This window comes from Aulonocara stuartgranti (genome assembly GCF_965226115.1).
Source record: "Aulonocara stuartgranti genome assembly, chromosome: 7".
Taxonomy (NCBI): Eukaryota; Metazoa; Chordata; class Actinopteri; order Cichliformes; family Cichlidae; genus Aulonocara; species Aulonocara stuartgranti.
In genome coordinates this window covers 42,024,320-42,266,529 of record NC_138945.1, presented here as the reverse complement: position 1 = coordinate 42,266,529, position 242,210 = coordinate 42,024,320, and the positions used below count along the sequence as shown (strand labels likewise).

Sequence of the window (242,210 nt, the reverse complement as noted above, 5' to 3'; positions counted from 1 at the left end):
AACGTGGGTTTCTTACTGCTAGTGATCCCTCGGATTCTTCTGAGAAATCTGGCACTCACTTCGTTGTCTGCAAAGCTGTCAACCAGGCCAATGTAATGGTGGCTCCTGGATTTGGATGCAAATCTTACGATGACAAAGTCACCAACTACCAGGTCTGAGACATCTGGTTCACTTCTTTCATCGCTGGAACTCAGCGTGTCAGAAGTGTACTCAGAAGTGTCTTCAAATGGGATGGGAACATCACTCTCCTCAGAGCTGCTTTCCACTGCAATTTTTGTCTGGGTTTGTTTCCTCTTCCACATTCCTTGCTTTTTGTGGATTATTTCTTTTTTGCCTTTCAGTTTATTTGTCCTTTCTTCATGGGCTCTCTCTCTCAATTGCCTGCTTTTCAGGTGTATCAGTCAGGATTCGTGTCTTCACACGCTTTCGATTTGTTTGTTTCCTGGGCTGCTGACTTTTGGGTAAGGGTATAATATCAGTGGGAGACACATATCGAGCATGGTTGGGGTCACTTCGTGAACCACATGCATGTACAGGGTCTGGTAAAAATCTGGAACTGCTCTGCAAGCTTCTTGATATGCTCTGCTAGCTCCTTCTCCACCTCCTCAGAGAAGACTCTCTTTGCTGAAGCTGTTCCACTATAGCCAACCGATTTGACCTCCTATGTGTCCCTCTTTTTAATATATCTCCTGAGTGTTGACCTGTCAATTTGTCTTTCTTTAGCCACTGATCTTATGGACTTTCCTCCCTTGACTTCACTCGCTGCCCTTTCAATCTCCTCCAGGGGTGTTGAGCCCCAGCTGGTCTTCCGTCTGTAGGTCCTTGGCATGATATCTTTTCTATAATAGTTAACATATGACAAATACAACAAAAGGGTTCAGTATACTGAACTAAAATACTATTTAATAAGTCAGAGCCTTAAATAAATTTCAGTGCCTTATGGTGGGGTAGGTTGAACCATTGGATCAATTTACCCCATAGCCTTTGGCTCACTTTGCCCCATAGCCACCATTTTGAAAAAACGGGCTAGCTTAGCAATTTAGGCTAATCTTTAGAAAACTTCTTCAGATGATATTATATTTTAGAAACCCACCAACATGTATAATATATCATCTTAGACACAGATACATTTGTTTTAATATTACAGTCAATTTACCTGATATGCAGAAATTTTACTTTGACAAGCAAAAAAAATTTTTTTGTGTAATACAGACTTACCCCTTCTCCAATGTGCTCCTCTTTAATATAGCAGGATGGAAATGATGAGTGCTTCCTGGATTTATGGTCACATGACAAAACATGTACACAGTTACCTAGATACAAGGGGTGGTTCAACTTACCCACTGGCTCATCTTACCTCACTCTCCCCTACAGGTTTTCTTATTACTTGAGTTTTAGCTTCTAAGTGAAGCAGGCTAAAAGATCTCAAGCAACACATCGTCCCACAATCTAAACATATAACTGAGACACACAAACAGCTTGTCCCCTGGTAAGAAAAGTAAATCAAAGCAGCTTTATTGCTGGACACAAGGGAAATGAACTAATGAGGATACAAAGCACGGAGCTTCACGTGCCTCCTTCACCACCGGCTGGAACAGCCCATCGCACACCTCCAGCGACAGCTTCGCAGGTTCCTCCCACACTCTCCGTGTGCTGACCTCCGGCCCCGGCTGAGCAGGTGGGTGAGCTGGTGGAGAGCCCAGCAGTTGCTCCACAGCCCTCCTCTGGGGAGCAGGGATGGGCGCAAGCCCCCACCGGGCAGAGCTGCTCCCACCCAGCTGGTCGCAACCTGGGGGCCGGCACGGGCGCCGGAACAGTCGGGATCTCCTCCAACCCAGCGCCGTCAGGGAACACCAGTGGGGGTGGCGGCGGTGTTGGCCAGGACTGGATTAGAGCCGCCAGGTGGTCATCTGCAGGTGGTCCTCAGTCTGGTCCTGCAGCTCTTCCAGGCCATGGAGCCACACTCCCGCCTGCTGCCACTGCGTGGCCGCCAGCTCATCCAACATTTGCGCCAGCTCCTACCTTTGCTGGCCCAGTCCTGGTTCTGCCTTGTCTTCCCTCCTGGGTTTCGGCACCACTGTGAATGACCACGACAGACCTGGACACATTTTGATGAGCTTTATTAATACACACGGTCAGAGAGCTGCAGCTCTCCCACTGCCAGCTCTACAGACCAACAACAACCCAAACCACAGGACCCAGTGCAATACTTAAGTCTGCAGGGCATGACTGCGGACACCCCGCCACACAGGTCTTGGTAGCCAGGGATCCATCCTCCAGGGCCTCCGCTCCAAGCTGCCACCTGACAAACACTGCACCAGAGCGCCTCCTGCAGGTTGTGGGCCTACAGGAGGATGGGCCCATGTTCCTTTTTCGGGCTGTGCCCGGCCAGGCCCCATGGACTAAAGCCCAGCCAGCAGACACTTGCCCTTGGACAAAAATACCCTTGGAAAAGGGTATTCCTTGGAAAAGCAATGAATAGGAACAGTTTACAACACAGTGCAGTCAGACAAGGATGGTTTTCTTGGCAACCATCAAACCCAGACTCATCCATCAAACTGCCAGACGCACAAGCGTCAGTCGTCACTTCAAAGAAGACATCTTCACTGCTCATTCCAGTGCCAATGTGCTTTACGCCACTGCATCCAGCACTTTGCATTCAGCCTGATGATGCAAGGTTTGGACGCAGCTGCTTGGCTGTGGAGACCCATTTCATAAAGCTTTCTACATGCTGTTCTTGAGGTAATCTGAAGGCCACATGAAGTCTGTAGTGACTGAATCTGCCAAAAGCTTTTAACCTCTGCCTTAGCATCCACTGACCCTGCTCTGTGATTTTACGTGGTCTACCACTAAATGGTTGAGTTGCTGTCATTCCCAGTTGTTTCCACTTTGTTATAATGTCAGTAAGAATGGACTGTGGAATATTTAGTACTGAGGAAATTATATGACTTTTGCACAGGTGGCATTCTATCATGCTGGAATTCCCTTAGCTCCCAAAAGCTTTTTGTAGAAGCAGTCTGCATGCCTAGGTGCTTGATTTTTTTTTAACACTTTTTATACACCATATTGTTAATATGGCAAATGTGGTAATATCATAAATAGCTATATATTTTTTATGACCACAGGCTGTAGGCCAGCAATACAACAACCACAACTTAAATTATACTCTGCTTTATCATCTGTTTTTGTTTAAGTACAACTATTTTTTATTAAATTAATATCATTCTTTTAGACTTAAATTGACTAAAACCGCAAAATCAGTAACAAGTCTTTTCTGATGTCAATAATCAAGTGAGCAGTAGTGTAATTTTTCAATAGAGTATCCAATCAAGAAACTTAACTTACTGAAAAAGCTTCAGCTGATCCCAAATGCTGCAGCAATAGTACTGACAGGGACTAGAAACACATTTCATTGCAATGTTGACCCTGTGCTAACTTGCATATGACAAATAAAACTGAAAACTGAAAAAGAGCATATATTTCTCCCGTATTGGCTTTTCTTGATTGGATCTCTAGATTTGATTCTCCAGAATCAAATTTTAAATCCTTCTTATCACATAACATAATCATTAGTTATAATTAATCGCTGGCTCTCTTTCACAGTGTGTCTTTTGTCCTCTCTTCCTCCCCTCACCATCAGTCAGTCATGACAGAGGGCTGCCCCTCCCTGAGCCTGATTCTGCTGAAGAATTCTTCCGGTTAAAATGGAGCATTTCCTTCCCACTGTTGCTAAGTGCTTTCTGTATTATCGTAGGGTCTTTACCTTACAACATAAAATGCCTTGAATTGACTGTTGTTGTGTTTTGATGTTATAAAGGTTCCTTTTTACTTGGCATGAGAATGAAAGGAGGGCAAGGCATTTCTACACTGGTCTCACTTTTCAGGCTGCTAATTTTTTACATACAGTCTAGATTTATACAATTTTGTTTTTGTTTTTTTAAATCACTTCCTGGTCCTCACATTTCATCTTAATACATCACTGAAAGAAAAAGAGGGAAAGAGGGGAGGCACGTATTCTCAGAGTGAATTGTGGACAAGAATGCCATTGAATTTGGGTGTTTTTTCATGCACCAGCCTCTTTTGTGTGCAGGCTAAGGAAGTCTATTGTGTGGGCAGACACTCTGGGAAAAAGGCGAGCTTGGAGCTGTTGTCTGCTGGTGCTTCTGCAGCGCTCAGGCCCTGAAAGGATCTGAATGAATCTTTGCCATTGGAAGCAGCCGGCCCATAACCAAGAGACAATACCACCAGAAAACTTTGAAGACCAGCAACAATTAAAAATGCTTCACTATATTAATTATGCATTCATGCTTTTGTCTTCATTCTTTTTTTTTCCTTTGGGAGACCAGAATAGGGGCGCTGTAAGGTTTAACATTCAACAGGTCTGAGTCTGAGAGAGCTTACAGTGAAGAAATTACACATGCAAACTGTGCTTCAAATGCTTCAGTTGAAAATTCAGTGAGAAAGAAAATTATGTTGCAGGATGCGAATTTCAAGTGATTATACTATGATGTTCACCTAATAAAATCAAGCTTCAGTAAAAACACAACAAAACAGGAGTGAAAAACAAAGATCAAGAAAGTTTGGTTCAGCTTCATCTTGCAGAGCATGTTGCTAGGAAACTCTGAGTTACAGCTTGGAGTTCCACTTTGCAGACTCTTTTTCTTTAGGGCCTTTCTACACTCTCCTTCTTGGTTGCCTGCAGAACACACATAAAGCAACTTTCTGAAAGCACTGAGGTGAAGTTCTACTGGCTGGCAGTCCTGTCAGGTGGCTCTGTTGTGCTCAAACATGCCAACACATAGCTCCATTTTCACCATTGGGAAGTTTTGTTTAGAAACAGCTTTGAAAAATCATTCTGTCATACTGAAAACTGAAGGACATGAAATCACAGTCACCCCCTGGTGGTCAAGATTTTTCTTTACTGGTGAATGTTGCATTTTATATACCCAAATTTCAGGTGGCACACTGGGCATCTCTGAGATATAAAAAAAATATTCAAGGATAATATTTAATCACTGAAACAAAAATTTTCTATTCAGAATACAAGTCAATAACTGTAATTTGACATCTTAATCAAAGAATTATCCAAAGGTTGGATGTATGTTACATTTCTTTCTGCCTTTCTGTAAAAGAGAACTCAATTGTATTGTAAAAGAGAATTCATGGATAGCATCAATAATTATATTTCAGTGTTAAAAATACATTTTAGATTAATGAGCTTGCGTTTACTGGAGGATTACCTTTTACAAAAACAGAGTGGGTTGTCCCCATGAAAAACATATTATACCTTTTCTGCTGATGCTAAAAAGCTTATTATCCTATGAATCCTCCTTTGAGCTTTTGGTTACACAGGAGACGACACATCATGGTAATTGCTGCAACAGTAGAGTAACAGCTTTTGGTGGAGGCAGTATGATGGTGTGGGGTCGGATCTCACTCACTTGAAAAACAAGGCTTGTCATCATTGGAGGTAATCTCAGTACAGAGAGATCTTAAGATGACATTCTGCAAACCAGTGGCAATCTCGAGATACTTGGTTTGGTCTGGGACCAAACTCCTTGTAGGATCAGTTTGGGCATGCTGTTCATACCAGTGTGACCAACACAGCCACACTTGGTTACTTGATGAAAAATTGTATGCGATTCCACAGCAGTGTGTGATAAAGCTAGTTACCAGCCATGGAGCTACCAGGCTTCCTGTCATGGTCCAAGGTTTTTCTGGGTATTTTTGCTGTCTTTTCTCACTCCTCGCCACCAGGGCACAGTCAGAGTCTCGTCCTCGCCTCAGTCCTCACCTGTGCAGCATCACTCACCTGCCATCCATCACGTGTGATTACTTTTGTCCTACTTAAGGCCTGATTCTTTGCTGGATCGTTTTGCTAACCGTGGTATTCCTCTGTTTGTTGTCAGATTGTGTGTTCATCAACCCCTGTGAATCTCCCCCTGCGCTTCTCTACCCATGTTTGCAGGTTTCAGGTTTTTCTAGTTCTTGCTCTCAGGTTTCAGGTTTTGTGTTTAGCTTTTCCAGGTGAGGTTTGTCTTGGTATTTTTCAATTCCCCGTTTGCCTCTTGTTTTGTAGTGTTTGTGCAGCCAATTCACTAGCTGGGCCCACATCCTCATTTTATGTTAGACAGCGTTTTAGTAGGGTTAGGTTAAAGGTGAATGGCTTGGACATGAATTGAGCTGCAGTTTGGGGAAGGCCTCGAAGGAGACTGGCGACGACTCCCAGGCCTGGCAGATCCCCATGCACTAAATAGAAGTGAAGAAGTTAAAGAATTGAAAAGGGGAGGGAGGGTGGGGCACGTAAGTGAGAATGAACAGCTTGTAGGACTGGGGGAAGCTATATAGATGAGAACCGGAAGGAGCGTGTTTGGAGGAGTGGACCCGCTCCTGAAATTCCGATACTTAAGCTCCAACAATAAAGGCTCACGTTTTGTTAAACAGCAGACACACAAAACAGTTCCGTTTTGTGTGTCTGCATTTGGGTCCGCTCTCTTTCATCTCCAGTGGTAGTGCACAATGAAATCTTCCCCCAAGGTTATATATTAATTGAGGAGTTATCTTAGCCAAAAATGAACATCAAGTTGAAGGATCACCATTTTCACACACTGGAGGTGACACAGTACACATTACAAAGGCAGGAATACGACAGATATAATTGGACTAACAGTCAGAACGAAAAGGACCCAGAAATGCACAGCTAGATGATTTTGATCATGAGATTAGTCAAATTTAAATTGGGCAAGGGTTTAGATTTTTCCAGAACCCAGCATTTATTCATCCCTCCTTATAGATAATTTACCTCAGACACTCATCATTGTCATCATAGATTGATCAGCATTTCATGGCAGCCATATACCGACCTTATTTCCAGTGATGGTTTTCTCCTAAAAACTCCACAGTAAACCATGCCATTTCCTTTGTAAAACTCACTGGCAGAGGTGCCTGGCTTTCAAAAGCTGACATTAGAAGTGCTTTCAAAGTCCTGCTAAGTCACCCTGACTTCTGGTGCTTGTTTGGAGTCAAGTAGAAGGATGCCTATTATTTTGCATTTTGGCTAACTTTTGATTGCACAAGCAGCCCTAAACTGTTTGACTCACTCTCTGAAGCCTTGTGTTGAGCTCTCTCCAATAACCATTGACTGCCCATCTGACTGGTCCATCTTCTTGATGATTTTCTGGTCACATCTCCTCCCACATCACCTCCGACTCCCAGGTTATCTACCATGAAGTCAGTTTTCAATGAACCTGGTGTCCATTTTGATATAAGAGAAAACAGAGCGCCCTTCTACATCCCTGGAGGTATTTGGCATAACCCTTGCTACCATGCAGTTCCAAGCTTCACTGCCCATCAAAAATCTCAATCACATTAATCCTCTCCTTCAAAACATTCTCCTTGCTCCCTCTTGTTCTAAAAGACAGTTGCTCTGAACTGTAGCTTTGACAACTTCTCATCACCGACTGAATGGGATCACTTTCTTGTATGATGATCAGCTACCCCACACCAATGACGTTCATCTCTACACAGATGTTGCTCCTTCTGCTGACTTTGAGTGTTATTATTGCCGACGGTGGTTCTCTGCAGCAATTTCTCCTGGATTTTTCCAGTTCCAGTAGTTATTGCAGGCTTATTATTGGGCCATGAATGGTCAAAAAGACCATTTTCATCCACTCTGACAACTTGCTGTAGTATACATAATTAACAAACGCTGAAGCAATTCCCCTTCTATCATGCCTTTTGTGCGTCATCTCACATGGCTGTCAGTCACTCACCAGTTTTTACTCAGAGCAGAAGATATCCCAGACCATTATAATGCCATTGCTAACTCCCTGTGTTGTCTTGACTGTTAAACATTCAGAGCCTTTGCCCCTCATGCAGAGGTGCCCTGACACCAGTTCCTCTATTTTCAGCCACAACATTCGAGATCTAAACCCTAGCATTGCAGAACTCATCCACCTTTCCCAAGAAGATTTTATTGACAGACTCTTAGCGGGCAATCTGACCAGCTACTGGGCTGATTGGATTACATTTCATTCATTCCACAACATTGGTACCATGTATCATTTGCACATTGATTACTGTCCTTTAAAATCCCCACAATCAAAGCACATCTCAGCAGGATCCATTTCTTTGCCAAAATGTTCACAGGTTCCCCTCGCTTAACCTCAACATTATCTCAGCTGTCACAGTTCATCAAAGGTCTTTGACACAGGCACCCATTCAACCCCACAACATCTGCCCCTAAATCTGGATCTTTTATCCTTCTGCATTTTCACACCCAGGCAGAAGTATGGTCACTACTACCTGCCACGTTGCTACCAGAGCCTGGTTTCTGTCATGGTTCTCAAGATCTGGAGAGGTTGTGGTGTGTGTGTGTTTTTTGTCTTCGCCTCTCCCACCAGGGCGGAACTGGACCTTGATTCCCTGCCTCTGAACACACACCTGTGGCTCATTCACACTGATCCTGGCAGACTACTTAAGATGGCAAGAGAGGCTGCTTCCTCGCTGGATCGTTACATTACCTAGCGTCAGTGTAGCCTAGCCTTTGGAAGTATTCCTTGTGATCACCCAGAGTTTCCTCCTAATGTTGTTTTTCTCTGTGTACAGGCCTTCTAGATTCCCTGCCCGTCTTCCCTGCCGTCTGGATTTCTGTGGATGTGTGTGAGTGAGCGTGAGCATTTTGGAGTGGACATTCAGAGTGAGTTGTGGATTAAGTTGGAGAGGAGTGTATGTACCCCGCCTTGGACCGTCCCCTCGGACCCCCCTCCACCCCCTGGAGCCCCGTGTTATCTGTCTCACTGTATATATGTAGATATTCTCACTTGGTGCCACACTGTAAATAAACCCTCACCTTCTCTCTAAACTTCAGAGTCCTGCGAGTGAGTCCTCTGCCTAATAATCTGTGACAGATTCTTTCACATTTTCATCAAGTTCTCTCATTTTTCTGAATTTCTCGTAATCTTTTGTCTGGCCATTCCTTCCACATTCGTGCGGCAGCATCCACTTCTCGCAAAAGAATCCCTGACCGCTTAATCAAGCTCATGGGCCACTGGTCATCATAAGCCTACCAGTTATACATTTGCAAAAATCTCCAAGACCTCTGCCATGCTCAATCAGTACTACTTCTAGGGGATGTTTTGATGCACGCTCAATCACCCAGCTAAGGATATCCCAAAAAGCTGATTCTGTCCACCTGGACGTAGCGTTTTCAGTGTGTACTGAAAATTTCTTTAGTTGATGTATTAATCACATCACTTTAGTAATAGTAGTAACCCTTTCTGTACTCAGTATAGAAAGCTCACTCTTGACATCAGTTGTATGCATGTGGAATGTGATCACAAGTGGGCCCAAGTTTTATTGCAGCTTCACAGCAGACTCATTTTCCTCTTGAAGGCTGTAGACATCCTGTTGCAGAGGAGATGACAGTTGGTCGGAACCTAGACTGAAGAGATAAGGATCTGCTAATAATTGATCTGCTGTGGAATGTTCTTTGTTTGGGAGGTATAAAAGGGTTCAGGGTGATGTCTTTCCCTCAGAAAAATGGGTTAGGTGTGTGATCTAAACAATTTCAGTGTTTTCAAGCTCGCCTGTTGGTTGCAGTTTTATTCAAGAATTTCCATAACACGTGAAATGAGAAATTTTTCATCACTCATCCAAGTGTCTTTTTCAGTCAAGGATATGCACATCCTCATTATTGAAAGCATGGCCACTGATCTGTAGGTGTGAATAGACAGCAGAGTCTGTTGAGTTGTGCCATCTGCTTAGCCAGTGGATATTTGGTTTCCTCTATGTGTAAATCATGGTAATTGTCCTGGCACTTAACAGCATACACTATATTACTCTGTTTGTGTTGGCTGAACCAATCCTTGGGGATGGACCTATTTTTGGCATAGTGTTTTTTGGGGTTTAAAACCCACAGAGAAGCAGTGTTTAAAGAAAATGCGTCTCTACTGTTCCAATACTCCTGACACATACAGGTTTACTAAGGGTTTTTGCTAAGACAGCAGTTGTCCTTCTCTCCTGTATCGGTTGGAGCTTTCTTTAGGTGCGTTCCCAGCTTTGATAAATGTCCAGCTGGGATAACCACATTCACTCAGGACCTTCTCGATATGATGTTCTTGAAGATCAGTGGTCGTGACAATTTGCATATTAATGATCAAGAAACGGACCTCACAGCCCATTGTTCTTCAGTGGAGCTAGTTTCAGTCATTATTCAAATGTGCTGTTTATAAGCGTGGGGAAACCTGCAGTCAGCTGACACCAAAGAAGTCCCTTGGATGAGTGACAAAATGTTTCTCCCACTGAAAACTTTACGTCCAGATGAACAGAATCAGCTTTTTGGGTACTTCTAGAGGATGCTTCTCTCTTGTGATCTGACTGCACCTGGAGCTACTGCCAGTCCCCTTTGAGCCCTTTCCCCAAACTGCAGCATCAGTTCATGATTCTCCATTCACCATTTTCAAATCTAAATAAGGATGTGGTCCCAGCTAATAAATTTTCCTTTTATTGCTTGGGAACTTCCATTCTCAAAAGAATTACATGGTTATCTTAGGGTTAAATAATTATGCTTTTTGGGGTGGGAGATGAGTAAATGTTCAGAAGTTCAAATTTACAACAAATCTCAACTCCCCAGCAGAAAATAAACAAACAAAAAATACTGAACTTTCCAACCTTCCTGCCCCCAGTCACTTTCATTCAAACAGTTATGGTGCTGTGAAGCTATGTGAAGTTATATGTTCACTTATGGCTTTTATTTACACAAAGATTTGGTTTTTCGTATCAATTTGCTGCTGCAATTTTTCTCCTCCACAAAACAGATAAATCCCAGCAGTTATGCCAATGTTCAAAACAGGTCAGATTTCTTGTCTGTTGGCAGAGCCATATGTTTCAAATACAAGCTGGGTTATTGATTGCAAAGCTCATTGTTGCTGCAGGAGATGTTATGAGGAAAATCAGAGATTGTGTAGTTGGAGTGAATGCAGAAGTACCTCAACACGTTTCTGCCTCTTTAATAAAGTCATCTGTGACCTAGGCTAGCACAAAATAGAAAGTTTTTCCATTGTGTGTCTGATAATGTGTGTGGTGGTCCCAGCCAATACATAACATATCAGCCCTCTTCTCTCCTAAAAAGGATCTTGTTGTCAGTTAAGAGACCACTTAGCGCTCTTATAATCTCATCAGAGTGCAGATAAAAGCAGATCAGACCTGCTGTTTTCTGAAGCCTCCTTCACTGGAGAGGCTGGAGAGGAGCGTTTTGTTTGCCTGTTGGTATGCAGAGAGCAACCGAGGTGCACAAAAACGCTGGTAATAACAGTACATCTTTGTAAAGGTTCAAAGGCTGCCAAACAACCAGTCAACCCAACCAACTAACTGAGATTCAAACAATGGCAGAGAAACATCAAAGTTGAAGGCAGAGCAAAGTGGCCAGTTCCCATCACCTAAATCAATAAAGACTGGGCACAAAGTAAACACAAAGTTAACAGAGGAAGCCACATTCACATGTTACTAACTGCTTGTTTGGAGTCAGGATGAAATGTATTTAATCAAACGCTTAGTAACTGTTTCGTGTAGGGGCTTGGATGGGCTTGGCTGACTTAGGGTGGCTGTAGCTCAGGAGGTAGAGCAGGTCATTAACAAATCTTTGGTGGTTGGTGGTTCTATCCCTGGCTGCTCCAGTCTGAATTCAAAATATCCAGATTAACCAGTCTAAAAGCAGAAAGAAAAAAATTAAACACAGAGAGTGAGAACAAAACATGGGATACAGAAGAGCTGCCTCAGGAAGTGTGATAGCAATGGCACAGATTAGAGGATGGAAGGGTAATAACCCATTTAATCTTGAAATAATGATAAGAAGTAAACTCACACAGAAAGTTCATATTATATGTGTAATTATATGGACATGATCTGCAACAATGCTTAGGAAGATGCATCTCAGAGTAGCATCCACATGGATGGCAGAACCCAAGGTTTCAAGCAAAACAATGACCAAACATGAGACTGACTTCTGTAAAAAAAAAAATGTGATTCATCAGACCAGACCACCTACTTCCACTGCTCTGTGGTTCAGTTCTGGTGCACAGGAAGAGGAACCCCCACACCGTCAATAACAATGTGCCAGAGGGACCAAGGCTTGGCAAGCCCCAGACCCAGGCCAAGACACACACACATCCCAGATCACCGGCCCCACACAAGTAGTAGGAAACGGGGATGTAAGAAGACCTGCCTGCTCCCCTTACTGCTTATCAAATCAAATCAAATCAAATCACTTTTATTGTCACATCACATGTGCAGGTACATTGGTACAGCACATGTGAGTGAAATTCTTGTGTGCGAGCTTCACAAGCAACAGAGTTGTGCAAAATACAATAATGTAAACAAGCAAAATACAAGAATGGCTACATCTGAAACTAATAATATCAGTGTTAAATGTGAGTGTATGAGGTATAAAAAGTGAGAGGTGAAAACTAGAGTACCATTCAAACTGAGGGGACAGATGCAACACAAACACTAAAGCCCTGTGTATTTTGACTACTATATTTCTTTATGGGACGTGTGTGTGTGTGTGTGTGTGTGTGTGTGTGTGTGTGTGTGTGTGTGTGTGTGTGTGAGAGAGAGAGAGAGAGAGAGAGAGAGAGAGAGAGAGAGATTAGTTGACCTCACAAACACTTGTGATTTTGGCCTGGCAAAATCAAAAGATCAAAATCTACAGGATGCTGCAAGTTCTAAGTACATTCTCCACATTTCATTTGTTTAAATGTAAACATATGAGCTCTAACACTGAGTGTGCTCTGGTTTAAACTTTACCTCTGCGATAAAGCATTATTTTCAATACTGTAGTTCAAGGAGGATCACTAGCTTTTAACCTGCATTCAGACTGCTACCAGCCACCGACCGACTTTTTCAAATGTAGTGTGAAACAAAGAATGACTGATCCCTCAGTTAGGAAAGGCTGGGATAGGGGGGTTTACACAGTGAGTGGGGTTATACAGAAGGGGGGAGTATAATGACACCCAGTCTGGTTTGTGTGGCATGACCTCATTACCTCAATCCATGTATTCACTGTAATTCAACTTCTGCTGTTGTTTGTCATTTTTAAAGCAATTACAATTACAAATTCATTTAGGGAAGATTGCCTTTTCCCTTTCTGCCTCCTCAAGAAATATTTTCTAGCACCATCTTATTTTCTTCCTTTGTCATCATTACAAATGTAATGTAGAATGAAACAGTTAAGACTGTGAACTAATCCAGGTGGACAAACAGTAACTGTATTGACCTGAATTAACCCGAGGTTAGGTGGAGGGGCAGAACAGTACAATGCTTGGGTGAATTTCTACGCAACAGTAAAGCTTAAATACACATCAATAAAAACTGGATGAGCTTATCTGATGTCCTAAAAAAAAGGACTGGAGAACCTTCTCTCAAGAGATTCATTCAGTGACTGGTGCTTTTTCCCATGTAACATCATCTGTGGGTGGAACATTCCAGTAAATATGAAAAAAAAAAGAAAGCTCGAACAGATGACCTGGTCTGATTCAATCCCTAGACATCCCTAGACATACCTACCTTCTACCTCACCCAGGTCTAGGTTGTGGGGCCGCAGTTTAAGCAGAGATGCCCGATGTTTAGCCTCTGCTTGATGAAACCAACTGGACCACATCACCTGCAAAAAGCAGTTTCTGTTTCAGTAGTCTCAGACTGAAGAAAAAACTTGACAGAAGACATTCCTGTTGCAGTCCAGTACCTACATGGTACACCAGTTTGACTCATCTGGGAATGCGACATAAAAAGATCTTGTATAAATCACCTTTTTTGAGTCAAGTCATCAAGTGAATGCAGAAAGTGATCTTTATAATCTAACTTTGTGCTTTCCTGTAAATTCACCGCAATACTGCAGGCTAAGGTTATTACTTACATACTTCATTTTGTTTTGCAGGACTTTTCACAATATAAAAAACAGATTGCAAATTAAAATTTCCAGTTCATTGAATGCCACTGAGCAGTCTTTACCTTTAAATAGAATCTCTCTTCTTCCTCTCCTGTATGGTCTTTCTTACATCTTTTTCCATCTCTGAATGCACTATCTTGCTCGCTTTTCTCTTCCCAGAAAATACAGCAGCTGTACATACACACTATGTGACAAAAAGTTTGTGTGTTTGCTGATATTTGTTAGGCTGGCTCACGTTGGAGGGGAAAAATCACTCCCATCAAATCCAGATTGCAGGAAAGTCACTGAAAAAGCACCCAAAAAATCCCTGAATGGTTGCTCTGCGGGGGTACAACTAATTTTATTAGCCTCCTTGGAAACATTCAGCCTAAGAAATGGAAAGAAGGTCCTGCATAAATCAAAGGTAATCCAGAGTAAATTATGCAAATATATTCAATGAGATAAAGAGGGGGTAGTGTGCTCATTTGTTGTGAGGTTAAAAAAAAACAGTCAGTGGTTGAAACTGAATTGAGAAAACTTAAATGCTTGTAGGGCTCAGCATTTTAGGAAACAACAAAGGGGTGTTGCATCAATTTTAACTCACTGAGACAATAACAAAAGAAAATCTGGTGAGAAAAAGCATACATGACAGGTGGGGTTTGTTGAAGTTATCCCACCTCTTTCTTTTCTTTTCTTTTCTTTTCTTTTTTTACACACATCCAGCAGTTTCAGTTCATTTCAAACAAAACTAACAATGCTTAGATTGTTTATGAGCTTTGTTAACTGAATAAAGTACATTTAAAAGTTCGATATAATTTATTTATTCAATATCGTTGTTATATTGCAGCTTCAATAATGATCATTAATCTTTTTTTTTAAACTTCAGGTCAGCTGAGAGAAGTAATGGATGGAGGGAATTTTATTTCAGTCATAGAAATACTAAACAAGGAGGAGGTCAGGTCTTAGACTGAAATGGCAGGAAAAAACAAAAAAAATAAGATGTATTTAATTTTATACGCTATGGGACAGATTTATTAAGCTGGCCAAATTATTGTCATGCTACAATCAGAAAATGATCTATCTGTAGTTCTACATGACTTTAGAGCTACTGGGACACACCCACCTCGGCAAAAGCAGAACTGCATTCCTTTGCCCTAAAGCCATCCTTTGAATGAACTTAACTTGCACTTGCAACGGTTGTTTACAGCTGACAGAAGGCCATGGAGTATAGAAACAACATATGAGCACACCTCCTGCCCTTACAGGTCAAATCGCACTAATCCCTCCCTTTCCAAAGCAACCCTGGTTGTCTGTGGTGGCTTCTTTAAACTATAGGGATGATTTACCTGACATCGGAAAAATACTTCAACTTTCTATTTATGATACAACATTAATGTGACAAATCATTACTACCAGAACTTTTCTGGCACTACACTGTAAATGCCCAAGTCAACTACACGGAAGAGTTACATGTGGTAGTTCATTTAAGCTAGCTAGCTGATTCAGCTTTGCTTTAATGTTTAACAATTTCTTGTTCTTCATCAAAGGATAATGCCAGTTTCTGAAATTTGTTCTGGAATTGTTATTTACATCTTTCAAAGTTTAACAGAATTTATATTCTAGTTCCCAAGTATGTTATTTTCTAGTATCTAGTTTGGTATTCATAGTTCTTGATTTCTGGTTTATTTATGTTTGCTCCCATTGAGTCTAGCCTGCCTCTGTCTCATCTCTGTCTCCTGTCATTAGTGTCCCAATTTTTCTTTACCCTCAATCTCCCCAGTAATGTACCCATGTCTGTCTGGTCTATCTGAGTTCTATCTCTGCAAATGCATTTGTAGTCCTGTCCCTCTGTTTTCTCCCTGCCTGTTTCCATGTTCATCTCTCTGTGTTTTGTCCCTTTGTCCCCTCAGCCTGTCATGTTTCCATGTCTATCTATCTCGATTTCCTGTGTCAGTTTCACGTGTGGTAATCTGAGTATGAGTTTGAGAGCAGAGAGCATTGGAGAGGAGAGCGTGGGAGTATAGCCAGCGAGACTCGAGTTGGGCCTGGTAGAGTATGAAGCTTGAAATTTGAACGTTGCTAAAAGGGAGTTTTTCCTTCCCACTGTTGCCAGGTCCTTGCTCATACGGGGTTGTGTGATTGTTGGGAATCTTCTCTCTTTTATTCAACGGTCAATATAGAGGGCGTAGAGGTGAATGTTGTTGTGATTTGGCACTATATAAATAAAAATAAACAAGTTGAAATAAACAAAAATGGGCTACACACAGTTCTGTATTTTCAGAGTGAATTGGGATTTCTTTGTCATGTTAATGTTTTGGTCTCCATTTCAGTGCAAGGTGGAAGCATAATTCAGCAGTCAGAGGGACAGCAGCCCTGAGAACTCCGCCATCACACTATCAGCCATTCCAGTCAATTACTTATCACATTGTGTAAATGATTCTGTACCACTAAGTAACCACAAAGGTGGAATATGATTCACTTTGCTCGTTCATTTACCCTTGCTTTCACAGCACAGGCCTTTGTCTTTCAGACAAAGCTGCTCAGTTCAGCAAACTTCCAGCTGGCTCTAAACACACTACGGTCCCAGCGTATTATTGTGTAAAACAAGAGAGACACGATTAAATCCTGGCCTTGCCCTTAAACCCTGTGCTCAAACCCTCCACTGCATCCTTCATGCAATGGAGCCACTGCACTACTGCGTGGTCTGAACAGAGGGTGAATAATCATCCCAGAAGGTAATAGTGGAGAGAGTCAACAGTCTGCTGAATGGCCTGGCACTCCTCCACAGTGCTGTAGTGAGCATCTTGCTCGGACAGCTTACGAGTGATGTACAAAATCAGGCAGTTGATCCTTTTACCCTCTAGAACAAAATAGCCTTCTGCTTGAAGTTTTTCCTTCCCACTGTTGCCAAGTCCTTGCTCATTTGTCTGCAAAACAGAAGAGAGAGAAAAGTGTGATGGAGGTTTGTGTCTCCTGAATCCAAAGAGGGAGCTAGTTTCACATAAGAGGGGCCTGAAAGGTAAAAGCTCTGCTTCCTATTTTACTACTTATTGTAGGAACCACTACAGGTCAAATGTCCAAGGCAGCAGCCTAAGAGAGCAAAGTGCTCTATTGCGGGGATATGGTACTCTGAGCTCTGATGACGATGAATGGATTATGACACCATCCAGGTAACCAATCACAGCTTAGCATCCCTCTGGCAGGTCCAACCTAACATCAGCACCCTGGTCGGACAAACTGGATTTAACAACATGTGGGATTCCAGCAGCTGTGCTGCAAAGTAGGTTGATCTGGTGGCGATTAGTTAACTACAACACTTCTGATTTAAGAAGCCTTATTAAAAAGGAAATAAGGAAGAAACAGGTGAGGTGAGGAAAGCAGAGAAGGCGTTGCCTACTGTTGCTACTGCAGCAAACACAGAGCATGAGATAGCCAATAGCTTAGATAGAAACTCAGGTGAATCAGAGGCTCTTGGTGCTTCTAAAGTGTTTACTGTAACATGTTACTGCTGCCATCTCTGATAAACTAAGCTAGAGATTCACAAACTTCGCACACTCTGTCACACTACCATTTTCTTGATGAAACAAATTCACCTCTTATAACGAAGTTATCAAGAACATCAGGAGGACAGCGTCACAGATCTGTGACATTATAAGCATGAAACTATGCAGCTGCAGGATGGTTGCTCTCCTTTTCTTCTCTCAGATGGTCAACCAGGGCATGCACAATGGTGAGTAACCATGGTTACAGGGGGGCACTCAGAAACTCTCATGATCCCCAGTAAAAGATCTCAGGTTATAATAGCCATGCAAAATTAATTATGTACCCAAAGACTAAAACCTAAAGAAATATACTGTGAATATAGAGACATTTTAACAAGGTCAGTCCATCATTCCCTCCACGTCTCACTGTCATTCGCCACATGAGCCTTGAAGTCTGTACACATCCTTACCAACGAGCTCAGCTCCATCAACTTTAGAAGCCACTGTCCACTGACAGCCTTGTCATAGTTGGATACTCAGGCTATGGTGGACTTGGGATGCAGTAGACTATGGTCCATGGTCCACCAAACTGTGGTTTGTCTGGGGGGCACTTCTGGAGGAACAGTAGGTGGAGGTCAGGTGTGTGTATTGGGACATTCATAAACATGAGAACCCTCAGGACTTGACAAATCGTCAGTATATTACGCCTCAGGAGTGAGAATGGGCTGGGCCAGCTGACCTAAGAGACCGAGAAGGTGTGTAGGGATGAAGAAGCTCAGAGAGGTAGGGCGGGGCAAGATTGTGAAAGCATTTAAAAACAAACATAAGAATTTTAAAATGAAGCCTAAAAGACACATTGTGACAACCTCTAAATGGACTTCAATACTGATTAATGGAAAACCACTGACTGTTCAGCAGATGTTAGGCTTTTTAGGGCTGCCTTTTTTAGGCTGGTTAGAGTCTAAATCACAAATTATGTAAATATTACCCAACCTCTTTGTGACATTGTGGCACAAGCTGGCAACTGAAACTTGACAGCAACACTTATTTGGACAGTAAAGGGTGAAAATGTACTGATGTACTACAGTTCAAGACTGGACATGGAAAAGGCCAAGCTGGATACATTCAATACCTTGCAGCCCTAGTAAAAGCTATTGAAAAAAAAAAACCTAGCCACATTGTAATGTACCACCCACTAATAGTAAGCACAAATCACAGAGTGGTTACATTTCTCAGCTCATGTGCGTTCATTTTTTCCCCAGCCAGAAAACCCAGAATCTGCAGCATTTTGATAAAACCACACAACACCTATTGAACAGAAGGGATTAACATGGCAGTTGGAATGACTTCCAAAGAACATGAGCCATATGACTATGCTGAGGTGGCTGTAAAGGACATCAGATTGAGACCAGACCTGAGGACAGAGCCTTTAGAAGATCCTGATCTCACCCGATTGGGAGGGTGAGAAGGGGAACGTGGTCTCATTTGCAGTGGTACAACAATCCCCACTTGGGACATCGACTAAACCTACAGACATGAAGCTATGGGTCGACGATGGTAATTACGACAGAAACCTTACCACAACTCACTGAAGATAAGACATTATGGGAATGCAGAAACAAGCAGGAGCCAATGAAATCAATGAATGGATAAAAAAGGGGAGCTATACAGACGGATGGGCTCTTGTTCACATCATGGGAGAATAGTGGCACCAATGAAACTTTGTCAGCCTCTGATCAAGCAAGCACATGGCCCTGTGCATGTCAGTAAAAGGTTAACTCAGAGAAATATGGAAGAATTGTGATGGTACCCACAAATGGGAGACATTTTGTAGAACTACATTGCTCACTGTCTCAAGTGCAATGAGCACAACCCTTTCGTGGGAAAGTTCCCAGACGCCCCATTCAAAGACATTAGCATTGACTTCACTGTCATGGGAGCTGAACACAGAACAAAGGGATAAATATACTTACTGGTAATGGTGGACAGATTCGCTAAATGGGTGGAAGCAATTTTCTGACTGTGACTATGATAGGGAGTGCCAAGAATCATCAGGTCTGGCAAAGGGTCACATTTTAATAATAAGCACTTATCTGAGGTTGTGAGAGCTTTAGGAATAACGCACCGATTCAGGGCAGTATATCATCTGGCATCTCAGGGTATTATAAAAAGAGCAACCAAAATGACATTGGCACGATTGGCATTAATATCCTCACTGCAGAGTAAGACACATTTGACTCCACATGAACTCTTGACAGTGTGTCCAATGCCTGGACCCCAAGACTGGGAACACATCTCCTTGCTTTAGACAACTGGCAGATAGGCTGTGATGAGCACATGACTGCTCTAACCAATCTGACTCGAGATAACTCTAAACAGGTCCAGATGCCTGTAGTAAAGGTAGCTGACTGGGTGCGAGTAAAAGTTCCCAAAAGGACTTGGGCTGAGCCCAGATGGACTGGACCGTATTGAAGCCACTAGGCGCCTTCCCAGCTTTGACAGATGTCCAGCTGAGATTTTCCTGATTTGTCTATTGACAGTACAGGCTAGAATAAAAACAGGTTTTATGTCCAGTGTTGTAATTTTTGTTTTCATGGTGTTACAGTGAGGCAATGCTACTTTCACAGCATAGTTTGTCATTAATAGAATAAATAAGACTTTTGTTGTTGTGGCAGAAAGAAGACAAAAAGATAATTTTGCAACACAAATCAGTGATGCAGATTTAAAATGTACTTTAACTGAAATATAGCAAAAGTTCAAAATGTTCTGATAATGTGGGGACTTATAAAGTGTCTGCTTATTTCTATTTGTACTCTAAATTGCAAACATAAATAGCGACATTAGCTAATGTAGCTTAAACCACTAGAAGTTACTAGCTAATTTGAACTTTCTGATCCACTAGTTGGTATAGTGTGAGCTGCCTGCTAAGAAGCTGATATACTGAATTTTACTTCCAAGGATCTAGACTTTCTTTTAATTTTTTTTAAATTGAGCAAGTACCTTGAGCAATGGTTTCCAGGCTTTCTGAAGGTCTTTCAAAGTTGTTGTGGTTTATTTTACTGGCTTTTCTTCACTCAATGTCAGTCCAAGGGATCAACCAGTGTTGTATCTACACATAACAGACAACTTAGCAAAGAATCTATTTTTAACTAAACATCTGTAGGTACTAGCAGAAAGCTCCCTCAGAAAGTTCAGGCTGTGTTGAAGAATAAAGTTGCTCATACCAAATGTTGACTTCCAAGGTAATTAGTACAAACTCTGTTTTTTACCTTATATATTGTATTTTCATGTTTGGTTGCATATTATAAATAAATCACTGCACCTATTTCCCTAACAAAAACAAATAAATGGGTGGTTCAGTACTTTTGCACAACAGTTTCCAAAACATGTTTTCAACAAACTAAACTAGTTACCTCTATTTTTAGAATGATCTTAAACCAAATACTAAAGGGTGCTGGCTCCCGTCAGTCTTGTCCCAAAAGCTTATTTTTGAGAGTCTGAGCCTTGTATGTTAATTTGTGTCCATTAAAATTCAAAAATATTGTTAAATCTGTATTTCAACTCTGGTGAATAGGTTAAGTCCAAACAGCAGACCAGACATCTATGCAGTGCTAGCCAACACAGTGAGGACCACCACAGCTAAATTTAAAAATTGCAAAAATTGCACTGCAACAAGACCATCCCCTTATGAACACGCACACACACACACACACACACACACACACACACACACACACAGCATACTGTACATTTGCACACATATTATACTGTGCATAGCTATTTCATCCAGTTTGGTTGCTAATCTTGACCCAACCAGACTCACACTCCCACCACTTTGAACCAAAGTAGATACTTTTGTCATATTTTTAATTAATTTAATGAAGCCATACCTTTACAATGGTATGTCATGTAAATGGAAAGTAATTATGTGTGAGTTATTGCATATCTCAATGTCACCATGCATTGCTTACAATATCCTCTAGTGGATTCCAAGAATAATAATATGAAGCTTAGTCTAAGCCTAAGTACATACATGTGCATCTGCTTAGAAATGTGTAAAAACTTACCGTGGATCAAAGAGTAAATGGTAAATGGACTGGTTCTTTTAAAGCACTTTTATACGCTGAGCACTCAAACCACTTTAGCAAGGCCAGGTGCAAGTGAGCAGATGAAGGGGACTCCTTTTTTTGTGACATACTTCTTGTAAAGACAAGAACATTAAAACAAATTCTACTTACATTTCAACTGTAAAACACACACAAGCTGTCACTCTGATGAATTAAACCTGCTAACAGTTGTCTTTGGCCACTGAGGACTGGCTTACATCCTCACCAAGTCTCAGTTATAGCATAGAGGCTAAGAGTAACCTGGTTAACAATAGAACACAAATGGATTTCCACAGTCCCTCTCTGTACGATAACTTTGAGAAAGCAAAATGTACCTGGAGTGGTATAGACTAAAGTGGTGGAACCGGGTCTGCTTTTCTGTGTAAGTATTTATTTACTCTTGTAGAGTCCAAAAATAAAAACGTGGAGCTGGAAATGAGCAGTTACTTTAACATCTCTGATCCTGGACCAGGATTTACTTGGCAATGAATCAATACCAAATTTAGTAGTATCACCCACCTCCATTTGATAAACACGGGAGCTTCTTGTTCCAGAAAATCAGATATTTCACAGAGAGGTTTGAAGTCCCTTGATCAGCCAATTAAATGCTAGACAGACCACTTATGCCTGAAGTGCACTTGTATAGGCGATAGGACAGGTCTCAGCAGGTTTGGGGGATCCCAAGAACAATCTATCCAGCTTACTCATCAACCTTATCATATAATTTTTACTAAACATAGTTTTCCCTTTTAATATTTCACTTAAATGCAAACACACAAATTCTTGAATAACTAGATCAAATGATATAATGATTAGATTAAATCGACTTATTTATGACCTTAGTTTTCTCATCTATTTACTGCTGTCATATCTTATTTCCATTTGCTGTGCCCCCTTTCCCTCTTAATATGTTTCCTTCAGTGTTTCCTAAGTTATGTATCTTCTTTAGTTCTTTATTTTCATTTTCTTCTCCCTTGTTTCATATCCTTATTACTTTCACTTCTTCTTAATCTTTCTCCCCAACCAAACCAAACTTTAAAATGTTTTTGCGCTATTTTAATTCCTATTCTACCCTGACACAAATGTCAATTAATAAATACAAAATTAACGGCTGAATGAAGTCGTGTAATTGCCAGTGTCTCTATTAATGGTCGTGTGGAGGAATTGAGCCAGTGAAATGTGGGCGGCGCACCGCCTCGGTGTGGCCGCTCCTCTCCAGTCAGCCAGACTGCGTGAAGAACAACGGACAGAGCGAAACGGCGTCGCACACTGGGACCTGCGAGCTGTACTACACATACGTAAATAGCCAACTCACAGCCTGCATAGTACAATATGGAGCTGTGAGGGTCGTGGACCTACTCTCTCTCGCTCTGCATAAAAAACACTACATTGTTTATTTTCCGCATTTACGAGTATTTCCACCAACATGGAGACTACAGGCTTCTGGCTGCTACTGGCTGCACACTTTATCCTTATCTGCCAACAAGGTAAGGCATGTTGTAATTAATGTTAGTGTGTTATTCACAGAAACACTTAATAGTGTTTCAAAAGTGCGGTGGCCTTTTACTTGCTGCGCCAACTTTTAGGTGATCACTAGCTTTAGGTAAGTTGAGCAGTAATACGCTCTCTCAAAAAACAAAACAAAAAAACTAAACGAAAAAAATCTTTTTGTAGTCTTTGTATTTTGTTAGCATTAGAAAGTTTTTTTGTCTGGTCTATATATATTTATGAACTCATTTTCCTAACTGTGGCTGAGATGCCACACACACACTTCTTTTCTTAATTACTCAGTGGGATCTCAGATTAAAATGTTCTGAGGCATAGAGTGTCACACATAAATTCTAAACTGGAGCTGTCAAGCATGAAAAGAGAGGTCTGGACACGGTCTAACTGGTTTATTAAGAGTGTCAGACGCTCTGTATTTATAAACAACAGCAATTGAAACCCAGTAACACATTACACAGTAACACATTATATATATATATATATATATATATATATATATATATATATATATATATATATATATATACATATATATATATATATATATATATTCATAAAACTCATGTATATAAAATATGATGTTTATATCAGAGATGTGACTTTTAGTTTTGTAGCTGTTAGTTTCTGTGGCTATGGAGACGTTTCCAGTTTTTATTTATGTATTATTTATTGATTTATTTTTTGACTGATGCCATGGGAATGTGCAATCATCATAAATGTTTAGGTTTAACTGTTTCAGTCTACTCGCACGCAAAAACTATACTTAACTGGCAAGTTAGTTGGCAGATCTATATTCGTCTTTCCACCAGAGGAACTCAGGGAGTCTAGAAGTTCCAGGCAGGCAGTTTTAAAAGCTTGATGTAATATCTCAACATCTATGAACTTTTGAGGTGGGATTTTACAACTGCATTTAAAATGCAGTGAGATGGTGATCTGATGGCACACTGTTGGTGCACTGTTGCCTCATAGTAAGCGTGTCCAGACCCGTGTAGGATCCTTCTGTGTTGAGTTTGCATGTTCTAATCATGCTTGTGCTCCTTTCCTTCAAGAAGTCTAATTTTTTCTACCAGAAGAAAATATGAAAACTTATTTTTTCAACATTATTTTGACAAAGGGGCAGGCTTACAACTGGAGTTGGTCCATAGGCATTGCACAGTGCTGGCCCACTGCTCCCAATGCTTAAGATGGGTTAGATGTGGCTATGCTATAAATATTAGTAAAAATTATATATTGTCTTAAAATATTAGCAAGGTCATTAAAAAGAAGTAACTCACAGCCAGTCTTTGTTTATTGATTTTCATTTGGTTTTGCTGTTAGTAGCATTTAGTAGCTCTTCTGGTACTTTAATAATTTTACATGACCATCCACTGCAGGCAATGTTGTCTTTCAAGTTATTTGCTGAACCCTAGAATCAATTCCTCCGTGTTTAGTTGCTGTTCTTTCAACACTTAAAAAAAAGACTGATAAGTTGGTCCTTCTTCTTGTCTCCCCAAAAGGAATTTGTTTCTTGCACCATCTCCTAGTACTTCCTGGGACATGGTGCAAATTCTAAGTTGCTTAATGGTGCACTATATTTCAATATAAGTCAATATATTAGAGCCAATTTATAGCTTCTATGATTACTGTTTTCATAAAAAATGGAAATACAAAAATGTCTTGCGTTATATTGGTACCTCTGCAAACTTTAAAATCCACAAGAATTTACAATTCTTGTGAGGGGGGTTGTTTTAGCTTTCTGAGAAGGCAGCACAGGAATGGTGGAAGAAAAGATGTACAAGGAGAAAACTCAGCACCATCTGTCCTCCCATAAGATACTTTTGAATGGGCAGTGCAAGCCCCGTGCCCTACTGTGTCTGGGCTCATAGAATCTCCTGCCCACTTATTGTCTAACAGAGAGTCTGCTGACAGATGGCGGTCACAGTCAGCCTGTCTGACACTAAGGCACATGGAGGAGGAAGCTGTGGTAAATGATCACCACAGACTACCTCCTGTTTCTCTTTCTTCTTTAGATTAATGTTTTTCCCCCTCTATTTATTTTATCCCTTGATATCTGTCCAGTGCTGCTTGGGGAGACTGGGAAGACATCCTTTGCTGCCCAACTGGTAGTCTGGAGAGAGGGATAAAAAGAGCAGATTTCCAGTTGTGACAGCGGGGATATTTGATGACCAGATTAGGTGGTATTAAGCATTAACTCGGGCATACAGAGAAGCCATCGGTTTAAATCCTCCTGAGTCTCCCCTCTTTTCTTTCCATGGGCCCTTGGCTGAATGCTGGCTGGGGTTATTTGGGGAAACAAGCAGACGGGTATTTGGTGGAGGTCAGCTGAGGAGGCCAGTTGGTCGAGCTCAGCCCAGTGAATTATGCTGTGAGAGGGGAGATTTGTTTTGAAATAGCAGGAAAGGGGGCAATGACATACAGAAGAGAGGTCTAAGGGGTAGAATGAGGTGGAACGATGGGGTGCAGAGCAACACAGAACAGAAGAGGGTAATGGGTGTTTTTCTTCTTTTTTACAGGGGATGGGAAGGTGGGGAAGTGTGATTCACGATGGCAGTGTAATTTGTCCGAGTGGTGGTGAGGACGAGAGGGCACTGTCACACTGTGAAGCTGGTGCTGAAGTGTGAAAGCACATTTTGTTAGGAGTGGGGAATAAAGTAAAGAGTAAATGCACACATTTGCCCTCCAGTACCACAAGATTGTAGGCTCACAGAGTGATAGAGCACAGGTTAAGCAGCTCTTCTTCCTTTGTTGCATTTTAACAGCCCCAGCAAAGCCCACTGTGCATTTTGGTTCTCCAGCCTCACTTTGTAGTCCACTTTTGTGGACTATAAAATATGTCTTGGCAAAAATGCTGAGGAAAGAAACATACATGTTTGTCTCTTTCTGCTCTTATGAAACAAATGAAATAACAAAACTGTGAAAAAATGTGAGTAAAACAATACGTCGATTTACAAACACATATTCTCTTACAACATAATATGTGTCGGTCTAGGTTTACAATCGTCCAGATCATGGTAGTCTAAGGAGCTTGAAAAGAAAGTGACTGAACTTCTTTAAGTTTCTTGAAGATGCTTCATCTCTCATTTAAGAAGCTGCTTTAGTTCTAAAACCAAATGGTGGATTCCTAGGTATTTAAACCCTAGTGGGAGTTGTCCTGTCGTGTCCTGATCATTGACCCAATATTGATCATGTGACTCATCATATTAGCCAAGGTGTGAAAAAATGGCACAATTACCAGCAGAGGTTTTGGGTGAAACCTCTGTGAGACCTTGCCTCACCCTATCATGTGACCTATTGTGATCACCTGACACAAGATATGAGTGGGGGTTAATGCGCCTGAGAAGGGATCTTAAAACTGCATTGTAGCTGGCAGACAGTTGATGTCACCCTCTCAAAAATGTTCAAAGATGGTCGTCCACAGTGGATATAGATAGCCTCTTTCAAACCATCTGTCTTCTGTCCAAAATGTGAACATTGTCACCCTTGAACGAGTGATCTTTGAGCTTTAGATGCAGATGTACAGCTGTCTTGTCCTGTCAAGGTGGCTCTTCTATGTTGTCCCATGTGGAGCCGCTGTTTCGTTTCTCCAGTGTCTGAGCAGTCCTCACTGCACTGCACAGTATACAACATTTATAATATCCCAGTAAAGATTGGACGTCGGATGTGCAGGTCCATCGGTCCATGACCAATCCTGGACATGTATACAATGTGCAAACTTGGTCCACAATTTGGATCTCCAACCATGACCCAACTTGGACTTTGGGTCCTTTTTTTTTTTCTTTAGATGTCATTTGGACATCTATGACAGGTGCAAGAAATTTACATGATAAATACATTTTTTTTGTTTTATTTTTTTACAAATATCAACATTTTTTGTTATCAACATGATGCATATGAATAGAGATTATTTATAAACAAACAAAGTTTATTATGCGTTAGCCTGTTGATTTACTCAGTACATGTGGGTATTTATTTATTTTTTTGTTATTTACATTTTTTCAGTTTTTCTTTGACTGGGTTATTTATTTCAATTAATCAACTTATGTTTTTGTAACCAGGTTAAAACAGATTTTCTTTTTTTAAGTTTTCTTTAAATGTGTTGAAATCCATGTTAAAATGTAAAAATAATAATGGCATTTAGTATTTAGAATTCTTTTAAAAAATTATTTTAAAAGGAGTACAATGTGTTTAATAAGTTTAAAAGAGCAGTAATAATAATTTTTTTTCGGGGCCCTCAAAGCGCTGTACAATTCCACTATTCATTCACACACTGGTGGAGGCAGCTACAGTTGTAGCCACAGCTGCCCTGGGCCAGACTGACAGAAGCAAGGCTGCCATATCGCGCCATCGGCCCCTCTGGCCATCACCAGTAGGCGGTAGGTGAAGTGTCTTGCCCAAGGACACAACGACCAAAACTGTCCGAGCTGGGGCTCGAACCGGCAACCTTCCGGTTACAAGACGAACTGCCAGCTCTTTGAGCCACAATCGCCACACAGAGAGCAGTATCCTGTTTTACTGTGAAGAGCTTAGAAAGAGGTTGTGATCGGTTGCAGGACTGGGAGAAGTTGTGATGGAAAATATGAGAAGTTTGTAAAAGTGTTTATATATGAACTGGACTATCTGCTCGACAGTCTTTATCAGTGCACACATTTTGCAAACTGCCTGTGAGAAGCTGGGGACATTTCTGCTCAATCTGCTGCTCAAATCCACCATGCAGCTGCTTACCTTTGTTTTAGCTTAAGAGCCCGCGCCATCTTGGAGAGCTCCACTAATTACGCTGCATTCCTTCACACATAGCTGTTTCTGTACAGAAATCATGCTGCCCACCCTCTGGAAACATGGGACTACAGTGCCTATAGAAGCATAATAAAAATAAAAAATGTCTAAAATGAGTTGAAGTTTGACATTGAAACAACGTCCACAACAACCACATTTTACGGAGACCAACACTAGATGTTCAGTAGATGCTGAAAAAAAAAAGTTGCCTGGCATTACAAAACAACAATGTAGTGGGATAGAGAGCCACATACATACACTTAACTGTTTCATCCAGAGGTGTGCTGACTCTCCACAGGCAGAGTTCTTCATGTTTTATATTTGAGAAGCAGCCCCACATGCCTCCCCTTTTGTTGATTTGTTCATTGATGACTGACTTCTCAAATTGTCCTGTTTGGAAGATATCGTTTCATCTCTCAACGAGCTGAATTTCAAATTGCAAGGACAGCACAATAATGGCAACATGTTCTCACATTCCATAAGTCCCTGAAGCTATGGGTTGCATGACATAGACACCAAAACCATGTCTTGCACTGTGTTATAGGACTGAGAACAGTATAATGTTACTGATGCGGAAGGGAAAACATCTTGTTGGGCTTATTCAGACACACTAGCTACGCCCATTCACAACTTTCATCACTATTTTTGAGTGACAGAAAATGGGTTCAAATTCCCTTTGAATTTGAAAGCGTGGAGGGGAAAAAGTAGAACTATTATAGCTGAGCAGTTACATGCTGAAGATGATGTAACAGTGGGCATATCACCATTAAAGACAAAGTCACCAGCAGAGATATTGAGCTATTAGGCAATGGCATGAGACTCTACTACCCACCAAGGGAAATCTAGATATAGTTTGTGATGTTTTCCATTCTGTCACTAGTAAACTGGAGATAATGTAACCCCATTTCCTCTTCCTGAGTATAATCACACCTCTTTGGATCACTCTACCCTCATTCAGCTAGTGTGTTACATGTCCCACCAGAGACAATAAAACACTGACTTACTACACAAAAGATGCATATAGCTCATCTCTCCTGTGTATAAACATTTAGAACACAGGAAGCTTTCATCCACATTGTGTAAAGAAAACCTCTGAAGGACTGTTTTGATGCAACAATGTGGGGATTGCTTTGTGATGACCATGGAGAGGACATTGATTGTCTGGTGGATTGTGTAACAGACTACATTAATTTCTGTACAGATAATGGTGTATCCCACCAGGACTGTACATCAGATTCTTGATATCAAGGGTGTTCTTAAGCAGAATAGGAGAGCCTTTTGAGTCAGGAAACAGAGAACAACTGAAGAGTATACAGAGATAGCTGAGGAGAGGCATTAGTGAGGGGAAAACACTTTTCCATTACTACCTACTCAGATTGACTTCCCAGGTTTGCCATGGTTCTCAGAGTTTTCCATTAGGTCATAGTACCTGGTACCAGGTACTAAAGTAGTACCTAATCTGCCTGGTTCCAAGCCCCCAAATATCACACTGGGAAAATCAAACAGCTGGTGATGGACTTTTACAGGCACAACCATCCTCCTTCTGCACCAGTGAACATTCAGGGAATGGACATTGAGATGGGGGACTCATAAGTACCTGGGTGTTCACCTGACCAGTAGATTGCATTAACAATTCAAAGGCCATCTACAGGAAAGGACAAAGCAGGCTGTATCTGCTACGGAAACCGAGGTTATTTGGAGTGCAGGGTCAGCTCCTAAAGACCTATGGGGGTGTCCAAACTCATAAGCTGCATCCTCCTGAGGCCGCATTTGTTGGCCGATTACGTCACAGTGTCGCGACGAAGGCTGTCCAAATTTGTAGACTCCTCCAAATGCGGCCGACAAGTGCTGCCTCCTTTTCCAATGTCAATCCAAGCTCACCTTTTAACATGTTACTTACAGTAATGGAGAGAACAGCATCGGTCAGTTTGAGTCTTGGTATTGTTGTTATCTTAATAGGAGCAACTCTGGTCTTTGCTGTAAAGCACAATGCACTTTATCATCTTTGTTTACGTGTCTTAAATACGAACAGTGACAGTAAGAATATAAACTTGTGTCAGAAAAGCCATGCAACTCTGTTTTTACAATTTGGTCAAAGTCTTTAGGAACATAACAGTGTGATATTATGATTTTCTCTATGTTGTCTAAGTTGCTATTGTAGTTATTCCACATTGGCCTTAATTCACTGGGAAGTGGATCATCCCAGCTTGTGCCTTGTTTGCATGTCTCTTGAAGCACTCTTTTGCCTGTAAGTAGAAAAGGGGAGATGAATCTCAATGGGCCGTAAAGGGATTCAGCCATAGACGGGATGCCTTGTCTTGTAGCACGTTATTGTTGGGGCGAAAATGAAACCTGATTGTCTGCATCAATATGAGGCATCAAATACTACTCTGAGTTTGTCTGGTTTTTGGGGATGATATATCCTGCGGTGAGGAATATACCACTTTTCTCCTTCTTTTGCTTCACTGTGCACTTCCTCTGCATCACCCTTTTCTACGATTTCAATCAAACTTTATATGTTATTCCTTGTACATTGGGTACAGTTTGGTTTGAGGCTTTGAAGCCGCACAGTGGCCATTTGCTTATTGTCTGGTAAGAAGGGTCTCTCCTTAAATGGAAGTGGCATTTCATAATGTCCTTCAGTGTTTTTGTAAATCCCTTCCTTTTAACATGTTAAGAAAGAGAATGTCATCTTGAGACACTGACCTGTTATCCTTGTTATCGTCCTTAAAGTCAGACTCAATAACCTTGATTGCATCAGCTGGAGTCACTAGTGGGAGCTCTTTAACTGCAACTCTGACACAGAGTAGACATACTAGAAGAGTCATCGTAAGACAATGCCAGGCGTGCAATTCTCCAGTCCAATGCTGTGCGAACTGCATAAGGTTCATTCTCTCCTCCTAAGATTACTTGCTTTGGAGGAGCTTAGCTTATTCCTGAGAGCAACTCTAGCCAATTAAAAGGACAACTTCACAGTCTGGTGGTTGCAGCCTATTCTGTGTTGATCTGAATTTGTGGCTGGTTTGTTGCTCATTTACCATTGTCATAGTTGAAGTTGTGCAGAGTGGAGAGCCTGAAATGATGTGATCAGGTTGCACATGATCTTGGCTTCAGAAGACATGAACTTGGCAAAGTCCTTTAAAACTGGAAACTTCCCACTTTCTTTCATAAACTGAGTAGCTTGACGATTTCACCTTGCAGCTGCCCAGTTTGGTATCATTTGAACAAGTTTTTGGTTCTCCTCACAATCGTCGAGAATATTTAAACCTTCCCCTGAATCCTGTGGAGTCATTTGTTTGGATCTTTGGCCAATTTGCCAGACTTTCTCTGAATGCTTTCTGTACATCAAATGGATGTTGTACATGCTAGGGCTGGGCCATATCATACCGTTCACGGTAATACGGGTATAATGTTTTTGGTCATATCGCCCTGCTCTAGTACATGCATCCCTGTATGCTTGACTGTCATTTCTGTAGAAGATGCCATCAAGCGTTTGTCAAGCTGGACCTCCTATGTATTTCTTTAAGTAGTGCAGTTTGTTAACAGGGGAGATGTGCAGTAAAGGAAGCTTTCCACTCGTTGAATTGTATTGGTTCACATGTTGTACATACTTGTTTTTACCATTCATCGTAAACTTTGAGAAGCCGTTTTTCCTTTCTATGGGCCTCCTCCTCCGACAGGGCAATGTAGTTGACCATTGGATCCCAGAAAACCTGGGTTGGAGCTGTGGAACTGGAACCTTGAAGTGGCTCTCACTGGGACCACATAGCTGAGTGTGGGTTGATCTCCTTCTCTGTTTGGGATAGAGCTCTTTTCAGCTTGGGTCAAGCTCCTATTGAAGCATCCCCGGTTAAAAAGATGTTCTCTCAAATGGTTGGCCACTGTCCCACAAACGTTTTGGATATTGATCTGGTTCGTTAAGTAACAGAGGTGGCTGCTAATCAGTTTCAGCTGCCCTTTTTTATCTTTTCTGACATTTTTTTTTGTTTGTTCAAAACTAGTTTTGTATTTGGCTAGGGTCGGTGTCACCAGTGGTAGCATGAGGTGATACTGGACCCTACAGAGGTTGCACAGGCAGTCAAAGTCCATTGCCAAAAGGTTTGCTGTTTCGTCCCAACACAGTATCAAGAGCATGGAAGAGATTCCAGGAGACAGGCACTCTAGGAGAGCTTGTCAGGGCTGTAGAAGGTCCTTAACCCATCAGCAAGACCACTGGTACCACTACACCACTTGCTCCTTTGTGCAATGAAAAAGCAGATTGTCAGAGCCCTACAAAATGAACTCCAGCAGGCCACTGGTGTGATTGTCTCTGACCAAACAATTGGAAACAGGCTTCGTGAAGGTGGTCTGAGAGCCCAGTGTCCTCTGGTTGTCCCTGTGCTTTACAGTTTTTATAAATGAGAGCAAGTTCAGCTTAAGCACATGTGACAGACCTGAAACAGTATGGAGAAAATTACATTATTAAGCATGACTGGCTTGGTGGCGGGTCAGTGATGGTCTGGGGAGGGATGCACAGACCTCTACAGGCTGACTGTCCCTGACTGCCATTAGGTATCTGGTTGGAAAGATCAGTGGGTTTTGAGTTCCTCCTGGTTCATGACAATACTCACCCTCAGTGCAGAGAGTTTGCAGGCAGTTCCTGGAGGATGAAGGAACTGATACCACTGACTGGCCCCCGTGTTTGCCTGACCTAAAGCCAGTAGAACACCTCTGTGACAGTTTGTTTCTTTGAACTCTGGCTTGATAAATTTTATTTCCAATATATTATGTGGCTTTCTTTTGTTCCTAACCTAACATTACCGAGTATATATCTAGTAACAACTATACCAGGTATTAACTAGAGATGGACCGATCCGATATTACATATCGGTATCGGTCCGATACTGACTTAAATTACTCGATCGGATATCGGAGAGAAATAAAAATGTAATTCGATCCATTAAATATCAAAAAAGCACCTCACAAAATTTGCGACATGGCATAACTTGGCCCATAACCGTAGTACGTCGGAGCAGTATGCCTCACGTGATAGAGCGGCTGTGTGTATTTGCAGACTCGCTACCAGCCCGGCATTTCATCTCCGAGGAAGTTATCCCAGAGAGAAGTAAAGCAAGTGTGTAAGTTCATCTCTGAATGTTTGTAAAGCATAGAGATTAACAACCGATATATGGAGCGACTGCCTCTTCTCTCTCCCTCACTCTTCTGCTGCTACTTCAATCATGAAACCGATCAATGATCAGCTGATCAGCTTTTCTGTCGCGAGTCCGTCTCTCTTGTTTGTTTATTGCCCACTTTGTGCCAGAAAGAGGAAACCAGCGGCTGAACAACAGCAGCACGTTTAAGCTTGATAATCTGTTGTTAGAATTTATTTACTTTCTACACCAGGATCCTTTTCTACGCAGCTGACGGCTGGTAACTGTGCAGGGGCGGATCTAGCAAAGTTTAGCCAGGGGGGCTGATAGGGCATAAACAGGGAAAAGGGGGCACAAAGACATACTTTTATTTCTTATTCTTATTTAAAATGTTTAGCTTTTAATAAATAATTATCCGAATCTTACACTCAAAGTTTTAATCTGATGTAAAATGTATAGAAATCCATTACTGTATATAGAAACTATTAAGTCTAATATACCCTAGTAAGCTATAGTACTTTTTCCTTTGGGAAGGTACGATCTGTGCAGTCTGCAATTCTGTTGAAGAAAGATGTTGAATCTATTTAATTATTCTTGAAAAATAATTTATTTCTGTACATTTTTTTTCACACTTCATCAAATTAAAGTTGATTACGTCGATTAAGCATCATAAGGTGGAGGGTGGTTCCCTAATTTTTTTCTTTGCTGGGAGTTTTAGAGCCCTATTAGTTAGGTTGCTTACTCTCTAAAATACCAGAATAGGGAGGATGGAGTAGGTTTAAGTTTATTAGATTGATCAGTATTGCTGAACTATGAAATATTTTGGGTGCAGTGTATTTTTTGCATACAGCTATAACAGAATAGCTTTAGTGTTTGTTTTTTTTAACTTGAGTATGAACTTATACAAAAAGCAGCAAGATATTTTAAAAAACAGCTTTATTGATTAAAAAACACACTATATTGGATTCATATCAGTATCGGCAGATATCCAAATTTATGATATCGGTATCAGACATAAAAAAGTGGTATTGTGCCATCTCTAGTATTAACCTCTCAAAGCAGCACTAATATCGCCTCTCACTCTAAGACAGCTGGGATTGGCTGCAGTCCCATCGCGAGTGGATAGGAAGGAAATGGCTTCATATTATATACAGTAAGCAGTAGGTTTCCATATAAATACACATAGAATTCTCTGTACCACTACAGCACAGTTTGGGGTAAACTCCACCCCTCCAAACTTCTTTGGAGCCACTAGAGCAAAAGTCATAGCACTAGGTAATCTCATCATGTGAAAAAAAAAGCTTATTTTTGTTTGTGTTTTACAGTCATCTAAATAATTATGGTTGTTCTCCTCCAGTTCAGATAAGTAGCCATTTAGAGAGAAAAAATTATATCCCAAATAAATGTCATCATAATAGATGTCTTTCTGAAAGTGCTTATAATATAAAGTGCCTTGAGGTAAATGATTTGGTGCTATATAAATAACTGGGAATTGAGTATTGCAAGGTCATTTAAATCATTGGAGTCCAGAATATCATTTTGCTCAAATATATGATCAAGTTGTGATAAGAAACAGATTTTGCATGAGAAATAGAGGGAGAGAAATAAAAGGATTATTAAGAAATTGCAAGTAAATAAGAAATCACCAGACAGTGCTAAAGAGGGAAAATTAAATAGAAGTATGTCAAGGTTACGAGAGGACAAATCCATAATTTCCTTTGTGTCTGCCCCCTAGCTGCTAATTTAAATTAGGTCATCTCTCAAAATAGTCATGTGTGTCCAAGGTGTTGAGAGCAAATGCCCGCCTGTTAATGAGTCAGTGATTGTGTTATTGATGATGATCACACACATCACAATGGATATATGCAAGTAAAAAACCAATTGATGTTTGGCTGCAAACTTGCAGGCAGGGTGGCTGTGGCTGCCCCCTGCAGATGATGTGGCACTGAAATCTTTAGAAGGTCAGCGGGTAGGACGCCCTGCTTAGAACACTATGGACAGAAAACTCAATCATCTTTTTTCCTGTGAGACTGAACCCATGTTTTTTCAAGTTGTGGTCTGTATGCTACAAATGGGAAACACTATTCTAATAAATACCCCATTATACAGCCACCATTTACAAGCTTATCTGTATGTGAATTCGGTAATAAAATACTTCTAGATGGAATTAAGTGCAAGATAGAACTGAGCTTTTTAGAGTAGGGGAAAAATAAATGTTATTCATGTAGTCTCGTAAATAATGGATAACTTTTGGTTAGCTGGCCATTCAGTCTTAGATAAATTTTATTCATATGTCCATTGTATATGTTAAATTTCAAATTCCTTTTTTGCAGACATACTTTTGAATGGCTCTTTACGCTAAAGCTGATTCAAACCTGTCCATTGAACCCTGATACTTTGCTCTTCACTGTAACGATATTATCACAATATCTTCTCAGTCAAATGTTGTTTTGTTGGTGTTGTGCTGCCTTTGTTGGCATATTAATATAAAAATGGGTATTTTCAGTATTATATGTGTTCTATAGACACAATGTTCATTTTCAATTTATAAATATAACACAGTTATCAGTGAGTGGAAACTGCATACTGGACATCTGCGCATCAAAAGGACCCAGTCGAGGTGGTTCAGGAATCTGATTAGTATGCCTCCTGGGTGAGGTGTTCCCAGCATGTCCCGCAGGAGGGAGGCCCTGGGGCAGACCTAGGACACAGTGGAGAGATTGCATTCCATAATTTCCTCAGGTATTAATAAAGTATTCTGATTCTCTCAGCTGAAGATGGATGGATGAATGGAAATTTAATGACTGGACTTGTTGCACAGGTGGCATCCTATTATGGTGCCACACTGAGCTCCTGAAAGCCTCCCATTCTTTCACAAATGTTTGTAAAAGGAGTCTGCGTGCCTAGGTGATTGATTTTTATACACCCGTGGCTGTGGAAGTTATTGAATTCAATGATTTGGATGAGTGATTGAATACTTTCAGCAGTATAGAAATAGACTTTATTTGATCACACATTGGGGAAATTCACTTGTTACAGTATCGCAAGGGACGTGGGACACAAGGTACAATTGAGATCTATTGGAAAAAAAAATAATTTAAACGGAAAAATATTTTTAAAATAGTATACAACAAAGAAAAATACTATACGATACAATAGTAAAATATACTATATAAAGATTGTTACTATATACAATAAGATACACCAAGAGTTTTATTTTTATATATGTATATAAAGTGCAGTGGGAGTGATAAAAATATGTATGTATTTTAAACAGTATTTTTATCCTGTGTGGATATTTTACAGTCTTAAAATGAGGTTCTCATTCAACCTTGGTCTACTACTTTTGGTGGGTTACTTCAGTGTTTACTGCCCATTTTCCCTAGTTGGCAACTTGGAAATACTACATGCCTTGGATGCAGCATTAAAATCGTCAAATTCATTCATGAAGTAGTCTTTTGATTTCACTACATGCTCTAACCGACGTCCCTAGGCATACCATTTTCAATTGATTTACTCTCCAACTGAGGATTAAGTTGACAAAGTATTTAATCCAAGAAAGAGGGCTTTACATTCATCCTCACACTTCCCTTCTCGTTGTTGTTTCTTTGGGATACAGTGCTGGCATTCTGCTCCATCCATTTAAGTCCAGTGTTTAATTAAGTTGTTTTTCTGTTGAAGGAGCTTCTCTGGGGGCCTTTGACAAACTCTTTCGTCAGTGTGTGTACAATCAGATTAGAATCAAAACACCTCTACTTAGAAGACATGCTTTATAAATAAGGAAATCTGCAAAAGAAGGTAATTCAGTGCTTAGTTTTGCAGGACTTATTAGACATTAGAAAAGGCAGAATTTTGAGTAAATAAGACAACAAATATTTGCTTTATCTCAAAAGTTGGGCAGTTATTGCCTTTGAAATACTTTTTTTTTAAAACTTTTTTTAAATGTTGGGACAGTTTGTGTGTAAAACGATGTATGATGTTTACCTGGAAACACTTGTGCAAAATACTAAACCACCTATTTGCTTAATATTTATAACTAAATGCTAAAAATCTGGCCCTCTTTAACAATCTATTAAGTTGTTTCCTTTTCCTCTCCATGCTGCTACCTCTCTAGCAGACTACCAGATAAAAGATAACAGAAGCCATCATAGTGTCATTAAAGATCCTTATTAAACTTCTGCACACTCCAAAAGACCTCAGCCTGCCCAGCTGATGAAGCCAACTTTGGCCCACCTTGTACAGAGCATAAGTGTTATGTGACTAGTCCTGTTTATTGTTTTGGTAAATGGATTTGTACTTTAGTGTCCAAACCACAGTTATGCTGTCAATGAGCATTTTACTGGTGTTAATGAGCAGGTGGTGAGGTCACACCAGATGAAGTAGGCGATACTCTGGATCATCAGAGAACTTCTGGAGATGGCATTTTGTGGTGTTGTATCTGAAGTCCGAAGTATAGAGGATAAAAAGGAAGGGACAGAGGACCGTCCCCTGAGGGCCCCTGATGCTGCATATCACCACTTCAGACACACAGACCTGAAGCCTCACGTACTGTAGTCTTTTGATGAGGTAGTCCATTGTCCATGCAGTCACAGTGCTTCTAGTACTCTACAGCTGTGAAAGTGATCTTGCCAAAAAGTAATTCTATGGATTGCATCATCCATCCCAACACCAGGATGGTAAGCAAACAGCAGGGGTCCAGCAGCAAGAGAATGGAGGTTGTTGATCCCCTCCAGACTCTTCATCAAGTGGGAAAAGTAAAAACACAGGTCTAAAATGGTTAGGCTCCCTGGGGTATACAGTCTTTAGCACCAGAACGACACAGGAAGTTTTTCACTTTGGTGGGAGGAGTGTGAAAATGCAAAATCTTGTCCGAAGAGGGGGGAGTAGCACATTGGGAGTGGGGCTTGAATCAAAAGTCCCTTTTCCATTAGTACCTACTCAGGTCGACTTGCCATGGATCTACGTGACTCGACTCACATCGACTTGCTTTCCAGCCCAGTAGTACCTTGTTTGCGTGCTTGTTGTCATTGCAATGAATCTGCACGTCCTGCGATGTAATTTCTATTGACACGACTGCGACACACCAGTTGGTGGCATGCAGTCTGATGATGTCACATTTTAGTACCTGTTTTGATCAATTGGAACCCTAGCTGAGCAGGTACTAAAAAGTGCCTGGTACCAGTTACTATGACCTAATGGAAAACCGTGGTGAACCGTGACGAGTCAATCCGAGTCAGTACTAATAGAAAAGGGGATAATCTCTCTTTAAAAAAGGGATTCAGTTCACGATTGCTCTATTCTGTAGTCTGTATCCATAACCAGTTTTGTCAATACTCTGACTGAGGGTTGGTTCACGCTTACGCAGAAGTGCAGTCAAGACAGAGCAGTTGGATAGGACTCCTTCTTTTGAGGTCCAGGGAAGCAGGACTGCCAGGCCTTCAGTTAATCATTCTGGGTATGTCTCATTCGTTAGCAGCAGGTTAATTTGTGCAGCCAGACATTCATTGTTAGTTAGTTAGCTTCTTTAGCCAGTAAGTGGGATTCATATCAGGGCCTGGTGCTGTCCAACTCTTCATGCTTCATTCTTTTTTGGATATCTGCAACTGTTGACGCTTGTTCAGGGAGGTTGCTATGGTTGCTCTTAGCACCACCAGATACCCAGCATTGTTATTATGGGTTACATCCTTCTCCCACATAGTCCTCCAGTATTGCTCCATCTCCAGCCTTGTTTGTTATAGTTTCCCTGCCACTGAGTGTACACCTTCGATGGTTCAATGGAGAGCAGCTGGTTTATCCTCCTGGCTTCTAGAATAGAATAGGACTTTATTGTCATTGTACATGTACAACGAAATTGTAGGTGCTCCACACCGACTGTATCTTATGTATGTGTGTATGTATGTGTGTATGTATGTGTGTATACACACAAAACAAGAGGAAAAAAAATACAAAAATAAGACAAAGGCACACATTGGAGAACAAAACAGTTGCAAAGTGCTCAGAGGCAGTGCAAAGAAAGACTTGGTCCGCGAAGAGTCAGTGTGTGAGTGGCCTGAGTGATAAAGGTTACTCAGACCATGGCTTAGATTGGTGAGGCAGGATTTCTGGGCAGCAGGTCAAACAGGTGGTGAGCGGGGTGCAAGGGGTCCCCTGTGATGGCACTGGTTTTCCTGAGACCTTCCTGACGAAGGTCTCCAGGGGTAGCAGAGGGCAGCAAATTATTTCTTGGGAGGTGTTAATTACCCTCTGTGCAGTCTTCCTGTTCTCATTAGTGGTCTGTCCATACCAAATACCCAGGCAGTAGGAGAGCACACTCCACTGAGAAACATTAGAAGGCCAGCAGCAGCTTCTCATTAAGGTTATTCTTCCTTAGGACACGAAGGAAGTGCAGCTGTTGCTGGTCCTTCTTTACCAGGACGTTGGTGTTGTCCGTCAAGGTGAGACCTGAAGTCCATTAGGAATTCTTTGTTTTAAGGACGTTCAGCTTCAGGTTGTTTTCTGAGCACCAGTGGGACAAGTTCTCTACCTCCGCCCTGTACGCTGTCTCATCTCCATCAGAGATGAGCCGAACCATGGTGGTGTCATCACTTTATGATGGTATTCAGTGCCTTCAACAAATGCACTGGGGCTTGGTTCCCAATAAATAACTTCGATGTTTCTATGTATGTGTGTGAACAGGTGACTGAAATGAGGCGTATTGCATAGTGCTTTGAGTACTATTTGAGTAGATTAAAAAAGTGCTATATAGTAATCAGTCGTTTACAATGGTTTGAGATCATATTCAGAGTTTGTTAGTGTTTGTGTGTATGAAATAATTAATTTTTTTCCTGTTGTTTTTTCTTTCATTGGATTTTCATAGAAATAAATAATTCATCCTGTATTTTTACCAGTAATTCATCCAATGAAAATATTACTAATACCACCCCCACCATGCTCAAATCCTCGTTGGCATCAAGAGCTGAGGGTCAGGGATTCGGGTGGAAGTAGAGGGGAGGGGGTTGTTACACATTCTGGCATGAGCACCAGTTCTCACCCCACAGCCTGTAGATGTCCTGGCTCTCCCAGGGTTTAGCTAATCCTCTTATTCAGCTTCTGGCTGGAGGCTGCGGGGCTCCCACAGACCGGAGCACAGAGTCGGCCACTCTCCGGTGAATAAACACAGTGACACAGTTGTGGTCTTTTTCTATTTCGTACAGGCGCTGAGCAAGAATTCTCCATAGAATCTATTCTACTCCTTCACTCTTTTCCAGTAAGCATGTTAACCCACCACCCCCAATCATCAAGACCTGAATTACATCTCTCCTACTCAGTCACCCTCCCATGTTCACTTCTTTGTTCTTCTAAAATCAGCTTTTCTCTCTTGATCCCCTTTTGCTCTATAACAGAAACCTTTTTTTTCTTCATTATTGATGGCTTCAGGAATATTTTCTCCAAACAGCGCAACAAACACTAGCCACATTGTGTAGTGTGACATCATTTTATGCTCCCTCCACAGAGGTTCCCAAGCGCTTTGCTTGCCGAGTTTACTTAACAAAGGAAAATATGATTTGTCAAAAAACCTGAACATCATGGACTGTAAATGTGCTAATTACCTCAAACTTAGCATAATGTCATCCATCCCAGTCACCTGTCCCAATCAATTTGGAAAATAAGGTTACTTTGTGCTTTCAGTTAGAGCAAAAGTGATACCAGACTACCATTTAAAAAATGAATTTGAGGCATGGTTGCAAAAAAAATCTTTCTCTTGCATGCTCATAGACTAAAAAGGAATCTGATGCTACTTCTGATCTATTAAACATGCTAAAATGTCTTAAAAAGAGCACAAATTCTCACAGCTTTGAGATATGTTTGTAAATTCAGAGACAACTGTCATTTTTAATTTGAGTTTACAAGCTTTGACTATTACAAAGTTAAAGCAAATATGGGAAAGTGTATAGATGTATATGTGACTTTTAAAACTTCAATTTAGTTGTTGGGTTCCTGTTAATATGCACTGCAAATAAAAGTCTTATTATTTTACAAGAAGAGTGCTAGAGAGCATAATTATTTCTTGATTAAATTCTATTCACATTAATTGTCAAACATTTTGATTATTGGTTGTTTTTTATGATTATTTTTAAACAGATGTCCCTAACATGAACTTGTACCAGGTTATTAAATGCTAGTTATTAATTGTCTATGTTACAAAAATCCAAGTTTTTAAGTTTCTGATTGCAAGCCACACAAAAGATGAAATTTGAATGATTTGTTTTGTTGTGTTTTTTTTAAAACAGGCAATTCCTTTATTATGTAGAAATTGTAACCTTGTGGATATGTTGTGACACAAAAACGGAGAATTTTTAAAAGTATATTTGAATCATTTGAGAGGTTAAAAAAATCTACAAACTCAACAAATAAAGTATGCGTAATCAAATTATCCAGACAAATTATTTGTCATTGGCCTAGGTTCCCAGCTTTGCCTTGTTGGGAATTAAGCTTAGAGTGTAACTTTGATAACCTGAAATTTAATCTAAAATGAAAACTTTAGTGCTCTTAACACTTTCGTGACAGATTGTTAGCTAGGGAGAGTGTGACGCCAGTGTGTATATATGTATGCACAGAGACATCTGCATACACAGGAACAGACTGTAATAAGCTCTTGTTGATATACTGGTTACAGAGCAAACAGGTGTTACATGTCAGAACTGCTTACTTACACTGTCTGGCTGACATTTCCAGCTTAAGAGAGACAGAGCTCACAATTTCCTGTCAGGGTTGGCCCTACTGACAGCACAGACCTCACACCCCAGACCTCGGCAGCATTTTAGCTTGTGTCTCCATCTTAACACGGCTTCTGTCTGTGACTGTGCCATGTTGGCTTGAGCACAACACCAGACTGTCATTAGACTGCCACTTTTGCCAAAGAAAATCTTTTTGTAGAGGTATAATGTACAGCAAAAGTCTGCCATTTGAAGTTTATTTCCTCTCATCCACAAATAGTAAATGCTTACATCTTTAGCAAAGATTTTTTTATTTGTCTAAAATATTTACATTGACTGGCAATTACTCACTTGCAGCACAGCCAGAAACCTCACCACCCTACCGAATTAATATGCCACACACTATAGAGAAAGTTCATGCTCACATCTCTGCCCTATTAAGAAAAAAATGGGGGTAAAAAAGTAGCAAAATTTTATCACTAACAAAAAAATGGCACTGTGACACACACCCCAGAACACACACGCACACACTGGCGTTATGTTTGGGCAGCAGCCCTTTTATTTGTGGCAACAAAAATTTTCTGATATATCTGAGCAGTATTATCAGGTCCTGTCCTGCAAATGAGCTCCATTCAACAGTTTGAATTTAATTTGGTGGCAGTACCTCTTGTTCAGCCGTAGGACTTTAATAATATCCATGAAGTTCTCCACCACCTGAAGGTTCTGGTTAAAATGACGCTTCAACTCAAAGTAACAGTTTTCTTAAGTAGAGCAAAGACTCCTGATACGAGGTGCAGTCCATGATGGTGGAGCTTGAGTCCATTTCACAGCAGCCTGGCCTATAGAGAGAAAATACATTAATGAAAAAAAATAAGCTAAAAATGAATAATTACTCAAATATCTTGCAGAATATACTTAGACTGCGTGCCCAAGTCAAATCTGTCACATCTGTGTATTTAAAAACAAACAAACAAACAAACAAACAAAAAGATCCCCATGAACTAAATAGAAGAGAAGAAGTTAAAGAATTGAAACTCGGAGGTAGGGTGAGGCACGTAAACGAGAATGAACAGCTTGCAGAACTGGGCGAACCTATATAGATGACAACCGGAAGGAGCGTGTTTGGAGGTGTGGCCCCGCTCCTGAAATTCCGATACTTAATCTCCAAATAAAATACCCACTGTTATTGTAGTTAACTTGGATATGTTAAATAATTTATGTAAATAGTTCTACTATTTATAGATAAAGAAACTGAATACTCTATGTGGAACATGTGTTGGTGACCATTTGTTTCTGTCTTGCAGCTGAAGGATATGGATACAGGAATCAGCGCAAATTTTCAGAAGACATTGACTGGTCGTACGCAGGTGAGTCAACAATCACAGGTAACAAAACGAAAATGCTGAAGCAACTTCTGTGCATTCAGAACGTTCCTGAATTAGTAGAGCAACATGGTGTCAACAGATTTGGGAGGTCTTCATTTTGTTATGTGTTTGTGTACACTGCTGTTTGGTAAGACTCTTGAGTATATATATTATTAGTGTGGGTCTTTTGAAACTGAGTGGATGCTTGGTGAAGTCTTGGGACTCGTCTGCAAACTCCAATCCACTTTTTGTGGTGGGGGAATAGGTGATACCCCGAACACGGTGGTGTTCTGGGGCATTGACATTGCTGGCCCTGGACCAACCTTTTCCTAACCCATGGCAGGTTGTGGGAGATGGGGGTGCCTACTGAGCCACAGGAGGTAGAGGATTACCCTCCTTCCGGGGGTAGTCCTCAACCTCTTGGTTTTACCTGTCCCATCCTTCCCTCCTCCACACTCCCTCATACAACACATCACTCACACACGTAGTCTTGAAGGGGTGTCGTGGATTGCGTAGGTTAGTGTGTAAGGCCATGAAAGGGCCCCCTGTGTAACGGATATTCATGAATACACGGATGCGCCTTATGCCCCCCCCCCCGTCCTCCTTTTTTAATTACACACAGGGGTGCAGGAAGGGGGACATCTTCCTACACCCCTGTTTCACACACTCTGCCTCAGATCAGGGGCAACAAGCAGTTTGTGGTGGTTTAGGGCGACATCTGCTCACCAACACCAAGGGGGGGGGGGGGGGGGGTTTGCACGTGTCTTTGTCTCTCTGTATGTCATCAGTTGGTAGGTGAGAGCGAGTGAACGAAGTGTATGAGCGTGTGTGTGTGCATGGTGGGGTCTAGGTCTGGGGCTTGCTGGGCCTTGGCCCAAGTGGGACATGGTGACCAGGTCGTGTGTACTTTTGGGAGCTGTCTGCCTTCAGGCTTCTGGGGGGCATCATTGCAGTTACCCTAATTATCAAGTACATTTGTGACAAAGACACAGTGACTGCGTGTGAGAATGCCTGACTCATACACTCTCTCCCCATCTCCTTCTCACGCTGTCCTTTCTCTCACACATACTATTGGAAAATTGTTGATTTATGTGTCTGTGTTTTTTCACATTCTTCGTGCTCCAGGTCTTGTATGTTTGTTTTTTTTGTTTTTTTTGGGGGGGGGGGGGTTGTTTTGTTTTATTTTGTTTTTGTCTCTTACTTGTGCAGTAGTTGGCAATACATTTTATTTGTTTTATTTGTTTAAAGTTTGTGGCAAGCCTATTCATGCTGTTATGCATTAAGCAAACACCAAAAGAGTATGGTAGGTATAGAAGCTCTAGCTAAAATAAAGAGTCTCAGTGGCATGTAAAGGAACAAAGAGCAGAAAGATAAATCTAAAAGACTTCCACACCCAGTACTGGACATCACTACCAACAATACAGACTGCATTGCCCTTTAGCTGCTGTTACATTAATCTTGAAACTTGATTTTTAGGCGAGAGGTTTCTTCCCTTTATGTGTTCTTAATGATCAAATACGGGCCTATCAGACTGCCAGTTTTTGTTTTGAAAGATTCATGTTTCCAAAAAAGAAAGGGGGGAAAAGGAAAAACTGGTGATAAACTGACTTTTCTTCTGTCACCATTAGAGCTGCACGATTAATCGTTAGAAAATCGCGATCTCGATTCATACTTATGAGCGATCTCATTTCCAAATGACAACGATTTACAAAAAGAAAAAGAAAAAAGATGACGACGACTGTACCGCATTTTGATCCGGGACGTAATCTGCATGAAAACAAGCGCTCACTCTTCCTGCTCAACAAATGACAAGGGCGGAGCCTTATACCACGGTTTCTGAATCCCTGATGGATTCACTAAGTACATAAGTACATCAGTTTGATGACATCTGATGTACTCATGGATCTTTGTATTTTTATTGTGGACAGTGGTTCTGGTAGTGGCTATATAAATGATAGACAACTGTTAGATTGATAAATGTAAGGTTTTCCTACTTGATATTCAGTTTTTGTTGAAAAAAAAGGGGTCAGTTTCAACAAAAAATCTAAATTTGTTTCAAAGAGGAGAATACAATGCTCTCACAGTTACCCCAAGATAAAAGGAGTGATATTCTGATGTTGGAGTTTTCATGAACGTGAACTGTGCTGAAAACTGCTTCTCTGACTGAGCAAACACAAATGAATTAAACAAGCATGTTCTGACTTCTCCGATCATTCTCTAAAGTGGAAATGACTTCTCCATATTTTTAAGTTGGTTTTTGTTATGAATTCAAAATGATGTCACAAATTGGGCAGATGTCTTAACAATCATTTTAGTAACATACTCTGGACTGCATACTTTTATAAACAGGATTTTAACAGTAATCTCAGGATCAATGAATATATACAGTATATTCCAAATATTTTATAAATATTTCGTATTTAATTGTATTAAAAGACAAAACACATCAATAGCATTCACTAAGAAAGTTTTAGAGACTGGCTGAGATGGCGTGTTGCTTCTTCTCTGTAGAAAGCTCTTGCTTCACGATCTTTAAGAGGTGGCGATAGTTTCAATGTAATACAAATGAAGCGTGGCTGTGGAACATCAAGCACTTAATAAGAAAAGCAAAAAACCCTCATTTTAACATTGTCATAAAGTTCAGGAAATACAAAGAAGAGAATTGTTTATATAATGGTGTTCTGTAAATACTTTGTCAATAATTCCTACACCTTTGACACATCACAAGCATCACTTTCAGTCTTCTGTCTGGCTTCCCACAGAGTTGACATTCGCAAACCTGAAACAATGACTTGGTGATGTTCCGGGGTAGGATGAGAGCCATCTTTTCAATTTCTTCCATGTACAAGTCGGCCACAATGGGAGAAATTGGGGAGCCCATGGCACACCCATGTTTCTGTGTGTAGTACTGACCCTTGTATGTAAAATATGTGTAATGAAGACAGTTCCAAAGGTAAACACACTTGGTCGATGCTGAGAGTAGTCCTGTTGCAGAGGATGAGGTCATCCTGTAATCTCTTACAAACTACCTCCAACGCTTCCGTGACTGGAATACAAATAAAGACACATGTAACATCATATAAGGCCATTGTTTCATCTGCTCCTGTAATGACATCTCGCACCTTCTCAACAAAATCCAAAATGTTCTGGATGTGGTGTCCAGAGCTGCCTACCAAGGGGTTGAGAATCAAAGACAAAAGATTTTAAGATGTCATAGGTGACATAGTTGATTATACAGACAATTGGTTTTAAAGGTGTGCACTTTTTACCAATCTTCTGTAAACCATACAGACTTGGTGTAGATTCCCCTGGGTATAGCCCTGGGTATGATGTCCAGTTAGTGTTGTCTTGTTCTAACTGTTTCAGACAATCTATCACCCTCTTCCTGTAACCACTTCCTGGGTTTCATTTTAGGGGTTCATAACTATTTTTGTTACTGAGCAGTGGCAAAAGGATGTTCTAGTGAGTTCTATGCTAAGCAAAGCCATAAAGGAACAAAGTTATATTAGACACTGGTCTGAAACTGATTAACAACCTAATCTGGTCAGCTACTTCAGCGGTCCCCAACCCCCGGGCTCGGACCGGTACTGGTCCGTGCGTCGTTTGGTACCGGGCCGCGAGAGTTGAGGCTCAGGTGTGAAATGTATGGTTTTCAGGGTTTTTATTGGTTTTCAGCGTTATTTTGTTATCGTTTTTATCATTAACTCTGTTTTCCTGGGTCTTTTCACGTGTGTTATGAATAAATCTTCTTTTTTTTCGGTACCGGTACTAGTTTTATTTTGTTGTATGTATCCGCGACACCTTAAAGGCCGGTCCATGAAAATATTGTCGGGCATAAACCGGTCCGTGGCGCAAAAAAGGTTGGAGACCGCTGTCCTACTTAACTGACGAGATCAATGTTACAAGTCAGTTAAACTTCAATATCACAGAAGTTTAACTGACTTGATGCTATACTATGATTAAAAAGTGTTCTTTTAATTTTTGTAAAACGTGCACGGTGCATAAACACCTTGCATCCCCACGCACGGGGCGATCCACGCTAACTTGCTAACGGAGATTTGCCGCGTTAATGCGGTTATGGCATTAACGTCATTTTAACGAGATTAACGTTGACAGCACTAGTATATATGGATAAAGTACACATCATTTGCGTATGTTTAATCTATGTTTAAATGTCCCTTAGCATAATGTCCCTTGACCAGACACCTTTGGTAAGCACACAAACTTTTAGCATAATTTTTCTGCTGACTTTAAAAGTTATTGGTTTTGGCAGGTTTGAGGTAATCACTTTGGAAAAATGTCGGTCTGTTTTATCCTTTCCACAACCAGCTTTGATCTGTGTTGTGTATCATTGCCCTATTGAAACGCTGAACACATTTGAACTGTTTTATTTCATTTTATCCACTTTGTACCAGTTCCGCTGGCAGCAATATTCCCCCAGTTCCAACCCAATATTTACCAGTTGGTACTATTTTCCCTGTGGTTAAGTACCTTAGCTTTATAAGTAAAGGTGAGCTAATCTGAGTTGATGTACAGTAGCTAGTATCACCAAAGGTTTTACACCCTGTGGTCTATCCAGATCTTTTCATACTGCTCAGATGACACAGAACAAACCAAAAACAAGAAAACACATTGCTATTGTGTAATAACACCCTGACATAGTTTTTAGGGTCAGATTTCTGAGGGAAACAATGTGTATAGAAGTCCCTTCTTTTCCAAAAGATTCTATATCATACAATGTTTTGATGATGCTGTGATGAACACTGGGGTGGCTCAGGAGGTAGAATGGGTCAGAAGGTTGGTGGTTTGATCCCTGGCTGCTCCAGTCTGCATGCCAAATATCCTTGGGCAAGATTCGAACCTCAAGTTGCTCTCTGAAGCATCCATCAGAGTATGTGTAATGTGTAATGTGTGTGAATGTCAGATAGAAAGCACTTATGTAAAACCATACGGAAAAGTGCTTGTGTGAATGGGTGAATGAGGTGAATGAGGTATTGTGCGAAGCGTTTTGAGTGCTTCAAGAGAGTAGAAAAGCGCTATATTAGAATGAGTCCATTTGCCATTTAACACTGCTTTTGTCCAGAAATGTTACAGATGTGTATACTGTCTGTTCTATAGCAGCATGTGGCTCACGTAATATTAAAGAAAAAACAGTTTAAGTCTTGAGCTCTGCTTAAGCATTTGCATTTATTTTGTTTCTCCATTCATTTATCTTTGTTTTTCCAACAGTGCGCTCACTGGTTTAACTTAACTTCTACAAAAATCAGCAGAGAAATGAGAAGTGCTTCACGTATTTAATCAACCACAAAACTTCTTTACTTATTAAGTGCAAGATTTGTTATCATATTGCAAATTTCAGAAAAAGTCATTGTAATTCATTTCCCAGATTAACTCTAATGATAAGGTACAAAGTTTACATGAATTCACAAAATGGTAAAATGTCAATTTTTTTGTATTGGAGTTTGTATTGTATTTTTTGTAGACATTTCTATATTAGATGGAGGAAAACAGGAATTTATTCTGTCATTTAAATGTTTATCTATTAGTTAATTACTTTGGTGTAGTATGAATGGACATGGAAGAGGTCTTTATTAATAGAAAAAGCTTGAAATGTCTGAAAATCTAATTAAAGGTTTAAACTCTATGCCTTCCTTCACATTTTTGAAGCTGTCCAGTGGGCAGGGCCAATTCTGGGCCCCAGGCCTTACTTTTGTGACACCCCTGAACTCGAGAGAGTCACCTACTCAACTGAAAATTATTGAAAGTAACAACTTTCACTTTTCACTATTTTTTAAAATTTATTTTGGGTTTGATTATTATTTGGTTGTCTTTCCACCAAGATCTACACCGCCCCAAAATGATTTATCTGAACACTAATTGTCTATATACACACTCCAGGAACATTAAACCAGAACAACTGGGCCAAGAAGTTTCCATCCTGCAGCAACGCCAAGCAGTCTCCCATCAACATAGAACAGAACCTGGCCCAGGTGAAACTACAGTACCAGAAGTTGAGCTTTGATGGCTGGGAGAATCTGACAACTAACAGAACAACAATCAAGAATGATGGCAAGACTGGTAATAACAGTAATGCTTTGGATTGTTTTTTTTGTTTTTTTTTTTGTTGTTGTTGTTGTTGTTTTCTAGAACAATGAGAATTTTGATCTAGTTTGGTCAGTTCTACATATTCACATATACTTATATCTCAACTACTGTATGGAATAAAATAGACATTTTACACACATTATGATCGCCAGTGGAGGAGTCCTTTTGAGCCTAGCAACTGATTTTTTTTCCTCCTCAGACAATAAAATTGAAATCTTGGAATATATTAACAGCATTTATTAGAGCACCAGCCAATGTAATTTTTAAGTCATAGCTCCTATAAATTAAGAGATTGGCACTATAACTACTATATAATTTTTTGGTTTCTGTAAGGGTCACCTGTATGTGCAAGCTCAAAATTATATATTTATTGCTACATTATAATTATTGTTATCCATTAAATTTCAAATTGTCTTTTACAAACAAGTAGAAAATAGTAAAGCACATTCTCATTTTTAAAGTAATTATTTACTTCCATCACTGAACAGAACAATGTCTTTTTGTGGTTGAAAGATTCATTCATTTCTGACTTCTTAAGTCCACAAGCTGAAATTTAGATATAAAAATGTGAATTTTTAAAAAATTAGGACAGGCTAATAAAAAGAAAAAAAAACTGTATACTTGTACAAGTCAACAAGAATGAATTAGCAACAGGTTGAGCTAATATTTTCCTTACCTTAACGGGGAAATTAGATTTTTGCCAAGACAAAAAAACGTAACAGGCTTAAACTTACATGGATTAAATGGCACAAAGGGAGGCAAACAAAGAGAGATCACAGTTACCAAAACATATCAAAGGGACTTTTCTTCATGTGTTCAATAATCGGTGACTTAAAACAGGCTTAATATCATCAGTTCACAGTAAATAAGGTATTATCACAACAAAACCATAATTACATGACCGTGGCAACACGATGAAAACATGACCACCATTCAAAGTAAGTTTCGATTCTTGAGCGTATCTTTTTAGCAAGTTAAAGAAAAGGCGACTTTTATTCAGGTCTGTTTTATGGTAGAGTGCAGGTGCTGCTAGAGTATTAAATAGAGAAGATCATCTTTTGATATTCTGTATGTTTCTAATCCATTGTTTTCAGGACATTTTCACTGTGTTGTGGTTGAGTCTTCAATGCAGTAGGCAAAGAATAAAACTGAAAAATCTGGGATATCAAAAACTTGAAGCAGATCTACAGTCATTGCCACTGCAACATCTTGTTTCTTTTCTTTTTGCCATTCTGTTGTAGGGTTGTTCGATATAATGATATATATCGGTTTCGTATTACGTTATCGTTTGTTTCGTGGTGTCGCAAAATAAACAATTTAAGGGAATATTTTTTCAGCGTTTTGATGGTCACTGTAGTGGTAATATTAATTTCTTAAAGTTCTCTCTTTCTCTTATATTTAAAATAACCACACTACGCGACTGTTTTTACACATTGTCATTAGCAACAATGATGGTAAACCCATCGTGTGGCTCCACCTTTGGCTTGTTTATTTTCCACATAAACCTTTCACAATGAAGCTGAAGATCCTGTTGAGATTTTCAAAATAAACTGAAATGATGACAAGCAGAAGGACCATTCAAAACAAATCGAGGACCTTATTTCTAAACGAGGGGCTCCCTCTGTAGCATTGACATGGTTTGGTTTTGAAAAGTCTGACACGGACCAGAAAACTGTACTATGCAAATTATGCATGAAACCGGTCCCCACCTCAGACTCAAACACGGCAAACCTCTTCTACCACCTACGCAAGAATAGTGTGAAAGAGTATGGAGAGAGTTTATGGATGAAAAGCAAAAAAAAAAGCCATCATGTGCTAAAAATAAACCTTAGACTCAAACGTTAGAACAGGCTTTTCCCTGTGTAATAAATAATCACAAAGAAAATTCTGTCCGTTACAACTTGTGTCTAAAAATGTACAGTTTCACGCATCAGTCAAAACACTCAACTCCAAGTGTACGACGCCCACCTGAAAACACTTCACGCAAGTCGAGTTGCCCAAGATTCACAGAATTTACAGAAAATGTAAAATTTTTGTCATATATATCGTTGTCATGACAATAAATGTCTTATATTGGGATATGAGATTTTGGTCATATCGCACAGCGCTATTCTGTTGTAGACTTACTAGTATGCTTTTGCCCGACCCAGTTTGGGTCACGCAAGCTGTTGTACAAATGGCATCTCTCTTTATACATTAGTCTCAATGTAGCCTTTTAATAGCAATTATAAAATAAAGAAAACTCAGTCTCACACGTGCCATTTTTTCTCACATATCTTTTCTGTTAGTGACCGTCAATGTGGATGGTGACTTCTATGTCAGTGGAGCAGGTCTCAGGTCAAAGGTCAAGGTGGGGTGCATCACTTTCCACTGGGGGTGCTGCAATGCTTCTTCAGAGGGGTCAGAACATAGTCTGAATGGTGTCAAATACCCTCTAGAGGTGAGTCAGCTTATGTAGACTCAAATTCATCTGTTATGATCAGGAGAATTTAAACTATATCTATAAGTTCAGCTCTGTCCAGAAATGAAGCATTCAGCTATGTTAAACTCTAAGATCAATCTAAATATCATTAGCTGTCTTTATTATTGTGTTTTCATCACAGTTTTGTTCTGTCTTTATTTAATGATAGATTAATTAGTATTATTTACTATTTTTTGTTTTACCTCTGCAACCTTTGTTCCATTTTTATAATTTTATTTTCATTTTATTTGCTCTACTTAATTTAGTTTTATATTATTTCTTGTATTGTTTTGTTTACTACTTGACATGATGCATCTCAAGGCATTTACTTAAATATGATAAAAAAATAATGTTATAATATTATATAACATTATAACCAGAATTCTTATAAAGCAACAATAAAATATCATCCTAATTTAAAACAAAATCATTTCATATTTTTAAAAAGGACCTTTACAAAAAGAAATTCAGTGTCTGAATTAAACAATCTCACTGGACTGATAGACTCAACTTGTTGGTGTTTATTTTTTTCTGTTTACTCCTGTAGATGCAAATATACTGTTATGACCCACTTCGATTTGATTCTTTGGATGAAAGCATCAAGGCTGGAGGCAGAATCACAGCACTCGCTGTTCTATTTGAGGTTTGTGGTGTGTGCATGTGTTCACTACAAGGCATATTGTTATGTGCTGAGAACAGGTTTAGAGGTTTGTATGACTTGTGTGCTTAAAGAGTAAAGCATTGAAATTCAAAAAGCTATTCAATGCATGCGTGACAATAGAAGAAGAAAGGTATTACAATAATTAAAATAAAATAAAAGTTAAGCTTGAATAAGTTACTGCAATCATTGAGGAACTTAGCATGGAGCCGCTACTCCTCTGTTGAAAAGAGCTGATTGGGGGCTTTTTAATTCACAACAGGTAAACAGATGTTCAAAGTGATACTGCCAGTGTATGTAGTATCGTGGCTTTGTCCTGTCTTCCTACCCTAACCCCATCCAGTCACAGCAGATGATCATCCTGAGCCTGGATCTGTTGTAGGTTTCTTACTGTTAAAAGTTGTGTTGAGAAGTTTTTCCTTCTCACTTCCACCAAAGCACTTGTTCATAGGGGGTCATATGACCGCTGGGGTTTTCTTTGCTTTGCACACAGAGGGTCGTTTGATTCTTTATATTATTGTAGGGTCTTTACCTTACAATACAAAATGCTTTGAGGAAATTGTTGTTGTGATTTGCCACTATATAAATAACATTGAATTGAATAGTAATGTTCAATCATTAGACTGAAGGTTTATTTTTATTGTTGGTTTATGATCATTGCTGTGTTCTTGTCTGTGTGCTTATGTTCAGTGTCAGGGTTCATACTGAGCATAGTAAATACTTTTTCTTAACATGCAGTCTGCTTTGTGCAGTCATGTTGCCTCTGGCCATGTTGGCATGTTAGAACTGTGAAAGGTCAGGTTGGAACAAATCTAAGACGAATGCCTCATGTGAAACAGCAGGGAATATCTGTGTGTCTTTCCAGCTAAAGCTTGGGCATAAAAACTACCAGTTAACTACCAGTTTTGTTTCTTGCCAGCAACTTTGGCAGTAACTGGGTCATAAATAATCTTCTTCTCATCGTTTTCTTTTTTTTTCTCTCAAAATTCCAAAAATGTGAACGCTTTGTTGGTGAAAGCAGTGTAACCATGAAAGTTCTGGTTTTGAATATGTCCTATAGTCTTGTTTAATATTCCCTTTGTGTTCCTTTTGTTTTTCTTAACTTTATGGTAAAATAATAAATGGAGCATTTAACAGTGCAAGATCATACATATCTTTAGCAGAACCTATATCTAAAACATAAAATCCATGACATGATGTTATGTTTATAATTTTGAGAGGAAAGGGTTGTACGTTGTTTGTTTTATTTATTCCTTCATATTTTATTACTTTGTTAACTTACAAAGTTTCAGTCATAGGAACTTATAGTTTTACAGTATACTGGCTGTCCTGTTTATTTTCTGTTTTTTTCCCCAATGGTATTAGTGTTGTTATATTTGTTAGTAAAGCTATTTTAAGATATTCATTTAGAACCTGTATGTATATGTGTGATTTATCTGAAGTAATTATGTTTTCCTTTTCACAGATAAGCACTGAAGACAACATGAACTACGCTGCTATAATAGAAGGCATCAACAGTGTGAGCAGATATGGTACAGCAGGTGGTTTTTTGTGTTTTCTCTTACCTTTTCTTGTGTTGTGTGTTTTTAAGCTGTCTTGTTTACTGTCCAGGAAAGAGTGCCAGGGTTTCACCCTTCACCCTGCAAGGTCTTCTGCCAAACTCCACTGAAAAATACTTTATCTATAATGGCTCTCTGACTACGCCACCTTGCAGCGAGATTGTTGAGTGGATCATCTTCAAGAACACAGTAGCCATCTCCGATGACCAGGTGACAAATCCAGTTCCAGTACATTTAAATTAAAATGTATACATTTTCACTTTCTATTTTGAAATCTGCTTCAAATCCTGCATGTTGTTTATTATTTTTATATTCTTGTTTTAAATGGTAACCTTCTTTATATTGATTTCTAAATGACTGCACCACTTTAGGCAATAAAATATGATGCTAGCTTTTACTGTAAACATACAGTAGAATTTAAACATATTGTAAACATAACTTTCTCAGTATAATAGAGGGGTCTTTTTGCCTTAAGTGGCTCGACAAAACCTAAAAGCCCAGTTGGAGATAATGGGTATCATGACGGAAGTTATCTGAAGTTTCTATTAGGCTAGGCTTTCACCTTCAGGGTCTGTGCATGCTCACTCTAAAAATACAGTGGCTTGCAAAAGTATTCGACCCCCTTGAACTTTCCCACATTTTGTCACATTACAGCCACAAACATGAATCAATTTTATTGGAATTCCACATGAAAGACCAACACAAAGTGGTGTACACGTGAGAAGTGGAACAAAAATCACACATGATTCCAAACATTTTTTACAAATAAATAACTGCAAAGTGGGGTGTGTGTAATTATTCAGCCCCCTGAGTCAATACTTTGTAGAACCACCTTTTGCGTTTGTGAACAGCAGTTTTCAGATCTTGCCACAGGTTCTCGATTGGATTTAGATCTGGACTTTGACTGGGCCATTCTAACACATGGATATGTTTTGTTTTAAACCGTTCCATTGTTGCCCTGGCTTTATGTTTAGGGTCGTTGTCCTGCTGGAAGGTGAACCTCTGCCCCAGTCTCAAGTCTTTTGCAGACTCCAAGAGGTTTTCTTCCAAGATTGCCCTGTATTTGGCTCCATCCATCTTCCCATCAACTCTGACCAGCTTCCCTGTCCCTGCTGAAGAGAAGCACCCCCAGAGCATGATGCTGCCACCACCATATTTGACAGTATGGTGTGTTCAGAGTGATGTGCAGTGTTAGTTTTCCGCCACACATAGCGTTTTGTATTTTGGCCAAAAAGTTCCATTTTGGTCTCATCTGACCAGAGCACCTTCTTCCACATGTTTGCTGTGTCCCCCACATGGCTTGTGGCAAACTGCAAACGGCACTTCTTATGGTTTTCTGTTAACAATGGCTTTCTTCTTGCCACTCTTCCATAAAGGCCAACTTTGTGCAGTGCACGACTAATAGTTATCCTATGGACAGATTCCCCCACCTGAGCTGTAGATCTCTGCAGCTCGTCCAGAGTCACCATGGGCCTCTTGGCTGCATTTCTGATCAGCGCTCTCCTTGTTCGGCATGTGAGTTTAGGTGGACGGCCTTGTCTTGGTAGGTTTACAGTTGTGCCATACTCCTTCCATTTCTGAACGATCGCTTGAACAGTGCTCCGTGGGATGTTCAAGGCTTGGGAAATCTTGTTGTAGCCTAAGCCTGCTTTACATTTCTCAATAACTTTATCCCTGACCTGTCTGGTGTGTTCTTTGGACTTCATGGTGTTGTTGCTCCTAATATTCTCTTAGACAACCTCTGAGGCCGTCACAGGGCAGCTGTATTTGTACTGACATTAGATCACACACAGGTGCACTCTATTTAGTCATTAGCACTCATCAGGCAATGTCTATGGGCAACTGACTGCACTCAGCAGGACAACGACCCTAAACATAAAGCCAGGGCAACAATGGAACGGTTTAAAACAAAACATATCCATGTGTTAGAATGGCCCAGTCAAAGTCCAGATCTAAATCCAATCGAGAACCTGTGGCAAGATCTGAAAACTGCTGTTCACAAACGCAAAAGGTGGTTCTACAAAGTATTGACTCAGGGGGCTGAATAATTACACACACCCCACTTTTCAGTTATTTATTTGTAAAAAATGTTTGGAATCATGTATGATTTTCGTTCCACTTCTCACGTGTACACCACTTTGTGTTGGTCTTTCACGTGGAATTCCAATAAAACTGATTCATGTTTGTGGCTGTAATGTGACAAAATGTGGGAAAGTTCAAGGGGACCGAATACTTTTGAAAGCCACTGTAGGTGTTTTGTGGTTCATGTAACTCTGTTTCCACACAGAATGAGCTTGGAGTCCTGCTGGCTATTTACATTTAAACATTAAAGGTTACCATCCATTAACCTAATAAATAAAATTAAAAGACAGGGAAACAGTTTATTGGCAGATCATAGTGGAAATAAGTTTATTGCTTGAATAGACAGTATTGTTTTGTGTTTTGTGTTCTAAAAGCTGTAATTCCAACAGTGTAAAACACACACAGTTTGCATCACACTGGACAAATCACCACATTAAACAATAAACTGAAGTTGGTGTCATAAACACTAACAACTACATGGGGAAGGGGGCAGATGGGATGGACACTCACTGAAAACTGCGACTCGATAGAGGAATCGATAGAAAAAACCCCAAAACAATTATTCCTATGTTCGTAAGCAACCCTTTAAAGAGATATTTAGGTTTCACAACAGAGAGGGGCAAGAGAGAGAGAAAGGGCGAGACAGACAGAGCATGACTGAACCCCATACAGAAGCAGTCTTTGCTTCAAACAATTATTGGCTTACAGAAGGTTTCTGAGCTATTCAGACTTGATGAAGCACATTAGACCCACATAATTGCATGTACCTGCACAAACATGTAGATGCATACAAAAGGTTTTCAACAAAAACATTCCACCATGATCCCTGCTGAGGACCAGATGTTGTTTTCAACCTGACTCATTCACTTCAAACACAGCTACCATTAGATAGGTTTCACTCTGGTGAACTGGTGACTCGGCAACACAAAAAGACCTGGATGTCCATGGAAGACAACAGTGGTGGGTGATCACAGAATCATTTCCATGGTGAAGAGAAACCCCTTCACAACAGCCAACCAAGTGAACAACACTCTCCAGGAGGCATATCAATATCCAAGTCTACCATAAAGAGAAGAGTGCTTGAAAGTAAATACAGAGGGTTCACTGGAAGGTGCAAGCAACTCATAAACTTTAAGGCTAGATTAGATTTTACTAAAACACATCTAAAAAGCACAGAATGATGGCAAGAAAAGAGTATGGAGAGGGCATGGAACAGCTCACAATCCAAAGCATATCCAGGCAATATGATGGCTTGGCCGTGCATGGCTGCCAAAGGCACTGGGACACTAGTGTCTGACACAGGACAGAAGCAGCCGAATGAATTCGGAGTTTTTCAGAGACATGCTGTCTGCTCACATCCAGCTAAATGGAGTCAAATTGATTGGGTTTCATAATACAGATGGACAATGACCCAAAACATACAGCCTAAGCAACACAGGAGTTTATTAAAGGAAAGAATTGGAATATTGTTGAATGGCCAAGTCAGTCACCTGATCTCAACCCTTTTGAGCATTTCAATTGCTGAAGACATCTCTGTGCAGAAGCCCCACGCTGGCAGCTAATATATATATATATATATATATATATATATATAAAACACCCAGCGCGCCCCTGCGGGCGGTTTATCCTTCAAGCTCGGGTCCTCTACCAGAGGCCTGGGAGCTTGAGGGTCCTGCGCAGTATCTTAGCTGTTCCCAGGACTGCGCTCTTCTGGACAGAGATCTCCGATGTTGTTCCCGGGATCTGCTGGAGCCACTCGCCTAGCTTGGGAGTCACCGCACCTAGTGCTCCGATTACCACGGGGACCACCGTTACCTTCACCCTCCACATCCTCTCGAGCTCTTCTCTGAGCCCTTGGTATTTCTCCAGCTTCTCGTGTTCCTTCTTCCTGATATTGCTGTCATTCGGAACCGCTACATCGATCACTACGGCCGTCTTCTTCTGTTTGTCTACCACCACTATGTCCGGTTGGTTAGCCACCACCATTTTGTCCGTCTGTATCTGGAAGTCCCACAGGATCTTAGCTCGGTCATTCTCCACCACCCTTGGGGGCATCTCCCATTTTGACCTCGGGACTTCTAGGTTATACTCGGCACAGATGTTCCTGTACACTATGCCGGCCACTTGGTTATGGCGTTCCATGTATGCCTTGCCTGCTAGCATCTTGCACCCTGCTGTTATGTGCTGGATTGTCTCTGGGGCATCTTTACACAGCCTGCACCTGGGGTCTTGCCTGGTGTGATAGACCCCAGCCTCTATGGATCTTGTACTCAGAGCTTGTTCTTGTGCTGCCATGATTAGTGCCTCTGTGCTGTCTTTCAGTCCAGCTTTGTCCAGCCACTGGTAGGATTTCTGGATATCAGCCACCTCCTCTATCTGCCGGTGGTACATACCGTGCAGGGGCCTGTCCTTCCATGATGGTTCCTCGTCTCCCTCCTCTTTCTTGGGTTTCTGCTGCCTGAGGTATTCACTGAGCACTCGGTCAGTTGGGGCCATCTTCCCAATGTATTCTTGGATGTTCCTTGTCTCATCCTGGACTGTGGTGCTGACACTCACCAGTCCCCGGCCCCCTTCCTTCCGCTTAGCGTACAGCCTCAGGGTGCTGGACTTGGGGTGAAACCCTCCATGCATGGTAAGGAGCTTTCTTGTCTTTATGTCAGTGGCTTCTATCTCCTCCTTTGGCCAGCCTATTACCCCAGCAGGGTACCTGATCACGGGCAGGGCGTACGTGTTGATGGCCCGGATCTTGTTCTTACCATTCAGCTGACTCCTCAGGACTTGCCTGACCCTCTGCAGGTACTTGGTGGTTGCAGCCTTTCTAGCGGCCTCTTCATGGTTCCCATTTGCCTGCGGGATCCCCAGGTACTTGTAACTGTCCTCTATGTCTGCAATGTTGCCTTCTGGTAGTTCAATCCCCTCAGTTCTGACTACCTTCCCTCTCTTTGTTACCATCCGACTACACTTCTCCAGTCCGAACGACATTCCAATGTCATTGCTGTATAGCCTGGTAGTGTGGATCAGTGAATCGATGTCTCGTTCACTCTTGGCATACAGCTTGATGTCATCCATGTACAGGAGGTGGCTGACAACTGCTCCGTTCCGTAGTCGGTATCCGTAGCCAGTCTTGTTAATGATCTCACTGAGGGGGTTCAGGCCTATGCAGAACAGCAGTGGGGACAGAGCATCTCCTTGGTAGATCCCGCACTTGATGGTAACTTGTGCTATGGGCTTGGAGTTGGCCTCTAGTGTTGTACGCCACATCCCCATTGAGTTCCTGATGAAGGCTCTTAGGGTCCCATTGATCTTGTACAATTCTAGGCATTCCAGTATCCAGCTGTGGGGCATTGAGTCATAGGCCTTCTTGTAATCAATCCAGGCAGTGCACAGGTTGGTCAGTCTGGTCTTGCAGTCTCGGCTGATTGTTCTGTCTACCAGTAGCTGGTGTTTTGCACCTCTGGTATTCTTGCCAATTCCTTTCTGTGTCCCGCTCATGTATTGACCCATGTGCCTGTTCATCTTAGCCGATATGATGCCTGACAGGAGCTTCCATGTAGTACTGAGGCAGGTTATTGGTCGGTAGTTGGAGGGGACCGGTCCCTTCTTGGGGTCCTTGGAGATCAGGACCGTCCGGCCTTCAGTTAGCCATTCCGGGTGTCTCTCGTTAACTAGCAGCTGGTTCATTTGTGCTGCCAGACGCTCGTGGAGTGCAGTCAGCTTCTTCAGCCAGTAGGCGTGAACCATGTCGGGCCCTGGTGCTGTCCAACTCTTCATACTGGAGACCCTTTCTTGGATATCTGCCACTGTGATGGTTACTGGACCCTGTTCAGGGAGGTCGCTGTGGTCTGCCCTCAGATCCACTAGCCACTGAGCATTGCCGTTATGGGTTGCATCCTTCTCCCATATGCTCTTCCAGTATTGCTCCGTCTCCAGCCTTGGTGGTGCTGTTCTCTTATTGTTCCCTTGCCACTGAGAGTACACCTTTGCTGGTTCTGTGGAGAACAGCTGGTTTATTCTCCTGCCTTCTATCTCTCTGGTGTACCTCCTCAAGCGGCTGGCCAAGGCTGTGAGTCTTTGCTTGGCAGTTTCCAAGGCCTCAGGTATGGACAGCTTGCTGTATTTCTTAGGCACCTTATTTGTCGCACCTTTCTGCAACTCCGTTAGTTGGCTAACCTCCCTCCGTGCTACTTTGATCTTGCCCTCTAGCCTCCTTCTCCATGGAGGGTACTGCCCCTTGTGGCTGTTCAACTTGTAGCCAAGCATCTCACTGATCACTGCTGCCGTATTGTAGATCAGCTTGTTAGTGTCGGTAATCGTGGTTGTAGGTATTGCCCGTAGTGCTGCATTAACATCATCTAGCAGACCTTCTGAGGGTACTTCACGTAATCTTGGTAACCGGCTACGGGGGATCCAGGTTTCAAGCTTGGCCATGATCCTATTTTTCAGGTCAGCTCCTCTCGCACTCAACGATCCTTCTCCTATCGCACTTGGGGCTATGTACCCAATCTCGGGTGGGGGTGATGATATCTCCCCCCTGACCTGGCGTCCTGACTCCTCCTTGCCGTAGCATTTGTGTTGTACCTCGTCAATCTCTAGCTGTGAGAGCATATATATATGTATATATATATATATATATATATATATATACATATATATATATATATATATATATATATATATATATATAAAGATTATTTGGAACTGTGAGTGATGCAAAGCTGATGTAGTAAAGTGCAAAAAAAATAATGTTGGAAATTAGATTAGCGAGTCACCTTTGAGTCTTTAGTGGGGCATGTAGTCAGATATAGTTTTGAAGTTTGAATACCTTAAAAGAATCTTTTATTGTTGCCCATTCTTTTTCTAAGACGTTCACCATCATAAAAATTTCGAGGAGTTTAATAAGAAATATTTTTAGGCTACCTTTTCCTTTGTTTATTTTATTCCCAAAGTCGTTTCTGTAAAAGAACCTGCTGAAATCACAACCCCACAGTTAGTGCAACCTCACAGTACAATCACTCCTAATTATTAGGTAACCATTCATGGCAGAGTGCTGAACTCATGTTTATAACTGTATTGATTCCTCTGTTGCAGCTGGTAATGTTCTGTGAGGTGATGACGATGCAGCAGGCTGGATATGTGATGCTGATGGACTACCTGCAGAACAACTACAGGGAGCAGCAGGAGCAATTTATGGGTCTGGTGTTCTCCTCTTATACGGGCACTGAGGAGATCTTCACACGGGGTTTGTATCCAGATTTTTGTTTCTTAGGACAGTCATTTATACCAAGGGCTCTAGTCATCTGAATGAAATCGTATTTGACTGAAAACTAGTGATGTGCGGATCGATACTGAAATATCGATTCCTCCAATACCAGTCATTTATGTTCTAGAATCGATTCTCATATTAAAATATCAATATTTTAGTAATTTAGGGTAAATTTGTAGTTTATCATTAACAGGAACACAGTGGAAAGCAGCTATATCATTTGGATTGTCTACATTGGAAGGAACTACTTTCTCTTCCGCCTTTCATAGTCATGTATTTTACCTCCACAAACAGCCAAGACGCGGTTTGCGATACATGTGGCAAGACCACTAACCTCGTCAAACACCTCACTGTAAATCATATCACAGAATATGACGAGCGTATGTTGAGTCGAACTGAAGAGGAGGAGAGGGGTAGGTGCCGCTAGGGCGAGACAGATGTCTCTCGCGGAGGCCTTTAGTGCTGCAGCCAGGCAACATGCTCAAATGGCACACAACTTCAGTTTTTTATATGATAATTCTGCATTATTAAGTGATAAGAACAAGTAATCTGAGGTCCTGTAATCATTATGAAGCTATAATTTGAGATACAATAAAAGATACAGTAAAAAAAAAAAGTTTTTGTACAACGTATCGGTATCGGATCAGTATCACCGATGCCACCCTGAATTTTACTTGGTATTGGATCGGAAAGGAAATCAGTGGTATCGCACATCACTACTTGCAAATGTTTTCTCTGATTAAATACATCAGCTGAATTGTGTAGAATACACAGTGTTTGCCTTTTTAACCTAAAGACATATAAAGCTAGTATTTGCAGAATTTTAAATAATTTTAACTTTGTTATTTAAAATTGAAATCATGATATACTTTTTAGACTAAATCATATTCCATATGCATGAAGCAGGTTGAAGCATTAGTTGAGGCAGAGCTACTAACAGAGGTTGACGCCTGTAAATCTTTGGGCTGGATGTACCTGTCGTCATAAAATTATTACCTGAAATAAGTTAACACAAAAGTTGTTGGAGCATCCAAACAGACAGGTTTTCTTGTTGTTTTTGGTGACAGACCTTGTTGGAAGCTGAGATGTGGCGGTCAAACTACTGAAAACTTAAAAACCGTAAATCCTCCACTTTAGCCATGATAGAAACTTTTTTCACATGGTATTGATTAGTTTGGAACAAGTAGCAACTGAAGAACAGGGCTTAAAAATGAATTTAGTGTGGGATTCAGTTTTCCAATCAAGCTTACTAGAATTACCATTTAACTTTCTTAAATATGGGGACCTGTGGCTCCAAAAAATGAACATAGCAGCAGCCAAAATGCTAGATGATGGTAATGGGTGGCAGCAGAGTGGCCACCTCCATCTTACATGTACAGTAATCCAGTAATTGTAAACAGTAATTGACCTCGTAATCACAATTCTAGCTTACCTAAAGAACTTATTCAGATAAAATAACCCACCCATCACTTTAATCACACTCTAGATCTTGTTTTAACATATGGCATAGAAACTGAACATTTAACAGTGTTTTCCGAAAACCCTCTCTTGTCTGATCATTTCCTAAAAACATTTATGTTTACAATATTGATTACACAGCAGTGGGGAGTAGACTTCATCACAGTAGATGTCTTTCTGAAAGTGCTGTAACTGACTTTAAGAATATAATATACCTGCTGTTATCTTCTTCAATGCCCTGTACCAACACAGAGCAGAGCAGCTAGCTGAACGCTACTCAAACAGAGGTCGATTATCTTGTTAATAATTTTACCTCCTCACTTTGTATGACCCTGGATACTTTAGCTCTTGTGAAAAACAGCTGAAATCAAATCACAAGTACTTGACTCCTTGGTATAATTCTCAAACACATAGCTTAAAGCTGATAACTGGAGAGGAAATGGAGAGAAACCTTTTGGATGGTGCCAGTAGTATCCCATTAAGGAATGATGGCCATCTTCAACCAAAACGCTGACACAAATGTGACACAGGAACTGTCAGTCATTAGTCTCTGTCCCGCCTCTTCCCTTTGATACATGGCTACAATGCAAAATCAGGGTTTCCAAAAAGTTGATTCTGTTCATCTGGATGTAGCGTTTTGTGGGAGAAATGTTTCATCACTCATCCAAGTGACTTCTTCAGTCTCAGCTGACTGCAGGTTTCCCCAATCTTATAAACAGTACATTTGCATAATGACTGAAACCAGCCCACTGAAGGAACAGTGGGCTGGGAGGTCAGTTCCTTAATCTTAATTATGCAAATTCTTATGACCATTGATCAACAACCACTGATCAAAGCCCACTGATCAATGGCCATGAGTACCATTCACAGAGAGTTGGGGAATGGCTGCAATCACAGCATTGTAAGATGGCAAAAGATGTACCCTTAGGCCCCCTCCTTGATTCAGAGATGGTCTTTCCCTTTTCATGTAAATAGCCTCCTTGACTCCGCGCTCAAACCAGCGTTCCTCCCTGTCCAAGATGTGTACATCCTCATAATTGAAAGAGTATCCACTGGCCTGTAGGTGTGAATAGACTGCAGAGTCCTGGCCTGATGAGGTGGCTCTTCTGTGTTGTGCTATCCGCTTCGCCAGAGGTTGTTTGGTTTCCCCGATGTATAAATCCTGGCAATCCTCCAGGCACTTAACAGCGTGCACTATGTTACTCTGTTTGGGGGACCCGATCCTTGGGGTGGACCAGTTTTTGGCGCAGCGTGTTTTGGGGTTTAAAAGAGACCCGGTGTTTAGAAAAAATGCGTTTCAACTGCTCTGATACTCCTGACACATATGGGATCACTACAGGTTTTCGCTTGGGCAGCAGTTGTCCTTCTCTCCTGGATCGGCTGAAGCTTTCTTTAGGTGTCTTTCCAGCTTTGACAAAAGTCCAGCTAGGATAATCACATTTACTCAGGGCCTTCTTGATGTGCTGTTCTTCTGCCACCCTGGCCGCTGTGTCTGTGGGGATGGTATGTGCTCTGTGTTGGAGCGTCCTGATGACACCCAGTTTGTGCTCCAGTGGATGATGACAGTGAAACCTTAGATACTGATCCGTATGTGTAGGTTTACGGTACACGTCAGCTTTTAGATGTCCCTCATTACTGATGGAAATCTCACAGTCTAAGAAGGCTAACCTGCCACTTTTCATATCCTCCCTGGTGAATTTGATTTGTCGGTCCACCGAGTTAATGTGATCAGTGAATTGTGGTACGTCCTGAGATTTGATTTTTACCCAGGTGTCATCCACATACCTGAACCAATGGCTTGGTGGTGTTCCAGGGTAGGAACACCACCATGTACAAATTGGCCACGATGGATGAAACTGGGGAGCCTATGGCACACCCATGTTTCTGCCTGTAGAACTGACCCTTGTATGTGAAGTAGGTGGAATGAAGACACAGTTCCAAAAGCAAACACACTTGGTCGATGCTGAGAGTGGTCCTGTTGCTGAGGTTGGTGTCATCCTGTAATCTCTTACGGACTACCTCCAACGCTTCCGTGACTGGGATACAAGTGAAGAGAGATGTAACGTTGTACGATACCATGGTTTCATCTGCCTCCATAATGACATCTCTCACCTTCTCAACAAAATCCAGGGTGTTCTGGATGTGGTGTTCAGAGCTGCCCACCAGCGGGTTGAGGATCGAAGCCAGAAACTTGGAGGTGTTATAGGTGACCGAGTTTACGTGAAAAGGGAAAGACCATCTCTGAATCGAGGAGGGAGCCTAGGGGTACATCTTTCGCCATCTTACAATGCTGTGATTGCAGCCATTCCCCAACTCTCTGTGAATGGTACTCATGGCCATTGATCAATGGTCTTTGATCAGTGGGTTTTGGTCAGTGGTTGTTGGTCATGGGAATTTGCATAATTAAGATTAAGGAACTGACCTCCCAGCCCACTGTTCCTTCAGTGGGCTGGTTTCAGTCATTATGCAAATGTATGTTTATAAGATTGGGGAAACCTGCAGTCAGCTGAGACTGAAGAAGTCACTTGGATGAGTGACGAAACGTTTCTCCCACAAAACGCTACATCCAGATGAACAACAACTTTTTGGAGATTTACTTTCCTGGATGACTGAGAATATATCAAGACAAAATCAGGGTTAAAAGTCTGAAAGGGAGGGAAAAAATGCCCTGAAACTGAAAAGGGGGTTTGAAACTGAAAAAAGGGAATTTGAAGCCCCCCAAAAATTGAAACTGTAAAAAAACTAAATTGCATAATTTTGTAGTAAACAAACGGCAGACACCGTTGAGCCATTACAACAGATTTTAGGGTTCCCCACCTCCTGAATCCCACTTTCCTACTCATTTTCCTGTTTAGAAGCAAATTCACACTCTACAATTGAGAAAGGAAACTAGAGAGTTTCTTTTTTCATTTTTTTATTTGAGTACATTTCAGAGCCAGTGTTTTTTCACTTTTACTTGAAAAAAGAAATTGACACTTTTGCTGGAGTATTTTTAACACTAGTATCTGTACTTCTAATTAAGTACAGAATGTCTGTACGTTTTCCACTTCTGTCTGGCTTACCTAAGCTCAAAGTGGGCTGCATGTGGCTCACAATGTAAAATGAATTTGTTGACATCCCTATATACTACTCTGAAAGCAATTCTCTTTTGCAATGTGAAGCTTATTATTGACTATGTGCACGAGACAATGCTAACTTCCTGGTTTGAGACCGGATGTGGGGTTGTGCATTTCCGGTAGCTTTACTTTGCGGTCAATCGCTACTGCGAAGATATACCTCAAAATCATGTCCAAAACTCGAAAACGGAAAGATCGCGTTAAGTTACAAAGAGGAGAAGGTGGGAACACTCACCACTGTTGTGTCATAAAAAATCTAATGATCAATTTTGACGTTTAAAGAGTTTAGCAGTCCCTCGCAATAACGCGGTTCACCTTTCACCTCGCTGTTTCGCAGATTTTTTAGTGCAAGTTTGCATGCTTATCTTTTTTACGTCACATTGTGTCCTGCGTCCTGATCGCTGCAGACGATCTCCTCCGTGACGTCTCTCCTGTACAGTACAGAATCGCTGCATCGATCGCTAGCAGTGTGACTCTGAAGTGCAGCACTGTATGTCCACGATGTCCACGAAACGTTTTGCACCGTCAAAAAATAAAATTGGCTACTTGATTTCACCCATCGCTGGTTATTTTAGAACATAACACCCGCGATAAACGAGGGACAGCTGAGAAATATAACATTTGAATCCATTTTCTCCTTTGCTCTGAGGCGCAGGGAAAAATATCTACAAGTCGATGAACATCATTTACAGATATATTGGGTAAATGCCCAAGACATCTATAGAAATGTAAATCGCCGCTTGATTCATTCATTTGCTTAACTTGTTTTGGACCGTAAACCAGGCGCGAATAAGACACCGGAAACAAAGCTCCCCACAGGAGTTTCCGCACCGGAAGTAGCATATGCTAACGTGCACACAGTCAATTACTGGGTGTTTAAATATAGGACTTTACATGACAGGTTTTTTTTTTTAATTTTTAACCAGCAAATACTCAAACACTATGTGTGTATCTGTCCCAAAGTACAGATCCTGATTCATTTTGATTATAAGAAAGGGTGAGAATTTCAGGCTTTTAAAAATCTGCCTCACATTTCAGTGTGCGGAAAGAAAAAAAAAGGGGTCTGAAAGTGGGTCAAAAGACCATTTTTCCAAAAATATATTTTCAAAATTATTTGACATATGAAGCCTAAATTTCATCATTCCATTCTATCATATAGCTTAAAACTTTGGACCATAAACGTTTTAGGTAAATTGAAGATGATGAAGCAAAATATTCTAAACCTCTGTTGATTTTTAGACAAATGATCATGATGTAAAAATAGAGCTGAAGTGACCTGAATAAAATGTCAGTGACAGACAGAGAATGGGGTGACTTGGGTACCAATTGATTTTAACACTGCATGTTGTTTCTACTCAATAACTGGGATTGATCTTTGGCTTTGGGGAGAGTTTGTTCTGGTACCAGAGAAATATTTGATGTTGTTTTCAATTAATGTTCTAAAATATTCTTAAAACATTTGAGAAGCTGGTTTTGAATTGCCGTTGACTTTTGCCTCCACCAGTTAGTTTTGGAATATGCAACACTTTAGCATATTTTATTGGAGTTAGCAGAAATTAATTTATTAGTTGTTACACACACATCTGTATATATTTTGGCAACATTACAGGACAAAAACAATCTTCTCCATAATCAGTTCCATTTGTTTATCAGTCTAGCATCCACAGTTGTAAAGATATTTAAATATTGTGTGATGGTAGATATCAATAACAACTGAAGGTGATTTAATTTTGGTGAAAATTGTGTCAAGGTGATACCAAATGTGAAAAACAGCAAAAACTTTATATTACTTTTAAAGGATTGTCTTCAAATTTTACAATATCCTAGACCTTAGAGAACTTGACTATCTAGCTTGGCTAAGCACACACTTTATTTTTTTAATATGACACACTACATCTGCTAACCTCAGCATGTTGTAGTAAAAACATAAAACATTAAAGTTTTAGTAAGCTGTTAGGATGCTAGGGCTGGGCGATAGGGCCTAAAATCCATATCATGGTATAATTTGAAGTATGTGCGGTAACGATATCGATCGCGATATATTTTTTTCTTCTGTATACCGTATTTTCTATACTTAAAATCCTTTAATTTTCTCAAAACTCGACCGTGCACCTTATAATCCGGTGCGCCTTATGTATGAATTCTGGTTGTGCTTATTGACCTCAAACAGATTTTATGTGGTACACGCTCAAAAATCTGTCAAAAATGTTTTAGTAGGACTTTGGTAAGCTACAAAGCCGCACCACTTGATGGACTGTTGGAGCATTATGGGTACCGTAGTCAGGAGCCTCGCTGAGTAACCTGGGTCCAAAACTCCGTCTGCTTCGGGTCCCAAAGTCAAACGAACACTGCGGCATCACTGAGAGTTAAAAATGGTCTAAATTCTTTCATCTTTAATAAAATGATCAGCACTGCTGCTTTACCAGGTGTAAAAATTAAGTTTAACATCCAGGCATCCATGAAAACAGAATTTATTACATTTAACAGAGTTAGAAGTTAGCAGGAAGTTAGCTCGCTCGCTTCCACCTAAACATGATATACCACGTTCTGACCAGTGTTGGTCAAGTTACTTGAAAAAAGTAATCAGTAACTAATTACTGATTACTTCCCCAAAAAAGTAATCCCGTTACTTTACTGATTACTTGTTTTCAAAAGTAATTAATTACTTAGTTACTTTTTAAAAACACGATTTACAACCTGAATAGGTGATAAAGCGATAGATCTTTCAGCCCAATTCTACTTTTTCTGCATAATCCATCATACAAAATGTAATCAAATAGAAAAGTCTATTTTTTTAACTTGTTTTATCAGTGTTAATCTTTTAACTTTATGCATCAAGTAAAAATTAAATTATATGCAACATTCTCTGACTTGAATAAATTAGTTTAACATTTAAACCTATTTTCTACACATTCCAGCACATAAAATAAAATATTTTTTGTGTTTACACTCACTCTTTCAAATAGATGCAATTAAAACACAGCAGAAAATAAATAAAGTCAAAGACTCAGGTCCTGTTGCTCTATTTTCACCTGTAAAGCAGGACTGTGGTAGGCGGAGGTTTACCCTGGTGCAGGTGTGCCGCGGTCAATGGAAGAATCCGCGAGTTTCTCTGTGAATTTTCCATTACGTCATAGCTAGGGATGGGTACCGGTATCCGGTGCCATGATGGCACCGGTTCTGACATAGACGGTAGTAACCAGACCGAAAAGCAGTGCACATTTCGGTGCTTTATTTCGGTGCTTTTTTTTCCTGAGCTGTGATACACTTCTAGCCAATCATTTTACGTTTCCGAGGATAGTAGGCGGGCCCAGGTATGTACGTTCTTTTAGAGCAGAGCTACAGATTAAAAATGTCCAAGGCGAAGCGGTCAAAAGTCTGGCTGTACTTCACAGCAAAAGATGCAAACTCAGCAGCCTGCAACAAGTGCTTTAAGCTGATACTGTGATACTGTCAAAGGAGGTAACACCTCAAATCCGATGAAATACCTGGCGACGCATAGCGTTTTTTTTTTTAAAGCCGAGAAATGCGCCGTATTTGATAGCTTGCTGCGAGACCTCACACCGAGCGCATCTACTGCGGGTGGGTTGCCTGTTATGCAACATCCCCCAAAAACACGAAGAGGAGAGTCCTGGCCCCTAGCCCTGCCAGTGTAGCAGAAATGATGACGGATGATGCAGCAGGAGCCGTTCTTCTCTGCGTGAGTAGCTTAATGTTGTTCGTGTGTAATTTACGTTGAGTAGGCTAACCACGTTATTACATTAATGCATGTAAGGTGAACTAGCAAACATCATCATAGCTACATGCGGCTGTCTTCTTGTTTGATGGCAGATACTCCCTTCACCCTGGCCAAAAAGGCTAAAAAGACCAAAGAAAAAGTGGAAAACAGTTAAACATGAGAGGTTTAGGACAAAGTTTGTGTTTTTTCCATTGTTTAAGCACTGCTTCCAGCCAAGAGTGATACCATATATGCCCCATAGCTGCAGAAAAGGCTAACATTGTTATCTTTTTACAAAAAACAGCTGAACATGAGAGGTTTTTGGACCAATTTTGTGTTCTCCATTCTTTAAGCACCGGTTTGAGCACCGTTTGAGCACCGGCACCGTTTCAAAAGTACCGATTTGGCACCGGTATCGGATAAAACCTAAACGATACCCATCCCTAGTCATAGCGCACTCGGTGCTTGCTCGGAAGTTTAGGGGTTTTTTCGCTGTAAAAAGAAGTTTTCTTCCCACGCACAACGGACACTAATGTTTTTGTCACTTTTTATGGAATCAAACTCAAAGTAAGGTCAGTACTTCCACGCTTTAAATGCTGCACGCTCATACTCTCTCCCACACTCGATATATGATCCATTGTTGATCTGCACACAGCTGTTGTCACTAATGGCGCACTCGCTTACGTCACTGTCTTGAGACATTCTCGCAAAAAATCACGGTTTTAGTAACGCAATAACGCAGCGTTCCTACGGGAAAGTAACGGTAATCTAATTACCGTTTTTGCAATAGTAATCCCTTACTTTACTCGTTACTTGAAAAAAGTAACGCGTTACTGCCCATCTCTGGTTCTGACTGAGAGATTTCTGAAAAAATTCAAACGTACAACTCTGCTGTCACTTCCAACATGAACGAAGACAGGAAACTAAACAGCAGTGACTTTTTTTAGGGTTGCTGAAGTTGGGCTAGCTGGTATATAATGATGTGCTACATGATCACTAGCGACACAGCTATGTTAGCATAACAAAAACACAGTGAAGCTGTAGGATGAACGCTAACTTTTTTCCACTCGATAAAAGTTAACGTGAGGGTTCCTGATGGTTTGGGACAAATGCAATCGCATGGCAGGATGCTATAAACGGACCAAACTTCAGTCAGGAGAACAACTGAGATAATCCATCCACAAAACGAGGTTAGTCATTAATATACTGCAACAACATGGGAATAGAGCAGAATTCATTCATTAATGAATCAATGGTACGGAAGTGGAGGAAGCGCAGTTTTTGGCTTTCCTCATATTCCAAAACGTGCTTCGTCTCTTCGCTATTACTGTCACCCGGCATAAACTGCAGATGATATTGCTTGCAGCCGTTGCGATGCTTTTGACCAAAACAGGCGCAGCTTGATGACACCATCAACATGCACTATCAGGGTAGAGCGGTATAGTGAAAATCTCTACCATTGGCCAAATTCATATCGTTTCTACCGAATACCGTTTATACCGAATATCGTTTATACCGCCCACCCCATAGGACGCGTCCCTTTTCTGTGAAGTCTAGAGGGCATGACGGCAACAGCGCAAACTATATATAAAGTGGGTTTCCAAACAAAAACCCCATTCTTCACTGAAAGAAAAGAACACGTTAAACTCTAGAGCAGCGGTCCCCAACCACCAGGCCACGGACCGGTCTGTGAGTCGTTTGGTACCGGACCACGAGAGTTGAGGCTCAGGTGGGAAATTGATGGTTTTCAGGGTTTTTATCATTAACTCTGTTTCCCTGGGTCTTTGTAGTTGTGTCTTCTTATTATTATCTTATTTTGAAAGAAATATTTACGCGTTACCATGGTGGCCAGAGAGCAGACAGGAGGATGTTACTCTTAATGTTGGCGCATTTCAGGAGGACGCTGCTAATAAAGTTACATAATTACACAGTTAATTGGCATTTATTATTACATTTATAAAATACCACAGTTTTTGTCTTGGACGTATCATTTTATTTTGTTGTATTTGTTCGCTGCCCCTTAAAGGCCGGTCCGTGAAAATCTTGTGTGACATTACACCGGTCCGTGGCGCAAAAAAGGTTGGGGACCGCTGCTCTAGAGTGAAACAACAAAGGTACAATGCCTAGGCAAAGCAATGGCAGAGCACTCCTAAAAAGCTTCTGCTAATCTTTAAACAGCAAAACAAACTAGGCCCCACAAATTTACTGCCATTATCTTCACCACTAGAACAGCAGGAACATATTTCCCGACACTTGGTAGCCAAAACAAAACAAAACGTATGCTGTAATGATAGAAAGGTGCTATACAAGTACAGTTTTGCTTATCTACTTAGAGAGTATACTCCATTAGATGCTACAAACTCATCGATGCTGGGTACTGGAATTTACACAAGCCTTAGATGAAAACTGAAAATTACTGGAAGCAGCAGCAGTCATGCCAAACTATAATGTGCTGATCACTGTAGTTTGTTCAGTGAGTATGGTTTGATTGAATCGGTTTCCCTGATATAGGAATAGGGAAGGGTTTCAAAGTACCAAAAAAATTAGTTGCTGGTTTTAATTTAAATGTCTTATGAGATCCAAAAGTCCAAGAAAAAATTTATATATATATAAAATATATATAAAACAGGTCCGCGGCTCCGAACCATAGTAAAGGGACCTCTGGCTAATACGTCGGGTTCATGTCGGGCTCATAACCGAAAACTAGCTTTACTTTGTTGTCTGGGTCAACTTTGCTAGTGAGAGACAGAGAGACGTTGAAAGACTGCTCCAGCGGAACTTATTGTTTTCGGAGGAAAACACGAACACGGTGTACAGTCGAGTCTTAACAGCTTACTTACAGCTGGGCTCGTCAGGCACTCTTCTTGGCTGCAGTGGTTATTATTATATTTACATGCTTCCAGCTCCCGTTTCTGGTCGGTGACAACTCGTACTTTTCCTTTTTCTCCCTCCCTCGCTCACAGACACATAACAAGTATGGCAGTCCATTCTCCCTGCAGCACGGACTACACTGCCCATGAGGCTACATTCTTTAGGGCTATGCCTGTAACACTAATGCGTGTTTTGTTTGGGTTTCCACCGGTGTGGAATTATCAAAAATGGAGAGGGCATAGCCTAACATATGAAACAGGAAAAGACCGGCGTGTAATCCATTTATTTCAACAAAGTAACTGTATTCTGAATACCACCTTTTTAAACGGTAACTGTAACAGAATACAGTTACTCATATTTTGTATTTTAAATACGTAACAGCGGTACATGTATTCCGATACTCCCCAACACTGTTTATAGACATGTCAGCATAGAACAATTAATGTTGGTTTAGTCAACATAGCATAGTTTTTTTTTCTGGTCTTTTTTTTGTTATTGTTGTTGATTTTCAGGTCACTTTGGAGTGATTCATTGGTGCGTCCGCTGTTTTATTTATTACTCTTTATGTCTTATCATTTCTCTTTCTGCACTCAGCAGTATGTTTGATCTGCCTTCAGTCCTGCCCTTTAACTACAAAAACACATAAACACACATACACAACCCAACCAGTCAGTCAGTCAATCAGTCAAACCACGACCACACTGAGGTTTGCCACATGGAAACACATGGTCTGTTTTCCCTGACAGTTGGTTTCAGGGAAAACAGACTAAAATTGGAGGGAGAGGGGGAGGGAGAGAGGGAGGGAGGGAGGGAGAGAGAAAGAGAGAGAGGTTTGTGCATTCTTTACCAAAGTTCTCGTGGTTGGCACTGCCCTCTAGTGGTCCAAGCAAAATATTTGTATTTATCAGCTTGTATTTATCTGTTCCCTCTTCTGCTGTTCGTAGCTAATGATATCAGGATTTTCACTTTGATCCCTCAGTGAACAGAGTTCAGACTGGTTAGAGCACTGAGCCTAGCTGAGATCCAGTGGAAAAGGAAATTTGCGAATGATTGGATAGAGTTTTCTGTCTGTCACCGCCAATCCTCAGCCTGCTTTAATCTGTGTTAATCCCAGACTTCATAGTGTCAGTCATCTGCATTGTCTCTGCACTACTAATCTCACCTCTGACCCAGAATCATACTTACAAACACAGACAGGAGCCATTTCAACAACCACAATTCACGTTACTCATCCATTGCTTACTTACCGGTAGTTAATAATTCAGTTCAATTTAATTAAATTTTATATATACAGCGCCACATCGCAACAGCAGTCACCTCAAGGCAGTAACAAATAAATCAATAAACAAATAAAGGCACATCATGATGGGCGCTAGGACAGTTTATGGCCCACCAAAGTCAATTTTAAAGGTATAACTATGGCTTCACATCTAAATTGAATTAATTCTTGATTATGCTCTTCAATTTTATATTGAAGAGCACAATTTCAGTTTTATGAAATTCAGCTTTGTAGTTTTTTGTGTAATTTTCCTAATCAGCAAACAAGCATTGAACACATTTCACCACTGAGTTGTTTCAAAAGAACAAGCTATAAAACATAATGTGATGTGATAACCTGCATTGAGGATCCGGACAATTTTAAAAGCAAAATCATAAAATGTAATATTTTCCTTTTAATTGACTCTTTCTTCTTTTTAATGTAGTCAATCATACATGATAATGTATCCAGTGTTCCCCTGTTCATCAAATTTACATAAAGGCTACTGAAATAATAAAAGTTACTATAATAGAAAATAAAGTCAAGGTAGATCTTAGTTTTGGTTAGAGTTTTGGTTCCTGTATTTGAATTTGTGTCCAAAAGTGCAGGCAAAAATGGAATATACACTGTAGAATGTGACAATCAATAATACCAAGCCAGCCACACTGTAATGAGTACATTTATTTATTTATTTATTTTATCAGGATCTGAAATGACTGAGGAAATGTAAGCTGTAAACCATCTGCAGAACTCGTGGGTTTAAAAGAGTGCATCACAGCATATTTTTAAAAAGAGAGGTTTTTATCTGTGTGTTTCAGTCTGCAGTTCAGAACCGGAGAACATCCAGGTGGCACCACACAACCTTAGCAGCCTGCTGGTGACATGGGAAAGGCCACGGGCAGTGTATGACTCCAGCATCGACAAGTACTCAGTCAACTACAGACTAGCTAGTACAGAGAATGCTGTCTCATCTGAATATCTGACTGACGGAGACCAGGATGTGGTGAGAAAGCAACCAACAGTTCATAATATAAAAAACATTTTCTCTTAAATTTTGTGATATTTGCCATCTGTCCATCCATCCATCCATCCATCCATCCATCTTCTTCCACTGATCAGGGGCCGGGTCATGGGGGGCCAGACAAGGCAGAGAAGCCCAGACCTCCCTCTCCCCTACCACCTCCTCCAGCTTGTCCAAGGGAACACCAAGGCATTCCCAGGCCAACCGAGAGATATAATCTCTCCAGCGTGTCCTGGGTCTGCCCCGGGGCCTCCTCCCAGTGGGGCATACCTGGAACACCTCGCCCAGGATGCGCCCAAGAGGCATTCTTGTCAGATGCCCAAACCATCTCAACTGGCTCCTTTCATTGTGGAGGAGCAGTGGGTCTACTCTTAGTCCTTCCCAGATGGCTGAACTCCTCACCCTATCTCTAAGGGAAAGGCCAGCCAACCTTTGGAGGAAGCCCATTTGTGCTGCTAGTATCCGCACTACCCACAGCTTGTGACTGTAGATGAGGGTAGGGACGTGGATCAACCAGTAAATTGAGAGCTTCGTTTTTACATTCAGCTCTATCTTCACCATAACAGACCAGTACAGCGTCCGCATCACTGCAGCCGCAGCACCAATCCACCTGTTAATCTCTCACTCCCTCATCACTTGTGAACAAGACCCCGAGATTTTAGTTTAATTCACTTGGGGTAGGAAGTTGTCCCTGACCCGAAGTGGGCAATTCACCCTTTTCCGGCTGAGGGCCATGGCCTCAGATTTGGAGGTGCTGATTCTCATTTCCACTGCTTCACACTCTACTGCAAGCTGTTCCAGTGCGAGCTGGAGGCCATCATACATTAAGGCTAACAGAACCGCATCATCTGCAAAAAGCAGAGATGAGATTCTGAGACCACCCAAGTGAAAGCCTCCCTCCACTTGGCTACTTCTAGAAATTCTCTCCATAAAAAAGGGCCTGTTGCAATGGGTCAGACATCCCATACTCCTGAAGCACCTCCCACAGAACACTCTGAAGGACATGGTTGAATGCCTTCTCCAAGTCCACAAAATATATGTAGACTGGTTGGGCAAACTCCCATGCACCCTCAAGTATCGTTGAGAGGGTAAAGAGCTGGTCCAGTGTTCCACGACCAGGACGAAAGCCGCATTGTTCCTCCTGTATCCGAGGTTCAACTAAAGGACGGACTCGCCAGCACCATGGCATAGACTTTCCCAAGGAGGCTGAGGGTGTGATCCCCTATAGTTGGAGCACACCCTTCTTAAGTATCCGTCGCATGACAGTTTGCCAGAATTTCTTCCTTTTCCATGGCCTCTCCAAACTCCTCTCACACTGGGTTTTTGCTTTAGTCACTGCCTGAGTCGCGTTCTGCTTGGCCTGTCAGTACCTATCAGCTGCCTCTGACGTCCCGAAAGCTAACCAAGCCCAATAGGACTCCTCCTTTAGCCTGGTGGCTCCCTTCACTTCTGGTGTCCCAACATTTGGTTCGGCGGTTACTACCACGACAGGCAGCAACCACCTTACAGCTGCAGCTCAGTGCAGCGGCTTCAGCAGTGGAGGTGCTGAACATGGTCCATTCAGACTCGATGTCCCCAATCTCCCTTGGAACGCTGTTGAAGCTCTGCCTGAGGTGTGAGTTGAAGATCTTGCAGACTGGACCTCTGCCAGGCGTTCCCAGCTCACCCTCATTATACATTTTGGTGTGTCAGGTCTGTCCAGCATCCTCCCCCCCACCACCTGATCCAACTCACCACCAGGTGGTGATCAGCTCAGCCCCTCTCTTCACCCAAAATATTTCCACAAGTCTGGTGATACGATTACAAAATCGTTTACAAAAATGTTTGTTACAACTGTGGTTTGCACAGGCGTCCAGTAACAAAACACTGCTCAGGTTCAGATCCGGGAGCCCATTCCTTCCAGTCACGCCCCCTCCAGGTCTCACTGTCATTTCTTACATGAGCGTTGAAGTCTCCCAGTAGGACAACAGTCCCCATGTGGAGCACTCTCAAGCACCCAGGGACTCCAAGAAGGCTGGGTACTTTGAAGTAAACTGCGCATAAGCGGAGACGACAGTCAGGACCTGTCCTCTGACCTGAAGGTGCAGGGTGCAAGCCCTCTTGTCCAGAAACCCCAACGTATAGGCAACAAGCCGAGGGGATACTAGAATACCCACCCCAGTCTGCTGCCTCTCAGCAAGGGCAACTCTAGACTGAGATAGAGTCTAGGCCCTCACCAGGACCCCAAGCCATGCATTGAGGTGAGCCCGACTATATCTAGCAGGTACCTCTCAACCTCATGCACTAACCCAGACACCAGAGAGGTGACATTCCATGTCCCAATCACTAGTTTTGGTAGTCAGGGTTTGGTCCGACAGGGCCTCTGCTCCTGGCCGCCACCCAAAGCACATTGTACCCGACACCTATGGCACCTTCTGTGGGTAGTGGGCCTGCAGGAGGCCATGTCCCTTTTTCGAACTGTGCCTGGCTGTGCCCCATGGATGCCATTGGGCACCCTCCCCGGGCCTGGCTCCAGTGAGGGGCCCTGGAAGGGTGAACTGTTCCCTTGGACTTATTCGATTCAATTCAGTTTTATTTATATAGCGCCAAATCACAACAACAGTCGCCTCAAGGCGCTTTATATTGTACAGTAGATCCTACAATAATACATACAGAGAAAAACCCAACAATCATATGACCCCCTATGAGCAAGCACTTTGGCGACAGTGGGAAGGAAAAACTCCCTTTTAACAGGAAGAAACCTCCGGCAGAACCAGGCTCAGGGAGGGGCGGGCATCTGCTACGACCGGTGACTTATACTCATGGGGGTCTTTTGAATTCCTCATTGTTTGGTCCCTTACCCAGGACCAATTTGCCATGGGAGACACTACCAAGGGGGACAACATAGCCCCTGGAATCCCTGGAACACACAAACCCCCTCCACCACGTTAAGGTAGCAATTCACAGAGGGGTGATATTTTCGCCAATTATATTAACCATTGACCTCTGTAAAGCCTGAATAAGCAGCTGTTGCACAAATGATAATCACCGAACCTCTAAGAACTGTGCACTGCTTACTACTACTAAAAACTGTCTTCTCAAAAAGGTGTTCACTAGGCTGCTCAATGTTTTTGGTGTGGCTTTAATGGTAAATAATTCTTAGCCATATTGTTATTTCATAGTCTAGGGAGTATGTTGAAGTTCACCTGTAGGCCAACCCAAAAGTGTCGCCCTGGATTTTATGTTAGACAATAAACTTTGTGTTGAAATAAAAGTTTTATGACACTTCCACAATATGTGCAAGATACTTGCCAAAAGTAAAATGTCTTTTTTGCCAAATGATGAATGTCTGCAACAACTTCTGTGGTGTTTAATCGGAAGGTAGCAAATTAAATAAGTCTCGGACACAGAAAATTTTCAGCATTAATATCATTAGGTGATGAGGTAAGGATGCTTACTTACACTCATTAGACACTTTGTTAGGTGCACCCGTTGAACTGCTAGATAATGCAAATATCTAGTCAACCAAATCACATTGCAAAAGATGAACATTTTCTCAAAACAGAAAATATCCAGAGAATGGCATGTGTTTGGGTGAAAATGCTGTTAATGCCAGAGGTCAGAGGAGAATGGCTAGAATGCTTTGAGCTGATAGGATGGCAACAGTAATTTAGATATCTACTGGTTATAACCAAGGTATGCTTAAGAGTACAGCACGTTGAACTGTGAAGAAGATGTGTTACAGCAGCAACAGAAGAAGGCAACAATAGTTGCTGCTGTCAGCTAAGAACAGGAACCTGAGGCTATAACTTGTAGGGGATCACCAAAGTAGGACAGCAACAGCCTGGAAGAATGATGTTTGGTCTAATAAATGTAGATTTCTGCTGCAAAATTTGGATGGCAAAAATCCCAATTTGGTAACAACATGAAAGCTCTTGATACCTGCCATGTATAAAGAGCCAACAAATCTGTGGCAGCTGCATGATGCTGTCATGTCAATATGGATCAAAATATCTAAGAAATATGTATAGGAATTTGTCTACAACAGCGGTCCCCAACCCCTGGGCCACGCACCGGTACCGGACCATGAGTCGTTTGGTACCGGGCACGAGCCTAGTTTTAGGATAGCTGTAACATTCACTTGTACACTGTACTTTGACCATGGTTTAACTCCTTGTGAGTGAAATAAAGACATGCAAATGACTGTAGAGAATGGAAGTAGGTAATCTTGGCACTGATGTGATATTCTTTCACCAGGGTGCGATACTTGATGACCTCTTGGCCAACACCAGTTATATGATCCAGGTTGTGGCGGTGTGCTCCAATGGTCTGTACGGACGTTCAAGCAACCCATTGATGGTTGTCATGCCCATTGACAACCCTGGTAAGAGCAAGCGTGCCCATCACCAGGCATAACCACAAAATCTATTAATTGTGAAATAGTAAGGCTAGTGCAAATTGTGACTTTGTGACAAACCTGCCAGAGCGTTCTCACTCCCGAGGCGTAACATGTCGACGTTTTGTCACGTCCCGCGGCGTTCCTGAGGAACGCGAAAGGAGACCTTCGGCGTTCTTATGGTACGCAGCGGGTTATTGCTGGAATCCAGTGCAATGACGCTCCCGCGGTAGTAGACGTTCCAGCCCTGTATTTCAGCCCTAAACCTAACCTTATCCCTAGCCCTGACCATAACCTTATTCCTGACCTTAACCAGGACTTTAATGATGTTAAATAGCGTGTTTCTAAGCGATTTGAAGAAAAAGAGCGAACATGTGTAGGTTCAGTCCAGACGGTTCTCATATTTCCTCTTTTTCCGAGGTCGTCATTTAGGAACGTGGTGGGTAGCCGAAAACGTAATATGGTGACGATTTGTCACCTAGCGTAAAATGTTACGCTTTGGGAGTGAGAACGGGTTGAACCTGCAAGATAGCCAAACCTGTATATTATAAAATTAATTTGTATTGAACCTTTACAAAGTGCAAAATAATTGGTTAACACTTAGTAATGTTATTGGTCACATTACTGTTACTAAGTCATCATTTAACCATATTTTAAATATATTCCAGTCACTTTTACATATTATTAATAATTAATAATTTAAATTTAATCTAATAACGTGTATGCATTTTTTATTTCATTCAACATTTTTATTTACTATGGCATTTTATTGTTTTTTTTTTATTTTCATCATTTTCTTTTGCTATTCTCTCTTTACATTTTTCTGTTGTTTTATGGTCATAAATGGAATAAACTGCATTAGAAGATAAAAGCTTATAAATTACCACACACTAACAAGGTCACTTTTGTAACGGAAACATCTGGTTTTGGTTGAGGCTAGAGAATTTCTTTTTTCCGTCTAAAAGGGTTTTGTTTAACCTTACTTAACACAAAGACCTGAAGCTGAGGAAAAACTGCTTCAGCCCTTCAAACTAACTAAATTGTTACTGAAATATGATCATTAGGGTGCAATTAATTAACTTTTTTGGTTTCTTACACATTTTCTTTGTAAACAATTTATCCCAAATATCTGTCCTCCCCTAAATCCTGAATAAATATTTCTTGTGTTTTTCCTCATCTCCTTTTCACCCTACCCATTTTACCTTCCCTATGGTTGTACACATGTAACTGACTACATTTGATTTAACACACAAAAACATGTTTCATCTTTTCTGTGTTTTTAACTGTTTCTTTAGATTCTTAAAATATACTCTTCCTGTATTTAGAGTTAAACAATATACTTGGTTTAAAGAGTCATTTTTAGTGTTGCAAAGCTGCCATCTTTGTTTTGCTGTCATCCACATTCACATGGCATCTGTTCTGCTTCCCAAACCTTTTGTTTTTGCAGCCTTTTGTTTAGTGAGGACTGGATTGGCAGTTATAGTGACTTTGTATTTCAGCTGAACTTAATAATAAATAAACCGATATGTGTTCTTACAATCAAAAAGATGAAGTATCCTATTATCCTGTATCTTATTGTAATATTCTTCAATATTCATTAGATTTACATAAGTGAATTTTTCCTAACTTGGGTTTTGGATACATGCTAACATTCTGGCAGTCATAGCTGCCTAGAAATAGTTCTGTCACAAAAAAACATAGAAATCGACATCTTAAAAACACCTTATTATGTTAGTATTAGATTACTACTATTAGATTACTACTTATATTTAAGTAGCATTACCTTATTTTCAGGTATAAAGAAGACTCTCTGAAATTAGGAAATGGAGCGATTCTGATGTGACAGCTACTTATATTTAAGTAGCATTACCTTATTTTCAATTATATTGTAGGGTCTCTACCTTGTAAAGTGCCTTGAGGCAACTGTTGCTGTGATTTGGCACTATATGAATAAAACTGAATTGATTATGGCATTTACAAGACTGTGAGGAATAACTAACAAGGCAACGTTTTACTCACCTTTAAAATTAGTCACTTTTAAAATTGAAAAAATATTTCAGACCGAGTAAAGTGTATAGCATAACTTTATTACTGGACTGGTTGCGCAGGTCCTATCATGCTACCACACTGGAATTCACTGAGCTCCTGAGAGCAAACCATACATGATTATAGTAGGAATTTTATGATCACCAAATGAAGTACGTTCAAAATACAATTCCTATACAGAAATTTGCAAAAGTGTTATTTATGATCTATAATGATGATATGTGTTCTAGGAAAAAATACTGATATGTATTTCATTTGTAAATGCCATGGTGCTAATGTTGATAAAGTTAACACACATATCATTTCCCTGAGTCTTCTCCATCAAGCCTGTTTCTTTAAACTTGTAAAACCTCACTTCATGCTTCTCAAACAAGTCTGATCTGGTCCTTGTGGTGTGTCATTTAGCTTCAAACAGGTAAGAGCCACTAGCCCACCATTTACACACCTGCCCCCTTAAATCCCCACTGTGTGCTGTCTCTAAGTTCAGTCAGCTTGTGCAGCATTAGCAGATAACTCTCCTTATGAGTTTGTTTTATTCCTCTTAGGGAACAGGTGGATCCAGTCTGAAAACAAAAGTTTGAGACAATCGGAGTTAAAGAAGTAACTTGAAAGCTTTTTGTTCAGATTCCTTTCTGTAACTTGTCTAGTTTTATAAGAATGAAACAGGAAAAACTACAAGTTGCAAATGCTTCATGTGTTTGTGTCTTTTGGGGATAATTCCTGCATGCAGGTACCCGATATGTTGTCACCATTTGTTTTTTTCATAAATTGTCATTTTATCACATGTAGTTGTCTGAATAATCCTCCTCTTTTTCATTTTCTCCATATGGTTTTTTGTATTGTCCTTTTTTCTATCCCGAGTGACACATTCCCATTCTGATTATTGGTCCTAGAATAACAAAACTAAATGAAAGGATTAATTGTCCAGGAGCTTACCTGTTCTTGTCTGAGATGTTTTCGTCTGTGTTTCCAATTTGTTATGACCTTTGTTACCTATTTCTGCTTTTTCAGCATTTTCTTTCTTTGAACATTGTTTTTAATTCTGGAAATTAAAAATAACATGAATATAAGTTGAAGGAAACTTAAAGCCATCCTGAAGAAAATTTAAGCTAGAGTTATTTTGAAATTAAGTGATTTATTCTAGTTCTTGTTTGCATTGTATATAACTAATGTTGCATTCTGTTCCCTTTCTAGAAAATGCACTGGATCCAGCTTCTTATGAATATAGTAATGAGGTAAAAACAAAAATCCTATTTTCCCCATCTCATTGTTTAATTGTAGAATTACTGTTACTTGTCAAAGTCTGTAAACCATACTTTTACCAACAGGTCAAGTATGATCTAGATCTTACCTGGGATGAAATAGGACAAACTAAGGACCACGATCTGGATTGGAGTGCAACAAACTTGCAGAGGACAACAACTTCTGAATCACCTTTTTTGCTTTTGCCTACTATTAGAACTACAACAGTAGAGTCGGGTCACAGGAAAGTTACCAAGGATCCACTTCCTCCTCTTAGAGCCACTCAATCTGGTCAAGTGTTGAGCAATTCTGAAGAGATGCAACAACATAGTACCTCCATGTGGTCACCAGAAATGACCCTGCCACCAGAAACAAAGGGAAGAGCTAACTTCAATGCCAATGCTCTGTTTAATTTAACCAAAACAACCAAAGAAAACTCACTTTATACCACCACTGCTCCTTTACACCGCACGATAAAAATAGATGGTGTTCATGGAGGCATTACCCTAAACGGAAAAGGCAAAATAAAGGGAGGTATAAGTACCACTGCTCCCACAGTCACCACTTCAAAGGCTGATTACATTAATAGAGGATTAAGTCAACAAGATTATTCTGGAAAAGTAACTACCACTACTCCTACAATTACCAGTGCAAAGACCAAAGAAGGTAATGTTTCTCAATCAGGCAACACTGCAACCAATGTCATGTCTCATATAAGTAATGTGAGCAGCACAACGTCGTCTTCTACATCCTTCATCCAAACCAAGACTGATCCACGTTTGGCACACCCAACAAACAAAGACAACACCACTGATAGAAGTCTTTCTACTAAGCCCAGAGGTATTCCAGAGATCCAGACAGAAAGCTCAACTTCCAAACCTTCCTCTTCACCTACCAAAACATCTGTCCAATTAAGCCGCATTCTCGTGCAGACCACAAAGCCACTGTCCAATGGTGAGAGCCTATTTGTGTTCCCCTCAACTTCCTCCTCCTTCACCTCCTCTCCTTTGTGTGACGCCGTGGATTCCAGCTGTGCCTCTTCCACCTGCTTGCATGATCCTACCTGCTCTTGGCCTGTATTGTCTCCCTTGGACTCACAGCTTACTGCTACATCCCTGTCACCTGTCAAAGACCCAGTTTCCCAGGCTTCAGTCTTCACGCTATCTGCCTCTACCCTGCCTTACCTCCCTCACCCCTCACACTCCCTGTCTGGTTGGGCGACTGACCCTGTCTTTCATGGTGTTGGGTTTGATGATACTGATAGCAATGATGATGTGTTGTCTGGATCTTCAAGTAATCCCTCAATATTTAGCAGTACACCTCCACTCCAAGCACTTCTAGACCCGTCTGCTATTGTTTTCACCACCAAGCTCTCTGAATCTTCCTGGGATCAGTCTCTCTCAGCAGCATCTCTGTCTGTCATCCCCACCCTAGAACCTTCGGTTCATCTGTCTAGTAACCGCTTCCTTTTTGACCCTACCCTGGGATTATCTAGTTCTTTCTCATCTGTTTTTGACAATTCAAGATATGCCACAGGGAAAACAATAGAGACTTTTCTCAAAGAGGGCAGTGGTGACAGGTTTCCATTAGTTAGCGATGTGCATGCCCTGTGTGACTGCTCTTTGGAGCCATCAGCATCCTCCCCTTGGTTGCATTTGTTAAATGTTGAATTGTCCTCCTCAGCCTGGGACTCTATAAGTTTAGAGCTTTACTCAAGTTTAGGCTTCCTTTCAGCCACTCATGTTGACTTTGACAATTTTCTACACTCTTTATCTGTGGTGGGCTCTGATGGTCTGTCCTTAGGTCAGCCACTGTCATCCCGTAGTGCTATCTTGCCTTCATCATCTTCTTCACACTCCCAGGTTCTCCAAGCCACCCAAAGTGACCTGCCAATTTCTGTTGCAGCCACAGCATCTGCCATCATGGAATCCTGGTTCTCTGTATCATCTGTGCTAACTCCTTCACCCACAGCCTCCCCCACCACTCTCGCTTCAGAGGGACAGGTGATAGACACCAGTACCAGTGCATCTGGCTCAGGCCTGTTCCCCGACTCCCAGGAGGGCATAGATCAGGAGTGGGACATGGTTCAAACTTCAACCTCTGGGGAGAGCATGCTCCCTTACTCGATGAACGTTATTAGCAGTGCTTCCCCATCTAGCTCCTCAGAGGCTGGCCAGAACCCAGACGATCTGGATGAACACTCCTCAGCATTTTATTTTGAAAGTGAGAGTAGCAATGCATTGGGCTTCGAGGTAGGAGACACGACAACGGAAGCAGTAACCTCTGCTTCACATTGGTCGCTAGGTAGGGAGGAGGGGAGCAGCTCAGGGCAGAGTGAAAGCCTCTACGACAACGAGACATCTTCTGACTTCAGTATCTCTGAGCACACAGAAAGGGAGTTGACAGAAGAGGAGCCAGTAGCAGGTAAAACAAAACAAAAAAAAAGCTGCCAGTGCGCGGGGGACAAAAACTTCACTGCATTTGCAATTTTGCCCTGGAAACTAGGAAACACATGCTTTGTTAGAAAGAATTTTGAACATCCAAAAGACTAATCTACTTCTCTTCATTTGTAAGAGAAGAAAAAGAAAACGTCATTTATAATTTCAGTCTGTTAAATCAAAATAAAGAAAATTCACTTAACTATACAGGCCCCTTAACTATTATGAACCTTTCATCACATTCTTCACTATAATTTCAGATATATTTATCTTAATGGATTGCATCCAGCCATATATTGTTGTTTTTTCAAACTGCATATCAGGGATGTAAATAGCTCCACTTCCATGTGAAGTATTTTTCTTATTTAATATAATTCTAATGGAGCCTCTCTGATGACATGTGAGGCAGTAAGATATTCATGGCCACTAATAAAGAAGAAGATGCGAAAATGCAGGAGCCCTAAACGCTGCACTACATTTGATGACAGAATAAAACCTTTTAAAGAGGCCACACTATCATGAGATAGAGACAGAAAGTTAAAGAATATCCTGACAACAACCAAAATTATTACTGTAATTTTAAAAAAAAAGAAAAAAAGATGACATGTGGTCTAGCTTTGGTCATCAAGGTTTAGTGATGCTCAAAAACCCTAAACACTGAAATGCCTTTTCAAATGTTGCTTGACATGGGCACCAGAGGGCAGCAGAGCTGTTTTGATTTTCAAAGTGGTTCACATATCTATATTATCTTTATATTGTCTCAGCTGTGCTATGTATAGGTTGTAAATATGAGTGAAAAGTGATTTAAAGTTGTAGTATTTACAAAGTAAATCAAGTAATAAATAACAGAGAAAGATTTTTTCCCTTCCTGACAGGCTTTGATTTTTAGTTTATTTAAATGAAATTCACATTGATCTTATTAAAATCTTGCTGCAGGTGGGTAATATCATAATTAATATCCCTGTTACTTCAAAGTTGCATAATAATAATAATAATAATAATTCTTTAAAAAACTTAAAATATCTTTTTTTTTCTTGGTTGGATTTTTCTTTTTTTTAAGATTTTCATCCATAAAGCTTTGTTCGTCAAAGTGTCCTTGAAAATACCAAAATTTTATGATTTAAAAAAAAAAAGTTTTCACATGGTCTTGTTGTAGAAGGTCTTGGTGTGTTACTGCACTAATAACAACAAAGGCCAAATGTTTGCAAATGGAAAATAAAAGTAGTGGGTCACTCCTTTTATTTTATTTTTTTAGAGGTAATTTGAGGTCAACTGATCTGTGTTGTATGATGTGTATTGAACATTGCCTTGACTTTTCTTTCAGATAAATTAAAAATAAAGCCTGCCTGGTAGCTAAATATATGTTAGGGGGAAACCTCCAACCTTTTTATTTATATTTGTTAAGAGGGGGTTTTAAGACTGTTGGTTCCTTAAGTCACATATTTGATTTGATTTGATTTTTAATTTTTTGAGTTGAGTCTTCTATTTCAATTTCCTCATTGAATTGACTAATATTTTTCATCCTCTAGTAATTAGTCCAAGGTTTAAAACCGGCATAAAAAGGTGTGCTGGATGAATTATTGGATGAATTGGTTTTACTTTTAAAGCGCACCACAAACTCGATATGAGCTGGTTAACAGGTCTGACCCACTCATTCATGACAGTACAGGGTCAGTCTGTGCAGAAAAGGTCTAGCAAACAGCTTTTCAGTCATGTGTAGTTCACACTATTGTTGTTTTTACAGGCTGTCAGAAAGGATGGTTTAGCGGCTAAATTGAATTCAATTTTATTTATACAACACCAAATTACAACAACAGTCACCTCAAGGCACTTTTATATTTTAAGGTAAATCGTACAATAATATAACAGACAAATGCAAGTGCTTTGGCAACAGTGAGAAGGAAAAACTCCCTTTTAACAGGAAGAAACCTCCCGCAGAGCCAGGCTCAGGGAGGGGCAGCCATCTGCTGCGACCAGTTGAGGTAAGGGGAGCTGCTGAGTGACCTCAGGTTCAGCCATTATAGGTTATGTACTTTGAGGAATCAGTGATGGACTTTTCATTAAAGGCTTTTGTGCCTCCCTGTGTTTCAAATGGTTTGGCAGGTGTTTTTATCGTGATGAATTTTGTATTTGTACAGCACATTAGTCAATTTTGAATGAGGGAGAGCATTGTGTTTTGAGATATAAATGTGTTTTTTTATTCTAAAATAGATATTAGAGGTATGAGAATGTCCAACGTTGTTTCATAAACACTTTGAGTAAGCCAAGAAGAGCTCAGTTACATTTTATTTGCTTCTTTTTTTTCTTGTAAGTCTTCAAATTATTAATTATTCTTCACGTTTTTGGGGTCACCATTAAATTTGTATGTGTTACCTGCCAAGATGATGAAGTACAAAGGGATAGTACTATAAGTTCTAATTATTTTTGATAATAATTTATTTTGCAACAAGTTTGGAAGTTGGTCCACAACTTGTGTTTAATTAATCAGATGTGAAATTTCCATTTGAATCATGTTTCAGTTGAGTGAAATGTTGTTTAGGTCTTCCACAGCGTACATTTCTATCCACTTTTACAGGAAAGATGCACTGTGGGTATTTTTCATATATCATTAAAAATAATTAGTGAAAGCTCACAAAAATAATACCTAACACCTGGAAACAGAAGAGCACAGTGCAAAGAAATCTGTGTAACCTACGATGCTGTATTACCATTTTGCTACGTGCTCTAATGCAGCGGTCCCCGTCCCCTGGGCCACGGACCGGTACTGGTCCATGAGTCGTTTGGTACCGGGCCGCGAGGGTTGAGGCTTGGGTGGGAAATTTACGCTTTTCAGGGTTTTCATTGGTTTTTATCCTTATTTTCTTTATCATTTTTATCGTTAACTTGGTTTTCCTGGGTCTTTTCCCGTGTGTTATAAATAAATCTCTTTTTTTTTGGTACTGGTTTTGTTTTGTTGTATTTATCCGCGGCACCTTAAAGGCCAGTCCATGAAAATATTGTCACACGTAAACTGGTCCGTGGTGCAAAAATGGTTGGGGACCGCTGCTCTAACATATAAATAAATAAATAAATTACTTATGTATTCACTTAAGTAATTTAAGTACAATGAAAAAAGTCGATACAACCCCACAAGAGAAAGGAAAGCTTGTTTTATTATTCTTGGAGGTCTCATATTGAAGTTTTGCAAATGTGACATCAGAAAACCCTTTTGATGCTGATTTTTAATTCTTTCTTTTACATTGGACCATCTATGGTTGTTTTCCTATTTTCTTTCCTCTACTTTTAAATGTTCCATGCTTATATGCTCAAAGTTTCAAATATACTTCAGGCAAAGTTGTTCAATTGAACCAAGTGGGAGAGTAAGTACAGTTTGTTGACAAGACCTGATTGATAAAATTATGATTTGCTTGACTAAATATGTCTAAATCTGTGGGCTGTAATATATTTTGAAAATGAAAGAGCAGTTAGCAAGCAAGCAGAGGACGTTATTTTTGGATTGGCAGTCGATAGTGTTACATTTGTGGTCCTATGCTTTATCAGTGTATTCTATAAATACAATAATCTGTGTAAAGATATACAGATTTGCTGAAAATGCAGTAAAGTCTGAAGGCAGGTCATAGACTTAAATTTTAACAGGTTTACAAAAAACCCAAAGCAAAAATGGCCTGTATTTGTATAATAAGGACCCCAAAGCGCTTTACACAACCAGTCATTCACCCATTCACACACTGGTGATGGCAAGCTACATTGTAGCCACAGCTGCCCTGGGGTGCACTGACAGAGGCGAGGCTGCCGGACACTGCCACCACCGGCAAGAGCAACAATGCTCTATTTAAGGTTTCACAACATAAATTTACTATAAATTCACTAATCAGTGTACGACCATCTTTTATATATATTTTATGGATAGGAGGTCAGAAATATGGTGGCTTTAGAGACTACATTTTGGATTCTACATGGGACCAATATTTTTATACTTTCTTTTGCATTATTTCCATTGATTCTAGATTGATTTTGACCCTGTGGTTACATTTCAGGCAAAATAAGCAAAAATTTAAATTCATTTGCTGACTGTCACAAAAAAACAAAAACAAAGGAAAAGCTGGTTAAATAGTGAAAAACATGTTTGAAATAGCCATATTCTACCTTTTGTTTCACCTAATACTTACAATTTAAATGTATAAAAATACCATGACTATAATGACTTTTTTGTAACTAAAAGTTAACTATATCCAGTTTAAACTGACACGTTTAAAATATGACCCTGACTGGGTTTGTATGCCACTGGCATATAGTGTTTGTGGCTCTGTTGACCAATTTTATTATACTTCTTGAGCCTTTATCTAAAAAGTAGGTGGGTTTTGACTTTTATTTCTGCTCTCCAGCAGCGTTTTTTTAGCTGCCAACTCTTTTGGTGTTATTTCTCTACAGATGCTAGTAACAGCAGCCACGAGTCGAGAGTTGGTTCAATCAGGGAACAAGAGAGGAAGGCTGTGGTTCCTTTGGCTGTCATCTCCACCCTCACCGTCCTCGGCCTGATTGCTCTCATCTGTGTTCTCGTCTACTGGCGGTAGGTACTGCCGGTAAATCTGCATATAATGGAAAACAGTTTATGCATGCAGGATACATAGTACAATTTTATAATCCCCCATCTATTTAAAATTTACACTTTATGTAGTGAGATTCTTTTAACACATTTACACAGGTGGTTTAGTCCAAAGGTAAGTGAGAGTTGTGAACAATATGGTTAAAACAAAGGCTTTTTTCTGCAGCCTGTTGTGCATTTACCATGAACATGGTGATGTGCAATAGAAGACCACTTCCCACCCAAATTGTGCTCCACGTGAGAATGATCCAGACAACTTGTTATCCATAGGAGGGTCATCCATCGTGGGTAATAATATCATGCAATTATTCTTGTACGTATGGTACAAGATTAACATCAGGAAGATACGTGACATTGGAATATCATTTGAAATGATTGAAAAGTTCATTTAGCCTTTTCCTGTACCAGTTTTATGTCAAAAGTGCATTTTTGTTTACTGAAAATACTGAAAAACGCTAGCACATTTAGCATCCGACTTATTGTCTAATCCAAATCCTCCTCCAATAATTTCATGATTTTTGTCACGTTTTCTTTTTCTAAAAGGTGTTAAGAATATATTCCTAGTATCTATTAAAAACACATATGCATAATCCCCATCTCCACTGCCCGCCTTCTAACCCAACTACACGTGACATATATCTTCTGATGATCAACATCAACCAGAAGATTTTCACATTTTTCTGGGAAACCTAATCTCTTCAAACATGGGCTCAATCTTGATCATGCATCGTATTGTGTGTTTTTATTTGTGTTTTGGTGAGCAAATACACACACTTCACAAATAATACCTTCTGTTCATGCTGAATGAAGCCTTTCATCTGTTACTGCAGCTCTCTGTTGATTCACTTTGGATAACCTTCAGAGATGCCATTTTTCTTTATTTATGGAGACATATGAAATGCTCAATATGAAGCAAACTGAATGTTCTTTAAGGATAGTCGTAGTTTTTTGTTTGCATGCTTTGTTTTCTCCTCGTCACAAACCCCAAACTTTTTTTTTTGTCTTGTTTTGACAACAAATCTTGAAAATCTTTCTGACCGTGAAATACCCAGCTCCAGAAATCCAATCAAAGACACGCTGTCAAATGCAGTGTAAACATTTTTAGTTATTTTTCACAGAGTACATTTGTCAGCTGCCATGTTGAAGATAAACATATTGCTCTTGTTTGGCAATCAGCTTGTTGTTGTATCCCTAAGACTGAGCAGTGCTAAACTGGTAATAATCTGTAGAGCAGGAGGATTAATCCTTAATAAAGGATGTGCTTTGGCTGCAGTGCTCTGAGCATCACTCAGAGGAGAGCGTCCTGGGAGGGCTGCAGGATCGAAAAGGACATCTGACTGATTATGTCGGATAGAAGGAATCGTATCAGCTTCTTGTAGGGCGAGCAGCAGGAGGTCAGACTGCACTAATCCTCCTGTTGTTGTGTCCTCCTTCACTAACTCACAACACGGTGCTCATTTGGCCACTGCTGCTGTGCATTTGAGATGAAGCAGGGTGAGAGGATTTCGATTGACTACAAAGTTGCAGCAAGGTGAGAGTTGTGCAGCAAATCAGGATATAGCTAAACAGTCTTTAAAGGTTTGGATATGCACAATATTAATATTTATCCTACATCCTGAGTATCTCACGGGATGTGGATGGTAGCTGTTTTCAGTTTAGAGTGTGTGATTATCTGTTAATGTGGTTGTTACTAAGCTGCAGCTCAGTTACTTAATTTAATCTGAGCTTCTCACAAGTTACTATAATCAATATAATTGCATTAAGTAGTTTCTATGGTGTTATATGTATGTCAAAAGTCATGCGGGAGAAAAAAATTATTTAATTGCACGAGTACTAATCGCTACTCGCGCAATTAAATTCGTGTAAATTCAATAATGCCCACATACAACTCAGAAGTCATGCGTTGAAATAAGCAATCAGGTATGCAAGACTGCGTTTGCGTGCGCTTCACGGTCTTACGGTTAGCTCTGTGCTCGAAGCTGAATCCTAATTGCTCCAACCAACTGACTAATTGGAGGGCGGAGCCAAAGGAAAAGTAGCCCTAATATTAAATCCTAGTGTAGCAGTGGAAATTACATTACTGCTAAAGAAATCATTAAAACTAGAGTACTCAAAGAGAAGTTCTGAAGTCTCTGAACTCCTGTTTACATTATCACACACCTTTTAAGATAAAAAAAAATCATAATGAGTTTCTAAGAAAAGGAAAAATAGTTTTTATTCTTTCATTCTTAATTAAATACATTTTCCAAAATGTGAACAAATAAGGTGTGCTGTCTTTTTACAACACAACACGACAGTAGTAAGTAGCCCATTTTCTGATCTGAATTAGTGGCCGATAAAACAGTTAAGGTTTTTACTATGATTTTGTGTAGCAACCTAAAGGGTCAAACTACACACCATCCTTGTAGCTGCTGTTTGCTATGTGGGCTAAGTTTTCATACTTTGCGGTCATGTCAGTCCACTACGTAAGAACGAGTTTTACCATGTACCATGTTGTAGATCCTTAAATCTGGTGTCTTGCCCTGGACTTGCAGACCAAAGGGAAAAAGCTATGCATCTGTCTGTTTGCACTGCTAAAATATTTGTACAAAATACTTGTACAATTGTCTTTTTTAAAATTATTTTAGTTTGATAAGTTTATATATTTATTAGTTGATATATTTATATACATAGTTTATAATTGTGTTCATAATAAAAGCAAGAAAAATATTAAAAACTAATTCTACTAGGTGGTTAGATTTGTGGTTATTAGTAAAATTATTATGATTTATAATATTAAATATTAATATAATTAGAATGAAACTTTTTGCAGTTGTGGAAGAAGTATCTATCCCAAATCCTATACTTAGATAAAAGTAGTCATACTACATTCTGTGAAAATAAACTTTTAATGAAGTGCAAATGTTCTGCATTAAAATATGTCAATCTCTATATAATTGCTTGTTTGTTTTTAACCTGTACTGTCAGGCAGGTTTAGCGACAGAATCATTGCCTGAATGCTTTGTTGTGCCAAACACATTTGCTTTTTCCAGGACGAGCGCTGTAGACTCTGGGGTTAATCGTTTTGTTTTTATAAATTGTGTTATTATCTGTGTGGGTATTATGCCAGAGTGGACAGTGGGTGAAGGCCAGGTTGCCGAAAGGCAAGAGGAGAAGGCGGAGGAACTGAAGAAGAAAAGGGACAGAAAGAAAGAGGGGTGGGGGATAATCAACGACCAGTTGGGAGGAGCAGGGAGAGGAACCACCCCCAACCCACCCTCAATAACGCCAGACATGCGTGTGTGCACCGCAAGAAAACTGTTGATTAATTTAACTATGCATTTTTATATTTTTGTCTTCTAGATGCTGTATGGGGTTTGGGTTTTTTTTGTTTGTTTTTTCTTCTCTTACAGGTGCAGCATTTGGCATCACATTTCTATTTGCACTCTATACTTTTATTATGTTTTTCCTGTTTTCGCCCCCTTCCATTTTTTTTTCTTCTGCTGCCTGTCAACTTAGACAAGGTCATAATATACTATATACTATATTACATATAATCTAATAAATAAAATAACACTAATAGAAAATGATAAATAAACCGATGAAAGAAACACATGAAGAAGAGGAGCCTATAGAGAATTTAGATAGCTCGTCTTAGAAAAGCAAAATGTGTTTGGCACATTTTTGGATTCAGATCATAATGCTAATTGCAAAACCTGCCAGACAGGACTGAATTTAAAAAAAAAAAAGGTAAATGGACTGGTTTTTATATAGCACTTCTGTACATAAACACTCAAAGAGACTAGGGGTTGTTGTATCCCCTCGGATTGCTGCCAGTGCATTTAGGCTTCCGCCGCTTAATGAGGACAGGATTTGTTCCCAGGTCATTTGGGTCGGGGAGCAGGTACTGACTGTTGTTTGGCATAAAAGTCCAAGCAACAGTTTAGCCTTCTTGGAGTCCCTGAAACGGCTGCTCAAGCTGCTACACCTCATTACTCTGTTGTCCTACTGGGAGACTTTAACCCTGATATAAGCAATGATAGTAAAACCTGGAGGAGTGTGACTGGCATGCACAGCCTTCCTCATCTGAAACACAGTGGTGTTTTGTTATTGCAAATCACAATTTGTCCATAATGAACACCATGTTTGAACATAATCTGCAAAGGGTGGACCAAAATCATAGTATACATATATGGAGGAGGCATATGGAACTAATCCTTTTAGCTGCAATGCTGCCTAATGTAGTATACAAAGTATTGTAGATCAATTAAATTTGTTGTTTTGGAATGTGTGAATAACCATTCAACTGCCCAATGCTGGGAACTATTGGAAGTCTACGTCAACCACTTGACTACCCTGAATTATGAACCCTAAAAGCAAAATCATTTAAGGGATACGGGTCCTATACTCCTTTCTGCTTATAGCTCCTGTTGACCTAAACTGTGTCATTTAAAAGAAAAAGAGAAATCTTTAATCTCGTAAAGATTCCATTTATCTGGATGCAGTGTTTTCAGTAGGAGAAATACTTTATCCGAGTGAATTAACAATCATGAAGATGATTTTGTGGCTTATTGTTGCAGTGCTACTAGTTTCAGTCATTTTGCATCTGTACTGTTAGGCAAACACTAGCAGTCATCTGAGACTAAAGATTTCCTTACCTTGAGTAAGTTGTAGAACAACTATCTTAAGAAAAAAAAACTAGACTGAAGAATTAATATAGAAGTAGAATGAAGTAGAATTAATAAAGTAGAAATTATTCTGTTTGGTTTGGAAACTTGATGCAGGGCTAATCAGACTAGATTAGTGGACAGTGGGGGGCTGGTGTAAAAACCTCTGAGACCTGTTGGGAGATTGTTTTTGTTAGTCAAAGTAGTTTCTCAAAGTATTTGTCATTAATCTCCAGTGTTGGTCAAGTTACTTGAAAAAAGTAATCAGTAACTAATTACTGATTACTTCCCCCAAAAGTAAACCCGTTACTTTACTGATTACTTATTTTCAAAAGTAATTAGTTACTTAGTTACTTTTTAAAAACATGACTTAGAACCTGAATAGGTGATAAAGCGATAGATCTTTCAGCCCAATTCTACTTTTTCTGCATAATCCATCATACAAAATGTAATCAAATGGAAAAGTATCTTTTTAAAACTTGTTTTAATCTTTTAACTTTATGCATCAAGCAAAAATTAAATTATATACAAAATTCTCAGATTGGAAGAAATTAGTTTAACATTTAAACCTATTTTCTGCACATTCCAGCACATAAAATAAAATATTTTTTGTGTTTACACTCACTCTTTCAAATAGATGCAAGTAAAACACAGAAGAACATAAATAAAGTCAAAGGCTCAACGGTCCTGTTGCTCTATTTTCACCTGTAAAGCAGGAGTGGGGCAGGCGGAGGTTTACCCTGGTGCAGGTCAGAGGAAGGATTGTTATCTTTTTACAAAAAACAGCTGAACATGAGAGGTTTTTGGACCAATTTTGTGTTCTCCATTCTTTAAGCACCGGTTTGAGCACCGTTTGAGCACCGGCACCGTTTCAAAAGTACCGATTTGGCACAGGTATCGGATAAAACCTAAACGATACCCATCCCTAGTCATAGCGCACTCGGTGCTTGCTCGGAAGTTTAGGGGTTTTTTCACTGTAAAAATAAGTTTTCTTCCCACGCAGTGAGCAGCGGACGCTAATGTTTTTGTCACTTTTTACGGAATCAAACTCAAAGTAAGGTCAGTACTTCCACTCTTTAAAAGCTGCACGCTCATACTCTCTCCCGCACTCGATATATTATCCATTGTTGATCTGCACACAGCTGTTGCCACGACCGTCGCACTCGCTTACGTCACTGTCATGAGACATTCTCACAAAAAAATCACGGTTTTATTAACACAGTAACGCAGCGTGCTTATGGGAAAGTAACCGTAATCTAATTACCGTTTTTGCAATAGTAATCCCTTACTTTACTCGTTACTTGAAAAAAGTAATCGGATTACGCGTTACTGCCCATCTCTGTTAATCTCAGAGATCAGCTCTGATTCAGGTTTTTTTCCCCATCTGTGAAAATCCCTGATGCCCATGTCTGTCTGAGACAGTACAGAGGTGCTGTCATCTGTTTACAAACCTATTAACATCTTATTTACTGGTGTTATGGGGAGATTATTTTGTATTTTCTAAAATCTGGGCTAATGCTAAATTACATGAAAGCAAAAAGCATTTCCTGCCTATCAGTGCAATGTTGATTGTCGTCTAAAGGAAGTGTTTGTTTTTCTGCAGGTTGTGTTTCCAGTCGGCTCACTTTTACATCCATGACAGCTGCTCAACCAGAGTCATCACAGCACCAGACACTGCTAGATCTGGTAACATGCACACATCGTTTTGTGTGTATCTGTGTGACATATTACATTGACATGAAGTTAAAACCCAAAATTAACATCTTAACAACGTAACATAAGCCATTTGAGGACTTACATACTAGAAAAATTGCCTTAATTTCAAAAACAATATTATACTCTCAATTTTTCTTAAATATCCTTTCCAGAAATTTAACAAACACCCCAAGTTGTCAATAAATCTCTTCACTTTGCACGAAAAACAGGTCCTTAATTTCAAAAAATGTTTTGTTTCTAAATTTTCCAGCCAACAGTGTAAAGATGCTAATTTACCAAAATGTCATTAGTTTATGGAGCTGTCCTCATTTTGCTGTAAAGTTCTCACTTGTCTAAAATATCAGAATCAGAATCAGAATACTTTATTGATCCCTGGGGGAAATTATTTTTTGTTACAGTGCTCCATTATAAACCAACATTAAGACAAGACAGACAATACGCTAACTAAGAATAGTACAATATATACATATATATACATACATACATACATAAGTCACTTATAAATAAATAGTTGGAAAAGAAACATGTGTAGTTGTAGCAGCAAACAGTGTGTTAAGTGGATGCGTTGTACAGGGAGATGGCCACAGGCAGGAATGATTTCCTGTGTCGTTCAGTGGTGCTTTTCGGTAATCTCAGTCTCTCACTGAATGAGCTCCTGTGACTGACCAGCATGTCATGGAGTGGGTGGGAGGTGTTATCCAACATTGTCTTTATCTTGGACAGCATCCGCCTCCCCGACACCACCTTGAGGGAGTCCAGCTCCATCCCCACAACATTGCTGGCCTTACGGATTAGTTTATTGAGTCTGTTGGCATCTGCGACCCTCAGCCTGCTCCCCCAGCATGCAACAGCATAGAGGATCGCACTGGCCACAACAGACTCGTAGAAAATCCTCAGCATTTTCTGGCAGATGTTGAAGGACCTCAGTCGCCTCAAAAAATAGAGACGACTCTGGCCCTTCCTGTAAAGTGCTGTGGTGTTTTTAGCCCAGTCCAGTTTATTGTCAATGTGTACTCCAAGGTATTTATAGTATTTGTTTGTTCTCAATGTAACAACTTCATACATTACATTCATCCATTCATCCATCCATTTTTTCCACTTATCTGGAGCCTAAGCAAAGAAGCCCAGACCTCCCTCTCCCTAGCCACCTCCTCCAGCTCCCTGGGGGAACACCAAGGCACTCCCAGGCCAGCTGAGAGCTATGATCTCTCCAGTGTTTCCTGGGACATGCCTGGAACACCTCCCATGCCATGCCCATGCCCCCTCAACTGCCTCTACTCTGGGCCCTTTCCCAGATGGCTGAACGCTATCTTAGAGAGAAGCCAGCAACCCTTAGAGAAAGCACATTTCCGTTTCTTGTATCCGCAGTCCCATTCTTCGGTCACTACCCAAAGCTCATGACCATATGTGAGGGTAGGGAGGTAGAACGACCAGTAAATTGAGAGCTTCGCTTTTACGCTCAGGTCTCTCTTCATCACAATGAACTGGTACAGTGTCCACATCACTGCAGCCGCAGCACCAGTCTGTCTGCCAGTCCTCTGTTCCCTTCTCCCCTCACTCGTGAACAAGATGCCTGAGAAACTTAAATAGACTTGGAGGTACTGATTCTCATTCCCACTGCTTCACACTTATCTGCAAACCACACTCCAGTGCGAGCTGAAAGCCACCACCAGATGAAGCCAACAGAACCATATCATCTGTGAAAAGCAGAGACGAGATTCTGACACCACCCAAGTGGAAGCCTTCCGACACTTCGGCTTCCGAAATTCTGTCCATAAAAATTAAGAACTGAATCACAAAGGGCAACTCCCACTGGGAACGAGTCAGAAGGATCGAATAGCTCATAGCAACAGGCCACACACCCCACACTTCCAAAGCACCACCCACAGAATACTTAGAGGGACACGGTCAAATGCCTTCTCCAAATCCACAAAACACATGTAGACGGGTTGAATAAACTCTCATGCACCCTCAGGTATCCTTGCTAGGGTAAAGAGCTGGTCCAGTGTTCTACGACCGGCCCCCATGGGCAAAGGCCAGACACCACTAGGCACTTGCCTTCGTTCACCCTCCCCAGGATTGGTTCCAGGGCGGGGCCCAGTATATCTATACTGGGGCTCCGGGATGATGGACTGTTCCCTAGGTTTCTGTGAATAGGTGTCTTTTGAATCGCTCTTTGCCTGGTCCTTCATCCAGGACCAGTTTGCCATGGGAGACCCTACCAGAGCACAAAAGCCCTCCGACAACATAGCCCCTGGCATTCCTGGGACACACAAACCCCTCAACAGATTCACGGAGGGGTTATGCATTGTATTCAAATATTTAAATACATTATCAATAACCTTGTTGTTGTTTTTTTCTAGATTTAGTTCAAAAATACTCGTCTCTTTTTTCCTGAGACTTGGTGTTTACTCCGTGATCTTAAGTTTGCACAAAGAGGGAAACTTTAACTTCTGTTTTAAACTTCCGAATTGAAAGCCAAATGTCATTGTATTTTATTACATGTACAATGTGCAGGATCTAACCCAACAGTTTCACCATTTTTCATTTAAAGGTTCCAACATGCATGTTGCCTTTTCCAACATTCACAGGGCTCTGTTCCATGAATTCATCCTCCATAGTCATAATGTCAATGCATGTGTGTATGAGGAAGAACCTTCTGGGGAAAAAAGGACCTGTACTGTGACCTTCACTGTGGTGGTCAGTAGGCCATCAAGCCCTGAAACACAACTAATTTTAGTGCCATTGCTGAGAGTGCACCCAGTATTCACTGCCTAAAATAGGTGTGCCAAGCTTGTAGTGACATACTCATAAATAATTAAGGTAGTAATTACTGCCAAAGGTGCTTCAACAAGGTATTGACCAAAGGCTATATTCATAGCCAGATGTATTATGTTCACATTCACATTGTTTTCATCATTTACTTTTAATAAAGTTACAAGAATTTGAAATTATGTTGAATTTTGAGTTTAAAATTAATTTAATAGGTTTTGTATAAAAGCTGTAGTGCATACTTTCTGGATGCACTGCATACCTGTTTATTTAGTTAAATGTGTTATTATCACAACCAAGAAGTCCAGAAACTTTCTTTTTTGTATTACATAATGGACAAAAAATTGTTATTTGGAACATTTGTTAGTTTTTTGTTTTGTTTTGTTTTGTCTTTTGTCATTGTTGTTTTGTGGGGGTTTTGTTTCCTAGGTGAGCACAGGGCTTTTCCAGTGAAGGACTTTGTCAAGCATGTTGCTGAACTTCACCACACTCAAAGCTTCAAACGAGAGTTTGAGGTATGACAAAGATTCAATTATATAATACAATTTTACAGTGGTGCAATAGTTATAGCACAGAAAGACCGCTTTCATAGGGTGGATTCAAACCCAGGACCTTGTTGTTGAGCTCAGTTTGGATTTGATAAGCAGAAGATTGATGGAATTTTAAAAGTTTTATGTTTGAGTAGTTGTGTGAGTGGTGTTAAGCTGGTTTTATGGTCCTCTCAAATGTGTCCATCCATGTACACTACTGGGGACAGAGGGGGAAAGGGCTTTTTCACTGTACTCAGTGGCTAACTGACTGACCAACAACAATGCAAGCAAGAGTGGCCCACAGACCAGTTTTACTCTCTACTCACTACAGATCACAATGTCGTCTATAAACATCATCAGAATCCTGCCTAACCTCATCTGTCAACTTGTCCATTGGGAATGAATAAATAAATGAATACAGAAAACATTTGGGCAACCGTCATACTGACAGTTCGTGAAGTTGCTTTGAGGCACATCCTATTGTGCAACATCAAAAGTGTGATATGGGTTAACCCTAACAAATCAAAATGCTGATGGGAAAATATTTACAACAGTTTGATGTGATTTCTCCTTCATGTTTGCAGGAGTTGTACTGTGACATAAAGCTATGTGGATCTGTAATTTGTAATTGTAATTTGCCCTTTTGCACTTCTTTGGTTTTTGTTACGGAATTGTCCTGCTTGTCTGCTGCTGATTCGCCCTCAACCTTAGAAACTGAAGCCCAGTTACGAGGTAAGCCCCTGGCATTTATTCATGTTGTTGCATACCACCAGATGTGTATCTGTCTTGTATTGCACGCTGTTTCCTTGTCATAGTATCAGTAAAGCACGTTTACTCTGTGGCAGCAGTAGAGGAAGGCATGACTGCATTATGTGAGCCGCAGGGTTATTACAAAGAGTAAAATGTGTGCATAAAGGTCATTTCTAGTTTCAAGAAATCCAACCAAAATCTGTTGGAAATCTGTTAAAATCTCAAAATCTTTTCTTTTAACCATGAACTGTTTTGGAAAACTAGTTGTATGAAGTTTTAAAATACATACACTATATTGGCAAAAGTATCCACTCGTCTGCCCTCACACGCATATGAGTGACATCCCATTATTAATCTGTAGAGTTGAATATGATATTGGCCCACCTTTTTGCAGCTAAAAAAGCTTCAGGTCTTTTTGGTAAGGCTTCCTACAAGGTTTAGCAGTGTGTTTATAGTCATTTTTGACCATGCTTCCAGAAGCACATTTGTGAGGTCAAACACTGATGTTGGATGAGAAGACTCTGCTCTAATTCATCCCAAAAGTATTCTGTCAAGTTGAGGTCAGGACTATCACAGTACCACGCTGAAATTCACTGAGCTCCTGAGCGTGACCCATTCTTTCACAAATTTTTGTAGAAGCGGTCTGTATGCCTAGATGCTTTATTTTGTACACCTGTTGCCTTGGAAGTGATTCAACACCTGAATTTAATGTTTGGATGGGTGAATGAATACTTTTGGCAGTAAAGTGTATCTTAAGAGGGAATCTGATGCAATGTTTATCCTTGATGGTCTGATCCGCAGCTATTGCAACAGGCGTGTGGTAAGTGGTTTTGAGTCGAAAGGCGCTTTCTATCACAAGTTTATTTTACATTGTGTGGAATGTAAATTGAAATCTGCCAGTGTGCAATTGTACTCACTTATGATACATTTACCGAGACTTTAAGTTATCTTTGAAGACTCTAAGCTTTGCTCTGTGTGTGCATGTTTCTAGGAGGCACATATGTGCACTGTGGACATAGTGATGTCTACTGACAACGCAAATCATCCAGACAGCAAGACTGAAAACAGACACAGCAACAATTCGACCTGTAAGTACAGGTTCAGACAGTGTGATGTGCTTCATGTTCAAGATTCAGAACAGTTTCAGATTTCTAACTTTTACTAAAGGACTTATTTTCATCTCTTAATCACAAATAAGATGGATAAAAGGCATAGCATAGTTATGATTATGTTAGGTATTTTAGGATATTAATTGTTAAGATTTTGCTGAGTCTGTGTGCTCTGCTAGTGTTTATCAGATGCAAATTAATGTTTCTGTTGAGTTGAGGTTTTAAAATATTGTTTTTCAGCCGAAGTTCTTTTCATTAACAGGTACACATAAATACATGGTAAGGTATGTGTGGCCACAATACTCAACAGAGCACCACATATAGATTCTTCCATCACTGAGACTAGTCCCACAGTGCTACTGTTTATGACACACTGAACAAAACTATAAGGATTAGTAGTCACAAAATTCAGTTTTTAATTGATAGTTTCATTTATTAGAGAAAAAAATCTACTTAACCTACCTGGCTCTATGTGAAAAAAGTAGTTGTCCCTTCTTGTTAAATCTTGACTTAACTATGATCAACACGTATTTTTTTAAAACTGAGTTTAACTTCAATAGCCATGCCTAGGCCTGATTACTACCAGACATGTTGAATCAAGAAATAGCTTAAGTAGTAAAAACATTGTTTCCTTCATTCCCCTACTTACCTCCTAAAAATCAAGTGGATACTATTTTGGAAATAGATCGTTTTGGCAAAAGGCGAATCTCTGTCATATGCAAACTGATATAGAGCTTAAGGCCTATTACTTGGGAAAAAACTAAAAATAATTGGGTAAAAGCCATTGGAGTGGATTTATCTGATGATGAGTGGAGATCTTGCTTGAATCGTATACATACCTCCTCCCTTTGCATTCGCCATGGTTTAATTCAGTTTAAAATTCTTCATCGTCTTCATTATACAAGAGAGAGGCTTTTAAAATTTTCCCCAGAAGCCAATCCTGCCTGTCCCAGGTGTGGACATAGTCCAGCAAATGAGGGTCACATGATGTGGTCTTGTCCTAACCTGGACAAATACTGGGTAAATATATTCAAAGTATTATCTCACATCAGTGCGCAAAATTTAGTGCTTGATTTCCGCATTGGCATTTTTGGCCTCAATACGAAATTAGTACATCTCAGGAAAATGCCATAGCATTTGCTACATTGCTTGCCCTTAGACTCATTCTATTCCACTGGAAGTCTGATAAGGCTCCTTCATATATACAATGGTTAAAGGAGGTGCTTTTCTTTTTACCACTGGAAAAACTTAGACACAGAGTTCTCTCATCACAACAAAAATTATCTGCGACTTGGAACCCATTTATTGACTATATAAAAACGTATTTTCCAGATGTGTGACGTACATTATCTGTTTGTTTTGTTTCTCTTTACATGAACCTCGGGTGGGGAGGGAGGGGGGTTCTTTTTTTTTCTTTTTTTAACTGTGCTTTATTTTTTTATGTATAATCGCAACGTTTTCATTTTGTTTTGTGACCATGATTTGTGTAAAGCGATTAAATTTAAAAAGTCAAAAAGAAAAAAGGAAAGCTAGAGTGCAGGCTCAAACTGGAAGTTTGTAGTGTCCAATTTCTATTCTATCATTCCAGTTTTTTTCCTTTTTAAGTTGAATATGTAGGCGAAGTATTTCATACGCAGTATTGCAGTTTTTTATGCAGCCAAAACATCAAGATTTAATTTGGAACAATAAAAAATATAACTTCTTTATCCACCAAAAAAAAAAAGAATGAATACTGGTGCATTTGTTACACGTTTATATCCAGATGCTGGTCCGGAGATTTAATTCTTCTTCATTTGCTGCACTTTCAGCTGTGGCTGCTTGTTCATTCCTGAAGAGTCAAGACAGCAACTGGGTTTTCAGTTCAGAGCCACAGTAATTAGTTGATTAAGAAGCCTAAAATCAACCAATGAATTAATAAAAATCTTCTGTAGCCTTATCAACACACGGGACTAAGATAAAGCATTAAGCTACAAATTTTGGTTTTGTATATGTAAATGAGTAATCCATCCACGTAAAAAGAAGAAAGAAATAAAATGCACTCAGCGCTCAGAGTATAAAAACATGTATATAAAAGATGGGCACACACCATGACATCACTCTGTTCTGTGAACCTTTTTCTCACTGTTTTAATCTTTGATTTGAGCATTTTTGTGATTGCTGTCTTTTTTATTTGGAGTCACAAGTGACCAAAATTGTTAAATAAATTTAAAATAACATGTAATTTCAAACTTTAATAAAAGGGAAAAAAAAGAAATAGCTTAAGTAGAACAGAGACAGAGTAAAAGGTTAAAAGATCCCAGAAAGCAACACATCATGCCATAATGTAAAGAAACAGTTGAGAAACAAAGTCAGTGACATGAATTAGTCCAGGAAGAGTTAAAGGCTTTGGGACCCCAGCACAGTGTCTGAAACATACCACCTCTGAATGGCTCAAAACCCTAACAAGTCAGGTTTAGGCAGCAATTAGTTTTTCACATTGGACCAGGTAGTTTTGGGTATATTTTTCCCTTAATAAATAAAATCATGATTTAAAAACTGCATTTGCTGTTTGGTAGGTTCTGTATTAAAATATGTTTACGTTTAAGTGTGACAGATGAGCAAAAAAAAAAGAAACTTGGTAGGGAGGAAATAGTTTTTAACAGCACTATATGTTTATTTTTGTCAAAAGTAAAGTACAGTAGAGGATCTAGAGTAACTGGCCCATTTCAGGACTTTCCTCCAGGATTACACCCCGAAGAGTTCAGGACCAGAATGTAATTGATAGTCATAAATTCTACACTCTATCAGTCGATGCTGAAGGAGAATGTCTCGTCATGCCCTGAAGCGTTTTAAATTTCAAAATTATATTTAATATCCAATTTATATGGAAGATGTCAAATTTGCTTACATGTCTTTATCTAATGTAAAATGAATTCATCTAATTTTTTATCTTTACTGTCTGTGTGTGTCTGTCTTTGCCTGTCAGATGATGATACCCAGGTACACCTCTCACTATTGGCCAACAAAAAAGGAAAAGCAATGGATTACATTAACGCAAGCTACGTGGATGTAAGGAAAACATTTTAATAAGCTACATACAAACTGAGGCCTTCATCCTCACTCTGAAGCTCATTTCTGTTTATTCAGCCTCTCAAACAAATAGTCTGAGGGTATTTTTATTCCCAGAGCCACTCAACACTTCCCTCTAGTCTTCCAAAACCAAGTCAAGTCTCCCTGCTGCATATTTCTAAACCTATTCACGAGAGGGGACCTGCGAAGCTCTCTATTATGCTAGTAACGGCACCAATAAAACCTTATTTCCAACATCTTGTTGTTTTGTGAAAAGCAGAAGCGACACAAAAAGACCTCTCTGCAGTCATGGCCTCTCTGGAGAGCCGGCATACAGGTTAGAGTTGGTAAAAGCACATTGAGAATCTCTACAGCTCCTACTTTTGTCTGCTTTTGGCGCATTGACGACAACTTCATGCTGTCAGTCAACTGAAGGTTATCTTATCAAACTATTAAATGGAGTGATTGAACAGCGCTCTCTCCTGAGAACACGTGACAGTCTTTCGTAGGCTGGCCTTAACTAAACAAATCACCAGAATTCTGCCATCTTGACATTTTTGTTAAAAACACACACACACACACATATATACACACACATACACACACACATGTTTTGTTTGATTTGGCAATTTAGTCTCCAATTTGAGCACCTATACAGGAGCTTTCTTGGGCCCTTTCTCAGTAGTAAAAAAAATCTAGTAAATTTGAGTTGTGGGATTTAGATTGACTGTGAAGTGCATTTAAATGCTTCATTTTCAACAGGAGAACAAATAGGAAGCTCCAAGTGGACTTTGAGGAGAAAATATTTTTGAGCACATTTTGTTTTTAAAAATCAACTACAACAAGAAAAACGTTATCATAAAAAAGCTACAAATTCTAGTGAAACAGGTTGAACTCGTATTAGACTGAACACACCAGGAGTAAATGAAAATATGCTGGTATTCCTGAACTACCATCTCTTGTAGACGTGTTTCTAATTTTAGAGATATTGCACAAATCCTAAATATTGATTTAATATGAGCTTTGAAATATCCTGATCAAAAATGACTCCTAAGGTTTCTGAAAGTGTTACTGAAGGCCAAGGCAAGTCATCTACATATTCGTCTCCATTTTAGAAGGAGGAAATTCAAAAGACATGCCTGAGTTTAACTACATGATGTGAATCATCTGGCTTCATTGATAGATAAAGTTGGCTATCATCTGCATATTGTATGTTATTTATTCTAATAATATTGCCTATTATTTAAATGTATAATGTCAATAGAATTGGTCCTTGACAAAAAGAAGACTCAACATTTGCATGAACAACCTGGATAGATATAACTTAAACCACTGTAGTGCAATTTCTGTAAAATTTAATTAATTAAAAAGTCTGTAGTAAAATATTGTGCTAAGTGTTATCAAATGCTGCACTGAAGTCTAGCAGGAGTCTGACAGTGTGTAAGCTCACTTTCAGAGGCCATAAGAGGTCGTTAGTAACCTTTAGTAGTGCGGTTTCTCTTCTGTGATTCTGAATCCTGACTGAAATTCTTCAAATGAACCGTTCCTCTGCAGATAATCAGTTAACTGGAGGATGTTATAAGGCCTTGAGGCAATCAGATGTAAAACACAATATTCACGAGTGTTTTAAATCGTAAATTCTTTTTTGCCTATTTTTGATTTCTAATATTGTAATACGTTTTGGTTGGTTGGCCTTCACCTAAAGTTATTTATTAGTAATAATAAATCCAGATTCATAAAGGAATGGTGCAACTATACTTGAAATAGCTATCAATGTGGTGTTTAAGCATTCAGAGCAAAAACTCTAATGGACAATCTTTTTATTATCTCATTGTTTTTCACATTGCAATGTAAAAGTACATGAACACAACAAAGTCAGCAGAACAAATTTCCCATCTTGTACTTAGTACATCTTGCACATACACCTGTGACATTCTGATTTGCCAAAGATCATGTCAGCACTTTGTGTTTCTCAGGGTTTTAAGAAGCCACGGTTGTACATTGCTGCTCAGGGGCCTGTGAGGTCGAGCATTGAGGACTTCTGGAGGATGATATGGGAGCAGAACATCTGCATCATCGTCTTGATCAGCAACCTGGTGGAGAAAGGATGCGTAAGTGTCTCGTCATAGTTTCTGAAATTCCATTTATATTTTTGAGTTGAAATATATATGAACATAATCTGATGACACACACAGAGTGAACTTGTGTTCACTCATGTTGGTCAGTAAAGAAAGAAATGATTCTGTAGTTTTAAAAAATATATTTTTTACACTTTTACAGTACTCTTTTATAAATATCGATCAACCAAAGAAGAATCTTTTCCATCACATTTCTTTTAGCATTATATGCATGTGTTTACTGTGTCTTAGAGAATATATGATCAGTACTGGCCACTAGAGGTGCAGGAGGAGTACGGCAGCTTTCTTGTGACTGTGAAGAGCACTAAAGTCCTCGCCTACTACACCCAGAGAACCTTCACCATCAGAAAAATCCAGGTAAAAAAGGTCAGCCTGTAGCAGTCACCCTTAAGTATCCTGTGTAATGACAGAATTTCACTTCATTTTCTTTTTTATAGCTCTAATTTGCAAAGATGATCACTTCAAGAGAAATAAAGACCCTAAAATATTAGAAAGGAGTTCCCTTAATGGGAACCAGTTGGGGTGAGGGGAAAGAGAAGAGAGTAGAGAGACTGCACTACATACAATATATTTAGATTTTCATGTTAATTGTAACTAGGCCAAGTAGGAGTGGCAAGAAATTATTTTAGGGTGGCAGTACCGCAGTAGATCCATCCATGGATGGCACAAGTTAGAATTTCACAACTCGAGTGATGTCAGTGAGTCACTGTTGGTATCTTCCTGTTACTGACTGCTTTGTTCTTGTCCACCTGCAGAGTTCTCAGAAGGGGCGGGCCAAGGAGGGGGCTAATGAGCGGACTGTGACACAGTATCATTACACCCAGTGGCCTGACACTGGCGTTCCAGACTTAGCTCTGCCGTTCCTCTGCTTCATCCGCAAGTCGTCCAGAGCCAGGACAGATGACATGGGGCCACTGATGGTTCACTGCAGGTGGGAACTGCCAGAAAGAGTTAAAAATCTCATTTTCATTGGCAGCTGAATATATATTCTTAACTCTAATATTCTCTTTGCCGCGCAGTGCTGGTGTTGGCCGCACGGGCACATACATTGTCCTGGACAGCATGCTGACGCAGATCCAAAATGAGGGCTCCGTCAACATCATGGGCTTCCTTAAACACATTCAAACTCAGAGGAAATGCCTGGTGCAGACAGAGGTCACCCTCATTCCTGTCCATACACACCCACACCTATAGCCAGTCAACACACCATCCATTTACTACCATTAATAATAATACTACTAATAATAATGACTTCTTTGTGGATGGTAAATCCTGAGTCTCTACATGGCAAGTTCAGTGTCATTGATCTGTGCACCCAGACTGGAACAACTGACATTAAATTGGAACCAAACACAGATGCAGCCCAGAAGATTAAAAAAATAAAAAACGAGAACCTCACTGGCAATACTTAGATTTTTCTTCAAGCAAACCCATGCCTTGGTATGCTGAAGCATTAGCGGTGCCTTTCACTGGAACTAAGGGGTTGAGCCCAACTCCTTAAAAGTAACCCCATATCCACCAAACATTACACTTGACAGACTCATCCATCGGGCTGTCAGACGGAGAACCATGATAGAACCATGATTCATCACTTTTCACTGCATTACGCCGCTTAGATGCAGCTGCTCGGCGATGGAAACCCACCCCATGAAGCTCTTTATGCACTGTTCTTGAGCTAATCTGAAGGCACATGTGGTTTGAAGGTCTGTAGCCATTAACTGCTGAAGACGTTACACACTATCCACTTCAGCATCCGCTAACCCTGCTCTGTGGCTTTAGCGGTCTACTACTTCAAGGCTGAGTTGCTGTCATGCCCAGTCTCCTCCACTTTGTGAACCGTAGTAGTGAGGACATTTCCCAACTGGACTTGTTGCACAGGTGGAATCCTGTCACGGTAGCATACTGAAATTCACTTCAGTGCCTCAGACTGGCCCATTCTTTCACAAATTTTTGTAGAAGCAGTCTAACAGAGGTGTCTGATTTGATATCCTGGTGACCACCTGAATTCAATGGTCTGGATGAGTGAATGATTACTTTTAGTAATGTAGTGTAGCAGTATGATATAGAGGGGTTACAGTCATTTTGATCACTGTTGTATACACCCTCTACATTCATTCCCATAATGAGTGTATATAAACCCCTGACCACAACTGTAGACCTTTCTTTCAACCATATTTTGATTCTGTGTAGAATTAATCAAATAAATTGAAATGATTGCTAGAGATCTTGTTAAATATAGCACTGAACAGAATATTCTTCTCACGAATACAGTTTTAGTTTCTATCTATATTTTTCACTGGCAGGCAGAACTAGAATGCATTAACAACCTTTTTTTTCACAAAAGTTCGTCCTGATCCCGAAGTCCCAGAAATAATCAACTTTGAATTTTTGTGACTTGTTATTTTCTGACAGCCATCTTGTTTAATTCCATCTCCCATTTCTAAGGCCCACTAGGGTTATGATGGTTTGTCAGTTTCTATTTCATGGCTAGAACTGTATCAGGTATAAATTTAGGACAAATAAACAGAAAAATAGGGAAATAAATTATGTTGCTCCTGCGACAACTTTGCCTCGCTGTTCTAAGCCCCTGCTATAAGATTAGCATGTGCACATGCTGAAGCCACACTGAAAATAAGTCTGTGATGCTTTTTGGCCTCAAACAGGACAAAATCCAAAGCCTAGAGATAACCTAGATATAACACAAGGTGCTGCCCCCCACTCCCAAGAAAAGTTCAGCAACATAGAACAACAGAAGATGCCATCAGCAGTTTGTTTGCTTCAACAGGGAATAATGCCAAAACAACAAACAATCAGCAAACATTTTACAACAATTTATCTGATCCTAACAGGACAGCGAGTCTGTACTTGCTGAAAAGAGGTCAAATTTGTCCTCTCAAACCGAGTCTGCAACTGGAGGAATAAAAATTAAAGCTGTTGGGAGAAGTTTATTTTAGAGTTTAATTTTAAAATATGCTGCAAGTGTCACATTTTCACTGATTCATTTATTTAAAGCACATTTTAAGTGTATTATAGATTTATTGGTGAGATGATGTTTTATATGTGCAGCTCGTTAAACTGCACATATAAAAAACACTAAATGAGGCACAAACTATGTGTTACATCGTGACAGGAATGTCTGGGTATTAATTTGGTGATTCAGAAAATGTATGAAATGATTGTATGTCTGAGTGTCTTTACATTACTGGAATTGTGGCTACTAGAACAAAGACCACTCACCAAAAAGACCTTCTTAATTAATCGGACTAATTTGACATTCATCTGCATCAGACTGTCAAACTCCACATCTCCTTTATTAGACAGTAAGATTTTTTTAATGTTCAAATGAATAGAGTTCAATGTTTAACATTTTAAACTTCCTACCTGGCTCAGTCTCCTGTTATGAGGCTGTTAAAAAAGTTTCAATGACAAATTTAAACGTCCTGTTTTTTTTCTTTCTGCAGGAACAGTATGTTTTTATCCACAATGCCCTGGTGGAAGCCATCTTGTCTGGTGAGACAGAGGTGGCAGTGGCTCAACTGCATACGTACGTGGACAAGCTGATGACCCCAGGGCCTGATGGAGGAACAGGGATGGACAAACAGTTCAAGGTAAGCCTTACTCTCAATATGTTTCATTGAGACAGACACAGTCTCAGGCAGTCTTCATATTATCATAAACTATTATCATACTTATTATCAGACATCTTTTAATGAAAGATGGGTTTTTTTAGTTGTTTACAGTTGTTTACAGGTTTTTGATGTTTTCCACAGATGGTTTGTTACACCAATCTGAAGCACTGTGACTATTCCACAGCTCTGCAGGACTGCAACCACAACAAGAACAGGAACTGCTCGGTGATACCCAGTGAGTCTGACACACTCGTCAGTTGCAGCTGAAAATACTGCACATACACAAAAACATCTGTCTGCACAAACATGTTCTATCTCATATTGCAGTTGAGAGGTCACGAGTGCATTTGCCGACAACAGCAGGGGAAACATCAGACTACATTAATGCATCATATATCGCAGTAAGTCATATATATATATATATATATATGACTCTGTGTGTATGTGTATATAATTCATCAGTAACAGCCACCGTTTCAAGTAATGAGGTCAGTAAGTGTGGCTGACATGTTCCTCCAGGGTTACAGGCACACCAAGGAGTTCATCATTACCCAGAAACCCTTGCCTGTCACCATAAAGGACTTCTGGACAATGATATGGGACCACAACGCCCAAGTCATTTTGTCACTGCCTGGGGTGAGGAACCGTTCTTTTTAAAGACATCCCTGAAAGAATCTTGTGACTACATCCTCCTGGGGCTCTTTGTACCTGTTTGTTCCTTTAATTCAAATGTTATTTTAATATTTATTTTATATCTCAAAATATCTTTTCTGGTTTAATATTTTAATGTTTTGTGGAAAATGTATTGAGGTTTTCTTGACGTGTTAGCCCAGACTAGCGATCTGTTCAGGGTGCACCATGACCTTTTGGAGAAAGTCATGCTCTCTCTACAGTATCATGGTACATACTGTAATTACAAGCAGCCAGTTTGGAAAAAATGTAGTTGCAAGTTGGAGATATCTGTGAATTGTCACGAATGCAATGTAATGATTTCCTGTGTTGGTAGATGGAGGAAGAAGCAGAGCCATTTGTTTTCTGGCCTTATAAAGGGCAGCTGATCAGCTATGAGATGTTCACTGTCACTCAAAAGAGTGAGACTCATGTTTGTCTGTCCAACGAGGACCTGCTGGTAGTTCAGGACTACATACTGAAAGCTACAAAGGTTAGTAACATGGCAGTTTGAATTCCCTCTAAAAAATGTATCCCAGCTTTAATTTAAAACCCACGCCCATAAGAATAGTTGTCATGTGGACATGAAAACTCACTCTCATGACTGACTGTGACTGATGTTTGCTGTCTTTTCTTATCTTAATAGGATGACTACGTTCTTGAGGTGAGACACTATCGTGCTCCCAACTGGCCAAACCCAGACAGTCCCCTCATTTCCACCTTTGAACTTTTCAAACTGATGAAGGAAGAGATCCTCACAGAGGACAGCCCTACTGTGGTCCACGATAAGTAAGACCCTTGGACTACTTACAATACTGTCGTCTGGTCTGATACTTGTTTTGTAATCTTTATATTATTCACGATCCATATCTATGCATCTGTCTGTCTGTGTACCTACCTACTCAGGCCTTCTTGTCCAACCTCTGAACCTCTTGTCTGACCTCTCTGTCAGGGTGCTGGTTCAGCATTTTGAGTTTATTCTGTTTTGTGATTCTTTGTATTATTGGTTTAGGATCAAGTTTTATTCCTTGAGTTTAGTTCCTTTTATGTTTTGAGTATTTTTGTTGTTTATTTTTCAGTTTACCTGTTTTTATTCATGTTTGTTAGCAGCCAAAATACAGTGAGGAACATAAGTATTTGAACACCCTGCAATTTTCAAAGTTCTCCCACTTAGAAATCATGGAGGGATCTGAAATTCACATTGTAGGTGCATTCCCACTTTAAAAAAAACAATTAGGAAATGGCACTGTATGATTTTTAAAGAATGTATTTGGACACCTGAGAAAAGTAGTGTTAATATTTGATACAAAAGCCTTTGTTTGCGATTACAGAGGTCAAACGTTTCCTGTAGTTCTTGACCAGGTTTGCACACAGTGCAACAGGGATTACGGCCCACTCCTCCACACAGATCTCCTCTAGATCTGTCAGGTTTTGGGGCTGTTGCTCAGCAACATGGAGTTTCAGCTCCCTCCAAAGATTTTTTATTGGATTTAGGTCTGGAGACTGGCTAGGCCAGTGGACAGGTGTCTTTAAAGAGCTCAGACAGGTGCTAATAATTTAGATTAATAAAGGCATAGTAACAGGTCTTTGAGAGCCAGAATTCTTGCTGATTGCCAGGTGTTCAAATTTTTATGTGCAGCAGTGCAATACAAATAAATTCTTTAAAAATCATACAATGTCATTTCCTGAATTGTTTTTTAAATGCTGTCTCTCACAGTGGCAATGCACCTACAATGTGAATTTCAGACCCCACAATGATTTCTAAGTGGGAGAACTTCGAAAATCGCAGGGTGTTCAAATACTTATGCTCCTCACTGTAAATGGTTACACTTTTTGTTAAAAATCAATTTTTGCCTTTGATTGTCTGCATTTGGGTCCTCATAAAAAGCTGCATGGTCTGCAGCCACAGACCGTGGCACTCCCAAATGCGCTTCTACAAGAATGGTCAAACATTCCCATAAACATACAGTTGAAGCTGCAAAGGGTGGGCTGACATAATATTTACCCTAGGAATGAAGACAAGACAAATTGATATGCATGCGATGGCAGACAAGCAAATACTTTTGGCAATATAGTGTATATAGTGGAGATGGGAGTTGTGGGTGTATGTGTGGGTGTGTTTGTGTATGTATATAGATAAGATAGATATAGATATATAAAGAGAGACGTTGGATGTCGGACTGGAGAATAATAAAAAGGCCGCTAGAAAAGCTGCAGCCACCAAATATCAGCAGAGAATAACCTAAGTCCTAAGGCGTCAGCTGAATCGGAAGAACAAGATTCGTGCAATCAACACATACGCCCTGCCAGCTTATTATCAGACATCAATAAGCTGGCAGGCCCAAGGGAGAAGATAGAAGCCATTGACATCAAGACAATCAAGCTCCTTACCATGTATGGAGGGTTTCACCTCAAATCCAGCACCCTGAGACTGTATGCTAAGCAGAAGGAAGGTGGCCAAGAACTAGTGAGTATCAGAACTACTATCCAGGATGACACAACAAAGATCCATGAGTACATCAGGAAGATGGGCACATAGTATTGCTTAGTGAATACCTCAGGCAGCAGAAACCAGAGAAAGAAGAAGAGCAAGAGCTCCCATGATGACAGACCCGCATGTACCACCGACAAACAGAAGAAGGGATATTGAGAAATCCCACCAGTAGTTAGCTAGACTGAAAGACATCACAGAGGCAGTAATCATGGCAACAAAGGAACAAGCTCTAAGCACAAGATCCATACAGGCTGGGGTCTAACACACCAGGCAAGACCCGAGGTGCAAAGATGCCCCTGAGACAATCCAGCATAACTGCAGGGTGTAAGATGCTAGCAGGCAGGGCATACATGGAACACCATAACCAAGTGGCGGCCTAGTCCACAAGAACATGTACTGAGTATGGCCTAGAACTCCCAAGGTCAAAATGGGAGACACTCCCCAAGGTGGCTGAGAATGACCAGGCTAAGCTCTTGTGGGACTTCCAGATACAAACAGACAAAGTGGTAATGGCTAACCAACCGGACATAATGTAGCTATGCCAAGTAGTAGCAAAATCAGGAAAAAAGAAAACACAAGAAGTTGGAGCCACATGCCCATATAATTTTATTTATTTTGTTTTTTGTTTTTTAGTGTGGGTGGGTTTACAGCAGGACTGTTCTGTGCTCTTTCGTCTCTGACTCGCCAGTTGGATGCCGAAGCGTCAGTGGATGTCTTCCAAGTAGCCAGGCTGATGAATCTCATGAGACCTGGAACCTTCAACAACATCGTAAGTTTGTCTGTCTCACAATAATTTTATTGTAATGTAATGCTGTAAAGTGTACCTCATTAAATTTGAATATTTAAAAAATATATAATTAGCATCAAAACAACAAGGCAGCTGTTTTTATTGTAATAGGCTCTTTAAATGTTGGGTTTTTTCTGTTTGTTTAAGGGTATAATATGCCTTAATGGCTGTGGCCTTTTTCAGTAGGGAGACAACAGTGAAACGGCAAGAAGCACGACAATGAGTTTGAGGTGTTGACTTCACCTCCAAATTCTCAATCTAATCAAGCATAAGCAATTGTCTTTTTTCCAGCACTTATTTTGTACTGGACAAAAAAAGTCTGATCCATGGAGATACCTTCAAGGGTCTAGTGGAGTTCATGCTGTTTTGGTGGCAAAAGGGGTACCAACATGTCAATTCATTCATCAATTGTCAATTCATGTTAATGTTATTGCCACCTTGAGGTGGCAACAATCCCTTCAAGTTTTATATTGTAAAGATCCTACAATAATGCATAAAAGATCCCAAGCGCTTCAGGGCTCGCAAAATTTCAAAATCCCTGGTAGCCCTTTGGGCAGGGACTCTTCAGTTTTTGGTAGCCCAAAATAAATTGAAGTAGCCTGAATAAAAAAGAGAGCAATTTTTTGATTGATGTTTTGTTTCCCGTTTTGTTTCCTTTACAATATTATACATTAAAGTATAATATTGTAAAGGAAACAAAACATTAATCAAAAAATTGTTGAAACACAAATTACAACATTGTATAAAAATTACAATCATCAACTCAAATACTTGGTTCTAATTGAACAGAAGTTTCTATGAACTTGTAAGAACTGTGTAGGACATGAATCAGTCTGTGTCAGATCCTGAATTTGAAATTTCCACTGAAATCACAGGTAAGAAACAAGTGGAACCAAGATCGAGGCCATTTGCTTTTTGAAGTTTGCAAAGACTGCTAAATTGTGCCAGTGGTAGTTCACTCTTTGCAACATAGTACGCTGTTTTAAACTGATTTTCAGGTTTATTTTTAGTATGTTATTTGCAATTGGTGTTTGTTCTGGGAAAGATATTGCAGACTGAGCAATAATGCATTTCTTGCATTTCTCATGGGTTCTAATGGGGGCCTTTCTTAAAATGACTGGTCCCAGTAACAAAGGCGCTTGTCGACTCAGAAATCGAGGGAAAACCAACAACACACCCGGCAGAACATTATGTTATTTACACAAGTGCACATAAGTGGTCCGCAGGTGCGCATTCGCTGTCAAAATAAAAGACACGCACCAGATAAGAAGTTGCAACGCGCGTTTGCGTCCATATAAAAAGCACTGTTTTTGTCCGCTAGAGTGGGATTTTCACGGCACATTCTGCACCACATCTCTGTGCGTTCATCATCTGTTTGATGCCAGTTCACCTCCTGCAACCACTTTTCCGAGAATACGCGCTTCTTTTGTGGTTCGGACTCCTTCTGACATTTCTTTGGAGGTGGAGGAAAACCAAAGTAATTGCTTAAAGGAGCTTCTTCGACATCTTTAAGAGTTCTAAATAAATGTCTGTCCTCCTCCAGAAAATCTTATGTACGCAAACACGTGTTGCAACATCTTATCTTGTGCGCGTTTTTTATTTTGACAGCGAATGCGCACCTGCGGACCACTTATGTGCAGCCCCGGTTATATAGCTCGTCATTTTGCAGCCACAGAAATTATTTTGTCCATGAAACCATAAAGCTGCACTTTCTTTTTGCCTTATAGTCTCATTTGTCATAACTTTTCCGTTTTGTGGTAAGCTTTTCTTTGGCTGTCACTTCTTCACCCTGACCTGTCTTATTTGGCTCAGCAGAACTAAAATATAAATCCTGCTGCTTTTACACACACACTCACATAAGCTCAGCGATTCTCTGCGCGATCAACCTCTCACATGTTTAAGCTTGCTGCGGGAGATTTCACTTGTCATGTTTGCATAGTAAGCTAACGATTGATAAGACGATGTCAGAGGAATTGGTGCGCAAATTATCGTCACTCACAGATCAGTGCTGTCGCTCTCTATACACAGTTCGCACGATTGCAAAGTGAAAGCAAAAAAGAAGCGCAAATTCAAACGAAATTTCCGAAAGAATGCAAAAGCATTGACATATATTTTTCCTTCCTATGATAGCCCGACCGTCAGGGCAGAGATAGATTTTGGTAGCCCGACTGGAAAAATCGCTAGCCCCGGGATGTCGGGCTAGCGATTTTGCGAGCCCTGTGGAGCATATAAAAATAAATATACTTTTTGACCTGGAGCCATTTGTTTCAGACGAATGCCATTCTGTGCTCCCATTCACTCTTATTCACTAATTTCTCCAACCAGTTTTGGAGAGAAAGAAAATAACCTCAGTTTTTAACTTGCTCTCCTGACCTCAATTTAAGCACCACACATACCAAAAACCCACACATATGGACAACAACTTGTCAGGATGCTCACGGTTTTTAAAACACATAAATATCACATTTGATCTGAATGTGATATGGAGAAGCCTCATTTTAAAGCCATTTTGTGAGAGGAGTGCAAAGTGCTTCTCTTACAGGCATGACAGAGAGAAAAGGGGCCATTTTCTCATGTCATGCCTCCCTCATTTTAATATCAATTGCGGATTGGTTTGCCTGTGTCATAGTCCTACTCCCTCACCCCTAAGGGGCACACCTACCAGTGGATGTCATGTGTTTTGTCAGGAAGTCTGTCAGTGGCTTACAGTCTGCACTTTTACTTCTCTTGTACTGACAATTTTGGATGCAAGGGACATATTTCTCTCTTTTTTTTTAACATCTGACAACTTTCAGTATGTTTAAAACAAACAAACAAACCACTTTTACAGTGTCTGCTACTTTATTGGGCACACTTGTTTTCACTGTACACAAACAAGCTGTTTATCTAGAACTCTTTGTTCACATCCACAGTGTTCCACATCCTTGCAAAAAACGTTTTGCAATTGAATTGTAAATTCTAGTTGTTTTAGAAGGATTTTAAATTAGATTCTGGATTTAACAGGGTCAGTACTTTTGCTGCAGTATTTTGGATCAAGTAAGAGAGATTTTTTTTGCAGAGTCCTATAATAATGAGTTACAATAGTCCAGCCTACAAATGTATGAACTGGTTTTTCAGGAAAAACTTTTTTCAGCAAGGCAGCATGGTGGTTTGGTGTTTAGCACTGTTGCTTCACAGCAAGAATATCCAGAGTTCAACTACACCATTTGGCCAGAGCCTTTGTGTGGAGTTTGCACGTTCTCCTTGTGTTTGTGTGGGTTCTCTCTGGGTACTCCAGATCCTCCCACAGTCCACAGACATGCAGTTAGTGGGGTAAGATTAACTGATGATTTTAAATTGCCCATAGGTGTGAATGTGAGTGGTTGTCTCTGTGCATCAAATTGGATCTCCAGGGTATCCCACCTCTCCCACTGTAGTAGCTGGGATAGGCTCCAGCACTACCTCCTGAGCCACCTCGCAAATGTACAGGTCATCTAGTAATTAGAAGGTTGATGGTTCAATTCCTGGCTACTCCAGTCTGCATGCCAAATATCCTTTCGCAAGATAACCCCAAGTTGCTTTCCAATGTATCTATTGTGTGTGTAAATGTTAGATAGAAAGCGCAGAAAAAGAAGTGGATCGGTGATTGTGGCAGGTTGTAAAAAGCACTGCGAGTGGTAAGGTAGAGTAGAAAAATATGCACAGCAGGTTAGTTAAACACACAAAACTGTACAATGAACATATAATGAGTTGTTTACCCATTTTCTAGGAGCAGTACCAGTTCTTGTACAAAGCCATGCTGAGTCTCATCGGGACACAAGAAGACGAGAAAACTCAGTCCTTTGACGCTAACGGGACCATCGTGACGGAAACCACCAGCATGGCTGAAAGCATTGAATCCCTGGTACCAACGAATAAATAAAACCAACAAAAAAATACTACACTTTTACAAATGAGCAACAGCATTTCGTCCCTTCCCTGAAACCACCAACAGAGCTGCTAGTGAATCCAGACTCTTGCTACAATCACTCAAGAAATCTTGTCATTCAAGACTCTGCCTTTTGTAGATTGAGACTGGTATGAGTTTCCTCTATACAGTTTTGTAATGTGTGCCTTTTTGCTCATCTTGGATTTCTAACTGTGATATGAGCTGTAGACTAATTGTTCAATGTTTTTAATGCTGTACTGCCCTGAGACTAACTGTCAACGCCAATCTTATATTTATTGGCGCTGAGCCAAATGTGGGGAAAAAGGGAAAAGCTGCATCTTTTGACATCAAATGCTAAGGTCAAAGGAAAGACTCTTTGTCAGACTCTTTCAATATTGATTTTGTTAATGTGTCTTTAACAGAGTACTTGCTCTGTTAAATGTAAATTCTGTTTAAATTGGTGTAGCATGCTGCAGTCAAATATAAAATAAGGGTATCGAATAGTAGATTAATGTACTGTAAATAATATTATAATAATACCCTGAATGGACCAAATTTCTATTTATGCTTTTCACCTTTGCTTTTATTTTTGAAGGGTTTAATTCTAATTGCCTAGCTGCTTTTATACTATGGATTTTGTAACAGTCATGCATGGGTACTGACCTTTTTGTTTTTTTGGTTTGTTTTTTAGCTATAAAGGAATCGCTGCTGGCTTATTAGCTAAGGGATTAAATAAGGGAAGGAACACCAAAGAGAGCCTGTGAGAGTGTTTTGTTACTGTGTGTTGAACCACAAATATACCTGCAAAGATGCAACAGACACATGAACTATTAGAGGTTTGCTCAGAAGTTAGTTAAATACACTGTTTTGCATACAAGTGATGTTGGAAATTTCCAATTTAAACATTTGGTACCAAGATGATGTATTAAGTCCATTGTAGACAGCAATTAGCAAAACTGTAGATTAGCAGAATGAGTTTCAGCTCATTAATATGCAGCCTTACAGAGAACCAACAGGAGGCAGGTCAAAGGTCACAAGGTCCAGACAAAAGGAACAAAAATGAGGAGAAACAGCCTTCTGTGAGCCTGACAGAGAAGAGATGTTACCGAATCAAGAAACACCGAAAATGGAGACATACCCAATTCCATTTCTAATGATGATTCTTGTCTGTGGATTAATACAATTCCCTTAACAGAGTCATGGACTAATCCCTGGTTATTTCAGTTGATCTTTGCATGTGTTAATCCAGGCTAAGACACTGTAAGAAATGTGCCTTTTCAGGACAGAAAATAGGTCAGTGTCCAGACGTATCCACATTTTAATTTGCATTTTTGACTTTTCATGAATACAAACTTAATTGGTCTCTGCTTGGTGCCCTACTTTATATAACTGCCTTTAAATCAAGAAGGAGCAAAAACGCTGATCATCTTTTTCTGAAGAGTTGAGCTCAACTAATTAAGTGATCAGAACCATGTCACAAATAAAAAGGTCACAAAAAGCAATACAGGTGCAAAAGTCTGTATTACGCAATAACTGTTTTTAATATCTTAAAGCTTTGTGCTGACAAATATCAGCCATAATTGTAAACATGTACATACTGTGTATTGATGCAAAAGAAATAGTGTGCTGCAGCCTTTATCATCATTTGGCCTCTTTTGGTGTCAAGATGATATATTAAGTCCATGCTAAGCACCAATTAGCAAAGCGGTAGATTAGCAGAATGATTTTCAGCTCACTGATATCCAGCCTTACAGGGAACCAATGGGAGGTAGATAAGTAAGTAATCAATAAAAAGATAAGTAAGGGAGAACTAGTGCGTGAAATGGACAAATCAAGAGTGTGGAAAGTTCTGAAGATAACAAGAAAACTGATTGCAGCTGTAGACCGTCATAATTCTCTTCCATTTGGGTCTGTGGGTGATATGTTCCCGTTGTGGTTGGGAAGTGAAGGACTATAGCATAATAACAATTATTATTTTGCTGGTAGTGCACTTCATTCATGATTCATTTCTATTGGAATTTAATTCAAATCTTCATTCTGAGCTTTCTCAGCAAATTCTATTGAATATAATGGTATCCCTAAAATTCATAAAAAAAATCATCCTGGCTAGTTGACATTAAATTCTCAGTGGATGGATTCTCAATTGATTTAAATGTTAGCGCATTTGCAATTAAATTACTGCACTGTTTGCACTAAGATCCAAGCATTACGAACACCAAGGCCTCAAAGCTACAACACCAATGAATAAGGAAATCTTGTGGAGAAAAGGTCTTCTGCAAAATGTTGGAAGCTTAAAAATGCTCAGAATGAAGGAAAAGATTCACTTTACCCAAATACCTTGCAAACAAGAGAATTCCACCTACCTGCACGGCTTTGCTATCAACATGGCTGAATCCGATGGATTCTGTAGTGCTCTAAGCTTAAAAATAAAATTTAAAAAAGCTTAAAAAATAAAAAAGGTCAGTTATGGATATAGTAACAATCCAACGAAGAAGAAATTAAAAAAAAAAACAGACTATTACATTTATAATTGAATTGTGACAATCCGAATCTATAAAAAATGAATAAGAAATACTTCACATAATAATTTTATTCATGCAATCATTATTTTATAAAGCAAAATATCAGAACCATCTGATTGTTTTTTACTAATCAAATCTTTGATTATTGTGAAGGTCATTCAAAAAGACAAATAAAAACCATTTGTTATTATTCAGTGTCATATTCTTGTTACTAACAGATTTAACATGAACACATGAAACTGAACCACCTTAAAAATACCACCTAAAAATACCATGTGGTACTTCTAGCTCGCACTACAGAGGACGAGCGACTCTAAATCGTAAACATTGCATATTGTGGCTCCGTGCACCTTAGGGAACATGGTAGACCATTAAAACTGATCTTATAGTATGTATCTCTCTCCCCCTCTCTCTCTTTATATATATGTGTGTGTGTGTGTATATATATATATATATATATACATACATAAATAAACACCCAGCACGCCCCTGCGGGCGGTTTATCCTTCAAGCTCGGGTCCTCTACCAGAGGCCTGGGAGCTTGGCCCAGATAAATGCCACACAGCAGACACATCTCTACATCAACTGTTCAAAGGAGACAATTACACGATTCAGGCATTTATGGTCAAATGAAACCTCTACCAAGGAAAAGCAACAAGCAGAAGAGATTTGTTGGTGCCAACAAACACAAGGCATGGACATTAGACCAGTGGAAATCTGTGCTTTGGTCTGATGAGTCCAAATTTGAGCTCTTTGGTTCCACCAGCGGTGTCTTTGTGCAACACAGAAAAGGTGAGTGGATATTCTCTACATGCATGATTCAAACAGTGAAGCATGGAGGAGGTGTTTTGGTGTGGGGGTGCTTTGCTGGTGACACTGTTGGGGATTTATTCAAAAGTGAAGGCACACTGAACCAGCATGGCTACCACAGCATCCTACAGCAACATGCCATCCAGTTTGTGTTTAGTTGGACGATCATTTATTTAAGATAAGATAACCTTTATTAGTCCCACACGTGGGAAATTTGTTTTGTCACAGCAGGAAGTGGACAGTGCAAAAGTTATGAGGCAAAAATTAGAATACAATAAGAATAAATACAGTACACAACTGTACAGAATAGAATAAAATACTATATACAGTAGAATAAAATAAAAATAAATATACAATAAGATAAAAATAGAATACAAATACAAATACTATATACAACTGAGTAAAAATACAACGATGATAGAAAGGATTATTGCACTTAGTATTATTGCACATGTATGGATGTGTGTGCTTGATCAGTTAAAGTCTTTATTATGGAGTCTGACAGCAGTGGGGAGGAAAGACCTGCGAAATCTCTCCGTCCCACACCGTGGGTGCCGCAGTCTCCCACTGAAGGAGCTGCTCAGTGCTGTCACAGTCTGCTGCATGGGGTGGGAGATGTTGTCCAACAGGGATGACAGCTTAGCCGCCGTTCTCCTGTCACTCACCACCTCCACTGGGTCCAGAGGGCATCCTAGAACAGAGCTGGCCCTTCAGATCACCCTGTTCAGTCTCTTCCTGTCCCCAGCAGAGATGCTGCCGCCAATTTTCCAATAGCAAAGTAACCCCAAACACACCTCCAGGCTGTGTAAGGGCTGTTTGACCAAGAAGGCGAGTGATGGAGTGCTGCGCCTGATGGCCTGGCCTCCATAGTCACAGTCGTCTGAAAACGCTCCACGTCCACACTACCGTTTTCAGTCGTTTTCACAGAGTTGTGCGTCCACATTGAAACGCCTAAAACGCTCACGTTCCAGTACTGTGCATGCGTGAAACGCAAGACGATTCGGCCTGCCTCATTTCTGTCAGCCATTTATTTACTTTCCAGCTCTTTGAAACATCGTGCCAAAATGTCAAAGACAAGCACCGAGTTTTTTAATTGGACTAACAATGAGGTGGAGTTGTTGCTGCGAGTAACACAAAAGTACAAAGTTGCAAAAGCGAGTGAGAATTAAAGAATTTGAAGAAAAGCTATCTGGCGCATGTACAAAACTGACATTAATCTTTAATAAGGCTGTCAAAATTGAGAGCAAACAAAACAACTGCTGTGTAATGCCCTCCGCTATCTTTATTTAATTGGTCACTTAACTGCATCACATGAAGTCCTGTAGTGACTTCAGTTAGCACGAGCTTATGACTCCTTGAAGCTGGATTTGTGTGTACTACCAGTTTCAAGCAGAGATCTTTCTTGTGTAAGTTAAATGTGTTAACCACTACATAAAGTTCTCACTAGTCTTGTGACTCTAATAGGGGACAAAATCTGCTTCATGTTGCTTTCAATAACTATCGACTGTTATCAGTCAGTAAAGTGTTCGCTGAGGTCACAGGAGGGTAATTCTAGACTTCAATAGAATCACACACAAAAAGAGGAGTTGCCCTCTGGCAGCCATTAGAAAGAATGCAGGATAAAGGCACTTGGCACTGAATTTAACACCTCCACCAAGCCTGAAATGGAATGAAAGAACAGTTGTCAAGGTAACAACCACACACATGCACATACATAAAAGAAATTGCTGGATTTATCAGATGGTACTGGGAGCATTATTTGGCAATGGAAATAAGATTGCCCACACAAGAAGGTACAACAAGGTAAACAAAACAATCTACAATGCTTCAGATAACTTTTTATTGTGAATTCAAAAAATCAGGGAGCAAACAACCTTCCTGGGTAGGCATGTTAGAGTATTATTATAAACTCAGAATGAAAGCAGGTAGGTGAGCCAGAATCTGTCTGAAGAGTTTAAAGGTCGATTAATGACATGAAATGTAGACAAGATTAGAATTTACAGTCATTTGCTCTTCTTGATGTTGTAGCTCTACTCCTGCAGGGTGCTTTTGGAAATGAAGTGTAGTCCTTCCTCTTTCAGCCGGGCCAGCACTGGTTCGTAGATCTCTTTCACCATTGGAACCACCAGACCCTTTGTATTGATTTCACCTACAAAGTAAGTATAGAGAGCCGGTAACATTATATTCTCAAGTATTTATCTAATATTCAGTGAATGAGGTTGGTGACTAAATTTAGTTTGAACATAGTTTGAATGCTCTCTGTAAAGTGAAAGACCAACGAAAATGAACATTTTTGAAAAGTGAAATCACTAACCGTTAAGAACCATCCGAGCAGCAATGGCTGCTGGGTATCCAACAGTCTTGGCCATGGCTGAGAAGCCGGTGGGGTCGCCATACACCACCAGGCTGATGTGTTTGGTCTCTAGTTCTCCAGTTGGATAGCGAACCCCCACATCGTTTCTCAGAATGATCATGTCTCTTTCTCCCTTATCTGATGACAAGAGGCAATAGTTTTTTTTACACTTGGTGTCACATTTAATACTCCTGTTCTTCTAATATGGTATTAATGAGCTCACCGAATGAAAGTTTAGTTTCCAAATGTTTTGCAAGGGCAGCCAAAATGCTCTCTGCATGGGGCACTAGCTCATCGCCAAGCATCCCTAAGCTGCAGAAATAAAAAAATGGTTATTAAAATAACATAACCGTTACAAAACAATACTTAAGGCTCGAAAGATAATTACTCTGCCCTAATAACCCTACACACTGCAGCGGCAGCCCACGTGTCCTTGGCTACATCTAAAGAGATGAGCATTTGCTTTTTGTGGCTGGGTTGCTGGTGAATTGAATAAATGAACAACAAGTCTTTCAATGTGAGCTGCAAGCGGCTTGCTTTTTACCCTTTAACAACACAGATGGAATGTTTCCAACAGTTCACTTTACCATCAGAGGAATTTACATTTCAATGCCAGTGTGACCCTCTTGCATTCACTGCCAGAACTGTGAGAACAATGACAGCATGAAAGCCTTGGTCTGAAGAGACCCTTGGAAAAGCTAATTTAAACTGATGATTGTGCATACTACACCACTTCAGGTGTACTTGTTAGGCAGGCAGTAATAAGTGTGTAGAAGATGCATAGCCTTGCTCTTGGGGCGCTGTGTATAGGGACAACGCAAACTCAGAAGAGCAGTATCAATCACAAAAGAATATACCAGATATTTGGATGTCTGCTAAAGTAGTACAGGATTCCACCAAATGACAAAACAATTCAAATTATTTCAGGCTTCATTTCATCTTTATACTTTTGATAATCACTTTCTGACTTGATAAGGACGAGACTCTTCTGAAAGGTGCCAATTCTCACACACTGACAATATGATACAAGCTTTTACCTTCACATGGTTTCAGACTGGCCAAATATATTGAATAAGGGGAGTTTTAACATTGCATTTAGCTTCAGTGTAAACCATAGATGGTATAAACCAGTGGTCCCCAACCCCCAGGCCGGTCCGTGGCCTGTTTGGTACTGTGAGAATTTAGGCTCGGGTGTGAAATTTATGGCTGTCAGGATTTTTATTGTTAACTCGGTTTCCCTGGGTCTTTTCCCGTGTTGTAGTTATAGGTCTTATTTTGAAATAAATATTTACGCATTACCATAGCAACTAGAGAGCATTAAGGGGCAGAGAGGAGGATGTGACTCTCAGTGTTGTTGGCGCATTTCAGTAGGACGCTGCTAATAAAGTTACACAACTAGTTATTATATTTACAAAGTACCACAGTTCGTCGCTTCATTTTATTTTGTTGTATTTATCGTGACACCTTAGTGGCCGGTCCATGAAAATATTGTCTGGCATTAAACTGTGGCGTAAAAAAAGGTTGGGGACCGCTGGTATAAACAATAAAAGGCGCTGTGACATCACTCACTGGTTTATGAAGTACTGTTTTAAAGCCTCCCTCATCTTCGTGTTTTGAAACCGTATGTAATGAGTGAGCGATAGATCTGCCTGTGAAACTGCTAGTTATTTGCCAGTGTGCATACACTAGATACGAGGCTCAAAATGAACAAAATTTACAAAACTATTCATTTTAACCCCAAATGACTGACTGACCCATAAATTAATCAGCGAAATGTTGTGCACAGAGGCCAGGCCCAAGTGCAGTTTTCTTATTGTGTCCTACTGGACAGGCCTGTTTTTGCAAACACAGGACAGATCCTTGTTGTCATTAGACTTTTTAATTAGATTATAAGGCCACTGGACTCAGTAGTATATAGAGCCTAATCCTGGTTTGAAAAAAATATTAACATACATGGCAGCCATTCTCAGGTTCAAGAGTCTTGACGTCCCTCACATTTTTATTCTACTGTTCCCTTTCCCCCATTTCTATTAATCAGAAAGGCTTGAAAGTGAAAAGTGATTTAGTTTCTGAGATATCTGAAGACTTTTTTTAAAGGACCCATGGACACTATGAGAGAGATGGTACCAAAAGGAAATTTGTTAAAATCTTGAAAACACAATAGGAGAGAGACAGCTTAGCTTTAGTTGACTAAAAGAAGCTCTTTTTTTACTTCAGGGTGGCTTCTCACCATCTCAGAGTGTCCATCCTGAAGTCATCCTGCCCTGTGTGTTCATATACAGCTTGTTCAAAGACATTTTGGGAAACAGAAGAAGATAAATCCATCTGCTGACAGAGGAGTTCTTTCTGTAGAAAGAAGAGAAACAAGTCACTGCATCACATTAATGAATCATGAGACTTCAGGGCTACATTTTGTAGGTGGGCTGCTATTTATTTGGTTCTCTTTGAATTGTCTTTTCAGATAAAAAGTTCTGAGTGTTTTCAGAGAAAACCCTTGTTACATCAATCATCATCAACCAGCTTTTGATTTCTGATAAACACAACCCAAACACGGAGCACTAAGGCTGCTTTTTCTTGTCGAACAGATAGCAGATGACAAATATTGTCTGCTGTATACTCTCATCAATGCCAGAGTGCCCCAGCTCACTGCAGCCTTGATGCTAATAAACAGCAACTGTAATAGGCTCTACTGTCACAGTCAAGAGCTTCAAAGCAGCTTGTTACATTAAACTGAATGACAGAAAGAAGCAGGGTGCACTGTTAACTGACTATTTTCTGCCCACATCTTTGGATGCTTTTGAACACTAAAAGAGGTTCTTACCCATGAAACTGGTGATGACGTGTGCTGCAGGATGGGACTGGGATCGCTGTTGATTAGACCCAGTTTAATGAAACCACTCATGGCCTTCGAGAAACCCTGAGTAACAGGACAAGAACGGAGGTAACCAAAATATGTTAAAATAAATTGGGTTTCAGGTTTAATCAGGGGATTACGTTACACGGAAGGAAAAGGTTTTAAATATTTTGCTGAGTGCTGGATATTTGCAAAGTTACGTGGACACAGAAAAATGTCTATTTTGCGCACCTCAAGATCACAGTGATACCATTGCTGTGCACTGATTGGCCACGCTGATGATTAATGTAGGACTTGTACTTCTGTAGTACAAGTTAAGTTTAAAGCTCATTTTGTACCACTGCCAAATCTGTAGTGAGATTTAATGTTCTGGGCACTTATTACTGATGTGGCTTTGTTTGGTTAGTGTTAACTGATAACTCCATCCTCGTGTCTTAATATGGTCACTCCTGTCTTCAAAAACTAACACTGAGGTGTCAAAATGGGGAGTCCAAAACTCATGCATTTCAGAGACTATTTATGCCTTTTATAATCAAAGATAATTATAATTTCAATATTAGATTATTACAGATTATATTTACAATCTAATATTGAATTTAATTATTTCTTAAGCATAATAAATTCTGTATAGCAGTTGTATTTGTATGTGCAGTTTGTCTATGTGTGTTGTACCTTAAAACGCAGAGTTCCTCTGATGAGCGTGTGTGCTGTCTGGATGCCGTATGGCTCAGCGTATTTCGTGCTGTCACGATTCGGAAATCCCTCAAGGTTGAAACCTGGAAAGAAATCCATTGGAGTGGTGGAATCCATCAGAGAGCCACCAGGTGGGACATTTATCACCTCAAAGAAAGACAAAAAAATCGTATCTTTACTGAAAGTAAATAATAATAAAAAAAACATATTAACAATTTATGGTCTTTTGAGACATCCATACCTGGTTGTCTTTGAGAAAAATAGCGGGACTGATAGTGTTGAGGAGGACACCATATGGGCTCCAGCTGAACTTGTAACGAAGAGGATTGTCTGAGCACTCAGGAGCAGGAAGACCACCACAGAATGAGCTGTAGGACTCCACCTAAAATGTATTCAATGCATAAAGAATGATCAGACAGCTACACAAAAATGCAGCTAAAGCTACTGTTGATATGCAGAAAGTACTTAAAATATCTAGTAGCTGGTATATGTTAGTGACCAAATGGAAGCCACTACTCAGTAAAATGCACAAGGGCTCATCTTGAGTTTGCCAAAAGGCACCTGAAGGACTCTGACCATTAGAGGCAAAATGTTCTGGCCTAATGAAACAAAGATTTAACTCTTTGGTCTGAATACTAAGCTTCATGTCTGTTGGAAAATGTGAATTTAATATTTTTTTGAATAAGGCTGTAACATGACAAAATATCAAATACGTAAAGCACTGTAAATACTATCTGGATGCACTAAAGTGTATTTATAATGATACCAACAAATGTAATTTTTTACAGAAATGTCTAACAAAATTGTCCAAGCAAGGAATAGTTGTTAACCGGCAACCAGGTCACTGGCAGCCAAGGATCACTGATACACATCAGGAGAGAAGGCTGGCCCGTTTGGTTTGATTCAACAGACGAGCTACTGTAGCTCAAATTGCTGAAAAACGTACTGCTGATTAGAAAGGTGTCAGAATACAAAGTACATCACAGTTTGTTGCATATGGAGATGCATGGTTTCCAACAATGGGCACCCGAGCATCAGAACTGGACAATAGTGAAACTGAATAATGAAAGACAGTGGCCTTGTCTGATGAATTGCATTTTCTTTTACATTACGTGGCTGGCCGGGTACATTGTTTACCTTGGCAACACCTGGCACTAAGATGCATATGGGAAGAAGACAAGACATGGGAGCAGTGAGATGTTTTGGGCAATGTTCTGCTGGGAAACCATGGGTCTTGCCATCCATGAGGATGTTACTTTGAAACGTACCACCTACCTAAGCATAGTTGCAGATCATGTACACCCTCTAACCAAAACAATATTCCTTAATAGCTGTAGCCTTTTTGGAGCAGGATTGGTTTAAGGAGGACAAGAACGAGTTTGACCCTAACCCTGACCCTAACCCTAACCCTAACTCTCAACCTAATCAAGCTTAATAATCTGTGGCATATGCTGGACAAACAAGTCCTATTTATTCATATTTTTTAATACATTGTATTATTTATATATCATAACAGTTGCCTTAAGGTGCTTTATATTGTAAAGAAGCTACAATTATGCAGAGAGAACCCCAACAATCAGATGAAACCCTATTAGCAAGTACTTGGCAGCAGTAGGAAGAAAAAACTTTATATTAACTGGAAGAAACCTCCAGCAGAACTAGGCTCAAGGAGGGTCTAGCCATCTGCCATGACCAGTTGGGATTTAAGGGACAAAAGACACCCTGTGGAAAGGAGCAAGAGATTAATAATAAGTAGTGATTAAAGGCAAAGTGGTGAATAAACACAGCGAGTGAAGAATAAATAATGTTATGCCTGATCAGTGTACCAAGTAATCCCTGTGATCTAATAGTTCAGGCTTTAATCTGATCCAAATATTCAGCTTCTAGTTTTTTGCATTTTTGGTCTTTGTGATGTTAAAGAGAGAGGATATTCTTACAGAGCTATCTCAAGCAAATGGCTATCTGTAAGCGAAGAAACCCAACCTACCTGCTCTTCAGTGCGTTTTTGTAATAGGAGTTGCTAATCAAAAGCAGTGTTGGGCAAGTTACTTTGAAAAAGTAATTAATCATAGTTACTAGTTACTTCTTCAAAAAAGTAACTGAGTTACAAGATTCTAAAAGTAATTAATTATTTGAAAAGTAACTACTGCGTTACTTTAAAAAAAAGTTTAAGCCTCTGGGGTCCAAGGGTATAATTGGCCATTTTAAACTACTTTTGATGTTTCCTCTATATTACACCTTTAAAAACTATTTACTTTGCCTTGTTTGGTCTCATCCTTTTCAGCACAACCTCACGTGTCTGAATTTATTTACATAGCAATCAGCTCTTCTGCATTCAATAATATGCCACACAAATTATTTGTGCCACTCCAAATATTTCTGTCCACTATAAAGGAGAACATCACAGCCTGACACCTGCAGGTCTGACAGCAGCAGGTGTATCACTCCTTTTTGTACCTGGAGACAGCAGGTTCATTGTTCTGACACACAACACAAAACTATCCACAACACTACACACTAACTACACAAGACAACACATTAACTACACACTCCAAAAAACACGCATATATATTGTTTATCATGACTCTGGTTTTACGTGGCCTATCAACACAATTGCTTAAAGATGTAGCGCCCAGATTACTTACAGCTACTTCTGTGCAACTGATATGAGATGCGGTAAACTGAACACAGCTTCAACCGTCTGTTTGTTGAAAAATAGTAACGGACCGCATTTTCTTGTTATTAACTGTAATGGCGTTGTAACGATAGGAACAGTAATTAGTTAGATTACTCCTTACTGAAAAAAGTAACACCATTACTTGTAACGCTGTTATTCCCATCACTGATCAAAAGAGAAGTTTAAACGGAGTATGGCGTTACGGAGATGAGTTAAAACTGCTATTTCAGTCTGTGGTTAAACTTAGGGGCTGCACTTGTCTAGTCTAAGTTAAATAAGATTAGTCTCAAAACCTGAATGAGGCAAAGTCACTGTAATATAGTTCACAAATACAAACATGAAACTGAAAATGAGTATAATAGGTCCACTTTAAAGGAGTAATAGTAGGTAGACAATTTTCAATTAGAGAATATTTTTTTCCTATGGTCTCTGAATTCAGCAGCTGTGTGATCCATAATTGGTTAGTTTATGCTTAAAGAAAATCATGCGTGGAAACAAACCTGGCAAATCAGTGCTTACAGAATAACCATTGGATTCAGCTTCCACTGTATGCTGACTGACTGAATGATTGCATGAATAAGCAGGTCTACAGCTGTTCTTAATAAAGTTAGTGACAATTGTATTTATGTATCTGTCAAAGTCTGATCAGGTTAACCACTTGATATGACAGAAGCTGGCATGAATCATTAATCTTGAGTTGTGTCTAGTTTTAAAGTGTTCAGTCTGTCAGAACAATATTGGGTTCAATTTGTTTGTTTACATTACTAGTTTCTAAGAAAAAAACAAAACAAATTCCAGTTCAAAAACTCCACATTAGCCTGTGTCTGTCTGCTTGAACTGGAACCTGTGTGAAACTCAGCATGTGTTGAACATAAAACTTTCCATGTTGAGCCATAGTGTGACTGTCCATGTGTGTTTGAACACTGTTTATATGGCACACATACAGGTGCCAGATTTTCTATCTCAGTGTTGCAATGTTCACTCACAGTGCAGCTTTCAGCTTTGGCTTTGTTGATACACTCCATGGCCAACATGTGGTCGATGCCTGGGTCCAGTCCCATCTCATTCACGATCGTGATCCCTGCTTCTTCTGCACTAATACACACAAATGCATTCAACATGTAAATATGCATTTTCACTTTTCATGACTATATTTCTTAATAATATTAGGGGGGATCTTTTCTGTTTTATTTTATTCTATTTTTGCTATGCATTTCACTTTCTTATCAAAAGAAAAATAAGAAAATGTCATTATAAAATTCAAAGTTTAAACTTTAAAGTCACAGCTTTTTATCCCATAACCTTCAAACGTTTAGCCAGTGCAATAATTATGTGACACAATAAGAAACAAGACTAACATTTGCCTATACATTTGTGCATCCCAAATCCTATGCATATGTTTTACAATAATTTATTAATACTGCTGAGGATGATGTGCACACATAGGAAAATAATAGAGAAACATTTATTGAAAGTAATCCTGAATTCCTAACAGACTTCTGTGGACTTGATCATTACCTGCTCTGCAACGCCTTCATGGCAGGACTAAGGTAGCTGGCTGTCACCATGTTCACCTTCCTCTTTATACAGTGTTTGGCGATAAGCGGATGGAACGAGTAAGGCAGCAAGCTGAGGAGAAGATGAAGGGGTTGACTTAAGTATAAGCGGACTGATATTTTAATCTAATAATGTAATGTTAAATTGTAAAACAGTCCAAAAATAACTGGGCTCCATTAAATTACTTTGGAGATGAAATGATAAAAAAATAAAAAAGAATTTGTTTTGTGGTAATACATATTGTGGTAAAGTATTCATCTGGAATAAATGAAATCATTACAACTTTACACATTACTTAATAATTGCCACCAATGTTATATCTGTCCTGCTGCTATACCTGATGACCAAGTCATGATCTCTGACCAGAGAGTCTAGGTGTCCCTCTTGGCTGCTGACATCCAGCATGACAGGGATGGTGTTGGGGTATTTGGCTGCCAGCTCCTCTGCCTGGCTCAATAGCATCGATGCTAAACGCAAACAAAGAAACAATAACCACTGTTACACATAATTTTCTGGTCTTTGTCAACTTTCTCAGTTTCAGTTTTTTTTAAGACTTTAAGTAATGTACTCTTTACTGTGCTTATAACTGTTAACGTAAGCCACTCAGCTGGACTCAGCTGGAAGTTTGTGGTGTCTTTGTAATCTAGGCCAATTTAATGCAATTATCAATGAATATTGTGGCTCAGGGTTTCATTTATATGTTAGCTCAGTTAACGTGATGCACTGTGCTACCCAAGCTACCCAGAATATATCCATCTTCTAGATATAGTCAATGGCACTCATTATTATAATAATAACACCAAGATACCTAAAGTCCTAAGTTGGACAAGAACCCCAATGGTAAGATTTACACTTTAAGGGTAGTGTTAGAAGTGTTTTATCACTTTTACTAGAGATGAAACAATATGATTTATGATAAACTGTATCTAAGTGAACTTCCTCAGGCTAAAGGAATAAGTCACAGTTAAGCTTCTTAAAGATGAAAATATTTAAAATAGCAATGAAAGTCCTCTGACTCTCAGCCAAACTGCAGAAGTAAGTCTTCTTGGGGTCCAACATGGTAACAGAAATCTAACAGGCTAACCAGCATTAAGGTTGACACCAGTATACTGATGCAATGTTTTCACTCTGTTGATCTCCAAAGCCCCAAAACAATTTAATCTCAGTAGAAGTACATACATCTATGTTAAGAGGGAAAACATGGTCAGTCAGTAACCTGCACTGCTTACAGTTACCTTTTGGCAGAGTTGAGTAAACACTGACTAACACTGTTCAAGGTTGTGATGTGTCCATTAGATGGGGTATACAAATCACTCACTCCTCATAATACTTTCAAAGAGACCAAACTAACCCTTTATAAAAATATTAAACATTGACCGTTGGTTTCATTATTTATCTGAAAATGATAAACTTGACAATAAAGACTGACATGAATTTTAATCCCACAAAAGCCCAGAACATTTCAGTCTTAATAAAGTTTAACAGGCAAACTCACCCACAGTAACCTGGGTGCCCTGATCACGGGTCAGATACTCCACAACAGGTCCAGACACATATCCTGAACCCAACAGCAGAACTCGCTTCATGCCGGCCTTCTTCATGATCTGAGTTTTCTCCCTTAAGAACATCAGACAGGCTGGGTTATTATGGTAAAGCATGACAACATTTCAATTTCTGAGCCTCCAAGTGGGAAAGTTACATACTGAACTCCACAGATTTGAGTTCAGTACCTAAAACTAGAGATGGCACGATACCACTTTTTTATGTCCGATACCGATATCATAAATTTGGATATCTGCCGATACCGATATGAATCCGATATAGTGTGTTTTTAATCAATAAAACTGTTTTTTTAATATCTTGCTGCATTTTGTATAAGTTCATACTCAAGTTTAAATAAACAACAACACTAAAGCTATTCTGTTATACCTGTATGTAAAAAAATACACTGCACCCAAAATATTTCATAGTTCAGCAATACTGATCAATCTAATAAACTTAAACCTACTCCATCCTTCCTATTCTGGTATTTTAAAGAGTACTTAGCAGAAATATTAAGCAACCTAACTAATAGGGTTGCAAACTCCCAGCAAAAAAAAATAAATACCTACACCTCATGATGCTTAATCGACATAATCAACTTTAATTTGATGCAGTGTGAAAAAAAAATGCACAGAATTAAATTATTTTTCAAGAATAATTAAATAGATTCAACATCTTCCTTCAACAGAATTGCAGACTGCACAGATGGTACCTTCCCAAAGGAAAAAGCACTATAGCTTACTAGGGTATATTAGACTTATTAGTTACTATATACAGTAATTGACTTCTATACATTTTACATAAGATTAAAACTTTGGGTGTAAGATTCAGATAATTATTTATTAAAAGCTAGACATTTTAAATGAGAATAAGAAAGAAAAGTATGTCTTTGTGCCCCCTTTTCCCTGTTAATGCCCTATCGGCCCCCCTGGCTAAACTTTGCTAGATCCGCCCCTGCACAGTTACCAGCCGTTAGCTACGTAAAAAAAGATCCTGGTGTAGAAAGTAATATTAAATAAATTCTAACAACAGCTTATCAAGGTTAAACGTGCTGCAGTTGTTCAGCCGCTGGTTTCCTCTTTCTGGCACGAAGTAGGCGATAAACAAACAAGAGAGTCACGACAGAAAAGCCAATCAGCTGATCATTAAGGAGTTTCATGATTGAAGTAGCAGCAAGAAGAGGCAGTCGCTCCAGGTATTGGTTGTTAAGCTTAACGCGGGAATGCTTTACAAACATTCAGAGATGAACTTACACACTTGCTTTACTTCTCTCTGGGATAACTTTCTCAGAGATGAAATGCTGGTTTGGTAGCGAGGCTCCAAATACACCCAGCCGCTCTATCATGTGAGCATACTGCTCCGACTTGCTAAGGTTATAAGCCGAGTTACGCCGTGTTGCAAGTTTTGTGAGGTGCTTTTTTGATATTTAATGGATCGGATTACATTTTTATTTCTATCCAATATCCGATCCAGTAATTTACGTCAGTATCGGACCGATACCGATACGTAATATCGGATCGGTCGATCTCTACCTAAAACATGAGATTTCAAAAACTGAAGCACAGCATACCTAGGATATCAGATATGGATATTTGTTGCAAATAAAAAAGGAACACCAGAGATGCAGTTCATGAAACTCTGATTCCTTGCTCATTCATCTGTTTGCACTGATCATGTTTGCACTGATCACCACCTGCACTCATGTATATATCTATCTACTTAGCACTTTTAATTCTTATTTTTATGTCTATTTAAGCGTTATATGACAGTATGTTTGCACTAAGTACCGCAGCAATTTCCTAATGTTGTAAACCTGCTCAACATTTGGCAATAAAACCCTTTCTGATTCTGATTAATGTTTCCATCTGATCCTTAAAACTGTATGATTTGACTGGAACAACACAAATTACAGGTTTTCTGGTCGAATCATTTAAAGCAACAAATAAAAGTTTTAGATGACGAAGCTGTCAATACAATTCCGTCATATTTTGTCAGTTCCGTTGGAGCAGCCTTTCAACGCCTCTCTCTGTCTCTCGCTAGCAAAGTTGACCCAGACAACAAAGTAAAGCTAGTTTTCAGCTACGAGCACGACACAAACCCGACGTATTAGCCAGAGGTCCCTTTACTATGGTTCGGAGCCGTGGACCTGTTTTATATACGCGTGGAATAGTTTTCCATACGAGATCGCTGCAAAAAGTGCAGCCTTACGTAATGTCCACCCTACTGTTACTCATTTTATATTAAGATTTAAAAATCTAGTTGGCACTGGTATGACAAGTAGCCTTCAGTAATAGTAATAAATCACACAGCAATAGTTAGGGATGGGTACTGGTGTTCTGACATAAACGGTAGTAACCAGACCGAAAAGCAGCGCACATTTCGGTGCTTTATTTCGGTGCTTTTTTTTTCCTGAGCTGTGATACACTTCTAGCCAATCATTTTACGTTTCCGAGGATAGTAGGCGGGCCCAGGTACATACGTTCTTTTAGAGCAGAGCTACAGATTAAAAATGCCCAAGGCGAAGCGGTCAAAAGTCTGGCTGTACTTCACAGCAAAAGATACAAACTCAGCAGCTTGCAACAAGTGCTTTAAGCTGATACTGTGATACTGTCAAAGGAGGTAACACCTCAAATCCGATGAAATACCTGGCGACGCATAGAGGGCTTTTTTTTTAAAAGCCGAGAAATGCGCCGTATTTGATAGCTTGCTGCGAGACCTCACACTGAACGCATCTACTGCGGGTGTGGTGCCTGTTATCAGACCCGGAGTTAGCAACATCCCCCCAAAAACACGAAGAGGAGAGTCCTGGCCCCTAGCCCTGCCAGTGTAGCAGAAATGATGACGGATGATGATGATGCAGCAGCAGCCGTTCTTCTCTGCGTGAGTAGCTTAATGTTGTTCGTGTGTAATTTACGTTGAGTAGGCTAACCACGTTATTACATTAATGCATGTAAGGTGAACTAGCAAACACCATCATAGCTACATGCGGCTGTCTTCTTGTTTGATGGCAGATACTCCCTTCACCCTGGCCAAAAAGGCTAAAATGACAAAAGAAAAAGAGGGAAACAGCTAAACATGAGAGGTTTAGGACAAAGTTTGTGTTTTTTCCATTATTTAAGCACTGCTTCCAGCCAAGAGTGATACCATATATGCCCCATAGCTGAAGAAAAGGCTAACATTGTTATCTTTTTACAAAAAAACAGCTGAACATGAGAGGTTTTTGGACCAATTTTGTGTTCTCCATTCTTTAAGCACCGGTTTGAGCACCGTTTGAGCACCGGCACCGTTTCAAAAGTACCGATTTGGCACCGGTATCGGATAAAACCTAAACGATACCCATCCCTGGCAATAGTACATTCATGTTGTTGTAAAAAGCATGATAATATATTAAGTAATCTAAAGTATTCAGAATACGTTACTCTCACTGAGTAACGTAACGGAATACGTTACAAAATACATTTTGGGGCATGTAATCTGTAATATGTAGTGGAATACATTTTAAAAGTAACCTTCCTAACACTGTTAAAATCTTTATTTTTGAAAAAATGAATTCAGTCATTAATAGTTATGGTTAAACAAATGCTTGGCTTAACAAAATGTCCACCTACTGTTACTCATTTATATTATGATTTTAACATCTAGTTGGTGTTGGTATGGTGAGTAGCCTTCAGTAATAGTAATAAATCACACAGCAATAGTACATTCATGTAGTTGTAAAGTATTCAGAATACATTACTTCTATAATCTTTGGTGGAATACATTTTAAAAGTAACCTTCCCGACACTGTCAACAGGTTAGCACCTCATACCACAGTGCAGCAAAGCAGTCTCATGAGCGCTGGGAAGGACGAGCCCAGAGCCCAAAACAGACAGTGTAGGAGATGACAAGGTTAGTAATTGTATGGTGAATTTCAGTTATCTTGATTGGCAAAAGAAAAGTAAATACAAAATCTGCTTCTCACATATAGGGTATTTCCAAGATTTTTTTTTTCAAAACTTCTCCAATTTCTTTCATTACAGCTGTCCTGTGCCAGATGTTCTGTTGACCCACAGTGAGAGGCATCATTTCACAAACACCAGGAAGACTGAAACTCATCGCCGGGATCAAGCAGGGCTCGTGATCTTCACCAGCAGCTCCCTCACAAGAAGGATAAACCCAGCATTTCATGAACACTGATGGAGACCTTTGCTTTGTGTAATGTTAGAAGTACTCAGATAATCCTCAGAGGGTCTGGACTTTTACATAATAGAATAGAATAGAATAGAATTCAACTTTATTGTCATTGCACATGCACATGGCAACGAAATCCAGTTTGCATCCATCCAGAAGTGCTTTAGCCATGATATAGATATATTACAATATATATTAGCAATAATATAGATATGTAAGTATATTACAGAAATAGGTCTATTATGGTATGTTATAATGTACACGGTATGAAGTATGTTAAGAATATTCTATAACTATAAGTATGTACAGGCTGTAGTGAGTACAAGCTATGTACAGGATATGAACAGGATATAAATATGTAATAAAAAACTATACAGAAATCTGAGATATACAGTTATACAGAAATGTGAACTATGCAAGTTATAAACAGTTGTAGGATTAAAAATTATCGTATGTACAGAATGATTATTTACACAGAACTATACCGTAGTGCAGTTAAGTAATAGCTATAGCTATAAGCTATAGTAATAGCTTTAAGTCCTGTAGAAAGTTAAATATATTTTGTGCTCACTGGTTACTCTGGTATGAATGACTCTGAATTACTTTATGATAAATAACACACTATTGCCTAAAAACAGTGAAAGAATTCCAGATCACAAGTTTTTAGTTCAAATACAAGTAACAACCTTTGACTTTAATCAGGTTTTATTTAATTGTGTCAGAGAAAACATCATGTGCTCTTCATGTAGCTGAGTACATTCAGTGTTTAAAACAGAAGTTGTGCAGGTCTGAGATCAGCAGTTTTCTGAAACACCAAACTGAGGTACTGTTAATGCTGATGTATAGTGACACAGTTACAGGGGTGATTAATCCTTCTGACTTTTTGTCTTTAAATTTATCAATAAAACAGCTGCAGCTTTCACTGACAGCACATGTGGTACTTTAACCTTTGTACTGTTTTCTTCAGTTAATTTTGGAGTTACTACAAAGATTGAAGATATAGGATGATCTGTCTGCTGTCACTGGGTGGTGCTGAGGTCTGAATCTGAGGACGGCTCCTGTAATCACAAACAGAACAGAATGATCACAAACTGAAATATAAAGTTTATCTTTCAAATCTGAAATAGAGCTGTTCCTTCTCTGTCCTCACACACTCGGGATCTGAAGTTGTTCAGTCCTACAGTTCTGCCGACAGCTGACATATGAGCTGTTTATTTTTTATTTGTTTTAAAGGCCTTATATACTAACACATTTTCTAATATCATGTTTACCTTTGAGTTGTTGATACTTTATAAATGGACATCTGCAAAGATGAGATGATGGAGCTAGGTAGCTAGCTAAGGACCTAAATTACGGATTAGTTTACAAACACATTTAACTTACCAAAAATAATGCGGTGGGGCCTCAGGTCCTCCTGTCCGGTAGTCCAATTTACTGAAGAACACCTCAGGCTGTCACTTTGAAATAGTCGGTAATGTAAAAGCTGGACCTCTCAGCATCTGCCATTCCCGAACAGACACGTGCAAGTTTGTCCGTGACCACAGCCGCGTCGTCAGTGTTTTCTCCAGTCATTGGTCAGCATTATAATATATGCAAATACATGCAAAATCTTGCATTGAAACTGAAAAAAAAAATTGTAAGCGAAAACAAAAAAATTACAGTTTCAATTAATTTTTTTTCAGTTTCAATGCAAGATTTTTCAGTACATTTATTTCAGTTACAATATTTTTTTTCGGTTTCGTTTCAAGGTGGCATCGTTCTGATTCCATAGTCTTTCCCTTTTCACGTAAATGGCCTCTGTGTTGTGCCATCCGCTTTGTCAGAGGTTGGGAGAGTATTCCAGTGTGTACAGCTGATCTGGGACTGCTGCAATGATCTGGTGTCCACATCGGATGGGAGGTAAGCATGGGAGGAGGCGTTGGATTCGGGGGAGGGAGAGTGATAGTGAGGACGTATCAGTATCAGTGTACATGTTTCATGCGTGTGCATGTGTGTGTGTGTGTATCCCATGTTCATCTGAGAGAAAGTGTCACCACACCCGGTTAAGCGAAGGTCAACAGTCTCTGTAGTGTTCTGTTGCAGAGTGTAGCAACTCTGGTTAAACACCAAGCTAAACCTCTGTCAATGAATACATGAGTCCGAGTAGACGTGACTTTTTACTCAGAATCTTCATTTGACAAGCGGTGAAAACTGTGGTTGAAAAGACATAAATATTGTATCACGAAATAACTCAAAATATGACTTTACATCTTCGTGTTAGCTTGAGCAACAGTAATGATCATCAAAAGGAATGCCTTTTTTAACATGTACATATCAACCTCCATGAATCACAAATAAAATATAATTTTTAACAAATACCGCTATTTATGCCTTTTTAACACCTTCATCATGAAATATATACACTTACGGAGTTGCCTGAACGATGTTCCCAAGTGGATGGCTGTGGATAAGCCTCAGAGCAAAACCGCATGTCACTCTCCCTCTTAGAGCAACCAGGATGAGGAATTAAACAGGAAATGAAGCAATACAGGGAACCCACCAGGAAGTGAGGTTATTAGCAAGTTCACCTTCAAAATTAAATCTTCTTAACATGTTTAACTCTTTTTACTGTTCTTTTTAACTTAACTACAAACAAATGAATTATTTTAAAGCAAACATTAAAGATAAATGACGTAAATGCCTTTGAGGCATCACAGTCTCCAGTGGATCCAGGTGGCCTTGAAGGAGGTACAAAGAATTCTGACAACAATCCTGTTATCATGGGAAGAATTTGTTGTTCCAGTCAGCTTCAACCTTGGTAGGCCTTCAGCTGGCGCCAGGGGGGCCGCATGAAGTGAATGTTTGGGTTTAGTGTGAACAACTTCATCCAATTTTTACAGTTGGTCTAATGTCCATCATGGCAATGTTCCCTCTAAGCTGCGCGCGTGCGCACTGCTGGCATGGTCTCTGCGCACAGAAAAAAAATCTAACCAGAATTGAAATTAAAATTAATACTTTAACAATTCTGTTTTGCAGTGTTAGTCAGTAAGTGACTGGCTGCTCCAGTATGGGATTAGAACGATGCCACCTTATCCCATAGTCCAGCCAATAATGCGATTCACATTCGTATATACGCAGCTAATCAACGTCGTTGACAGGCTATGACAGCGTCCTTATGTGCTGACACTGGTGTTTTAGCCAGCAAACCGGCTGATGAGGAGTGAAGCCACGTTAATGTCAACGCGCACAACCATTGGAGATGTGAGCAGGACAGACGGAACAATTGAAGGAAAAAGTGTGGACTTTATACCAGTTTTTAAATTGTGTTGATAGGCCACGTAAAACCAGAGTTATGATAAAAATATATGCAATGTTTGGTTTTCTTCCTGAATACTATCGTTGTTTATATTTAGTGCGGGAAGAAATGGTAAAAACAGCGTTTTATACGGAAAACACTCAAAAGCTTGTGAGCAAAAACAAAACCAAAAAACCCCACCCTTTCCTATTGGTGGAAAAATGTACCATGCCAACCAATCCAAAAAATGATATGGCAACATTAGGGGTGCAACGATATTCGTATCGATATTGAACCGTTCGATACAGTGCTTTCGGTTCGGTACGCATATGTATCGAACAATACAACATTTGTAATTTATTTTATCAACTTTCCTTCTGATGATGCTGTCTGTGTTGAGCGCTCAGTGAATCTGCGCTCGACAGTGCAGCCTAGGCGGAGTAGTCGAACGCAGATTCAGTGAGCGCAGGGCAAGCTAGCGAGACAGAAGTTAAGCTCTCCTTGCAACATGGCAAATTGAACCTCCCCCACCCTCATTCAGATCTGGTGTTTGGAATTATTTTGGTTTTCATGTGACGTATGACCCTGAAGGTAAGCGCGTCATGGACAAAAGTAAAACAGTATGTTGGATGTGCCACGCAATGCTCAATTACATGGGTGGGAGCTAGTGTGTTAGCGCAGTTAGCTCGTTAACGTGTTGGCCGTCCAGCCCCACGCATGGGGCGATCCGCGGTAGCTCGTTAACGGAGATTTGCCGTGTTGTGGCGTTAACGTCATTTCAACGAGATTAACGCTGACAGCACTAGTGAGAACACAACGAATATGACTGCACATTTATGCTGACATCATCCTAGTGCAAAGACAAGTGGAAGCAGACAAAAACAACAAGCGCGCATGCTACAAACTTTACCAGAGTCATTTAGACAGCTGTTAGCACAGGATTCTCCTTATGGGGACCTGATATGTTTAATATGCTGCTGAGAATATAGCCCAGAAGAAGCGTATAGTATAGCTTTTATTTTGGAAAGAGCCATTTCTCTGTAATAAACTCTCTTTTCCAAAGATGAGTGATTCCTCGATCAGATATATTTTTTTTATTACTTTGTTATTTCAGCGACATTCAATTTAAAAACTGTACTTTTGAGTTAAAATATATATTTATAATTTTAATAAATGACAAATTAAAAAGGCATGAACATTTTTTTTGTATCGAAAAAATATCGAACCGTGGCACCAAAGTATCGAACCAAACCGAATTGTGAATTTTGTGTATCGTTGCACCCCTAAGCAACATGGTATTTTGTTGTTTAGGAAGGGGGAAGTTTTAGGAGTGACGGCGGTGTTTTGAGATGTGAGAGATTTGCGACGTTTAGCGCAAATCATGTGTAGTTAGTGTGTTTTGTTGTGTAGTTAGTGTGTAGTGTAGTCAATAGTTTTGTTGTGTGTGTCAGAACAATGAGGCGACTGCTGAACGTTACAGGTGTTACAGGAGTGATACATCTCCTGTTGTCAGGCCTGCAGGTATCAGGCTGTCGTTCTCCTTTATCTCATAGTGGACAGAAATTATTTTTTGGAGGGGCACAAATAATTTGTGTGGCATCAAATTTGATGCAGAACAGCTGATTGTTTTGTAAATAGTTTGAAATGCTTATTTAAAAAAAAGCCTTGGCTGCATTTTTAGGTAAACAGCTGCAAAAACTTTGTTGTTTGCATAACTCAGTTACTTTTTTGAAAAAGTAACTATATAATTAATTGCCCAACATTGGTCATTATATACTGTATTTTGCAGACGGAGTTACAGGACTCTCTCCCAGACCACAAACTCGTGATCATAATACAAGTCAGAGCTTTATATAAAAAAAAAAGAAAAAAAGAAAAAAAAAGAAAGTTGTGTTTTCAAAATTCAAGTTATTTTTACTGTGTTAACATACCAGGTCATGAACAAGATTCTTTTTAAATTTTCGTTGTAAGTGGGCTAAAGCAGTTAATTAAAAGTAGCTAACATAAATGTAAACACTGTAATTTGATTATTTTAATAAACCATGTAACTTGATGCTGGCGTGACCACAGTGCTGTTGCTCACAGTGGTCCAAGAGACTGCTCAGGGAGTTTGTGTGTTCGCTCAGACACACGAAAAATTAGAGGGAACATTGATGACTGGTCACCAATTATCTCAATTCCCGTTGTTCTTCTCCAATATGTTATCCATATTGCGTTCAAAACACAGTCTGAGTACTCACAGCCCTGCCTATCATGTCGGCCAGCCTTGTGGGATTTTGAACAGCTATAGCCACTTCTTGTTCTTTGATAAGCCAGATCCGAGCCAGCTCCAATCAGCCAGAACTCTGTTATCGTGGTTCCAAATTGGTAGATGTTGTTCATTGTCCTCCATCGAGAGTGTCGCCAGACACACAACGCAATCGACCATCAAGTATCTGGCAGCAAACGTCTCCGCAGGACAATCTGGCTCTCCCAAGCCCAGCAAGGTGTCAATTCCGTTACGGGAACAGTTGATCAAATCCATAATTCTTTAGGTTTTAGAGAACAAGACTGAGAAACTCTTTGAGGGTTAGAGTTAGAAGAGACTAGACTAAAAGATAGAAGCAGCAGCCGGGAAGATAAGGGAGGGAGAGGGGAAAGATGCGTCCGCCTCCTCTGAGAGTCAAAGAGGGTAATGTGTAGAAAGGTTTGAATCAATGTCTTAGTTATTTACAATACAGTGTGTACAAAGTCAAAATGGCAGCAATAGGTAGCAAACTGTATGACTGATGAAGAATTGGACAGAATTCAGACAAGAGGAAGGCTAGCAGTGGAGAAAGTGGGTGAAACATGGGAAAAAAATAGGTAAAAATCCTGGCGGCCACCAGTGCTTCTCCTCAACCTTTGCTTAATGCAAGCCAATGATATGATCTTTCTAAATGGAGTAAGACATTTCTACAACGACAGGATGTATGTTTTCCATTGTGATTGTTTAATGAGAAGCACCGTATTATTTAGGGTTCAATAGCCCAATTAAAACCAATCAATCATAGCAATAATTCTCCAATGGGAGATCATTTGTTTAGTTAGATCTAGGTTGGTACTTTTCTTGTCAGGCAGTGCATTTTTGTTTAAATTGGAAGTAAATAATAAAAATGTCAGAAAGAAGCATTTATAGTACATTATATTATAATGCATAATACACAATACATTAACTGTTAGTAAGATTTAAAAAGCCAGGTAACCTATGAGTATGCCTCATTTAAATATTACTATGTATATTCCTTTTTATGTATTTGGGGTTTTTTTCTGTTTTGTTAAAGGAATCTCTGGCATCATAAAAGTAGTGACTTGTGATTAAACAACGTGACAATGAAAGCCATGCTCTGGAAAACCCAGAGTAGGACTTTTAATCAAATTATATATCCTTCTTAAAATATCTGCTAGATTCAGTAAAAAAAATCAGTTTGTGATTTTGCAGGCAGGATCCCCTCAACATTACACCAGCACCACCACCAATATTATTGGATGATTGAGGCACCCAGAGTGACCTGTGGGATTAAGATCCCATCACCCCCCTCAAATCCCCCCCGGAGTCAAACCCGTGGGCTTGTTATCGCTGGCCTAATTGGAAACCGCATTGCACAAATGCTCTAGCCACAGCGGGACTGACTGTAGGTCTGCCTGGCACTTGTATTCTTAATTAAAAAAGAAAAGGCAGACATTCACTCAGGAGGATTACCCCCTAAGTTTACATATCTTAAGGAGCCAAATTCAGTCAAAAGGATTAAAAATTTGATGGCATGGCTTGTCTCGAAAAATTATACTTAGGATCAGTTAAGAAAAAAAACTCATCAGGTCTTAGAGCTGGCCTAAATATGACCAAATGGAAGGCTTTGGTGACCATGGATTCACTGAGGATGGTGAAAAGAGGATGAGATACCTCCAAGCAAGCTGTTCCTACAGCCTTCGAGAAAAAAATGCATACAGTCTGATTGTTAATGATTAATAAAAATATTCATTGGTTAAACGTTATAAAGTCATAGATCTGTCAATAGATCCAACAAACACATTCAAATATTTGTAAATACAACTCTTGCGAACATGTAAAAAAAAGCTAAGACTGCAGAAAAATAAGCAAATCAATTACAAATAATCAACAGATCTGAGAAAATAATTATAGCAGATTTAAAACCATTCCTAAATGCTATATGCTATAAATGTGATTTCCCAGATGACGAATGCTAAATGTGCAAATGATTATATTTTCATGTTTTTGAGAAATCTCCTTTATACAGAGCCAGACTGAATTGACTTCTGTGACTTTGGTACTAGAAAAAAGCATTAGATCACAGGGCATGTTTACTTACAAGTCTAAGCTTCAAAATGTTTTACATTTGTAAGTGACTGGCTGGACCCACAGTTTGCTAATAAGCTGCCATAAGTTAACTGCAGATCTGACATGTAATAATAAGAACATGCAATATTAAATAGCTAGATTTGTTGCCTGGGCATGTAAAGTAGATGCTAACATAAACAAGTAAACCTGTCCTCAATGTTAGTCTTCAAACTTACTTAATGTAGCAGATAAGACAAAAAATATTCCAGTACTATTTTCAGACATTGCTGATGTAGAGAAAATGGAGAAAATGTACAAATCTGATGTTATTTGAACGCTGTCTTTTTCCATAGTCACAAGCAATGAACCGTTTTATGTTATTATGTTATGTTATTTGTACTCATTTACTTAAAGACACTTGAAAAAAAATATTGTATTCTTTTAAGATAAATCATCTCTACGAAACTCCTAAGTGCAGTCAAGGTTCCCCTGTTAACAGTGGAATTCTAGCAGTTATATCCTGCCTCCAGTCTTTGTCCTAGCTTTTATTTATGCACAGAAGTAAAACTGGTATTGATTATATCTGTTATATCTGTTGATTACATTTTACATCTGATTACACCTCAAAAGAACCTGTATGTTAACACCAGACAAAACAAGACAGAAAGACTCAGCATAATGAGTGATTGGGTTTTTAGTGTAAAAGAGTAGAAAAGATATGTCTACCACTTGGTGAGTGCATATTCCAGCTTCTGGAGTTAGTTAGCGGAGATGGCCTATTTAGCATGCTAGATAAGTAAGGTGTTAATGCAGGCACAGCAGACACCAGAAGGCAGCACATAGTAATGGTTTGTTACTATGAACAAAGATCCTCAAACTTCACAAATGACAATTCTAGGAAAGGATTACTTAAGGAATGCAACAGCAGAAACGGCACACTAGAAACCAAGTTAATAACTGAGGTTAACAAGCTCTACAATTTAGAAATTCAGAGCTGGTGAGCTATTGCACCTTTCCTGTAATCGTTAGACATTGTATCTTACTCATAGAATGTTTTAACAGGTTTGATGAACATTTAAAATAAGAATTACATTCAAACGAAGCATTTAAATGCAAATATAACAAACAAACAAACAAACAAACTTACATATTCACAGTTCCTGTCTGAAGACTTACCTTCTTTCTCTAAGTTTTTCAATGTATTCAAACTTTGGAGTAAGTTTTCCGTTAGAGGCGATGACAGCCTTTAGGAATAAATCAGAACATCCAAACCAAACATGAATTTCACTTATTTGCAGAAAGAGTCAAATAAACATCCGTTACATACACATATCTAATCCAAATAAATAAATGTATGTTATCAACCAAAATATTGAATTAGAAAATGAAGTAAAACACTCAACTGAAAATAGCATCATGCCTTTGTAACAAATAAAGTGAGATACTTCTCTCAACCAACATTTCACTACTTACATCTCTGACTTGTGGGCTAAATTCTTCTTCGTCCAATGGTCTGGTTGAATCTGAAGGTAGCTGGTAATGACATATAATTCACAAGGAAACACTATGTGAAACATGTCATAGCCCTCTCCCATACTTGATCAGAAAACACCACCAAATGCACTGGAAAATTGGTGGCATCAAATCAGACGTCTTACCATCTCCCAGATGTAGGGGAAGAGACGGTCACCAAAATACTCTGTGGCTTCGATTGGGAGCTGAGCAGGAAGGTTGTCAATGGAGCACATGAGAATCCCGTTTCCCTCCACGCTGCCGGGACCACAAATAAAACCAAATCAAATGTTAAAATTCAGGCATTTTACTCTTTCAAAAAAAACCAAAAAACAGTAGCACGTATACAATTTGATGGCAGTCTCAAAGAAGTTAGGAGGGGACAACAAAAGGCTGAAAAAGCAAGCAGCACTAAAAAGAAACAGCTTTGCGTCTATTTAGGTTGACTGTCAATAGATCTGTAACATGAGGAGGGTATAAAAAATTTTAATTTTAGTAGATTAACAAGTAAAGATGGGCAGTAAAGATTGTATTAAAAGCATTCATGATTCTGTTATTGGTTGCACATCTGGAAAGGCAACATTAGTGCTGAAATGTATGTAGCAATTTTAGAGAGACATATGCTCCCATCCAGAAGAAACTGTTTTCAGGGAAGGCCTTGCTTATTTCAGAAAGACAATACTTTTGAGTGGGCCCATTTCCATATGGAAGCAAAAAACCCCTGGACATACTGAAGTCAACTTTTAATTTTGGAACATTTAGAAACATAAAACAGAAACTAACAGGGCTATTTTTCTGTATCAACTTGTGTATTGCTTAATTGTAAAACCACTGAAAGGCAAAATTTGTTGATGTTTTCTTTATTTACCTGTTCACCTTTGCAGTTATATTGGGCTCTCAGACAAGTCTTTTTTTTTTTTGACAACTTTATTTATGATTTTCCAATATGACAAAAGTACAGACAAATATAACTCGAATTGCGACTACAAACACTGCCATTGTGAAACCGGTTGAGCCACGCAGTGGCAAACCAGTTGGATGCAGAAAAATGTATAATCTATGGGCACAAACAAAAAAATACTACCATGTGAAACCCAAAAAACAAAACCCACCAAAAAACAAAACAAACAAAAACAGAATAAAATAAATACATAAATAAAAGGGGGGCTGCATTGTGCGCAGTTCTTTTTGGCTTGCTACAGATAGTAGGTGGCTTTAAAGAAAGAAAGAGAAAAAACCCCAAACACAGATAAAAGCAGTAAATGACAACTTCTCCACATATTCAACAAAGGATGACCAGGTTTTGTAGTATTTACTTTGAGACCCTCTCAAACTGTATCTCAAATACTCTGTCTGCAAGCACCTCATCACCTTTCTCACCCAAGACTTCTGTTATCGGATTAGGATAACATATTAAAAACTAATTCCCAGAACCGGTTCAAATCAGAGCAGCTCCAGAACATATGGTTAATGTCGGCGGGTGATTGCTTGCACCTCGGACATCTATCATCAGAGGCATTGTATATTTTGGCTAGTTTAGCTTTGGTTAGGTACGCCCGGTAAAGAATTTTAAACTGTATTATACAATGCCGTATACAGATTGAGGATTCATGGATCTTGCTAACACTAAGATCCCATAGGTCGTCTGGGATCTGGAGGTTTAAGTCCAGCTCCCAGGCATTTATGGCTTTGGACACAGAGTCTGCCTTTATATGCTGCAATGTGCTATATATTTGAGAGATGTGACCTCTAGCAATAGATCGAAATTGCAGACAATCCTCAAGTGAATGTGTGTGTGAATGGGTGGATGATTGTGTATAGAGTAAAGCGCTTTGGGGGTACTTAGGACCAAGTAAAGCGCTATACAAATACAGACCATTTACCATTTAAGTGTACAGACATTAGGTAGACTTGGATAAGAAGTGAAGTGTTTAACTGCAAAGCTACGCGCTTGTAAGTATCTAAAGTGAGTCTTTGGGATTCCAAAATCTTTAGACAATGCTTCAAAGGATAAAAATGACCCTTTAACAAACAGATCAGAGAAGCAGATAATTCCTCTGCTGTACCAAACCTTGAACCCTGCATCGCTCAGAGCTGGTAAAAAAAAGATGATTTGACGTAATAGGAGAACGCTGAAACCAGACATTGAGAGAGTTCTTAACCACAGGATTTTTAAAATGAACATTGCGACTGACTGGTAGACCTGAACACATTATTGCAACAGGGGATATGGTGAGATTACCGTCTAGCTCCATAGTGGACCAAGGCGGCCCTCTGCCCTCCCTAAAACCCCGCATCCAGGTGGATAATTTCACAATATTGGCAGCCCAATAATAATACATAAAGTTTGGTAGGGCCAGGCCGCCTTCCGACTTAGAACACTGTAACAAGGATTTACGGATTCTTGGAACTTTTTTGTCCCAAATAAAAGATGATATGAGTCCGTCTAACTGGATGAAAAAGGTTTTAGGAAGAAAAAGGGGTATCATCTGGAAGAGGTACATGAATCGAGGCAAGACTACCATTTTAATCGTGTTGACCCGCCCAGCAAGAGATGGGTAATACTGACCAGTGTGCCAAATCCGATTTTGTTTTCTCTAATAAAGGGATAAAATTTTGTTTAAAAAGATCCTGATAAGCGTCTGTGATTTGAATACCCAAATAGGTGAATGAGGAGTGTTCCAGTCTAAACTGAAAGGCTGAGTAGTCAGCTTCCTTCGCCAGACTGTTAATAGGGAATAGTGTGCTTTTAGCCAGGTTCAATCTGTATGGAAGAAATATAGTATCATCAGAATTCAAGTATTTTTAGACATTGGATTTATAACACTGAATTTTTATCCTCCAAATTTCTCTGCAAAAATATTCACCTGCAAAAATTGACCTGCAAAAATTGACCTGCAAAAATTCACCTGCAAAAAATTCACCTGCAAAAAATCCACCTGCAAAAATTCAATTGCAAAAGTGATGAACTTGAAAGACCCAAGCCAGAGCAATCAGGATGTGGATGGGGTAAGGTACTGACATGCTACAACTTTATAGTTGTTAAATTCTGGGTACAAGTATACATACCCATCTTGTACATGTTTTTTAATATTATTATTATCCTACCCAATTACATGTTTCTTTTAATCAGAGTATGCTGTTTTAATGACTTTACAATATCACTTACATTGTGTTCCTTACATTTTCCCTAATTGTATGTTATATTAATCCTATATTTCCGTTTTAATATTTCTAAATGTTTGCCTTGTTTTCTTCACTGTCTGGTCTGCCTCTGTCTCACCTGTATGGATGCATTTACATCTAAATGTCCCCAACAAAGGATGTTTTAATTCACCACTATTCCAGTGAAACACGAGTCTCCCATCTTCCTCCTACCGGTCTCGAGTTTTTGTTCACCAAAGCACACACCAACTTCATACTGACGGACAGATCACTGCCCTTTTGCCGCCTTGTCTGACCGTGTTTTGTGGCTTTGGTTCACTTCACCTCACTCTTCCCCATTCTTGTCATTAAATCAGGCCGTTCTGCAACCATGGCAGCCATTCACTCTATGGCTTTATTAATGGTGTATTTTACCCCTTCACCAAAGGCCGTTCTTGTTTACAACATTATATTTGCAGTGTTCATCTATCTATCAATATCTGCGGAGTATTTTTTTTTTTAACGAGTATCCTATTTTCCAAAGCACAGCATGTAAAGGGTAGCTCGGTTAGCTGGATGCTAGCATGTAGCGCTTAGTGAGACACGCCTCAGACGAGTTGAGCAAAGACCCCGTCTGTGTACTTTATACGTGAGCAATGGATTTAAATAAAATTAACGTTTCAAAAGACAAACTTGAAGATAAAAAACAATATACAGTGGGGCAAAAAAGTATTTAGTCAGCCACCAATTGTGCAAGTTCCCCCACTTAAAATGATGACAAAGGTCAGTAATTTGCACCAGAGGTACACTTCAACTGTGAGAGACAGAATGTGAAAAAAAAATCCATGAATTCACATGGTAGGATTTGTAAAGAATTTATTCGTAAATTAGGGTGGAAAATAAGTATTTGGTCACCTCAAACAAGGAAAATCTCTGGCTCTCACAGACCTGTAACGTCTTCTGTAAGAAGCTTTTCTGTCCCCCACTCGTTACCTGTATGAATGGCACCTGTTTGAACTCATCATCTGTATAAAAGACACCTGTCCACAGCCTCAAACAGTCAGACTCCAAACTCCGCCATGGCCAAGACCAAAGAGCTTTCGAAGGACACCAGGAAAAGTATTGTAGACCTGCACCAGACTGGGAAGAGTGAATCTACAATAGGCAAGCAGCTTGGTGTGAAAAAATCAACTGTGGGAGCAATCATCAGAAAATGGAAGACATACAAGACCACTGATAATCTCCCTCGATCTGGGGCTCCACACAAGATCTCATCCCGTGGGGTCAAAATGATCATGAGAACGGTGAGCAAAGATCCCAGAACCACACGGGGGGACCTGGTGAATGACCTGCAGAGAGCTGGGACCAAAGTAACAAAGGTCACCATCAGTAACACACTACAACGGCAGGGAATCAAATCCCGCAGTGCCAGACGTGTTCCGCTGCTGAAGCCAGTGCATGTCCAGGCCCGTCTGAAGTTTGCCAGAGAGCACATGGATGATACAGCAGAGGATTGGGAGAATGTCATGTGGTCAGATGAAACCAAAGTAGAACTTTTTGGTATAAACTCAACTCGTCGTGTTTGGAGGAAGAAGAATACTGAGTTGCATCCCAAGAACACCATACCTACTGTGAAGCATGGGGGTGGAAACATCATGCTATGGGGCTGTTTTTCTGCCAAGGGGACAGGACGACTGATCCGTGTTAAGGACAGAATGAATGGGGCCATGTATCGTGAGATTTTGAGCCAAAACCTCCTTCCATCAGTGAGAACTTTGAAGATGAAACGAGGCTGGGTCTTCCAACATGACAATGATCCAAAACACACCGCCCGGGCAACAAAGGAGTGGCTCCGTAAGAAGCATTTGAAAGTCCTGGAGTGGCCTAGCCAGTCTCCAGACCTCAACCCCATAGAAAATCTGTGGCGGGAGTTGAAAGTCCGCGTTGCTCGGCGACAGCCCCAAAACATCACTGCTCCCAAGAAGATCTGCATGGAGGAATGGGCCAAAATACCAGCTACTGTGTGTGCAAACCTGGTAAAGACCTATAGTAAACGTTTGACCTCTGTTATTGCCAACAAAGGTTATGTTACAAAGTATTGAGTTGTATTTTTGTTATTGACCAAATACTTATTTTCCACCCTGATTTACGAATAAATTCTTTACAAATCCTACCATGTGGATTCATGGATTTTTTTTCCACATTCTGTCTCTCACAGTTGAAGTGTACCTCTGGTGCAAATTACTGACCTCTGTCATCATTTTAGGTGGGGGAACTTGCACAATCGGTGGCTGACTAAATATTTTTTTGCCCCACTGTACTTACCGGAGAATCGCCAGGGTTTGCCGCTTCCATCTTGCTGCTCCTAAATTCAAAACTGCCTCTGCAGACAGGCAGGGGAGGCGTGGAAATTGTCTTTGAGTTAGTCAAACGTTTTCCTTAGTTCGAGTAGATGATAAAATAAAATAAAAATAAATGGGATTTTAAGTAGGACTAGGCGTTCTGTAATGATCTCTATTTAGGAGAAAAACTTAATTACTCACCTTTAAACAGCTCTCTTTTAGGAGACACACTGCTGGCTAACGGTGTCATGTGATCAAACAGCATAATTTAATTGGCTGAGAGCCGCTCGACTCGATCTAGTGCTGATTGCTCTGGCTTGGATCATTCAAGCTCATCACTTTTGCAGGTGAATTTTTGCAGGGAAATTTGGAGGATAAAAGTTTAGTGTTATAAATTCAATGTCTAAAAATACTTGAATTCTGCTGATACTATATTTCTTCCATAAATCTGTAACCAGACAGGCGGCCAAAGGATCCAATGAGGTCCAGAGGTGAAGGAATTGATGCCTCCGGATCTGTAATATACAGAAGGAGATCGTCTGCATTCAAGGAGCACTTATGAATAGTGTTTCCCCTAGTGATCCCCCTTATTATGGGGTCTGTTCTCAATGCTGCCGCCAGCGGCTCTATTGACAGATTGAATAGCAGGGGGCTTAAGGAGCATCCCTGGCGGGTGCCTCTATGTAAGGAAAAGTATTCTGAAATAGTGTTATTGGTGCGGACTGAAGACAGGGGTGCTGAGTACAGAGTCCTGATCCATGAAATAAAATTAGAACCGACGCCAAATTTTTTCAAAATGGAGAACAAATATTGCCAATCCACACAGTCAAAAGTCTTCTCGGCATCTAGTGAGACTATTAGTGATCAACTGAATGGTCAGAATATAGGATATTTAACAGCCGCCTGATATTGAAATATGACTGGCGGTTCACTATAAAGCCTGTTTGGTCCTCATGTATAATAGAAGGTACTACCTTCTCAATACAAAGTGCAAGAGCTTTTGTGAGGATCTTATAATCCACATTCAGTAGACTAATGGGGCGATAGGATCCACATTTTTGAGGATCCTTGTCTTTTTTGAGTATTACAGAGATTGTGGCTTGGGACAGAGTTTGTGGCAACGTGCTTGTTGCCTGAATTTCTGAAAAAACCTCAGACAGTAAAGAAACAAACTTGTCGGCAAAGCGTTTATAGAAATCACACAAGAAGCCACCTGGGCCCGGTGCCTTGCCATTTTGCAAAGAATTAACTGCCTGCAATATTTCCGCTGAGGTAATAGGTCTTTCCAGCAGCTCATGTTGGTCTGGGTTAATAGTGGGAGTATCTATGTTCCTCAAGAAGGAAACCAAGTCAGCCTCTGAATAATCAGTGCGGGAAGTAAATGGTAAATGGTAAATGGCCTGCATTTGTATAGCGCTTTTCTAGTCCCTAAGGACCCCAAAGCGCTTCACACTACATTCAGTCATTCACCCATTCACACACACATTCAACACACACTGGCGATGGCAAGCTACGTTGTAGCCACAGCTGCCCTGGGGCGCACTGACAGAGGCGAGGCTGCCGGACACTGGCGCCACCGGGCCCTCTGACCACCACCAGTAGGCAAACATGGGGTTAGTATCTTGCCCAAGGATATTTGGCATGCAGCCAGGAGGCAGCCTGGGATTGAACCACCGACCTTCTGATTAGTGGCTGACCTGCTCTGCCACCTGAGCTACAGCCACCCCAGAGATCCTGATAAAATAGCTTGAAAGCAGCATTAATTCCGTCAGGGTGTGTTACCACCTGACCGGAGTCTAACTGTATGTTGGGTATAGATTGAGCTGTGGCGGATTGACAAAGCTGATGCGAAAGATATCTACTTGCTTTTTCACCATGCTGGTATACATGATGTCTTGATCTAGGTAGGAGCTTCTCAGTTTCTTTAATTGAGAGAGTGTCAAATTCAGACTGCAGCAGTACCTTCTGCTTGTATAAATCAGCGGTTGGACAGGTAGCATATTGTGTGTCAATGTTAGCTATGAGCTCCGTCAGCTCCCGAAGCCATTCGTTTCGCTTTTTAGTCTTATAAGACGAAAAAGAAATAATTTGGCCCCGCAGATATGCTTTTAGCGACTCCCAAATTATAGATTTTGAAACATCTGGAGTGTTATTTGTTTTTTTGTTTTTTTTGTGTCCCGTTTGGATCTTTAGCCATCAGAATTGTTGTCTTAAGGCATAAGGCCATATTGGTCCATTTGATTGACCTTTATTATAATTATGAATTTATTTTATTTTCAGTTGCTACAAACGGGACAGACATGACTGGGGGATAGGACAGGGAGAAAGAATGAAAGAAAGAGAGGGAGAGAAAGAAAACCAAAGGGGAGAAGAGACGGTGAGAAGGGGGGAAGAAAGAAAAAACAAACAAACAAAAAAACAAAACACCTGGGTCACCTGTATGGAGAAAAAAAACAGAAGAGAAAGCAAACAACAAAGAGCAACATAATAAAAAAAAACAGCACCATCACAATAAACTAGCTAGCAGTAGATATCAGTAGATACTAAATAATAAACGATATTGTGCAGCACGCAAGATAGACAGCGCACAGTGTGCTTTGAGGCAGCAGCCAAGAAAGCTGTAGTCTGCGTCTGTGAATACCCGTGTGTACACCTGTGTGCATACTTGTGTGGATCAGCATGCTTGCATTCCAAAGGTTTCTCCATGTAACGATCTGCTAGGGAGTGTGGGGAGCCACAGCCCCGTCCTCCAGGGTATGAAGCAGGTATGGAGGAGATCAAAACCCCAGACATCCAGAGGCCCCCAGAACACAAGAGACCAAGGAAGACCAACAGAGGGGCAGCCGCGCCACTGTCCCAGTAAGAGCTGAGGAGAGTCCCAGATGAGGGCTCACTCAGCAGCCGCGGAGCAGAAGCCAGGGGGAGTTGCAGTGACGCGCCCGTGAGCTCCGCCGGCAGCCAGCTGCGCCTGAGTGACCGAGCCCCAGGCCGAGAGGCCGGGGGCACCCCACCTCCGAAGTGGCCCGAGCGAGCCCCAGGCTCCAGGCCCCGATAAGCGGCCGCCAAGGAGTGAGCCGGTGTGTACCTGGACGCCCACCCCCAGACACAAAGAACCACCAATGCACCGACACCTGAGGGAGTCCGCCACTGGCAGGGGAAGTGGTGGTGGGTGGAGATAGGCCTCCAAACCTTGGAGGGCCTGAGATGTCCCCAGAGAGGTGGCGTCTGATACCCAACCTGACATATAGACACAGACATACAGGCACACACAGACACAAACATCCATTCCCACCCTCATGCTCTCATATGCACTTACTCCACACTCAACCAACGAGGAGACAGACATAAAGAGACGCTGTACACACGATCACACTCCCCAAGCGTACTCTACGAACCGGGTCTAGGTACCCTTGCCCCTGGAGGGGGGAACTGCACCCAGACCCAGGTAGTGTTACCCTTTTCCCTGCGGTGGGGCGAGGCAGACCGCCCCGACTCCGCAGCAGCAGGGAGGCCCCACACCCCAGACCGCAGTCGGACAGCCAACTACTCCTGGGTTATTTGTTTCTAGAAAAAGCTCGATGTGGTGTACTATGAACTTGCAAAACTCCTCATCTGAAAATAATGCTGAGTCAAATTTCCAGAACCGCTGCCTTGCTGATACATTTGGAAATGCGATATCAACCTGCACTGGTGCATGATCAGAAATTACAATTGCATTGTATTTACACATGGTGACCCTTGGGATAAGGAAATTATCCAGACGAAAATAATCAATCCTGGAATACGAATGATGCACAGGGGTGAAGAAGGAATAGTATTTTGCTAAGGGCTCAGTGATGCACAGTGGATCTGAAATACCATAGTTTTGAAGAAATGTCTACAGCATTTAAATTCTATGTTTATCGTTTATGGACGATTTAAAATCTTCAAATCTACAATTTCACACGTGCTACACCTTAAGTTTTTGCTAATGCAATCATGCTTTTAATAATTTAAAAAATATTTCAGACTGAAAACTAAATCAAATTCAATTTCAATTACATTTTATTTAGCACCAAATCACAACAACAGTTGCTTTAAGGCGCTAAAGGGAGCAGATTTCTTGCAATGCTACTAAATTATCTGCCTGGAGAAAATCAGTCTGCTGTAGAGCTGGGTGATATAAGATTTTTTCATATCACAATATGTTTTTTTGTTTTTTTTTTTCATTTCAGGCGATAACGATATCTATCACGATATAAGCCAAATAACTATATTTGTAAGATTTAAATGTGCCGTTGCTCACAAGTAAAATGTGAAATAATCAGCAGCGTGTTTTGATTTAAATATTTATTTCCCATAATAAGTTCAACAGGGTAGATGTACTTAAGGAACATGAGACTTTTTCAGATAAATAAAGGCAAATATTGCAAACTACACAAAAGGCAGCCGCTAAAGCGTTTAAGTTTCAAAATAGAACAAACGAAACAGGCTACTAAATTTTCAATTCAACTTAGAAACAAAATATTAATTCAAAAAATAAATCTTAGTTTGTTTTACAGAAGAACAGACAAAATTGACTAACTTTTGTCAATATCAAATAAACTGAGAACTAAAAGGAAATTCTCGATCTCTCCTTGTTGCATAGCTTAGCTTTTCAAACAGTTTTAACAGTTACTTTAGTCTGACAAAAGCCGAATGACGAATTAGCGCTTCCAGTCAGAGATTGAGCATGCACCGGTTTATTGTATTTCCAGACTTGCTTTTGGCACAATTTACAGTGCCAAAACACTGGCTGTTGTGAAATCCGTGGTAGCTGTTTTTTGTTGGTTCATCTTCCTTGAGAGCAGGGAGTGTGGGGGCATTTCTCCTTATTTTTATTTTCCTTATGTTGCACGCCGGTTTTCCCTGGGCTGGGGTGTAAGAAACGTTAACTAGTAATGACTTCATGAACTTCTTCACAAATAAAATTTTAATCATTAAAGAAAAAATTACCAATAATCATCCCACAGATGTAATATTATCTACAGCTACTCTTAGTATCATTGATGTTAAGTTACTCTTTTTCTCCAATTGATCTTTCTGAGTTAACTTCAATAATTACTTCCTCCAAACCATCAACGTGTTTTTTAGATCCCTTTAAACAGCTGCTGTGATTTGCGGTCTCTTATTTTGCACCTTGTTCATTGAAAAACCTTCAGAGCACTTTAACAGAACAGAACTGAATAGCCCTTTATTGTCAATGTACAAAGAAATTATTGGTGATCCAGACCAACTGTGCAGGAGTAAAATATAAATAGCCAGCAGCTGCTTGTCTTTGTCTCCCTGGGGTATTCAGAGCTCTAATAAAGACTGTTGTAACTGAAGACTGTTATTCATAAACTAGACTTTGTATTTGTATTATTTTGTTTTATGTGTTTTAATGTTGTATTTGATTTTTAACTTGTAACACTGTAATAATATGCCTTCCTCGCCAAGTCTCCCCTGATGTTAATCTCAAGGGATCCCTGATTAAATAAAATAAATAAATATGAGGTCTTTAGGATAAAATAAGAAAGGAGTTTTTAAAAGCCAACTCAAGTAATAAATGCATGAACCAGTTTTTCTACATCACTCTGAGATAGGATGTTAGCATGTTTTATCCATGTCCAAATGCAAGTAAACAGTCCTACAGATTTGGATAATATGTGCATTGAAAGACCTATCCTGGTCAAAAATGACTCCAACATTCCTCACACAAAGGTCTAGCAGGATACGAATGGTGAGTTATGTTAATAAACAAAGCTGAACAGAAGAATATACAGAAATCATAAAAGATGCTGCTTGATGTAAAAATTGGAGTCGTTGCCTCAATTCTGAAACCCTGATCCAAACAGAAACACAGTTGATGCTGGCACAAAGGCAAATCATGAACCGTTTGCTCTATACCTGTCATGATCAATATGCTGGTCAGCGTCATAGATGCAGAAAGGCTTATCAATGGTGGTGCATTCATTCATGAACTCTATAGAGCCTCCAGTGTCAGCAGATATGTCGCAGATGGCCAGCAGCCTGCAGGAAGACAGAAAAGAAAACACTTATGAGGGTATAGCAGGCTGTGGGGTAAGGTGATCCAAACGGGTATGTCCTACAGGGAGGAGGCCCCAGCACAGACCCGGGACACGCTGAAGAGATCTATTGGCTGGCCTGGGAAAGGTTTGATGTTTCCTCAGATAAGTGGGGTGCCTCTGCCAACTATAGATAAGCAGAAAAAAATGGCTGGATGATTTGTTTTATTATTTTAGATGTTAATTTTATTGAAGATGTCATGAGAAGTCATGAATCACAATGCTTTTGTTTGTTTTTCAGATGTTATTTTGCCATATTTTAGTAATACGTGAACAGCTTTTGTAGTAACATGTTTTCATATTTATTCTCATATTTAACATCTCAAAAAGTTGATTCAGTTCATCTACACGTAGCGTTTTCAGTGGCAAAAAATGTTTCATCGCTCATCCACATGACTTCTTTGGTCTCAGCTGATTGCAGGTTTCCCCAACCTTATAAACAGTATATTTGCATAATGACTAAAACTAGCACCACTGAAGAACAATGAGGTCAGTTTCTTGATCATTAATATACAAAATGTCATGACCATTGATCAACAATTACTGATCAAAGACAAAAACATTATCATCCTTCTGGCAGACAAGGGTAGGTACACGGTTTTGCTAAACCAGAAACTATCATGAGAAAATTTTCTTGCTGCTCGGTTACAAAAATACTTGAAACAAGACCAGGAAGTGACTAAAGGAAGAGGGTGATAGATTGTCTGAAGCAGTTAGAACAAGACAATACTACTGACCGGATGTCATTTTTTAATTAATTTATTTAATTTTTATTTTTTATTTTATTTGGTTTTTATTTATATATAATGTATTTTTATTATTTAGTTCCAATGATACAAAAGTCTTGTGTGATGTTACGTCTGTCTCATTTATGTTCCAGTCACTGAAGCAGGGGAGGCAGTTCACAAGAGATTACAGGATGACCCCAACCTCAACAATAGGACTCCTCTCAGCACCGACCAAGTGTGTTTGCTCTTGGAACTCTGACTTCATTCCACATATTTCACAATAGTTAGTACTACAGACTAAAACATGGGTGGGCCTTTGGCTCCCCAGTTTTACCCATTGTAGCCAACTTTTACATGGAAGAATTGGAAAAGAGTGCTCTGTTATCCTACCCTGGAACACCACCAAGTCATTGGTTCAGGTATCATTATCATTTCATTATCATTTTTATTTATGAACTGAACAGAAACAGAAATACAAAATAAATAGTACCAAATAACTTATAATTTATAATATTAATACCAAATAATGGTCATACTGTATTAAATGCCAGTGAACACAAATGTGTTTTAGATGTGTCATCTGTAGGGGGACATTATTCCACAGTTTAGGCACTACAAACCCAAATGCTCGATTGCCTCTGTGAACGAGCCTACACCTTGGTATGGCTAAAAGCAAAAGATCATTTGAACTAAGAGATCTAGAAGTCGGATAAGGCTTCAACAGGTAAGACAAATACCCAGTAGCCTGTCCATTTGGAGCTTAGTAGGGCAACAATAAAATTTTAAAACCAATTCTGAAGTGAACAGGGAGCCAGTGAAGAGAGAGAGAGAGAGGCAAGCACTGGTGAAATATGTTCATGTCTTTTAGTTCACATCAGAAGACGAGCTGCAGCATTCTGGACCAACTGCAGTCTTGGATGGGAGGTCTGACTAACTCCAATATATAAGAAGTTACAATAGTCCAGCTGGGATCTAATAAAAAGGTAAAGGTATGTGGATGACACCTGAGTGAAAATCAAATCTCAGGACATACCACAATTCACTAATCACATTAACTGTGGACCAACTGCTTCCTAAGCAAAAACCCTTAGTGATTTCTCATCTGTCAGGAGTATTAGAACAGCTGAGACATATTTTCTCTAAACACCACGTCAGTCAGCTGAAACTGAAGAAGTCACTTGGATGACTGACGAAACCTTTCTCCCACTGAAAACGCTACCTCCAGATGATTTTCTTTTAAGATTTCCTTACCTGGATGATTGAACATCAAGACATTTTTCTTCTTTGTTATTGAAGAATGTGATAACTGGTTTGAAATGCGTTTGTTATTGTTTTTCATTAAACGGTTTTCAAATGTAACTTCAAACCTGAGTGCTTCTTAGTGTTAGACCAGTTGGTTAGTCTAATTTTTTTTTCTTGTTTAGTCAACTAAGAAATTAGTCGCCAGGAATATCCCTAAAAGATAAACATGCAATCGCTGTTGAGATGCAGTAGCTACCACCACAGTACTTTTATTCATTCAGTAGAAAAAGATTTCCAGCCTGTATTTGTGATTTTCCTGTGCTGCGTTCTTACTTGTGAGGAAGCTTAGGTGATCCCTCGTTGTATGCAGATGAGGATTTTTGTGGTCTCATGAGCATCTGAGCGTCCAGTCGCCTGAGGAGTCGAGGAGTGTGGGGGTCCCAATAAATACCATTGATCAGACAGGTTGTATAGGGTGCTACCTATAGTCAGGAAGAAACCACGGTCCAGTCATTCACTATGTGTTGAACTACAGTGTGTCAGCCATTCAGTAGTGCTTTTGAAATCTCAACTGTAATTTAAATCTACAACTACAATTCTGAAAAAGTTGGAATGGTGTGTAAAATACATATTACACATTTTCTACAACACAAAACAAAAAAATATAATACCCTGAACTGCATTAAATAATACACCAACAATAAACAGTAAGTCTCTCTCTTCTAAGTCCCTGCGAGTAAACAGTTTTATAATTGATAAATTTTTATTTATTTATTTATTTTTGCCGCCTGTCCCATTTGGTTCTTTTGCCATCAGAATTATTGTCTGAAGGCCAAAAAAGACGCCCAACAGATTTACTTTACCAAGTGGACCATCCTGGCCTTGCCGTATTGGTCCATTTGATTGACCTTTGTTTTTATTGTTTATTTATTTTATTTTATTTTCACTTGTTACATACGGGGAAGACATGACTGGGGGAAAGGAAAGGGAGAAAGAATGAGAGGGAGGGAAAGAAAAACAGCGGGGAAGAGGAGCGGTGATAAAGAAAAGAAAATTGATCAATATACTGATTTAATTTGAGTTAAGGACCTGGTTATACTACAATGGGTATGTTAGTTTATATTCACGTGCAACTCATTTTTAGTATCTTGCCCAAGAATAGTTTGCCTGGGATCAAACTATCAACCTAACAATTGGTAGATGACCTGCTCCACCTTTATAGCCACAACCTGAACAGAAAGGGTGGACAATAAGTTAGTTCCACACCCGTGGAGGCCAAAAACTCAAAAATGTTCTGTGCTAGGACCAGTTCTGTTTCTGTACAACTGCTTCCTTTACACACTATCATTCAAAGGCATAGCAAATATTTTCATTGCTATGCAGATGAAATCCAGCTTTATTGATCCATGAAGCCAGATGACACACATCAATTAGGTAAACTGCAGGCATGTCCTGGATGGGACCTGAATGACCTCTAATTTCCTGCTACTAAATTCATACAAACTGAAGTTATTGTATTTGACTTTAAAACATGTTGTATGACTACTTTAGGCTTGGTGTTTGATCACAACTGTTTTAATTTCATGTCACCTGTTATTTGACTGCTACCTAATGTGGAGATCAGGGAAATATTTTACTGCTACTATTCATAACCATCATTACCATTACATTAATTATCATTTCATCAAAGCATTTATTCAATAGATTACACATGTTCTTAGTTAAGATTATTACACCTATCACAGAGAGCTTCTGTCTGGTAAAAGGTCAGAAGCGTCAACGGGCGGGGTGAGGCCGAGTGCATTTTGAGGTCGAGACACACACACACACACAAACAGTAGTTAGACTCATGTTTAGATAAGAGTTCAAATAATAGTTTGCAAAACCTTTTAACTGTAAGATTATGTCTGCCTAAGGGACAGTTTGTTCCAGGAGATAAGCAAGAGTTAGAAGATTAATAGGAAGCACCTGGCCTCGAGACGGAGAAGATGTCCTTTTAAATGTGTCAAAAGTCGTCAACAGAACATTTGTGGTTTTTAAACTTGTGCATGTATTGTATCTGCTTTGACACATGAGGGGGCGTCATAAATAATACCCTGATGTTATAAAAACAACTGCTTGTGTATTATTGGGCGGAGATCAATGCTGTCTGTGTGCAATGTTCATCTCCCCACGTGTGTGTTCATTAAAATCATTGTTTGACTGACTCTCCTGGACCAATTGTTGTTTTTTGTGCTCACCCTCAATATTTGAACCCGTAACACTAACTTGAGCATTGTGCCTCACGTTAGGGAGTGTGTAGTTTAGTTTTTTTGTCCGATAACTTTGGAGAAACTTAGGCACCATTTTTACTGGCCTACTATGCCTAAAGATGTGGAATAATTTTGCTGCCACTCCAATTTTAAAGCATAGAGGAAATCTGGCTTTCCCAGTTGGAGCGCCCAGACTTCAGAATAACTTGCCACTTCAGAGTCTATACAGTCTTTCAAATTGCATATTAAAACTCACTTTTAATTCAAGTTCAGTTTGAGTACCATCAGGCTTGTTTTATCTTTGTTTGCTTTGTTTACATGTTAAATATATTGTCATTGCCTCATCATGTCTCATTTTTCTGTATTTGCTTTTCTATTGTGTTTTCTTGTTCATTAAGTAATTGTGAAGCTTTGGAAAAAGGATGGTATTAGTTATACTAAAATAAAGAAAATATTAAAAACAGCATTAATTGTGAAAGATTAAAATGGTAACTATGTGCATTTTAAAACTGACCTCACATATGCTTTTTGTTTTCTCAAATTAGTACTCCACACTATGGACTGTTCTCAGTCCAGCTATGGTTCCCCTACTGCTCTGCACACACAGCAACCTGCCACAGCTCAATATTCCATCTGCTACACGTTCAGCCTCCAAAAATTATTCATCTTTTATCTAACTATCGTCCACTAGTCACTATGGTATTGACAACTGATCGCTAATATGGATAAATATTGGATAATTACTAATAGATAAACACCTCTCATAACCAATATTATTCATTCCTCCCTGAACACTGGGATTGTTCCTGAAGCACTGAAAAAGGCTTCTGTTATTCCAACTCTCAAAAAGCCTGGTGCAGACCCCAATAACTTTGATAATCTTCGCCCTATATCAAATCTCCCCTTTATTTCAAAAATTCTTGAAAAAGTTGTCGCCGCCCAGCTTCATTTACATCTCAATGACCATAATCTCTATGAACAATTTCAATCTGGTTTCCGCCCCAATCATAGCACAGAAACTGCTCTGTTAAGAATTACCAATGACCTTCTGATGGCAGCTGATTCTGGTCTCCTATCCATTCTCATCCTTCTTGATCTTAGTGCGGCATTTGATACCATTTCTCACAATATTCTCCTGAACCGGTTAGCTTCCATCGGTATTAGTCATACCCCACTTACCTGGTTTACCTCCTATCTCTCAGACCGCACTCAGTTTATCCAACTTAAATCCCATTCTTCAACTCTCTATCCTGTTTCTGCTGGTGTGCCCCAGGGTTCAGTATTGGGGCCTCTTTTATTCATTATTTATATGCTTCCTCTTGGTTATATATTCCGAAAATATAATATAAATTTTCACTGTTATGCCGATGACACCCAGCTCTACCTTTCCTCTAAACCCAATTCATCCCTCCCACCTACCTCCCTCTCAGACTGTCTTATTGAGATTAGATCTTGGTTCTCCTCCAATTTCCTCAAACTTAACAGTAATAAAACTGAAGTTTTACTTGTTGGTACACCATCTATCTTAACCAAATCCCACAGCTTTTCCATTAACGTTGAAAATTCTCCCACCCTTCCCTCCCCTCAGGTTAAGAGTTTGGGTATCATACTTGATAATACTCTTTCATTCCAGTCTCACATTAATTACATAACACGGTCTGCTTACTTCCATTTACGTAATATTCACCGACTCCGTCCCTTCCTCACTCCCCATGCTGCTGCCATCCTTGTCCATAGTCTTATTACGTCCCGTATTGATTACTGTAATTCCCTCCTATTTGGTCTCCCTAAAAAGTCCCTTCATAAACTTCAACTTCTTCAAAATTCTGCAGCTCGGGTCATAACTTACACTCCGTTAAGTGCTCATATTACCCCAGTTCTTCAGCAGCTTCACTGGTTGCCCATAGAAGCCAGGATAAATTTTAAAATCTTACTTCTTACATACAAGTGTATCCATAAATCTGCTCCTTCATATTTGTGTGACCTACTCCATATCACCACTGTTTCCCGCCCTCTCAGATCATCATCTGCTATTCATCTTACTGTTCCGTCCTCACACCTTATTACTATGGGGAACAGAGCTTTCAGTCGCTCTGCTCCTCGGCTCTGGAACTCTCTTCCTCCTGCACTAAGAAATATTGACTCCCTCTCCATATTCAAGACACAGCTCAAAACACATCTGTTTAAACTGGCTTATTCGCTTTAATGCTGATTTTATTTGTTGTCACGCTCTGTTTTGTAATTTTAACTTATTTTATGTATTTTATGACTATTGTTCCTTTTATTAATTGTGTTTTTTTTTGTAAGGTGACCTTGGGTTTCTGAAAGGCGCCCTCAAATAAAATGGAGTTGAGACAAAGCTGTGTGAAAGGCATTAGCCATGTTGCTCGGCGATAGCATAATATTCTGTTTTAGCTAGCTGAAAGGTATTGTTTGCAGGCAAATACCACAGCCTTGAAAAAAAAGCTTGCATGTGAATTTTCAGTCAAATTTTTGGTCAAATACACCTAAAACAATGTCTAGAATGTGAAATGTTGGTATAATGGTGCTACTTGAAGCCTGAAAATGATCTCCCATAAAAAAAAAAAACCGCGCAAACAGCAGTAGCAGATGTCCTGACTGGGTTCTACGTTAGCATTTAGATCCCTCCAGAGTTTTGTGCACACGGTTTAGGTAAAAATGAAAAAGGTTGAGGTTTTACATTTAGTTCAGTATTACCTGTTGCCTGTGTCCTTGTCTTTTGGGAAAATACTTTACACAAGTAATGGCTCAAAGAGAATTCTTTTTTTTTTACTGTGCTGCAATTGATTTGTGCCACTAATTTTTATTCAATCTCCGCACAGGATATGCTTGTGAAGATGGAATATGGGGAAGAGCAGAAGTTCGTTGAAGTTCCACAAAGTGATGAATGAAGGACATGCATATTGTATTAAAGAAATAAGTGAGAGAATGCTGTTATTTGCATTTACCAGCTCACCTATGTCAGACCTTTTGATAAACAACATTCTAATGAAAGTGAGAACATGTATACTGTTACATCTTTCAGAAAATGTTTTGTGGTGCACAGTTCAGAATAAATGTTTTTCAAAAACCATTGCGTCTTTTTAGTAAATGTTTATTTCCAAAAGAAATTTCTAGAAGTTCAGAACAGTAAAATTCCCGCTTTTTAGAATTAATTAGAAGAAAACTCTTACGTAGTTAAACTAAAATACTCTTTGAGAGTTAATATATAAACTCTTAACACCTAGTTAGCATTAGTAAGTGTTAAATTATCAACTCCAGACAGATTTGGTGTTTAACACTAAATCAGAGTTAACGTACCAACTCTCCAAAAAGAGTTAAATTAACACTCTCTGGTGTGGACCCATATAGACACTTTAATAGTGTTGAAATCAAATCTGACAGTGTTAATTTGGACATGCCAGAGACAAACTTAACACTACAGCTGCAACTATCTTACTTAGGTTTTAATGTTGATTAATATCTAAGCATTGACTTTTTGAAAACCCAACCTTAAATATGTTGGCAATACATCGCTAAGTAGCTTATTATTTTAATGTATCTGACTGATTTCACTGGGTGACATTAATTCACGGGGCACATTCCTCATAAAGCAGATAAGACAGTTACAGACAGTTCCATCACACTGGAAAAAAGTCTTAAGCGAATGTGAGTCCAAATGGTGTGTGTCTCTATGTTAGCCAGGATGTACCCTGCCACTCGCCATGTGGCAGAGCAATAGTTCTCAAGGCCTTCTGAAGGCCAAAGTTTTTCTTTGGTTACTTTTTCACTCATTTTTTAGTCCAGTCCATGATGATTTTCAGAGGGATGGGTTTCTTGTTTGTTAAACCACTTAAAACCGACACATGATTTAAAGGCAAAAACACCTAACTCAAGAGATGAATGAATTATGGGTCTATGCATAATACAGAACCTAGCAAAGAACCAATTTTAAAATATAATATAAAAAGCTAATAACTAATAACTAGTTATTGGCTAATAGCTATTAGCCAACCAGGCAAGATATGCAAGTTATTGGCTAATAGCTATTAGCCAATAACTTGCATATCTTGCCTGGTATGCATTACATTAGAAAAAGTCTTTTTGAGGAAACTGGACAAGTGGAGGACAAAAGAAGTGGCAAGCCTAAAAATAAAAAAAACAAATCTACAACAGATGAACACTATGTTTTCCATTTTTCTCCTCAACACTAGGGCTGTTCGATATAACTATATATATATCAGATGATGATATAAAAACGTCTATCGTTTCATTTTACGCTATCGTTTGTTTCGTGGTGTCGCAAAATAAACTGTTTACGGCAATATTTTTTAATCGTTTTGATGGTCACTGTAGTGGCTATATTAATTTCTTAAAGTTCTCTCTTTCTCTTATATTTTATATAACCACACTACAGACGGACAAGCGCCTGTTTTTATGCGTTGTCGTTAGCAACAACGACGGTAACACCATCGCATGTCCGCTTGTTTATGTTTCACATAAACCTTTCACAATAAAGCTCAAGATCCTGTTGAGACTTTTCAAAATAAACTGAATCACGTGAAAGAGCAGATTATTTACAGATGAGAATTAAAAAAGAGCCGCCAGGTGCTAAAAAATAAACCTTAGACTCAAACGTTAGAACAGGCTTTTCCCCGCAGCACGCCGTGTAATAAATACTCACAAAAAAAACGGCGCCCTTTACAACTTATGTCTAAAAATGTATTGTTTCATGCATCTGTTAAAACACTCGACTCCAGCTACATGATGCGCAGCTGGAAACACTTTACGCAAGACGAGATTCACAGAATTTACAGAAAATGTTACATTTTTGTGATTTATATCGTTATCGGGACGATAGATGTCTTATATCGGGATATGAGATTTTGGTCATATCGCATAGCCCTACTCAACACCATACCTAACCAACACCTCATCGTCTCCTCTGTTCACTTAACCTACATGTCCCTGAGGACACTCTCTGCCACTTCATCTAACAACTTCTGCATCCAGTAATGCCATTTCTGCATGCATGTACATTTCCAGAATTCCATATTCTTTTCTAACCGACATCCAACCTGTGGGTCAAATGCACTAACAATATTCACACCTTCATTTTCCAGCTTCAAATTCATGATGCTGTCTGACACTATTCTTTCAAGATTACCCCTACTCCTTTCCATTTGCTCTCTACAGCAAAGTAGAACAGTCCAAATCCAGTGCTACTGACCTTGCTACCCTTCCACCTGGCCTCATGCACACACAATAACTCACTCTTCCTTCTCTCCATGTCAGTGAGCTCTCTCTCTTTACCAGTCATAGACCCTCCTTTTAAAGTCCCAACTCTCCCCTCCATAATCACATACCTTACCCCTTTCCTTTCCCTAATCTCTAATAATCTATATAAAAACATAGGGATTACCATGGTAAACACAGATCTAGAACCCTGCAAGTGGGCTTTATATTTCTACTTAAATGACACATCAATACAGCATGTGTTTTGAAATGCCAGCACAACTTGACTTATTCATGTCTTATGTGGGCAGCACGGAGGTCAGCAAGAAGGTCCTGAGTTCAATTACACCATCAGACCGGGGTCGTTCTGTGTGGAGTTTGCATGTTCTCCCCGTGTTTGCATGGGTTCCCTCCGGGTACTCCGGCTTCCTCCCACCGTCCAAAGACATGCAGTTTGTGGGGATAGGTTAATTGATTAATCCAGATTGCCCATAGGTGTGAATGCGGGAGTGAATGTGAGCGCTGTCATGTGGCTGTCTGTCTCTGTGTGTTAGCCCTGCAACAGACTGGCGACCTGTCCAGGGTGTACCCCGCCTCTCGCCCTAGGACAACTGGGATAGGCTCGAGCACCTATCCTGAAAAGGATAAGCGGAAGCGAATGGATGGATGGATGGATGGATGCCTTATGTGTTGCTGACTGAAGTAGAGGACAAGGCCCCTGAATAACAGACGGGGGTTGGAGTAATGTTGTAAGCAGGCCTTAGTGACAGACAAAAATTAAGAAACTCACGCTGGTCCTGAAGTGGGAAGTGTACAGTTCTGGATGGATCTCGTACTCAATGGGGTCATAGATGCCGTCACTCTTTCTTACAAGGTGGTGGTGTCGGCTAAGGACGGTGGCATACACTTTGGTCATATCTGGCAAGAAAACATACAGTTTGCTCTAGTTAAATTACATAATATAACTTAATGATAGTGATAAAAACGAACAAACACAATTGCATAATAAAAGGTTGTAGGAATACAGTTAGCTTTAGCCATAAATTAGTATATATCTAATCTTAATGTCACATTAATGATTCTAGTAATATTTTGACTTAATCTTTAATGATAATACAGTGAACTGACTTTGAATCCTAATAATTAGAGAGGTTTACTGTGGTGCAGGGCTCTAGACTAACTTTTTGCCATGGGCGTACCGGTACGCCTAACTTTAAAAAGTTAGGCGTACCGGCACAAAAGTTAGGCGCACACAAATTTTATAATAATTTATATAATATAATGTGTTTTTCTGGATACACTGTGCTTTTTCAGCATTCAAAGATTGATGACACCGTGTCAGAGCACTGGCTATGAATTTCAGAAGGATCAGGCCTTAACTTAACAGAAAAGTGAGCAATAGTTCTTTTCCTATTGCAGCTACATCCACTTCTGTCGTGCCTAGGCTGCTCACTAGGGCTGGGTATCATCACTGATTTCTATAATCCATTCGATTCCGGTTTTCAAAGTCCCGATTCGATTCAACTTAGCCTCAGACAGTCAGAAATATTATAATTCTGATCATTTATCAGTACTGACTTCATCAGAATTGTGAAAATCACAGCAGATGCCTTTGTGTGAAAGTAACTGAGAATAAAACACAGAAAAACATGAAGGAGACTTTCCTGGTCTGGCTTTTTATAGCAGATAACCTTAAAAATATTCTACAATGTTCTGCATATAAAGTTTAAATTTCTTCAGTATTGAACAACAGAAAAAACAGGCTTTCTTGTCCGAGGTCATTTAAGTGAAAAAAAGAAAAAGAAAAGAAAAAGACAGCAGCCACAGCGCTGTAAACAACGGTAGACTGGTGGGTAATAAGTGAATGAATAATACAGAAAACAGAGATTGGAGATGGGAAACTGTTCTTGAAGTATAGAGAGAGAGCTAGCTGTGCATGGAGTGTGATTTTAATAGTCGTGGAAGCAAAACAGCAAAATTCATGACGACATTGATCAAATGTGAAGCGCAGTTTGCTGCTTCTTTTGCTGCTGGCTCGGTGAATTTTGGTTGGAGAGACAAAACCTGCAGCTCAGAATCAGCGCAAAAAGACGTAAACACAGCGCGGACCGGACGCATCAGAATCCCTAAGCTCCGACAGCGTGTCCGTCTACGGGCCGTCGGGTGAGAAAGCCAAGAAAGACAAAGTTGATTCTGATGCGTCGGTCCGTTCTGTGTTTACGTCTTTGTGTGCAATCCGTGTACCTGCTCTCATTTGCTGTTTGGTTGTTGTTGAAATGGTTTTGTGAGCTTTAATCTGAGAATCTGGCGTTTCTGGCAAAACAGAGTTATATTTAAAAGTCGATTCAGGATTTAATGATTTGATATCGCTTTATTCAAGCTACTCACCTCCCACTTCCACCTGCACTTTCAACTGGACCACGGCCAATCAGAGAGGTCCCGCCCCTGACTATCTCTGATTGGTTTAGTCCACGATAGGGGCAAAATGTGTGTCTGTTGTTGACCACAGGGAAGGTTGCAGATTTTTTTTCTTTCTTTTTTTTTTTTGCTACCCGCCAGTTGCAACCAAATTATTATTTTTTAGTCGCACCACTGAAAAATTTGGTCGCATTTGCAACCAAATTGGTCGCACTCTAGAGCCCTGTGGTGGGATGTGGAGTTGTGTGTGGTGTGGAACAACAAAGGTAGATGGAAAGCTGCTCTCATAAAAGCAAAGGAAAACACTGCAAATAAATATCACTTGACTTGCCAACTTGCAACTAACCAGGGAACATCATTCATGTCTCACAGACTACAAGGACTGTACGAATTACTGGCATTAAATGTGTTCGGACCAACTTCTACCACCCTCAGACTGATGGGGTGGTGGAACGGCTGAATGAGACTTTAAGCTCCATGATTCGCAAGGTCATTTACGCGGATGAACACAATTAGGATTGCCAGTTAGACCCTCTTTCGTTTACAGTGAGGGAGGTGCCCCAGAGTTTCATGGGATTTTCTCCCTTTGAGTTACTGCTCAGCAGAACTACACTACTGCCCCTTGTGATGTGATAGCTCTGTTTGAAAAATCTTCACCGAGCATAACACCCCAGTAGATCTCAGACCCAGCAACAACCTCAGACAACAAAATGGAAAATCACTGGAAAAAAAGAAAAGAAAACAATGTTGTGTATGTTATATGATGAGCAGTTCTCAGACCAATACATAGGAGGGACGAAACAACCACTCCAAAGGTACGTAGCGCCACAAGAGAGATCCAGGTCTTTAGGACAAGATTCAGCTATAATTTCACTTCAATGAGGGGACACACTGTTTTCATGATGCTAATATTCACATTTTGGACAGAGAAGATGTATGGTTTCAGAGAAGAGTAAATGAGTAAATGGATATCCACTGAATAGAGGTAGTGACCTACAACACCAAACAGGTGCCACCTATAATACAGTCCTGAGATCATTTTCCAAGTGATTCACCTCTAATTCACACTTTGTCTCATGGGATCCTAATGACTCACATGATGACAGAACGGGTCAGTGACTCTCAGTATCTCAAAGTTGACAACCCCACAAAAACAGGGATAGAGATGACAGACGTTTTATTATCATCATCTGGTATATTTTGTCATATCCCACAGCCCTAAAATAAATTGACAGATATTTTGTTTTTTTAGGTTCATGACTTTCCAATTTATTCACAGAGGCAAAAATAAAGGAACATAGTAAAAGTTTGGTTAATAGTAAGAACTTTTTGATCAATGTAGAAATTTATAAATGTTCTTATTTTCTAAACACATTTCATTTGTAATATAATCTGTAAGCAATGTTTAATTTAAGTCCTTGTGCTTTTTGTGGTATCCATGTTTTTCCACATTCCAAATAACAAGATCAGACAGACCATTTCCCCAAAGAACTTGTGTGTTTAAAGTGCTACAACCCACCACGGTCACTCCAACAGCTGAAAATTGCATGATGCTCAAAATATTTCATACCTCCTGTTTCAGAGACGTCCTTCAACTCGTGAGGTTCAACATATTCAACAGGAAGCTCGTTGATGATGTCTTGGGCTCCCTGCAAGAAAGAAAAAAGATGCATAAAATGAAACATTCATCACAAAATCCTCCTTAATGTATTTATAATGAGTGTTTGGTTGTGTCTAAGGTTTTGTACCTTGGAGACATTTCCTGTTCCAGTGAAGCAAAATGTGAGGGGTCCAATGGATTTGGGCATAAGCCCCATTGAAATTTCATACCCACAATCCCTGACTGCTTGGATGGCCTGGCTTACATTCCTATAGTTATGAGCCATACCAATGTGCTGGATATGAATCATGTGGAGAAAAGGACATCACATGTGAACTCTTTATAAGGACAAAGTTGTTTTTAACATTTTTTTGAAATGATAAAGAATGTCCACTCTTACCATAAACGGAGTGTGGTGGCCGAGAGCCAAGAAGCGCAGCCCCAATCCATGCAAAATGTTAATCATTCCTGAAGAAAAAGAAAGAGAGATTCATTTACTTCAAAAAGAACAATTTACTAAATAATAACACACAAAATAGTAATTTATAATGTGGTCATCATAAACGATTAAAATGACAGAAATATTTATAAGACAGAAAAACTGGTCATTAATTTAAGGTTAGAGGGTGATTTTTAGTATTCTGTGCCATTTAAGCTCCCATGACAGACTAACTATTGTATGCTGTATAAAAATACAGGCCATTCAAAATGGCTCAGTATGTATTTGTAAAAGCTTGCCTTACACCATCAAACTCTCATCTACCATAGAAAACCATCTTATGTATGCAAAATTATGTTCTTAATTGTCTTCTAGTTACATGACTTACAGCTAGTTGTATATAGTTTTGGAGGGAAATCATCTACAAGAACCAGATTAAACAGCTTTTTCTATCTGATTTCTCAGATCTTTTGTCCCGATTTAGGTTCAGATAACATAATTATAAAGTCCAGCAAGGGCCAGGACAGTCTCCTAAAGATGATTCAGCTGCAGGATTGGGGTGCCATCTGTGCAGATCTTGCTCAGGAATGGCAGCAAGCAGTTGTGAGTGCATCTGCACACTCAGCGAGCTGAAAACTCTTGGAGGATGGCCTGGTGTCAAGAAGGGCAGCAAATAAGCCACTTGTCCCCCCTAAAAATATCAGGGACAGGCCGATATTCTGCAAGAAGTACAGTGAGTGGACTGCTGAGGACTCAGGTAAAGTCATTTTCTCTGATGAAGCCCCCTTCTTATTGTTTGGGGCATCTGCAAAAAGGATTGTCCAGATAAGAAAAAGCGAGCACTACCATCAGTCCTGCCTCAAGCCAACAGTAAAGCATCCTGATACCATTCGTGTGGGGTGCTGCTTTTCAACCAAGGAAGTGGGATCCCTCACAATTTTGCCAAAAAACACAGCCATGAATAAAGAATGGTGCCAAAACATCCTCCGACAGCAACTTCTTCCAACCATCCAAGAACAGTTTTGTGATGAACAATGCCCTTTCCAGCCTCTGATGGAGCACCGAAGTGACTGAAGTGATAATAACTAAGGGGCTCGGGGAACAAAACATTGACATTTTGCATCCATGGCCAGGAAACTCCCCAGACCTTAATCCAATTGAGAACTTGTGGTCAATCCTCAACAAGCAGGTTATGAAAGAATGGGTTGTGTGGGATTATAATATTATTTTATGCCATGTTAGACCCCTAATTAAAGATTGTGAATTATAGGGGGACGAGGCGGACGGGGCAAGGGTAAGTGACGGAAGTGACGGACAAGGTAAGCGACCCATGTTGTAGGTGACGTCAGACGCCGGAGATTTTGGCGGAGAAAAAGCAAATGGTAGCATAGAGTTTAACAAAGGTTTTTCAAGCTTCAGTATTACCAAATATACTAATCAATTGTCATATAACTAACAACATCTGTTTTATCATCTCTAACACCCTGGAGGACAACGGGGAGAGTTTAGACGCTCTCCAAGATTACATCGACCGCTGTTTTCAAGATTTAGTAATGAATAAGGCCCAGAGTGCATCTTCCCCGGCCAAAATTGAGACGCCGTCATCGAAGAGATGTCGCCCGGCAGACTCCCCCGGTACAACATCGCCTGCCGGCAAAGACATCGCAGACATCCTGGAGTCAATCGACAAGCGATTGTCCAGTTTCGATGCGAGGCTGTCCCTGGTGGAGATTTTACACCGGGAATTTAAATCTCTGAGAGAATCCCTGGAATTCAGCCAGCAGCAGGTGGAAACGCTTGCCGCTGAAAATGCCACGCTACGGGAGTCGGTCAAATCTCTCACCGATAACGTGACCCAGCTAAACATTGAAAATAAAAAAATAAAAGAGTCCGTTATCGATCTACAAGCCCGTAGCATGAGAGATAATCTTGTGTTTTCTGGTATTCCAGAAACTGCCGGAGAGGACGCAGAGGCAACGGTGAAAAGCTTCATTAAAATCCACCTGAAGCTGCCGGAGGACACCGTAAAGAACATCAACTTCAATAGAGTACATCGCTTGGGGGGCGTGCGGTCGCGGACCGGGAGACCACGGCCTATTGTGACCAAATTCGGTCAATTCAAACAGAAGGAACAGGTGAAGAGTCGCGGCAGAGAGCTGAAAGGAACGGACTTCAGCGTGAACGACCAGTTCCCCAAAGAGATCCTGGAACGACGCAAGGTCCTGTTCCCAGTTCGACGTAGCTTCATCCAGAAAGGCTCCCGTGCTGTCATCGCCGTGGACTGGCTCTACGTGGACGGACAGCTCTACCGCGACCCCGGCACCACACCGTGGTTATATTGACTGCACTCCAGATAAGAACCCGCTACACTCTTTTCTTATTCATTCACACTTTCTCTTTTAACATGGGTTTAACCTAGTAATATCAATATGATGTCATAGCAGATATAACACCGTCACCCTCCGTCATTGTTTTAATTGGAATGTTTCCGTTTCGTTTCTTTTTTGTTGTTGTTGCTCACAGTTCATGTGGTTTATTTCTTTCTCTTGTCTTTCACTGCTGTGATCACCTACTTCCCCACTCACCTACAAACAACACCCTCTATTTCTCCATATTTTCACACCACGATCACGCAAACACATCAGCTCAACGGCAGCACATTCACAACAGCCTCACAGCACGCACAGACTTGCAGGACACATAAGCAAGCCACGCTTGTTCATATTAGTGAATATTCACACACATAGTCAGACTTATGGAGCCTCTCACCACACTTCTTTTTCTCTTTCTATTTACAAACAAGGGATGTTTCCACATTCTCTCCACCTGTCTAAACGAAACACCCAGCATACTTCATTAGACATACACACACAATTATGGGCATGCTGAGGTTTGTCACATGGAATGTAAATGGAGCTGGCTCCAGAGGAAAGAGGTTAAAGATATTTAACCAGCTTAAAAAACTACAGGCAGATGTTGTTTTATTACAAGAAACTCACAGACCTGTCACAGGTTTAAACTAACTTAAAACACCTGAGTTTCCTAACGTGTTTGCAGCCTGTTATAATTCTAGACAACGGGGAGTAGCAATATTAATACATAAAAATGTTAATTTTACAGTACTCGATACAGTTATAGATCCAGAGGGTAGATTTCTAATTATTAAACTATCAATATTGAACAAAAAACTATGTATTGTAAGTATATACGGTCCAAATGTTGATGAACCCTCATTCTTCCACGGATTTTTTAGTGCACTCTCTGAACACCTTGATTGCACACTCATTCTTGGCGGTGACCTCAACCTTGGACTAAATGAAGACATGGATAGGCTCAACACAACAGGAACTCAGCGCAATTGGCAGTCCACAAATATAATCAAACAGTATATGAGCGACTTTGGTCTTTGCGATGCATGGCGCTCTCTTCACCCCACCAGTAAGGAATATACTTTTTTCTCGCATGTTCATCACTCTTACTCTCGTCTGGATTATTTTTTGGTCAGCAGCTCACTGCTGTGTGACATTTCAGACACTGAGATTCATCCTATAGCTGTCAGCGATCATGCTCCTGTATCTTTAACACTAATGCACAAGAATAACACTACGCCAAGAAAAAACTGGAGATTTAATATATCACTACTTAAAGATGAAGACTTTATTAAATATTTTAAAAAGGAATGGACTTCATATTTAGACTTTAATGACACTCCCGGAATATCTGCTTCTGTTCTATGGGAAGCAGGGAAAGCTGTGATGAGAGGTAAAATAATTTCTTTCTCATCACACAAAAAGAAAGAAGAAAACAAAAATATTCAGGAATTAGAAAAAAACATCAAATCACTAGAAGAAGCCTACGCGTGCGACCAAGATCAGGAAACATTGAACAAAATATGCAAAACAAAACTAGAATTAAATGAAATTATTAATAAAAAAACACAATTCCTTATACAAAGACTTCGCTTGCAGAATTTTGAACACAGTAACAAATCAGGTCGATTTCTAGCTAACCAGCTAAAAATAAATAAAGAAAAAACAACTATATGTGCTGCTAAAGATTTATCGGGGAACAGAATATATGATCCTGGAAGAATAAACAACATTTTTAGGGATTTCTATGAAACTTTATACTCACCACAAATAAACCCATCTAAAAATGAAATTGATCTGTTTCTTGACAACGTAACTCTTCCAAAATTACTAGATAGTCAAGCAATGGAACTGGATTCGCCACTGACGCCAAGTGAACTCCAGGAAGCCCTGATAAGTATGCCCAATAATAAGGCTCCAGGTCCAGACGGCTTCCCTGCAGAATTCTACAAAGAATTCTGGATAATTTTGGCACCAGTATTCCACGGCATGTTGCAGGAAATCGAGGAAAATGGCAGACTACCACCAAATATGAATTCTGCCAACATTAGTCTCCTGTTAAAACCAGGCAAAGACCCTTTATTTCCCTCAAGCTATCGTCCAATTTCTCTTTTAAATGTAGACCTTAAAATAATCTGCAAAGCTCTCTCAAAGAGATTAGAGAAAATGACCCCCCTCTTAATTCATCCTGACCAAACTGGTTTCATAAAAGGTCGGCACTCCTCAACAAACACTCGTAGATTACTTAATTTAATAGACTACTCATACGATAAAAACATCGAAACCATAATATTATCTCTAGATGCAGAAAAAGCATTTGACAGAGTTAACTGGAAATTTTTATTCGCAACTTTACACAAATTTGGTTTTGGAAACTCTTTCATAAACTGGATAAGAATATTATACAATTCCCCAACAGCTCGTATCAGAACAAATGACCAGACATCCTCCAGCTTCTATCTCCTGAGGGGCACCAGACAGGGATGCCCACTCTCCCCTTCACTTTTTGCAATTTTTATCGAACCTCTAGCAGCAGCATTTAGACAGGCTACAACAATTAAGGGCATAAAATGTAAGAACACAGAACATAAAATCAGTCTCTATGCGGATGATGTGTTGCTTTTTCTGCAAAACACACAAACCAACCTCTCTGAGGTAATTACTTTAATAAACTGGTTTTCAAGAGTTTCAGATTATTCAATTAACTGGCCAAAATCTACAGTTCTCCCCATTAACTGCTCCTTCCATAATTCTTCCTCTGCCCCACTGCAATCCGGAAATATTAAATATTTAGGTATTAATGTCTCTCCTAAGCTTTCAGACTTAACTAAATTAAACCACATCCCACTTCTAAAGAAAGTAGAAGGCGATCTGACTAGATGGAAATCTTTACCCATATCACTCATGGGAAGGGTCGCCACTATAAAAATGATGATCTTGCCAAAAATAAATTACTTATTTTTGATGATCCCTAACAAACCATCACAAGATTGGTTCAGATCTCTGGATTCATGTATTTCCAAATTCCTTTGGAAAGATAAACCCCCGCGTATCAGCTTAAAAACGCTACAAAGAACCAAGGATAGAGGAGGATTAGATCTGCCTAATTTTCACCAATACTTCTTAGCCAACAGGCTTCAGTTCATCTCAGAATGGTTAAAACATACCTTCTTAGTTGAGCCCTGGCTAGATGTTGAACAGGCACTATGCAAGGATCTAGAGATTTCAGACCTACCATTTATTAGCTCAAACATCAAAAGACATGAATGCTTTAAAAGTATCAACATCAGCTTTTCTCTGACAGCATGGTGGGAGTTTCTAAAAATAACGGAGTCTTCATTAATCCCATGCAAACGTACACCTATCTGGAATAACCCTGACATATTACAAAACAATAATATGATTAATTTCCCAGAATGGAGTTGTAAAGGAATTAAATACTTAGAACATATATTAGAGGGAACAGAATTTATTCCATTTGACAGACTAGTTGCACAATATGGGATCAACAAGACAAGATTTTTAGAATATCAACAAATTAAATCCATAGTAAAAAAGAAATTTAACCTCAGTCAAGTTGAATTACAAACACCACTAAGTGCGGCACATTTTCTTACTCTTAAATCCCCCAAATTATTATCTAAAATATACAGAACACTTTCTAAATTAGATGAATCAATATCCCTTCCTATTGCAAAGTGGGAAGCAGATTTATCAGTCAGCTTAGACCAAAACTTCTGGTCTCAGATTTGCTTAAAAACCTTTAAATTAATTAAAAATCCCAGTCTGCAATTAATACAATACAAAATACTACATAGAGTGCACTATACAGGTCATCGGATGTTCAAGATGGGCTTTACATCTTCCAACAACTGCTCACACTGTCAAGGCAATACACCAGACAATTACATCCACGCTCTTTGGTTCTGTCCACCAGTGCAAAAGTTTTGGCGCGAGATATGTGAAGACTTATCAAAGTGTCTGAAATGTAACATTCCAACCTCCCCCTTAGTGTGTTTACTGGGCAGCTTAGATAATGTCACTTCAGAAAAGAATATAGCCCATATGATTTTCACTGCCCTATGCATAGCCAAGAAAACAGTCCTCATGAACTGGAAAAATAAAAATAATCTTAATTCTAACCAATATAGAAATTATCTATTAGATTACATTAGTCTTGATACAGCCTCTGCCACCACATCAGATCAATTGCTCTGGACTCCTTTTATCAGCTCCATCACCTAGTGGGGGTGGGGGGTCATAATTTGGTCCCGCCTTCACTGTTGTGATTGGTGTGGGGGTAGGGACAGGCTTAGGGCGTCGGGGGGTTCCCCGGAGGCATCTTCCTTGGGGGGCTCAACCCGGGGTAGCGGTCATGTCCGGTTGGGGGCTCTGTTGGCTCTCAGGTGACTGTTTCCTCGCGGCTGCGTGCAGCGGGGCTAGGGGAGGGTCTGTGCTGACGGACGTGGGTTATTGACCTGGTAGCCTGGCTGGCCCTGGGTGGGTCTGGGATGGGCGTGAGGTTCTGGGGGCGCTCCGTCTCTGGGCTGGGGCCCGGGCCTCGGGGGCTTGGATCCTGGTTGGTGTGTTGCCGGGGTTGTGGGCGGGTGGGTGCATGGGGGCCCGGCCCTGGAGCGGGGTGCCGCCGGTGCGTCGAACCACCTGGGGGGCTCTTCAACTGGTGGGGGAGATGGTCACATCTTGCAGGAGCTTTCCTCTCTTCAGGAACTCTCTCTGCAGGAGGGGGAGATACAGGAGAGGTGGAGGAAGATCTCAGCCTGGGCGTTTACTGTCTTATGTAGTCTGGAAGATGAGTGGATGGTGGGGTGGGTGCAGTTTTCTCTGTGGTGGGGTTGGGTGGACTGTCCCGGGCTCTGTGGGGCCGGGAGGCGCTGCTGCACTGGGCCCCGGTCTGGATGGGCCTGGGCCCCCTTTCCCTGGCGGGTCGCGGAGTGTGGGAGTGCCTACTGGGGTCAGCGGGGGAGCTGGCCCCAGGGAGGGGTTACCTGCCCCTCCCTTCCTTCCCTCCCCATCTCCAGCTGCCTCTCTCTTCCCGCTCCACCACAACCACCCACACATGCAGGGCCTTGGAGTAGGGGTATGTCACCAGGGTGCAGAGGAGGCTACCCCCCCCCCCCCCCCTGTCCCCTTCTGGCTGCCTCTGCCTCAATTTTATCCCACAACTTAGACATTCACATTATTCACACTCTCATTACACATACATATAGGATCTTGGGGGTGGGCACAATCACGGAGTCCAAATTACCATCAGGGTGTACACCTCACCCCTGGCGTCGTTGCCCACCTCTCAATTTTAAATACACTTAGACATTGAGGGCTATCAGGAGGGACTATGCGCTTACCTGCTGCTCCTTGGCAGGTAGCTCCATGCCCTCCTGGGTTTTAATTGCACCTTAGAACACACATGGATCAACACTACAATGAGCGGGTGGAGGGAGGTTTGGAGTCTTCTCCCACCCCCATTCTCTGCGGCCTGCTGGAGCGGGAGGGCTAGGTGGAGTTGGCCGTCCGACTGCGGTCTGGAGTGTGGGGCCTCCCTGCTGCTACGGAGTCGGGGTGGTCTGCCTCTCCCCACCGCAGGGAAAAGGGTAACACCACCTGGGTCTGGGTGCAGTTCCCCCCTCCAGGAGCAAGGGTACCTAGACCCGGTTTGTAGAGTACGCTTGGGGAGTGTGATCGTGTGTACAGCGTCTCTTTATGTCTGTCTCCACGTTGGTTGAGTGTGGAGTGAGTGCATATGAGAGCATGAGGGGGGGAATGGATGTTTGTGTCTGTGTGTGCCTGTATGTCTGTGTCTATATGTCAGGTTGGGTATCAGACGCCACCTCTCTGGGGACACCTCAGGCCCTCCAAGGTTTGGAGGCCTATCTCCACCTACCACCACTTCCCCTGCCGGTGGCGGACTCCCTCAGGTGTCGGTGCGTTGGTGGTTCTTTGTGTCTGGGGGTGGGCGTCCAGGTACACACCGGCTCACTCCTTGGCGGCCGCTTATCGGGGCCTGGAGCCTGGGGCTCGCTCGGGCCCCTTCGGGGGTGGGGTGCCCCCGGCCTCTCGGCCTGGGGCTCGGTCACTCAGGCACAGCTGGCGGCCGGCGGTGCTCACGGGCGCGTCACTGCAACTCCCCCTGGCTTCTGCTCCGCGGCTGCTGAGTGAGCCCTCATCTGGGACTCTCCTCAGCTCTTACTGGAACAGTGGCGCGGCTGCCCCTCTGTTGGTCTTCCATGGTTTCTTGTGTTCTGGGGGCCTCTGGATGTCTGGAGTTTTGATCTCCTCCATACCTGCTTCACACCCTGGAGGACGGGGCTGTGGCCCCCCCACACTCCCTAGCAGATCGTTACATGGAGAAACCTTTGGAATACAAGCGCGCTGATCCACACAGGTATGCACACGGGTGTTCACTGCTCGTAGACCCAAATTACACCTTTCTTGGCTGCTACTTCGAAGCACATCTGTCCTGCGTGCTGCACAACAACATTGAATATTTAGTATTTACTGCTGTTTACACTTAGCTAGATTAATGCGATGGTGTTGTGTTTAGTATGTTGCTTTGTTTTTTGGTTTTTTTTGTCTTTTTTTGCTTGTTTTCTATTCTTCTCTCAACAGGTGATCCAGGAGATTTTTTATTTTTTTTCTCCCCCCCTTTCTCACTGTCCTTCTCCCCTTCTGTTTTTCCTTTCCTTCCTCTTTCTTTCTCCCTTTCCTATCTCTCACTCATGTCTGTCCTGTCTGTAACATCTGAAAATAAAATATAATAAATAATAAAAACAAAGATCGACCAAATGGACCAATACGGCAATGCCACGATGATCCATTTGGCAAAGTAAATCCATTGGGTATCCTTGTTGGTCTTCAGACAACAATTCTGATGGCTAAAGAACCAAATGGGACAGGCGAAAAAAAAAAAAAAAAAGATTGTGAATTATTATGTAGTTTTAGTTTGCATTATTCTCCTGAATTAGAAGAAGGTGATAACTATTGCATTTGTTAAACTGATTTGCATTACATTAGACTGCTGATTTATTGTGAATGAATGATATTGTTTTATGATGCATTATACTGCTGAGTTATAAGAAATACTGTTCGCAGAAAGTCATCGCCTTATTTGTCTGATTAGAAGAGAACAGAACATACTGGAGTTTTCTGCCCCATCTCAGCAGGAGCAGATAAACAGGGAGCCAAGGTCGTAGCTTAGGCGCTGTGTGAGAGAAAGAATGTGAATGTTTAGGCTTTTATGATTAGGTGGGGGCCACTAGAGGCTATAAGAGTTTGACCAATGCTCCACCATTTTGAGATCTGATGCTGTCTGCGTACAGTGTCCATCTCCCACGCGTGTGATCATTAAAATCATTGTTTGACTCAACCCGGCCGGACCAGTGTTGTTATTGTGGTTTTTCCTCTTGTATCCATCCCCAATATTTGAATCCGTAACAGTTTGGGGGCTCCTCCTGTGGTATTGGGGTGGAAGTTGGAGGTTTGGACGGTCCGAGGTTGTCGAACGGACAGACACAAGCCAGTGGTCTGACGTGAGTGGGCATAAGCCGGCTTATACAAAGGTAAGGCACTACCTGTTGAATCTATTTCCAAAGTGTGCCAAGTTGGACATGATAAAATTAAAGTCTACTCACTGAAATTACTGGTAGATGTCTGTTTTGATTTTGATGAAAAAAATCTCATGAGTTAATGCAGTTAGAGGCTGCTAAGAAATTGAGTTAGAGGCTCAAGTGTTTAATGCAGTTAGAGGCTGCTAAGTGTTTAATGCAGTTAGAGGCTGCTAAGAAATTAATACAGTTAGAGGCTGCTAAGAAGTTAATGCAGTTAGAGGCTGCTAAGAAATTGAGTTAGAGGCTCAAGTAGTTTGGTAGGGAATTGGTCATTTTGTGAGGTAGAGGCTCAATTGGTTATATGGTGGACCTGAGTTGGTCATGTTGTGAGTTAGAGGCTCCATTGATCACTAGGTTGCACCTGCCTCAGTCACACTCTTGTTTCGAGGAGTTGACTGCTGTTTCAAAGTGTTATAAATTATTATAGGACGGCAGTTAGAGGCTGCTAAGAAGCGCATAGCCCGGAGGTTACGCTCCCTCCTGGCCATGGACGCGCGACTTTGACCTGTCAGCGAACAGGGTTAGTTCAGTTTGGCTTAACTGTGGGGTACAGGGCATCCTGGAATAAGCTAGGAGTTAGAGGCTCCTTACCGTGTTAAACGGTATCTGCGCTTTTTTGGACACTGTTAAATTGAGTTAGGGAGTTTAGAAATGAGGCCAGATACAGTTAGAGGCTGATACTGGTTAATTGATCACAAAAAAGTTGGACTTTCTTCGGTTGGACCCGTTAACTTAAATTTGTCAAAATTGTGTAGGCGCTAAAGCTGTCGGGCCTGACAGTGATTGTAAATATAAGACGTCTTTGTAATATAAAATAGAGTTGTGTGTGAGACGAGACTGTGTGTGACGACAGCGCACTGCAGCGCTGCGAGCTATTTTTAGACTGTGAACATGCAAATGAGGTGGCTGCTGTGAAGCGCACAGAGGACTTTTGCTTGCTGTTTAGCGTGTTTTTGAGTTTTATAATTATGATTTGCAAATACTGTTAAAGACCTGTAAATAAGACGCTGATTTTGCTGATTATAATATTACAAATAAGGTTTTGAATGACTAGGGTGAATGTTTGATGTTTGGCTGGGTTTTGATATAGAAAAGACAAATCGTGCATGATTTAGACCGGCACTTCAGTCGGCAGGGTAAGATTGAGTGATAAATACAGCTGTGATTTGTTTCAGTTTTGAGGTGTGAAGCAGGATTTATAAGATTTTTAAGTGACTCTTGGTTCAGTTCAATAATATAGGCAGTTACATTTGATTTATGGTTACGATTATTACTGGTTTTATACATTCATATTAATGGAGGATTGTGACTGAGAGTGTGGAGAGAGGACGTGAAGACGGCTTTGCAGCTGCTGGAGTGAGTAGCTGTGTGTGTGACAGGAACTCTGCATGCCCATAGAAGGCAACTGCCTGACTGTGTGAAGTATACACCCAGAGAGAGAGAGAGAGTTAAATCTAGGTAGATGAAGCGAATGGATGTTTTCAGAAAAGAAATACTAAGTGAATGTTTTAGTTTGTTAATACAGTTGGATTTCTCTCAACCTGGAAACCTGAGTACAGCGGCAAAAGGATAAACAGAATTGGGACGACAGACAGGCCAAGCTTTGTCTCAAAATTACAGCTTGACCTCACTTTGTTCCCAACCTGAAAAGAAGCTTAAAGGACATCTTCTCCTCCAGTTATCGGTTACCATCACTGGAAATTTTCAGGCAAGTTTTTGACTGAATTGTTATTGGCGCCATGTGCCCCTGAAATCTCACAAGCAGGCTCTGACTCCTGGCTGAAGACATGGAATGCTGTTATTTAAGGTGGGAAATCAAGATTTGGGAAACAAAATAAAAACACGCAAACAACCAGAGAAATGCCTCGTTTGATAAAAAAGTTAAATTAACCCACCTACAAACGCACACACACGCAATGAAGAAACAGCTTACATTCATGAACACGTGAAGATTTTCTAGCAAGGTTAAAGCAGCGAAACTTAACATACACCGGTTGTTAAATGATAAAGTTTATCCACTACTAACAAATAAACTCTCTGGGTTGCAGGACAACAACTTAACTTCAAAAAAAAGACACTGGTCTGACCAACCAGTGATGACACGTCAAATTTAGTGGTTAAAAGAGTCAAATTGTGACATGTTTTCTGCTGATTGATTAATACAAATGATTACTGAATGAAAGAAAATTCCTTTTTGGGCTTTTAAACATGATCTTAAGAATTTTAACATGTACCTGTGTTGTCCTGTCAGCTTGGTGGGTTATGAGTTGATTATATAGTGAGAAAAAACAAAAAAAGGGGGAGAGAAGGCTGACACAGGGCCTGGTCCCGTTGTTTCTCCCCTCTCTGAATAACACAGCCAACACAACATCATTTTCCTGTTCGTCCGTTTTTGTTTTGTTTTTTCTCTTTATGCTTGATTACAGGCTGCTTTGTCGGCCCGGAAAGCCGAGGCTGACCTGGACTCCTGCTCTCCCCTCTACCATCTTTGCTCACTCCTCTACCATCTTTGATGTGACCCTGACCAAATGCTACAGCAGCTGGACCCACAACAACAACCTGAAAATGTCAACACTGCTGCAGGAAAACGATCTCATGCAGCGGAGACGAAGAGCGTTAAATCCAAGGCCCGTTTCACTACACGGGGGAGATTTCCAGACAGCTTCAGCTGACAGAGCTGTGACGAGACGCCCATTAAGCCCGGATGAAAAGTGAGGCCGAGCAAAAGAATGCTGACCTTAACAACTCTGCATTAAAACTGTGCAGGACAGTGACGGACCAACACTGATGATCGGGCAGCAAAAAGGGCGTGCCAGAGACAGGAGGAGTAACTGAGGTCAGGAGGCACCTCAGAATGGACAAAAGCACAAGAAGAAAATAAGCTGAAGGCACAGGTGTCGGGGCTCGGCCAGGAGCTGACCTCTGAGAAGAGCCGAACAGCAGAGCTGCAGAAGGCCGTGGAGCAAAGCAAGGAAAACATCAATAAACTTCAATCTGACGTGTACGGAAAAGACTCTGAGGTTTCTGCCCTCAGTATGAGCTCAAGGCATCAGAGCAGAAACTGAGCATGGCTCAGGAGGAGCTGGCTGATAATCGAACCCATCAGTTAGGCTTGGAGTCCCAGATACAGGACTTGAAATCAGGCCGGAGCTCGCTGGAGCAGGAGGTCGCCAAACCTGACGAAAAAGCTCCAACAGCAGGAGCAAGCCCTGAAGGAGCTACAGAAGCAAAAGGGTCAAGTTAAGGAGGAGCGGAACAAGGAGAAGATGCAGGACACTGGAGAAAAGGACTGCCTCAATTGGGGCCAGAACCAGTATGGAAAGAACTTTGAGCAGCAGCACCAATGGACGCAAATGGACTGAAATGGAGGAGGGCAGGACCCCAGGGCACGCTTCAGGCCGTGGTTTACCCAGAACAGGAAAGTGATGAACACAAACACACACAAACACACACATCTACATGCACTGACTCAGAATGAAGAGAAACACAGATATGAACACATATGCACTTGTTGATTGAGTGAGAACTGACACACACACACGCACACAAATCGAAATGCTGATTCAATTCACTGAGAAGTGATCCACACACACATGCACACGCTGATGCAATGAAGAATGCTTTACTAACAAATGCTGCACACAAACATCCAAATACAGAATCTGTTACAACAACAAGAAGCCATTGATTGTTTATTGGTTAAATGCAGTTCATGTCACCCAGAGGGCACCTGTGTAGATTTGGGGGACAAGGTCTAAGGCAGTTTGGTTATGAAAACAATGTTTGTGTGTGATGTCTGTTTATGGCTTAAGGCCTCCACTGAATTGTTTACTGTGCTTCACATAGCCTGATAAGGAGCAGTGGTACAAAGTGAAAATGATGAATTAACGGTGTGAGCCTTATTTCGGAGCGCCACATTTTTGTGTTTGAGATTTAATTGAAGGAGGAACACACTGAAAAAGAAAAAAAAGAAAAAAAAGGGGCCAGCCCTTGGATTTACGTAAGCATCTTGCGTGTATTTAACACAATTGTCTCAGGCTTTAAAGATCTGTACGAAATCCAACAACTCAATTTGTTCTCATTGAGATGACACGATACAATCCAATAAGAGTGGTTAGTTGCTGAACTCACGGAATTCACAACACCGCATAAGATTTCAAACTACAGGAAAATCACTGGAGTTATAAGAGGCAGACAACGACACACACACCCCATGCATGCTATTGCTATTTATTGTGGATTAACCTGTCAAGGGCAAGAACAAAAGAATTCTGCCTCAAATACAGGAAATCATAGCTTTCCTGTATTTCCTACATTGTTGGCATGCTGGTTAGTGCTGTTGCTTGACAGTAAGAAGCTCCTGGGTGCAGGTCCACAGTCTGGCTAGTTTGCAGTGGTTTCTCTTTGGGTATTCTGGTTTCCTGCCACAGTAAAAAGTCATGCAGTTATTAGAGCTAGGCTAATTGATGATTCTAAATTATCCATGAATGTAAGTGCAAACGGCTGTTTGTTTCTATCTGATAAACTGGTCAGCTGTCCGGGGTGTACCCTGCCTGGTAACCTGTCACTTCAGGGTTATTTCTCAGCCCTGTTGCAACCAGGATAAAGATAGGAGGATGGTAGTTGCAATATGAAGACAACATGTAGTATTTAAGTGACCAAGTAGTATTTGGATAAAAGTTACTGAATAGTGTTGAAATAAACTGACAGAATTGAAGGATTAAAATATTCCAGGAGCTCAATTTACTCCATCTGACCATGTTTCAATTGCGTTTTATGAACACAAAATGCACAGGTTTACTGAATATGAAAAGGTTGTGTTGATTTAACTCAGTTGTTTAAGTTTCTGCCAAAACAAAACATTTGTGTGCAACCAGTGTCCACTATTGAATTAAGTAAATCCAACATGTTTTTTGTCAGTGCAAAAAGGAGTTACGATACCTGTATTCCTACACAATATTGTCCCGGGAGGGAGAAAAACTTTCTGGTGAAGTTTTGGTTGATTTTTGGGTTTTGCTTGACACTAGGTTGATTTTATCAGTGAGATTTGGATTGTTTTCTTTCTCTAAGAGAGAGAAAGATGGTTTTATGCTTGGACATGTTTGCAATGGGCCCCAGTATTTGATATTATATGAGTATTTTATTGGTTACGTTTGTTTTTGCTTTTGTTACAGTGCACTGAAATAAGAAAATCTGAGAGGTGTGATCCACCGGTGGTGATATTTTGGTATTTTGTGAGTTCCTGATTTAACAAATCAGCTCTTTAATCCAGGCCTGAGAGATTGAACTTTAAAGCGCTATAAAATATTCTTACTGAAAACAGTCGCAAAGTATTTTTCTCCATGATTATAATGGGCTTGGGAGAAATTCACTTATATGGGACATTGATCACATGAGAAGTCCTGAGCCTAAAAGGATTGCAGCGAGTCAATCCAGTCCAAAAAACAAGGAACTGTTTTCCTTTAAAATGATGACGTCATCGTGCTGGTGATGGATGCTCGAATAGGTTGCGCATGAGACTCCATTATCAGCAATATCTGGTATGAATGTGTGTGGATGTATGCATGTAACTGGACTGTGATGGACTGACGACTAAAAGTTTTAACTGACTTGATACTGAGACAAAAACGGTACCGACTTTAGGATCAGTGAATGTCCACAAACAATTCACCCAGCCTGTAAAAGAAGGGTGGATGTTTTGTCTTGCTTTGTTTTGTTTTTGCAAGAACAGAAGGATGACAGAGACTAAGGGAGGCTGTAGTTTCACATGAGTGTGAACTGCAGACTTAACCCTTTGGTTGCTAATTTTGAGTTACTGATGTTTGCATTAAGAAAATTGTGTTTTAGTAGCTGTGTTTCGATTAATGTATCACATTATATTGTTGGGAATGTTAAATGCTAAAGTAAAGAAAAGGTTTGATTTCACTCATGACTGAACATGTTATTATTAACCATAGCAGGCTACTGTAAAGAGTCAATTAACTTTTATAGAGGGGGGGAAAAAAAGCCAAAAAACCCTCTATTGAGGTCTATGAATAACAGGGGAATGATAGACTTGTCACACTCAAAATGGAGATATGTAATGATAAACACTGGTCCCCGTCTTTTAGGTGCTTTCTTGAAATAGTCAGCAATTTAAAAGTAGGATAGAACCGACAGGGGCATGTGCTGAGAGGTGGTGCTGCACAAGAACAAGAGCAAAATAAAGAAAAATATTGTGTTTAGCTTTGATAAATTCAAATTAAAATGTACCATTACACTCAGAGGATCAATATGAAATTCGATATGCTAATTTTGTATGAAGTACATGACTGATAACTGTTCTGTCCTGAGCTTTTGTTTTTACAGCACCCACTTGACCACACCAACAGTTTCTCGCCACCAACAGGGGTATTTGCAAAAAATATGGAGGAGTATCATCAAAACTGGGAAAGGTAAGCCCCGAAGGGGGTGATAACACCATAACTTTCACTTATGGTTAAATTCTCAAAACTTGACCCCAAACTTGAAAATTCTTCAAACATTTAGAGACAGAGTGGATAAACATAATGTCACAAACCACATAAGGATGGGGCATTTGAATCGATAAGATGGTGAATTAACACGCCGTAAAATGTTGATCATGTTGATTATATTTATTCCAGTGTGCAGAGCAAGGTTATTATTATTAACGAAAACAAATGAAATAACGAAAACTAGAAGTGAAAAAACATTTTCGTTAACGGAAATATAATAAAAACAAAAAAGGAAAACTAACGAAAACTGTAATGAGTGTTCACAAAACTAACTAAAATTAACTGAATTTATAGCAAAATGTGTTTAGTTTCATTGATGTGTGCGTGTCATACAATAGTCAAGGGTGAAAATGAAGTTTAGTTTCCAGATTTTTTCTTGCTGTCTCATTATGCCAGCAGGTGGCAGTACGTTAGTCGAGTCGTCTGTGTTGCTGCTCCGTCCACGCGCAGAATCATGTCAGGAAAAGTCGGGAGAAAGCGCCAGAGTCCAATTTGGGATTACTTTGAATATGACTGTGTTTTGGATAAAGCAAGTGTCTTGTAGTGGACAGAGACAAATTATGAGGGACATTTATAAAACAAAAAAAATCCCACAAACCTTAAAGTGCACTTGAAAAGCTCACACAAGAAGGCTAACCTAGCTTACCTTGAAAAGGTAAGGGAGCGCACTCAAACCTCATCCCCAGAAAACAGAAGCTAACCCCAGGCAAGGCAGCGTGATGCATCCCGAGACAACAGGACGGGGACATCTACATAACTGTGTGAGTCAATTGCCTTCAAAAAGTTTATCAATTCACTTGAACCAAAATTACGAACACCCGGTGCTGTAAGAGTTAATAGTCTCAATACCCGAGGATAAGCAGAAGAGCATGACTGATATGATGAAACTGGGATTTTGTTACACTTAATTATCGCAAACACAACCAAAACTAAACTGAAACTAATCAAAACTAGACTAAACTGAAACTAAGGATTTTCAAAAAATAAAAACTAAACTAAACTAGCAAACAATTGGTAAAAACTAATTACAATGGATATAAAATTGAAAATCTGGAGTCAAAACTAAATAAAAATAAAAACTAATGAAAATTGCAGAACTATTAAAACCCTGGTCGAGACTAAGATGGCGTTGGACATCTTCAGGGCGGAAAAGGGTTGGTGTGACCAAGGTGTGGTTTGGCTTGTCGCATGTATATTTCAAGATGATATGGCTCTGGATGGACCAGTTACCAGGGCATGGAAGGAGGACAGACTCATTAAATGAGGAGAAGGAATTTTCTGGGATTGGAAATCCTCTGGGTGAGTGGTTGACTAAAAGCATGCATAAAATAAAAGCTATTTTTTGTTATTGATTGGTAATAGATTGATAATTGGCCACATTTACAGCTGTATTGACTTGTTGTGGACGCAGTCTACTTCATGTTTAAGCACTCTAATTAACAGATTGAAAATAGAGACATTAAAGGAAGAATATCCAGCGCCACCCTGTCAGACGCCAGTGACGGTGGGGCTCAGTGATGAATCAGGTGAGCTGGATTCATGGCTGAATCAAAACAAAGATTTCCCTGCTGTGGTCAGTGAGGGAAAAACAGGGGGAAATAAAATTGAAAGAGGTATTTATAAACGTTTATGTGTGAAGTTTATAAACGGGATAAAAAGGGGGTGTTTTACTGTTATTTTAGCATCAGCAGTATTGTTACATCAGAATCATATAACAAGCATTGCATTAATCATTTATTGAAGCTATTGACATTACATTAACATTTGTATTACAGTGATTGTTATAACCTCAGGTTAATCTTCTATTTACAGGTGTCAGGATAATCATATGATCTTTCATTGCAGGTGTAATCATGATCATTTTTATACATATTCAGTTTGTTGCTCATTATAGAGTTGTGCTCAAGTTAATAAGGGTTAAAAGCTACAGTCAGCGCGATGTTTGGCTGATCTATGGACTGGGGTGACTTCGAGCATAGAAGGCTGCACGCGCTTACATAACACTGATATCATGTTTTTCTTGGTGATCTTTTATTCAGTTATATCTTTTGCTAAGTTTTAAGTAGTGGCAGTTAATTAAACGACATTCATTTAATATTACATACCTGATTCAGAGCATTACACACAGATCAACTTAACAATCTGCAAGACCTTGTAGCTGCAATGTTGTGTCTCCATAAGGGACAGTTGGCTCCAGGAGATAAGTGGGAGTCAGTGCCTGTCCTCGAGAAGGAGAGAATATTCCTTTGCTGTGTCAAAAGTAGTCAACAAGTTCATATTCAAGTGAAGTTCATATTAATACAGGTTTTGTTTCTTGGCAATTCTAAGGACGCAGGCTCTGGGCAGAGCCAGGAGTTGAACAGATCTAAAATGACAATTAAATTGGTTTCATTCCCTGGCACAGGCTGACAGGACTGGAGCAACGACACTGGATAGGAGAAGGTCTCATACTTTCTAAGATATGAGGTCACTAACCTTTTCTTTTAATTTTCTAGCTCCGTTGATTTGACACATGGGAATGTGTCAAAAAAAAGGGGGGGGGGGGGGGGGAGTTGAGTTTTAACATCAAAAAAGGGTTATATGAACATTTTTATGACTTCATTGGTGTTTTAATAACTTAGGTATGGTAAAACTTACGCTAATAGTGACCCAGAAGGTTTCCGGACTTTTTTAGAGAATCAGTGAGAAGCATAAATCATTATTTCCATGTTTAAGCGTTAATCATTGAAATGAACTGAATAGCGTTTAGATGATAAAATGCCTGTGTTCATGAGAAGCTGAGTACCACACTGGAGAGGAAACTGTGGGACAGTAGGCGGAAGCAAACACATGATTTTTGGGGGGGCAAATGTTAGGATTAAAAATGGCTAATTTGTTTTTGATGTCTTTTGTTAAAATGAGTGGTTTTAATAATTTTCAGACACACCTTGCAAATGTGCTTATAATGAGTTGGCACTCGGTCTTTTGAAGGTCATAAGCTTCGTTTGGCGTGATGGTCCAGACTGATAAAGTGTAGGAAATGACTTGAGTGCAGAGGGCTAAATGCAAACACGCTTACACACACATAGGATATGATTAGAATAAGTCCCTGGGACATTCTGAATATTCTAAACCAATTCTGAATCACCAGGAGGTCAGTAGATAACAACATTAGATTATTAGGGCTAGGAAGAGAGGTGTTTTGGTTTTCTGTCTCTTACAGAGAAAGGAACAGACACCAGACGAGGTCACAGATATACGAGGATCCTTCACAGCAGAGACAGACACAGTGACTGCCGAGACACCAACTGGGTTCAAGTGCCATGGCGTTTGGCTCCGATTAGTCACCTCAAAAGGATGGATCCCATAAACACAGCAATAACCATGAAGGGGTTGGCGGAAATCCAGGAACACCAGACCAACGAGGTTCGAGAGGCTCTTGGGCAAAAGGGGGACACGTTCCTGTACCTTTTTCTGGGGGATACACAGGACACACAGGACCCGAGGATTCACAGATCGTTGTTTGAAATCGGGGCAGAATAATCCCCTGATCTGTGCAACGACTGAAGGGTTGTCTAACCCCTGAGGTTGAAGAAAGAAGAGCAGAGGATCACCCAACTGGACGACACTGGTGGCTGCAGCAATAAAATAAAGGCTAAAAGCTCCTTGGACAGGGGTTCTAGTCTGAGTACGTCTGAAGGGTATAAGGTAGTAGAGCAGGGCGATATGGCCAAAAATATTTATCACAATATATATTTGAAAATTTGCGATAACGATATAACTGACGATATAATTGATGCGAGACAAAATACAACTCCACAACATTACTAGCGCAAAAAGACAACCTTCCATTTATTTTCACTTAAACAAGAAGCTGGTTTTTATGTACATTAAAGCTTTATAAAAATGTAACAGTGCAAATGCAAATTCCTTGCTGAAAGTTTAACCAAAAGGCATTTCCAGTAGAAATGGGCTGACATATCCTGAGCATAACCATGTTTAATATCCACTGAAGTTAAAAAGAGGTGCTTTGCAACATTAAACTGCAGTGTGCAGTACGTATTTTTCGGACCATAAGGTGCACGGGATTATAAGGCACATTAAGCGAAACAAAGCAGTCAGATAAATCAAACTTTATTAAACTCATTCTTCTTGCTTCCTCCACTTCTGTACCATTGATTCATTAATGTTGAATTCTCTGGCAGCTGCTCTATTCCCATGTTGTTGCAGTATATTAATGACTGACCTCGTATTGTGGATGGATTATCTCAGTTGTTCTCCTGACTGAAGTTTGGTCCGTTTACAGCATCCTGCCATGCGATTACATTAGTCTCTAACTATCAGAACCTTAACGTTAACTTTTGTAAGTGGAAAAGTGTTAGTGTTCGTCCTCCAGCTTCACTGTTTATGTTATGCTAACATAGCTGCGTCGCTAGCGATCACGTAGCACATCATTATATACCAGCTAGCCCAACTTCAGTAACCCTACAAACGTCACTGCTGTTTAGTTTCCTCTCTTCATTTATGTTGGAAGTGATAGCAGAGCTGTACGTTTGAATTTTTTCAGAAATCTCTCAGTCAGAACATGCTATATCATGTTTAGGTAACTAGCGAAGCTAACTTCTGCTAGCTTCCTGCTAACTTCTAACGCCGTTAAATGTAATAAATTCTGTTTTCATAGATGCTTGGAAGTTAAACTTCATAGTTACACATGGTAAAGCAGCAATGCTGATCGTTTTATTAAAGATGAAAGAATTTAGACAGTTTTTAACTCTCAGTGATGCTGCAGTGTTCGTTTGACCTGAAGTATACGGAGTTTAGGACCCAGATTACTCCCAGATTTAAGAGCATCTTAGTCCGACAAATACGACAATAACGACGGCCGCTTGCATGTTCTGCAAAGAAATGTGCTTTGTCGTGTATCTGACGGACAAACACCAAACCAGTTCCACATTACTGAAGTTGCACCATTTTTACAAACCAATTCTGGTTCATCTGTTTCACTCAACAATCGGCCATGTGCGTATGAAAACAAAGGCACTGCGCATGCGCGTTTTACTCATATTCTATCGCGATATTTCATTTTCCTATCGTTGCCTAACATTATACCGGTATTACCATGAACGGTATAATATGGCCCAGCCCTATAAGGTAGCACCAAAATAAAGCTGTGGGAGAACTGGGCAGTGTCATCTGTACCTGCTATTGTTGTAGTAATAGTTTTTCTTGCATCTGAACTGCGCAAACACATTGGTCATCTCACATATGGTTCGCCCAACAGGGGGACAGAGGGCCTCAGGGGGAAGAAGAAATAAACCCGGCTACACTGGATTACAGGGTGTAGGTGAGCTCTTTATTCTAAAGAGCTCAACAGGGGGAATGTGGGATTATAATATTATTTTATGCCATGTTAGACCCCTAATTAAAGATTGTGAATTATTATGTAGTTTTAGTTTGCATTATTCTCCTGAATTAGAAGAAGGTGATAACTATTACATTTGTTAAACTGATTTGCATTACATTAGACTGCTGATTTATTGTGAATGAATGATATTGTTTTATGATGCATTATACTGCTGAGTTATAAGAAATACTGTTCGCAGAAAGTCATCGCCTTATTTGTCTGATTAGAAGAGAACAGAACATACTGGAGTTTTCTGCCCCATCTCAGCAGGAGCAGATAAACAGGGAGCCAAGGTCGTAGCTTAGGCGCTGTGTGAGAGAAAGAATGTGAATGTTTAGGCTTTTATGATTAGGTGGGGGCCACTAGAGGCTATAAGAGTTTGACCAATGCTCCACCATTTTGAGATCTGATGCTGTCTGCGTACAGTGTCCATCTCCCACACGTTTGATCATTAAAATCATCGTTTGACTCAACCCGGCCGGACCAGTGTTGTTATTGTGGTTTTTCCTCTTGTATCCACCCCCAATATTTGAATCCGTAACAGTTGCCATCAATCAGGATTTGGCCCAGAAGCTTGAAAATGAAGGGCCAACACTGCAAATATTGACTCTTTGCATAAACTTAATGTAATTGTCAATAAAAGCCTTTGAAATGTAAACAGTGCTTGTAATTCCTACTTCAATACGTCACAGAACAACTGACAAAAAGATCTACGGCAGCAAACTTTGTGAAAAGCAATATTTGTGTCATTCTCAAACCGTTTGGCCACAACTTTACTGTCTACTTGCCTATCACTCCCACTTATTTCAGCTTGTGTCAGGGATGAAAATAATGACACAGTCTACATTACATTTATTTTTATTCCATAAAAGGATGAGAGCATGATGGTAAAGTGCAAACTGCACCCAGGACAGAACAAACTGCATTAAGCTTCTAACACAACTTCAGTTCTTTGCCAGTGCCTGCACAACAATTAGGGGAAATACCTCCAACATGCACAAACATTTGACCACACAGCATACAATTCAACTGCACAAATGTAATATCTTCGCTAAATTCTTATCAATTCCCATTCCTACTCCCTGGTATAACTCTCAAACTTAAAAAAATAGAACCCGTATGTTGGGGAGGAAATGCCATCTCAATTTAGAAGATCTTTATTTGGCCTGTAAAAATAGTTTCCCCTCTGTAAATCTAGGGTGTCTTGTTATTCATCACTGACTACAGTGATGAATAAAAACAACCATAGGTTTCTCTTAGGCACTGTAGCTAGGCTAACTAAAAGTCAGCATTTTGTTAAGCCAAGCATTTGTTTAACCATAACTATTAATGACTGAATTCATTTTTTCAAAAATAAAGATTTTAACAGTGTTAGGAAGGTTGTTTTTAAAATGTATTCCACTACATATTACAGATTACATGCCCCAAAATGTATTTTGTAACGTATTCCGTTACGTTACTCAGTGAGAGTAACGTATTCTGAATACTTTATCAAATCAAATCAAATCACTTTTATTGTCACATCACATGTGCAGGCACACTGGCACAGCACATGCGAGTGAAATTCTTGTGTGCGAGCCCCACAAGCAACAGAGATGTGCAAACACAACAACACAAACGAGCAAAATACAAGAATGGCCAACCTGAAACTAATAAATATATGTACAATATATAATAGTGTATGCATTTCTGGATGTGTATACTAAATATTTCCTACGTGTGTGTGTGTGTGTGTGTGTGTGTGTGTGTGTGTGTGTGTATACACATTTTTACAAATTAAATAGTAAAAAAAAATAAATAAAAAAAATAAAATAAAATAATAATAATAATAATAATAATAATAATAATAATAATAATAATAAAATATATAAATATACAGAGTTGAATATGTGCAAAACAAGTGGCATTTATATACAGTGTGGAGTGCATAATGTTGATTTAGATTACTTAATATATTATCATGCTTTTTACAACTACATGAATGTACTTTTGCTGTGTGATTTATTACTATTACTGAAGGCTACTTGTCATACCAGTACCAACTAGATTTTTAAATCTTAATATAAAATGAGTAATAATAATAATAATAATTCAAGATGGCGCCGAGTATGGCAGCCTCGTCGCGAGCTCCCCCAAGCAACGGCTTTCTTCTGTGTTTAATTTTACTTTTCCTTTATTTTTTCACGAGCAGCACTTGTCTCCTTGTGTACGACCGACAAACCTTACTGGACATAAAAGACAGTCTTTCTAATAACTTTCCGGAGTTCAAGTTTTGCAACACGGACGCTCCGTTTGCAGACCCCCCATTCATCTCACCTGAGACGCCTTTGTTCTCTGGCCCTGGAGGCCGCAAACGCCGACGCAGAGGGAGAAGATCTGGCGTTCTGGTTCGACTGAGACGGCGCACTTACAGACCACCGTTACCCAGTTTATTACTGGCTAATATGCAGTCTCTGGAGAACAAGCTGTGCGAGCTTCGGGCACGGATCTCATTCCAGCGAGAGATGCGGGACTGCTGCGTGATATGCCTCACAGAAACCTGGCTATCGGACAAAGTACCGGACTCCGCAATACAACTGCCGGGGTTCTCTGTGCACCGCGCGGACAGGTCACAGGATCTTACTGGGAAAAGCAGAGGCGGTGGTGTGTGTTTCATGATCAACAACAGCTGGTGTGATTATGCGAACGTGCACCCGGTCAAATCCTTCTGCTCACCGGACCTGGAGTACCTGATGATTAAGTGCCGGCCATTCTGGCTACCGAGGGAATTTACAGCAGTGATTATTACGGCTGTTTACATTCCCCCACAAGCCGACACTGACCGTGCACTCAGGGAACTGTACAGCGCGATCAGCAGCGAGGAAACCGCACACCCAGAGGCAGCGTTTATCACAGCCGGAGACTTTAATAAGGGAGACCTGAAGAAAGTCTCACCAAAACTCCATCAACACATCCTTTTCAACACACGTGGAAACCGGCTACTCGACCACTGTTACACCTCTTTCCGGGATGCGTACAAAGCCCTCCCCCGCGCCCCATTCGGCCAATCAGATCACTGCTCCATCCTGCTCCTGCCCGCCTACAGGCAGAAGCTGAAACAGGAAGCTCCAACCCGGAGGGCGGTGCACTGTTGGACGGACCAATCGGAGTCTGCGCTGCGGGACTGTTTTGATCACGCGGACTGGGAAATGTTTCACGTGGCCGCCAGAGACATTGATGAATACACAGACTCAGTCTGTGGATTTATCAGGAAATGCGTGGAAGATGTCGTCCCATCCAGAACAGTCAAATCCTTCCCAAATCAAAAACCCTGGATTAACGGAGATGTTCGCGCGGCACGGAACACCGCCTTTGCCTCCGCGAACACATCGGACTACAAACACGCACATTACCAACTCCGGAAGACGATCAAAGCAGCCAAACGTGAGTACAGGGACAGGGTGGAGCAACAGTTTGACAACCCTCGGAGTATGTGGCAGGGACTAAACACGATCACAGACTTTAGAGGGAAAACCAGCACACCGCAGACCACGGCCTCTCTGTGTGAGGATCTAAACGTATTCTACGCTAGATTCGACACAGCGAACACCATGAGACCGGACAGTGTGCGCACCGCGGATGACGTCAGTGCGCACACTGTGTCTGAGGAGGATGTGCGGAAGTGCTTCAGGAAGGTGAACGCACGCAAAGCTACTGGTCCGGACGGGATTCCCGGCCGCGTCCTCAGGTCATGAGCGGCTCAGCTGGCTGGAGTGTTCACACACATCTTCAACCTTTCCCTCTCTCTGTCTGTAGTCCCAGCCTGCTTCAAAATGGCCACCATCGTCCCTGTACCCAAATCCTCCACCATCTCCTCATTGAACGACTGGCGACCTGTAGCCCTGACCCCCATCGTAAGCAAATGCTTCGAGAAGCTGGTCAGGGACTTCATCTGCTCTGCACTACCCGACTCACTGGACCCTCTACAGTTTGCATACCGCCACAACAGGTCCACTGATGATGCCATAGCCCTGACACTACACACTGCCCTGTCACACCTGGAGAAGAGAGACACGTATGTGAGGATGCTGTTTGTAGATTACAGCTCAGCATTCAATACCATCGTTCCCTCGAAGCTGGACAGGAAACTGCAGGATCTAGGACTGAGCAGCTCCCTCTGCAGCTGGATCCTTAGCTTCCTGTCTGACAGACGCCAGGTGGTCAGACTGGGCAGCATCACCTCATCCCCCATCACACTGAACACTGGTGCTCCACAGGGGTGTGTACTGAGCCCTCTCCTGTACTCACTCTACACCTACGACTGCACAGCCACTAACAGCTCCAACATCATTGTGAAGTTTGCGGACGACACTACAGTGGTGGGTCTTATCACCAACGGTGATGAGACGGCTTACAGGGAGGAGGTCAGCGCCCTGACCCACTGGTGTCAAGACAACCATCTCACCCTCAACGTCGCAAAGACAAAGGAGTTGATAGTGGACTTCCGGAGGTGCAGAGAAGTACACACCCCCATCACCATCAGCGGCGCTGCTGTGGAGAGAGTGAGCAGCTTCCGGTTCCTTGGAGTACATCTGGCTGAGGATCTTACGTGGTCAGTACACACAAACAAAACAGTGAAGAAGGCGCAGCAGCGCCTCTTCTTTCTCAGGAGACTGAAAAGATTCGGCATGAGCCCCCGCATCCTCAGGACCTTCTATCACTGTGCCATTGAGAGCATCCTCACTGGATGCATCACCACCTGGTATGGCAACAGCACCGCCTACAACCGCAAAGCTCTCCAGCGAGTAGTGCGGTGCTCTGAACGGATAATTGGAGGTGAGCTTCCCTCCCTCCAAGACATCTACAGGAAGCGGTGCCTGAGGAAAGCGGGGAGGATCATCAAGGACTCCAGTCACCCCAGCCATAAACTGTTCAGACTACTTCCATCAGGAAGGAGGTTCTGCAGCATCCGGTCCCGTACCAGCAGACTGAGAGACAGCTTTTTCCATCAGGCCATCAGACTGCTGAACACGTCATAGACACCTCAGCTTCACTACTGGAACTTTAACATTATGCACTCCACACTGTATATAAATGCCACTTGTTTTGCACATATTCAACTCTGTATATTTTATATATTTTATTATTATTATTATTATTATTAATTTATTTATTTTTTTAATTTTTTTTTAACTATTTAATTTGTAAAAATGTGCATACACACACACACCACACACACACACACACGTAGGAAAATATTTAGTATACACATCCAGAAATGCATACACTATTATATATTGTACATATATTTATTAGTTTCAGGTTGGCCATTCTTGTATTTTGCTCGTTTGTGTTGTTGTGTTTGCACATCTCTGTTGCTTGTGGGGCTCGCACACAAGAATTTCACTCGCATGTGCTGTGCCAGTGTGCCTGCACATGTGATGTGACAATAAAAGTGATTTGATTTGATTTGATTTGATTTGAGTAACAGTAGGGTGGACATTACGTAAGGCTGCACTTTTTGCAGCGTTCTCGTATAGAAAACTATTCCTTGCGTATATAAAACTGGTCCACGGCTCCGAACCGTAGTAAAGGGACCTCTGGCTAATACACTCAACAAAAATATAAACGCAACACCTTTGTTACTGCTCCCATTCCCCATGGGATGGACGTAGAGACCTAAAATTCATTCCAGATACACAATATAACCATCCCTCCCAAACAGTGATCACAAATCAGTCCAAATGTGTGGTAGTGGGCACATCTGCTATATTGAGATAATCCATCCCACCTCACAGGTGTACCACATCAGGATGCTGATCTGACATCATGAGTAGTGCACAGGTGTACCTCAGACTGCCCACAACAAAAGGCCACCCTGGAATGTGCAGTTTTGTCTCACAGCAAAATGCCACAGATGCCACAAGCAATGAGGGAGCGTGCAATTGGCATGCTGACAGCAGGAATGTCAACCAGATCTGTCGCCCGTGCATTGAATGTTCATTTCTCAACCATAAGCCGTCTCCACAGGCGTTTCAGAGAATATGGCAGCACATCCAACCGGCCTCACAACCGCAGACCTCGTGTAACCACACCAGCCCAGGACCTCCACATCCAGCAGGTTCACCTCCAAGATCGTCTGAGACCAGCCACCCAGACAGCTGCTGGAACAATTGGTTTGCACAACCAAACAATTTCTGCACAAACTGTCAGAAACCGTCTCAGGGACGCTCAACTGCATGCCCGTCGTCCTCATCGGGGTCTTGACCTGACTCCAGCTCGTCGCCGTAACAGACTTGTGTGGGCAAATGCTCACATTCGATGGCGTCTGGCACGTTGGAGAGGTGTGCGCTTCACGGATGAATCATGGTTCACATTGTTCAGGGCAGATGGCAGCTGAGAATGTCCCAGTTCTTGCATGGCCAGCATACTCACCGGACATGTCACCCATTGAGCATGTTCGGGATGTGCTTGACCGGCGTATACGACAGCGTGTACCAGTTTCCACGAATATCCAACAACCTCGCACAGCAAACCAAAACAAAACACTCAAACAAAATACACAATTTCCATTACAAGTGACATTACCCTCTACAATTTTTACAAATAAATTAAAAACTGCCTAAATAGGCTTTTAGGTGATTTTTAAAATTATGAATAGAAGCCAATTCTCTAATTGCATAAGGCAACTTATTCCACTGAAAAGATGCTCTAAATATAACAGTTTTTCAAGAAGTTACTTTTAACTCGAGGAATTACTAAATTGTGGTTAGTTGAGAATCGTGTAGCATGATTATGTATTTCATCTGGATACTGCAACTGAGCATAAAAAAAAGTGTGGTGTGTTTACCAGTATTGCTTTCTTTAAAAATACAAGTAAGCCATAGTATAATTTAACTTGTACAGAAAGCCAAGAAAGTTTATCGTGCATTTTATCAATACTTGTATAATATGAACACCTTAACACTAATCTGGCCGCCCTATTTTGGACTAACTGAAGTCTGTTCAGATCTGTCTTATTAGCTGCTGACCAAATGATTGAGCAGTACTCTAGATGAGATAATACTAGTGGATTAATGACATCTTTCATAATTGAAGAAGTGATATAAAAAGAGCATTTCCTAGCTATAGCTATGCCCTGTCCCATTTTCTTAATAACAGAGTTGATGTGCTGAGACCATGAAAGGTGGTGGTTTATGGTAACACCAAGTAATTTAATCTGGGTGACCTGTTCTAATACCGATCCAGCTATGGAAAGATTTAGTTGTGGGCTGTTGACTAAGCGTACTCTACTTCCTATTAACATGGATTTGGATTTAGACACGTTTAAAATCATGTTGTTTTTACTTATCCAATCAAACACGTTCAGCAAATCTAGTTGTAATACGCTTGTCAATTCAGAGTGGCTACTGGCTGAATAAAACATGGTGGAATCATCAGCATACATTACAAGATGAGATTTATCCAGGACATACGGCAAATCATTTGTAAAGACTGAGTAGAGAAGTGGACCGAGGCAGCTGCCTTGGGGTAGACCACAGTTCATTTTACAGCCCTCCGAGAAATAACCATTATAATAAACCTTTTGCCGTCTTCCAGACAAATAACTTTCCATCCAGCACAAAGCTGCTGGTGAAAATCCATAACATTTTAGTTTATCTATCAAAAGATCATGATTTATCAAATCAAATGCAGCACTAAAATCCAAAAATACCACCCTGGCCAAATTCCCATTATCTAGATATTTATACCAGTTATCTGTCATGTGAATGAGAGCTGAACTGGTGGAATAACCAGGTTTGTAGGCATGTTGAAACTGAGTGAGTAACTGATTTTCTGTTAGGTAATGTTGAATTTGTTCATAGACAATCCTCTCCATAATTCTACTTAGAACGGGGAGTAGACTAATAGGTCTGCTATTGACACCATTAAAAACGTCATTCTTGTTTTTAGGAATGGGAATTATTTTCGATTCTTTCCACTGCAATGGAAATAAGCTGCATGCCAAAGATCTATTAAATATGTGACATATAGGAAGGGACACAAACTTGGCTGCAACTTTGAGCAGTTTATTGTCTACGTTATCAGAGCCGGAGGATGTATCGTCAGGAAGTGATATCAATAAGCACTCTACCATCTCCACATTCACCGCCTCAAACTTAAATTGGCATTGCTTATTATTCATGATAACATCCTGTATAAGACGACGTGATAAGGTGGGATCGCCTCTGCTCATTGTAGATTTTAAATTTGTTATTTTATTGCTGTAATAATTCGCAAAATAATTGGCTATGTCCTTAGCTTTACTTATAAACGTATACCCATGTAGATGTGAAACATCACCGGAGCAAGATCTCTACCCATTATATTATTTAAAACTTTCCACACCTTTTTTCTGTCCTTATTGGCCTCCTTGAGCTTAAGTTGATAATATTCTTTCTTGCGCCTATTCAATTTAGTTACTTGATTTCTTAACTCGCGATATCTTTCCCACTCTTGTGGACTGACAGACTTATGTGCTTTTGCTTTTGCTATATCCCTTTCTGACATTGCAACCTTAAGTTCATTATCTAACCAAGGTGCGTAGTTCTTTTTAACAGTAAATCTTTTTAAGGGGGCATGTTTGTCAGCCAGGTAGCAAAAGTTTTCAATAAACATAGATAATGCCATATCAGGGTCACTCTCGAGGCAGATGTCAGTCCAGTGAATTTCTTTTACGTCATTAATATACTTATCTGCATTGAAATTTTTGTATGATCTATGAAAAATAATCTTTTGTGCAGTTTTCAGTGGTTTCATTTTCTTGGTCAAACCTACAAGATTATGGTCACTATAACCAACTGGAATAGAAACAATATTAGAGCAATGCTCAGGAACATTTGTATATATATGATCAATACATGATGATGACCTATGACCTCCTGCGTTGACCGTGACCCGGGTGGGAATGGTGATCATCTGAGACAGGCAACAAGCCGACGCTGATGAACTTATCTTTTTCCTTAAAGGACAAGAAGGAGCTGACCAATTGATATTAAAGTCTCCTAATAAGAACATGTCTTTGTTTTCCTCAGTTACTCTTTCCAGCATTTCACAGATTCGTTTTACATACAACATATTACTACTTGGGGGTCTATAGCAGCAACCTGCTAATACAGGCCTGCCATAGAGCGGGTGTAACTGAACCCACACAATTTCCAGGTCGTTAAACATTAAGTCTATACGTAGTTTGCTTGCCATATTATCATTAATGTATAGGGCTACGCCCCCTCCAAATCTGTTTCTGTCCTTCCTATACAACTTATAACCGTTTATTTCAAATTCATTATTCTCAAAGGCAGCATCTAAATCTGTCTCGGAAAAAGCCAGCACACTTAGCGTATTTGTTGACAACAGTGCATGAATTTCTTGAATCTTATATTTAAGGCTACAAATATTAACATGAGCCACTTCAAAATCTTTACCGGAGAATCCGGGAATAAGTATAGGATCCGACATTTGCAGACCGATCGATCTCAACAGCTACAAATGGCAACATTGCTGAAATCTAAATATTAATTCCGGCGTTCTGTGGCCTCGGTTTAACAATTAATTTGTCATATTTCAGGACGGCAATATCACCTCTGTCTCTGGCCGCTCTCAGCTGTGGTAACAGTTCTTTCCTCTTCTTCCTGATGGACTCTGAGAAATCTTCGTTGATGTAAAGATTGGTACCTTTCAATTTTTTGGCAGATGAGAAAATTAATTGTTTATCTTTAAATCTTTGTAGTCTGACCACAATCGGCCTGGCTCGTCCATTTTCCTTGTATGGACCGACTCTGTGAGCGCGTTCAATTTGAATGCTGTCACTATCCAGGCCCAGCTTGTTCTTCAGCATATGTCGGACTTTCTCCTCTGATCCATCCCACGTTTCTGCTTTTTCATCTGTTAATCCATCCACCACAATGTTGTTCCTTCTCGATTGATTTTCTAAATAATCCATCTTGGTTGTTAATTCTCTGTGTTCCTCGCGTATGCTGCTGACCGCCGATTCAAACTCTTTTAGTTTGCTTTTAATGCACCTCTCTTCAGTTTGCAGCTCGGTGACAACCCCATCCGTGAATTGCAGGCTGGATTTAACATCCTGTACATCCCTTAGAATGCTGTCCAACCTTTTGTTAGTTCCATCCATGATTAATTGGACAAATGTCTTAAAGTTATCTTGCTGTTGATGAATCAGATCTTTGTGTAAAATTCCCGTTGCTGTTCCAGCATAGCGTTCAGCGTGCTAACACTGACATAGCTGTCATCCTCTGCCAGTAGCGCCTTGACGGCCTTCGGGGGCATATCGACCAAATCGTTTTGCCCCCCCCCCCCACCCGTGAAGATCGCTTCGTGTACAATGGAGTTCACAAAAACGTATACGTGAATCAAAGAATGTGAATCAAATTATACGTGATACGGTGCGACGTTCTTTCTTTCTTTCCACGCTCCAAGTTGTGTTCAGGTATCTACAAGTACGGCTGCCGTCAGAATTCATTAAGCTGTACAATTTAAACATGATATCAGGTATCAATCATCGTACTATCAAGTTAACGGTTCATCTGCATGTTTCAATAATAAAACTTTTTGAGGCTTACTGCAGCGGTGGATGGAACAGCTACAAAGTTTGTTCTTATTCACGTTAGAATTTGTTGATCAGGTCCTTTGATGAAGGATTCCCACTAGCATTTTTCTCAGTGAATGATTTAATGGTGCTGTTTATGCTATAAACACGTTTTCTTTCACGCAACCTGAGCTCACCATCTTGGTACTGGATGAATGAGGTAAGCTGTATAAAGCGCTTTGAGTGCTCATGAGAACAGAAAAGCACTCTACAAGAACCAGTCCATTTACTGTTTGTCATAAAGAACACCCTTAAACCCTTTAAGCCTTTTGTTTTCTGACTTCGCTGGGCCAGGAGGAGCTCTTCTTGATCCAACTAATTGTGGGTATTTATGTATGGGGTCAATAGTGTAGTGTCGAGCACATTTTCCAAACATGCAAAAGATCTTTGGTTTAAGACCAGGAGGCATAAATTCCTAGAAGGGCTGCATCAGGAAGGGGATCCGGCATAAAAATGTGCTGAATCAAGCACACGGATCCATGTCTAAAAATAAGGGAGCACACGAAAGAAGAGTATGGCTGGACAGAGGGATTTCTTATGAGTCCTACTTTCATTATTTTTTTATGTCAGTAATGACATAAAATTCTGTAACAGTTTATACTGAATAACAGATTTTGATCTTGCAAGTCCGAGTTAACAGTGTCAACAGTGGTCAGACTGATCAAATGATAAAGGCCATGTTTTTACGAATGATTCACTTCTGCCCATGATCTGACCTGATCTTCACTGATCCCAAAGTTTGCTACAGTGCAACTCTTTCTACACAGTCGGGGAAATAATTAACAAGATTAGGAATCCCAGCAGCCTTTCTTACCTGCGACACCAGCCCACTGGCCAAATGCTACAATCCGGTAACCATTAGCATCAACCATCTTCTCATAATCAATGAGCCTGATCTCCTGCACAGACAAAAGAAACTTTGTTAGTGTTTTTGAAGAGTGTGAATTTAAATGGAAAATGAAATCCAGCCTTCGGCAGAGTATGCTGTATTTCTTTATTTACTGTACATCAAAATCATTAGTTGAGTAGCAACTAAGGATGGGTATCGAAAACCGGTTCTTGTTGAGAACCGGTTCCCACTGTTTCAATTCCTTGGAATTGTTTGCCATTTTCGCAAACAATTCCCTTATTGATTCCAGTTGCCCCGAATGACGTCACCACGTTGCAGAGCATCATTTACCTGGCAGGAAACATGGCGGCTCAAACGCTAAAAAGTTTGGTTATACTTTATGAGAACGGATGACAACAGGGCAACTTGCAATACTTGCAAAGTAGATATTTCATTTAAGGGAGGAAACACTACGAATATGCAAAAGCATTTGCTCACAAAACACGCGATAACCTTAAATGAATGTCGTGTTTTTAATTCCGCTACGGACTCGTGAATCTCAATCCAGCAGCAGCGGTAACGTTTGCACATCCTCTCCCGTTAATGCAGCAGGTAAATAATCAACTAACAGTGCATATTATGTTAGCGCAATCTGCCTTATTACAAAACCTGCCATTACTGTGCATTTAGGTGACCATGATGAGAGAGACAGACAGAGTCTAGCTGGCTCAGATGCTGGCAGTTGTCACTGCAGTCTACCAGTAGCGTCTCCTTTCAGGCCAGGATAGACGAATGTCACCGAGCAGTGACTAAGTTTGTGGTAAAAGGCTTGCACCCATTTGCCACAGCAGATGCCCCCGATTTTCGGTAAGTGAATGTGTTTAATTGTAGGCAGGGACATTACTGGATATTCTTGTGTAATTGCTACAGAATAATTTATGTTATACTTTGTTATTGCTACAGAAGAATGTTTATTTTACATTTACAATTTTTTTCCTGGGGACCCTGTGACACCCCACTGAAAAGCCGTAGGCTGTGGATCTCTTAAGATCTCACTGCTGGGTTTGTAAGGCCATGTTACTCCTAAATTTCTATCTTGTTCAAAGAGAAGATATAAAACAAAGTTCTAAGCTAATCGACCTTAGTGTTCTCCTTTTTTAAAAAGAATCGATAAGAGAATCGATAAAGAATCGAATCGTTAAACAGAATCGAAAATAGAATCGGAATCGTGAAAATCTTATCAATACCTATCCCTAGTAGCAACAGCTAGAAATCTGAATCAGTTTTCATTATTTGTTGAGAAGTTTGGACACATAGTCATTTATGGGTTTTCTTTATTTATGTCTTTATTATTTATTTTGCATTTTAGTGTATTTTGTTTTTAGATTTTTCAAAGTGAATACCAATCATTTTAAACTCCCCAACACCTGTGGGAAAAACTCCTATGCTCCGATCCCCGTCAAAAGTAATTTCTCTCTCAGATATATAGTAGACTCCTTTCATCTGTTTATTCCTCACCATCCAATGTTAAATCTGCATGGGAGAGAGAGCTGGGAATTAGCCTGAACAAGTGTTGGAATGTAAACCTCGATTCACACCCACCTCTCTTTATACAATTTCAGGATTCACCTATCTAAAGCTGTCTATCAATTTTTTATACTTAAAATCAATAGCTTCAATAAATGTCAAGTTTTACGTTACCTTTCTCATATATCGATTAGTCAATTGGAGTTCTTACCATTTATCTTATTATTGTTTTCTTTATTAATAAATTCACCTTATTATTGGCAACACAACACCTACTCTTCTTCTGGAAAACAGTGCCCTGTACCACACTCAGTGGCTCCGTGAAGCAATGTCTTTATTTAATCCAATTTTATAATCCTTGATCAGTCTCCTGATAGTGATCCCAATTTCTTGTCCTCCCACCTTTCCAAATCTAATAAGTCATAACCAATGGATCTTTTATTGTCATTGTTTGGACTTGTGACTAAGATTGTTTCACCCTGTCAAACCGCGTTAAATCTAATTTAACTTAATACAATTAAATGAAACAAATAGTAACTCAATCCTACATTGATTAGGACACTCCAAAACTTTGATTTTGTATTCTTTGATCCATTCAGAGGTAGACTTGCTGGTGTGTTTTGGATCATTGACCTGCTGCATAGCCCAAGTGTCCTTGAGTTTCAGGGCACAAACTGACAGCCAAACATTCTCCTTCAGGAAACAATCTCCTTTTTCAGTAAAGAGCCGAATTCATGGTTCCATCAATTATTCCTTTTGTATAGTTTCACTGGTTCTTCTATACTTATACTAAATAATTTTCATTACTTTATATACCACTTCATTTAAATATGACAACTTAATCTATAATAATACAGAGTAACAGATTTTATTTATATTCTATATTAACGAATCAAATCATGCAAATCCATGTCCCCCTTTAAGCAGTGATTACATTGTGCAACATGGATGGTTGTAGACATCATAAGGGTGAAGTCAACCATTTGGCTACATGTGCAATTTTTGCATTCTAATGGTAAATCTCTACAGAAGTGTCTGCCCATAAAAAAAAAACAAAAAACAGGAAGATGAGCAGAAATCAGCACAGACTGTCATGCTCACTGTCTGATGACAATGTAGCTTGCCATCACCAGTGTGTGAATGTGTGTGTGAATGGGTGGATGACTGGATATGTAAAGCGCTTTGGGGTCCTTAGGGACTAGTAAAGCGCTATATAAATACAGGCCATTTACAATGATGTTTAGACCCAAGGAGAACCCAGGAGATATAAAGAATAATCAAGGTTTTATTTCAGTCTTACCCTCACATACTGTGAGATGCGACTCTCTACTGAGAGAGGACCGCTGCTGTCAGGCTACAGCAAGTTCATGAAAAACTTAACAGACGTAAAGCTTGTGAACTATGACAGCTTTGGTTTTAACTTGATCTTAATCCAGTTTTGGTGTTAATGTGTCAAAAAATGAAAACAGTCATTGCTGGAAACAGTTAACAAGCTTGTTTTCATTAACATTTAAACTGTCTGTGTCACAGTTCTGGGGCGATTCGACCCAGCATTTTGAGTTTATTATGTTTTGGTTTATTTTTTGAATGATGGGTTCTTTATGTTTCTCTGGTGCTTTGTTGATTATTATTATAATCTCTGTTTCAGTTATTCTTGTTAAGAGATTAGTTCTTATGTTTGGTTTTTCTCTGAATTATGATTTGCTTGGGTTTTGAGTAGTGATTCATGTTTCCTGTTTTATTGTGAAAGTCTTTGTCTTATGTTAGTGTGTGCAGCTTTGTTCCCCCTGTCTCATCAGCCCTGATCTCTCCCAGTTGTGTCTCCCTCCTGTTGTCCATTCCCTCATCATTACCCTGTGTAAGCCCTGTGTTTTCCCGTGCTCGGTGTCGCGTCGTACCCTCAGATCCTGCCTGTGTGTTCCAGTTAGTGTTTTCATGTTTGGTTTCTTTTTTGTTGGTGCCAGCAATAAAGCTGTGGTTTTCAGTTATATCTCCGTCTCAGAGTCATGCACTTGGATCCACATCTCCACCAGCCCGCACACAGAGCCCTGACAGTCTGAGCAGGTGATTGAAAGGACTGAAATTAAAGGTGTTGGCTTTTTATCCCAAAAATTGATCACATCACGTGTGTGTGTGTGTGTGTGTGTGTGAGTGAGAGAGAGAGAGAGAGAGAGAGAGAGAGAGAGAGAGAGAGAGAGAGAGAGAGAGAGAGAGAGGAGAACCTGCAGGTCTCTACTGCTGTTGGGATTGAATCACAACAAAAATAAAACACATGCTGGAAAATGGAAAATGTGTGTCAGGCGAGTCTTGGTTTCAGGTTTCAACACTCATGCCTGTCATTGACCTTGTGAAGAGTGATCATAGAATTGCTTCACTTTGTCTACAGTGCTTGAACTGAAACTTGAGAAGAGTTCAGCTACTCAAGCAGCAACATCTCAATTAATCGATTTAGGTTATTAAAATATTCACAGAGAGCAACATAACTGCTTGTGGAATTTTGCTCCCAAAACAAAACAGCCAATCACTGCAATGAATAATCAGTCTGTTGTACATGAATAAAGTTTGTAACCAGCAGCTAGTTTGGTGATCAGAGCACAGTTAGCTTGCATTACATTTTTTGTTGTTGCTTATAATAGTCCTTTTAACAAAGACAACCCCAAATGACAGGTGCAACCACTGTCAAGTGTTGAAGCAACACGTACATCTAAATCCTGCCTTAAACCCTCACGCTGTTGAGTTCTTGAACCTAGGATCTTCTTGCTGTAAGGAAAAAGTGCTGACCACCACACTGCCCACCTTTGTCTTTGACTAAGCATATTACTTAAAAAAAGAAAAACTCATACCGTTTAAAAAAAGTTATTTCAAGGCTAGCAAAAGAAGAGAAAAGACACCAAAGAATGCTTGGGAGGAACTTCTTGTACCTCAGATAAATACAGACTTTCCCTGCATCATTTACAGTTGTATACTGGAAACAGGGCTGGGCAATATGAGGAAAACATAATATCACAATGTTTTTGGCTATATCACAATCTATATCACAATATGTTTAAATAGCCTCCAAAAACAAATGTTATTTTCAATCATATAGTGCCTAAAATTGCACTGGTATACTCATTCAAATCGACCACTCAATATTTTTTTCTACTTTGAATAAAAAAAATCATGTTTTAACCATCAGTTGCACACAGAGGTTTTTTTTTTTTTTTACAGATGACAATACTGTCACAGTAAGTCTCTCTGTGGTCAACACTAGACCTTTAACAAACAAAAGATCATAGCAACAAAAATTTACAGCAAGCAAGAATTCATGAGACAAAACAAAACAGTTAAATTAAAAAGGTTCTCTTTTGTGCTTCTAACCTATAAGGTTATTATAAAAAATGTGATCACCTCAAATTACAGAAACATAAGCCTAGACAGTGACTAAAACAGAGTGACCAAGAACAGTCGCAGGTGTCACAGCTGGTTCATTTAACGTTTTCTTTGGTGTGTGGGGAGACGCTGACATGCAGAGTTTAAAACAGGCTTCATTTTGCAGTGGATGACTTTTCAGCTGGTGGAATACATTTGTGGTGCTGCTACCTTTTGCGGCAATATTTTTAGAGGATGTTTTGCAAATTACCACATTTTGTTCGACACTGTTGTGAAATCTAAACGACAGAGAGTCTCATTATCTCACTCATCTAAAACTCCTGCTGTCGCCATGTTTTTCCCCACCTGGTAGTATATAAACACTAGGGGTGCAACGATACTCGTATCGATATTGAACCGTTCGATACAGTGCTTTCGGTTCGGTACGCATATGCATCGAACAATACAACATTTTTTAATTTATTTTATCAACTTTCCTTCTGACGATGCTGTCTGTGTTGAGCGCTCAGTGAATCTGCGCTCGACAGTGCAGCCTAGGCGGAGTAGTCGAACGCAGATTCAGTGAGCGCAGGGCAAGCTAGCGAGACAGAAGTTAAGCTCTCCTTGCAACATGGCAAATTGAACCTCCCCCACCCTCATTCAGATCTGGCGTTTGGAACTATTTTGGTTTTCATGTGACGTATGACCCTGAAGGTAAGCGCTAAAGTAAAACAGTATGTCGGATGTGCCACGCAATGCTCAATTACATAAGTGCACATAAGTGGTCAGCAGGTGCGCATTCGCTGTCAAAATAAAAAACATGCACAAGATAAGAAGTTGCAACGCGTGTTTGCGTACATAAGATTTTCTGGAGGAGGACAGACATTTGTTTAGAACTCTTAAAGATGTCGAAGAAGCTCCTTTAAGCAATTACTGTGATGTTCCTCCACCTCCAAAGAAATGTCAGAAGGAGTCCGAACCACAAAAGAAGCACGTATTCTCGGAAAAGTAGTTGCAGGAGGTGAGCTGGCTTCAAACAAATGATGAACGAACAGATGTGGTGCGGAATGTGCCGTGAAAATTTAATAAATGACAAATTAAAAACGTATGAACATTTTTTTTGTATCGAAAAAAATATCGAACCGTGACACCAAAGTACCGAACCGTGAATTTTGTGTATCGTTGCACCCCTAATAAACACACATGCTCAGTGCAGTGTGTCAGGTAGAAAACTTTCCGGTTAGGAGGGGGGATTAATGATGTAATTCGCTGAGAAAAAAAACTCAGCGAATTAAATGCAGACAGCTTAATATTGCCATGGCAATTTATACTTGATGGTTACGATAAAGCCATTTTAACCATCATATTTGGAAAAACTCGTGATACCATCAAGTATATTCGATATATCGCCCACCCCTAACTGGAAACATAAATAAACTGACTGAAAAGCAGGACCACTGCAGGGTATTTTAGGGCTTACCTTTTTCAGTACGTCATCCAAGAGCCCCATGTTGGCTTCCTGAGCTTTAATGGTGTGTGAGAAAAAAGCGTACGTCTTCTTGGGAATGATCTTCTCCTCCGGCGGCCTCTTCACTCCAATTATCAGTGATGCATCTGAAATGTTCTCCTGAATGATAGCCCCTGCCTTCATATAGTACTGAAAGAAAGTACGGTCTAAATGTTATGGCTTACAAAATGTTTTTAATGTGTCTTCAAGTTTGTCTGTATTTTTAGTCCCATAAGCTATACATTTTATAGGTACAATATGTTTTTAGATGAAGCAAAGACGCCTAAAAGTCACCAAATGTAAAATCGCTAAATACTAGCCAAAAAAATTGATTCTGTTAATCTGGACGTAGCATTTTTAGTGGAAGAAACATTTCATCACTCCCCCGAGTGACTTCTTCAGTCTTAGCTGACTGCAGGTTTCCCAATCCTTATAAACAGTACATTTGCACAATGACTGAAACTAGAACCACTGACAAATAATGAGCTGTGAGGTCAGCTTGATCATTACTATGCAAATTGTCATGACCACTGATCAACAACCACTGCTCAAAAACCATTAATCTATGGTCACTGCCATGAGTACAATTCACAGAGAGTTGGGGAATGGCTGCAATAACAGCATTGTGGCCTTAGGCCCCCTCCTTGATTCAGAGATGGTCTTTCCTTTTTCATGTAAATGGCCTCCTTGACTCCGCGCTCAAACCAGCGTTCCTCCCAGTCCAGGATGTGTACATCCTCATCATTGAAAGAGTGTCCACTGGCCTGTAGGTGTAAACAGACTGCGGTCTGATGAGTTAGCTCTTCGCTGTTGTGCCATCCGCTTTGCTAGAGGTTGTTTGGTTTTCCCGATGTATAAATCCTGGCAATCCTCCTGGCACTTAATAGAGTACACTATATTACTCTGTCTGTGTCAGGGGACCCGATACTTGGGATGGACGAATTTTTGCCGCAGCGTGTTTTGGGGTTTGAAAGTCACAGAAACGTGGCGTTTAGAGAAAACATGTCACAGCTGTTCCGATACTCCTGACACATAAAGGATCACTACGGGTTTTTCGCTTAGGCAGCAGTTGTCCTTCTCTCCTGGATCGGCTGGAGCTTTCTTTTGGCGCCTTCCCAGCTTTGACAAATGTCCAGCTGGGATAACCACATTTACTCAGGGCCTTCTTGATGTGCTGTTCTTCTGCTTCCCTGGCCGCTGTGTCTGTGGGGATGGTGTTCACTCTGTGTTGTAGCTTCCTGATGATGCCCAGTTTGTGCTCCAGTGGATGATGAGAGTCAAACCTTAAATACTTAAAAGCTTTTTGGTTTACGGTACACATCAACTTTTAAATGTCCCTCATTACTGATGGAAATCTTACAGTCTAAGAAGGCTAACCTGCCACTTTTCATATCCTCCCTGGTGAATTTGATGTGTTGGTCCACTGAGTTAATGTGATCCGTGAATTGTGGTACGTCCTGAGATTTGATTTTCACCCAGGTGTGATCCACATACCTGAACCAATGACTTGGTGGCGTTTCAGGGTAGGATAACAGAGCACTCTGTTCCATTTCTTCCATGTACAAGTTGGCCACAATAGTTAAAACTAGGGAGCCCATGGCACACTCATGTTTCTGCCTGTAGTAGTGATCCTTGAATGTGAAATATGTGGAATGAAGACATAGTTCCAAGAGCAAACGTACTTGGTCGGTGAACATCAAATGAAACCATCTGCCTGCATAATGACAGCTCTCATCTTCTCAACAAAATCAAAAGTGTTCTGCATGGTGTTCAGAGCTGCTTACCAACAGCTTGAGGATCAAAGCCAGAAACTTTGAGATGTTATAGGTGACCGAGTTGATTATACAGACAATGGGTCTTAAAGGTAAACCCTCTTTATATTATTGATATTATTATTGATATTAATGATCAAGAACCTCACCTCAAAGGTCATTGATCGTCAGTGGTGCTAATTTCAGTCATTATGCAAAGGTACTGTTTATAACGTTGAGGAAACCTGCATTCAGCTGAGACTCAAGGAGTCACTTGGATGAGTAACGAAACGTTTCTCCCACTGAAGACGTTATGTTCAGATGAACAGAATCAACTTTTTGGGATTTCCTTACTTGTATGATCGAGCATGCGTCAAGATATTAAATACTACCTTCATAGATCTGAAAATCAAAACAACACCACCTGAAGAAGTGAAAATTAAACAAAGTATTCCTTCTCTCACCTTCTCGTGAATAGCTCTGCGGTTGGATGGCTGTACCAGGACTTTTACGCCAGCATTTGTGAGTTCTTTGACATGTCGTGGTGCCAGTGGCGCCCTCCTCTCCCAGGGATTGACATCCTCGCGACGTATAGCCATGATGGCCCTGTGGTGCTCATAGCGCCGCTGGGCCCTGAGACTGGTGCACATTCCCTTACCTTGATGATGGAGGATTCGGAACATGACTTCACCTCCTCCTGCCTGAATTAAAAGAAGAGAAACAGAAATAGAAAGGGCAACCTGTGACGAGGCTAGGGAGAGTGTGGCTGAAAGGTCAAAAAATTTGCTGCTGGGAGAGAAGTGACATGAGCTCACAAGGAAGCTGTTCTTCCAGACCAGGAATCATATTAACATGTTATAACATTTAAATTATTTTTAACAACTACAATACTTTATTATTATTGATAATACTCACTTCAGTTTTATTTATATAACACCAAATACCTCAAAGTGATTATTGTTACTTTATCATTATTATGATAAGGTAAAGACCCTACAATAATACAGACAAAAACCCCAGCAATCAAATAATTCTCTGAGCAAGTACTCTTGTTCTATGGCCTCACCAAACTCCTTCCACACCCGAGCTTTTGTTTCAGCTGCCAGGCATTCCCATCAAACACTTTCTATATGTATGGGTGCATCCTCCCTTACAATCTGATCTACCTGACCTGACCTGCAATCTGGGGTGTTTTGGTGCCACATGTACTTATGGACCGTTGTGTTTGAACTAGAGATGTGTGTGACTAGTCGTTCATATGACTAATCGTCACTATTGTCACTAGTTGGAACTGAGGATGGCACGATGCCACCTTTTTATTTTAGATACCGATATTTTAAATTTGGATATCTGAAAAACAAAGGAAGTGCAATATCAGCATGAAATGGTGTTTATATTCAACAAACAATTGTAGAATGGACCCTTGTAGGCTTAAAGGCATCATTTAACATCAGTTGTTTTTCTTGTTTTTCTGTTTTGAGTATAATTTTAGGTTGTTGCCTAAGTCATTGTTGAAGTCTCCCAGTAGGACAAGGGTGTCAGCAGGTGGAGCACCCTCAAACGCCCCACCAAGTGACTCCAAGAACGCTGGGTATTTTAAACTGTTCTTTGGCACATAAATTCAAATGACAGTCAGTGTTCCGTTTGGGTAAGTGGAGCAACCCTCTCATGCACAATGAGAACCTCAGTGTACTGGTAGCAAATTGATGGGATACAAGAATACCCACCCATGGATATTCTGGGGTTGCCTCTCACCGAGGGCAGACTGAAACAGAGCCCATTACAATAGTTCCCAAGCCCAAGCCACGGGTCGAGGTGAGCCCGACTATATCTAGCCAGTATCTCTCAATCTCATGCACTAGTACAGGGCCCTGTCTCAATATGCATACTTGTGCGTATTCGTGATACGTCATCAGTCGGAGACCAAGTACTGTTCCAATTCAAAGTACGCATCAAGCCGAGAACGCAGAAAAGTCCCGGATGTGTTCTCGCTCCGCCCGTTTTATCGAGCATGCATCGGTGGGGACTTGTGTGGACTTGGTACAACTAAATATCCCAGAATGCATTTCGTCCAAAACTCAAACGCAGCAATGGCGGACGAGCGGGGTTGAAAACTTTTAAATATTACTCTTTCTGCGTCACAAAATAAACTTTTAAGTTATTTTCAAGCGAGAATGTAGCTGTGTAAACTTCAAATATTTACTCGATTTATCAAGATATCATATATTTCCAAACGCGCTCCGACGTTTTCGGAGACGTCTGTGACCTGCCAGCTCCAAAGAAAACAGCGAGGTCGAGGATCATTAGAGCCGGCGAGAACAGCGGACTCCCGGCACATTGTTTTCAACCCCCCCCCCCCGCGGTCTTTTCGCTACTCAGGTTAAACAAACCCCAAACCCCAGCAGCTGTCTATTGTACTAAAATAAAAATAAAGGCGTTCTAACATCTCACCTGCTTGTTTTTATTAAGACATACATGTACACTATTTTTATTAATAGAGATTTCGCTACTGAGGTTAAACATGATATATAAGTAACTTAGATCACTTCTAAATGTTAATGTTTGGTTTATTTCAGTGTTTTATTTGTTCCTGAGTAAATCGGTTTGTCTGTGATTAAAGTTAAGCTTCATAACATATTACTCACAGTTAAATTAAGAGGGGACAGCAGTAAAAACTCCGGACCTGTGACATCATCATGTACGCTGGTGTTCCAGTTGTACAAATCACGAGTCCGTGCTCATGTTCTCGGCAAGTCCGTACTCCCGTGCGGTCCAGGCAAGTCCGGTCTCGCCGAGAACGCGAGTACATACTTCCGTACTTAGAATTGAGAAAGGGCCCAGATTCCTTCCCCCACCAGCGAGATAATGTTCCGATACCCAGCCTCGATAGCCAGGGACTGGACCCCCAGTTTCCAACGATGATGGCAGCTACTTAGTTTTAATATTTCTCTTTCTGAGTCACAAAATAAACTTTTAAGATATTTTCAGGCAAGAAGGTAGCTGTGTAAACTTCAAATATCTGCTCGATTTATCAAGACATCACATATTTACAAAAGTGCTCTGACGTTTTCTAGGGCTGCTCGATTATGGCAAAAATGATAATCACCATTATTTTCAATGAAATTGAGATCACGATTATTTCACGATATTTATTTAACAATAACAATGCATTGAATAATTGCTTTAAAGATTGTCAAAAAATAATATAAAACAATGTGCAAATTCTGATAACCGTCCAAATGTTTGCAATATAAAAAATAAATAAAAAGATGTAAACATTAATGTTTAGTGAACTTCAAACTACTGCATAATATTTATGCATACAAATAACCAAACATCAAGGCAAGCTGTGTAGCCACACAATGCACAATTGCATCAAACTGACATTGAGGTATGTCAACTAAAGTTGCTGCCTGAACAAAAATAAAATTAAACACTGAAAGTAGTACCTTTTATAAGAAATAAATAAAAACTAGTAGGCCCGAGTCCCATACAATCTCAAAATGGCTCAACAAAACATGGTTCCTGCAACCTTTCAAAGGTTTTTAGCCAAAAACACCAGCCTATTGACATGATCAGGCTTCAGGGATGCACGCAGGCAGTTGACAACATTTCCACCAGTGCTAAAGACCCTTTCTGATGAGGCACTTGTGGCTGGGATGCAAAGATATTTCTTTGCCAGGATGGAGAGTCGTGGGAAGAGGTTCTGTGATAGCTTCCACCACCCCAGTGGGTCTTCCTCTGTGTCCAGGGTCCCTGCCTGGAGGTAGGCCTGAAGCTCAAAAGCTATGGCCTGGTCCAGTTGAAGAACATGTTCTGCACCTGGAGCTGTGCTGTGAGGGGCCTTAAAGAAGCTGCTTAGGCCCTTTTTCCTCTTCTTTTGGTTTTATGCACCATTATCAGCAACCTCCGTGTTACCAACGGGTGTCCCCATCACTATAGCCTCCTTTAATGGGACAAATATAAAATGACAGCAACACAGAATGAGGAACCAGTTTTATCTGTCTCGGGTTTGGCATTCTAAAATACAATCCTTAAATAATTACTATAAATAATGATAGATAGATGGATAGATAGATGGATAGATATATGTTTAGTATCTTTATAAATACCATGATGGACTTCATTTCCATTGTCAGTCTGGCTTTTATTGTCTCTTGGCTGACCTCGCTTACATACAGTGGGGCAAAAAAGTATTTAATCAGCCACCGATTGTGCAAGTTCCCCCACTTAAAATGATGACAGAGGTCAGTAATTTGCACCAGAGGTACACTTCAACTGTGAGAGACAGAATGTGAAAAAAAATCCATGAATTCACATGGTAGGATTTGTAAAGAATTTATTCGTAAATCAGGGTGGAAAATAAGTATTTGGTCACCTCAAACAAGGAAAATCTCTGGCTCTCACAGACCTGTAATGTCTTCTGTAAGAAGCTTTTCTGTCCCCCACTCGTTACCTGTATGAATGGCACCTGTTTGAACTCATCATCTGTATAAAAGACACCTGTCCACAGCCTCAAACAGTCAGACTCCAAACTCCGCCATGGCCAAGACCAAAGAGCTTTCGAAGGACACCAGGAAAAGTATTGTAGACCTGCACCAGACTGGGAAGAGTGAATCTACAATAGGCAAGCAGCTTGGTGTGAAAAAATCAACTGTGGGAGCAATCATCAGAAAATGGAAGACATACAAGACCACTGATAATCTCCCTCGATCTGGGGCTCCACGCAAGATCTCATCCCGTGGGGTCAAAATGATCATGAGAACGGTGAGCAAAGATCCCAGAACCACACGGGGGGACCTGGTGAATGACCTGCAGAGAGCTGGGACCAAAGTAACAAAGGTCACCATCAGTAACACACTACAACGGCAGGGAATCAAATCCCGCAGTGCCAGACGTGTTCCGCTGCTGAAGCCAGTGCATGTCCAGGCCAGTCTGAAGTTTGCCAGAGAGCACATGGATGATACAGCAGAGGATTGGGAGAATGTCATGTGGTCAGATGAAACCAAAGTAGAACTTTTTGGTATAAACTCAACTCGTCGTGTTTGGAGGAAGACGAATACTGAGTTGCATCCCAAGAACACCATACCTACTGTGAAGCATGGGGGTGGAAACATCATGCTATGGGGCTGTTTTTCTGCCAAGGGGACAGGACGACTGATCCGTGTTAAGGACAGAATGAATGGGGCCATGTATCGTGAGATTTTGAGCCAAAACCTCCTTCCATCAGTGAGAACTTTGAAGATGAAACGAGGCTGGGTCTTCCAACATGACAATGATCCAAAACACACCGCCCGGGCAACAAAGGAGTGGCTCCGTAAGAAGCATTTGAAAGTCCTGGAGTGGCCTAGCCAGTCTCCAGACCTCAACCCCATAGAAAATCTGTGGCAGGAGTTGAAAGTCCGTGTTGCTCGGCGACAGCCCCAAAACATCACTGCTCTCGAGAAGATCTGCATGGAGGAATGGGCCAAAATACCAGTTACTGTGTGTGCAAACCTGGTAAAGACCTATAGTAAACGTTTGACCTCTGTTATTGCCAACAAAGGTTATGTTACAAAGTATTGAGTTGTATTTTTGTTATTGACCAAATACTTATTTTCCACCCTGATTTACGAATAAATTCTTTACAAATCCTACCATGTGGATTCATGGATTTCTTTTTTCACATTCTGTCTCTCACAGTTGAAGCGTACCTCTGGTGCAAATTACTGACCTCTGTCATCATTTTAGGTGGGGGAACTTGCACAATCGGTGGCTGACTAAATACTTTTTTGCCCCACTGTATCTCAGTTTGAACCTTGGGTCCAGGACAGTGGCCATGTCAAGCAACTCTTGTGTTGGTGAGTCACCATACTTTTCATTTAGGTACTCCAGTATTCTCCTCTTGATGCATTTTGAGAGGTCTGTGTCATCATCTTGCTCAGCCAAGACTGAGTTGTTAAATAGGTGGAGTGTTGGTTTTATTAAAGACACACTCACATATTTCTCTTCAGAAAGTGCATCAGTGAATTCAACCAGAGGTCCCAAGGTCTTGTTGATGGCCTCAAGGACATCAATGTCCTGCCATGAGGGGATGAGGTGCCTGGTTCCTTTGTCTTGGGAGAGGACATGGGCAATGACCTTCTGCTGCTCAAGGACTCTGGAAACCATGGCCTGCCTAGATCCCCATCTGGTTGGACATTCAGTCTTTAAGGAGTGGTCTGGCAGTTTGAGGTCTATCTGTGCCTTTTTCAGCTCTCTCTTTTTTTTCCAACTGAATGAAAAGGTGCTGACCACTTTTTTGCAGACCCCCACTGCACGCTCAATCCTGTGATCTTTCATGGCTCTTTCTATAAGAACATAAAAAATATAAACAAGCATTATCAGGATGATGACTGTCATTTCTTTGAGTGTGAATGAATAAGAAAAAGTGATGGTAGCTTATTTATGTGTTTGTATAATTCATAGAAAATGTGTTTGACTGTGAGAATGAATAAAAGTATCTCTGAATTTAAATTGTTTTTCATTTATTATATTCATTCGAAGCATTATGTTGTATACTTATTGAAAGAAAATCACATTATGCATCATATTCAGTAGGAATTAGGCCTACTCACCTATGGCCAAATGTAATCTGTGCCCAAAGCACTGGAGCCTCATCCAGCCATTCAGTTCTGCAGCCAGTATGACATTTGCAGCGTTGTCTGTGGTTATACAGACGAGTTTACTCTCCTCCAGATCCCACGTAGCCAGTGCTTGTTTCAGACCTGCAGCTATGTTCTGTCCTGTGTGGTCTTCTGGGAAAAAGGATGTCTGGAGACATTTCGTTTTCATGTTGAAATCCATGTCAATGAAATGTACCGTGAGGCTCAAATACGGCTCCATGGTGCGGCTTGACCACAAGTCCGTTGTGGTGGCAAAATATTGGGCTGTAGGCACTTCCTTTGCGACACCATCATGACACTCGTCATATAAAGCGGGAATCGCCACTCGACTAAAATAGTGACGAGATGGCAAGTTATACCATTTGTCCAAAGTGTTGATTAGTTTCTTAAAGCCGGGGGTGTCCACTGTGTTAATTGAGCATTGGTCTTTGGCGAGGAAAAACGTTACCGTGTTTGTTATCTCCTTGTGTCTCTGGGAGCTGGTGGGATATTTAGTCGCGTTGTACATGGTAGCGTGAATGGAGGTCTGTGAGGATGAAGCATGTGTTGTTGAGGGTTTTTCTCTATGCTCCTTCATTGTTTGATCGTATGTCACTTTGTGAGCGGTCTTCAAATGATTGAATAAATTTGTAGTGTTGCCCTGTGGTGCAGCTACAACACCGTAGCAAAGTTTACACACTATATCGACTTGATCCACATCGGACTCCGCGAACCCATAATGTTTCCACACCACTGAAGTAGTTTTACCTCGCTTTTCAACCAACGGCATTCTTTCTTTAGCAGCCATTATCCTCTCCAAATAACGTCTGCTTAGCTCTCCTCAGATACTCTTAATTGATGTGACACGTGTTCGAAACGCAGAGAGGTGCGCTCGATTTGCCACCTCGCAAGAGTAAAGCACGAGGGAGGTGCTAATAATCGGCTCAGTCATTTTTAATGATCGTTGAAAGCTCAGATCGTAATCGTGATTAAAATTCGATTTATTGAGCAGCCCTAACGTTTTCTGATTAAACAGAAATGTGAGATGGTCGAGAATTTGTCCTGTTATATTTGAGGGAGCAAGGAGCAGACGGCTGAGTTTATTAAACTCCACCGAGACAATCTACAAATTTCATTAAAAGTTTAATAAACTATTATTTTGTCTTTATTTTTAGTTAGCACATACCTTAAACACTTCAAGTTGTAAGCTAATGATAGTTAAATAAGAGCAGACGCATGCTGGTGCAATAGGCTGTATGTTTTACATCCAATGGATGCATGATCTGATTGGTTGACTAATCACAAAAATAATCGGTGACTAGTCGACTATCAAAATAATCATTTGTGGCAGCCCTACATCCATGTACATACTGGAAATGACAGCTTCAACACGGCATTTAACCTTTCATTAGTCAACTGGCTTGATTCAAAATGCAAAAGAACCCACCCATTATTTTAGACACACTCTAGATCTTGTTCTGACATTTGGCATAGAAACTGATCATTTAACACTATTTCCTGAAAACCCTCTTTTGTCAATCCATTTCCTACTAACATTTACATTTACAATAATGGATTACACCTAGAGCTGGGCGATAGAACGATAATGATATGTATCGCGATATAACTTTTACTCGATAGAGAAATTAAGCTATCGCGATAGACCTCGCCGCTCTTGTCCTCTTAAAAAAAAAAAAAAAGGTCAGCCAATCCAAATCAAGTAGCGCAGAGCCGAACCAATCACAGCCACAGCGTCACGTCGCGTGACTTGTTACGTACAGCACAAGTGCCAAGCCGCACGTGTGTTTGTTTGGGAAGCAGCCAGCGGGTAATGGAGCCAGCGCGTAATGGAGGAAATGAGTGTGCCGACTAGAAAAATCAACCGAGCGTGACCGAAGAGAAAACAGATGATGGTTCCAACGCCGGAGAGATTGTCGAACGGAAGAGCCATAGAAGTTCCGTAGTGTGAAGGTATTTCGGCTATTTCAAGTCTGACAAAAAACAGAGTAGCGTGCACTGTAAATGTGCCGAAAGCAAGTCTGGAAATACAATAAACTGGTGCATGCGTCACACTGTGCGCCACGTTATTGTTTCGGTGAAATGAATTTCTACAATACTGTTACTGTTAATTCTACTCTCTGCAGTGTTTAAATGCTTACATATACACACAGTTACTGTCCCTCCACACATACGACTCGGTTCTGCTTCTATGCCCCAGCTTTGTTTACTTTTTCCCACCGAGGCTTCTAGACTTCTGATTGGCCAACATTTCTGCACGGTTAGGAATCTAGCGCCACCTGCTGCTTTGACATGTTCATAGCAGCGTTTTCCTTCATTTCTGCCTTTATGTGTGGACGGGATTATTTTTTAAAATGAAAACGGAAAATCTCAGTTTTCAAAAATACCCGTGTACGTGTGGACGTAGCCTCAGTCTCTGACTGGAAGCGCTAATTCGTCATTCGGCTTTTGTCAGACTAAAGTAACTGTTAAAACTGTTTGAAAAGCTAAGCTATACAACAAGGAGAGATTGAGAATTTCCTTTTAGTTCTCAGTTTATTTGATATTGACAAAAGTTAGTCAATTTTGTCTGTTCTTCTGTAAAACAAACTAAGATTTATTTTTAGAATTAATATTTTGTTTCTAAGTGGAATTGACAATTTAGTCTGTTTCGTTTGTTCTATTTTGAAACTTAAACGCTTTAGCGGCTGCCTTTTGTGTAGTTTGCAATATTTGCCTTTATTTATCTGAAAAAGTCTCATGTTCCTTAAGTACATCTACCCTGTTGAACTTATTATGGGAAATAAATATTTAAATAAAAACAAGCTGCTGATTATTTCACATTTTACTTGTGAGCAACGGCACATTTAAATCTTACAAATATAGTTATTTGGCTTATATCGTGATAGATATCGTTATCGCCTGAAATGAAAAAAACATATCGTGATATGAAAAAATCTCATATCGCCCAGCTCTAATTACACCACAATGGAATAGATTACATCACAGCAGATGTCTTTCTGAATGCGCTGTAACCAAGTTTAAGGATATAATTAATCCACTGATATCTTCTTCAATGCCTTCAATGCGGAAAAAATTGTAGAGCAGCTACCTGAAGCTACTCCCACAGAGGTTGATTATCTTGTTATTATTTTTACTTCTTCACTGCATTCAACTCTAGATATTGTAGCTCCTCTAAAAAAGAAACCCTCACATCAGAAGTACTTGACTCCCTGGTGTAACTCACAAACACGCACCTTAAACCAGAGTACTCCTAAGCATGAGAGGAAATGGCGTCTCACCAGTAGGGCTGCAGCTAAAAATGATTTTGATAGTTGACTAGTCTGCTAGTTTTTTTGTGATTAGTCAGTTAGTCAATGATTATTTAAATAACTCTTATCTCTGTGTCCTCTGGGAAAATATCCTGTTCTAGTTTCCAGTACCTCACCTGCTTAAGTCTGCCCACCTTAATATCACCCTGTTGTCTTGTCCCACGAAAAATTAAAATAATGACCTAGAAAATCAATTTGAAAAAAATTTATTTTTAACAATATTCAATAAGACTGTCAGAATAAAAATGAAATAAATACAAATATTAAGTAATACAAATTAAAATACTAGTAGTATTTAAACATAAAAAAATAATGTGTACATGGGAAACTTTAAAAAAAAAAATTTCCGTGTACAACCTTATCTTTTTTTTTTTTACCACTCAGTGGAACAAACCACATTTAATATTGTTACCAGACTGCGTTTTGTTATCTCTTGTAACTCTCCATTGAATCTTGGGCTTCAGTGCCTTATTGTTGTGAGGACTCTACATTAAGGCAAAAGGTTGGTAAACAATTAAAATGAATATACTTCACAACACTTTAAAACGATTAAAATGCATGTTTTGTCCTGTACTATTATTCTGCTTTATTCTGTATTATTTTTGATGTAACTGCCATTTCCCATGGGCCATGCCCAAGTCAGAGTAAGGCTAAACAACACCTCAGTGCATTTGCCAGACACTTTAGAAATGCTCCGGAAAACGTAAGAATAACAAAATTGGATGCTTCTGTTAAGTGAGCCTTAATTACCACGGCATATGAAGTACATTGCACTACTTTGTGATCGATAAGCTTGTTGAACACCACACAACACCAAACAATCATTGTCAAAAATCTAACAACACAGACACAGCAGTAAAATCAGTAAACGTATAAGTGGACCTCAGCGTTGATTTTAGCTAGCAGTGTGGCTTTAATCGACAGTCTGTTACCACATGAGTCAGTTCTGTTCAAAACGCTTAACATTTCAAGCGCTCGATAATGGGCTAGACGTGCTGCAGCTACCCGAACCCACCTTACTGACTGCTTTCTCTACACCACAACGGGTCCAGGCGATGAAATTTGGCGACTATTCACCGAAAACAGTGGAGGTGAGAAGACGTTCAACTTTACGCAGACACTACTTCGCACGCGCACAGGCTGAACCAAGCTACTTCCGGTCACTATTTCAAAATAAAAGTAAAAAGTAAAACCTCACGTAAGATGACAACATTCTACCGTACGTACCTACATGCAATGTGATACGTAATATAATCTAACGTAATGAAACCAGCAGAGGTAGAGGTCCTACAGGGTATGACCGTTAGTGTTACGAATGCGTACGTGCGTAAGATATGTAAGCTAACATGGGTAAAAATTACAAATATTATTTTTGTGCAGATTTTGAGGACTCACAAATGCGTGCATCCACAAATACGAAGCAATTTAATAACATGTAAACCTATTTTATGAATGCGTTCATTAAAACCTGGATAAATAGTGATTATTTACACACAACTTATTAAGTTCAGTTTAAAAGTTCTCTTAAAAACTCTTCTTTGCATGCAAACTTCTAAAACTTCACGTAACATCCATCTCGCTCTCTTAAAAAAACCTTAAATGAGTGTGCACCAATCGCCTGATACGCACAAGTCACGTCTCACGCCCACGTGGGGTTTGGAAGCACTGCCAGCTTCGCACAAATCCACAAATATAAGCCGCGTTCAATTCCCAGTGTAAAACTGGGACATCTGGCCTTTCACTGTTCTTCTGCATTTTTTTTTTTAATGAAGCGTTCCTTTTTTTTAAATATAAACAGAACAGCTTGTCGCCCATCTACCAGAAAACATAGTTTTAACAATTAGGCATTACACAGTAGCCTATGAAGGTTTATATATGTTTTAAATAATTTGCTGCTACATCCTGAAGTATTCAGGATTAGTCATTAAGCTAATTGTGGCTCTAACTCGGGAGGTTGAGCAGTTCAACTACTAATCAGGATTCAGTGCCTGCTCCAGTTTACCTGTCTCTAGTATCTAGATACTAACCCCAAGTTATCTCTGATACGTCCATCCAAGTATGTGTTTGAATATTAGATAGAAAGTACTTATGTAGAAAAAAGTTCTGCGTATAAATGGGTGAATGAGGCAGTTTGTTCGAATTGCTTTTAGTGCTCGGAGTAGAAAAGTGGAGTAGAAAAGTGCTATATAAGAACCAGTCAATTTATTATCAGAGAATGCCTGATTTTTCACAACAGGCCTCTGTGTAGCATCTATATTTTTTTTATATATTTTATTTATTGTTTACTCTATTTAATTTGTAAAATATGTGTACACACACACACACACACACACACACACACACACGTAGAAAAACATTTAGTATTCACATCCAGAAATGCATATACTATTATATATTGTACATATATTTATTAGTTTCAGATGTAGCCATTCTTGTATTTTGCTTGTTTACATTATTGTATTTTGCACAACTCTGTTGCTTGTGAAGCTCGCACACAAGAATTTCACTCACATGTACTGTACCAATGTACCTGCACATGTGATGTGACAATAAAAGTGATTTGATTTGATTTGATTTTGATTTGATAATTGCTAATACTATTAATTTTCTAGTAGAGGGGTTATGGGCTGTTTGGTTTGTTTAGAACTGTCAGTTGTTTTGTTTCTTTTTTAAAAAATTGAGGAGTACAGAGAAGAGTTTTACACAGGGACATGGACGCAGGTTACATTTGTGGATCTGTGCAAAGCTGGCAGTGTGAAATTTACCTCAAAACCCCATGTGGGCATGAGATGTGATCTGTACTCGTGAGGCATCAGGCACTTGCTGCACACGCATTTAAGGTTTTAGTGAGCAAGAGATATGTTACCAGCGGTGGACAGCGGTGGATCTAGAGAAATTTTCTTAGAGTGACATGAGGGTGGCACGGATATCAAATGGAGTTGCCAAATCAAAGGCATTTCTTAATACAGATGCAGGGTTTACATTCTGTAATATACATAATCCATGGTTAAAATACATCAAATGCAGTAAGTACACACGTTTCACAGCTAAAGACATTTTTATTTCAAAAAGTTCATAATTAGACCAGGGCTTTTATGATTGTGTTGGGTTTTTGTTACCTCTCTTGTGAAGCACTTTATGACGTCTGTCTATGTAATGTGCTATATAAATAAACTTTTACTTAAACATAGCACAACCTCATGTGTCTAAATTTAGACTTATTTTTTCATTGACGTACTGTATTAACATAGTTGATCTAAAATCACACAAAAAACATCCCAGTAGGGAAAAACCACAAACATGTTTAGTGAATAATTTTCATAATTTGAAATGCAAATATACATTTAACAAACTTTACAAATTTTGTAAACAATAAAGTTATACACAACTATTTACCTAAAAATGCAGCCAATGCCTCTGGCATTTTTTGTATAACCATTTAAAACTAATGAACTACTAAAACTAAAATTACAGAACAATTAGGTTTGACAATAAGATGCCGCAAAAATTATTTGTGCCACTCCAAAAAAAAGTTTGTTCGCCACAAGACAGAGGAGAAATTCCCTGGCCTAAACCCTGCTTCCCTGACAACAGGAGGTAAATGGACTGGTTCTTATATAGCGCTTCTCTACTCTGAGCACTCAAAGCACTTTATACAACTAATTCATTCACCCAACTCATTTAAGTTGTTAGTGCTCACTATCTAACATTCATACACATTTACACTCCTGGATGCATCAGAGAGCAACATGTGGTTAGCATCTTGCCCAAGGATATTTGGCATGCAGACTGGAGCAGTCTGCCAGCCTGGGATCGAACCACCAACCTCTTGGTTAGTAGCTGACCTGCACTACCACCTGAGCTACAGCCAGCCAACCAAGGACAGAGATACAGGTGTATCCCACTTGGAGACAGTGATTGCATTACAATCTGCCTTTTGTGACATTTTAGCAGCAACTGTGACATTCACTAGTAATCTCATTATTCTGGAGAAACCAAAACAAACGACCACACTACACACTAACAATACACTCCAAACAAACTAAACATCACAAATCTCTCTCGTCTCAAACTCACTGTTGATCTCTCCGCAATCACTGCCAAAATTTTCCCTGCATCCTAAACAAACAAATGTCAGGTGTTGCCATATAATTTTTTTGATTGGTCGACATTTTTCTACCAATAGGAAATGGGAGGCACTGTTTTTCTTGGTTTATTTTTGCGCTGTCCTTGAAAATGCCATTTTAAATGCTTTTTCCCCACAATAAATGTAACGACAGTATTCATAAAAAATTATCACATATGTTTTTTTGATCATAACTCTGATTTTAATGGCATATCAATAAAAACTGAAAACTGGTATATAGAGTTTGAAGTCCGAACTTTCAACACAAGTTGGCTGCAGCTTGTTGCTGTGTCAGCTTACATTGGTCATGTCGACCCCAGAGAGTTAATAACACTCACCTTTATTCCATTTCCAGACTGTGTTGAAATCTAAAACACAGATGAGCTCGGCACAATCATAGTGGGTTGCTACTGACAACAAAAAATAAAGCTGTTCCACGCTATGAGATGAACCATTTTTTAATGGGTGAGAGGGGTTAACACAATGCAATATATTCACTTTTAGAATTTACATTCAGTGTTAATTGTAGCTCAAAGTGTTAATACTAGCTTATAAACAACGATGTCATTTGCAAAACTAGGGTGGGACTAGGGGTGGCAAGAAATTATTTTAGGGTGGCACATGCTACCCCATACCACCACTGTAGATCCGCCCCCGGATGTCACCTGTAGTTTTAGACATGTATACATAAATCAGTTGTATCGTAAACAATCGGAACACCTTGTTTTCTGGTTGTTGAGCAGCCAGTCTACTCTCCTCTACCCTCTATGGGTTTTTTTGTCTTGTTTTTCAGCGAGACATACCACGTCGACATGACTGGACTGGTAATCTGCCATAACCGGCATTTGCACGGAGGACCGACAAGTCCTCGAAGGGCAGCTGCGCACGTACAAGCACTGTCAGCAAGCCTATTCGTTCGTTCCAAAAGTATTGCAAGCTCTTTCCAAATATCAATAGTGGATTAATCAATCAATGTTTATCCTCTACGATCTGTGTGTAGTACTACTGAATGGTTCAACATTAATAATTATATATATATATATATATATATATATATATATATATATATATATATATATTTTTTTTTTTTTTTTTTTTTTTTTTTGGGAAATGAAAAACATTACCTCAAACATACACTATAAAAAATGTCTGAACTTTTTTTTGTTGACTAACAGGTTAAACTTCTTTTTTTTTAGCCCATGACACATTTAAATAACAGAAGCTAACCCAAAGAATGCTTTAGAGACAGACACATTTATAGTCCAGGTCTCCAAAATACCGGGTTTCAAAATACATGATATATATAAAGTGCCTTCACATCTTTCTGGGCCTACAAAATCTACTACGTATATGGCTTCATGATGCTGGTCCGGGATTGTATGGATATTTTTGTGGAGACTGAATATCAGTTTTTTGTATTGCTTTCTAGTGGGTGAGTGATGGTGTTCACTGTGATTGAGCAACGTCCATTTAGTAAGTGGGTTTCAGCTGGGTGGCTGTGCTGCCCTTTGCGTTTAAAGTTGCCTCGAGCTTGGTACACCACTGAAGACTAGGTAGGTAAAGTTAGGGTTTTATTGTTTTTAGCATTTTAGGCTGGGAGTTGCACATAGTAAACCAGTGGCACCAAACTTGGTAGGAGGTTTGAGACCATTCATTATTATGGTCTTGTAGCTGAGGCAGGTAGGCTGTTTTAAAGTTGGCATTGTGTGTACACCATGTGTGCATATGTCACTGTTGATGGATGCTAATGAGATCGTTGTGTGGTGAGTGTTTTGTGGGTGACCTTTAGTGTTGTGGGGAATATGGCTACTTTTGTTGGATCACTTGTGAGTGTTGTTGGCCAGGTGATGGCAATAACACTGAGGGGTGCTGAGCCACCCTTGATGTGATCGTTGTGTGGCCATAGCTCTCAGTTTGTGGTTGGTCACTAGCATGCTTGCTTTACTGAACTTTGGAGTTTAAAGTAACTTGTTGTGGTATACCCATATGGAAAAGAAATAGTAAAAACATATATGATTTACTCATGAAAGTGGCCACTTTCTCATTACTTTCATGTATTGTTTTAGGAAGTATCCAAAACATACAAGTTTCATTATATAATTTTTCAAGGGATCTTATATCTGTTTTCACTCTTGTATGCTTTTCATACAAGTTTCACGCAAGACAGATACAAACTTTATAAGATTTATATATATCTTTTCCATATGGGTAGGGCCACTTGTATGTGACCATTTGTGTGGTGGAGACAACAGATCACTTGGTTGTGATTATTTGTTGGTACTTTTGGTTTTGCGTTGTAGCAGATCAAGTAATCATTTTGGGTTTGACTGTGGTGCTCCTTTGTGTTGGTCACATGTTACTTTTTGTGTGTTTTCAGTGTGGCAACTTCAAATCCTCATGCAGGGGCATCCATGCCTAAGGATGCCAACTATAATGTGAACACTGCTTTTGCTAGTTTTTTTTTCTTTCAGGTTGGTTGTTTGTTTGGTTTTTTGTTTTTTTTTTTGGGAGGGGGGGGGGAGGGGTCAAGTACCTGAAGGCTTCAGAGGGGCTTTTAATTTGTTTAGGGGTCCTAGAGGTACCGGTTGGAGGGAGGAAGTGTTACGTCCCTCTGCAGCCTTTAATCTGGCTCAGTGTGTTCAGCTGGTGCTAATTGGCCACACCTAATCAGGTGTTGATCAAAGCATACCTGAGGCAGGCTTTCAGACGCCTCACTAGCCGTGCCTGGGTGGCACCAGCCATTTTAGCCAGCCTGTGATGCCATTGTAAGATTAAAACCTCTTCCTATTTACACTCTGGTATTCGTCTCCTTTTTTATGTTGCGGCCTTGAGCTGGGTCGTAACAGTTGTATTTACTAATTATTGTGAAAATCAGAGGGGTTTAGTAGTTATTAAAATGTGTTCAACATATTTGCAAATTGAAGATGATTTGTCTCATAAATTATGACTCACTGCTCTCCCCTAGATAAACTGCCTTTATACGGTAAAAGTATTGATATTGGCAATACTGGCCCTGTATTTACTTGGTATCCGATCGATACCAAAATCAGTTTCAATTCAATTCAATTTTATTTATATAGCGCCAAATCACAACAACAGTTGCCTCAAGGCACTTTGTATTGTACAGTATAGCCTATAATAATAGATACAGAGAAAAACCCAACAATCATATGACCCCCTATGAGCAAGCACTTAGGCAACAGTGGGAAGGAAAAACTCCCTTTTAACAGAACCAGGCTCAGGGAGGGGCGGCCATCTGCTGCGACCGGTTGGGGTGAGAGAAGGAAGACTGGATAAAGACATGCTGTGGAAGAGAGACAGAGGTTAATAACAGATATGATTCAATGCAGAGAGGTCTATTAATACATAGTGAGTGAGAAAGGTGACTGGAAAGGAAAAACTCAATGCATCATGGGAATCCCCCGGCAGCCTAAGTCTATTGCAGCATAACTAAGGGAGGATTCAGGGTCACCTGGTCCAGCCCTAACTATATGCTTTAGCAAAAAGGAAAGTTTTAAGCCTAATCTTAAAAGTAGAGATAGTGTCAGACTGGACAAATATTTGTTCAGTGTGCTGTTGGTAGCTTCCAAAAAGGCCATAACCCATCGTTGGCTTAATGAGGATACTCCTACTATAAATGAGTGGATTGACGTGATATATGCTAATTTTGTTATGGAAAGAATAACTTTTAGGCTAAAGTTGCAGGCGGACTCATTTGACGAATACTGGTCGAAATGGTTGAACTATGTACAAAATGGGAGGGCCGATTTTGTATAATCTCGTTGTATTTTCTGGTTTGTTTGTTTTTTTTGTTTTTGTTTTGCGTGTTTGTTTGTTTGCCGATTCTTCTTTGCAATTTATGTAATTACCATGCACTTAATGCATGCATGTTATTAAAATTTAGGCTGTAATGGTTGTATTGATGTATAGCAACTTGAAATGCTCCCAAAAATGGCACTACAACATGTAAAAATATAATATAAGCTCTGGCAGACTTGGTTCTATGGTAGGTCTTAAAGGGTTAATAGGCTCTGTTTTGAGTTTTGTTCAAAAAAGAATGACTTCATATAAGGAAAAATATATATCATATATGCAGGACACCTTAAACTAGTTTTTTAATTAAGCAGCAAGGCAGAACAAAGTCGGGCTGTATCAAGACACGAGGACTAAACCCCAATTCAACCAGACCCAGAACTGATCCGGAATTAAAACTGGACTACAACAGTTCAAAATCAGGACTACTTAGGACTTAACCAAGACAGAACCAGAATCAGAACTAGATGATAGTAGCACTATCTGTGGGGAAAGAGCGAGACACCTGCCTGTCCCCTGTGCTCTGGAAGAGGGACCCTAGAACACCTCCTTAGCAGCTGCCCGAGGGCCCTGGCCGGTGGTCGGTATCGTTGGCGGCACGACCAGGTGCTCAGAGTAGCTGCTGAAAAGATTGCCTCAGCAATAAGCACCAGCAAGCATCTTCAGGCTCTGAGGAAGGAAATCTCTTTTATTAAGGCTGGAGAGAAATCCCAGGTGCGCCCACATTTGACAACTGGCCTCCTCAACACAGCCTCTGATTGGCAGCTGCAGGCTTACCTGGGTAAACAACTAAAGTTCCCTCAGAACATTGCAAAAACATCACTCCTGCCAGACATGATAATTATTTCTGAAGCCTCAAAACAGCTGATCATGCTGGAACTTACAGTGCCCTGGGAAGAGCGGATTGAAGAGGCCAATGAAAGGAAACGAGGAAAGTACCAGGAACTAGTGCAGGAGTGCAGGGGAAGGGACTGGAAGACTTTCTATGAGCCCATAGAAGTCGGTTGTAGAGGCTTTGCAGGACAATCACTCTGCAAAGTCCTAGGCCGGCTGGGCGTGGCGGGGGCAGCCAAGAAGAGGGCCATCCAGGCTGTGAGTGAAGCGGCAGAGAAAGCCACAAGGTGGCTGTGGATCAAGAGGGCTGATCCGTGGGTAGTTACTGGTACACAAGTCGGGGGCTGATCACCCCCGGCTGGGTCGCCTGGGCGAGGGTGTATGATGTTGTGAGACCTGAAACACCTGATGACCCCAGGATACATCACTGAAGATGCGTACCAGTGCATCCAGGAGATGTGTCTTTATAGCTAAAAATCATCATAGACCTGCACTACACTTATTTTTTAATTCTACTAAAGTCCACTATTTAGATTGAGAAAAGTTTATATAATTATTTAGCCTTGTTGTGCAAACAAGCCTGCAAAACTTAATAAATGTAGAATTTGAAAAATAACAAACCTAAAAAGAAACACTAGGTACGAGATACATGAGTACCTATGATACGGTGATACTTTTGGTAAACAACCATTTGACTAACATGTGTGTCTCACCTGCTCTTGTTCCCTCTCTCTTCTGTCCTCATTCTCCTCTCTCTCCCTCTCTGTTCCTCTCTCTCCCTCTTTGTGCTGACAATCAAGCCAAACACCAACATCATCAAATATACAGTTGAAACCAGATATTTACATACTCTTCAGATAAAAACACTTTTTTAATTGTAACATCGAATCAGAGTAAATGTTTATTTTTTTAGATTGATAAATATAAAAAACATATTTGTTAACTTTAATAGTAAAGAGAGAAACTATCTGTATTTCTTAATTGTAAATGGCACCAAATTGTATTCAAAATTCAGCCACACTTATGGAGCTCCACAATTCTTTTTCTGGTGTTTTGGTTGACATCTCTTGATGTTCCCATGTTAAATAAACAGGCTCTGTGTTTTGCCTTATATGTATCCACAGCTGTGGCACCAATTTACTCACATGGACTCTACTAACCTATCAGAAGCTTCTTCAGCTCAGAATGGAATCGTCTGGAGTTTTCTTATTAATTAAGGCAAGGCAAGGCAAATTTATTTGTATAGCACAATTCAACAACAAGGTGATTCAAAGTGCTTTACAGAGACATTAGAAACAAAAACAAATAAAAAGCATGATTTAAAATTAATTAAAACAAGCAAACAAACAAACTAACTAAACACACACATTTCACACCTGTTCGCGCGATCTGAACCCTTATCGTAAGGGGAGCTACCAGTCCTTCTGTGGACGAGCTACTTTCTATTTTAAATTCCCTGAATTTAAAATACTCTCTAGACCCAGTCTAGACCCAGCTGGGGAGCTACCCAGAGCTCTAAACCCACTTAACAAACAAACAAACAAACAAAACAGTATATAAAATCAAAACAGATAAAATCAGAACAGTAGATAAAATCAGTAGTTAATGTAAGTTTTGAAATTTAAGCTTAACAAACAAACAAAACAGTATATAAAACCAAAACAGATAAAATCAGAAATAGATAAGATCAGTAGTTAGTGTAAGTTTTGAAATTTAAGCTTAAAAGTGTGGATTTGGTGCTTTATTCAAATGCAGCTGAGAATAGGTGAGTCTTCAACCTGGATTTAAATAAACTGAGTGTTTCAGCTGATCTGAGGCTTTCTGGGAGTTTGTTCCAGATATAAGGAGCATAAAAGCTGAATGCAGCTTCTCCGTGTCTGGTTCTGACTCTGGGAACTGATAAAAGACCGGATCCAGATGACCTGAGGGATCTGGAAGGTTCATACTGGGTCAGCAGGTCACTGATGTATTTTGGTCCTAAACCATTCAGAGCTTTATAGGCCAGCATCAGAACTTTAAAGTCTATCCTCTGACGGACAGGCAGCCAGTGTAAAGACCTCAGAGCTGGACTGATGTGGTCCACTTTTTTGGTCTTAGTGAGGACTCGAGCAGCAGAGTTCTGAATGAGCTGTAGTTGTCTGACTGATTTTTTAGGTAGACCTGTAAAGATGCTGTTACAGTAATCAAGCCTACTAAAAATGAATGCATGGACTAGTTTTTCCAGGTCCTGTTGAGACATCAGATCTTTTATCCTTGAAATATTCTTGAGGTGATAGTAAGCTGACTTTGTTATTGTCTTAATGTGTTTTTCTAAGTTTAGGTCTGCATCCATCACTACACCCAAATTTCTCGCCTGGTTTGTGGTTTTTAGATGTATAGATTGAAGTTCTCTGGTGACCTGTAATCGTTTTTCTTTGGCGCCAAAGACTATTACTTCAGTTTTGTTTTTGTTTAGTTGGAGAAAATTGTGGCACAACCAGTCATTGATTTCCTCAATGCATTTACCAAGAGCCTGTACAGGGCCTCGGTCTCCTGGTGACATTGTGATATATATTTGTGTGTCATCTGCATAGCTGTGGTAGTTTATTTTGTTGTTCTTTATAATCTGTGCCAGTGGGAGCATGTAAATGTTAAACAGAAGAGGTCCCATGATGGAACCTTGGGGAACTCCACGTGATACTTGTCTGCTCAGATGTGAAGTTACCTATTGATACAAAGTATTTCCTGTTTTCTAAGTATGTTTTGAACCAGTTTAGTACAGTTCCTGAAAGACCTGCCCAGTTCTCCAGTCGTTTGAGTAATATGTTGTGGTCAACTGTATCAAATGCTGCACTGAGATCCAGTAAAACTAGGACTGACATTTTTCCACTGTCTGTATTCAGACATATGTCATTAAACACTTTTGTCAGAGCGGTTTCAGTGCTGTGGTTCTGTCTAAAACCTGACTGGAAGGCATCGTAGCAGTTATTCTGTGTTAAGAAGTAATTGAGCTGTTGAGAAACTGCTTTTTCAATGATCTTACTTAAAAATGGGAGATTTGAGATCGGCCTGTAGTTGTTCATTTGTGTCTTGTCAAGACTGTCCTTTTTCAGTATAGGTTTGATTACAGCAGTTTTTAGTGGTTCTGGAAACACACCTGACATTAAGGAAAAGTTGACGATCTGTAACAGGTCTGACTCTAAAGTCTTTGAGACCTTTTTGAAAAAACTTGTTGGCAGGACATCTAAACAGCAGGAGGAGGAGTTCAGTTGACCTAAGATGTCCTCCAGGTCTTTGCTGTTAATAGGGTGAAACTGTTTGATGGTGTTTAAACAGCTTTTCGGTGGACACAGTACATATCCTGGATCTGCTGTTGATGTTCCAACTGCTTGTCTAATCTTTTGGATTTTGTCTGTGAAGAATTTGGCAAAGTCATTGCAGGCCATGGTCGAATGAAGTTCAGCTGCCACTGACACAGGAGGGTTTGTTAGCCTGTCAACTGTAGAAAATAAGACCCGAGCATTATGGCTGTTTTTAGTGATGATGTCAGAGAAGTAGGACCTCCTTGCACTCCTCAGTTGTAAATTATAATTGTGAAGTTTCTCTTTATAGATGTCATAATGAACCTGGAGGTTTGTTTTTCTCCATCTGCGCTCAGCTTTCCTACACTCTCTTTTTTCATTTTTCACTAGTGTGGAGTTTCTCCATGGAGACTTTTTCCTTCCAGAGATAACCTTCACCTTAATGGGGGCAATAGTGTCCATTACATTTAACATTTTTGCATTAAAGCTATTGACGAGCTCATTGACTGAACCTTTGGACAGGTCAGGTGTTAATGGGAAGACCTGGTTAAAGATCTCACTACTGTCTTCAGTTATACACCGTTTTGTGATCACTGCTGTTGATATATTTGTGTGGGCTGAGATTTTACTTTCAAAGAAAACACAGTAATGATCAGATAAGCCCACATCAGACACAGTAATGTTTGAAATGCTCAGGCTCTTGGAGATCAGTAGGTCGAGAGTGTGTCCTCTATTATGTGTGGCCTCTGTTACATGCTGAGTCAGCCCAAAGTTGCCCAGAGTGTTACTCAGGTCTTTAGTCCCTTTGTCCTGAGGGTTGTCCACATGGATGTTAAAATCCCCAACAATAATTACACAGTCGAAATCAACACAGATCACAGACAGCAGTTCACTGAGGTCATTAAAAAAGTCTGTGCAGTATTTGGGAGGCCTGTAAACATTAAGAAACACAACTTTGGATGGGGCCTTCAGCTGTAAAGCCACATATTCAAAAGACTGAAAACTTCCAGGAGATAGCTGCTTACATTGAAATGATTCATTAAATAAGACAGCAACCCCTCCTCCTCTCCTGCTCACCCTGGCCTCACTGATAAAACTGTAGTTAGGAGGGGTCGTCTCGATGAGAACAGCTCCACTGTTATTTTGGTCCAACCAAGTTTCAGTTAAAAACATAAAATCAAGGCTGTGCTCAGTGATTAAATCATTAATTAAAAATGTTTTCCCAGATAAAGATCTAACGTTTAATAAAGCCAACTTAAGTGTTTTAGAGGCATTACTTGTCCCCTCGTGTTTGGGAGCAGTCTGTGGCACACAAGGTATGTTTACTATGTTTAAAGATCTTTTAGAGTGCAGCTCTCTGTGTTTTGACCAGGCCACATGTCTCCTTCTGTCACCTAAAAGTACAGAAATTTTAAAACCTTCTAGTAAACAGGGTCCCAGCTTCTCCTGGGAAAAGTCACCACTGCCATAATCCTCGCAGCCCGGACCCTCCACACATCACACATCAGACTGCGGAGACAAAGCATGAAGGTGGTAAGGAGGAACTAAGGGGGGCGAGGCTGGGCAATGTGACTTCGATTGCTCTGTTGAGGGTGGGGCTCGGTGGCGAACCTTTGGCTGCTTTGGTGGGGAGTTTATGGGGGACAAAGAGGGATTGGGCCGGGGGGTAGATCTGAGCCCAGCATTGACCCGCTCCATCATCTCTTCAGTGAATTTCAGGTGTGGGGAGGAGGGAGAAAGGGAGGGGGAGGAGGGTGATGGGGGTGATGGCCTGTCAGGGGTTTGGGGGACTGGGGAAGATCCTGGTCCTGGTCGTTGGTGTTGTTGAGAGAGTTGGAGGCAAATAGGGACCCCTCTTCTTGCCTCTTCTTGCCTCAGATGTCTCTCCTTTCTGAGGCTCTTCCCGGGTGGGGGCAGATGGAGCTCCTCCTCAAGGTTTCTGCTGGGCTTTGTCTGTTCTTGGAGTACTGTTTGTTCTTTATGAGATAACTCCTCGTTTATCTCAGCCTTGGCTCCAAGCACAGATGGATGACGTATGGAATAAAACAAGTTGGAGGTGAACAGTTTCACCCCTGACTTGTTAAAATTAAATCCATTTGCTTTAAACAGATGCCTGCGTTCCCAAAAAATATTAAAGTTGTTGATAAAATGCACTGAGTGGTCAGCACATGCTGATATAAGCCATTTATTCAGTGTAAACAGCCTGCTGAATCTCTCGTCTCCTCCTCTGACCGGCGGTACAGGTCCACTGATGAATACAGCTGCATTCAGAGAGTTTACAGTGTTTAATAATCCAATAAAGTCCCGTTTCAGAACCTCCGATTGTTGTTTGGACACATCGTTTGACCCTGTATGCAGGACAATGTTTGTCACAGTTGGATATTCATCTGCAATTTGAAGAATTCTCTCCTTCAGGATGTTGACCATATCGTTAGGAAAGCAGAGGACTTTAGTGTTCTTACCGCACATGCTTTGTACATCCTTTACAGCAGAGTCACCCACAATCAGCGTTTCAGGCCTAGCCTTTAGCTTTCCCCGTGGATTTTCAGGCCTTACTTCGCTACTTTTAGATGGATGGTTGTCCGATATAGATCCAGGGTCCTTTGATAGTGGAGCAAATCTGTTCTGCAGTTTCACATTCAGTTGTTTTGAAGGTTTGTTGTTAACCTTCCTATTCACGGTTGTCCAGTCCTGTTTCCTCTCGTATACAGGGGTAGAAGAGCTTCTCTGTCTCGTAGGAAGTGAAGGCCAGTCGGTTTCAGAGATTTCAGCTCGCTGTGCCCTGCCTGTGGTACGTCCTCCCCCTTCCAGGAGACATGATTTATGTCTTGGTTTTGCACCAAGACAGTCCAAGGGGGGATTATCGCTTGAGGATTTATAATAGTGCACAAAGTCTACTTTCTTGGTCATGTTATCTGTGCTCCTTAGCTGTGTGCTAGCTTGCTCATCGCTATTGTTTTGAGTCAAAGGCAAGGTTGTTTCATTTCCACACAGTCCATTTACCTCCACGTTTACTTCTAAGCGATGAATTTTTGTCTCCAGTGCTGCAATCTTCTGCAGGAGGCTGTGGTAGTCATCTGTGGAGAGGGAAGGCATCTTGTTGCTAGTTAGCCTAGCGGTTAGCACCTTTCTAGGCTATCGAGGCTGCTCGGTGCCCAGACGCTGTAATCAGGCTTCAGCTGTGTCTAGGCCACAGACACACGGAGCGCTGAGGATAAGGTAACTATAAAAATGTTGCTGTTTCTGTTAAGAACACTTTAGTCCTAATGATCTATAAGTGTCCAGAAGCTATCGCAGGTAAGCTCATATGGAAAAAGGGAAAAAATCAGCATAAAAATCGGTAAAAATCAATAAAAGAAGCAAAGCATTTAGAGAGCAAAGAGATGAAGTGTCCACACTCAGAAGTGGGAGACATGTCACTGCAGACATGTCAGTGCAATTAACAATAAACTTAGTGTATATGTACTCCTAAATCTGATGAAAGTGATAAAAAAAAATAGACAGCTCGCTCTCTTTATTCTGACATTTAACGAATTCAAAAGATATTTCAATATTTATTTATCCAAAACAAAACAAGTTTACTCTAAATTGATGTTGTACAGTAAAAAAAATGTTCTTGTGTTTTCCATAAAGTGTATGTAAATATCTGGTTTAAACTGTGAATATACTGCTGTGTGTTGAAATTCCTCTTGTTTTGCATAGAAATATACTGAACAACACACAAAACATAATATATAAAAGAACATCTACCAGAGTTTTTTCTTTGAACGAAGCCCCTTATGTCCATTCTTGTATATCAGTGCATTACTGAAACCGATTTATTTAGCCGTGGAGGGTAACAACTGAAAATATGAAATAAACACACGTAAGCTAAGACTCTCTAAAGAAACAGCATTGTTGTTGTTCGGCTTTTCATTTCGCCATTTGTTGATTCACTCGAAGAGCAAGTAACGTAATATGGGTCAAGTGATCAGTTTGACATCAATCTTTTGTGATACACCGTCATATTTACATTATTTCTACAGTACGAATGATTTGCTTTGGTACCTGGTCGAACTTCTAGTGATGGGTCGTTCGCGAACGAAATGGCTCTTAGGTCCATATGACAGAGAATATGCATGTTCTTTTTGTTTTCATATTTTAATTTACATTTAATTGTGCTGTGGTTTGCAGTGTTTTGTGTTGTTTCCCTTTAAATTTGTAAAAGGAAAAAGCTGAAAATTTAAATAGTTAAAAGTTGAAATGTGAATAGTTGATTTTTGTATTATATGATTTATTTATTACATTTTATGTGGAGTGAATAAATAAAAGTATATTTATGGACAAAGCACATACAAACTTCAAATCACGTACGAACTCTGAAGCACGTACAAACTCCAAAACACGTAAAAACACGTACAAACTCCAAAACACGTACAAACTCCGAAGCACGTAAAAACTCAAAACACGTACAAAAGACAACAGAAGTGCTCCAGGATGCTGGGCGCAGTGTTGAGCTTTTGTTACCTAGTGGCAACACAAGCCAGCAAGTACCAACAACCTGAAGAGCCGGTTCGGAGCTGAAAGAGCCGGCTCTTTTTAGTGAGCCGAACCGAAAGAGCCGGCTCTCTAAAAAGAGCCGGAAATCCCATCACTACGAACTTCAGTTCTCCTCTGTCTACCTGGCTGCGCTTCTCCAACAGCGCACTCGCAGGCAGCCCCGCCCCCTCGCTCAGTCGCTTAGTGCCTGAGCTCGGATCATACCAATATTAGGTGGGATTTGCGCACAGTCGTAAATTCCCACAGTGCACTATGTGCTTTGAATATTGTGTGTAGTTTTTGTTTTATACAGTTGTCAGCCAGGCATCTAACTATGAAAAAATTACACTCCAAAAGACCCCGGGCTTCTGAAAAAATAACCCGGGCTTAAGCCCAGTAAGCCACCCACCGCTCCGCCACTGGTCTGCAACTGTGTTGGTTACTGGAGCCTGAGCATTGCTGTTAAGTGCTGCCTCCTCATGCCATATGCTTTTCCCGGTGGGGCTGTTCTTATATTGTTCTCCTACCACAGAGAGTACATCTTAGATTTTTCAGTGGAGAATATCTGGTTTATTCTTCACTTCTATTCTTTTGGTATACCTCTTCAAGTAGCTAGCCAAGGTTTTGAGTCTTTCCTTGTCACTTTCTAAGAACTCAAGTACAGACAGCTTTTTGTACTTCTTAGGCACTCCTTTCTTCATCACACCTTTCTATACTTCCAATAGTTGGCTAACTTGCCTTGACTTTGGCCTATAGTCTCCTCCAATGGGGGTCCTGCTCCTTGTGGCTTTTGTTCATCTTACGGCTCAATTCTCGTCTGTGTTTCCTAGTTTTCCTCAACACCTGGCACAGACCTTGTTATACTGAGCAATGTCCAAGCCAGACATCTGACATCAGTTATATATCTCTCGCTCATACTGTAGTCTGAGGTAGGCGGGGGCAGGCCTAGGCTTGAGCCCTTACCAGATGCATCACTTATTTGGTATTCATACGAAGTACTACTATTTTGATTTGCTGCAATGAAATTTCCGCAAATTTTACATTTCAAGAAGGATCAGCCAGATGGCTCCCGGCCTCAGTCGGGTGATGGGTCTATGTGGCAGGGTGTGGACTACGATGCCGGTTAAGGGGAGGCGGGCGCACCTGAGCGGCATCCGCAATCACGCCTCGCCGGCTTTAAAATCTGTATTGGGTCCAAAGATTGTATTGTTGTTGGTGTGTATGTGTGGCTGCAAGCTGCAAAGCTGCAGCCAGTGTTGAAACAGATACTGAAAAGTATAAATGTTTTTACATCTAGTTTTTAGCATCACTCTGAGACAGTATGTTTCTAATTTTAGAGATATTGCACAAATGTAAGAAACCAGTACTACAGCCTATATGTATTTAATATGCACATTAAAGGACATATCCTGGTCAAAAACGGCTCAAAGATTCCTCAGTGTTACTGGAGTTCAAGATAATACCATCCAGAGTAAGCATCTTGTTAGATACCATATTTCTGAGATTTTTAGGGCCACGTACAATATATTTATTTCTAATAGAGATCATCCAGATCTGTATATCTTTTTTTCTATATTTTATATTTATATTTTACCACTGGAGTGGGTATGATGACCCGCACCCGAACACTCCGGGTCAGGGATGAGTTCCTGGCCCAAGTGGAGGAGTTCAAGTATCTCGGGGTTCTTGTTCACGAGTGATGGGAGAAGGGAGCTGGAGATTGACAGACGGATTGGTGCTGCGGCCACAGTGATGCGGACGCTGCACCGGTCCGTCGTGGTGAATGAAAAGCGTAAAAGTTGAGCGTAAAAAAAGTGAAGCTCTCAATTTACCGGTCGATCTACATCCCTATCCTCACCTATGGTCACAAGCTGTGGGTAGTGACGGAAAGAACGAGATCGCGGATACAAGCGGCAGGAAATGAGCTTCCTCCGAATGGTGGCTGGTCTCTCCCTTAGAGATAGGGTGAGAAGTTCAGCCATCCGGGAAGGACTCAGAGTAGAGCCGCTGCTCCTCCACATTGAAAGGAGCCAGTTGAGGTGGTTCGGGCATCTGACAAGGATGCCTCCTGGGTGAGGTGTTCCGGGCAGGTCCCACAGGGAGGAGGCCCCAGGGCAGAACCAGGACACACTGGAGAGATTATATCTCTCGGCTGGCCTGGGAACGCCTTGGTGTTCCCTCGGACAAGCTAAAGGAGGTGGCTGGGGAGAGGGAAGTCTGGGCTTCTCTGCTTAGGCTGATGCCCCTGCGACCCGGCCCCGGATTAAGCGGAAGAAGATTGATGGATTTTTTATTTCCTATATTGTTTCTTTTTGCTTTTTTGTGATGAGAGATAAAATAATTTCATTCTCATCACATAAAAAGAAAAGAGAAATCAAATGTATTCAGGAGTTGGAAGAAATCATCAAATCATTAGAAAAAGCGTATGTGTCCTCCCTGGAACAGGAAATGCTGAACAAAATTTATAAAACAAAACTAGAGTTAAATGAGATTATTTAAAAAAACAACTAAAGTCTTAGTACAAAGACTGCACTTGCAAAATCTTTAACATGGTAACGAACCCAGTCGATTTCTAGATAACAAGTTAAAAAAATAAAGAAAAAAGTCGTAACTGGGAACACAGTATATGACCCTGAAAGAATAAACAACACTTTCAGGGACTTCTCTTTCACATACGCCATAGATAAACCACTTCAATTTGATGTCTTATATGAATGTTATTTATTTTAACTATGATAATAATAACAACTGTACTGCATTAAAACATTCACAGCAGGTGGGCTATCCAATCTTTAAATGATGACGTTACTATGTTACTACGTTACTACTCTGCATTTATACCATCATGTGGTGGCCTTGCTGGATCCGCTGTCCACCCGCCGTGTGATCCTCCAGGATCCCCCCACCTAAGGGAAATACACCGCTCTCAAGGCACTGCTGCAGTGCTACTCCCACTCCAATGCAGAGCAGGCCGAGAAACTCCTC

General features: G+C 40.3%; 3 protein-coding genes and 1 long non-coding RNA gene across 10 annotated transcripts; 2 read left to right on the top strand and 2 right to left on the bottom strand.

The window, feature by feature from the left end:
* Positions 1-22,708: 22,708 nt before the first annotated feature.
* On the top strand, positions 22,709-118,211 carry ptprz1a (protein tyrosine phosphatase receptor type Z1a). 6 transcript variants are annotated; one of them, XM_082540791.1, is made up of 31 exons: positions 22,717-22,999; positions 42,924-42,986; positions 48,882-49,061; positions 51,377-51,528; positions 52,097-52,192; positions 53,673-53,739; positions 53,819-53,976; positions 60,937-61,087; positions 74,351-74,535; positions 78,790-78,916; positions 82,169-82,209; positions 82,303-83,170; positions 84,122-84,640; positions 89,086-89,224; positions 95,510-95,592; positions 98,824-98,909; positions 99,636-99,656; positions 100,666-100,762; positions 103,749-103,831; positions 105,808-105,942; positions 106,201-106,335; positions 106,725-106,900; positions 106,989-107,124; positions 109,431-109,577; positions 109,740-109,833; positions 109,926-109,999; positions 110,118-110,234; positions 110,605-110,760; positions 110,914-111,056; positions 113,395-113,530; positions 117,297-118,211. In XM_082540791.1, the coding sequence occupies exons 1-31, from the start codon at positions 22,939-22,941 to the stop codon at positions 117,447-117,449; spliced, it is 4,779 nt and encodes a 1,592-aa protein (XP_082396917.1). In that variant the 5' UTR covers positions 22,717-22,938; the 3' UTR covers positions 117,450-118,211. The 6 variants fall into 6 exon arrangements, 5 of the variants coding, with proteins under 5 accessions (XP_082396915.1, XP_082396916.1, XP_082396917.1 ...); XM_082540789.1 differs by having other exon boundaries at positions 22,714-22,999; positions 82,303-84,640; XM_082540790.1 differs by having other exon boundaries at positions 22,715-22,999; positions 82,303-84,640; positions 106,201-106,326.
* A 4,394-nt stretch (positions 118,212-122,605) lies between these two features.
* Positions 122,606-223,843, bottom strand: aass (aminoadipate-semialdehyde synthase). 2 transcript variants are annotated; one of them, XM_082540798.1, is made up of 24 exons: positions 223,669-223,843; positions 213,166-213,402; positions 210,924-211,100; positions 204,551-204,635; positions 171,185-171,252; positions 170,933-171,079; positions 170,755-170,833; positions 167,557-167,684; positions 159,613-159,761; positions 157,131-157,253; positions 145,884-145,995; positions 145,699-145,758; positions 145,402-145,469; positions 132,417-132,538; positions 131,259-131,388; positions 130,883-130,993; positions 130,351-130,459; positions 126,929-127,069; positions 126,667-126,834; positions 125,962-126,057; positions 125,371-125,486; positions 123,364-123,452; positions 123,102-123,278; positions 122,606-122,936 (listed from the first exon to the last, which is right to left on the bottom strand). In XM_082540798.1, exons 2-24 carry the CDS (start codon positions 213,382-213,384, stop codon positions 122,818-122,820), a joined length of 2,793 nt encoding a protein of 930 aa, XP_082396924.1. In that variant the 5' UTR covers positions 213,385-213,402; positions 223,669-223,843; the 3' UTR covers positions 122,606-122,817. The 2 variants fall into 2 exon arrangements, with proteins under 2 accessions (XP_082396924.1, XP_082396925.1); XM_082540799.1 differs by lacking the exons at positions 204,551-204,635; positions 213,166-213,402; positions 223,669-223,843 and having other exon boundaries at positions 210,924-211,029.
* On the top strand, positions 183,118-189,224 carry LOC309710935. The gene is made up of 3 exons (XR_014277833.1): positions 183,118-183,327; positions 188,956-189,028; positions 189,173-189,224. It is a non-coding gene; the product is annotated as an uncharacterized lncRNA (long non-coding RNA).
* Positions 217,797-223,662, bottom strand: LOC309710927 (E3 SUMO-protein ligase ZBED1-like). The gene is made up of 2 exons (XM_082540804.1): positions 219,298-223,662; positions 217,797-219,030 (listed from the first exon to the last, which is right to left on the bottom strand). Exons 1-2 carry the CDS (start codon positions 220,130-220,132, stop codon positions 218,423-218,425), a joined length of 1,443 nt encoding a protein of 480 aa, XP_082396930.1. The 5' UTR covers positions 220,133-223,662; the 3' UTR covers positions 217,797-218,422.
* Positions 223,844-242,210: the final 18,367 nt, after the last annotated feature.

Excerpts from the sequence above, each read along its gene's own strand:
- ptprz1a (XM_082540789.1), top strand. The coding sequence starts at position 22,939 with ATGGAGACTACAGGCTTCTGGCTGCTACTGGCTGCACACTTTATCCTT. Across the intron at positions 49,062-51,376 it reads CAAGAATGATGGCAAGACTG|TGACCGTCAATGTGGATGGT; the intron begins GTAATAACAGTA and ends CTTTTCTGTTAG. Across the intron at positions 110,000-110,117 it reads TTAATGCATCATATATCGCA|GGTTACAGGCACACCAAGGA; the intron begins GTAAGTCATATA and ends ATGTTCCTCCAG.
- aass (XM_082540798.1), bottom strand. The coding sequence starts at position 213,384 with ATGTTCCGAATCCTCCATCATCAAGGTAAGGGAATGTGCACCAGTCTC. Across the intron at positions 126,058-126,666 it reads GAGGAACTCTGCGTTTTAAG|GGTTTCTCGAAGGCCATGAG; the intron begins GTACAACACACA and ends CCTGTTACTCAG. Across the intron at positions 122,937-123,101 it reads TGCTCGGATGGTTCTTAACG|GTGAAATCAATACAAAGGGT; the intron begins GTTAGTGATTTC and ends CTTACTTTGTAG.
- LOC309710927 (XM_082540804.1), bottom strand. The coding sequence starts at position 220,132 with ATGGCTGCTAAAGAAAGAATGCCGTTGGTTGAAAAGCGAGGTAAAACT. Across the intron at positions 219,031-219,297 it reads CAGATTACATTTGGCCATAG|AAAGAGCCATGAAAGATCAC; the intron begins GTGAGTAGGCCT and ends ATGTTCTTATAG.